General features: G+C 42.3%; 1 protein-coding gene across 2 annotated transcripts; it reads left to right on the top strand.

Moving 5' to 3' along the window:
- The first annotated feature begins 40,818 nt into the window (after positions 1 to 40,818).
- Positions 40,819 to 210,524, top strand: LOC126248237 (LIM and SH3 domain protein Lasp). Of its 2 annotated transcripts, XM_049949072.1 has the most exons (8): positions 40,819 to 41,085; positions 74,169 to 74,263; positions 192,324 to 192,408; positions 193,705 to 193,805; positions 199,921 to 200,054; positions 200,652 to 200,828; positions 205,624 to 205,784; positions 208,959 to 210,522. In XM_049949072.1, the coding sequence occupies exons 1-8, from the start codon at positions 41,017 to 41,019 to the stop codon at positions 209,133 to 209,135; spliced, it is 999 nt and encodes a 332-aa protein (XP_049805029.1). In that variant the 5' UTR covers positions 40,819 to 41,016; the 3' UTR covers positions 209,136 to 210,522. The 2 variants fall into 2 exon arrangements, with proteins under 2 accessions (XP_049805029.1, XP_049805030.1); XM_049949073.1 differs by lacking the exon at positions 200,652 to 200,828 and having other exon boundaries at positions 208,959 to 210,524.
- Positions 210,525 to 210,871: the final 347 nt, after the last annotated feature.

Genomic DNA, 210,871 nt, shown 5'->3' with positions numbered 1-210,871 from the left:
AATGGCAAACAACCAACCAAAGCAAACTTTGTTATGAGTTCTTGCTGAAGCATCTTTATCAATCTGGAGCTGAGATCTCCCACAGTCTGTGACTACTTGCGATGCCTGCAAAAAGTCCCATTTGTGGATAACATTATGACTACATTCTGGTAAAAAAGCAACTTTGAAGTTCTATGTTGCATAATTTATATTCCTGCATTACACATTCCTATCAGTTGAATTATTTCCACTTTGCAGCTTTCAGCACAATCACTTCTGTACTACGAAACATAGTCTTCTATAGCTGACAGTAATAAACAATTGACACTACAAGAAAGGAAGCTCCTGAGTCCACCAGTGCCAAAATAGGTTGGCTATCGATGATAACATCACTGAAATGTCCTGCTCTATTAGTGATTGTCATCCATGGAGGATTTTCATCTGTAGTGGCCTCACCTCCATAGATGTTCATCTTACTTAGTTTTCCTGAATTCAATGGCTAAGCGAGTGGTTGGTACCTCTGTTCGATGATAAGGAACAACTACAACATGTTGGGGAGTGACCTGATCCAGGGTATGATGATGTCCTTCATCCCGCATATTGACTATAGTTTTCTTCTTTTGACTGTCATGAGTAGGGCTTTTGTGATTGTTGACATCACGTGATGTAGTAGTACTGAAACACTCTTCTTATTTTGCTGCAGTAGCATAAAATAGGCCCAGGTAATGCACATTGGAAACATACTGGTGTGTTTTTCCCAATCTCCAAATGTCAATTCTTTTGTAGGGCATTCTGGCTGGGTGATTAAACGCTGGGTTATCATTTAAAAGCTGTATCATAAGTCTGATTTGGCCGATTTCCTTCCTCCAAGCATGACCAAATGGTGACATAGATTTTTGCTAAGGATTGATACACGTCTTCAACATTCTTTATTATCTCCTGATTATTGGGTTTGCCATTTATGGCTGTTATTTCTTACTTACTTGGTCCAAGAGCTCTGGCTGCCATAAACAGCTGTATCTCTTCTCTTATTACCTTGCTTATGAAAGGCATGAGGTCATAGTGGTTTTCCACAACTGCCGTAGTGATCACATTAGAGGTTGTTTGTAGTTTTGTCCCACTTTTTTTCTGTTATGTTTCCTAGATACGCTTGCCGTAGTGATCACATCAGAGGTTGTTTGTAGTTTTGTCCCACTTTTTTTCTGTTGTGTTTCCTAGATACGCTTGCCGTAGTGATCACATCAGAGGTTGGTTGTAATTTTGTCCCACTTTTTTTCTGTTGTGTTTCCTAGATACGCAGGCACCACTTGATGAATCCTCTGTTGTTGCATCATGCTTTACCAGAAGAGATTGATACATATCTTTTCGACTCCTTTCATCAAGTGTGATAATTTGTTGGCTTCTGTCATATTCAGGTTCATAATGTGGCACTGAGCCAAAACATTTTGTATGTCAGACTGCCATTTTCACATGGTGTTGGACCCTGTTCTTCAGTTATTCTTCTGATATGTGGACTTGCTGCTGATTTTCCCCAAATGCTTTCTTCAGTTCACCCTGGAATGTGTTCCAGGTATCAAGCTTCCCTTCAGTGTTCTCTAACCACTATTGGGCTACACATCCAAGTAAAAGCACACATCTGCTGAACACATCATGATATCCCACTTGTTGTATTTGGCAACTTGGTCAAATCCTTTGAGCCATTACATTGGGACCTCGCCAGTATCTCTGGAAAACAGTGATGGATGCCAAATATGCAGCTGATTTCTTGCTGTTTTGTAATCCATTAGTTTTCTGAATGTATAGACATAGGGAATGATGTACTGCTTGTATTCTGGTTTATGTCCATGTTGGCTTTAATTAGGGGCAATCAATAAGTAATGCAACACAATTTTTTTTCTCAACCAGTTTCATTTGAAAATATGGGTAATTTTTTGTGGGACATCATGGAATATTCCTGCTTCAGCTCCTGTAGTTTCACGAAGTTGGGATAGGTGGCTGCACTGTACGTAACCTTCAAAATGCCATCTGTAATGGAGGTGCAATCCAAGCAGAGCGCAGTTACTGTTTATTTTGACAGAAAACGAGAGCATTGCAGATATTCATAGACACTAGCAGAATGTCTATGGAGATCTGGCAATGAACAAAAGCATGGTGACTCACTAGGTAAAGTGTCTGTCATCATTGCAACAAGGTCACACAAACCTGTCCAATCTCCCGTGTGCAGCTGTGACTCCTTCAGTGTCGGAACATGTAGTCATACTCATTTGAGGTGATCAATGGATCACAGTCAAATACCCTGCTGCACAACTGGTAGTACTGACACACTTTCCTACCAGCTGGGGTACTCCAAGTTGTGTGCCCACTGGGTTCCTCACTGCAACTGGAATCACTCAACAGAGGAAAGTCCACTGGACCTGATGGGATACCAATTCGATTCTACACAGAGTATGCGAAAGAACTTGCCCCCCTTCTAACAGCCATGTACCACAAGTCTCTAGAGGAACGGAGGGTTCCAAATGATTGGAAAAGAGCACAGGTAGTCCCAGTCTTCAAGAAGGGTTGTCGAGCCGATGCGCAAAACTATAGACCTATATCTCTGACGTCGATCTGTTGTAGAATTTTAGAACATGTTTTTTGCTCGAGTATCATGTCGTTTTTGGAATCCCAGAATCTACTATGTAGGAATCAACATGGATTCCGGAAACAGCGATCGTGTGAGACCCAACTCGCTTTATTTGTTCATGAGACCCAGAAAATATTAGATACAGGCTCCCAGGTAGATACTATTTTTCTTGACTTCCGGAAGGCATTCAATACAGTTCCGCACTGTCGCCTGATAAACAAAGTAAGAGCCTACAGAATATCAGACCAGCTGTGTGGCTGGATTGAAGAGTTTTTAGCAAACAGAACACAGCATGTTGTTATCAATGGAGAGACGTCTACAGACGTTAAAGTAACCTCTGGCGTGCCACAGGGGAGTGATATGGTGACCATTGCTTTTCACAATATATATAAATGACCTAGTAGATAGTGTCGGAAGTTCCATGCGGCTTTTCGCGGATGATGCTGTAGTATACAGAGAAGTTGCAGTGTTAGAAAATTGTAGCGAAATGCAGGAAGATCTGCAGTGGATAGGCACTTGGTGCAGGGAGTGGCAACTGTCCCTTAACATAGACAAATGTAATGTATTGTGAATACATAGAAAGAAGGATCCTTTATTGTATGATTATATGATAGCGGAACAAACACTGGTAGCAGTTACTTCTGTAAAATATCTGGGAGTATGCGTGCAGAACAATTTGAAGTGGAATGATCATATAAAATTAATTGTTGGTAAGGTGGGTACCAGGTTGAGATTCATTGGGAGAGTGCTTAGAAAATGTAGTCCATCAACAAAGGAGGTGGCTTACAAAACACTTGTTCGACCTATACTTGAGTATTGCTCATCAGTGTGGGATCCGTACCAGATTGGGTTGACGGAGGAGATAGAGAAGATCCAAAGAAGAGCGGCGCGTTTCGTCACAGGATTATTTGGTAACTGTGATAGCGTTACGGAGATGTTTAATAAACTCAAGTGGCAGACTCTGCAAGAGAGGCGCTCTGCATCGCGGTGTAGCTTGCTCGCCAGGTTTCGAGAGGGTGCGTTTCTGGATGAGGTATCGAATATATTGCTTCCCCCTACTTATACCTTCTGAGGAGATCACGAATGTAAAATTAGAGAGATTAGAGCACACACAGAGGCTTTCAGACAGTCGTTCTTCCCGCGAACCATACGCGACTGGAACAGGAAAGGGAGGTAATGACAGTGGCACGTAAAGTGCCCTCCGCCACACACCGTTGGGTGGCTTGCGGAGTATAAATGTAGATGTAGATGTAGATGCCTAACAGAAGACTATGAAGAGCAATGAAGAACCATCTGTGAATAATTACTTGCTCATTATGAGGCTGACTGTGACAGTTTTTTGTCAAACGTCATCAGAGCCGACACGAGTTCATCATTTCAAACCAGAAACAAAATGGCGATCCATGGCATGCCGCCACACCACCTCTCCTCCAAAGGAAAAGTTTAAAGCCACACTCTCAGCTGGTAAAGTCAAGATGATGGTCGTCAGGGACAGTGAACAGGTTGTTCTGTTTTATGTTCTCCTTCATTGTGCAATGATCAACACTGAAGTGTAGTGTGCTACCCTTAGTAAATTGAAGAAAAGATCTCAATTTGTTATTCCGTTCCATGATAGGCTGACTGGTGCAGCAACTGATTTCCATAATAAATGGCAGGCTTCTGAATGATCAGTTAGTCTGTAAGAATCACAATTTTTATGACATCATGATACCTGTTTTAAAATACATCTAATTTGCTACCAGTTTTTTTCCTTATTTTGCACACTGTACTGCTACAATTTTAATACTCTGGCTACTTTCAAACATGCCTGTTTAGTTATTTTGGTTATATTTTATGTACACCCATTTGTAACCTTTTGGTTTCCTTTATTGTTTTTTGACATTACTTGATTTTATAGTATTTCTTGTTCTTTATGTTGTAAGCATTTTTATCCTATGCACTATCATATATTGTGAGTTGAGGTCGTGCTTAATCACTTTTACTTATTGCCTATAGCTACTTTTTATAGTCTTACACCTAGATTAGATAGGTTAAGTTTTACTGGCGCTAGTGTCTTCTGTTGACATACTACCCCAGTAGCATGGGAAACATGGTTTTCTTTTGCACTCTAACTTCAATTTGGCCATCTATTAGACCATTTATGCACATTCTCTCCAGGTTCATTTGATGTACATGTGGCTGGCTCTACACTGCACTTCACCTGGTAGCTATGGCTGTTTTAAGGTAATTTCTGTAACTTTATTTGCCTCTGCCCACTCCCCTCCCCTTCTTATTTTTGCCTTCATAAATCTTCTCCAGTTCTTATTCTTTTAAATTTATACACTTGGTTTTGTTCCAGTGTATTTTATTGAATGGTTCTTCCTTTAGTTGATTCTCACCATTGTTTTGACTAACAGCCCTACCAGCCAATGATATGCATTGCTTTGATAGCCTTTCATTAGCGCTAATTTGTTTTTACATTTTTAACACATTTTTTAAAATTCAGCATGGTTCAAACCATGCTCCTTAATCTGTAATTTTATATAATTACATTCTTACTTTTCCTATTCTTTTAGAAAAATCAGAGGAAGCCTTAACTAGGTGAAACATGTTATCTGTAATGAAATAACTCTGTAACCAAGACTGTCTATATGATACAGTGTGTTTGTTGCCACAAAAATTCAAACAAATGTCTCCTATTCTATAACAACCTAAGACCTCACACAGGCTTGTGCACCCAAGAGGAGCTCAGAAAGCTTTATTCGACTGTTTTTGCTCATCCACCCTACAGCCCCGATCTTGCAACTTCTGATTTCCATCTGTTTGGAGCCATGAAAGATGTATTCTGTGGGAAGCAGTGTGTGGATAATGGGGTGGTTATTGATGCAGCAAGATATTGGCTCCAAAGTTGACCAGTAGAATGGGACCATGTGGGCATACAGGCCCTCCCAGTCAAGTGGTATAAGGCTGTCACATAGAATAGAGATCATGTTGAGAAATAGGATTTTGCAGCCAAAAGAGTGGAGAATAATATGGCGTATTGGTATCCTGAAAAAAATCAACCTGCTTTCAGAAAAAAAGTGTTGCATTACCTATTGACTGTCCCTTGTATGTTGCCTAGTTGAAGCTACGGTGATGTAGACATTTCGATGTATCTGATGTCTACACCAAATGTTATGTCACAACCACAATGAAGTCCAAATCCGAAACCAGCATCATCGATAAAGTACACCACTTAACACTGAAAACATGTTCTTTATGGACACCAATGTATAAACAGAATGTAAATGAGCTACTGGACAGAGTGATGTTATTTAGACAAACATCAAATATTCCAGAACATGCAAACATTACACACATAAGAAATTTCAAGAACCTTTCAGAAATAATAATACTAAATAACCTAAATAACAAATAACTGTGGGGCTGGCAGTAGTAGTGGTTTCCTGATGCAAACTGAGTACTTGACCACCTAATTTAAATGACTATTTATATAAACTGCATGAGTTACTATCAAAATATCAAGTATATTTTTCTAATGGTTGTTTAGTCCATGTACAACTCTAAGTATGGTTCAAGATTGCAAGGCTTTCTTCTGAAGTTTTTTTTTTTTTTTTGGTACAGCACACACAATACTCATAGTACAGTACATGCTCATTATAGAACAAGAATATGTGCATGATTAATGCAAAATTAATATACAAAACTAAAAAACAATAGGTAAATAGCAAATAAAATAAAAGTACCTAACAAAAATATATCCATCTGACTCTGACAGATTATTAATTGTCATTTTCTATAATCAGCTCACAGTCAGGGCCTTCTGTGGTATCTCTTGAAAAATGTGCTTCCTGAGATAACACTAGTCATAGTGTATCATTGTGTTGTGCATTTTTCAGCCTTGCTTGTTTTCTTCTTTGACCGTATCTTCTTCTTTCTCCACTCCTTCTTCTTACACCCTTGATAACCGCAATCTGGAGATGGGACATATTGTTACAGAACCAATGATAAATTGGAGAGATGTAGTTCTTTATTTCCTGAAGATTTTTCCACTGTTCCAGTTTTATTCCTTACCAATCTTGACACAAAGGCTGCAGAGGAAGTACTGATGGGCAGTCAATATTGTACCTCCTAAAACCTACTTCAATAAACTGAAGATCATGTGATAGTGAATTCTTGAACTGGAGTCAGTATTAGAGGATTTTATTTACTGATTCTGATCCTACTAATATTCTTCCATTGTATTTTGTTTCTGTGAGTGTCTTTTGCAACTTTGTCTTTTGCTATGGCATTTGTGGTTTTAATTGAAAGAAGCTTTTCTGGTTTCATTTTCACAATGGAAAACTATAGGCTGACCTTCTTCACTGCTTCCATCCTCTTTGGGTTAGTTTGTTGATTTGGGGGAGAGGACCAAACAGCGAGGTCATCAGACCCATAGAGTTAGGGAAGGATGGGGAAGGAAGTCAGCCGTGCCCTTTCAGAGAAACCAATCCACATTTGCGTGAAGCAATTTAGGGAAATCATGGAAAACCTAAATCAGGATGGCCGGACACGGATTTCAACCATCGTCCTCCAAAATGCGAGACCAGTGCCCTGTCCTTGGGAACAAATGTATATTTCAAGTGTTTGTTTGCATTATCACATTCTTGTGCATATGGGCAGGTTCAAGGAACTGGGATCTGTTGTGTCAATGTGGTGATATTGTATAAAGATGTACATCAACTATTTCAAAACAGGTTCCATTTAAGCATGCATTAAATATTACTATAGGTCATCTTAAAAGCATACGCATTAGGCAATTGCACTACTTTAAAAAAAATGCATACCTGAAGCTTCAGCAAAGATAGCAGCAATTATCCGTTCATCCTCCACTTAACTTGTACTAGTTGTATTCTAAATGCAGTATAGGTGTTGTCTTAGAGCCTAAAATTTATCATCACAGGGTGCAGAGCTATGCACAAAATTACTTGTACTTCTTTTATTCTGAAAAGAGGCATACTTTAAATCCACATATGTGTGGTTAGATCATTTACTTGTGAAATGTCACATCCACCACTTGTACTCTCAGCTCCTTATTTGTTGGTGGTTTTAATTGGCAACCTATAGCATATCAGCCAACAACATTAACTGCTACGTCACGCTCCTTTCAGCACAGCTTGTGGCAGTGTGATAGGCAGATGGTTAGAGTACCACTCCACAATCATCATAAACATAGACCAGTATCACATGAGTATTTATCCAGACTATTAAGCTTATTGCTCATTCTTGATTGCTTTTACAAGTAATGAACATCTGAATATCCAGTTCATAATATAAGAAATCACTTGTACTTTTTTTAATTCCAAAGAGATCCATACTTTAGCTTGACAAATGTGTGCTTGGATAATTTCCTTGTAAAATTTCACTTCTACATTTGTACTCTCAGTCCCTTATTTGTTATTGGTTGGGTTTGAACTGGAAGAAAAGCTAGTACATGATTTAAAGAGCACATGACAATAAGCAACAATAATCCATCCACATTTGCTGCACACTTAAAAAACACCAACCACAAAATATCTAATATAGATGGATCACTTCAAATATTATATAAGTTACAGAAAGGAAAAATCATGGATGTAATGGAAGAAATTGAAATTTACACCCATCTAAAACATCAGTCAGACAGAGTTTTAAATGAGCAAAAAGATCTACAAAATGGGGAATTCCTAGACAAAATTTTACCAGTTCTATGATGAAGCATTACAGAACCACAGGATGTAAAATTATCACTATACTCATTAATAAATATGACTGTAATGTGAAACATCATGCAACCATAAAGCAGTTTTTACTTGGCTCATATAGTTTTAAGTACTGTTTCATTGGAGTACTGTGACAAATTTTGTATATACGATCTTTGTACCAACTAGTCAAAAATGACATGCTCCGACAGCAAAAGAAACAATATTTATGAGTTATTTTAAAGAAATTACATACAGTCATATTTACACCAATGATGAGTGATAATTAAATATAACTGTGAACAAAAGCATATGCAAGGTAAGTAACAAATAACCATAAAATAATTATAATTTTCCTAGTTTTAAGTATGTTAATTCATGGACCTTATACATAAGAGCTTTGCACCAATTGCTCTAAAGTAACATGCCCCTAAAATAGTGTAAAAACCTCTCTTAATTTATTTTATGAGCATAACAGAATGGCATATGAGCAACAACAAACATGGCATAATTTCCTATAAAAAACTGTCCATAAACTAAGATACAATGTGCCTAGTTTATCTACAGATATGATTTGTAACTAAATCAAAATCACAAGTGTCACTAACGTATACAATGTATAATGCCTCCATTTTAGATACTTGAAAGCAGCCTAAGGCTGAAACTGAACAATCATACATTTTAAATAAAGAGAATGGCAGCTGAAGGCATCACTAAATCATTCAAAACTTAATATAATTAAAATGTAATAAAGGATTCTAACGCAAAAGTAGATATCATGTTTTTGTATCATATTTAGATGGATTAATGATTCTTCAAATTATTTCTAATTGAATAATTCCACATTAAAGCACCCTATTAATGACAGGATCTAGTTATTTATACCATACCAGATCATGATATTTTTATAGGTGTTATATTAAAATGAGTGATACATCAATGTACTAGCACTACAGAGTCTACAAAGACTTTGAATCTTCCTTCAAGATGTTTTTGTAATGACGTTTATCTCATTGTTCTCGACTATTTTTCTGCAGTTCATCCTCATTAGAAAAGTTCCCTGTTCATTCATAAAGAATCAAACATTTTGTTAATGTATAGCTGCAGCAACCCAGGTGTTTGCTAAATGGCATAATGTATCAGACCAGGAAACACTAGAGTGAAGTGAATAATGTGTGGCGAAACAAGTGCTATATACACTCCTGGAAATGGAAAAAAGAACACATTGACACCGGGGTGTCAGACCCACCATACTTGCTCCGGACACTGCGAGAGGGCTGTACAAGCAATGATCACACGCATGGCACAGCGGACACACCAGGAACCGCGCTGTTGGCCGTCGAATGGCGCTAGCTGCGCAGCATTTGTGCAGTGTCAGCCAGTTTGCCGTGGCATACGGAGCTCCATCGCAGTCTTTAACACTGGTAGCATGCCGCGACAGCGTGGACGTGAACCGTATGTGCAGTTGACGGACTTTGAGTGAGGGCGTATAGTGGGCATGCGGGAGGCCGGGTGGACGTACCGCCGAATTGCTCAACACGTGGGGCGTGAGGTCTCCACAGTACATCGATGTTGTCGCCAGTGGTCGGCGGCAGGTGCACGTGCCCGTCGACCTGGGACCGGACCGCAGCGATGCACGGATGCATGCCAAGACCGTAGGATCCTACGCAGTGCCGTAGGGGACCGCACCGCCACTTCCCAGCAAATTAGGGACACTGTTGCTCCTGGGGTATCGGCGAGGACCATTCGCAACCGTCTCCATGAAGCTGGGCTACGGTCCCGCACACCGTTAGGCCGTCTTCCGCTCACGCCCCAACATCGTGCAGCCCGCCTCCAGTGGTGTCGCGACAGGCGTGAATGGAGGGACGAATGGAGACGTGTCGTCTTCAGCGATGAGAGTCGCTTCTGCCTTGGTGCCAATGATGGTCGTATTCATGTTTGGCGCCGTGCAGGTGAGCGCCACAATCAGGACTGCATACGACCGAGGCACACAGGGCCAACACCCGGCATCATGGTGTGGGGAGCGATCTCCTACACTGGCCGTACACCACTGGTGATCGTCGAGGGGACACTGAATAGTGCACGGTACATCCAAACCGTCATCAAACCCATCGTTCTACCAAGGGAACTTGCTGTTCCAACAGGACAATGCACGTCCGCATGTATCCCGTGCCACCCAACATGCTCTAGAAGGTGTAAGTCAACTACCCTGGCCAGCAAGATCTCCGGATCTGTCCCCCATTGAGCATGTTTGGGTCTGGATGAAGCGTCGTCTCACACGGTCTGCACGTCCAGCACGAACGCTGGTCCAACTGAGGTGCCAGGTGGAAATGGCATGGCAAGCCGTTCCACAGGACTACATCCAGCATCTCTACGATCGTCTCCATGGGAGAATAGCAGCCTGCATTGCTGCGAAAGGTGGATATACACTGTACTAGTGCCGACATTGTGCATGCTCTGTTGCCTGTGTCTGTGTGTCTATGTGCCTGTGGTTGTCAGTGTGATCATGTGATGTATCTGACCCCAGGAATGTGTCAATAAAGTTTCCCCTTCCTGGGACAATGAATTCATGGTGTTCTTATTTCAATTTCCAGGAGTGTAGTTTAAAAGATACAGAAGTGAGTGAGTGTGCTGGGACTTACCTCAGTTCACTGCCAATAGTGGCACGTCACCATTACATGTCTGTGAGTAGCACACAAGTATTGCAGCATAATTAAGAAGGAAATTAAAAGTTAAAGTTGCTTTTTCAAACATTTTCAACATATACTTTAGTGTAATAATGTTTAAACAGTCAAGTATCAGATTGATTAGGTCAATATTTTACCTAAATACATCATTTTAAGAAAAAAAGTGGCGCTAAATAATAGAGCTTGGCAGAAAACTGGTGATAATAATGTGCAGATGTATGTCAAAATTAACTGGTACAAGTCTCAACATTATTAAAGCAATATTTTGATCATAATAAACGTTTTTAAGAAAAATTGAAGGCGCTAAATATTAGACTTAGAAATGTGAAAATTTGTATGATGCTTCAGTTCAACATAAAATCAATAACTATGTGACCCCACTAAGCTACCTCTAATAGCTTTCGAGTAATTTACTGAAAACTAAATTTGGAACAAAAACATCCATATTTGTAGTAGATTAAGTATCTGTTATATAAATGCTAGAAAGTTTTGGTTACAGCACGTGATGAAACCTATTAAATAATACAGCTATAATTAGTTTTAGGACCTTGATGTTAATAACAACCAATACAAGGTCTCTTAAAGTAGTAGTTCAGAGGTCATGTTCTACTGTCAGTTCCATTCTAAAAATTCTAGAAGACAAAGTTTTAATACAGGCAAGCTAAAACGTTTTTTGTGATTTTAACCAACTTACTTACATGTATGCAAAAATTACGAAGATTCTATATTGATTCATAACATTGGTATTAAATATTGTGCGTCTTAGAAAGTGGCCATTTAGAGACTGCTACCGTGGGCATGGGGCGGATGACAGCAGATGTTACCTTGACCGTCCGCTGTGCCACATATATAAATACAGCCTGAGAGGCAAGATTTGGCTTCACTTTGCACCCAGCCACCGTAAGATCCGAGTCAGTCAAACACCGGAGTACGCACTGCCTTGGATGATGCCAGAGACAGGCTGTTACAAAGCGCTAATTTTCAATAATAATAGAAGTGAACTCGTGAGGACTATACACCATCCTGGATCACTTAGATTTCGCAAAAGTAACTGTTAGTGTGCCGCCCATAATGTTAACAAATCCGCATGGCAAGTGGTGACAGTTATTTTTCCACTTTTGTGGCAAGCATTTATTTTGATTATCAGTAGTCATGGTGGAAGACAATTTAGTAGTAACTTACCATAGAGGTCACCTATGAACTACTCATAGTGCTGTTTAGGATAGAGAGATTTACTGTCAGTATGAACATAATGAATATTACAATGTTGTGCGTGTAAAACTTTACCAAATATATGTCACAATTAGAACTCAAAATCTTCATTTATAATCATAGACCTGATCCCCCTGAGCAAATAGAGAATAGAAACATTTCTTTCAGTGGGCTGGACAAGAATGTGGACTTGCAGACTGGGAACTATGGTCAGTATGTTCTCCATTGCTTTCTGGCAGACCACAAAAATAGTTTCCAGGTTCTCGTAAAAGTTGGTGAACAATATTTACAACAATTCCAATTTCCTCCTATGACTAATGATTATTAGTATGACATTCAACCTGTTGCCCCACAGATGCCAGGACTGAAAGTGCATATAGGGCATATATTTCATAAATTACTGTTTACAAAGATGAGTTTATAATTGTTATTACACTTAAGCAGGCGTGCTGCCAATTTTCAAATTATAATTATTTTATGTAAAATTACTTTCATAGGAAATTCTAGAATATCAGTTTGACATTAGCAACTGAAATCACAATCCCAAATTATTTATTTCAGAAACAACAGTTTCATACTGTTAGCTACTAGATTAAGATTCTGTGAAAATATTGGCACCAAAACTATGATGTTATTACAACAGAAATTAATAATTTTGTAAATTCATTATTTGAAATAGTCATTTTCTTGAATTTTACATTAAAAATACATATTTGAAAAAATCTGGTTTACAAGAGCGTTTCTACACTTTTTTAAGATCCTCTTTGCACTTGAATTAATACAGAATTCCAAATGTTAATTGTAAACACATTGAATCAGTCATGTCAGTAATGTTACATTAAACAGGTGTTGTTATGTGTCATGTACAAATGGGCACCTAGGCCCATGTGGTGCAGTTGTTGTTTATGCCTATTAATTATTTTGGCTCTGTGTCTCAGTCTCATGCTGTATTAATAGGTGTTTTGTGTCAGTCTCAGTTTGCCAGATTTGTCAAAATTGATATATTTTATGAAAATTTGTAATATACAGTGAAGGTGAACAAAGAATCTGTATACATTATTTAATTGCAGTGCAAATTCCAAAAGCGTGCAAGTGTGATGGGTGAAATTTTTATTAACTGCAGTGAAGCAAGATCTTTAATAGTCATACCTGCCTCAACAAAGAAGACAAAAATAAATAATACTACTGTTTTGTAAATTGCTTTGTACACCAACTAGAAACCAATTACAAAATCACATTGTTTTCCCAATAAATTGAAATATTTTTTGAAGCAAAATGTTACAAAATGGTTTTAAGAACAATGAGAATATTATCTTCTGGTAAACCTTCCGGGATGTAAGGTCGTGGTCCATGAAACTCTTCGGCTCCTAACGCTTCGTCCAGAGCTGCGCTGGACATCTTCAGAGGGGTGTTTCTCCTCCGGTGAGTCTTGCCGACTGACGGGTCGGACGTCTGAGAGCGACTTATATATCATAGAAAGTGGGCGTGGCCAGAGTTACACGTGATATGCAGAGATAATCTTTGTCAGAGATAAAACTTAACTATCGATCGTAATCTCGTCCCAGAAGGTTTACCAGAAGATATGTCATCCAGTCGTGAAAGCCTTCATACTATAATGAGGATATTGTGGCACTTTAAGTGATGATGAAGTCATACTGGGGTTATTTGTGAATAACAATGACTGTGGTGGTGAGGCTAATAATGCAGATAATGATGATGATATGCTAGGGATTATTTTGAGAGGTGTAGTGTTGTATTAAAATGAGTAAGAGAATGAAATTATGATTAGCGTTATGTTAGCTTGAAATATAAAAAAGTATATTCATGAAATCATAAGTGAATGTTGAAATGGTAAAATGTCAGTAGGGGACAGAAGTAAATTTTTTTGAAGTACTATGTCAACTTAAATTTGAGCAAAGACAAGTGAAATATAGTATAATTACTCATTTAATTATTTTATCAATTGATTCTTGTTAATGGGAAAAGAAGTAAAGACCTGTAAAAAAAGGAAATGTAGAGGATCCTGATTAAATGTGTGTTGTGGAGAGGATAGATACTACAAATATACATTTTGAGACAGCCCAAGTGGAGTTTCATTGTGCATTTGCTAGTGTATTAACTATCTCTTTCAGTATTGTAATCCAGAGAGTGTAGCTGAAACCTACATAAAAATTGCACTTGTGCTGTAAATAGTTATGCATAATCCAGCAGTCCAATAAAAAACAATAGAGAAAGATAAATATGGTGGTTTTAATGTTTTAGGCATTCTACACAGGCTCCATCCAGTTCAGAACAATGCACAGGATGTTCATGCAATCATGTGAAACTTCCAGAAAAGTCCTTCTTTGCGGTGTTGTTCAATACATGCATATCATTGGCTTCGATGTTGGTTATTGTCAGAACATTGACCCTTCATGAAAATTTATGAAATTTTGTGGTAGGTTTGTATTGATAACACAAAGTTTCATCACCTGTGATGATTTTTTTCAGAAAATAATTGTCTGCATATTACATTTTAAACAAGTCATGACAGGTTACCATGTGTCAACCTTTTTTACGGCAGTCATACTGCGTTGGACAAACTTTGCGTGCACTTTCCTCTCCCTCCAAATATTCTGGACGATGAACTCTTGATTTAGAGATGTTGTGCCATTGCCATTTCTCACACAACATTCACACACTATGGCCACATGTCCACTACTTAACATAGTGTGTGTGAGTGTGTGTGTGTGTATGAGAGAGAGAGAGAGAAAGAGAATGACATACCACACAGTAAAGTTAAGAAAAGGTAAGGGGAAAGAAGTCAACACAGAGAGTTTGGCATTCACTTGCCATACTGTTCACAAGCACTGACACAGCATGCAGCCAGATCTAAACCCTGAAGAAATGAACAGAAGAAAACAGATTCGCAGATCTCCTTGAAAAAGATAGAATTTATTAAGTCCACAGCATTGCTCTTTCATGACACACTATCCTGGATGAGAACACACTGTTAATGTGAGCAGCTTTCAATTGTGCCCTCTTCTCTTGGGGAACAGCTCGGGTTCATGAGATGTCCATGGCATCTTCCTCCGCACGACTCTGACTCAGATGGTATGCTGATCCTGGGCTGTAAGGTTGGAAATATTTGGGGTGCAGGCAGCATTACAGTCTGCCTTCTTGTGTCAACTCATATCGTAGGGTGGATGATGTCCACATCAGATCCAGAGCCTGATGGTGGTTGTGCCCCCGCAGTTGGCAACTGAGACAAGACAGCTCTGGAGTGGATGGTGGCTGTATCAGCATTGGTAGCGGTATTGGAGAAGCTGCAACAGGTTCATCCAGTGGTGACGGAGGACTCCTCGTATGTCGTGGCAGAGACCCAGCCATATCAGATGTTCTTCAAGCAATGCAGATTGGTGTGGTGACGTTGGTGTCCCAGCTGGGATTGTCCAGTCATCCACATTCAGGAGCAACTGGTCATAATCTGTACACACATTGGGCAGATGGCAGTTGTTGCATTGGGAGATGATGGCAGGAATCCATTTTGGGTGATGACCAAATAGATGTGCCCAGACAGCCACACCGGGCTAGAAATGGGATGATGGCTGCACGGGCTGGCATCCCTGGCCAGGCTGCAGGAGATGCAGGAGCGCCTGGGGATGACTCCCATGGAGCAATTCAGCGGAGCTGTTGTTGCTGAACAGAATGAACTGATAGGAAGACAGAAATTGATCGAAGGCAACATAAGAGGGGGACCAAGTCATGAACTTTTCCATTTCCTTTTTGGATGTGCTAACTAACCTTTTAGCCTCACTGTTGGACTGCAGATGGAAGGGTAGAGTGAAAATGTAATTAATCCTGTGGGTGTTGCAGAAGGAGGCAAACCTTTGCAACACAAACTCAGAGCTGTTATCAGAGATCAATATTGCCGGAAATCCTTCAATGGAAAAAATTTTCAACAGGGCTGCCACAGTGGCAGAGGCCAAAGTTGATGGGCAACGAACAACATATGGGAAAAGAGAGAATGCATAATTTACTATTAGCCAGTATGCATGAAGGAAAGGGCTGGTGAAATCGATATGTAGAGAATCCCAGGCCTGCAGAGGTTGTAGCCATGGGGACAGCATTGCCTGCCAGGCAGCTTGCTGTGTATTCAGAACATGCCATAACCAAACAAGTGATGTCACTGTTCAAACCAGGCTAAAAAAACATGATGGTGGGCTAACACCTTGGTGCGTGACAACCCCCAGTGATCAGTGTGCAGCAATTGAAGGATCTCTGAATGGAGAGCTGAGGGAGCCACTATGTGAGGAGCTGAATAGTCCATATCAAGGAACAGAACACTGTCAATAACAGAGAAATGATTCTGAAACCCACAGTAGTTATCGTGGGGGTTAGATGACTGCAATGGAGGTACCTCATGCCAGCCATCTTGTACACAATATATCACTTCCCATAAAATCAGATTGGTAGCACTAGCCTGCACATCCCACGCACTAGTGATTGGAAAACCATTGACAGTTTGTTAAGTGAATTCATCAATGTGGAAACTGAGTAACTCCTCCAGATCAAAAACTGGTTCTGGACTGGACAGAAGACAGGAGAGCGCATCAGCATTCGTATGTTTAGCTATTTGCATCTTTAGCCATGGGACAGAAGTGAATCTCATAGTTGTACCGAGAAAGGAACAGTGCCCAACACTGAAGGTGATGTACTGCTTTGTTTGGCAATGATGCTGAGGAGTTAAACAGTGGAACTAATTGCTTGTGATCCGTGATGAGATGGAATTTTACACCATTAAGGAAAATATGATACATCTTGAAGGCATAAACAATGGCAATGGCTTCTTTCTCTATTTGTGAATATCTAGTCTGAGCTGAATTAAGCATCTTTGATGCATGTGCAATTGGCTCCTTGGAGCCATAAGAATATTTATGACCTCACCACCCTTGGTCCATTCTGGGATACAGCTGTTGCTAACACTAAATGTTGACCTTATGAAGATGGGATCTGTTCTTTCGGACATGTCGGTGATCGTGCAGCTCTCTAAAATGAAATCAGAATTAAATCAATACCATTAGTTGCTGACAGGTGTTGATATACACCAACAGGGACAGTTGGAAATGTGTGCCCCAAATGGGACTTGAACCAGGGATCTCCTGCATGGCAGACACTCTATCCATGTGAGTCACCGCAGTCACAGAGGATAGTGCGACTGAAGAGACTTATCGCTGGCACGCTCCCCGTGAGACCCACATTCTCAACTTATAGTCCACACACTACATTCGTAGTGCCCCTGCCATTATACCCACTACTCACGGCAGACAATCCACCGAGTCCCATAAGAGTTCAGGTAATTTGTGTGCATCCACAGTAAGGCGGGCTGGCCGCTGTGATGTTTTGCTCGTGCACGGATCACTGCCACCATATCATCCCCCTATGAACTACCTGACAAATCACGGGGGAAAGTGGATTGAACTTCTGCAGTCTCACACCATGATTCAATTTGAGTACCCATAGCCCTCAAAGCCTCAAATAATTGTAAATAGTCAGATGTCAGAGAAAGAGGGGTTTTCACATTGAAGGGCACACTCATGAATGTCACAATTGTGGGCCAACTGAATGTTTACATCATGAACCATTTGGTCAGCATACGAGTCCTTATGTACATCAGTGACAAAGTGACAATGATGGCTTAAACCATGAAGCCCAGTTAGCCAGTTTTATAGTAATATTCCAGTTTCTTACGACACGTATAGAAGTCAACTTGAGTAGCAATGACGTGCGTCCATTTACAGTAGTAGTTCAAAAGAAGGTCTTACATATTATCAAAAGAGAGTGAAGACGGATCCTGCAGAGGGCCAGTAGGCAAAGGAGTTGAAACATGCAAGACGATAACCAAGACAAAAAGAAAGCATAGCATAAGGTAACATCAGTCAATCCAAATGCATGAAAATGCTGCTGCAACTATTTTTCATATGCTTCCCATTCTTCGACAGACTCATCGTAAACTGGAAGTGGCAGGAGATAAATAACTGGGATAAAGACATGTAAAATAGGAGGTGCAAACAGTAATGCAGTAGGTGATGCAGGCTGAGATAGACCTGAATTGGCCAAAACAGAGGAAAGCATTTGCAATACCTGGGTTTGATTGTGTTGTGCAGTGGCGAATGCCTCCTTCTGTTGAGTGAGATGCTGCAACTCTGCAGCAGGAACCTCTTGCTGATCAACCATCTGGCATAAAAACTCATCAGTAGCACCATCAGTCATTGTAGACACAACAGAGGACCAACCAGAGACTGAAAACCATGCGGGGAACAATCCCACACTCATCGTCACTTGTATTGTAACTTGGACAAACAACACAACCAAGAATATTAGTACAACATTATTACATTGTGGCATGTAGGCCAGTCTCCATAATATACACTGAACACAATAAGACAAGGGAAATGTATGCAAGCTGTAATAACATGATAACTTAATGCTAGTTTAGCATGGCAGGGTTGAAATAGGCACTCCCGCACTCTATTGGAAGTTCACAGTATTGCTCTTTCACAGTGCACTTTTGTGGATAACACACTGCTAACATGTGTGACTTTGAAGTGAGTGCGTATTACTTTAATGATGCTTAGCTGCTGTTAATCATTGACTTACATCTGTGGGGAGAGCTGAAAATTTGTGCCGGACCAGAATTTGAACTCAGGTCTCATGCTCACTAGCAGATGCTCTGACCACATTGCCTCTCCTCAGACCCAAATTGTCAGCTTATCCACACACTAGAGATGTAGTGTCACTGTCCATTATCCTCATTAAAAATGGCATTTCACTAATTCCTATAAGAGTTTGAGTGTGGTATGCATCTGCACTGAAGGGATTGTTGGCCAGCCTGGCATTAATTATGTTAATTATGTATGTGGTGCTTGTTCTCAAGGACATGTCATAAAGGAACACCCTCCTCTAGCATTACTTTTCCTCAACAGAAGTAGTCGATACCAGAACTAATTTTCGAATTTTGAACAGGTTAATACTATCTCAGCTGTTTTTCTAAAAAAATTTCATATTATTTTGTACATGATGTGTTTTATTTCAAGCTAAAACATATTAAAAAATTTCTTTATTTTCTTTGTTAAAATTGATATGTACTAGCTCTGAATGTACAGTTAAAATTATTTTTTTAGAAACATTTGAAATTATGAAATATTTGGCACACTTAAAATTTCTATTATTAATTATGCAATTTGGTGCTATTCATTATGTTTATTTCTAGATTCATTTATAAAAAAAACAATAGAAATTAATAGAAATTCATTTGTCAAGAAAATTTGTAAACCCTTTCGAATACACCGCAGAGTGAAGTAATAGTGGGCATGCCTACAATGTGACTGGACATGTTTTTGTATTTTGAAGAACAATGTAATTTCAGCTTTGTTAATGTGAAAATTCAGAAGACAGTGTGATATAGAAAAATGTGAGAATAAATTACAGTAAAAACAAAATGTCAGCACAGGCTTCCTTCAAAATTATTTAAGTCAGTTGTAACCATGAGAACCTAAAATATCAAAAATTTCTGCTTCAAGAATCAGCCCCTAGACTTGAAGGACTGGAGTTAACTATGAGAAAAGAAGATAAGTAAAAATTTTACTGTAAATCTTACTCCTTTCATATTTTTGGGGGAAAAAAAAGCCTACCATACCATCGGCAATAGTAGTGACAACAACAAATTTTTGGAGGGGGGATTACAATATCCTGTCTCAATGGATCAGGCTATTGGGAAAATCATGTCAAATGGTTGGAGTTACAGCAGCAGTTCTTGCTGAAAAAAATTCATTCCCCATACTTTTTGCTGGCAGATTTGTCAGCGGCAATGGGTGTAGGAAGGGGCTCTGAGAGAATGAGCAGGCACTTCATGTTTGGTAGCCATGAGGACAACATTTTCATCTACATCTACATACATACTCTGCAGGCCACCATATGTTGCACGCTGGAGGACACCTTGTACCACTACTAGTCATTTCCTTTACTGTTCCACCTATAAACAGAGCAAGGGAAAAACAACTGTCTGTATCCCTCCATATAAGCCCTAATTCCTCTTATCTGATCTTCATGGTGCTTACACGAAATTTTTTACATTGGTGGCAGTAGAATCATTCTGCAGTCATTTTCAAATGCCAATTCTCTAAATATTCCCAATAGTGTTCCACAAAAAGAACATTTTCATCCCTCCAGGGATTCCTATTTGAGCTCACAAAGCATCTCCGTAATACGTGTTGATCGAAACTACTGGTAACAAATCTAGCAGTCTACCTCTGAATTGCTTTGATGTCTTCCTTTAATCTGACCTGGTGGGGATCCCAAATATTCAAGAAGTAATCAAGAATGGGCAACTTCAGTGTTCTATGTGCAGTTTCCTTTACAGGTGAACCAGACATTCCTCCCAATGAACCAAAGTTGCCTGATTAATTTTTAATTGAAGCCAAGAAAATGGTGAGATTGTAAAATGCTTATTGTTGCACTTGTAGAAGTAGGATGAGATGCTTGAGTGAGCAGTAACATAATGCATAATTTATTTTGAATTCTGTAGATATTGTATCAGTAATATATTGGCAAATATAATACCACAGCAACTAACAACGCAACCTCACACACACAGAGATATATATATATATATATATATATATATATATATATATATATATATATATATATATATATATCTGTGTGTGAGGTTGCGTTGTTAGTTGCTATATATATATATATATATATATATATATATATATATATATATATATATATATATATATATATATTGTGTGTGTGTGTGTGTGATAACTGTGTTAACACTGTAATGCCCCAGATGACCTCTGAGGTCTCTACAATAGCATGAAATTCAATTCAATTCAATATCTGAAAAATGAAATACACGATATTAATATTATGGAAAAAATATTTATAGTTCTTATTGTCTTCATTTATAGATATTCCAAGACTAATCCATTATTAATTCATAACCACAAATATTTTAAAAGTAGTGTTTAAACTCATAATTATATTTCCAGAATGAGATTTTCACTCTGCAGCGGAGTGTGCGCTGATATGAAACTTCCTGGCAGATTAAAACTGTGTGCCCGATCGAGACTCGAACTCGGGACCTTTGCCTTTGGCGGGCAAGTGCTTTACCATCTGAGCTACCGAAGCACGACTCATGCCCGGTACTCACAGCTTTACTTCTGCCAGTACCTATTAATTATATTACTTGTTTACATTTTGGATAAGCAGCCAGCTTGTTAAAAATTAGTCCATTATATTTTGGGCATGCAGCCACGCAAATAAAACTTCTTCCACTGATATTTCGGCCGTGTGTCATCTGGTCATCTTCAGAGTAAATTGAAAAACTTCTAGAGCGTTCTATGGGGTGAATTTTAGCCAAAAAAGTTGTATTAAATAACTGCATTGACATTAAAATGAATAAACAATCTGAATTGAAACACTTTCACTCATAGTTTTGATTTCTACAATTTCATAATTTAGTATATGAACTTTGCACCTACAAGTCCTTAAATTACTTTAAATCATGTTAATCAGTAATTAGTACATGTAACAGAAAGAAAGACAACCACAAATGTGGGAGAAAAAAATAAGAAAGAAACAGTATACACACTAATGTAATCTCAGGCATCACACAGTACAATTGAAAAGTGTATTGCCTACTATTATATGAATCTAATAATGGGAATTTCATTATGTATCTCTCCTAACTTGACAGTTAAATACAAGCTTCATCACTATTTATAGAAAGTTGATAATGGATGCCTGGAATCCAAAACAGATCACAAATAAATTGTAATTTGCAAGTGATAAAGTATGTTATGTACTACTTTCTTTTGGAAGTAACCACGTATGAAATTAATCTACTTCATAAACAACAAGGAAAACACACATGAAATCCCAGTTGGATAAAAGCCAGTTGAGATGAACAACATTCCAGCACCAACTGTACAAGAAATACCAGGAGAACAACATCTACATCTACACTCTGTAAACCACTTTCCTCTTCCAGTCACAAATGATTTGTGGGAATACTGATTGCTGTTAAGCTTCCTTGTGAGCTTGAATCTCTCTAAATTTACCTTCACTGTCTTTTCACTAGATATATGTAGGAGCAAACAATACACTGGGTGACACTTCTAGGATTGTAGGCTCTCGGAACAGTAAACCACACCGTGATGCAGAACACTTGTACTGCAATGTCTGCCACTGAAGTTGAATGATAATCTCAATTACACTTTTGTGTTTACTAAATGTAGCTGTAATCAAATGCACTATCCTTCTTTGGATATACTCTATTTCTCCTAAGCTGGTCAGGATCACAGTCTAATGAGCAATAGTCACGTATTGGCCAAACGCGTCTTTTGTAAACTACCACCTTTGTGGGTGCTTTCTGGTAACTGCTTTTCTTATGATTTGTGCTGTCCTATTTTCAGTCTTTCCATAAGCATACTTCCACATATTTAATGGGTGTGACTGCTTCCAGTGATTGTTTGGTGAGCACATAATCATAAATAATAATCTTATCTTCCTGCATTTCACTACAGCACCATATGCAAAAAGCATCATGGTACTTCTGATGTTATCCACTAGCTCATTTATATATATTTTGAAAAATTGTGGTCCTGTTACACTCCCTCGGTGTATGTGCATTGGTCCTTTACATCTGATGATTTCTTTTCATTTCCATTGCTTTGATTTGATTTGATTTTTATTGGTCCCATTGCGTCTTAATAGTCAGTCTATTTATTACACTTTATAACAAGTAATTGGGAATATAATCATATTTATCTGCAAATTTATATTCAGGTGTAAATGTTATTTAGACACTCTTTGACACAAGTGACCACAGCAAAAATGTAAAATAAGCTTCTTTTTCATTTACATTTAGTTTAAAATTCAAATCTTAATTATATTTACAGAAATTCTTTCACAGAGGTGACTGCAATAGAGACATACACATAATAAAACACATTGCTCATTAACTTCTATATTGTTCACAGAAAGCTAGAATAATGGCACTGTAGACCAAGCACAAATCCCTGAGGTATTCATCTGAACCATTAATTTACTTTTGCACTAAATAATACTTTAAATGGTTTTAGAATGTCTTCTTATCCATAATGTCCCATAGATTCTTTACCAAACACTTTATTAGTTGATCCCTGAATATTGAAGACCCATTCTGCACTCTCCTGAAATATGAGTATCAAAGAACCTTACCACACTCTCTCACTACATGTGGTACACTTCACAGTTGGTCTCTACTTTCTGAGTAATGTGAATGGACATCAGCATTTATTTCTGGTAATAAAAATGAAAAAATTATTCTGTATATCTGCATATATGTAGATGTAAATAATTTTATGTTTTTAAAGGCAGTTCAAGATTCAAGATTCAAGATTCAAGATTCAAGATTCTTTATTAGCCATTGATCATGCAAGATGAAATAGGCTTCGTCAGTACATAAAATAATATTAATATTCCAGACACTATATATAAGGCATAGATATAATTAGCATATGAGTAACTTACAAATAACCTAAACCTTAAGCAGGTGACTACAATGCTTAATACATATTCTTGTTTCAGATACATACAAAGGTACCAAAAATGAGTTACATTGTAGTAGCAAACACAGTAGTTACGTAACACATCATAACACTGGCAAATAAAGTAGTTACCTAACACAGTTGAAATACAAAGGTATTAGATATGAAATATTTTGTAACAGTATATATAGTAGTTAATTGAGTTAATTATGCAATTACAGGTTTATCTCTGTGCTACTCAGATCATAATATTCTTGCATAGAATAAAATGGATTGTCAGATAACCAATTGTACAAATTTTGTTTAAGAATTTTTGTGGGCATGTCCCGAGCAGATTGCGGTAGTTTGTTGAATATTTTTAAGGTATTCACTTTGTGTGAGTTACTACTTTTTGTTAGTCTGTGTCTTGGTATATCATAATCTGCCTTCCTTCTAGTGTTGTAGTTATGAATTTCTTCCCTGACAACACCTTCCATACCATTGTTTTTAATGTGTAACACACAGATATAAATATACAAGTTTACAATGGTCAACAGTCTTAGCCTTATAAAGAGAGGACGACAGTGCTCCGTGGGACCGACTTTACACATTATGCGCAGCATTCTTTTCTGCATCAACAAAATTTTGTTACTGTGAGAGCTGTGCCCCCATATGAGAAGGCCATATGTAATATGTGACTGGAAGAGTCCACAGTATATTGTTCTCAGAAAGTTCATGCTAATCATGTCCCTAAGTTTCCAAAGGAGATAGGAGACTCTTGAAAGCTTTTTGCAAACCTGATTTACGTGTTCTTCCCAGTTAAGTTTGGAATCAATATGCATTCCTAATAGTTTTACAGTTTTGTTTTCTATGGTTTTGGGTAACCCTAAGAGAAGCTGTTGTGTTTTCTCTGAGTTACACAGTAATTTATTGGATGTGAACCAGTGGATGGCTGATTTGAGTGATTCCTGTGTGTTATTGTCCAAAGCTGAGATGTTCTGATGTGAGGTGAGGAGGGTTGTGTCATCTGCATAGCATATGGTAGTACTATTTATGTGATGAGGTAGGTCATTGATGGCTATGATGAAGAAGAAGGGTCCCAGAACCGAGCCCTGTGGTACACCAGTACTAACTGCTGCTACAGGGGAGTAATTATTTTTAACTGAGACAAACTGTCTTCTATTATGAAGATATGACTCTATTGCTGCTAATGCTGGGTTACATACACCATAAAATTCTAGTTTTGCAACCAGGGTGCCAAAGGGAATGCAGTCAAAAGCTTTGCTCAGATCACACAAGACAAGTGACACCATATTCCGGTCTTCAAAGGCTGTTAATGTCTGGTCAACAATTTCCAGGATGGCCGCAGTGGTATTTCTGCCCTGTCGGAATCCGAACTGACTATTGCTCAAAAGGTTGTGTGTCTCAAAATAGCTACTTAATTGAGTGTACATAAGTGACTCAAATACTTTAGAAAATATTGGCACAATTGAGATTGGGCGATAACTTTTAGGAAGATGTTTGTCACCCTTTTTAAACACTGGAATAACTTTGGAAATTTTGAGGGAGTCGGGAAACACTCCTGACTGTAAACATTTATTAAATATGAATGCCAATGGTTTAGCGATCGAGTCTACAGTTTTTTTTACTATGTAATTGGAGAGCCAGTAGCAGTCCATACTTTTAGAATTTGAAAATTTTGTGACTGTTCTTTTAATCTGAGCAGGTGTGATACTATACCAGTTAAAGACATGATCTACTGGTGGAAGGGCATTAAGTAAATCGCTTGCAGATGTATCTGTTTTTTCTATCTTACTTTCAATTTCTTTAATTGAGCTAATGAAGTAGTCATTTAGTTCCCTTGGAGTGAGCTGAGTTTCATGTGTGTGACGTGTGGGATTTTCTTGTGCTACAATCTGCCATGCTGCCTTGCACTTGTTTGTTGCACCTTCTATGTACCCTTCATAAGCAGCCTTTTTTGTCTGTATCAGCTTAAGTTTGTAGAATTTTTTACATTTTTGGTATGCTGCATAAAAGGTGCCCTCCTGCTCTGATCTTTGTTTACATGCATTTTTATATGCTGTGTATAGTACGAGCATGTTTTTTCTTATCTGGACCAGTTCGTCTGTGTACCATTCCAGCTTTTTATTTTTATATGTTCCAGAAGAGTTGGTTTTAATTAGTGGTGAGCATGAATACCATAATTCTGTATAATTTTTAAGGAAGTTTTCAAAGGTAGTTTCAACATCAGACTTCTCAGATGAACACTTATAGACAAAGTCCCAACTTGCATCCTCTAGTATACGAATAAATGACATAATGTATTCTTCTTTTTGTCTTCTTACCCATGTCATATTGTGCACACTAGTGGAATTTGGTTGCTTACTAACGAGATTGAGAAGCAATGGGTCGTGGTCTGCAAAGCACCCATTTGCAAGGCTAACAGTGTAGCTGCCACGGGGAAAATTCACAATAATATTGTCTATGCATGAATTTTTACGTGTTGGACACTGGATGGTACAGTACAGATTAAGGGACCTTAATAAATTAAGAAAAGTTCTTGAGGGCTCATTACTTGTGTTTACCATTTCTATATTAAGATCACCACATATGGCAATCTTTGTTTTATGCATTAGTATTTTTCTAACCATTAGTTCAAATCTTTCAAAAAATGTATCAATGTTGCCATTGGGAGATCTGTATAGGCTTACAATTATTAGATTTTCATCAGTCATTTTTATACAACTAAATTCTGCATCTAACTCTGTACAGTAAGATGATACATCTATTTTTCTAAAGTTGAAATTATCTCTGATAAAGATCCCAGCCCCACCATTTCGCCTCTGCTTTCTGCACATTATGTCTGCAGTGACGTATCCTTGAGGTACAAACATATCTACCTCATTTGCAACTAACCAATGCTCACATACACATATTACATCAACATTCTTAATCTTACAGAAATGTTCCAATTCTAACATCTTATTTCTAATACAACAAATATTAACTTGAAGTAATGTCAGCATATTATCTCCCTTTTTGTTTATCTGGATACAGTTTGACTTTGAATCACAGTTTATATTTTTTACATTACCTACGAGTGGTGTGCTTGTCAGATTGTTGATCCCCATGTCTGTTATGGTGTGCTGTTGCTGATCTGGGGCCAACAAAAATCCTGACTTCTCGCAGGTGGTTGCCTCTTGTGAATTGGTCGGCTGCTGCTGGCTTCATTGTATACAAAATCCTGGTCCTTTAGCTGTTTCTTTCTTCTCTCTCCTCTCCCATATCTTGGCTGCAGGATCTCTGAAGGTGGTGCTTCTTCTTCAGCTGGTGGTGTCACAACTTCTTCTTCTGGAGGTGACAACACTGGTTCTTCTGCTGGTAATAACACTGATTTTTCCTTTATAGGGCAAAGTGGTGACTCTTCCTTTTCTTCCTTCACTGGCAGTGTTATGGGTGGATGTATCTGTTCTTGTGGTTTGTCAATTTTTTCTAATATTTCTTTGAACAGAATTGTTTTACCAAAATTGTTTCTGTGCAACCCATGCTTTGTAAAATGATCTCTCTGAGAGCTTGTTGCATCAATAAATGTTACATTGGCGAAACTGCTACAGATCTTTCTAAATTTTCTATTTGTTCGAATAATTTCTTTATTTACGCATGAAGCTTCCATCAAGTCGTGTCTTTGTGGAATGCTTACAACATATACATCTGAATGTGTAATTTTCCCTAAGGTTTCACGTAGAGCCCTTGTTGCATTGACACTTTCGTTTCTATAAACGTCGTTACCTCCTCCAATAATGACACATTTCGAACCTTTTGTTACTGATGTTTCACAGTTTTTTAGCACTTCTCGTAGAGGAGCCCCAGGCTTGGTGGTTCCACTTACTTTTCGTTTATTTTGCATAGTGGCCATTTTACCTGCTAAGCCTCTTCCGTGGCTAGCTGAAAAAATGTAAACATCGCCCTTACTCTCACTTCGTGAACCATTTTGCGAAAATTTAGTGTTTTCTTCACTCTTCAGAGTATGCCCTAGAGACGTGTATTCATTTCTCTTATGTCCCTGGTTGTTCGTCTCTTCATACGTGTCTAGCAGCTCATATTTATTCCTTGTTTTTAGTTCGAAACGATTTCCACTTTGTTTCACACGCCTGTTTATTTTAGGCCTAAGAAAAGGCTCGTTTTCCACTTTTTGTTTTTGTTTGAGATCACTAATCACTGTTTCCAAATTATGTATATACTCTTTAGCGTACAATAAGGCAGTTAGTTTTCATTCAGAATAGACTTAATTGCATTTTTTCAATATAAAATTTCTTTTTTTATTAATGCTGCTAAAGTTTGTCTAACTGTAATTCCAAACCATAAGTATGCTTGTTAATTATTGTGCAAGATCTTCCATAACACATTTAAGTTCTTTATTTACAGCAGATATTGCCTACATTTTGTCTCCACTGGAGCTGATTCACTAATGTAATTCCCAAAAATGTAATGAAAGCAACTTCTTCCAGTCTTGTCTCATCTATAAATGTGTCTACACAATCTTTATTTGCTTTGCTGTGAACACAACAAACATGGTCTTATTTAGATCTATAATTATCTCCTTCTCTATATACAATTGCAGTGTGTTATCTGCTGAAAATAGTTTTGCTTTCATGTGTTTGAAGATTTATTCTACAATTACAATGTTGTGTTCCTTCTCTTTGACTTCTGTAATATTTACGAAGAGGTTGAATAATAGTACAATAGACCAAATACAAATCCCTGAGGTACACCACATTTAATGGCTCTGATTTCAGCTTTGTGCACATTCCCTGTAGTCAAACACTGTTTACAGTTGCCAATACATGACTATCTACTGCACTGCATGACCAGGGACATGGTAGCTTTCAATGTTTTTATTAGGCCTGTTTGTGTCAAAAACTATAGACAAATCTAGTAATATAGCAGATGCTGGTTTTTTTTTCATCTAATGCAGCTACAGTGGACTGCATTAAGCTAAAAATAGCTCATTTTGAGATTTCTCTTTATGGAAACATGTTGCATTGGAATCACAGTACTGTGATTCTCTAGAAATTTAATCATTTTACTGTGTATAAACGTATAATATTCTTGAAAAACCACACATTAATTATTATTTGATCCTTGCCAACTTTCTTGTATATTGACACTAATTTTCCTGTTTTTAATTTTTGTGGAAATCTCTGCACCCTCTCTGAGTGAGCAGTATGCTACATCCAACAGTAGTTCAGTTATGTCCTCATGCACAAGCTTGATTAGATGATGTGATAATCCATCATCAGCAGAGGATGTCCTATTTTAGTCTGTAAGTTCACATTTTTTCACTGGCTGCAGGAACATTAAGTAAGATGATTGGCCAAGTATTCTTGGATGCTTAGACAGCAGGACTTGATTACCTCTTTCACACTTTGTACAGCAGTTATTAAAAATTATTGGATATAATAGCAATATTCACTCTACCTGGAACTATAGTGCTATCTGTTTTCATCTACTTAACAATACTTGTGTTATCAGAACTTTTTTATTATATCTTCCAGTGTTAATTATGTTTTGGATTTAATATTGTTCTTTTTATTGAGCAGGTGTTTTCTTCTCTAATTAACTGACTGTACTTCTTCTGATACTCTCTCTCTCTCTCTCTCTCTCTCTCTTGTGATACTGTTTATCCCTCTCACAGTTCCTTGTGCAGTCTAGTCCAGAGTTTGGTTATTTCTTTGACAATCCATTGCCCATTGTGGGCCTGGTTTTCCTTATAGGCCACTTTGGGGAAGACTATATAAAAATAATGTATTAGTGTATTAAGGAACATATCAAACTTCTCACTTGTACCTCCTGGAAGCAAGGTTACCGTTCAAATTTTTTTCCTCAGAGTAATTTTAAAAACATTCATGTTTTATTGATTGATAATCCTGACCTCTCTCTTGTCAATTTGTTTCTCTTCTTGAGTCACTATTTTTGTAGATGTAACACAGAAACGCGTGATGATTAGAAATTGCTGTTTGCAGTACTCTGTTCATCATGGGTTACTGCCTAAATGCATGACATTTGCAATTTCATTATTACTGAGAACTCTATACTTTATTATTGTTACAACAGGACAATTTTCCCATATGACTATTTGTACAGAAGTGGTGTTTTCGTAGTGGTCACATATTTCACATTATTGGTAGTAATTTGACATTTTAGGGAATGTCAAATCATAATTTATGTAGCAAATGTCATTTATTTCAGTACATTATTTCTTCTGATTGCCTATAGTTACTGTATGCACACTTCTTTTGCAGGTGAAGGTGCACATAGAACTGCTACCAGAGATGGAAACATTAGATAAATACTGCACTCAGTATCACTATATAAAATAATTAACACCATAGGGATATCCAAAGAATGAGTCTGTTTCATTTTACATCAGAGTTGACCATGAGAAAAGATTATGGAGATGGATGCGGCATATGTTGAATTGAATGTTGATCAAAGGCAAGTACGGAAACTTGTTTTCAGCTTGTTAATGTGCTTGAGATGAGTGTCTCCCAATTTAATGCCAGAAACTTAGGGAGAGGGGGAGGGGAAGGGAAAGGGAGAGGAAGAGTGAGAGTGAGAAATAATTCACACGTATATGTCGATGTTGATGTTTTCTCAGATACACAAAGCATGTAGTGGTAGCAAATGTTATGTCACTTCATGAGTTAGCCATACTTGATAAATATGAGATGTTCGCCCCGATAGCTGAGTGGTCAGCATGACGGACTGCCATCCTACAGGCTCAGGCTCGATTCCTGGTTGGGTCGGGGATTTTCTCCACTCAGGGACTGGGTGTTGTGCTGTCTTCATCATCAGTTCATGCCCATCCGGCATGCAGGTCACCCAATGTGTCGTCTAATGTAATAAGACTTGCACCAAGGCGGTCGGACCTGCCCCGTAAGGGGCCTCCCGGCCACTGACGCCAAACGCTCATTTCCATTTCCAATATGAGATGAAAAAATTTACTGGGATGTCAGATTTCCCTATATGTGCAAACAGACTTACCAGCAAATAAGAAAAGTTAATTACATTTGAAGGCTTATAAGTGTTCAAGTTTGCATTGTGGGCTCTTTGTGTGGTGTATTCTGGTATGCTTGGAGTGGTGGAATGGGCATAATCCAGTCACTTCCAACTAGGACTGTTGCATATCATACATATTCACTACTGAGTGATGAGTATTCCATGAGACTCCATATGCTGTTTCGTTACTCTCCTGTCTTCTTCCTCGCATATTCCTGTCAATTCAGTAGTTCTCGTATTTCTCCAGTTTATTTTTCTAACTGGAGGAAGTCATTAGTGACAATGAGTATTAAGTACATTTTGCCACTTATCATGATTTTCTTTCTGGCATGAAACCTGTGGTAGTCTAGGGTGGAGTCGGCAGTATTTGTAATCCTCTAAGTCCTTCATCTCACATGCTACTGTTTCTGCCAAATGGTAAATCACCAGTGTTTTGATAGTCCACAGCATTAAATGCAGTTGCAATACGGCTATGCCAAGTGGCCAGACACACTGACTGCATTCCACCATGCCTTGCTACTGCAGATGTCTGGTGCTGTGCAGCATAATCACTGTGTTTACCTGTTGTGACCTACATGAGGCAGTGGCATAGTGATTCAGTTTGGAATTATATTGATATGACAGTGAGTGCAAGTGTTGCAACTTCAGCCACCATCATTAATGCCAGTATAGCCACAATGACTTTCTGAAGAGAAAATTCAGTACACTGTGTGTATGATATAATATTTTGTTGCTGTCTGAAAATGTAAAGAGTTCCTCCAAACTAACTCAAAGAAAGAAAATATTTTCATAAAACAGTGGCTGTCAATACTTCATTCCATTGTCATAGTTGATTAGTGCAGAAACAAGAGATCGACAAAATGTATAAGAAAATTTTAAACACAGTGTCAACTATAGTGTTACAATGGTGTATACCTCATTTCATGATAGTGTCATGAGTATTATAAAAGACTATTATATCATCTGAGGAGCCAAAAAAAAGGAGATCTCACTATTCACAAGAAGGTATATGCAATAAGTAATTGCTCCATTGTTTCTAAAAATTCTAAATGAGATAGAAGACGGAAAGAAGACTCCATTTGTCTTCTGAAAAAACATGTACAGCAGTCCACCTATGCTGCCCCTCTGCTTCTCCAGAAATTGAGGATATCTGAAGTTACTGCTCATAGAATCTGATGAAACTGAATAGACCCCTATGATACAATATGATACTGCAGTGCATCTGTTGTTCAGAGGTATGATGCAATATTCCTTCAGACATACATACATGTCTGCAGGAACACTGCATCATACCTCTGAACAACAAAGGCACTGCGATATTGTATTTATCCACAAACACCAGGAAATCGACCTTCAATTAAAACGTCTCCTCTGTATGGGAATATACATAATGGATGTGCAAGTGCAGATTGAAGACACATGGTTGATGATATATGGAGGTTTGAGTATGTCTGTGAGTCTTACTCAGATAGCCAATGGTAAGGCAACCACTCACTATAAGCAGGAAATCCGAGTTCGAATCCCGGTCCAGCACAAATTTTTATTGTTGTCATTCTCTTATGCAGCTGATGGTTGTATTTCATGGATTGGGCACTTGTTGAAAATTTGATTGTTAACCTAAGTGGACAATAGAAATATATGAGGTGTGATCAAAAAGTAATGGGAATATTTGTTTTTCTTAAAGGATCTTTATTTATCCATCAACATCATCTTTGTCTCCTTAAAAAGTAATCCCCTTCATAAATAATACACTTATGCCAGAGCTTTATCCAGTCTTGGAAGCATTTGTGAAATTCACTTTTCATTATGCTGTTTCACTCCTTCAGCGACTCTGTTTTTAGCTCAACAGTGGTGACAAAAGGAAATCCTTTCACGGTTCTCTTCAGTTCTGTGAATAGAAAGAAGTCACAGGGATCCATGTCTGGCAAATATGGTGACTGAGGCAACATTATGGTTTTGTTTTCTGCAAAAATAATGAACAAGTATTGAAGTGTGAGCGGTAGCATTATCATCACGCAATTTCCATGAATGGTTTTGTCATAATTCTGGTCATTTGCTTCAGACTGCTTCACGCAAATGGCACATAACTTCGAGGTAGTATTCCTTATTGACCGTACAACCATAAGTCAGATAGTCATGATGCACTATCCCATTGTAACTGAAGAAAACAGTGAGGAGAACCTTCACACATGATTAAACTTGCTGATTTTTTTTCGGTCTTGGCTCTTCAGGCAGTTTCCATTGAATGACTGGGCGGGCCTTGATTTCAATGACATACCCATATACCCATGTTTCATCACCTGTTAGAACCTTCTTTAGAAATTATGGATCATTTTCAATTTCATTCAGAAATTCCTACATGATGTAGTTTTTGGTCAAAATTCAACAATTTTGGTAAAAACTTTGCTGCTACACGTTTCAGCCCAAAACATCCAAAAAAACTGCTTGGCATGAGCCAAATGAAACATCAACATCATGAGCAACCTCTCTGATAGTGATTAGGCAATTTTACAGTACCATTTTCTATGCTTCTCCCACACAGTCATCAGTAATTGATGTGTTAGGGTGTCCAAGGCGGTTGTCATCTTCAAAGTTTTCTCGAACCTCACTGAAATGTTTATTTCTTTCGTAAACTCTTGTATTACTTATACTAGATTTACCAAAACCCACAATGAACTTTTAGAATGTGTTGCTGTACCTTATTCAATTTTTTGAGCACAATTTAATTCAAATTCTTTGATGAATCTTTTTTGGAGTTAAAAATTTGCTGAGCACTCAGAAACACTTATAACCCTTTTGAATGTCAACAATAAAGTAAATATTCAAATCAGCTCAAAATGGAAAGATACATTAAGAACATATGTACCAACAAGATAAAATAATTTGAAAATCAGATGTATAAAGCCTAAAAAGTTAAAAAAATTCCCTTCCTTTCTTTGTAAGAACAATCATGTTTGGTAGCTAGCCAGAGACAGATGACATGAGATGTCTACACACGCGTGTAGCAATTTCTGCAGATCATAGAGAGCTTGTTTCTGAGTTGTGAACAGACAGCTGAAGACATACAAAGATGGCATGACATAAAGCATGAATATCAATGAGAAACTATCATCATATTCCTCAAATCTTGTGAAATTACCCCAATGAGAAAGCAAAAAAGCAATTGGAGCTCTTGCAGAGGCTTATTGTCAGTAGTTCTTCCCAAGCACCATTCACGAAATGAGGAAAGAGCCAGGAAGAGGGGAAGAATCCTCTGCCACATACCATAAGGTAGCTTGTGGGGTATAGATATTGAAAAAAGGTGGAGTACTCTTTGACTAAAACTTCAAAATGTTTTCTTTTAAAAAAACCTTGCAGAGAGAGAGAGAGAGAGAGAGAGAGAGAGAGAGAGAGAGACAGACACACAGAGAGACAGACAGACAGAGAGACAGACAGACAGAGAGAGAGAGAGAGAGAGAGAGAGAGAGAGAGAGTCTTTTAAGTTCTACATCTAGCACTAAGAATCAGTCTTCAAAACAGCTTAGTTTCAATATCACATGTGTTGTAGATGCCATTGGTTGAAATATGTGAAGTATCTGTCTCTTCACGATCTTTGCTTATGCTAGCAAATACACGGCCAACTATTTGTGAAAGGAAGAATATGAATGTTATTGCTCCTTGTTTCACTCTCAGCAATTTAAGCTGTCCTCTTAGATTCCTACCTAATCACACACTTGAAAATCACCACATATTTGGAAATAAATACCAATATATTGGTGACGAGGAATAATAATTGTAATTTCATTTATCCTATAGATCATACATTGAGTGCAGAGAAGCACATGGTGATATAAGACAAGTCAAAAATGAAGATAAGATGATACATGGTTAAAATGATTATGACAGTGATCTTATAAAGACACAAATGTTCATATAATACATGTGTAATGCCAAGAAACAGAAACGTGTATAGGTGGATATCTTATGAAAAATTCAGAATTATGCACTATTTCTAAATAATTTCACATTATTAATGGAAAGAAACATATAAGCAAATAACATGGAAATTCAAAAGTACCATAAACATTTAAAAATCCATTACTAAAGTAAAACAATAAGGGGGTCACACTTCTGTATTAAGCTGTTCAGGTTTACATACGAAGTACAGAATGTGGCCCAAACAAATTTTTGTGTTTCAAGATATTCACCTATACTATAACGACACTTTTGCAATAAATAGTTTTAAATTTTGAAGTGTATTTTATTGTTTTAATATTGTTATGTAGCTTATTGTACAGTCTGTTTACTGTTTGCAGTGGTCCATTTATTGCTGCTCATTTTACTAGCAGCAATTTAAACTGCCCACACACTTGGAAATCACCACATATTTGGAAATAAATTGCCAAATATTTATTTCATCCTTCATTTTCTAATCAGATGTCAATATTGCAGAACATACTTGTCTTAAATTGAAAAGAAAGTCCCAGGATGTGTTAACAATACTAAGATGAAAAGAAAAAGCATATAGCAGGATGTGAACCTACTTTGTCCACCTCAGTAATCCACAACATTACCCATTACACTTACCATAGTCTTGGCGCTTTTGTCTATCATCTCTTGAAGACTTATATCATTGATCCATCATTAACTGATATTTAATAATAAATGTGATGTGTTTGTGATAAATCTTCAATGCGCCATTGCCTTTAGATAGCATGCTGCAAGTAAGAATACAAAACAGCTAAATATACCTAATTGAGTAAGGTGTCTGCTGAATCAAATCATAGATAGTAACAGTATGGTAAAATAGTCTCTGACCTTAAACACTAGTGGTATAAGTCTGTTGTTAATTTACACATAACATTGCACACTGATGTTTGTTGGAATGTGGTACCTTTATACGGATAGTGTTGACAGAGACAAAAGGGCTCTCAACTACATGTATACAACAGTTAGTCAGTTCTGTGCCATGCATGTGTTCACTGTCTAAAGAGAGATGTACATTTTATTTTATTTAAAATTTTCTTCCTCCCAGGATCGTAGGTAAGACTGGTTTCATCGAAGTTCCATATATTACTTGCTGGTACATCTTTCAGTTCAGCATGCAAATGTTCAACATATTCTCCGAGAACACAGACCTGCCAGGCTAGCCGAGATCGCTAATGTGCTGCTTCCTGGACTCAGGTAGGCGCGATGGTCCCAGATTGAATCTGCCCAGCGGATTCATGACGAGGGCCGGTATGCCAGCCAGCCTGGATGTGGTTTTTTTGGTGGTTTTCCACATCCCGCTATGTGAATACTGGGCTGATCCCAATGTCCCACCTCAGTTATACGACTCACAAACATTTGAACACGTTCACACTATTTCACGGCTTATCCTAGACGCAGACAGCTGGGGTACACGACTTCCATTCCGGGGGTTCGGGATGGCGGCAGGAAGGGCATCCAGCCACCCTCTGCAACTAACACTGCAAAATCCATAATAATAAGGCTGACCCCGCATTGAAGCAGAACAAAGGCCCAAAGAAAGACTGAAATTCTCTGAGAACACGCTCATCGACAGCAGCTCTACTCCTTTTAAGGTTGGTTGCAAAGCATACATAAAGTTCAGGGTGCTGTTTGTGAAACCCAAGAGCCATTTATGGTCTGGACAGTTGTCTTTGAATCTAGAAACTATACGTCCCTGTCTGGAGAGGTATGACTTCACAATTATTTGGAGTTACATTGGAGCGACAGGAAACCCAAATTCAGTCAGTTGCAAAACACATTTTACAAACTGTGCTTCTTCTTCAATAGCAAAAATCTGAGGGAATCCTGGACATGAAGTAATTCTTCCCTTTGACGTCAGTTTATTAACTATGGTTTTTATTGAGATATTAAAAAGTTTTTCAGATTTCCTCTGATATCTCCTTCCTCTAACAGCTTGTGGGCATTTTTCCACAGTTTCTCGGCTGTAATCACAGTATCACCTACTTCCGACAATTCTTTTGTACTTCAGTGGCATTTTCATCAAATTGAAAGAGATTACAAACATTGTTCACTGTTACGAGTACACTAAGTAAACTAAGTCTGAAATGTTTGTAAGTATGTAAGAAGTGCACCCTGGGTATGCTTCCACTTCTATTGTGATGCAATGTTCACCAAAAATAATAAATTTCATAACCTGCAAAAGTAAAGTGGAAATACGGAAGCGTCCGATCTAACCCGTCGGCTTTGACCCATGACGTCACAAATATAGCGGAAGCCGGAAACGACAATTCCAATATGGCGGATATAGAAACGTTGCATACGTATCACAAAGACGAAAACACATAGAAAAACAACACACACAAAGGTTTCACAAGAACAATCTGCTAACATTGATAGCAAACAAAGATAATAATAAACAAGTGGTACTCAAGGCCAGGCAGGGGGGGGGCTGCGCCCCCCCCTGACCCCCCCGCCAAAAAAAACTCCCAACCTAACCTCGTATTCAAGGCTACGCTACAGATCAATGTGTAGGTCAATCAAAAGATAAAAAAAGAAACAAATAAAAAAAAAGAAAAAAACAATATTGATTCATTAGACATAACGAGTAGCGACAAAACATATAGACCATAAAGATTGAACAATCTAATGGCAAACTGATAAAAGCCTCATAGACGACGTTAAAACAAAAAGTACAGTAAAAAGGTAAACTATATATTACAGGCCCTAAAACTCCTACTAAGGTAACGTCAACGAGGCAACATCTACAAACACGCCACACTCACAAACCAAACTCCGCGCCGTAATGACGTCACAGACCACAACACCCTTACGTCACGGGTCAAAGCCGACGCGTGAGATCGGATGTTTCTGTTGACCCAGTAAAGTGACAATGACACAAATCATATTCCATTAAATGGAAACCTTTCAGCAACTAGACATTCTGAGTACTTAAAATAATGGTGACTGACCTTCACAGTGACCAGTTAACCATGTGAAAAATACAAACTTTTCCAGCTTGATTTTTTGCACACTTCAGTGCATCTTTCCTTAGATGCTTGCAAAAAATTTAAAAGGCCCACAATGGAACAGGCAAACAAGGTTGCTAACCTAAAAGTGCTATCTACCACATAAAAAATTGTCACAGCCATGGACCAAGTTGGGCAGCATCTATGAACCAACTTTTTTTTTTTTTAGCAAATTAATCTCAAATGAGGGGAAGTGTGTATAATTCAAATGGGGCAACTTTGGCTGACGATAAAATTGTTCTAGATAACATATATTTCAACACCAAATGCAATTTCGAAATTTTTCATGAAAGTACACAGAAATTAAGCTTTATGTTATTTTATACAAAACAATGTAAAGAAAGTGGTACTTACTCGAATTTTACAGGGGAAATTAAGACCCACAGACAAGAAAATTTTTTATACTACTTTACCGTGACCAAAGAAGGGCATCTCTTATAACACTGCTTCCAACAAGAAAACACAGTTGGCAAACAGTGTGAACAGCTTATATTGTGATTATACGTATTATCAAAGAGTATAGAGCACATGGATTTCCAGAATATTTTGCATATTCTCCGTAGGAAAATAATTTATCATTTTCCTGAATATGGGACAAAGTTACCCCAAAGGATCACAGGTGGCCCAATTTATTACATATTGAAGTACAATATCATTTTGTGAATAAATGTTATATGAATGAAGGTACGGGCATTTGTAAAATTAGATTCAGAAAACAATACAGCAGTCATTTTCACCAAACGTTTGAGGAATAATTAATTTGTAAAGTTTCGAGAAATCCTGAATGTAAATTGATTGCGACATAAACGTAACGAGGCGTATTGGGACATGGTACATTTACATCGATAGGATCGACGCTGTTGAGAGGGCTATGAACAATGGGTGTACCTGGGTGTATAATAGGGGACGGTCAACAATGAGTGTATAATTATTACTCACTCCTGCATTGTGCGCGCGCGGTTGTGTGTGTGTGTGTGTGTGTGTGTGTGTGTGTGTGTTCCATTGTTGCCAAATCAGCTCTTTTAGAGCTAGCTCTGCTTTCTTTTTAGTTGCATTTGGTTGCAAAACGACTTACTTAGTTGGGGTCTGGAAGTATGACTTGTTTCACAATCGTTTGGCTTTTTTTTGCTTTCCTTTCCTTGATTATGGGAAAGCATTGAAATCCTAGTTGATAAAAGGAATGTTATTTCAACTGAACTAAGCTTTGAAAACAAGCTTTAATAGCCCATGAAAATGAATTATTAGTGTGAATTAAAAAGCACAGTAAAGCAAACTAAACCATGTTGGTGTGTATTAAAGACTCGGCAGCGTAAACATATACAAGACCAAAAACATAGCTGTGAAATATAAACATTTGAGTGCCTCACTGAAAACGATGTTGCAGCATAACTGACAGCAACAAGGCGTCACAACTTCACAATAATGAAGGAAGCTGTTCTAAGTAAACCAGTCTTTGGTTTATGCAGGATTAATTAGTATTCGTATGCTGCAATAAAAAAACTGCGCACGCGACTGAAATGACGAGAGGAACACCTAACTTCTATGCAGCGCAGTAGTTTGCTAACGTGTCAACCACACTACAATGCAGATATGATTTGAAAGAAGCAATACTAATATGGGTTTCATTGATGCAAATTAGTTTTTACGTTAACATGTATGGTCATGCGTATCATCCTTTGAACTAATAAAAATGCTGGTATGTTGTTTCCACATTATCAGTGGTATGTAATTCAAGCAATGTTATACATTCACTGTCAATTATTTGTACTATTGTTATCTCCAGCAAATTTCAAATTAAGAAAATAGATATAAATTCATGCTAGTCTGTTACACAGTATAATTATTGCAAAAATAAATCTGCACATAATACATCTTATTTAATTTCGAATTTTTTTATGGATTTATTTTTTTTTATTTATTTATTTTTTTTTTTTTTTTTTGTAGACACATGTAGCTTATTTTGCCTTTGAGAGTTGGCACCACTGATTTGTTCACTGAATGAAGAGTAATATACACTGTATTTGCCTTTTCGTTAATAAATATTATTAACAAGGTTCATTGTTTAAATATTGAGAAATTTGCTGTTTGTGTACAATGCGTTTAATTTCAAAGCGCTTGTATCACCTACACTGCCCAAGTGTTTGTTATTCTTTTCAGGCCGAAAAAGATATATAAACGAAAGTTTGTATATCAGTGTATATAAACGAAAGGCGAAGAGTCACATTTGATTGGAAAATTGGAGTAACGGAAATAACATACTGTCAAATCTGAACCGGTAGAAATTTAAAGGAATTCGCTTAAGACGTCGCGAAAAACAACTTGAAAACATTGGCATCCTGACTTTCAGAGAAGAATCTACTGATATTAAGAAACGTCGATATCCCCTTTGCCGTCAATCATGAGCTAGACTAATAATAGCTTGAATAGATGCAGATGAGCAATCACGCAAGCCATAATTGTGAATCAGACGAGGTTGTAACACATTATAACAGCTAACAAAATTACCGTCGCTTGTCTGCTGCGTTACTGAAATTTGAATAATGTTTTTTCCTTAATGAAGCATGTGTTTGATCGTTTTGTGTTTTCATTACTTTCGGTGGAAGTGTGTAGATTAGTATCACTGGAGTATTAGTTCTGTTACAGTTTTGAAGGATACTGGAAATTTGTTAAAGAAAATATAAACTTTCCCCGAAAGAAATAGGCAGGGAATAAAATATTAGTACTTTTGATTTCGGTTCAAGCAAGTAACTCTCCAGAAAAAAAAAAACACATCCACAGTTTTGCTTGATGTATCTTATTTTACATTGCTTTCAATCAAAAATAAGAATATTTTATTACTGACGCTGCAGTACGTTTGAACGTTTTAACTGACATCCCTTACAGTTGCCCTTTAAAATCACAATAACAGAAACAGTTTGTCATCGGTGAAATACATTGAAAGTTTTTCTGCGGCGCTAAACAAAATCTCTGAAAACCAGAGATTCTATTCTCGAATTCATTCATATACACTCTTATCCACACCTTTTACGTCAGTAGGCTTCGTGCTGCAAGTAGATAATTTGTGTTAATTGTATGTTTTTGGTCCAAAAAACCTGCTCGTCGTGTAATTTGCGGACTGTAGTGAGCGATAATTTAGATATCGCATGGTAAATGTTTTATGATTATTTGAAGTGCTAAAACTTTACATTTTAGCAGTGTAGCAACTATTTCTATCAGCTAAAGATGAACAAAAAGTGTGCCAGGTGTGAAAAGACCGTGTATCCTATTGAAGAGTTAAAATGCTTGGACAAGGTAAGTGACACCTTCTTATTTTTCATTGTTAAGGTATATGTGTATATTGTCAATGCGTCTTTGACAGTTTCGCAGTGACAAGTGTATTTGCTCTAAACCGACTTTAAGATGATTGAAAGATGAGTTGTTGATAATGTCACTTGGGTTACTATGGTAAAGAAAGCCGGTAAATTGTGCTAAGTAATTCGTCGTTTCAGGGTGCTGAATACTGGACGTGAATGTTTCTTGTCCGATAACAGTGTGATTACGTGAATTTTTATTTATGCTTGATACAAATAATTAAGTTGGGAGGTTTTGTGACGTATCTGAATTGCTAAACTCAACGTGTACAGAATGTAGGCATCATATTCTTCAAAAACACAGTTACTGTAGTTGTACCTATGTGAAATGTCATTGACAGGTTCCTTGCTTGTGTGTGTGTGTGTGTGTGTGTGTGTGTGTGTGTGTGTGTGTGTGTGTGTGTGTGAAGGGGGGCGGGGGACAGTAATGGAGTCTAGTTAGTTGTAATTGCTTCTTTCTGTTGTTCTATTATCTACTGGGTTATTTACCAACAGAAACCACAATGGAAATGGTTCGGCTGTAATTTGCGTTATTTATTATGTCGTCCGTAGACCGTTTGGTAAAATAGTTTTGGGCATGTCAGAATCCTACACAAATAGTGTATACATACAGAACATTAACGAAATAGGACAAGATGAGGATAGGGCAGGAAATAAGACTATGGTCTAATCAAAGGAGCCATCCCAGTATTCACCTTGGCGACAAGGGGAAACCATGGAAAACCCAAGTCCGAGTGGCGGTACAGTTAATAAACGCCAGTGCTGAATGAGAGTACGTAACATCGGAATAGCCGCCTCATACGGTACGACTCCCAAAATACTTAATCAATATTGTAAGTGCAACATGCACAGTAGGGAAATAAATGAAGAAAAAAAAAATTTGAAAACAAAAACACTGCTGAAAACGTGAAAACACGTGAACAAATCCCATGGCACTGCAGAAAATTACAAAATGCCCAGTAAGTCGCAGTGATTCTAGTTTGGCAAAAAATCATTACTCAGTAACACACAAATATGAGGTTCTAGTTAGTAAGACATTGTATACAGACAAAGACTGGGAAAGGGTGTTCCTTACTGCAAGAACTAGGTATATTGTTTAAGTACTTCAGGAGGAAAGACTTGTAACAATGATGGTATTTCTGTCTTCCAAAAGTAAGAGTTGTGTCATAAAGATTTACATACGAGGGAGATTTTTGTTTATGGGCTTTGTAGTATGTTATTTTAATGCCTGTGTACCATAAATTTCACTTTCTTTGCTGTCTATCATACTGAGTGGCTGAACTTGAATTGTGGTGGAGTGTGTAATGTATGTTTCTAAAATAGTTTGTCTCCCTGTCATCCAGATGTACTGGATGTTTGGTTATGGTAAAGTTAGATTTTGAAGCTGAATGTCAATGTTTTCTTTTTGTGGTCATGTTGGTATGATTTCAGCATGATCAGATTATGATACGGTAAGCTTCATATGAAGACACAGTTATGAGCTTTGCACATAACTGTTGACAGACTGGTAACACTAAGATATCTGACTGGAGTAAAGCTGTTCAAAAACAGAGATAACAAAATATTGCCTTTGCATAAATTATAGTTAAAATAGTTGCTAGTGAGATTAACAGTAAACTACATGCGTCCTAGAGGTATGGTTAGTTCTAGAGCAAAGTAATTTCTTAGTGTGACAGACTATAACAATATTTTCAGGCTATGGATTCCTTACATTGTAGGTAAGCATAACATTCAACCATAATCCAGTCTTCAAAAAATGGTTCAAATGGCTCTGAGCACTATGGGACTTAACATCTATGGTCATCAGTCCCCTAGAACTTAGAACTACTTAAACCTAACTAACCTAAGGACATCACACACATCCATGCCCGAGGCAGGATTCGAACCTGCGACCGTAGCAGTTGCGCGGTTCCGGACTGAGCGCCTAGAACCGCTAAACCACCGCGGCCAGCTAATCCAGTCTTCTCCAGTATGTCAAGTCATGACTGTATAGTATTACTGTAAGGTGGAAGAATAAACTCGGTAGTTAAATTTTCAAGAATAGTTGTTTGTTTGTGCCTGTAACTGTAAACAGTGCCATGGTGTGATGCAGTCAAACTTATCACAATAGACACACATGGCAAGTGTTTTTCCAAAGATATTGTGTGTAGAACTATTGTTTTATTATAAACAGAATTGTCTGGGTAGTGATAGGGTGTTTATCATCTGTCTGCAAGGTTTTTGTTTTATAAAAGATACTCCCCCCTCCCTCTCCTATCTGAGGACCACAAAATGGAAATATAGCCCATATGTGTCCAGGTGTGTTGTTTTCCCTCAAAATTACACAAATGCTGTATTATCTTGAACTATTCAAATTAACAAGAAAGTAGAATGTGAATTACTTACACAACTCCTTTCAGATTTAATAGAATTCAGATGAAGTGTCCTGTTAACATGGAAGTAAATTCCAAGGGAAAGAGATAAATAGGAAATCTACAATAAAAAGTGTGTGCCGCGCTTCAATGATAGTAAATTTTTAAGTGCAACTTCCAATTCGAAATACCATCTCAAAAGTGCTTGACACATTCATAAATGTAAATCCAACATTTGCTGGTGACAGAAACCTCAATAAATAACATTCATAAATGTTGGGGTAGTAGTCTCATGGTCCAGCATGAATAAATTTGTTAAACACTGATTATCAGTAAAATTTCAGTATACCTGTACCTTAAGTTGAGGATAAATGTTAAACATACTCTGACCTGCTGAGTAATGCTTTGGGAAAAAATAGGTTTGCTGTGTCTTATTTATGTAGAGAAGAGCATGTGCAATTTTGCTCATTGTACAAGGACTGGCACAGAGAGAACTTCCTGGTTAATGTTAGTCAGACTGAAATGGCTAGCAGCAGAAATAGTACAAGATAACCTTCACAGAGCACTGTATGGTGCCTTGTGGAGTATGTTTATAGATGTAGAGGTGCCATGTGAGATGCAGTGGTTAGTGTGTGTGTGTGTGTGTGTGTGTGTGTGTGTGTGTGTGTGTGTGTGTGTGTGTGTGTGTGTGTGTGTGTGTGTGTGTGTCCTTAGGATAATTTAGGTTAAGTAGTGTGTAAGCTTAGGGACTGATGACCTTAGCAGTTAAGTCCCATAAGATTTCACACACATTAAAAACAGTCTGTACCGGTTCTTTCTGGGTGGCAGTTTCACTGACACACAAATGGCAGATAACAACTATACTCTGCCATTCACTCTAGTCCTGCTCAATAGAATCCATACAATTCTCGGCATATGTTCAGTATGTCTTATTGTTTCATATTGCATCAGGATTCGTTTTCAGCGCTTAGTACCTACGCGCATAATCGCACAGTACACGACGTGGATAACATTAATTCGGTAAGATATATACCTCTAAATAGCTCCACATGGCATTATTGGTTTTACGAGACACGTTAAGTGTTTCTACCACCTTACATGTTTCTTAGCGATGCGATCGCGCAGCATTAAATCAAGCGCGTTTATGCTGGCGCGTCACCATAGAAATGACACGGACTTTTTTTAAACTCTGCAAAGTAGGCGCCTTATAGTGCAGGCCATTGAGAAATGTTCAGTACAGATTGCCACAGACCACATTGCCAACAGTATGAAGCCGTATGAATGTGAAAGACAATCAGATTTTGTGATCGAGGGGGAGGTGGGAACTTAGGATTGACTTGCGGGTTGTGCTTACTAGAAATTTGGACCTGCTACTATATTTTCGTCACACTTAACATGTAGTACATGTTTAATCGATCTAACCTGTTATTTTATGTTCATCGCTTAATATCGAAATAATGTTAAATATTCACGAGTTGAGGAAAAAATCGCGAAAACTAAAACATTACAGCGAAAAATTGCGACGAAACTGACAACTTTTAGGACACAGTTAAAAGCGAAGAATTCGATATTACAATACTTCTTAAATTTGTAAAATGGGTATGTCAGTTCGGCGTGGACATAGTATAATTACTACGGTGTAATTATCCCAAGCAGCTATGAAACAGTACTGTTGATTATGCCTGAACTCTGTAAGAATGGATATCATTGTGTTGTAAAGCTGTTTGCAGCACCCAAGGTATCAGAGTAAAAAGACTACGACGACTGCAAAATCTGTACTAATGACATTTTGGCATGGAAACTTACTTGTCGCTTCGTGGGATGAATGGCTTTCTGTTGACAATACTATTCCAGGAGACGAGCTCTGTGTTTAAGCATTGTCGTTCTACAAAATCAACAACCACTTGAACCTGTAGGGCGAGGAGCAAACGTAAGTGTAAGGATGACTCCTCCACAGGCGTGCACAATCACAGATGGACGCCGAAGCAAATCGTCGATCCATACACGTAGGTTACCATCTTCATACCTATACACACCACTTCCGAGGAAGCTTCTCGTCAGATACTTTTTTACTGTTATTCCGAAAGTTAAGCCTGAACTCACCCAGAGTAGAACCCTCAATCGATACAAAGTACGGTATACTGTGTATTTTGGAGCTCTCTCCTGTGACGATTGCTGAATGGTACTCGTAGCTCGTCGCATATCACATTTATAAACGTACCGAAGTAACCTGCGCAAGTTACTCGACAATATGGCCCTTCAGCTGCTTTGACAGAACACTATAGTGGAGGTCCTACTGTAAAACGCGCTGTGTTGTTCTGTGCACAGAGTTATATGAAACACTCAAACCTGAATGCTATCTCGAGATAAAAAAAAAGACAACTGCTGTCTTTGTACTTACTAGAAAACACAGGGACACTGGTACTCAGTTCCATGTGAGGGTCATCTGACACTAAAACAAAACACATCCAACAGATTAGGAAAGATTTTAAATGTTGCCTACACTGAAAGCGAATATCTCAAGCCATGCAGTAAGACTACAGGTCCGCTTGTATCAAAATATCTTTCATACCGGATGTTGATGCACATGTTCCTCTAATTCTTTTGAATAGTGTAGTCCACTGAGATTTTGTTTTTGCAGACTGGCGACGAGCTGCACGCCAATTTAGAGTGGCGAGGTGTTTATTTTGTGTGGTGCGTCCATCGGGGTCCAAGGGATAATTAGGTTGCCACCGGTGTCTTCATCTTGACCTTCGAGGGTGATACCTTACCCGAGAAGTTCAAGGTGATGGTCTACTGCTGTGATGTAAAGCCATATATCCCTCCCCCGATGCGATGCTTTTAAGTACTGGAAGTTCAGTCATATGTCTCCCTGCTGTACTTCAGCATCACATGTTGAGATTGTGGACGTCCATCACATCCCAAAAATCCATGTGGCCCGCCTCCCATCTGTATCAGCTGTGGAGAGCATCATTCACCTTGACTGCCAGACTGCAGGACTTCACAGAAAGATAGGAATATCATGGAATAAAAGACCCTGGACCGACTGACCTGCACTGAGGCCAAGGGAAAATATGATTGCCTACATCCTGTGGCTATGACTTCCTCATATGCTACTGCTGCTGCTGCTGCTACGAGAAGAGCTGTAGCCCCATCGGTTCCGTGAATTCCAGTCAGCTCTGAGCCACAAGGCTACACCTGCCCCCTTGATGGAGGGGAGCACTCCCCCCCCCCCACCCATTGCTCCTGCATCACCTACGTCAGGAGTTATGCCCCCCCCCCCCCCCCCCACCATTTGGGACACTAGTCCGTAATTCTCAGCTGGAGAAGCTTAAGTCTTTCTCGACTCGTCTCGCCAGAAAGGGGTCCCTTGAGTCACTCCCTTCCCAGGTTTCTGTTAATGGGAAAGATAACTCCCGCCAGTGGGTGATGTGCTCAGAAGCAGCTGGTCATAAGACTTCATGATCATCCTCAGTCCTGGAGACTGAATCAGTGAAACCCTCCCAGCCAGAGAAACCCAAGGAGCAGCGAGAAAAGTCCAAAAAGAAGACACCCTAACACCAAGGAAATTGCGGTGGCACCCACACCACCGCTACCTACAAGCTCTGGTGGAGATCGTGGCCTCCGCTGAGGGCCTAGATCTCGCTGGCCCCTCAGACGCAATGGGTACAGACTGCTCATGCAATATGTCTGTGGCAGCAGGTGACTGAGGTGTAAACTGCCTCATTGAATGAAAATTCCTGGCAGATTAAAACTGTGTGCCCGACCGAGACTCGAACTCGGTGAGCTTCTGTAAAGTTTGGAAGGTAGGAGACGAGATACTGGCAGAAGTAAAGCTGTGAGACCGGGCGTGAGTCGTGCTTCGGTAGCTCAGATGGTAGAGCACTTGCCCGCGAAAGGCAAAAGGTCCCGAGTTAGTCTCGGTCGGGCACACAGTTTTAATCTGCCAGGAAGTTTCATATCATCGCACACTCCGCTGCAGAGTGAAAATCTCATTCTGCCTCATTGAATGTTCCATGCCTTCTCAGTCTCACGATGTCATCCTCCAGTGGAATTACGGCGGTTTTTTCCACCGCCTGTCTGAACTATGGCAACTGTTAAGCTTTACACCTGCTTTCTACATTGCCTTCCAGGAAGCCTGGTTCTCGGCAGTGGGGACCCCTGCCCTCCGCGGCTATAAGGGATATTACAGGAACTGTAGCTACTATAATGTATATCTTCCTCCAGATGGGGCAGTACCCATGAATGTATTAGCTGCACTGATTCATCAACTCTCTAAACCTTTCCTAAGTTTGGGAGATTTTAACATTCATAACGCCTTGTGGGGTGGCACTGTGCTTACTGGCCAAGTTAGAGATGCCAAAACTTTACTGTCTCAGTTCGAACTCTGCCTCTTAAATACTGGGGCTGCCACACATTTCACTGTGGCTCGTGGTAGTTACTCGGACATTGACCTATCCATTTGCAGTCCAGGACTTCTCCCATCTATCCATTGGAGAGAACATGACGACCTGTGTGGTAGTGACCACTTCCCCATCTTCCTGCCACTGCCCTGGCGTCGGGCCCATGGACGCCTGCCCAAATGGGCTTTAAACAAGGCATACTGGGAAACTTTCACCTCTAATGTCACCGTTGAATCTTCCCCACTTGGTAACATCGATGTGATGGTTGAGCAGGTGACTACCACAATCGTTTCTGCAGCAGAAAACGCGATCCCTAGTTCTTTAGGGTGCCCCCGGCGAAAGACAGTCCCTTGGTGGTCGCCAGAAGGCGCTGAGGCAATTACAGAGCATCGGTGAGCTCTACGGTAACATAAGAGGTACCGTTCCCTAGAGCATCTGAGAGCCTTTAAGCGGCTCCGTGCCCGTGTACGCCAGCTTATCAAAAGACGGATGCAGGAGTGTTGGGAGAGATACGTCTCGACCATTGGGTGCTATACGTCGCCTTCCCAAGTCTGGACGAAGATCAGACGTCTTTTTGGGTACCAGACCTCAACAGGTGTCCCTGGCATTAACATCAATGGCGTGTTATCTACCTAAGCAAACGCGATTGCTGAGCACTATGCTTGAGCCTGTGCGTCAGAAACGGCGGGACTGCTACGGTCGCAGGTTCGAATCCTGCCTCGGGCATGGGTGTGTGTGATGTCCTTAGGTTAGTTAGGTTTAACTAGTTCTGAGTTCTAGGGGACTTGTGACCTAAGATGTTGAGTCCCATAGTGCTCAGAGCCATTTTGTGCGTCAGAGAACTACCTCCAGCCTTTCGCACCCTCAGACGGCGGATGGAAAGGAATGTCCTCTCGTTCGCTATACGCAACAGTGAACCGTATAACGCCCCATTTACAGAGTGGGAGCTCCTCAGTGCCCTTGCGCATTAACCCAACACAGCTCCTGGGCCAGATCGGATCAACAGTCAAATGATTAAACATCTCTTATCTGACTACAAGCGACATCTCATCATCTTCAACAGAATATCTTGCGATGGTGTCTTTCCATCATAATGGCGGGAGTGCACCATCATTCCGGTGCTTAAACCCGGTAAAAACCCGCTTGATTTGGATAGCTATCGGCCCATCAGCCTCACCAACGTTCTTTGTAAGCTGCTGGATGTATGGTGTGTCGGTGGTTGGGTTTGGTCCTGGAGTTCGTGGCCTACTGGCTCCATGGCAGGGCAGCTTCTGCTAGGATCGCTCTACCACTGATAATCTTGTGTCCCTCGAGTCTGCCATCTAAAGAGCCGTTTCCAGACGCCAACACCTGGTTGCTGTCTTTATTTACGAAAAACGTATGACACGACTTGCGACACTATATCCTTGCCACATTATACGAGTGGGGTCTCCGAGGCCCGCTCGAGATTTTGAATAAAAATTTCCTCTCGCTTCGTAATTTCCGTGTCCAAGTTGGTGCCTCCCATAGTTCGCCCCATATCCAGGGGAATGGGGTCCTGCACGGCTCTGTATTGAGTGTATTATATTTTTAGTGGCCATTAATGGTCTAGCAGCAGCTGTAGAGCCGTCGGTCTCACCTTCTCTGTATGCAGATGACTTACGCATTTTGTACTGCTCCACCAGTACTGGTGTTACTGAGCGGCGCCTACAGGGAGCCATCAACAAGGCGGTCATGGGCTCTCGCCCACGGCTTCCCGTTTTCGACCGCTAAGTCGTTTCATGCACTTCTGTCGGCGTCGTACCGTTCATCCAGAACTTTACCTTCATGACGATCCACTAACTGTAGTGGAGACATATCGATTCTTAGGACTCGTTTTCGATTGACTTGGCTACCTCACCTTCGCCAGCTTAAGCAGAAGTGCTGGCAGCACCTCAATGCCCTCCGCTGCCTGAGCAACACCAACTGGGGTGCAGATAGCTCTACACTGCTGCAGCACTACAGAGCTCTTGTTCAGTCCAGCCTTGACTATGGGAGTGTGGTTTATGGTTCGACGGCACCCTCAGTGTTGCGTTCACTCGACCCAGTGCACCACTGTGGCGTTAGCCTAGCGACAGGAGCTTTTAGGACGAGTCCAGTGACCAGCGTCCTGCTGGAGGCTGGAGTCCCTCCATTGCGGGTTAGGCGTGCACAGTTGCTCTCCTGTTATGTTGCATACGTTCGTAGTTCTCCTGCGTATCAGAATTACCGTCTCCTTTTCCCGCCCACGGCGATTCATCTCCCTCATCAGTGGTCCAGGTCAGGGATTAAAATTCCAGTTCATGTGCGATCCCTTCTCTTCGAACTGGAGTCCTTGGCTTTACCACCTATACTGTCAGCTCGCGGTAGCTGCGTGGTCAGAACTACAGAATGTCAATCCTCAGGGCCCAGGTTCGATTCCCGGCTGCGTCGGAGATTTGCTCCGCTCATGGACTGGGTGTTGTTGCCCTAATCATCATCATTTCATCCGCATCGACACGCAAGTCGCCGAAGTGGCGTCAAATCGAAAGACTTGAACCCAGCGAACGGTCTACCTCACAGGATGCCCTAGTCACTCGACATTTATTTACCACCTATACTTCAGGTTCATTCACGAACACTCCCATGGTGTACACGTAGGCTGCGGCTTCGCCTGGACATTTTACATGGCCGTAAGGACTCGGTTAACCCTGTGACTCTCTGCTGTCACTTCCTCTCGATTATCGACATTTACTGGGGCTATGAAGTGGTTTACACCGATGGCTCGATTGCTGATGGTCACGTTGGCTTTGCCCATGTCCATGCAGGACATAAGAACAGCACTCCTTACCAGACGGCTGCAGTGTTTTCAGTGCAGAGCTGCCGGCCATGTCTTGTGCTCTTGAGCACATCCACGCATGCCCATGCGAGTCGTTTTTGTTCTGTGCCGACTCCTTGAGCAGCTTGCAAGCTATCGACCAGTGCTACCCTCGTCATCCGTTGGTAGCGACCATCCAGGAGTCCATCTATAACCCTGGAACGGTCCAGTCGTTCAGTGTTCACTTCGGAATCCCAGGCAACGAACTTGCCAACAGGCTACACGGAAACCGCTTATGGAGATCAGCTTCTCTGCAACTGGCTTGCGTTCAGTACTATGCCGCGAGGTTTTGCGCATTTGGGGGACAGAATGGCATAACCTCAGTACGCACAACGAGCTGTGTGCCATTAAGGAAACTAGGAATGTGTGGAAGACCTCCGTGCGCGCCTCTCGCAGGGACTCTGTGGTTCTCTGTCGGCTCCGCATTGGCCATACGTGGCTGACGCATGGTTTACCTCCTCCGTCGCGAGGACCCACCCCGGTGTTGCTGTGGCTCACGAATGACAGTCGCCCATATCTTGCTGGACTGCCGACTTTTAAGCCGCTCTGCGGCGGACTTTTAACTTTCCCAGTGTTGAGCGACAATGCCTCAACAGTATCTTTAGTTTTAAGTTTTATTCGTGAAGGTGAGTTTTATCATTTGCTCCAAATTTTAGCACATGTCCTTTGACCCTGTGTGTCCTCCACCCTAGTGCTTTCAGGGTGGAGGTTTTAATGTATTGCAGAGTGGCTGGCTGTTCCTTTTTAGACTCGTGAGCAACCAGCCATGGTAACCTGCATTCTTGTTTTAACCTCTTCTACCTGTTTATTGCGTCTTTGTGGCTTTCTTGTCCCCTTTTGTCCATTTAAGTGTGTGTTGCCCTTCAGTCATTGTTGTGGTTTTTCCTTTCATTCTGTTTTGTGTTGTCTCATTGTCTTCTCCTCACCCTTGTGGCATTGTTTACTTTGGAACAAGGGACCGATGACCTCGTAGTTTGGTCCCTTCCCCCCTCTTTTAAACCAACCAATTCACACTTGCAACGTGTGTCTCAGGTTCGACTTCTGGCAGTGATAAAGTTGTTAAACAAAAGTACGTGATCCACAAGCATTCCCGTGAAGCGTGAATTACACGAAGAAGGGAAAATTATTTGTAATAGTTTTTATTGTAAACGATCTTGTCTAAGACTTAATTAAGAATCAGTTTCCAATGATAACTGGATTTTTGTGCTTGATAGATAATTAGAAATAAAAAAACGTATTTCATAGAAATGAAAATTAGGTGTGTGCTTATTGGCATGTATTTTTATGAATTTAATATTTAAATGATGTACGTATTCGAAATGAACGTGAAAAAAGTTTGACGAGCGTAAGGATAATTATGCAGAAAGGCTTGGACAAAATTTCTACTTGGTAGCTGCCAGAATGCGGATAAATGAAAGTAACCAGCGATTACCGTCCTCTAGTGCTATTGGATTTTTTTTGTTCATCTTTGTCGATTTTACACTTCGCAGAAACGCTCCTAGATGTACCCTTGTTTAATAATTTCGACTGATCAGGAATCGGACCCAGGTCCCCGAGGCGGCAGGCGAGGATTCTGCCACAGAGCCACACTGCATCTCGAAAAATCGACCTTACCATAGGACAGTCAAGACGCTCGACAAACTTCGAGGTCGATTTTCTCGAGAATTTTTGCGAGTAGCATCGAACTGCTTTGGGAAATTAATATTAGAATTCTGAACGTCACGTATCACAAATACTAAAAAATTTCAAAATTCCGACTCCCGTGTGGTGTCCTTGTAAGATTGTGAATCTGTATCCACGCACACAGCGCACATTTTCCGCATTTGAACAGCCGTATTATATATTCCACTCAGCCGCGTCTGCTGATAGCAAATTGAATTCCCACAGGCTCTGTTAATTCCTTTTGATAATTCCACCAATAAAGGCGTGCGAGTTCGGAAAATTTGAGTGTATCAGCTGTGCTAATCTCGGAAATTTTTGCATTCTGTTAACAACTGCAGTTAATGGTGTATCATCGAGTCGTTAAAGTTTCGAATAATAGGACCCAGTACATTATGCTGGAGATAAAATTTTAAACGGAAACGAAAGTTACGTCGGCCGTGCTCCAGGGAAGAATAATAATATACCTAAAGTTCTGGAAATAAACAGATAGTCAGCAGGGCTATGAGTTTGCTTATGATGCTGTTACCCATGGGAAAGAATCATCGTTTGACGAACGTAGGGATAGTTATGTAGAAAGACATGGACAAAATTTCTACGAAGTAAATGACGATAAATGAGACAACGACCATAACAAAGAGAGAACCTGGCAGTACAGGGTGGGGAAAATAAAAGCGGCACGGACGAGTGGATGAGATTGGACGGGAATGCATGCAGATAACCATACCCTCTGACGTGCACACCACGTGTACGCCCGCCACGTGATCCAGAGCATCGTGCCGGCTGTCAGCGTGAGTGGAGCAGTGCAAAGGGGCGATGGTACTCTCAATGGAGCAACGGATGTACGTTGTGGAAAATTACGCGACAGCAAAGTCGTGGAAACAGTATGCTCACTTGTTTTCTGAGAAGTTTACTGGTATCAGAGAGTGCCATGCAACGCTTACTTCGAAAATAGCGTCAGACAGAATCTGTGGTCAGTGGGTCAAAAGATATTAGTAAACGTGGCCGCACGCTAGAAAATGTGGCTGCAGTTCACCAGAAAATTCTTTTTTTACCATATGCCACAGTAAAATGTCTTGAAACACAAATAGTCCCGTATTCTTAAATTTTCCATTTGATGGTTGAGAAGGCCCAAGCTATTCCTTGAAAATAGGTGAAAGATCTGCACGTCCCTAAGTGTTGCTCTTCGTACACTGTGATTCGGAGGCTGCATTCAATAGTAGGCCGCTCAAAAAGTGGCTGTCAGTTCAAAGATTGCAGGAAGGCAAGTGCCATATCTAGTAAATCATTGCGGTGTTCAAAACAGCCTTCAGGTCGAGGACAACTTTCTGATTAAGTTTTTAGGCGGGAGTTGGTGGCAACTGCGTCACCACGAGGTGATCATTACTGGATAAAATTTACACAGTACATGACGTTGAGATCAAGGTAGATAGATAAACTACACTACTGGCCATTTAAAATTGCTACACCAAGAAGAAATGCAGATGATAAACGGGTGTTCATTGGACAAATATATTATACTACAACTGACGTGTGATCACATTTTCACGCAATTTGGGTTCATAGATCCTGATAAATCAGTATCCAAAACAACCACCTGTGGCCGAAATAACGGCATTGATACGCCTGGGCATTGAATCAAACACAGCTTGGATGGCGTGTACAGGTATAGCTGGCCATGCAGCTTCAACACGATACCACAGTTCATCAAGAGTAGTGACGCGTATTGTGACGAGCCAGTTGCTCGGCCACCATTCACCAGACGTTTTCAATTGGTGAGAGATTGGAGAATGTGCTGGCCAGGGCAGCAGTCGAACATTTTCTGTATCCAGAAAGGCCCGTAAAGGACCTGCAACATGCGGTCGTGCATTATCCAGCTGGAATGTAGGGTTTCGCAGAGATCGAATGATGGGTAGAGCCACGGGTCGTAACACATCAGAAATGTAACGTCCACTGTTCAAAGTGCCGTCAACACGAACAAGAGGTGACCGAGACGTGTAACCAATGGCACCCCATACCATCACGCCGGGTGATACGCCAGCATGGCGTTGACAAATACACGCTTCCAATGTGCGTTCACCGCGATGTCGCCAAACACGGATGCGACCATCATACTGCTGAAAACAGAACCTGGATTCATCCGAAAAAATGACGTTTTGCCATTCGTGCACCCAGGTTCGTCGTTGAGTGCACCATCGCAGGCGCTCCTGTCTGTGATGCAGTGTCAAGGGTAACCGCCCCTTGGTCTCCGAGCTGATAGTCCATGCTGCTGCAAACGTCGTCGAACTGTTCGTGCAGATGGTTGTCTTGCAGACGTCCCCATCTACTGACTCAGGGATCAAGATGTGGCTGCACGATCCGTTACAGCCATGTGGATAAGATGCCTGTCATTTCGACTGCTAATGATACGAGGCCGTTGGGATCCAGCACGGCGTTCCGTATTACCCTCCTGAACCCGTAGATTCTATATTCTGCTAACAGTAATTGGATCTCGACCAACGCGAGCAGCAGTGTCGCGATACGATAAACCGCAATCGCGATAGGCGATCTGACCTTTATCGAAGTCGGAAACGTGATGGTACGCATTTCTCCTCCTTACTCGAGGCATCACAACAACGTTTCACCAGGCAACGCCGGTCAACTGCTGTTTGTGTATGAGAAATCGCTTGGAAACTTTCCTTATGTCGACACGTTGTAGGTGTCGCCACCGGCGCCAACCTTATGTGAATGACCTGAAAAGCTAATCATTTGCATATCACAGCATCTTCTTCCTGTCGGTTATATTTCGCGTCTGTAGCACGTCATCTTCGTGGTGTAGTAATTTTAATGGCCAGTAGTGTAAACAGTAGTCTATTCCCGATAGAATTGTTCGGCGAAAGTCCCACTTTTGCGGATAAGAGTATCCGCGCGGATCAACTTAAACTATGACTGGCTTCGAATGTGTCAGATATAGAGCATTTCATGTAGCTCCGTGAGTCGATCGTTCAACCACATTGACTGCAGGGCGGGTATAATGAGGCACCGGCTCTGTTGGTTTTGGATGGAAATGTAGGCAACGTAAGCTGTATCTGTAGAGAAGAAATAACTTAATAAATCTTTGTAAACCGAACTACATTTAAACAGAAACTCTTCCATGAGTGTGTTAGAGAAACTTTTTTTCTCTAGGGCAAACAAAATCAGCACCGACCACAGCAGTTTGATGTAGCTTGGTATCACAGGACAAGTACTTGCATGCCGATAGATTGTGTATTCCTCTTAATTTGCTTGGATGTGCTCTGGGATACATAAACATGTGACGTTCCACACATATCCTTGCTACTGTCATTAAACATTGTCCAAACTTAAAGGCTCATCAGAAAAAGAAATTTCCTAGCAAGTGTCACAACAAATGTTTGTATTATGCCCACTCGTTTGTCGGAGAAATACAACCTTTAACGAACTGGAAATGACTCAGGTGCTGAAAAAATTTCAACAAGTCTCAGGAGAAAAGTCTAGAAATGTGCCACGGAAGGGGGCACGCTATGAAGACAAAGGTCGAGGCAGTCTCACTGGTAGAGAGATAAAAATGAAGTTTAGTGGATAGAGCCAAGGGCCTTGCCACTGTGGTAATGCCGGTTCGTGGCAGATCACCGAAGTGCTGTCGGCACTTGGATGGGTGACCATCCGGTCTGCCAAGTGCTGTTGGCAAGTGGAGTGCCTTGTGAGGTAAACTGAGGAGCTATGTGATTGAGAAGTAGTGGCTCCGGTCTCGTAAACTGATATACGACTGGGAAAGCAGTGTGCTGACCACATGCCCCTCCATATCCGTGTCCAGTGACGCCTTTGCGTTGAGGATGACACGGCGGCCGTTCAGTACAGTTGGGCATTCCAAGGCCTGTTCGGACGGAGTTTAGTTGGGGGATATAGGGCTATTGACCACCAATGGCTATGAAGTAGTAGTGACCAGTCCTCTTGGCAACCAGTCACGTGATCCTTCAGTACAACTGTGATGGTACTATTATCTTGTCACCATCCAGAACACCACCACTTTATTTCTTCTTCTGGAGTTTGCATTGCCCTCTAAGAAACGCACTTCCCTGATAACAATTCTCCAGTGTTGTGTGGTTATCGGTCGTTTTGTTGGAACTGTGCTGGTTGCAAGAGGGCATCTGTAGGGATCTGTACTTTGATTCGTACAGATTTCGTCAGTAAATGGATTCCCCTTCGTACTTCGTTGGGGGCAACAGCCGTTTGTAACGTTTACTTACTTCCAGGCCAGCCACATACTAATGTTGAATTGACTGCATTAATCCTCTTTTCTCCTACTTAGGGACTTCAACGCACACCACCCCCTATGGGGTGGGGGGGGAGGAGGAGGAGGAGGAGGAGGAGGAGGAGGAGGAGGAGGAGGAGGGAGTGCCACTTCATCTGGTAGGGGCGTTCTAATTGACCAGCATCTCACCAACCATGATCTGTGCTTTCTCAGGGATGGTTTCCGTACACACTTCAGTGCTGCCCATGGCACCTTATCAGCTGTTGATCTTACGGTCTCTTCCCCTAATTTTGTGGCTTCAGTATATTGGTCACTGCATGACGACCACTTTCTGGTGATCCTATTGTTTCCTTCCTGGTGCTAGACTGACTACCACATTAGACATTTAACGGAGCTAGTTGGCCATTGTATGCCTCTGCTGTTACATTCGCTGCCTACCTATCTGTTGGATTTCAGAGATGGGGTTGTGCAAGGCGTCTCACATGGATCATCTGCACAGCCAGAACACCTATTACCTTTTCTACAGGTGCGTCCCCCCCCCCCTCCCCCATCGTCAGCCTGTGATGTGGTGTACCAAAGACATTGCAATAGCTATTCAGGAGCGCTGACAATCCCTGCATTTATTGAAATGACATCCAAGCTCAAGCTTATCACTTTTAAGCGACTTTGTGCTAAGGCTCACTATCCAACCAAATATAGTAAGAAGGAATACTTGGGAGAGCTATGTCTCCTCCTTGGGGACGTGTGCCTCATCATCTCGGGCATGGGCCAAGCTCCGTGATCTTAGAGGCTACCAGCGATATACGGCTGTTCTGGGCCTTGTCCTACAGGGTAGTCTTTGTACTGTTTTGGTTCTTGCAGGACATTTTTCGACCCACTTCGCGATACCATTTCATTCTCTTCCCATCTGGCTACTGTTCTACTGCAGAATGACAAGTTGAAGATGTCCCCTTATATTTCACTCCCTACCAATCTGAGACAGATACCATAGTTTAGTTATTCTTAAATATCTCAAAACAGTTACTGACCAATTACCCTGACCAACGATTTGATCTGTAAGCTACTTGAGTGGATGATTGACCACAGATTATGCTGGATTCTCGAATCTCGGGGCTTTGTGTCCTATCATTGTGGTTCCAGGGAGGGACGATCCACAACCATCCATCTCCTCAGGTTGGAAACAGCAGCCCGACAGGCTTTTCCTAAATGTGAACACCTTGTTGCAGTCTTTTACCAGCATAAGGTGTATGACACCACTTGGCGTCATCTCATTTTACTTACCCTCCATGACTGTAGCATCCGAGGACCTTCCCTACAGATTTTTATTCGTCAGTTTCTGCCCTACTGACTGTTCCAGGTTAGTCAGCACTTCATTCAGCTCACCAAGGATCCAAGAGAACGGGGACCCACTGGGCTCTGCATGGAGCGTCACTCCTTCCCTCATTGCCATCAACAGGCTAGTGACCTCTCTTGGCGCACTGGGCACCTGCATTGTCAGCAATTTTTGCTTTTGGTACAGCTCTGTTTGTAGCCTCAGCTGAACGCCAGCTCAAAGGTGCAATTTGACAGGATTTTGCATGGGCTCTTTCTCATGGTTTCCAATTCTCTCTTACAAAAACGCAGGACATGCATTTCTGCCATCGTACCGCAGTCCATCCTGACCCAGAACTGTACTTAAGTACACAGCACCTGGATGTGGTAGCTCAGTCCCGTTTCTTGGGCGTCTTTTTTGATAAAAAGCTGTCTAGGCTGCCCCACATTTATCACCTGAAGACTTGCTGCATGCAAGAGCTTAACGCTCTCTGCTTCCTTGTCCTTTTGCAGTGTGGATCATGCTGCTCTGATCCGTATTTACTGGGCCCTGGTTTCATCCTGAATTGACTATTGTTGCTAGAGTTTTGGCTTTGCGGTTCCTTCAGCTTTGAAACTGTTAGGCCCTCTCCACTATCGTGCCATGTTTCTGGCCACTGGTGCCTTTGACTAATCCTGTAGGAAGTCTCCTTGGTGAAGCAAGGAGCTTCCCTCTTCAGGCTCGATGGTACCAGTACTGGGCTTCTGAGCAGCAGCCATTCAACAATTTCCAGATCGTTCCACTTATTGTCTTTGCATATAGGCAGTGTTGTCCTCCTGATTTCCAGCTTTAGGTGGGATTACGTGTAGAAGTGTAACTTGCTTTCTTTGGCCAAGATCTCCATCTCCCCTCCCAGGACTATGCTTCCCTATGTTTTCTAACATACTCCCCCTTAGATCGTGCCTAGGGCATGGATTAGACGATCTCTTCCACGGTCCTGAAGGGTCACCCTATGACCTTTCAGCGTCTGTTATGTCCAGTTCTTCAGGAGTCCCAGGGTGCCACAATCTTTCTACAAATAGCTCAACTATTCATCCGGTGGGCTATGTTGTTATACATACTGCCAGTATGAAACGCCATTCGCTGGCAGGAAAATGTATTGGTTTTATGGCAGAGCTGACAGCTGTTAGCAGAACCCTCCATTTCATTAAACGTATCTCCCTTGACTCTGTTTTATGTGTTCCGAGTCAGTGATCAGTCTCCAACATGTTGACCAGTGTTATTCTTGCAACCCTTTGGTCTCTACTATTCATGACCTTCTCGCTGACCTTATTCGTACTTCCTGCTTAATTGTCTTCCTCTGGGTGCCAATTCATGTGGGTATCAGGGAATGAACTGGCTGACTATTTGATCAGAGGAGCTGTTACCCTGTGTTCATGGTACTGATCCCAAATATGGAATCCCTGCTTGCTCAGAAATGGAACGACTTCTGATGGGCTATTCCCCCACCTAATACACTAGGAGTAATCAAGCAAACTAATGCAGCATGGCGCCCTTTGTTCCGCTTCTCCTGGAAGGAATATGCAGTCCTATGTCAAGTACACACAGTGATACTAGATTAACCCATAGTTTTCTTTTGTGTTAAGAGCAGCCACCACCACACTGTGGTTGTAGAGCCTTACAGATAATAGCTCATATGTTGGTGGAAAGACTCCCTCCTTTTGCCCCTCCATGCTAAGTATGGACTTGCGGACTCTTTGCCTCTAATATTAGTGGACAGTTCATGAGTAGTTGAACTGGTTATCAGTTTTTTCTCTGCAAGTGGTTTTTATTCTCTGTTGTAAGGTTTTAATCTACCTACAAAGCAGGGGCAGGGTGGTCGGTGATGGGGTGTCACCTGCTATGTGCTAGGTCTGGAGAGCCCAGACCTTACCACCTCGACCAGGGTACTCTTTAATCCCGCGTTTACTATGTTTTAATCGCTTTGAGATTTGGTTTGTCTCCTTTCTGCCCCACCCAGTTTTCTATTCTGGGTGTCTCACTTTGTTGAATAATGTATTATCTTGACTGTACTGGATCAGGAATGGGGCTGCTGTGGGTGTGACATTGCCTATCACATGCAGAGCCCTGGTGCCACAAAGCTGCTGACTTCCTTATCTCCTTCATATTGCGCTTATTATTGATGGTACAAAAGATGTCATTACATTTTTAGCATGCTCACTTTTACTGTTATGAACCCCCACTAGATCAGAAAACGATGTCTGTGGATGTCTTTACTTCTGGATGTCTGGATGAACCACTTCCGGACAGAGGGATTGATGTTGTTGTGGTGTCCCTGACTACTGCCGCCGCCCCCCCCCCCCCCTTTCAAATCTACCAACCATCATAGTTGTCCCATTTTTGCAGACAGTGAACGCTTTGAAGTCCTAGTCTCACATCTCTGCTGCTATGGCATGTCCACACGATTTGTGCTACAGTGACCATTACCCAATCATTTTATTGATTACTCTATTCGAGGCCCACAGATGTTTTACCTAGTTGATCCCTATGAAAATCCAATTGGTACGCTTACTCTACCAAAGCTTTAGTCATGCTTTATAAAGTAAAGGATGTTGACAATATAATGCAAGAAACAGAGTGTGATTGACCATACAGCACATAATGCGATATGCTGTAGTTTCAGACCCTCTCGGCCCAAGTCTGTATTGTGGTGATGTCAAGGAAGAGCGGAGACCATCAGAAACAGAGCATTCAACAATGACGATGACGTCCCTGAGCTAATAATTTAATTTTCTGAAAATCTTGGAGCTCACGCACGTTATTTAATCAAACAATGGAAACGCAGTTGGAAATAGTGCATTGCTTCAATGACTACACATACACTGATCAGCCAAAACATTATGACCACATACCTAATAGCGGTATGTCCATATTCGGCATGGAGAACAGCGGCGACACATTGTGGCGGTACCACATCTGCACACACGTCACCCAATTTCCGTAAATCTAGGGAAGGGGAGTGCAGAGCCCTGACGCCACGTTCAGCCACATCCAAGATATGTCTGATTTGGGTTCAGATCTGGCGAGTTGTAGGGTCAGCGTATCAACAGGAACTCGCCACTATGTTCCTCTCGTTACACTTCTGGTCTTGTGACGTGGCGCATTATCTTGTTATGAAAGCTACTGACGTCGGGAAACATTATAGTCATAAAGGGCTGTACGTGGACAGCAACCAAAGTACAATACTCCCTGGACCTTCACGGTGCCCTGGGCCCATGGATGTCCACATGAATGTTCTCCAGGGCATAATGGAGCCGGCACCAGCTTGTCTCCGTCCTGCAGTATGTGTGTCGAGGAGCTGTTCCCGTGGAAGACAACAGGTTCACGCCCTCTCATCGACATGATGGTGTAGGGGTTCATCAGACCATGCAATGCTCTGCCACCGCGCCAACGCCCAGTGCCGATGGGCTCGTGCCCATTTCAGTCGTAGTGCCCGATGTCGTCGTGTTAACATTAGCACATATATGGGTTGTTGACTGCGGAGGTCCATCGTTAGAAGTGTTCGGTGCACTGTGTGTTCACACCCACTTGTACTTTGCCCAGCATTGAAGTCTAATGTTAGTTTGCCGCAGTTCGCCCCTCTGTCCTGGGGTTGGGTTGTTTTGGGGGAGGAGACCAGACAGCGAGGTTATCGGATTAGGGAAGGACGGGGAAGGAAGTCGGCCGTGCCCTTTCATAGGAACCATCCGGCATTTGCTTGGAGCGATTTAGGGAAATCACGGAAAACCTAAATCACGATAGCCGGACGCGAGACTGAACCTTCGTCCTCCCGAATGAGAGTCCAGTGTGCTAACCACTGCGCCACCTCGCTCGGTCCCCAGTCCTGTATTACCAGTACGCCCAGCCTACGACGTTTGACATCTGTAATAAGGGAGGCCGCCCAGCACCACGACGTAAGGACATAGTTTCACCTTGGTCTCGCCACGTGTTGAAGACACCACAGCACTCCTCGTGCCGACCCTCCAGACCGTCACAATCTGCTCTCGGTCAAATTCAGATTGTGTGCCTTCCCTATCTACACACGAACAGCACGCTCGCTGATACTGCATGCACCGTGCGCGTGTCTGACTAGCAGTCATTTCTCGCCAAGTGACACTGCTATCGCCCGGACGGGTTTATATCGATAGGTCACTGATCATAATGTTCTGGCTGATCAGATGCGAAAGTGTGGAAAAAACTGAGACATATTTTTTAAACGGAAGTCCTTAGTTTTAGATCGAGGAGTAAGTACTTCATAACAGTATTTTCGACATCGCTGAATTATTGATGTACTACACGGAACTATCGGCGTCAAACAATTTTCATCCCGTTTTTACTCGACATAATTTTTAAGAAAAATGACACTTTATCGTTTAACACTCGACAGATATACCTATGACGCCCTGCTTACAGACTGGATCTTACAGTGCACTAGCAATATATAGATACCTCCTTAGGCTCAGGTACCACACAAAACCATATACACTCCTGGAAATTGAAATAAGAACACCGTGCATTCATTGTCCCAGGAAGGGGAAACTTTATTGACACATTCCTGGGGTCAGATACATCACATGATCACACTGACAACCACAGGCACATAGACACACAGACACAGGCAACAGAGCATGCACAATGTCGGCACTAGTACAGTGTATATCCACCTTTCGCAGCAATGCAGGCTGCTATTCTCCCATGGAGACGATCGTAGAGATGCTGGATGTAGTCCTGTGGAACGGCTTGCCATGCCATTTCCACCTGGCGCCTCAGTTGGACCAGCGTTCGTGCTGGACGTGCAGACCGCGTGAGACGACGCTTCATCCAGTCCCAAACATGCTCAATGGGGGACAGATCCGGAGATCTTGCTGGCCAGGGTAATTGACTTACACCTTCTAGAGCACGTTGGGTGGCACGAGATACATGCGGACGTGCATTGTCCTGTTGGAACAGCAAGTTCCCTTGCCGGTCTAGGAATGGTAGAACGATGGGTTCGATGACGGTTTGGATGTACCGTGCACTATTCAGTGTCCCCTCGACGATCACCAGTGGTGTACGGCCAGTGTAGGAGATCGCTCCCCACACCATGATGCCGGGTGTTGGCCCTGTGTGCCTCGGTCGTATGCAGTCCTGATTGTGGCGCTCACCTGCACGGCGCCAAACACGCATATGACCATCATTGGCACCAAGGCAGAAGCGACTCTCATCGCTGAAGACGACACGTCTCCATTCGTCCCTCCATTCACGCCTGTCGCGACACCACTGGAGGCGGGCTGCACGATGTTGGGGCGTGAGCGGAAGACGGCCTAACGGTGTGCGGGACCGTAGCCCAGCTTCATGGAGACGGTTGCGAATGGTCCTCGCCGATACCCCAGGAGCAACAGTGTCCCTAATTTGCTGGGAAGTGGCGGTGCGGTCCTCTACGGCACTGCGTAGGATCCTACGGTCTTGGCGTGCATCCGCGCGTCGCTGCGGTCCGGTCCCAGGTCGACGGGCACGTGCACCTTCCGCCGACCACTGGCGACATCGATGTACTGTGGAGACCTCACGCCCCACGTGTTGAGCAATTCGGCGGTACGTCCACCCGGCCTCCCGCATGCCCACTATACGCCCTCGCTCAAAGTCCGTCAACTGCACATACGGTTCACGTCCACGCTGTCGCGGCATGCTACCAGTGTTAAAAACTGCGATGGAGCTCCGTATGCCACGGCAAACTGGCTGACACTGACGGCGGCGGTGCACAAATGCTGCGCAGCTAGCGCCATTCGACGGCCAACACCGCGGTTCCTGGTGTGTCCGCTGTGCCGTGCGTGTGATCATTGCTTGTACAGCCCTCTCGCAGTGTCCGGAGCAAGTATGGTGGGTCTGACACACCGGTGTCAATGTGTTCTTTTTTCCATTTCCAGGAGTGTACTTCACCTATTACAGTACTATAGCAAAGTACACTCGATTTTTAACAAGATTGGCCTAGAGTTTTTCCTACTTAGTGGACGGAAAGTATCATTGTACCTGGTTTAGACGACGACGAAGAAAACTGTTACGAAAAAGTCTTAAGACAACGCGGTGACACCATATCTTAAACACGTTACTTTTGACACTTCCAGTGTAACCTCCGGCTTTTACTAAACATCTCTTTCTCATAAACATTTAAGTTAGTTCGTACTAAACTTGTCAATCAACATAAATACCACGTTGATCCATAGGGTTAATTTTTGAGTGCTACCCTTTTCACAGTTCAAATAAACGAAATTGAAAAATGTATTGTCGGTCTTACATGTCATTGGCAGCTATTTGTGCTAGAGTTGGATATTATTATGGTCACCAAAATGCCATCTTGTAAGGACCCTTCAGAAGACGTCTCTGAGCATAAAATAGCTATAATTTTTCGCCAACAAAATCGTGGGTGCTGCACTTCTAGAGAATTTGATCTGCCCACTCACAGCCTGAATGCCTGGCTATCCAATAGCTGGAAGCTTTTCAGAACTGCTGTTACAAAACCAACGTGGTTACCACACATAGAGCAGCTCAGGGAAACTTGTATGTGTACATTACTCTTAATACCTCTTTGTAAACACTTCTCGGCGGAAAGGGGGAAGGGAGGGAATTAATATTATAGTAAAATTTTCCTGACATTGTTTTTAACCCTGCTAGACAACAGGTGTGTGGCTTTGTGGTCAGAAACTGCCTCTGTTTTGGCCTTCCAGACCCTGAGCACGTAAGTCGCAAGTTAGCTTGCGACTTACCCTCTCCGGACGAGTCTTATCGTTATTTGATCTTCAGAGATACGTCGCCAAAATCTGTTAACTACTCGTGTAAGCTTTATTTGAGGCTATAAAATCATTATTACACTGCGCTCTTCGTGAATTATTTGGAAAAAAATGAGACCAGCAGAGGTTAGGCTAGAAGAGAAGCAATGGCAAGTGTTTTTACTCTGGCGATAACTTGCCCCCACCTCACCCGTGCCCCACAAATGAGACGACACCTTGGTGTTCGTCTCGACTTAGGTTGGGAAGTGTCCTCCGGTGTGGCATAAAGGATCACACGGACTCTTAATTCATTGCAACAGGTTATATCCGGTCCTCGACTACAACGCAGCCTTTACTCTGATACACACTGGTGGCGGAAAGGACAATGAGTCTGCTATATGTTTATCGACAAAAACGTTCATAAACAACACTCCTGTCCCTCTGTATGCGGCGTCTACACTGCTGAATTAGTTTCAATGCACAGGTCTCATATACTTGCCTCAAACTGACAAATATTTTCCTGCTCACCGATTCCTAGTTTGAAGTTAAATGGTATAGATCCTCGTTTTGGCCCTGGACGGACCAGTAGTGCCAAGAGTTTAGAAAAACCTGGGTATTTTCTAAAAGAAACGCAGTGGATAAAATTGCGTTTTTGTGTGTTTTATTGATTCTTAAATTTTTTTGTATCGGTGATTAAATAGTTGAATTGTGATGTAGGTATGTGGCGTCTGTTCTGTCTGAACAATGCTTGTAGGTTGCTGAAGACCAGATTTCTCTTGATAATGAGAAGAAGCTAAATTCCTATGAGTAATCTGCTCAAAATGCTAACCCATTCATAAATCTTCCTTATTGGTGCCTCTTTTCTTGCCATACCAGCACTGCATGCATTGAGAGAATCTTCTCCACGTATGGGCTTGTTTCTTCAAAATTAAGAAGTAATTTAGGAGCGAAAAGAGCCGAGAAATTAGTCGATATCTACAAATTACTGCATACTACTAAAAAGTAGTAAATTGTACTTCAGTTAGATGGTTGGTAAATTTGGGGGAGGGGGCCAAACAGAGGGGTCATCCGTCCCATCGGATTAGTGAATGATGGGGAAGGAAGTCGGCCGTGCCCTTTCGAAGGAACCATCCCGGCATTTGCCTGAAGCGATTTAGGAAAATCACGGAAAACCTAAATCAGGATAGCCGGACGCGTGTTTGAACCGTCCAGTGCGCTAGCCACTGCTCCGCCTCGCCCCGTTGTACTTTAGTCATGTTCAGTCTAAATCACATTATAGGTTTTGTTTTTTCTCCAGGAAGTGTAAATGTTACTTAGCTGTGTCTTTTATGTTGCAAGAAAAGTTAAAACACAGTATTAATAAATTTTTGTGAATAAATGTGGCTTTTGTTAAAATTGTGGAAGGCTAACTATGTAACATTCTGTATGTTAATTAAATATCCGTAATTAAGTATAGTTGAGTTTTGGCGTTTCCTTTGAATGGGTTTTTAAAAACCCCCGTTTTTTATCTGGTTGGGTTAAAGTAAAACACTGGTCAGGCCCTCCGTGTCGTCATCTGCCAATGGCGTCATAGGATATGTGGTCAGCACACCGCTTTCCCGGTCGTTGTGGGGTTTCTTGACTTGCGGACCGCTACTGATGGGTCGAGTAGCGCCTCAGTTGTGGCGAGACTGAGTGTGCCCCGTACTAGTCTTCCCTCAGAGAAGTCCCTGGCATTATGTACCAGGAATCGAACCTGTGTCCCGCGTATGCAGTAGTTGCAAAGGCCGATCTAAAATTCCACATAGGCGTACCTTTGATCTGTGCCATTCATGAACTTCCATACAACCTTTGCAATACACGAATGTGTGTGGTCTTCTTGACGCCGAGGCACGTATGCATCACGGGCAGTGTCCGTCCTACTAAATTCAGGAAAGTTCTACCTGGTCCTCCTGCCAGCACAAACTGACACCGGATCTTCAAATATACTGAAGTAAAACCACCATCCGCCATTTATGTGGCAGCGTTAGCTCTTCATCGGACACCATCCATATTACTCGCATAACTTGTGGCTCGTCGATTGTGAGAGTGAAAGGACTAACAACCATGTCGTTCAGCCCCTTGAACACCTGTCATCAGCGTCGTCAGACATGCGCGGATTTTCCTTCCTTACCCCACCAAACACCCTCTTCGATGTAGTACGTCACTGGAAATAAAGTAAATCTCTTCGCATGTAGGCACTGATAGAAGAATGTGACCTGCCTGCCGCCCAGTCATTCACGGTCCAGTAACATTGTAACCACCGACCACCGCCTATGTTAGACGTCAACGTGCAATAATCAGACTAGGTGGCAGCACTATCAGTGGAGGGTGTATAAAGTGTTTCGGATGGGGGGGGGGGGGGTGCGGAAGACAGTGCAGTCATTGTCATAATGCTGAATCGGAGCGATTTATCTGACGTCCAGATGACGTGACCATCGGCTTTCCGGCCAAGGGTGGAAACATTTCCGAAACGGCGTAGCTCGTAAACAGTTCGCTTGCCGCCCTGGTTAAAGTACACCGTGCACAGCAAAATAGCGCTATCCAAAATCGACGTCGAGGCACCTGTGATGCACCACTGGCCATAGATGAGAGGGTTTAGAGACGGCTGCAAAGATGCGTACGGGCGAGCAGACGTGAAACTGTTGAGCAATTGAACGCTCAGATGAACAAAAGGACTATCAACAATGTCTAATTGTGTGCATGTCAGAAGCTGTTGGGGCTCATATGCGTCCTCAAGAGGTTGGGGGGGGGGGGGGGGCAGGGAGGGCGCCATTTACTCCCTACTTGAATGATGGATACAGACTTCTTGTTCTTTACAGAATTCTGACGCATTTCTAAAGCTGTTTGTCTTCGATGATACTACTACAAAATATAAAATTGTTGAGTGGAACGGTGAAAACTGTAGCATTAGAAAGCACCATTAACTAGGATTTGTGTATTGTCAGGCTCTTAACGCTAAATGATACCACTTCCATGTCACTGGACGGTTTTGTCGCTGTTCTGCACTCCTGGCGGATGCGGGCCTTCACAGAACGTAGCGAACATGGAGTCCTCAATCCATCTTTCGTCGCTTCCTAACACAACCGTTATCGAGTTGCGGAAAGGGACCATTTAAAGACCGACCACATAGTAAAAGTTCCTGCAATATATCTGCCTGAAATCCGTTTCCCATTCATTAAAGAATTCGTCTCTTTGTCCTGCTGAACAACTTGATCAAAACAGAAATAGTTTGTTTAGACGGTCTTGAACAGTTGTAAAAAGTCTCTGTTGCTCCATCGTGGCTGCGGGAGAGCGGCCGTCAGATATTTACCACCACCACCATGACGAGTTCATGAGCAAAAAAGAATATTACAGATGACATCAAAGTTGAGTGGCTCTTTTTAGGTTCATTTTCTATTTCTCCAGTTTCAGGCGTATTAATCAGTGACAGTTTTCGCTGGTTACTTTCGTTGATACATAACAGTATTTCTTCAACGTCAGATTTTCAGTATCAAGCCAGAACAATCCGTATATTAACAGGCTGAATACGCTGTATTTAATCATGTGAAATTTCAATGAATTAAAAACATCAGCTGTGTACGGGAAGTTGATAGAAATTAACGGGGGGAGTTGAAAATGTGTGCCCAAGTGGGATTCGAACATGGGATCTCCTGCGTACTAGCCAGGCGCTCTAACCCCTAAGCCATCTAGGAGACAGTAGTTAGCGCGGATTTATCACAAGCACTCCCCCCCCCCCCCTCCCTCCAAGCAGACCCACATTCTCCATATACTCAACACACTACGAAAGTAGTGTTCCCTGCCCATTAATCTCAATGCTGCTGGTAAGGCCTATTCCCGCTTGTGTTCGAGCGTGTGCATCCGCACAGAAATGATTCTTGGCTTGTGTTTGCCTTAATTGTATGTGTATGTCCGAAAGAAGACACAAAGACACAATACACATGTAATCACGTTGTGGTTGAACTTTCATTTTGTCCATGTTTGCCGCCTTATATACAAACTTCTGTTGCACAATCACGTACAGTCCATAACTTAGACGACATGTTCCTTGTTTTTAAGGAATATATTGCCAAAATGTACAGTCGTGGACAAAACCAGCGAGACCCCTCGCCTCTTAGTTATGCTGATCCGCACAGCTTTAAAGTCTGCTACACAGGCAAGGGGACGAAGTGCTACCAACATAGTATGCGCAGGCGTGAAATTGAAAAAGTATCCGAACTATGTCAGGCCATATTAATGCTGAATGTGTGTTAAACACAACACGTAAATATAAGATATAAATGAAAGAAGAAAACTAATTAGTATTAACTGTACTACTAAAAATGAATTTCAGCTTCTCGAGATCACATAACTGTTTTAGTAATACAAAGTACCCCATATCGTTACGGATTAGGAAAATAATATGCGCATTCGGCCGCGAAACGGTCTGTGTCAACGTTCAGACTAGTCATACTGGATTACCGTTGCTGACCTACCATGAACGTGTGCAAATTTAGCAATGCGTGAAGATTCATAACGAAATTCAGTTAAAAATCATTCAGTGCCACACTTAAGTCAATTCATATTGACATCCACAGGGCGCCGGTACAGAATAAAGGTAGCAGTAAAACGTATTGGGGGCGCGATAATTTCTTCAAATTTCTTTAATCAATCTGTCTCCATCGAGATTAGAACCGAAAACAAACCAGACCTCCCTTGCAGTATCACACACCTTTCACTACGCTAGCAGACAACCCAGGCAAACGGCCATCTATTATTACCCCAGACACGAATAAGTCACCAATTTCACAATGAAAATGGCAAAATGATCTGCAGTTTCTGTTGCATAGAGCTTTCTAATTGTAGTGTTTACCAGAACTTTCAGCAAATTGTGTGAAACGGGTATTCTTAAAAGTTCCCGTTTTTCTTTTGAACATGTAGTTAAACAACCTGTGAAGGAACAGCAGCACATTGTTGCATTGGAGCGGCATAGTCCTACTACTAGCACACGGCGACTTTGTCCACGTCTGAAGTCCGCAGCTCGTGCTCTAGGGGGTAGCGTTGCTGCTTCTGGATCACGGGGTCCCGGATTAGATTCCTGACCGCGTGTAACCCACGTGTTTGCGTGGTAAAGTAAGTACGGTGTACGCGTTCGTGGAAAAAGTGTTTGCGCAGCAATCGTAGACATAATTTAACCGAGGCGGAATAAGGGGAACCAGTCCGCATTCGCCAAGGCGGATGGAAAACCGCCTTAAAACCCATCCACAGACGGGCCGGCACACCGGATCTCGACACTAATCCGCCGGGCGGATTCGTGCCGGGGAGCAGCACGCCTTCCCGCCCGGAAAGCAGTGCGTTAGTTCGCACGGCTAACCGGGTGGGCTTTACAGAAAACAATTTACCTTAAATGTGTTCTCTCGGAAACCATTCGGATTAGGGTATATGCCCATATGAAATTCCTTGCTTCAAATGATATCTATCATGTCCCTGAATACTGAACATTCCTCCTTGGACGCCCTGTAGATAAGGAAATGTTTCTACATTGGGCAAACAGTTCTTTTTGCTGTAATACCCAAACATATTTCGTAGATACAAATGATAAACTGGAGTTAAGTAATAGTTGTACTGCGAATGTCAGACGGCTATATGAACATAGGCATTGAACACTGAGATATATATATATATAATATATATATATATATATATATATATATATATATATATATATATATATATATATATATATATATATATAATTTCCTGTCAGTATTATTTAATACTTTTATTGATGAGCCGGCCGTTGTGGCGGTGCGGTTCTAGGCGCTACAGTCTGGAACCGCGTGACCGCTACGGTCGCAAGTTCGAATCCTGCCTGGGGCATGGCTGTGTGTAATGTCCTTAGGTTAGTTAGGTTTAAGTAGTTCTAGGGGACTGATGACCTCAGATATTAAGTCCCATAGTGCTCAGAGCCATTTGAACCGTTTTATTGATGTAAATACCATATCTCAAACTGATATGTATATGGTGCAAAAGTTCTTTGTGTGTTATTTGACAGAGTAAATGAACCCACTGAAGATGGAAAAACGTGTTTGGACATTAAAACAAGAATTGTTCGTTAAATGCAAAACATAATTTCCACATTATATACGCAGCATTTAACCATGAGGCTGAAAATACAGATCATTAAATGAGAAAGGATGTATTCATATTAGTATCATTATTTGCTTTGATTATATGCGTGCCTTTTGAGATGCAGTAAGTCTGGTGTACATAGTGTCAAATTCATAGGGCAAGGCTTGTTTTTAGACTCATAAAATCAGTAGTATGAAAAAATTCTAGTTTTAGAATATTGCCCCCTCTTACATAAATATTATCCGAATGAATTATTTGCACGATTTCTTCATGACCACGTAATTTGTATGAAGACCTGAAAAGGTATTCACTGTAGATCGTTTTCCATGAAGACGACGGAGCAGCGTGTTGCAGTGGATTCGGATTCGTATTCGGGAGAGGTAGAGCTGTAATTCTCGTGGAGTGGTCCAGATTAGTACTTTCCTTAGTTTCTCTACATCACCCAGTGCGAATGCAGAGACTCTGCCATTGGAAAGGGCATGCCTGATTTCATCTCCCACCCTTCTTCAGGTTGAGCTCGTATTCCATCCTTCATGATAACAATGTTGAATTTTAGTCCTTCCTCCCTTTCAAGAAGAGGCTCTGTTATTTCACACTCAGATTTCTGCATATGAATTCGTATTCGTTGTATCACCTTAAAAATACATTTGACCGTCCTGGTACCGTCAAATGCGATACGTGCTTGTGGAGCAGCCCACGTCTTAGATCAACCCTGTGCATGACAGCAGCCGGTAGAAATATCCACTTCATAAGTTTGGCAAAATTGACTCAGAGGCTCTCTCTGTACATTTAACTACAAATGAAAAGATTCGAGGTTGATTCCTTGGACGCTCCAGATTTTTTCCTGCAAAGTAGAATGAAAAATGCCAATTTGCTCTCTGATAATTTGTACGACCTGGAAAGGTATTCCCATTAGAAAGTTTTCGTCAAACGCTACCTTTAAACTGTTGGTATCCCTAGAACTACCTGGGCAAGAAACTTCAGATGTTGGAGGAAGACAGGCATATCACCTCCAGTAGACAACGTTAATTAAAGCATCCTGCTGTTGGCCCGGCCGGTGTGGCCGTGCGGTTCTAGGCGCTTGAATCTGGAAATCGCGTGACCGCTACGGTCGCAGGTTCGAATCCTGCCTCGGGCATGGATGTGTGTGGTGTCCTTAGGTTAGTTAGGTTTAAGTAGTTCTAAGTTCTAGGGGACTGATGACCTCAGATGTTAAGTCCCATAGTGCTCAGAGCCATTTGAACCTGCTGTGGGAACCGACCTTCCGGCTGGGGACAGCTTTACCTGAGAATGTTTCACTGTTGTTCTCGGTCAATCAAAGAAGGCCCTATTCCGTTGGGAAACAAGATAACATTGGAGTTCAGGACATGATCTGGCGGTTGCTATAGCCAAGAAGGCTTCTCAGAAATTGTCCAGTAGCCTATTATACCAGTTTCGTAAGCACAATAGGCTTCACAATGGTCAAATGGGGCAAGTTAAGATTGGTGGAACAGACCAATGGCCGCGACCCATATAGGTGGGTTGCTGTTGTCTTCAGCCATTACACGGAAGAAAGGAAGGAAGATTATTGTGTAACGTCCCATGACAACGGGCTCATTAGAAACTGAGCACAAGCTCGGTTTGTTTTTGTTGATGATGGGGCAGGAAATCGGTCGTGCCGCTTTCAAAAGAACCGTTCCGGTATTTGCCTGCAGCGATTTAGGGAAATACGAAAAACCTAAATCTGGATAGCCGAGCGGGGATTTGAACTGCTGTCCTCCAGAATGAGAGTGCAGTGTGCTAACCAGTGAGCCACCCCGCTCGGTTTGAGTAATGGAGATAGTTGGGTGGCACATGACTTCCCTGCTTTGAGGTCAGAAAGTGGTACTTCGTGTTTGTCTTAATGGAAAAAAAATCGTGTAACACTTTCTTCATACGCTGACTAAAAGGAGTCCTGATACATTTGAATAGCCGCCAGATGCCTCAACTGACGACTAGAAAAAAGCCTAGGTTGTTTCAGGTCTCTATTGTAACAATAGTCCTTTAAATTATGGCGTCCTAAATTACGACGACGTTGTTGATACATATTGCTTGTTTATGCAAGCTATGTTGTCTGTTTTGTTTTTTAATCCCCCAATTATTTATCTGTAACCTTGCATTATATTTGTTAAACTTTGCATTTTGTTAGTTACGGGGGTTGCTATAGCCAAGATTGTAGATAGTGATTTAAGGAGTTTCTCTGTTTTTAACTATAATCGCCAACCTACGTTCCATGTAGGAGTAGCAGGACTTAATGCTGGTAATTGTAGTTCCCTTTCCCAGTATTTACTCAGCATGACGATCGGAAGTATTGGCGTCAAGTTGCTGACCAGACAATGTGCCACGTATTAAATCCCATTTTCGGAGTTTTCATGAGATGATGGTATATCAGTCAAATTAAATGTAGCTCATCAGCGCCCTTCCCCACCGCCCCTTAGCCCACAGTTCCCTTATCCCTCCCCTCACCCCCCCCCTCCCCTTATAGAAACAATCATGTAGGCTGTTTCATTCTCCCTTTCATTTTCGTGATTGTATGAGACTGCAAATAGGCAGTATATACCGATGTTACAGATGGAGAAAGGTGTATGAAAGGAGCCCATTACTGACTCATGAGACGACGTAACGCTACATCGTGGAAAAAAATAGAACCCAGGCACAGCTGCTTGATTCTGAGAATAGTATTTACCACTTAATCATCTCTCTTATGTAGAAATAAAGGATAACATCAACATTTGTTATCCACTGAATTACTTAATAGCATTTCTTTCCGCTTTTTGGCATGTCAAGAGATGAAATTCTGCCATAAGAGCCGGCGTGTTGCTAACCTAGTATTTTTTTTTTTACGTTCGCGTGAAATATATGTGCATTTTACATAGTGTAGCACGTGTATTGAATTGACGAATGAAACAGTAGAACAGTGCGCTGAAAAAACAGCCTTACGTTTAGACTCTGGGAAATGTGTGTTGCCTAACTATATGTGCTTTGGATGGCAGTTTTTTCCTGGGACGCCTATGTGGTACACAGATCTCTCGGCCGCTAATATCGGCTTTCGGGACAGAAGTAACTGCTTCTGTATAAAGCGACTCCTCACTTCTCACGCTTCTGATTCGAACCTGTAGTATTGGTGTGTCTGCATGTCAAAGATGATGATAGTTCACTTGCGGAGGTAGAACCGGAGTTAAATAAATACATTGTTGTATAACGTATTTAAAGTTGGTATGTTTCATGTTAAGAATTTAAGGTGTGACTAATGCTGTGTGTGCTAATGTAAGATTTGAATTCTAGGTGTGGCACAAGCTCTGTTTCAAATGCCAAGTCTGCAACATGACGCTCAGCATGAAGACGTACAAAGGCTTCAACAAGCAGCCTTACTGCGAAGCGTAAGTGTTAACACGATTCACTGTTTTGTGATATAAGGCTTGTATAAGATACAGGTCAGTCTTGATTTTTCAATTTACAGCGAGATGAAGGACCAGTCTTTGTAAGACGTAAATTTTATTTTTGCCAGTTATTTCGTATTAAAATAGTTCTCTTGATTTTTATAAGCTGAAAAGAGTACTTTGACTAGTTTTCTTCTGTAAGTATCTTACTTGCTGTGTCTCACCACCACAGATCTTCAATCGCCAATGAGTACACTGTTATCCATAGTGTAGATCTAGGACTCTACGTTCAGTCCGCGACATTCGGACCTGAATGTCAAATCAAACACCTTTAAGCCGTCTAATTTCAAAACCGGTAGCCAAAACTGGTAGCCGAATAAAATAAATTTGGAAATTAGATGCCTGAAAGGTGTTGGATTTGACATTCTGTACTGAACAGCGGAGTCCCGAACACTCTCTGAAAATATGACTATAAACAGTCATTCAGACCTGTTGCTAAAATTATTAGATTTCGTTTTGACATAGAAGTTTGCTGTTAACGACGTACTAGCCATTCAGCGATGATTTAACACTTTGTTAGGCATAGGATATAATATGTCAATCTAGGTTTTCTCGTAGAGCTTACTGACGAGGCCTTAAGCCGCGTGGCAGTGTCGCCTCGAAGTGACATGAAGTTTCCTATTCATTTTCATGCGATGTCATGAAAGAAACTCACTGAAACGTTGCTGACGATTCAAAATGAATTCGTCAAATAGTGTACTATCTATATTGTCGGAATGTCTCCATTGATGGTGTGAATATATACAGGCAAAGGTGTCGAAGATTGTAGATAGTGAAGACTTACTTATTCAGTTTTTCCTGTGTGCTTTGTAGTTTAAAAGTCTAAACTTTATGTGTTTCTGTATTTGAGCCAGTCTCGCGTTTTAATACTGTGCGACGTAGAGTTCGGCTGTTTTCGGTATGGAGAGGGACTGGAACTGCTGTGTTTGAATGCGAGTTGAGTTACTGGGCCTTCACTCACAGCTCCAGGGGGTGCTCGCTTTGGTTGTGCAGGTAGAGGCTTTTGCCTATGGGCATCACTGCGCGTTCTCTCCATTATTGTGGTCGCCCCGGGTACTGCTCGCACTGAGATTGACCTCACACCCATGATAAGAGTGGGAGGTCATTCCAAGGGGTGGCAGGCAGCGAAACACTTTCTGGGGGGCCGATCGAGGTTCGCCTGATGAACAGGTTTCAGGTGCTGACTGTGTCTGATAAACATCATGAGCCAGGCACAGTCGCCTGCCCTGTTTCAGGGGAAGCCTCTCTTCCTGAAAGATCTAGGCAGTCAGAGACATAGTATTACCGGTATTTGGGAGCTCCAACGTTAGGCGCGTAATGCGCCCTTGGAGATACGGTTGCAAAGGAGAGGAAGTAATCCAGTGTGCACTCTGAGCATACCGGGAGAAGTCATTCAAGACGGGGAACAGGGGTTTCCGGATGCCACGAAGAGCACAGGATGCAGCCAACTGTAAGTGGTGGCTCATTTTGGTACTAATGATGTTTGTCGCTCTGGATAGGAAGAGATTCTCTCCGATTTCGGGTGGCTAACTGAAGTGATCGGTACAGCCAGTCTTGCTTGCGACACGAAGGCGGAGCTTGCCATCTGTAGCGTTCTCTACAATACCGATTGTGAACCTTTGGTACAGAGCCGAGTGAAGGGACTGAATCAGATGCTGTAAAGGTTCTGTCACCCATGTAGGCTGCAGATTCCTTTACTTGGGCTACACGGTGGTGGGTTTCGATTTCCGCCAGGAGTCCACTACACACAGGAAGCAGCTACACCGGTAGTGGGGGCTGTGTGGAAGGGACCTTTTTTAGGTTAGAGGCTCTCGGGAAGCGACAAAGGGCGTCGATATAAAAAGGGTGCAGGGCAAACACAGGACGAGGGTAGACCATACCTAGAAACAGTTAGTACTGTAGTTGTAAATTGTCGTAGCTGTATGAGGAAAGAACCAAGGCTCCAAGCGCTGAAAAGAAACACTGAATCTCAGATCGTTATAGGTACAGAAAACTGACAAAAGCCAGAGGTAAATTCAGTCGAAATATTTAGAGGACTAGCCGTGTTCAGGTAAGATGCATTAAATAAATTGGAGTGTTTCTTGCTGTCAGAATTAGTTTACCACGTAGTGAAATTGAAGTAGATAGTTTCTGTGAGCTCGTTTGGGTAGAAGCTATACTTCACAACCGGAATAAATTATTAATTGGTTCTTCTACTGACCCTCGCCAATGATGATAGTTGCTGAACAATTCAAAGAAAACTTGACGGTCGTTTCAGTTAAGTACTCAACTCACACAGTAATCGTTTGTGGTGACTTCAATCTACTTTAGATATGTTGACGAAAATACATGTTACAAGCAGGTGGTAGGCATAAAACGTCGTCCGAAACAGTACTAAATGCTTTCTCAGAAAATTATTTTGCACAAATCGTTCAGGAGCCTACTCTAAATGTAAAAGGTTGCGAAAATATCCTTGATATCATAGCAACAACTAAGCCTAGCAACTAGGGAGCATCATAGTGCTTACAGGGATTAGTGAACACAATGACGTTGTAGCAAGAGTGAATACCGTAACACCTTAATCCACCAAAAATAAATGCAAAATATTACTATTTAAAAAAGAGAATTCGCTTGACGCCTTCCTAAGAGACAATTCTCCTCTCCATCCAATCATGCTATCCATGTAAGCGTATACCAGATGTGATTTAAATTCAAAAGAAATGGACATCAAATGTTCAGAATTGAGGAAGTTTTGCAAAAGCTTGAAATTTAGCGCGATCTTCAATGAGAGATGCTTTTAATCGTTCCCATAACGAAACTTCTCGAAATATGGCAGAAAGCCCTAAGCGATTGCGGTCGTATGTAAATTACACCGTAAAGACGCAATCAGTTCGTTCACTGTGCGATAGCAATGGTAATGTTACTGATAAGTTCCACTGAAGCAGAGTTGCTAAAGAAGGTTTACAGAAATTCCTTCACTAAAGTGGTAGTAAATGTTCTCGAATTCGAATAAAGAACAATTGCCAAAATGAGTAACTTAGAAGCAAGAGTCATAGGTGTAGCGAAGCAGCTTAAATCAGTTACAGGCAAGGCCTCTGTTCCAGATTGTATACCAGTTAGGTTCCTGTCTGTATTCTGATACAGTAGCTCCAGACTTAACATTTACAACCGCTCGTTCGTCGAAAGATCGGTACCCAAAGACTGGAAGTTGCTCAGGACACACCAGTAACAAAGAAAGTAAATAGGAGTAATCCGCTGAATTGCTGACCCACATAACTAAAGTCCATTTACAGTAGGATTTTAGAACATACGCTGTGTTACAATATTAAGAATTACCTCGAAGAAAAAGATATATTGACAAATAGCGAATACGTTATCAGAAAATAACGTTCTTGCGAGGCACAGGTAGCTCTTTATGCTCACGAAGTAATAAGTGCTATGGACGTGAGGTGTCAAACTGATTCCATATTTTTAGATTTCCGGAAGGATTTTTGACACCGTTCCTCACAAGCGACTTCTGATCAATTGCGTGCCTATAGCGTGTCGTCTCAGTTGTGCAACAGGATTCGTGATTGCCTGTCAGAAAGGTCACAGTTCGTAGTAACTGATGGAAAGTCCTCGAGTAAAACAGAAGTTATTCCTGGCGTTCCCCAAGGAAGTGTTACAGGCCCTTTGTTTTTCCTGATATACATAAACGATTTAGGAGACAATGTGAGCAGCCTTCTTAGATGGTGTGCAGAAGATGCTGACGTGTAACGTCTTCTAAAAGTCGCCACATCAAACCCAGGTGCGAAAAGTGGCGATTGACTACAAATAGTAAAAAAATATGAAAGTCATCCACATGAGTACTAAAAGGAATCCGCTAAATTTCGATTACACGATAAATTTCACATATCTGAAGGCTTACATGATAAAGCTGTAGCATATGAAGGCTGTGAAGTCAACAATACACTTAGTTCCTATTTACATTATTAATAACTGTAATACCTATCTCATAGATCATGTTGGTGGGAAACCGAAGCAAAGACAGTAAATTTTTGAGAGAACACGTAGGAAATGCAACGTGTCTACTAGAGACTGTCAACACCACGCTTCTTCGCCCTCTTGTGGAGAATTGTTGCACGGTATGGGATCCACATAAGATAGGATTGACGGAAGACACCGATATAGTTCAAAGAAGTGCAGTTCGTTTAGTATTATCGCGAAATAGAGGAGAGGGTGTCACAGATGTGATACGAGAATTAGGGTGGCAATCATTAAAACAAAGGCGTTTTTCGTTGCGACGGGACCGTCTCTTGAAATTTCAGTCACCAGCTTTCTCCTCAGACTGCGAAAATATTTTGTTGGCCCGCACCTACTCAGGGAGAAATGATCATCATAATAAAATAAGAGTAATTTCGCACGCAGAGGTTTAATGTTCGTTTTTTCCCTCGCGCTGTTAGTGTGTGGAACGGTTGAGAAATAGCTTGAATGTGGTTCGATGAACAATCTGCCAGGTATTCAGCTGTGAATTGGAGTCTAACCATGTAGATAAATACACTGAGGCGCCAAAGAAACTGGTAAAAACCATGCGTATTAAAATACAGAGATACGTAAACAGGCAGAATACGACGCTGCGGTCGGCAACGCTTGTGTAAGAAAAGTGTCTGGTGCAATTGTTAGATCGGTTACTGCTGCTACAGTGGCAGGTCATAAAGATTTGAGTTTGGACGTGATGTTACAGTCGCTGCAACAGCAATGGGACACAGCATCTCCGAGGTAGCGATGAAGTGGGATTTTCCCTCCGACAATTTCACGAGCGTACCGTGAATATCAGGAATCCGGCTAAACAACAAATATCCTACATCGCTGCAGCCGGATAAGATGCTGCAAGTACGGGACCAGTGACGACTGTAGGGAATCGTTCAACGTAAGAGAAGTGCAACCCTTCCGCAAACTGCTGCAGATTTCAATGTTGGGCCATCAACAAGTATCAGTGTGCGAACCCTTCAACGAAATACAGAATACAGTACCCTTGCTGACGGCACGATACCAAGCTTTACGCCTCGCCTGGGCTCGTCAACACAGACATTCGACGGTTGATGACTGGAAACCTGTTGCCAGCTCGGACCAGTCTTTTTTCAAGTTACACCGAGCAGATGGATGTATACGGATATGGAGACAACTTCATGAATATATGGGCCCTGCATGTCAGCAGGGGACTGGTGGAGGCTCTGTAATGGTGTGGTGCTGGGCAGTTGGAGTATTATGATCCCTGATAGTCTAGATACGACTTTGACAGGTGACACATACATACGTAAGCATTCTGTCTGATAACCTGCATCCATTCATGTCCATTGTGCATTCCGGTGGACTTAGGCAATTCCAGAAGGACAATGCGACACCTCACACGTCCAGAACTGCTACAGAATTGCTCCAGGAACACTCTTCTGATTTTTAAACAATTCCGCTGGTCACCAAACTCCCCAGACATGAACATCATTGAGCATATCTGGGATGCCTTTCAACGTGCCGTTCAGAAGAGGTCTCCACCCCCTCGTACTATTACGGATATACGGACAGCCCTGCAAGATTCATGGGGGTCAGTTCCCTCCAGCACTACAGATATTAGTAGAGTCCATGCCACGTCGTGTTGCGGCATTTGTGTGATCGCGTGTGCCCTGCATGATATTAGGCAGGTGTACCAGTTTATTTAGCTCTTCAGTGTATTTAGCTTGGTGCCATACCTGAACGACACGAAAACCAGGTTTCACCTGTATAGGGGACCAGACTATCTCTAACATCTATGATCCGGTTTTGTGCGAGCCCAGTTCGATACCTGAATATACGGTGCCAAGCAATCCCATTTAAAGGTATTTTAGACGCAGTCCACCATAGCGGATAGTTCGTCCACCAATAGATATTTAGCAGCAGCAGTATTCCGAGCTTAGCCTGTGAGGTGACAAATTGTCATGGCATGATCTGTGTACAAGTTTTACTCGAATCTGCATACCATACCATACTCACCTACTTTTTGAAGGGCTGTTCTGTAAGCTACAAGGAACGACGGGCCTATTTGGGATCCGAAAAAAGGGCAAGTGCTCATTTTTGTACCAAAGCTGGATTTAAATCTCGTCTAGACTTCGAAATCACACAATTGTTTAGGATTTGACGCAGGTCGGTTCTCTTCAAATGTAATTTTTAATTTCAAGGAATGTATATAAATTTTAATTCAATATAAAGCCACGATTCAAAGAAAAAATTACATAGTGTGTGCAGTAGCTCTCCTGGAGCATTTCTTCCGGATCGGCCTTCTCGGGGAGTTAACCATACGAAATGCTTAACCACAGGAGCGGATGGGCGTAATAAATTTTATATCTGCTCGGATTCCCGTGCGCGTTCATGCTCTAAAAGATGTGATTGAGAGACTGTCAGTTGGTTACCTGAGCATGTAGGCATCCGGTGAAATGAGACAAGGTGACGCAGCACCCAAGGTGGTCTGCAACGAACACAGTATGACTCAGTGTGCCATTCTCCCGCAAGCTGTCATGTCGCTGTTGAGTCAGTGTAACATGTGGGTGGGAAGAGTACAGGTAGTACACTAGTAAGCTGTGGCCAGGTAAACAAACTGTGCTACCTTAGCCTACCACCTTCCGGCCATACTGGTGCGGCCGAGTCAATACTTACCCATCTCCGATCGATGGACAAGGCAGTTTGTGTTACATAAAGTGTTCTAATCGCCGTACACATTAACGGAATAAATCTTAGATGCTGAAGAGAGGGCAGCTGCTTATTTGAATAGGTAATACACGCCAGCTTTTGATGAACACTGCAGTAGCATATTACTCCCTTTCAAAAAAAACTATTCTGGGTTCGTGCTTTAACTTTTTGGTTGCTCCCCTTAATGAATAAGTGACTGGCTTCTCAGTATTGAAATCGATGGGCCAACTACATTTTGTGTGCGCGCGGTTTGACATTTAGTTTATATTTTTAAACTGTTTTGTATGTTTTACCTCCATTCTCGCACTTTAGCTCCGACGGTAGAGACCAGATGTTGCGCTCTCAAAAATAGAAACAGATTATTTTATGCGATTATCGGGTTCGCACAAAGGCATACCATGTATCTACATGCGTAAATTATAAAGATATGGATGCTGAGTGGCGCGTATACAAATAAGCTTCAAACTTCCAAGTAATCGTCCGAAGGGAAAAAACACACGCTAATATTGTGCAATACGCTCATTGCCTGTCAGACCGCCACCACCACCGTAACTAGCAGTACTGATGTTACCATGAATGTGATTTAAATTGTGTGATCATAAATGTAGACGCACGGCCATACGGTGTCACTTTGCCAGAGAACGTATATGGCGTAAAATAAGTTCCTAATAACGAGGTCTTGAATAGTTAGTGTTTCAAGAACACCTAGACTGCCTTTCTGAATAGATAACTTTAATCCATAACTGATCATGAAATGTTCAAAATGGCTCTGAGCACTATGGGACTCAACTGCTGTGGTCATAAGTCCCCTAGAACTTAGAACTACTTAAACCTGACTAACCTAAGGACAGCACACAACACCCAGCCATCACGAGGCAGAGAAAATCCCTGACCCCGCCGGGAATCGAACCCGGGAACCCGGGCGTGGGAAGCGAGAACGCTACCGCACGACCACGAGATGCGGGCGATCATGAAATGTCTCACTTGTGTTTGACAGGGAAGTTTATGGACACACTTTCTGTTAATGTTATATCTTAACGACCTGGTAGCTAATATTAACAGTAAACTCACTCATCGCAGATAACGCAGTTTTCTGTAATGAACTATTGTCTTAAAACAAAACAAAAAAAAAAACCTGGACGAACATTCAGATCTTAATGAGATTGCAAAGTGATGAAAAGGCTGCAACTCTCCTCAAATGTTCAGAAATGTAAAATTGTGCACTTCATAAAAAGTAGTGGCTAATGGCTAAAATATCAGTGAGCCACTACGGGAGTCAATAAGCGCGAACAAATTCCAGAGTGTAAAATCCTTACAGGGATATTTAATGGAATGGTAAGAGGCTCAGTCGTAGGTAAAGCAAGTGGTGTAATCCGGATTATTGGTATGATACTGGGAAATGCAATCGATCAACAAAGGATACTGCTGAAAACTCTCATGCGAACCGTTGTAGAACATTGCTAAAGTGTGTGGGACCCATACGAATAACAGGGGATAGTAACCGTATACAGCGAGGTGCAGCGTGCTTGTTGAGACGCTAACTATAATGAGCAAGCTTACGTACAATGGTGAGCGTGATGTTTGGCAAATGATACTGCAGTACGTTTGATGGGAGATGAGAGCAGTCAGAAAATAAATTTACTTGTACTAGATGAAGTGTGTGAGCTGGCGGACATTAGTGCGTGTACTGTGAAGGCAGTTGTAAACGATCCGGCGCGCACATCTTTTTTTATGACGTCTGCGACGTACCCGGGCTCGGCTACAGCTGTGTCGTCCGGCAGTCGACTCACGAGTGAGAGAACTAACCGGAGATCCGCACTGCACACATTGTGTGCTACGCCGCACTCTCATACCGTGGCTGCAGTCACTGTTTTGCCCGTGGCGTGACGATCGCTACAGTTCCGTCCATTTAGTGCCTTTGTGAACCGCGTCTTCAGTGTAGACCCTACGCAGATTGTTAACGTTCTTCGCCTCGGGAAAAAGTCAGGAGTTCTGCGGTTTGCAGTAATCTTGACCTTCGAGGATATGGTTTCCAGAAGTTCTCGTAATATATAAATCAAAATTACACATATATATTATTACATATCTTATTCTGCCCTATAGGAACGAATGCATACAGATCGAAACGTTTTCGCCACTTTCGAAATGCACCAGAAAGTCTTTTATTTAGGGCGTTTAATACCCTGTGTGACTCCGTTTAAATATCCATTGGGGGAGAGGAAGAAAGTGCACAGAAGTCTGTTGACCACGACGGGTGGGGAAATAACTCTCACTTTGCTTTTAGTAAAAAAAAAATCCTGACTAATGTAAGAGGTGTGCTGTCGTGCATTATCATGGTGTAGTAACCTGTCGTTCGTGCGCCATTTCTGTGGACATTTTGTCCTCAGGGCCTCGCTCAAACTTCGCGATAGAACTGTGACTGTCTGACCAGGAGGGATGAAATATTTATTAAGTCTCGTGTATAATGTTACTTACGACGTGTCGAGCTTTTCCATTCTCCGTCATCCACGGTTCTCTCCGGAAGGAGGGGCGTATTCTGTATTATTTCGTTTTCAGAGATAGTGAATAACGTGCCTGCTACAATAATTTTATTTTGGTGTGTTTCAAGCTGTTCAGTGTCAGACTAAAGAGCGGATCAGACTTCCCTCGGCCATTCCCGCGGTAGGTCTGATTACACGCTGCTTGGAAAACAGCCACGTAGTGCGCGTGTCTAAACCTGTTGGTGGCTGTATATGGACGTCATGTTCAAAGATCCACGGCCAGTGTTTCATGCCTGACGCAAGTCTCGCTCCTGGATCCCAAACGTCTTGCGTAGCGGTGAACGTGAACTTGCCGCGTCAGAGAAAGTGCTGTGATGAGTCCTGGCCTGTTCTCACTGGAGGTATCAGAAAACTGGTCAAAGTCGCTTTCATCGCCATGGTCAAGGCTAAAGTAGTACGCTAAGAGTAAGTTGGGTAGTCACAAACTTTTATCACCTCCAAAAAAATTGCTACTTCATAAGTTTTCTTGCAGGTAGGTGTCAGCAGTCCTTGCACACAATGAAACACGCACTCCTTAGCAGCTCTTCACTTCATAAATGGGCTGCGCCAATTCGTTTTGGCGAGTCTAGCGGTGTGCTTGGACTGTGGCGCAGAGATACGTGTACCAGACATGTAGCTACAAACATAGGGAGTACTTATTACGTAGCTTTAAAACAATAAAGTGACAAGCAACTCGATTACCCCCTTCATATTGTTGGCTAGCATAGCTGGGTAGAAGACTGTTAATAGTTGTTAATTAACGAAGTTAACTTTTCGGGTTAGGGGTTAACTTTAAAGTTAATTTCATATAACGCTAACGTACTCTTCAACTTTCGTTAACTTTAAGTGCGTTAATCGTTATTTATGTATCTAATTTATTTATGTAGCGTATTCGAGGAAACATTTCTCTTTACAATAAATATACAGATATTAGCATACAGAAAAGAAAGTCAGGAGTATAAATTGATTAAATTTACAATACTTACAAAGCACAGGAGGTTCGAGGCTTATGTCTAACTGCTGAACATACACAGCTGATGCTTCAGTTGCTAACAGGAACTCGTCTACATCGCCAGGAAAAGATCGATTTGGGCACGTACGTATCATGAGCTGAGAAGTTTATTTTAGAAAGCATTCTGTTATTTGGAGCAAAGCAGCGATCGGTATAAAATGCTCAAAATCAGTCTCCGTGACGTTTTCAGAGTTCCTTAGCAACATGGTTCGACCCTTCCCTCAGACTATCTTCAGGCCCCCGCCATTATGGATGCTGGTGGGGGCAGACGAAGCGAGATCCGTAGAAGTAAGGATGTCACTGCCATCATCTTAGTACCCAATGGAACTCGGTAGCTTCAGTTGCTTAATGTAGCATTGATGTTTCCAATCTTAAGACAGGGTATTCAGCTTGAGGTTGAAGCTCTTTCGTCTGTGTTTGCTTTAACAATAACATATGTTTTTGGGTGGGGTCCGCCTTTAGCAAAACACGCGTCTTTTTGTCCCAGACTTGTTTCACTGCAGTTGCAGCATCATCAGTGGGTTTTTTATTGTTATGGCTGTTAAAAAATAAGGAATGTTCTTTACTATATAAATACATATAAATATTACTTTCTAAATCGTAATTACAGATTTTTGAAGCTCACATAAAACTGTATATTCATACCTTCTTCCCACATGGTGTAGTTTTCCTGCTATATTAAGTTTTTATAGTGTCTGTTTTTCTTTAGTTTGTCACGTGCAACTGTATACAACTCAACGTAGGCAAAATATTTACCCAAAAATTACGATTTCTAAACTGTTATGGCTATGCCTGAGATTAATAATATACACTCCTGGAAATGGAAAAAAGAACACATTGACACCGGTGTGTCAGACCCACCATACTTGCTCCGGACACTGCGAGAGGGCTGTACAAGCAATGATCACACGCACGGCACAGCGGACACACCAGGAACTGTGGTGTTGGCCGTCGAATGGCGCTAGCTGCGCAGCATTTGTGCACCGCCGCCGTCAGTGTCAACCAGTTTGCCGTGGCATACGGAGCTCCATCGCAGTCTTTAACACTGGTAGCATGCCGCGACAGCGTGGACGTGAACCGTATGTGCAGTTGACGGACTTTGAGCGAGGGCGTATAGTGGGCATGCGGGAGGCCGGGTGGACGTACCGCCGAATTGCTCAACACGTGGGGCGTGAGGTCTCCACAGTACATCGATGTTGTCGCCAGTGGTCGGCGGAAGGTGCACGTGCCCGTCGACCTGGGACCGGACCGCAGCGATGCACGGATGCACGCCAAGACCGTAGGATCCTACGCAGTGCCGTAGGGGACCGCACCGCCACTTCCCAGCAAATTAGGGACACTGTTGCTCCTGGGGTATCGGCGAGGACCATTCGCAACCGTCTCCATGAAGCTGGGCTACGGTCCCGCACACCGTTAGGCCGTCTTCCGCTCACGCCCCAACATCGTGCAGCGTGCCTCCAGTGGTGTCGCGACAGGCGTGAATGGAGGGACGAATGGAGACGTGTCGTCTTCAGCGATGAGAGTCGCTTCTGCCTTGGTGCCAATGATGGTCGTATGCGTGTTTGGCGCCGTGCAGGTGAGCGCCACAATCAGGACTGCATACGACCGAGGCACACAGGGCCAACACCCGGCATCATGGTGTGGGGAGCGATCTCCTACACTGGCCGTACACCACTGGTGATCGTCGAGGGGACACTGAATAGTGCACGGTACATCCAAACCGTCATCGAACCCATCGTTCTACCATTCCTAGACCGGCAAGGGAACTTGCTGTTCCAACAGGACAATGCACGTCCGCATGTATCCCGTGCCACCCAACGTGCTCTAGAAGGTGTAAGTCAACTACCCTGGCCAGCAAGATCTCCGGATCTGTCCCCCATTGAGCATGTTTGGGACTGGATGAAGCGTCGTCTCACGCGGTCTGCACGTCCAGCACGAACGCTGGTCCAACTGAGGCGCCAGGTGGAAATGGCATGGCAAGCCGTTCCACCGGACTACATCCAGCATCTCTACGATCGTCTCCATGGGAGAATAGCAGCCTGCATTGCTGCGAAAGGTGGATATACACTGTAGTAGTGCCGACATTGTGCATGCTCTGTTGCCTGTGTCTATGTGCCTGTGGTTCTGTCAGTGTGATCATGTGATGTATCTGAGCCCAGGAATGTGTCAATAAAGTTTCCCCTTCCTGGGACAATGAATTCACGGTGTTCTTATTTCAATTTCCAGGAGTGTATATGCAGAAGGGTGTGGGTGTGTGCGTGTGCGTGGGGCGCAGAGTTCTGTATGTTGAAAGAAAGAAAGTAATAAACGAATACGCAGCTATCTGCAATGGAACTCTGTTCTCTGCCCTCAAAAAAAATTATCTAATAATGCCAACGTATAAAACTCCTCTCTGCCCCCCCCCCCCAACCCCTCCTCCACGCCGCATATATTATTAATCTCAGGCATAGCCATAACAGTTTAGAAATCGTAATTTTTGCGTAACTATTTTGCCTACGTTGAGTTATATATAGTTGCAGGTGACAAACTGAAGAAAAACACACCATGAAAACGTAATACAGCAGGAAAACCACACCATGTGGTAAGAAGGTGTGAATACACAATTTTATGTGCGGTTCAAAAATCTGTAATTACGATTTATAAAGTAATATTGTGTATTTAAACAGTAAACAACATTGCTTGTGTTTAACAGCCATAATAAAAAAAAACACTGATGATGCTGCAACTGCAGAGAAACACGTCCGGGACAAAAACAAAATCGTGTTTTGCTAAAGGCGGACCCCACCCAAAAACATGTTAGGCTTCAAGACATGGTATGACTTACGTTTGAAGGTAACCCCTTGTCTCCACATATTACCATAGGCCGCTGTTAGGTCTATAAACACAATTTAAGTCTTTTTGGTTGTTTGGGAATCCTGCTTCAATAAAATGTCAGTGAGAGAACCTGGTCTTGCAGCTGCCTGTTCAGCAAGCAAGGTTTTGGAAAAAAATTGTCTGAATCAGTTATACAGTATTCTTTCCAAAGTCTGTATATAGTGCTGAATAGAACAGTGAGTCGGTAGCTTCTAGGTTTGTCTCTTGGTTTACCTGGCTTTAGGACGGCTATGATTTTTACTCTTTCCAAATCATGGTATATGTTACCAGTTCGAAGGATATCAGTAAAGTACGCTGCTAGCCAACTTTTGACGGGCTTCTACTGTGAATTAGGAATTCTGGATGGATGCCGTCAAAGCCAGATGCCTTCCCGATTTCATTTGTTTGAACACTCACTTTCTCGCTGCTGAATGGTATGGAGCAGTGTGACTCATGTTTACAAGCTAGTTTAGAGCCTTCAATTCCTTTTTGGCCTTAATTTATGTGATCTAATCTTGGGAGCTCTAGAGGTAGACAATGTTTTTTGCTACTTGCTTGGTAGTAAGTGTCCTCCGTGTGGTCTTGTGGGTTTAGCACCTCCATATTTTCTCGACAGGGACCAGATTTCTGTGTTCGAGGCTCGCAAGTCTAAGGCGTCAGCTGTTTCACTTCACTGCATACGACGAGCTGCATCGATACTGTGGAAAAGTTCGTCAGGTATTTCATAGTCATTGTTGTCGCAAACGATTTAACGAATGGTTCAAATGGCTCTGAGCAATGTGGGACTTAACATCTCAGGTCATCAGTCCCCTAGAACTTAGAATTACTTAAACCTAACTAACCTAAGGACATCACACACATCCATGCCCGAGGAGGGATTCGAACCTGCGATCGCGCGGTCCCAGACTGAAGCGCCTAGAACCGCTCGGCCACCAGCGGCGGCAAACGATTTAACGATTTAACCATTAAGTTGTAATAAATTTCCTGTAAAGTAACGATTTAACGTTTAGCGAAGTTGGTTTTTCTTTTTAGTAACGGATTAATGACTCAAGAAGGAAACGTCTTGATTAACGCTGCCCAGCTATGTTGGCTAGGACGCCACCAAATGTGTTAAACAGCCGCCTTGTTGCACAATGGCGCCTTTCCTTTGCGAAGTGCGCCGTACATATTGTTTATGTAAGATACGATGAAAAGACGATTGTATATGCTGGTCCTGGCCAGTGGCGGATGCAGAAAAATCTCAAGGAGGGGACGCTAAAGACGTCTTGAGCTACCTTCACTTTCACCGTAATAAAAAAAATAGTTGAGTCACATGCAAAGTTCAAGAAAATTTTATTTAAACTGATCATACACGTAGAAGACAGTGCCATCTTATGATATAAAAAGTTAAATTTGTGGTTCTCTTCCTTGAATGATGAATTCCATGCGCCTATTCTTCATGGCAAATTGGTTACTTACATCGCCATACAACAACCAGTTAGGGTGAGTGTTCAACAGAGCTCAGCCATTAAGTCGATCCTCCTTCATTGTCGACCTCAGCCATATCTTTGTACGCCGCAGTGTTGAGAAACTTCTTTCCACTGTAGCAGTAAGTGCAGGTGGACAAGGAAATATTTGTACACTCTGTGCAATGTAAGATTGTCAGACCTGGGACAGACAGACAACGCTTGCATAACAGAATCACGATCATTAAGGGCGTTTATGCTTGTTTGCTTGTTTTGAAGAGTCCCTCCCACTAGTCTCTCTTTTAATCACAGAACAGTAAAATATTCGCGATTTTTCTTGAACAAATTCCAGACAGAATAACGTATCTAGATCACTAGAATGGCCGCGACTTTTCTCGTAGGTACGTGTTAGCTCTCTGTGCCAGACAATAACGTATAAAATACGATGACGCGGACGCGCGTGCTACATAGGAAAGTAAAACTACTCGATAACTCGATTCAGTCGAGTCGACTGACGAAAGAAACGAACGAATAGCGTGCGGGCTGACTGCGGGGGCGGCGCGGGTGGCAATGCGGGCAGCCCCGCAAGGGGAAGGGCGCGCGCCCTATATGTATCCCCGACTGGTGCTGGCACATAGCCTGCTTCTCTCGGATAGCATGTAAGCGCCCTAATCGTGTACTGACGCACGTGGTTAGCGGTGTCTTGTCCCGTGCCCTTAATGGTAAAATAATAAACCTCGCGAGGGGAGCTTTACAAATGAAGTGTGTGACACTACGCAGTTTCGAGAGGGTGATAACGTCACTTTTACACAATTTGTTTGTTACTCACGATGTCGTACACTACTGGCCATTAAAATTGTTACACCACGAAGATGACTTGCTACAGACGCGAAATTTAACCGACAGGAAGAAGATGCTGTGATATGCAAATGATTAGCTTTTCAGAGCATTCACACAAGGTTGGCGCCGGTGGAGACACCTACAACGTGCTGACACGAGGAAAGTTTCCAACCGATTTCTCATACACAAACAGCAGTTGATTGTCGTTGCCTGGTGAAACGTTGTTGTGATCCCTCGTGTAAGGAGGAGAAAAGCGTATCATCACGTTTCCTACTTTGATAAAGCTCGGATTGTAGCCTATCGCGATTGCGGTTTATCGTATCGCGACATTGCTGCTCGCGTTGGTCGTGAGCCAATGACTGCTAGCAGAATAAGGAATCGGTGGGCTCAGGAGGATAATGCGGAATGCCGTGCTGGATCCCAACGACCTCGTATCACTAGCAGTCGAGATGACAGGCATCTTATCCGCATGGCTGTAACGGATCGTGCAGTCACGTCTCGATCTCTGAATCAAGATGCGGACGTCTGCAAGACGACAACCATCTGCACGAACAGTTCGACGATGTTTGCAGCAGCATGGACTATCAGCTCGGAGACCATGGCTGCGATTACTCTTGACGCTGCATCACACAGGAGCGCCTGCGATAGTGTACTCAACGACGAACCTGGGTGCACGAATGGCAAAACGTCATTTTTTCGCGTGAATCAAAGTTCTGTTTACATCATCATGATGGTCGCATCCGTGTTTGTGACATCGCGGTGAACGCACATTGGAAGCGTGTATTCGTCATCGCCATGCTGGCATATTACCTAGCGTGATGGTATGGGATGCCATTGGTTACTCGTCTCGGTCACCTCTTGTTCGCATTGGCGGCACTTTGAACAGTGGATGTTACATTTCAGATGTGTTACGACCGGTGGCTCTACCCTTCATTCCATCCCTGCGAAACCCTACATTTCAGCAGGATAATGCACGACCGCATGTTGTGGGTCTTGTACGGGCCTTTCTGGATACAGTAAATGTTCGACTGCTGCCCTGGCCAGCACATTCTCCAGATCTCTCGCCAATTGAAAACGTCTGGTGAATGGTGGCCGAGCAACTGGCTCGTCACAATACGCCAGTCACTACTCTTGATGAACTGTGGTATCGTGTTGAATCTGCACGGGCAGCTGTACCTGTACACGCCATCCAAGCTCAGTTGGACTCAATGCCCAGGCGTATCAAGGCCGTTATTACGGCCAGAGGTGGTTGTTTTGGGTACTGATTTCTCAGGATCTATGCACCCAAATTGCGTGAAAATGTAATCACATGTCAGTTCTAGTATAATACATTTGTCCAATGAATACCCGTTTATCATCTGCATTTCTTCTTGGTGCAGCAATTTCAATGGGCAGTAGTGTAGATGCACAGTGCAGCCACACGCCAAGCCACTGACGTAGGCCGTCTGCAATTTCACTACACTGAACGGGTGAAGGATGTGCCAAGTAACGTTCCACAAGTTATGAACAAACTGCACATATTCTGAACGTGCGTCATCAAGATTACTCGTTTTCTGTACGCAGTTTTACATACATCAGTGTAATGGTATCAACAGCAGGATATTCGCAGGCCATTACTAGAGCTTCGAGCCCCTTATATTGCGAACTACCTACTCTAGGTGCCATTTTTTATCAAAATCATACAGTTTCTGACCTGGCGCGGTTGAATAATTATTTTTTTGTGTGATCGTACTACGAAGGTACTTCAGTGTGTGTGTGTGTGTGTGTGTGTGTGTGTGTGTGTGTGTGTGTGTGTGTGTGTGAGGGGGGGAGGGGAGTGCTTATGTATTGTGTATTGATCCTGTTGTCAGTCACTTTCTGTTCGCTTATATTATTCGAGTGGACGTTCTAAAGTCACTCGCTTTTACACGGCTAAAATCATACTTTCGCTTAAAAGTAGTTACAAGGTGCGTGAATGCTGCCAATTGTCCGTCTTCACGATATATACGCGGTCTAGTTGCCAAGTTAGATGCACAAAAAATCAGGACGTAGGTCCTTGTCCGCTCCGATTTTTCGCATCACCAGTCCTTAAGTCGGGACACAAACGAACGTAAATTTTCATTTATTAGACAATATGATCTTACAATTTGTATAAGGCAAGAAACTGGTACACGAGTAAAACTGTACTCGAGTACTGTTCTGTTCATCAAAAGTATTTTGCCAAAAATGAACCGGTTTTTGGTTTGTCTTCTAAGCTCTTAAACAAGTTCTTAATAGCAAAAGGAGGCCCATGAAAAGGCTAAAATGAAGAGAGAGCACACACTATTCATGGCGTTCTGTAGCGACTATGAAGTTGATGAATGACAGTCTATGTATACGCATACACGAGGCTGCTTGTTTTATTGTTTATTTTGATGAATAATACATCGCCGGTAATATAAATCTGTAACAAGACTAGGGCGCGCTGAAAATCCATTAAAACTTGAAGTAAAATAAAAGAAACGAGGAAATTCTGTGAGGGCACAAGAGTAAATTATACAACAGCCGAAGATGGGCATGTTGTCAGATAGTGGCCCGATCCAAATAAAATAAACAAAATAAGTTGCGTCTTTTATGTGTGTACATAGGTTATTCATCAGTAGCATAATAAGGAATGGAAAGTTCTATGTTTCGCAACAAGATTAATTAAATTTTAAAATATAAGACGGATCGACGTTTTGGATTGTTAGTGTAGTTACTTAATATACCGAACTAGCACTTAGCGTTATTCAGATAGTTGGTATTTACTGAGTTTAGGATCATACAGTGAGGAGTCAAAACATTATGACCACCTGATCAATTGCTTGTTGATCCATGTTTGGAATGCAGCACAGCACCGATTCTGTGATTCGTTGGCAGGTTTGTGGAGGTATGCGACATCAAATCTCTGCAGACAAGTCATGCAATTTCCGTAAAAAAAACGGGCCGCTGATTTGTGTACGTGGTGATAGCGTCCAATAGCGGCCCAGAAGGGTTCCATCGGATTCACATCAGTCGAATGTGGTGCCCAACACATCGTGGTTTCACTGTCACGCTCTCCCAATCACTGTAGCACGATTCGGCTTAGGGACACAGACAACTATACTGCTGGAAGAAGACTTCGCCGTCAGGGAAGACCTCCTGCATGGAGGGATGTGGGTGGTTCGCAGCTTCGGTTACTGCCTCAGGTCCCATGCAAGCGCAGGAGAATGTTTTCCATAGCATGATACTACTCCCACCAGCCTGCGCCCATGGCGCGGTGAATGTTTGGAGCCTTGTTTCGCCTCGATGACGGCATTTGTGGAGACGATCATCGACCTGGTATAGCAAGAAACTTGATTCATCCGAAGACCCGACACATTTTCAACGATCCACGGTCCCGTGCGTACTGCTGTTGTAATTGTAGATGTCGTTTGGTCAACATGGGAACACACAGGGGTCGCCTGCTGCTGAGTTCCTTGTTCAGCAATATACCATAAACAGTGTGCTCAGAAACACTTGTGCGTGCCCCAGCATTATACTCTTTCGGCAGAGATATCAGATTACCATCTATCCTACTTTACAGAGCAGACAAGCCTCCGAAACTCACTTTCTGTGAAGAAACCCAGAACGTCTCACAACTTCGCGTCTAATGGTAGTTCCACTGTTCTTCTACCACATTCACAGATGCCAAAGACCGTAGCACGTGAACATTCGGCTACCTTCGCCGTTTTAGAGATGCTCGTTTACATGCTCTGCGAAATGGTAATCTGCCTTTCGTCAGACTCGCTTATCTCAACGGATTTTCCCATTTGCAGCTCGTATCTTCGCTAGGGTGATCCCCCACCAGTCTCTGCACCACTTACATACTTTCTTTGCCGGCCGGAGTGGCCGTGCGGTTCCAGGCGCTGCAGTCTGGAACCGAGCGATCGCTACGGTCGCAGGTTCGAATCCTGCCTCGGGCATGGATGTGTGTGATGTCCTTAGGTTAGTTAGGTTTAATTAGTTCTAAGTTCTAGGCGACTGATGACCTCAGAAGTTAAGTCGCATAGTGCTCAGAGCCATTTTTTCATCAGTCCCCTATACTTAGAACTACTTAAACCTAACTAACCAAAGGACATCACACACATCCATGCCCGAGGCAGGATTCGAACCTGCGACCGTAGCGGTCGCGCGGTTCCAGACTGTAGCGCCTAGAACTGCTCGTCCACTCCGGCCGGCCGTCCCTTTAGCTCGTAGTCAGACAGCGACATCCTGGCTTTGTTGGTCATCGTCATCGACACACTGGGAAACTCAGTTGGGAACTTTAATGTACGAGGGCTGCCCAGGAATTAATGCACCGCATTTTTTCTCAGCCCCCACTGGGGACCGAACCGCACAATAACCCTGGGTTCGGTGTGCGGTGGCGATGGGGTGGGTGGACTGCTGTGGCCTGTTGTGGGTTGTGAACCACTGAGGGATACGACGGGGCGAAGTCTTCCCCGTCGTTTCTAGGTTCCCGGTTCAGTACACACACACACACACGCGCAGCTTGGTTTGGGATTGCGCCTTTTATAAGTTTTAGTGAAGATCAGAACCTACCATTTAACGACAGAGAAAAAAAATATTTCTTCAGAAAACCGCAGCTTCTGCTATGATGCTGCGAAGGTGTATGTTCATTTTAAATAAAGGTATTTTTCTAGCGTAGTTCTAATTCCTATATATGACTGTATCTCAATCAGCATCGACCGGGAAAAGGTAATTTCCTGTATATGTGAATATTTCGTTAGTAATAATGTCGTGTGACGAGGGCCTCCTGTCGGGTAGACCGCTCGCCTGGTGCAAGTATTTCGATTTGACGCCACTTGGGCGACTTACGCGTCGATGGGGATGAAATGATCTACATCTACATTTATACTCCGCAAGCCACCCAATGGTGTGTGGCGGAGGGCACTTTACGTGCCACTGTCATTACCTCCCTTTCCTGTTCCAGCCGCGTATGGTTCGCGGGAAGAAAGACTGTCTGAAAGCCTCCGTGCGTGCTCTAATCTCTCTAATTTTACATTCGTGATCTCCTCGGGAGGTATAAGTAGGGGGAAGCAATATATTCGATACCTCATCCAGAAAAGCACCCTCTCGAAACCTGGACAGCAAGCTACACCACGATTCAGAGCGCCTCTCTTGCAGAGTCTGCCACTTGAGTTTGCTAAACATCTCCGTAACGCTATCACGGTTACCAAATAACCCTGTGACGAAACGCGCCGCTCTTCTTTGGATCTTCTCTATCTCCTCCGTCAACCCGACCTGGTACGGATCCCACACTGATGAGCAATACTCAAGTATAGGTCGAACGAGTGTTTTGTAAGCCACCTCCTTTGTTGGACTACATTTTCTAAGGACTCTTCCAATGAATCTCAACCTGGTACCCGCCTTACCAACAATTAATTTTATATGATCATTCCACTTCAAATCGTTCCGTACGCATACTCCCAGATATTTTACAGAAGTAACTGCTACCAGTGTTTGTTCCGCTATCATATAATCATACAATAAAGGATAAGGATGATGATGATGATGATGATGATGATGATGATGATGATGATGATTATTAGGACAACACAACACCCAGTCCCTGAGCGGAGAAAATCTCCGACCCAGCCGGGAATCGAACCCTTCGTTAGTTACGGCCAAAGACACAGCAACAAGAATGATATGGAAAGGACATACGAAAATTTCGTGTTAGGGTCTGCTGCAGCATGAAAGAACGGACAATTCATCTCAAACTGACTATGGTGGATAAAGTTCACATTCAGCTTCAGTCATGAACTGGAGAACACTGGTGTATTGTTTATTGGCAAAATATTGGGACATGCAGTCTAAAGAACTGGAAACGAGCGGTGAGTTTGGTTCTGTGAGTAAGAGCCCTGCGTCATATGAAATGATGATTGGTAAATAAAGTCTGAGTGAGATTTGTTAGCTTTGTGCATATGTTCTCGATTTTTCTGCGGTAAACTGATAAAATGGGTGCACAGTACCGAAAATAGGTTTCGGAACGAAGGCTGTAGGTGTCACATTTACCAGAAGACGTTAAGCGTATGTCCTCACAGCAGCTATTAATTCCTCATCCTCTGGATTGCTACGTTATATTACCGGAGGTACTGCTGAGTTACTGAACTTCCTGTTGATGATGAGGGAGATACTGACGGCATGCCCAATTCTGACAAGGGTACCTCCCTATCGCACCCCCCCCCCCCCCCCCTCAGATTTAGTTAAAAGTTGGCACAGTGGATAGGCCTTGAAAAACTGAACACAGATCAATCGAGAAACGATGAACGTCGGCCGAAGAACCCGAGACAGAAGCCAGTAGGTAGTTTGTCAACAAGTGACCACGAAAGCCTCAACAATTTTGTAAACAGGAAGAAGTTGTGTGGAACTATGAAAAAAGGATAGGCAACATCAAGGATATTGTGAGCTCAGGAGCGCCGTGGTCCCGTGGATAGGGTGAGCATCTGCGTAACGAGAGGTCCTTGGTTCAAGTCTTCCCTCAAGTGAAAATTTTAATTTCTTTATTTTCGCAAAGTTATGATCTGTCCGTTCATTCATTGACGTCTCTGTTCACTGTAATAAGTTTAGTGTCTGTGTTTTGCGACCGCACCGCAAAACCGTGCGATTAGTAGACGAAATGACGTGCCTCTCCAATGGGAACCGAAAACATTTGATCGCAAGGTCATAGGTCAACCGATTCCTCCACAGGAAAACACGTCCAATATATTCTATACGACACTGGTGACGGCATGTGCTCCACATGACAGGAATATGTTGTCGACCTACCTAACTTGTACACTTGGCGAATGGGTAAAAAGATTCTTCTACCTTTCCCGATTTAGGTTTTCTTGTGGGTGTGATAGTCACTCCCAAAAAAGTGATGAAAACATACGAGCTTGTCACATAAACTGCAACAAATGAATGCAACAGTTTCACAGTCGCACAGTTTTCCCTGTGCTCTGTCAAAACATATGTTTTTAACGTTTTCAAATTTTTCCGTGTGCATATGTCCAAGCAAATCTGAACATGTCCTGGAATTTTGGAGAGCGAAGTTGATTATCTGTGAGTTCCTGAACTTTGATAATTGTGTGAAAATAAAAAATTAAACTTTTGACTCGAGGGTAGACTTGAACCAAGGACCTCTCGTTCCGCAAGTGCTCACGCTAACCACGGGACCACGACGCTCCTGAGCTCACGTAGTACTTGATGTTGCCTATCCTGCACATGGTCTACTCAGTTTTTATATTTTGCTTTTTTTCCTTAGTTCCACACAACTTCTTCCTGTTTTCTCGGTTGATCTGTGTTCAGTTTTTCAAGGCTTATGCACTGTGCCAACTTATAACTAAATCTGAGGGGGGTGCGATGGGGAGGTTCCCTTGTGAGAAGGCAAACGCAGCTTGCTGCCGGTCTTGGGCTTCTCGATTGTAGACCGCGCCCTGTATTCGCAGATCGTTGGACATTATATATATATATAAAATTTGTGTGTGTTTACTGCTGTTGGTCTGGCTAGCTAATTACGAGTAACCAACAATCATCCCTTTTAACCCAGATAGGACGGACGTCGTACATGTAGGACTGTATGCATCATTTTGTTTAGGACCCTTCTGTGTGATACGATTGTCTAATCAGCAGTTAGTAACTACTGTCAGCCATTTTTATAAGTTTGAATTGGAGTCAATAATCAGAATCTTGCAGCATTGATTTTTATTTGTGATTGGAAATTTGTCAATGATCCTGTGCTTGGAAAAATGGCAGACGCTATTGCATTGTGACTGAAAAGTTTGTGTGGTCTTTAGTCCGAAAACTGGTTTGATACGTAACTCCATTATACCCTATCCAGTGCAAGCCTCATAACCTTAGAGTAACCCCCTCCCGAAGCTTCCCCCCAGGGCTAAATTGATGATCCCTTGATGTCTCAGAATGTGTCCTGCCAACCAATCCCTTTTGCTGGTCAGGTTGCACCACATATTTCTTTTCTCCCCGATCCTGTTCAGCACGTCCTCTCCAGTTACGTTATCTACCCATCTAATTTTCAGCATTCTTCTGTAGCACAAAATTTCAAAGGCTTCTATTCTCTTCTTGCCGAAACTGTTTATCAACGATGTTTCACTCCCATAAATTGCTACACTCGATAAAAATACGTTCAGAAGCGATTTCATACACTTAAAACTGTATTCAGTGTTACCAATTTCTCTTCTTCAGAAACATTTTACTTGCCATCGCCAGGCTGCATTTTATATCCTCTCTACTTCGACCATCATCAGTTATTTTCCTGCCCAAATAGCAAAACTCATCTACTACTTTAAATGTCTCAATTCCTGATCTAATTCGCTCAGCATCGCCTAACTTGATTAGACTACATTCCATTATTCTCGTTTTGCTTTTGTTGTTCATTTTACATCCTCCTATAAAGACATTTTCCATTCCGTTCAACTGCTCTTCAAAGTCCTTCGCTGCCTGTGAGAGAATTAAAATGTCATTGGCAAAACTGAAAGTTCATTTCTTCTCCCTGGTCTTTAATTCCTACTCCAAATTTTTCTTTTGTTTCCTTTACTGCTTGCTCAATATACAGATTGAATAACATACAGGATAGCCTACAATCCTTCTCAACCACTGCTTCCTTTTCAGGCCACGCGACTCTGCCATTTGGTTTTTATACAAATTGTAAATAGCCTTTTGCTCCCTGTATCTTAACCCTACCACCTTTATGCGTCATACTTATTTGTAACTACTAGTTTTATACCCACAATTTGAAAACAAGGCAGTTTATTATATTATGGTGTAAAACTAGTAAATCAACAAGAATCCACAGTATTCATCGTTACTTATTGTTGTACTACATGTAGTACGTCAGTCACCAAGGATGGCCCAGTAATACTTACTTACACTGGCCACACAAACTGCAGTCGGTCCTTGGCCTCAGTCCAGCCTTCCACACTTTCCTGTCATCTGCATCTTCATCTCCCAAAGCTAGTATCTGCATGTCTCCCATGACATTATCCTTCCATCTCATTCTCGGCCGTCCCAGTGGTCTCTTTTCTGCAGCTTCTCCATCCATTACAGCCTTTGTTATCGTGTTCTCCCCTTTCCTCCTCACGTCTGTACCATCTTAGTCTCTTACTTTTCACACTCGCTACGACGTCAGGCAGTGTGTATAATTGTCTGAGTTATCCGCTTTTTCCTTATGCTCCACTGTTCATTTTCTTTCACTGGTCCATATATTTTTCTCAGTACTTTATTTTCAAAAGTTATGAGTTTCTTCTCCGATTTCTTTGTCAGGGTCCATGACTCACTTGCATAGCACACTATTGGCTTGATGATGGCGTGATATATTATTTCTGCCTGCATGGATAGTTACTTCGATCTTATGATGTGCATAGCTCGGAGACATCTTCCCCCAGCTTGAATTCTTGTTACGATCTCTTGTTTTGTAAGGTTTTGCCGGTTGATGTTGACACCAAGGTATGTGAATATGTCTTGTCTTCTGTATTGTTAGATTTCCGATTTTTAGATGGTTTGGTTCTAAATGAGCTCTTCTTCCTACTACAATAAACTTTGTTTTGCTTTCATTTATACATTATTTTCTTAGCTTCTTCCATTAGCACAGTCCATTTTCTCCAGGTCTTCCATGTTCTTTCCTGTCGGCACAATATCATCCGCAAAAGCCAGGACATATTTTTTTTCCTATGGTGACTCCTACAGTTTCTCATTTTACTCTCCTCAGGGTGTTGTTGGTGGTCAAATTGAACAGGGTTGGTGATGTAATATTTCCCTGTCTCACTCCTGTTCTTACTTCAAATGCTTCTGACAACTCCCTCTGCACTACACTTAGATTCCATCATACACATTTTAGTTAGCTATATCAGCTTTTCAGGTGTCCCACACTCTGCCATTATCTTCCACATTTTCTCTCTTACTATGCTGTCATATGCTTTGTTTAAATCTATAAACAGGCAAAAGGTATTATGATTGTGTTCCCAGGTCTTATTTAATATTTGTCTTAGTGTGAATAATATTTGGTCGATTGTTGATTTACCTTCTCTGAACCCTGCTTGTCCTGTGTCTAATATTTCCTCAATGTATGGATTGAGCCTGTTTAGTATAATTCTTGATATTACCTTATATCATGTGCATAGGAGAGAAATCCCTCTGTAGTTCTGTATCAGCTTTTTGTCTCCTTTCTTGTCTATGGGACGTACAGCAGCAGATTCCCATTCCTCCTGCGTTACTTCTTTTCTCCATACCTCTATCAGTGGGGCTAACCATTCACGTATCTTCTTTCCCCCTTCTTTGATGAGCTCTGCTCATATCATGTCTATGCCAGGGGCCTTCCCATTTTTTAGTCTTTTTATTGCCTCAGTCACCTCCATCAGTGTTGGCTCTTCGACTAATGGTTGTACGTTCTGATTGTTTTCTGCCTTGTTTTCAAAGTTGTAGGTATCTACCGGGTTGCTCAGCAGTTCTTGGAAGTATTTCCTCCAGTTCTCTAAATTTCCTTCATTCGTAGTGACCAGTTTTCCATACTCGTCCTTCATTAACACAGACTTAGCATGACTCATTAATAGCAAACGATAATTTACTATTTCTCTTATGTGGGGGTTCGTCCCGATCAAGCTCTGAGAATACCTTGAAACGTGGATGCCAGAAGTTAGACTTCACTAGCGCTTGTAATGACGTGACTGTTCAGGATTCAGTCATGAAAATACAGCAAATTTAGATAATTTACCGGAAGGCAACTGAGAACTGAAACAGAAGCGGAACTAGTTATTGAAAGTGAACATACTGCAAAGCGGGGGAAGGGGGGGGGGGCAGAGCAAGAGGAGAAAAGGTAAGGGCGGGGAAGGCAGGCAGGGTGAAAATGCTGATACAAAGAGGAAGATGTATCATTGGGAGAAACATAATCTTACTGAGTGGTCTTAACAATACTATGTTCCCAAGAATCGAAGACTTCCGCAGATATTTAGGTCATTTCTGATGGTATGATTTGCATTATTGTTACAGTTGCAAACCAGTATGCTGCCAAACATAATAAAATTGTTGATGTGACTTCAAATGGAATGCAGTCATTTATTGCAACACTTTTACGTAGCAGTTATACTGAAGTGCCGAGACGGAATATGGACTAGGAAACAAGAGAACATAACGCTCTTGTTGGTAGGACTCTTTCCCATAATAGATCCAGAGTCGTAATGTTTAACTCAGACTTATGTAACAGTGACAGTCTAAGTCAGACAGGTACACCAAGGTAAGCCAATTGATACGCACGACACGATTCCAGGAGAAAACACCCCATGAAGAAAAACATAGCGTCGATGAAACAATGGTGCCTTACGTCCGTAAACTTGAATGCAAGCAGTTAATTTGGACTGGAACTAAAAGGACTGGATACATTGTATAGATTGATCCATACCAAGGTTTAAGCACAACTCTTACCGGAGAACAACAAACGATTGGGCTTAGGAGCAGATGTCGTTCTTCAGTTTGCTGTGTTACTGAATTTTGCGAAATACTCTTTCACCTCATTTTTTAAAAGTACATCATTTCTCTTCCTTACTGAATTACGTGTTGAATAAATCAGAGGTACAAGGACAGTCAGAGAAAACTGGATCCCAAAATATGAAGTCCTGTATGGGAACAATTGATTTCAAAAGTATCGTTGAAACAAGTGTTAGGTCTATTGTTAACTGCAATTAACTTGGAAACGCCATAAATTTTACTGTGTGTGTGTGTGTGTGTGTGTGTGTGTGTGTGTGTGTGTGTGTGTGTGTGTGTGTGTGTGTGTGTGTGTGTGTCACAAATAGCATCATCAAAATATGTGGTAAACTTGCTACTTTTGACTGTGATCCTACACATATGATGCCCTGTTAATCACATAATAAAGTTTTTAAGCATGAAACTAGTTTTGACAGGTTATGTGATGGGTGTGTAACACATTTCTGTAAGAAATATATCAAACTTTACAAATAATTAATTCAACGTTATCTAGATTAAATAAATTACTTTTTTCCATGTAGTATGTGGAAAGGAGCTGCTCCGATAAATTTAGAGTACGAAGCGGTTATTCAATAGAGAGGATGACAGAACAAAGCGATGGACACTAAATCTGCACACCATTACTTGGGATGGGGATTGTGGAAAAATAGGCAGGGGAATATCAACAATGATAGCACGCAATCATAGCACATACTTTGCTTGTCATAGTTGCTTCTCCCCTTCTAAATGATGGCCGACACTCATAGCACACTTGGATTTAAAACTGTTACTCGTTTCAATACAGCGGCAAAGAGGAGCGGAGTTCAGTTGATGTAGACATCCTTACAAACATAACTTACTCGGGTGACCAAGAATCGGAAAGGAATTGGCATTGACATAGCTGAAGTGTCTGCCTAGTCATATGTAGATATCTAGGGAAACGATGAGGGAACTTAAATCTGCGTAGTCGTATGAGGCACGAAGGGTACCTAGCGACTGGAGAGAGAGAGAGAGAGAGAGAGAGAGCGAGAGAGAGAGAGAGCGAGAGAGAGCGAGAGAGAGCGAGAGAGAGAGAGAGCGAGAGAGAGCGAGAGAGAGAGCGAGAGAGAGCGAGAGAGAGCGAGAGCGAGAGAGAGCGAGAGAGAGAGAGAGCGAGAGAGAGAGAGCGAGAGAGAGAGAGAGAGCGAGAGAGAGAGAGAGCGAGAGAGAGAGAGAGCGAGCGAGAGAGAGAGAGAGAGAGCGAGAGAGAGAGAGAGAGCGAGAGAGAGAGAGAGAGCGAGAGAGAGAGAGAGAGAGCGAGAGAGAGAGAGAGAGAGCGAGAGAGAGAGAGAGCGAGAGAGAGAGAGAGAGCGAGAGAGAGAGAGCGAGAGAGAGAGAGCGAGAGAGAGAGAGCGAGAGAGAGAGAGCGAGAGAGAGAGAGCGAGAGAGAGAGAGCGAGAGAGAGAGAGCGAGAGAGAGAGAGGGGGGGGGGGGAAGGCGCAGACCATTCAAGTTGTCATGAAGGGTCGTAAGACAGATGCACATAATTATAGGCCTATATCTGTTGTAGAATTCTGGAACATGTTTTATGTCTTTTATGCTAAAAATTGACATTTTTGGAGAACGAAAATGCCCTCTTGTAAAAATGGTCATAGATTCCCCAACAGCGATCCTGCAAAACAGCTCACTCTGTTCTTCCATGAGATCCATAGCGCTGTAGACAACGGAGCTCAGATTGCTGCTGTATTCCTCGATTCCAGGAAGCCATTTGATACTATCCCGCACTGCCGTCTATTGAAGAAGAAGAAGAAGAAGAAGAAGAAGAAGAAGAAGGGGGGGGGGGAGGCTTCCTGAATATTGGGCCAGATTTACAACAAGACTTCCTACCAGACAGAACTCAACACGTAGCTTTCAATGGAACGAAATCTACAGATAAAATTTCCGGAGTACCCCAAGGACGGTTACTGTCTACAGTATATATAAATGAACTAGTAGAAAGTGTCGGATGCTCTTATAGATTTCGCAGATTAAAGGGTTGTCTACATGAAAGTAGCTATGCCAGAAGGCAGTATCGATTTGCTAAATGACCTAGAGAGGTTTGATAAATGGTGTAGGCTCTGGCAGTTGACCCAGAACGTAACTAAGTGTAGCATATTGCGCATACAAAGGAAAAGAAATTTACTAGAATAAAACTAAACTACTGATCAGAAGTTGCTGTGAACAGTAACCACCCTAAAATCTAAGAGTGCCCGTCTGGCGCTATCGTAAGTGGAAGGACCACGTAAATAGTAGGAAAAGACCATACGAGACCGAGTCATAGGAAGAATATTAAGGAAATGTAATTCATCCGCTAAAGAAATGCCTTACATGGCTTTTAATCGAACAATTCTTGAGTATCGTTCGGCAATGTGGGATCATTGCCAGGTAAGACTAATAGATCAAACGAAAAGGGGGTGCCTTTCGTCACAGGATCGTTTGGTCGACGCGGGAGTGTTAGAGGTGCTCAACAAACTCCAGTGGCAGAAGCTACACGAGACGTTGTGCATCATGGAAAGGTTTACTATTGAAATTTCTGGAGAGTACATTCGGGAAGAGTCGGACAACATACTATTTCATACCACGTACATCTCGCGAGATGACCACAGTGAAAAGTTCGAGAAATTAGAACTAATACAGAGACTTACCGACAATCACTTTCCACGCGCCATTCGCGAATGGAACAAGGAAGGTGGATCGGTTAGTGGCACCAGAAGTAATCTGACCACACACACACACACACACACACACACACACACACACACCTAGCGAAGTATTGATGTAGAGGCAGATTGGGATTTCAAGCACTCTGCTCCCCAGACGGAAATCAGGTGTATTAACCTTTTTGACTCCCGATCGGCCAGTAAGTGGGGACTAGACCTTTTCTGTTGATGCAAAGTCGGCGAAGCTAACCGTCTCACCTCTGTAGACGGTGCGATCCCTAATGCCGCGCAAAACGCACTGGAATGCGAGATGGCAATCCGGTAATCCGGTTACCCCGCCTGGAATGCGAGACCATCCCTTTTCTCAGACTTATCCCTTTTGGATTTTACTTGCGAAGGCTCATTAACGATGTTTATGTTCCTTTTAACTGGCACGCTGTGATCTGACAAATCTAATTTGCGCTACCGCCGCCAAAAGGGTGCCTTGAGTTCGGTAAAAAATCATGGCAACTCTTATCGCGCGTCGTTATATAAGACTTAAAATGGCGCTTCAGCAGCTGCCGTCACGCTGTGTAAAAATGTTTTCAGATTTCGCCAGGTTATAAAATTCTCACACCAACAACACATCTTGTAATGCTTGGTCTCTGGCATAATACGTTAATGTGAGAAATCATACAGGAAGAAAGTTCCATTGCCGAAATTTTGTAATACTGCAATATAGTTACTATACTACTCATGCGAAATGCAATGGATGGTTCTTTTGCAGGCAATAAACGCCACTAGCATTAGTTTGGTTTGAGAGTTCGTGAAAATGACCGGATGTGACATTCGGATAGGGGTTTAGTTGTTTGAAAGTACGAAACGTCGCATCAGTAGATTGTCACAACGCGACATGCATGAAGTTTTTCAGGTAATCGGTGAATTTGTGGGTAAGAACGTTCATTTCAGAATGTCAGAAGCTTCACGACAAAGCGAAATAAGTGACCCTTGAATGGATGGAAATGGTATTTCGCTAGAAATGTCAACAGCGCATGCAGTTACGTAGGAAAATAGCATGTAGGTGCTTGCATTTACAGAGATAGTGCTCGTACCTTTTTTTTTTAAAAAAAATATTATTTGAACCTCACGATTGTCAGATCGCAATAATTCATGAACCTCTATATATAATGTAGACTGCATGTTGGTTCTCTTTGTGCGTAACATACCACTAAACATGCCTTCACAAGTGCCCAGCATCAGCTAAAATAAGCCACAAAGTGCTTTTGTTAGCTCTGAAAATGATAAGTCAGTGAACTATTGTAAAAGTAATGATATGTTGGTATGACACATTGACTCGTCTGGCCAGGAAATTCGTACTGCAGGTTAGTTCCGGGATACGTAGTACGACTTCATGTCGTCTGCATTTCTGTTCATGTAGCGTGATTCAGCGTTTCAGTGTCCAGTGTAAGTACGCAGCTGCGTCGTGGTTTCACTACATTGCTCAGTAAAGGAACTTTCAAGTTAATAGATGTCTGCAAAGTGCTACAGGAACCAGTTGGCTGTGAGATTACTGTAACTTACAGAAAACGTCTGTAGCCATATTTCAGCAAGAAATGGTCCTATATAATGAGAAAATGGTTCTTTTTTTCTAGTCCGGTAATGGGGCATTTTGTCAGGAGTTGGAATAATTACATACAGCATGCCAGTCAAATAAGGATAGTGTGATCAAAAGTCTTTTATTTTACCAGGGAAAGAGCAGCAATAATTCTATACGACAGGAGCCCTTGCTGTGATCTTAGTTACCTGAATGGTTTCAGCTGCTTTCCGATATAGATCTTAAACATTGCGATAGCCTTGTTATTCTCCGTGTATATAGAAACCTTGACAAGACCCATGTGTAACGAATCCGTTACCAAAAAAGCGTTCACCATGTTTCATGCGACACAGCTTAGCGGAAACGATCATATATTTCGTCAGCTCAGTGAAGTGAGAATGTCGACATCTTCGTAATATTTTGAATAGTAAGCGTGCGATTTCTTCAGTGTTGTCAGTGAACGGATGTGGGGAGACGGAGATAGTGCAAGATAAGATGTTATGATTTTATTCGTAGCTGTAGTTCAGCAGCTGCAGTGTATTCTTTCAACAGAGGTAAAATATCAGTAGTCACCTGCACAAAAATTATTTGTTTCACTTTACCGGTTTCAACAGTTCAAACTGTCATCTTCAGAGGTGAAATAGACTCATTGGTAAGAAGACGTCAAAACAAAAATCGGACGATGTCATACCAAGAGTCGGCAAATATACATATGTGATATAAGTATGTTAAAAACAAATGTCAAATAGTTAAGGTTGAGTACCACAGCAGACCTTCGATACATAATATATAGTGTGTCCCATCTTAACTGTTCTACATTTGTTTTCGCAAATCTCTTAGACTTTTCCAGTCCAATCTTTGTATATTCCTTTCTAACATACTTATTTTACATATGTATTTGTGCTGATTCTTCGTAGGACTGTCAGTCTTCGACGTAAACTTACAAATGATTTGAGCCTATTTCACATCTGAAGATGACAGTTTAAACTGTTGTAACGGGTAAAATAAACAAAAAAAATCTTTTTGGGCAGCTGACGAATGAGTTTTCATCTTTGCTGAAATAAGTTTTCTCGCACCAATTAATGCGTAAGATATTCTATTACACGTACCTAGATCATGCGCTTTCGGGAAAAAGCGGATCTCTAAGACATTATTACACTACAACATTGGGGAAACTTGTAACAGCTAGAAAACGTCGAATGAGTAAAGATCCATTCCTGTTCTTGAGCGAATGTTGTCACCAGCCACTGCTAGTTTTATTCATTTCATGATCGCCCGCATCTCGTGGTCGTGCGGTAGCGTTCTCGCTTCCCACGCCCGGGTTCCCGGGTTCGATTCCCGGCGGGGTCAGGGATTTTCTCTGCCTCGTGATGGCTGGGTGTTGTGTGCTGTCCTTAGGTTAGTTAGGTTTAAGTAGTTCTAAGTTCTAGGGGACTTATGACCACAGCAGTTGAGTCCCATAGTGCTCAGAGCCATTTTTTTTTTTTTTTTTTTTTTTTTGCTAGTTTTATTCGTCCTCTAGATCCAGAGCACCGTAGAACCGGGAACAGATAGTGAGACCAGAAGTTCCTACGCCATACGTTGAGAGTTGCACTATGGATGAAAAGGAGTGTAAGGGCCTTTTAAAAAGATATCAAGCACTTCCGAAGCTAGATTGCGGTGGTGACTGTTTCTGTGTTGTCGCTCGTTGATTAAGAATGCAAACGTTGGGCCTTCTATTCGGCCCCCCACCACACACACACACACACACACACACACACAGACAGACAGACAGACAGACAGACACACACACACACACACACACACACACACACACACACACACACACACACACACACACAAAATTTTTTCACTGACTGCTTCAATTCGAAAACTATTTTTCTGTATGAAATATGCCAAATTGCACTGTGATTGGTTGTCCACATTGAACTGCAGGATCCTCTATAACAAGATTGGTAAGTCTGGGAAAGGCATGTCCATAATACTTTCAATAGGACTACTCCGTGGAAATCTCTATGGTGTTCAAACCAATCTAACTTTAGCTAACAGATTTTATGACCTCAAATCTGGTCGCTCTGTTCACTGCCAAAATAGTTAGATATGTAGAGTAGCAGGCAGCAAATATTTTCGTAGATTAGGTGTTCTGTAAGCCTACAGATCGAGAAAAATTGTTAAAATCGTATCATATAGGACGGCGACAAGGTTTAGGGTGTGGGATGTCTCTGAGAAAGACGGCATAGATACTCGCACGCGTATTCAGAATTGCATATTGTACGGAGGTGAATAATACGTTCCTAAATTGTCTTCATCCTGTTTATTACTGAGGCTTATCGAGAGTTTATGGTCTCTCTTTCAATCCAAGAAAGTAGCTGTGCTTGGTTTTGGGGACGGAACGTCTTGATTTAACGTTCCGCCGACTGAGCACAATCACAAATCGGGCGAGACTGTGATAAGAAATCACCAGTACCCTTACAAAAGGCACAGTCTCGGCATTAATCGTAGGCTAATTAGGTGACTTAGCAAAAACTTGTGTGTGTGTGTGTGTGTGTGTGTGTGTGTGTGTGTGTGTGTGTGTATATATATACGGGGTTTGGATCCACCTGACCTGCCCCCCCCCCCCCCCCCCTCGAATGCATTAATGCTTTCGTCAGGTCGCTCTATATGAGCCATGATGTGAAGAAAATATAGGAAATATCATACACGAACACACATTTATATAAACTCATAGTTCGCTATTGGACTTGAACCCGTAATGATTCGGCTAACTCAGTAACTTGTCTAGCGAACGTGGCTAACGAGACTGACGTACACAGCATTTAATCAGTCTACGAATAATAATCTGCAGTGAAACAGCTCAGTTGCGTAACAGGTGCTTGGTCATATCCCAAAAATAAGGGTGCCTAAAAAGCTGCTGGCAAATACACGCGCTGGATGATACTACAAAGACCAGCGTGTCAATATTCTCAAATAACAGTTAACTGCTTTGTTTAGAATACATTTCATTATGGTCCTTTGGAGGAAAAGTGGCCAGTGCGGCCACAATAAAGAGATAACGCGCAAGAAATTTTTAGTTTGTTTGCATGTATTGCCACACCTTTTTTTTTAAAGACACTCTCGTAATGTTCCTAGTATATTGCGTAACTGATACTGTTGCGAAGAATTATGTTTGCACAGACAGTTCTCTTTCAACTTTTTTCGCTGCGTTCTGTAGAACCAATGCTGTATAAAATAAGTGAAGGTGTTTAACTCCTGTACGTAATAGGTACTAAAATTTTTACTGCACACTCCGGTAAATTGACTAGAAAAGTCTGCGTTTCATACTTCCCAGTGCAAACGTAATGTAATGTAAAATGTGGTTATTAAGTTTGGAGTTACGCTTTATTTACAGCTATTCCGGCAATGCATGACAGATTTTATAACGTTTTAGTGCGACCTGTAATGTAGAGCTATTTCGGGGAGAAGAAAGTTCTTTGGACTTAAAAGGCAGCTCCACGAGACACCAGATGGAAACACGGGATGTCAGCGGCTGCGTGACCGTATTTGGCACTAAAGTGAAAGCGTTCTTGTGCAGCATCGTGTTGAAATGGGTTTAGTGACTCAGCCGCCTTAACCGAAAATGGAGACGCTATTCGCCATATAAGCCTCGTAGCATATGGCTTCTCAGACGTCTGACGACGACAGCTGATCAGAATTTAATATCTTACTTTTGGTGATTTATGATTCGCTGCAACTAGACTTCGTTGTTCTACCTTGATGGAAACAAACGCCATACAAAAAAATTTTTTTCGCATACGTATTTATTTCCAGTGCTGTTGCTAACTACTGTTACATTTCGAAATGCATTGACATGTTTCAGCGTGGGTATCATATTTACATGTGCACGGTTATTCCAGCAGCTTAAGTTAAATAACCACTCTTGTTTTGCTTGTGAAAGTGCTGTAATTTTTTTATTAGATATGTCAGAGTACTACTCACTGTTAAGTAGATTTTATCTTTTATTCCTTACTTTTTGACACTAGGCTTCTTTTTTTTGTAACACAAGGAGCATTGTTTATGGCAGGTTCAGAAGAAACGATTTTCTTTAGCAATTGTGATTATTTTTCACTATTACTTCACTTTGTCTTAATTGTGTTCGTATTTGAGTTAATGGACACTGGTTTCGAACGGATATTCTTTTTCGAACAATTATCCGCGAGATAAAACTAGAGAAATAGTATGATTAAATGAAGTTGCTAGTCTTTATGCTAACACAATGTTGGAATTACACTCCAGTTCGCTTACATTCATGGCAACAAATTTTAATAAAGTAAATGAAAATTATTTAGGTATGGTACATTAAACTATCTTAGTGTTTTCAGATGTAAAAGAGTAACCGTAAGTAATCTTGCGACATTTCTTGACTACTACAGTTTACCCAAATAGTTTGAAAATACTGTGGCTCTTAAGAAGACTAGAACGATAAAGCTCCCAGAATGTAACATCTTGGCTAGCAAAGGCGCCTCCCCCCCCCCCCCCCCCCCCATCACCGGTTGAATCACAGGGACTGATCATCTGGGTGTCGAATGCGGAGATTACACTCCATACCTTATTTCAGAAAGCAACATCACCAAATCAGTCGTGGAATGCTATCAAGGTGATGAAAGTGCTATCATCTAATTTCAGTATAATTACTTGCGGATTATAAATACAGACTTCTTTGCTTACAAGAGAACAGTCCCTGGTAGGATCTCAGTACAGATTTTATACTTTTACCAACTACTGAACGTTAGTTATTCCTGATGAAGAGACACAAGGTACACTTCAGAAGCCATAGGTGTAAATATTAAAAACAGTTGTTCAGAATTTCGCATCCAGTTGCATTTTGAAAACCATCTAGCCATGCCAAATGGCTAAGTGTTCACAGGCAGATCACCTATTCCTACTCCACCTTCTTCTGCACCTGCATCTTGATGACCGTACCATGACCACTTACTATGCAGGCAGGCGCTCAAAGTTGATTTCTGATTAAAAACTGTGTACCATGTTTCAATAAAACAATTGTTAGACTGTGGAAACGCAGCTTCTCCGGCAGGTCTTCGTGGATTAAATTTTCTCGGTTTTCTTGCAGTGACAGTGAGAACAGATGACTTCGATTAATTGATCCGTCATGATCAGGAGTGTGCAGTCACAATTCAACGCCGTCCGGAGTGGCCGAGCGGTTCTAGGCGCTACAGTCTGGAACCACGCGACCGCTACGGTCGCAGGTTCGAATCCTGCCTCGGGCTTGGATGTGTGTGATGTCCTTAGGTTATTTAGGTTTAAGTAGTTCTAAGTTCTAGGCGACTGATGACCTCTGATGTTAAGTCCCATAGTGCTCGGAGCCATTTCATAATTCAACGCTGTTTGGATTTTGTTCGTGTCTTCCAGAGACGAAAAATGTAGTGAAATCACCTACCTATAACAAAGCTTTCAGCCTATTTTCTAGTCACCTTAGAAGGTGGATGCACACGTTTCTCGGTGATCGGGAGATTTATTGCAATCATGGAATCTTTGGTTTCACAAACAACTGGTTTGAATCGTACGTCACAGAATGCAAATTATTGTGCTGAATAATTAAAACAATGGTTGACGGTGGGGTGAATTTTAGTGAATGGGCAGAAATCGTGGAATTCCACAGGATTCAATTTTAGATCCACTCGTTTATTTTTATTTTTTTATGTGAATGGCCTTCCGCTTAACGAGCATCTGGCAGAATTGGTACTTCATGCGGACAGTTCTAGTGTTACAGTAATTCCCATTAACGAGAAAAGAACGGCAGAGATTAATATTTTAAAAATATTTAAGTGGTTCTCCGAATTTTGCAAAAACACTTTCGGCACAACAAATAGCTATACCAGCAGTCGATGTAGCACCTGGAACAGGGTTCAGCAAACAGGATATATTGCGACAAATTTTTTGGTGTACATATTAATGACAAGTTGAACTAGATGAAACACACTACTGAGCAGCTCAAACAATTAACTTCTTGTGCTCTTCGTATATTTGCTAGTCCTGGAAACAGCCGAATGAATCTCCTGACACATGTTGTCTATTTCCACTCAATAATGCTCTATAGAACAGTTTTGTTAGGTAACTCCTCATTTAAAAAGAAAATATTGATGGCACTAAATCTAGCAGAATAATGTGCGGTCGTCTTCTAGGTACCTCTTCGAGGAGTTAGGTGTTAGAACTGCAACATCACGATACATAAAATCGCTAATGCAATTATTCATAAATAATCCATGACTCTTCTAGAAGAGGACTGGTGACAATACCTACAACACTAGAAGGAAAAATGACTAGTTACTCATTGAAGCTATCAGTGGTTCAGAAAGGAGTGTCCATTAACAAAACCTTTTGCTTATTTGCCCAATACTGTAAAATGCTTACCGAGCGAGGTGGCGCAGTGTTTAGCACACCGGACTCTCATTCGGCAGGACGACGGTTCAAACCCGTCTCCGGCCATCCTGATTCAGGTTTTCCGTGATTTCCCTAAATCGTTTCAGGCAAATGCCGGGATGGTTCCTTTGAAAGGGCACGGCTGATTTCCTTTCCTAAGCCGAGCTTGCGCTCCGTCTCTAATGTCGTCGTAGTCGACGGGACGTTAAACACTAATCTCCTCCGCCTCCTGTAAAATGCTCAACAGGTAGTGAAGAAAAGTTTAAAATACATACTAAAATCACTTCTTCTGGACAACTTCTTTTAAATAGGTGAATTTTTATTTTAAAACTGGTAACTTGTAAGAAACTAAACTAAGCGTAGTTGGATAAGTAGGACTGAAAAATATATCCATTACTGTTAGTTATTTCAGTATGCCAGTCAGGAACTTCGAATTGTCCAGCATGTAGCCATTCACTGAGCCTAATCGTCTATACATATCCTGTAAACTGATTAGTTTCGCGTAATTTTAAAAAAAGCGTTCAAATGGTCTGTGAAACATCTTTGAGAATATGGCAACAGTTACCTTCGTCTGTCCATGTGTGTAGCGAGAGAAAGTTGTTTGGAATCTGGACTCCACATAAACTATAGTGTGATCGATGGCAGTAGTGAAGACACTGGACTAACGTTTGAGAAAACTTGAGTTAAAAATCCACATCGTGTCACCCACATTTACGTTTCCCGAGGTTTTCCCAAGTAGACGGAGGCAAATGGCGGGATAGTTCGTTTGAATAAGGACAGTAATGATTTCCTTCTCCATCTTTCATCCCTCAGAACTTGCCTGTAATAATCTCGTTGACGACGTGGCGTTAAATACTAATTTAGTTTCCTTCCTTACACAGTGTTGGGTAAGTTAGCGGTTGCCAGGCTCAGCCTCAAAAGCAAGCATAGAAGTACGTTAAGTGTGATTGGAGTTTCTTTCCACGGATCGGTATGTTGGTATTGACATCGAGGAAGCTCTTGAGTCCGGAATGTTCAACGACTACTTTAACCGGGATACGGCAGCTTTCTATCCCCTCGTACTGCACGGAAGCAGGCGCACGTTCGAGAGGTTAGAGAAATACAGAGTTGCTTCCTTTCCAAAGGAATAAGTGGCGCTACTAGCATCTCCCTATTGCGGACGTCGGCGTAATGTCATGAGCAGCATTCATATTCCTTGACAATGAGAACTGCCTCAGTTTGAAAGACATTGAACTCTCATTCGGGTCGAGCGCTATTTTAATCCCTTCGGACCATTGCGTAGTTCCGTAGCGCCCAAAGGTGAAAGCCATGGTGAAGACCTTAAAACTTTCGATTTCCTTAAGCTTATTTATCCTATTAAAGAAATTTGCTCGCTCTTTAACTAGTCATCGGGGAGACGTTAAACCCAAATCTTTTCTTCTGCTCTTTCAAATTCTTTGACTTAAATATTTCACGTGCCGACATATTTTTACATAGAAATACCATAATAGCATCAGTTAAAATACCGTGATCTTTACGGTGACGGCAGAGGTCGTCAGAAGATTAGAGTTCTTTCTGCAACCTGAGGCGCGGCAATAAAGCCAGCAGGATTTTTTTTTTTTTGTTCAACCTGTGTTAGGCCTGAGGAAAAACGTTCGCAGGTATATGCATTATCGTAGTCACTAAGCTTTTTATCATTAAGTATCCACTTTGTGCCATCGTTCGCCTTATCTTTCCGCCAGACTCATAACGGTCATGGCTTTATCAGCTCCCGTCTGTGACGGGTGGGCAGGAACTCCGGGTTATCTGAATGGCAACCGATAACCTGTCCAAAGAGGAAGAGCCGAATTGAGAGCCTTGGAAACTGCGATAGATTGCGAGCAGTGCAAATTTGTATCACGCGTAAAACAGCCGTTTGCGCATCTTGATGTTGATCTTGGTTTCGAAGAAATGTACACAGCTTTGATTTTGTTCCTATGAAACTCTAGAATTCGTTGTGGATTTTTCTTAGGTGTTACATTGTTATTAAAGAGACATGCATTAGAAATTAATTACAAATTACCTTTATTTCTAGCAAGTAATAGTTTTGGCACTTTGTTTCTTTTGATTTTCATTGAGAAAATTAAGATAACAGAAGCAAACACGGAGAAGCAATCTTCTCAAGTATCAGTCCGACGAATGTGAATGTAACTAAAATGTAAATAGTTACTGCAATCATGGCAGTGACTTCTCGTATTTCTTTTACTTAAATGTAGAAATTGAGGTAATAGTGTCGTCTCTGATAAAATTTATTCCTTACAATTGATAACAACTTTTTTAGATCATAGTACCTGCTTAATTATTTTGCCTTGAGTCACCAGCAAAGACAACACTCACACAAATATGTAAGTACTTTTCCATCAAAATTTTTCGTATTTTTTAAGTGTTTTCCACACATTTCACAATTTTTCGTATTTTTTCCGCAAGTTACTTATGTCTATGTAATTTTCCAAAGTCTATATGCATATGTACAAGAATGTGTGCTCTCATTGCAGATTATTACAACAAATTATTTAACAACAAAGACTGAATATTAGTCACGCCTACGTAACTTATGTGTGTTTGACGTCACTGTGTGTGTGTGTGTGTGTGTGTGTGTGTGTGTGTGTGTGTGTGTGTGTGTGTGTGTGTCAAAATGACCCTGTTGTTAGAAATGCTGGCAGCAAAGAAAAAATATCTAAATTTATGATTTCAGGGAAAATTCTGAGGTTCACCAATTTCAAAGACTAGCAACCAAAGATGTGTTATACATATAAGAAGTAGCACAGTGCTACATGTAATGTATCTTTGGTTGACAGTCTTTGAAATAGATAAAACTCAGAATTTTCTATGACATCATAGATCTACAGAGATTTTGCTGTGACGTCACTATTTCTAACAATGTACTGATTTACACACACACTCTAGTAGTATAGGTGTGACTTACCAAGGGTTTATTGTAGTATTCCTTTAAATAGTAAGTCTTTCTTGTTCAATTATTTATTGCGATAATATGCAATGGGAGCATATATGTTCTTGTACGTTTACATATACACAATGGAAAATACAGGATAATACGAAAAGATAGTTGAATTGTGGAAAATATGAAAAAATGTAAAAATGTGTAGAATGATTCGTAATATTGTAGAAAATAGGGAAAAAATATGAAAATGTTGGGGAAAGTGAGAGTACTTACATATCTGCCTGAATGTGGTCTCTGTTGGTGCCTGAAAGTATAAAATTCACATAGTACTTGAGTGACCTGACGTAACGTAATTACAGTAAAACTATTTTGTTATTAATGAAGAGCCACATCCTGACACTCCCCATAAGGTGCACAGCTCAAGGATTAAGCCATCCACTCAAGTCCTCCAGTGACAAAAGCACAAAGGGGATGGTGAACTTGAATCTTAATGGTACACGTGGAAGGGAAGGGGAGAGGAGAGGGGGAGAGGGATTTCTCTGGGTGACCTTGATTAATTACCAGTGATTCCACTGGGGGAGGGAAGTATGGAGTGTCAGTGAATATAACTTGCGCAAGTGTGTAAACTGTCAACCAAAGTCCTCATCAGTGACCTCTAGATGAGATAGTTATCTGTTCCAGAACGTGCAGTGCTAATCAACTCGCACCTCATCACAGAATATGGAGGTCTTAGGCTTGCCCGCTCAATAAAACAAGATAGATAAAACTGGTGGCATATTCGACCACAGAGTACAGTGCTGGCGCGGGCACAAGTGTTTCGGAGCACACCGTTCGTCCCTTTGTGCTCGATCTCTCTCCCGACAGCGATGGCACCCTCCACGGATAAGTCAGTGTCAATAGGCCAAAATCGTGCAACAGTGATTTGAGGAACGTGATAGTGAACACAAGTTGCTGTTCTTGACCAACAAATTCGTTTGATCCGGTCCCATTAGATAACGTCTGTAATACTTCCGGACGTCAGCTCTGCGTCCACATACCGCCGGCCCGGAATTTGCTTCACCTGTGCGTAGACTCTTTTGCCACATAGCCCAGCAAGCCTCAAAATTACTTGTGGAGTCGAATCCGTGCCACGTAGAATTGCTGCTGTGTTGCATTCCAAAGGTGCAACAGCACGCTATAAAGTAAGTGGTCTTAATGTTTTGCCTCATCAGTATATGAAAGATATTATTTAATAAGGTACAAAACTTGTAGAAATGTCACATAGACGGTACGCTTACTTGTTTAGTAAGTCTGTAAGGTTTATTCTTCTATCTACTAAGTAACCTTTATAAGGGGGCAGTAAAATGTAAAGGAGACAGATGCAAAGAAAGTAAGTAAACTATTAGTTATTTCAAAAGTAATCTCTCTGTTAAAACATTTATTTCACTGAGTCAAAATGACCAGTGCCTTAACGGAAAAATGTTTACGGTTGCCTACGGAACTGTGATTGTATCCAGGCGTGCACTCTTCGTCCGTAGCAAATTTACGACCACAAATGTCTTTCTTCAGGGCTCCAAAAATGTGGGAATCACATGAGGAGAAATTGGGACTGCATGAACGATATATCAGGGCTCCCCAGCGAAACACCCGTAACGTAGTCAAAACAGCCTTGGCAATATTTGGGCCTGCCCAAATCCTCCATTCAATTCCGATCTCTCACCATGCAATTTCCATATATTTTGGAGCTCTGAAGAAAGACATTCGTGGCCGTAGATTAGCTGTGGACAAAGTTACACGCTTGGGTATAATCGTAAGTTGTGGCATTTACTATTGCAATAAACGACAGTTTACTTACATTTTGCATCTGTTTTGTTATCATTTGACTTCCCTTTATACGTGTTTACTAGTTCTAAGAATACTGATCTTTGTAGCTTTACAGATAATGGAACGTGAAAAGCCTTATAGTACCCAGTTAAAGTTGTCAGTCTGCTTAGGTGCTTTCCATTTTCAACGAAATTAACATACTGTTAGTAAATTCTGAATATTCTGTTGTTGTGGTCTTCAGTCCTGAGACTGGTTTGATGCAGCTCTCCATGCTACTCTATCCTGTGCAAGCTTCTTCATCTCCCAGTACCTACTGCAACCTACATCCTTCTGAATCTGCTTAGTGTATTCATCTCTTGGTCTCCCTCTACGATTTTTACCCTCCACGCTGCCCTCCAATACTAAATTTGTGATCCCTTGATGCCTCAAAACATGTCCTACCAACCGATCCCTTCTTCTAGTCAAGTTGTGCCACAAACTTCTCTTCTCCCCAATCCTATTCAATACCTCCTCATTAGTTACGTGATCTACCCACCTAATCTTCAGCATTCTTCTGTAGCACCACATTTCGAAAGCTTCTATTCTATTCTTGTCCAAACTGGTTATCGCCCATGTTTCACTTCCAAACATGGCTACACTCCATACAAATACTTTCAGAAACGACTTCCTGACACTTAAATCTATACTCGATGTTAACAAATTTCTCTTCTTCAGAAACGCTTTCCTTGCCATTGCCAGTCTACATATCCTCTCTACTTCGACCATGATCAGTTATTTTACTCCCTAAATAGCAAAACTCCTTTAATACTGTAAGTGTCTCATTTCCTAATCTAATCCCCTCAGCATCACCCGATTTAATTTGACTACATTCCATTATCCTCGTTTTGCTTTTGTTGATGTTCATCTTATATCCTCCTTTCAAGACACTGTCCATTCCGTTCAACTGCTCTTCCAAGTTCTTTGCTGTCTCTGACAGAATTACAATATCGTCGGCGAACCTCAAAGTTTTTACTTCTTCTCCATGAATTTTAATACCTACTCCGAATTTTTCTTTTGTTTCCTTTACTGCTTGCCCAATATACAGATTGAATAACATCGGGGAGAGGCTACAACCCTGTCTCATTCCCTTCCCAACCACTGCTTCCCTTTCATACCCCTCGACTCGTGTAACTGCCATCTGGTTTCTGTACAAATTGTAAATAGCCTTTCGCTCCCTGTATTTTACCCCTGCCACCTTCAGAATTTGAAAGAGAGTATTCCAGTTCACGTTGTCAAAATCTTTCTCTAAGTCTACAAATGCTAGAAACGTAGGTTTGCCTTTTCTTAATGTTTCTTCTAAGATAAATCGTAAGGTTAGTATTGCCTCACGTGTTCCAACATTTCTACGGAATCCAAACTGATCTTCCCCGAGGTCCGCTTCTACCAGTTTTTCCATTCGTCTGTAAAGAATTCGCGTTAGTATTTTGCAGCTGTGACTTATTAAACTGATAGTTCGGTAATGTTCACATCTGTCAACACCTGCTTTCTTTGGGATTGGAATTATTATATTCTTCTTGAAGTCTGTGGGTATTTCGCCTGTCTCATACATCTTGCTCACCAGATGGTAGAGTTTTGTCAGGACTGGCTCTCCCAAGGCCATCAGTATTTCTAATGGAATGTTGTCTACTCCCGGGGCCTTGTTTCGACTCAGGTCTTTCAGTGCTCTGTCAAACTCTTCACGCAGTATCTTATCTCCCATTTCATCTTCATCTACATCCTCTTCCATTTCCATAATATTGTCCTCAAGTACATCGCCCTTGTATAGACCCTCTATATACTCCTTCCACCTTTCTGCCTTCCCTTCTTTGCTTAGAACTGGGTTGCCATCTGAGCTCTTGATATTCATACAAGTGGTTCTCTTCTCTCCAAAGGTCTCTTTAATTTTCCTGTAGGCAGTATCTATCTTACCCCTAGTGAGACAAGCCTCTACATCCTTACATTTGTCCTCTAGCCATCCCTGCTTAGCCATTTTGCACTTTCTGTCGATCACATTTTTGAGACGTTTGTATTCCCTTTTGCCTGCTTCATTTACTGCATTTTTATATTTTCTCCTTTCATCAATTAAATTCAATATTTCTTCTGTTACCCAAGGATTTCTATTAGCCTTCGTCTTTTTACCTACTTGATCATCTGCTGCCTTCACTACTTCATCCCTCAGAGCTACCCATTCTTCATCTACTGTATTTCTTTCCCCCATTCCTGTCAATTGTTCCCTTAGCTCTCCCTGAAACCTTCTACAACTTCTGGTTCTTTCAGTTTATCCAGGTCCCACCTCTTTAAATTCCCACCTTTTTGCAGTTTCTTCAGTTTCAATCTGCAGTTCATAACCAATAGATTGTGGTCAGAGTCCACATCTGCCCCTGGAAATGTCTTACAATTTAAAATCTGGTTCCTAAATCTGTCTTACCATTATATAATCTATCTAATACCTATTAGTATCTCCAGGATTCTTCCAGGTATACAACCTTCTTTTATGATTCTTGAACCAATTGTTAGCTATGATTAAGTTATGCTCTGTGCAAAATTCTACAAGGCGGCTTCCTCTTTCATTTCTTTCCCCCAATCCATATTCACCTACTATGTTTCCTTCTCTCCCTTTTCCTACTGACGAATTCCAGTCACCCATGACTATTAAATTTTCGTCTCCCTTCACTACCTGAATAATTTCTTTTATCTCGTCATACATTTCCTCAATTTCTTCATCATCTGCAGAGCTAGTTGGCATATAAACTTGTACTACTGTAGTAGGCATGGGCTTTGTGTCTATCTTGGCCACAATAATGCGTTCACTATGCTGTTTGTAGTAGCTAACCCGCGCTCCAATTTTTTATTCATTATTAAACCTACTCCTGCATTACCCCTATTTGATTTTGTATTTATAACCCTGTAATCACCTGACCAAAAGTCTTGTTCCTCCTGCCACCGAACTTCACTAATTCCCACTATATCTAACTTTAACCTATCCATTTCCCTTTTTAAATTTTCTAACCTACCTGCCCGATTAAGGGATTTGACATTCCACGCTCCGATCCGTAGAATGCCAGTTTTCTTTCTCCTGATAACGACGTCCTCTTGAGTAGTCCCCGCCCGGAGATCCGAATGGGGGACTATTTTACCTCCGGAATATTTTACCGAAGAGGACGCCATCATCATTTAATCATACAGTAAAGCTGCATGTCCTCGGGAAAAATTACGGCTGTAGTTTCCCCTTGCTTTCAGCCGTTCGCAGTACCAGCACAGCAAGGCCGTTTTGGTTAATGTTACAAGGCCAGATCAGTCAATCATCCAGACTGTTGCCCCTGCAACTACTGAAAAGGCTGCTGCCCCTCTTCAGGAACCACATGTTTGTCTGGCCTCTCAACAGATACCCCTCCGTTGTGGTTGCACCTACGGTACGGCCATCTGTATCGCTGAGGCACGCAAGCCTCCCCACCAACGGCAAGGTCCATGGTTCATGGGGGAAGCTGAATATTCTATGTAATCGTAAATAGCATAGGTGGCGGTGTAGTGTCTGTCTAGAGCTGCGCATTGCAGTTGTGGTCGCTCTAAAAAATTGCAACTCCGATTCAAGCGAATATGAGGTACGCCACGCAGGCTTGCGGTGTAAAGTGTAAGTTAAGAAATACGTGAAGCGACGTTGGTAAGGATGTTTTGCAATATGTTACGTCGGTGTCCGATCCGTACTCGGCAAGGGTGCGTTGGCAACGATGCGAAAGTGTGAATTATTGACATGCTGGAAGTTCTCGTGAAGGTTCCATTGCCTTTGTCGGAGCTGTCAAGAAATGTAGTGTGTATAACTGTACTGTGTCTGGTACCTATGCGGTATTGTTTGTCATGGATAAGTACGAAGAGACAGCATGGTTGAAACCAAAGAATTCCAAACGAAGCACAAGTTTGTTTCGACAAGAGGAAGTTCTTTTAAGATTGCCGTACTGCCTTTCGTCAGAGGTGATTTAGTAAACTGGCGAAATGTGTAAATTGGGAAATACTTTACCAATCCCGGTATGTCGCTTTGTCTGACTGTCGCGTTTATAAAGTACGTGTGTTAACCGCGACGGTCAAGTTCCAAACGTAGGAACACAGGATCTTAAAACAGTAATTTGTCAATCTCCGATATTATCTCTATGCTTCTAGTCGTCCACATTTCATTTTACGTTCTAGATTGACAAAGTTGCTAAACCGTAAGTTAGTGTGCAGTGTCGCTGATCTGGCGCCTACATGTTTACACAACGCTTTGTTTAGAATTTTCTAGATATCCGGTCACTTTATACGTTTTTGTCAGAAGCACGTGGCTGAGAAACCCCTTGACGAGGGAGGGGAAAGATGATGTAACATGCCTCCGATGTTAATCGAATTATAGCCAGGAAATTGGATTTTGTATCCAACAGGGTAAGCTTAGGCAAAGTTAAGAGGCACTGAAATGGGTCGGTAAGATGAAGTCGCACTCCAAAACCGGATGGGCACTGATAAATGTCGATGATTAGTATTCATTAACTTACAGGAGACCCAGCCTATTTATTAAAATTATTATTTATGTTATATTGTTCGTTGCACGTGGTACTTGGGAAAGCTACTGAATGTAAATGTACGGTTTGGTTGTACACCACCTCTTTAGCATGCTTCTGCACTTGACAGGCGAAAAGTCTTCAGATTTCAAAACTAGTTACTAAGTTAATCACTACTTCAGAACTCAGTTGTTTCATAGAACATTCTCGGAACTTAACGTTGGCTATTAGAAACAATCTGTCTGCATCACTCTACCTTAATCTCTTAATTTCCTCTAAGCACCCCTCCCGTCAGTTAGAGAGAAAAAAGTTAACTACTCGTTACGCTACTCTCCCACTACGTCGTCTTAGTTGTGACTAACATCTACGGCAGAGCTGACACCAAACTGACACACAGCAGCATGAGATTAACTTGCTGGAGAGCCAGCCTTCCAAGCATTCTATGTGACTCGACTGTACTAAATTCTGTTCAGAGTTTATTGAGCGTACTTCGAATATGGAGCTCTTGATCATTCCTGTGCATTTGGCGTTGCGTTGGTCAAATACGATCTCTAATTTCTGTCTAAACTTCTCAGATTTCTGAAATGAAAAATCACTCTTACGGTACAGTATTTATGCCATTAAAAGCTATGAAACGTACTAGAACCTCAGAGTGCTGGTTGAATAACCTAATTGACTGAATATTCCGTCTGTTATGTGGTCGGAGGAAGCCACTAGAGTGGATGCCGGCTGTAATTGTGCGATCTCATTCGTATGCACAGCGGACCGTGTCACCGTTGTGCTGGGCCAGAGTGCTCACATTGTTCCGTAATTGACCTTCGTTATTGATGATGATATTCAGAGACTCGCCGAATGGAGGTATTCACCAGTAACTAATGCTTTTAATATTGTCTTTCAATGCCCTACATATTAATTTCGCAAGGTATCATACGGTGTGTGGCGGAGGGTATTTAGTGTATTACTATTACCACTCCCCATTTTCCAAGTTGCGTTCACGAATTGTGCGCGGGAAGAATGTCTGCCTCAGTCTTCGTATGGACTAGATTTTTTCTTAATTTTCCGCCATGGTAATTGCGAGAGATTACGAAACATCAAAAAGTAAATTCCACATTATTATCAGGCCAAGTAATTTTCATTGAATACTGCGCTGCATTTAAAAGTGACACAGTTACTTGATACTATTTTTTAGCCTAGTCATAAAGTGTCTGTAAACAAGGGTCGGAATGTTCTAACAATCGTCAAATTCCTCTGATGCCGGCCGGAGTGGCCGAGCGGCTCTAGGCGCTTCAGTCTGGAACCGCGCGACCGGTACGGTCGCAGGTTCGAATCCTGCCTCGGGCATGGATGTGTGTGATGTCCTTAGGTTAGTTAGGTTTAAGTAATTCTAAGTTCTAGGCGACTGATGACCTCAGCTGTTAAGTCCCATAGTACTCAGTCATTTAAATTCCTCTGATATAAATTAGTTCCTTGATAACGGAGCTATTAGAGAACTGCTGTGTGAACGTCCTCATCGTTGGAAAATCTGCAATTGGTACTAATAGATTCCTCGATTGCCTGGACATAAGTCTGAGGTCGATGTCGAAGACTTTACTTCCCGACCAACGTCACCCACGTCTCTGCGGCCTTGGTCAAATTGTTGGCACCATTTCACTACAGCTGGACGCGGCATTGCGTATGATCCATGTAGGCTACCGCTAGAATTTCACTGTTATAATGTATGTAATTTACACGTTCTTCCAATAAGAATCCAATTCATTCGCCTGCTGTGATGCAGCTGTTACCGTACCGCAGCAGATGTGTCCACAGGCAACCTAGAACATAATCTTCGTACAATGCGTCTCTCTCGTTGCGCAGTGGTCTTTGCATGGGACGACACGTCTAACTTACTTTTTGAAACCCCCTCGTGTATGTGGGAACAAGTGATTTGTAGCTTGTTACTTCTGTGAATTCGCGCTCTCGATTTAACATTACACATCTACAGATGTGCGTAACAACCCACACCTCTCTTGAAGAGGGTATCATGGGGGGTTGATGAGAATCTGCGCGATTCGCTTTGGTTCAAATGGCTCTGAGCACTATGGGACTCAACTGCTGAGGTCATTAGTCCCCTAGAACTTAGAACTAGTTAAACCTAACTAACCTAAGGACATTACAAACATCCATGCCCGAGGCAGGATTCGAACCTGCGACCGTAGCGGTCTTGCGGTTCCAGGCTGCAGCGCCTTTAACCGCACGGCCACTTCGGCCGGCGCGATTCGCTTTCATGGTTTAATTAAATTTCTTAGTAATTTGTAGCTGGTAGTGAAATCTAACATCAATGGATCATTCCGCCTATTCATGCACAATACTCTAAATTTCGAAGGTAAACTGTCAATCCCTGCACCAAGTTTCGATTCCCTGCAGATCTTGTTTCGTTAGTTTTCTGGTTTTGCATCCTTCATTTATTCTAAGGGCGTTTACTCAGTAATGCAACACCTTTTTTCTTCGGAAAGCATGTTGAATTTGTCCAGGATTCCAGTACACCACATTATTCACCACTCCCTTGGCTATAAAAACCCTATTTTTCGACATAATCTCTCGTCAATGCGACGTCCTTTCGCCACCTTACTGGGATGGCCTGTAATGCTCGGTCTACGGGTCGACGTCGGAGTCAGCGTCTTACTGCAGTACCATCAGGGGCGTCCAGTTGAGCAGCGTGGAGTTTGTGATCCCCCTATCACCTCGAATGAGTGTCCGCGCGTTCCAGCACTGCAGGAGCCACAGCTCTGTGCGGCTGACCGGCCGGCACGCGGAAGATCGGACAGGTTTTCGTGACCTTGCGATGATGACAGACGCCTCGCACGACGACTCACCGTGCTTATGTTCACTGTCGCGTCTCATTTGACATACTGCAAGCGCTTATGAATATCTGCGATGCTCTGGTTTTCTCGGCAAAAGAAGCTGTGGCAGCCCTGTGCTTGAACCGTACCTCCGTTACTACCGCCATTTTGAAGGCTACGTATAGTGCCGCCGCCTGTCGGAGCGTCATAGAAGTATAGGGGCTGAAGTAGGCAGACTCGATGATGTCTCTCAACAAATTCCGCAGTGTTTAAACGGAAACCGGCGGAGAAAAAGTTTCGCATTACTTATTTAACCCCCCTCATACAACATCCGCAAACAGTCTCTAAGAACCTCAGACGCTGTAAGTCACTGACTAACGATCCTGTAAAACACTCCCCTGGGTATGTCCAACGATAATTTCACAAATGAAGAGTCGCCGTCCGTTACGAACGACGTATTAAGTTCCATCTGGTAGGAAGTCCGAAGTCCAGTTACAAAGCTGATCAAATATTTCATAATATCCAGCTGTAGCAGCAACATACCGTTTCTCCTATCTACTTGTCCAACTTATAGGTTGAAATTTGTTTCCTCCGCTTGTATTAAAAAAGTCTATCTATAATTAAATATTAGCGATGTACTACGGAGCACAAGGGCCGATACAAGCTAATATGAAAGTTAAACTTATCTTGTTGACAAGGAGACAAAACACCCATCGGACGATTGTATTTTTTTATATACTGCTCGTAAGAATTAGGGGAACGTGGCTGTGGGAGTCTGCTATGCTCCACTGAGCAATAATTGAGGACTGGATATGTTGCCAAACTATACCTTTATTTGCCAAAAAGCAAGTAACAAGAAAACACCATTGCATCCTAGATAGTTTACATAAAAAGAACTGAAATGTCCGACAGGTGCTGAAAACAGTGGAAACAATCATTCATACCTTCATCCTGGGTGCTTTTCACTGGACTTAGAGCTTCCAACAACGTGTATCCTCTCCGCGAGCGTCAGACACCTATGTGGCATGCTTTCGATAAGTCGGTGAAAGTCCCCCTGTGGTATTCGTTCCCATTCTTCAGTAACAGCCCATGAGAGTTCTTGGAGCGCCTGTGGTGGAAGATGACGACCATGCGCACGTCTGTCACGCGTATCTTACACATACGTACATGTTTGGGTTTAGGTCGGGACTGAACACCGGCCATTCCATTACTTCATTGTCAAGGCGTCGCAAGACAACCTTGCTGAACCCCACCACGTAGGCCCTGTCTTAGAAGGAATTCAGGGACACCACAGTATGCAGAATCCACTATATGGGCCAACATCTGTTGGAGGAACAGACTGGCGGTAAGGCGACCATGGACAAAATGATCTGTATGGCTGTCAACACTGAAGCCTCCCCACAATATAACAGAACCTTGGAAACATGTCGAATTCCTGGACGACATTTGGTAGGTACCGCTCACCACGGGTCTCCGCACACGAACATAGCCATCACCTTGCGTCAGCGGGTATTTGGAGTGGTCTGTGAATAACAAGTTTAGCCAGTGCCGAAGCTATCAGTTGACATGGGAACGGCTGAACTGAATGCGAGCTGCAATATGTTCGCGTGTCAAGCAAGGACCTCGAACACAACGTCTGGGTCGTTCGATTCTTCCTGTTAACCTGTTCATTAGTCTGATAAGATATAGCGGCTCCAGCGGCCCTTCTGAGTCTTATGTTAACTTTCAGTGTTACGGCGGTACTTGCACGATGCCGCAACGCAGAGATGACCAGATATTCGTCTTCACCTGGTGTTGTAATGCATCGATGGCCTTATCCAACTTGCCTTGTATACTGATTTGTCTCCCTGTAGCCTGTCCACAACCTATGGATGAAACATGGAGAGGCATTGGCTTCTGCAACAACAGGACCGAGAGTCAGACCTTTTTGGCTCAAACCAACCTCCCTTGCTACATGCACGAAATTAAGATGTCATATTGCACCTACTTGGTTGAGTAAAACGTCCACAAACAACAAATGTCATCTGTGTACCTCACTGGTAAAGACTAAGACACTGTAATGCATAACACAGCCATCAGATTTTGAATGATTTTAAATTTTGCCTACATTGAAAGAGAATCTCAAGGCATGCAGTAAGACCACACGTACCGCCTGGACGGCCGAAGTGGCCGTGCGGTTAAAGGCGCTGCAGTCTGGAACCGCACGACCGCTACGGTCGCAGGTTCGAATCCTGCCTCGGGCATGGATGTTTGTCATGTCCTTAGGTTAGTTCGGTTTAACTAGTTCTAAGTTCTAGGGGACTAATGACCTCAGCAGTTGAGTACCATAGTGCTCAGAGCCATTTGAACCATTTTCGTACCGCCTGTATCAAAATAGGTTCAACATGGCGGACGTTGATACACGGGTTATCATAATTCTTTCGAACAACATATCTCCAGATGGAATTCAGGTTTGTGTGTTTCATATGCCCCTGTACATAGCATAAAAGTTTTAGAGTAGGACCTCCATTGCGTTGTTCAGTTGAAGCAACTGAAGGTCAGTGCGCAGGTTACTTCACGAAGTCTATAAATGTGATGTGCGACGAGCTACGAGTAACTTTCACCAATCGTCACAGGAGAGTGCGCCAACATATACACTATGTGATCAAAAGTATCCAGACACCTGGCTGAAAATAACTTAAGTTCGTGGCTCCCTCCATGGGTAATGCTGGAATTCAATATGGTTTTGGCCCACCCTTAGCGTTGATGACAGCTTCCACTCTCGCAGGCATACGTTCAATCACGTGCTGGAAGGTTTCTTGGGAATGGCAGCCCATTCTTCACTGATGATTCAAATGGCTCTAAGCACTATCGGACTTAACATCTGAGGTCATCAGTCCCCTAGAACTTAGAACTACTTAAACCTAACGAACCTAAGGACATCACACACATCCATGCCCGAGGCAGCATTCGAACCTGCGACCATAGTGGTCGCGCGGTTCCAGACTGAAGCGCCTAGAACCGCTCGTCCACAACGGCCGGCCGGAGTGCTGAACTGAGGAGAGGTATCGATGTCGGTTGGTGAGGCCTGGCACGAAGTCGGCGTTGTAAAACATACCAAAGGTGTTCTATAGGATTCAGGTCAGGGCACTGTGCAGGCCAATCCATTCCAGAGATGTTATTTTCGTGTAATCACTCCGCCACAGGCCGTGCATTATGTACATGCACTCGATCGTGTTGAAAGATGCGATCGCCAACCCCGAATTGCTTTTAAGCAGTGGGAAGCCAGAAGCTGCTTAAAACTTCAGTGTAGACCTGTGCTGTGATGTGCAAGCCCCCTCCATGGAAAAACACGACCACACCGTAACACCACCGCCTCCGAATTCTACTGTTGGCACTAAACACGCTGGCAGATGACGTTCACCGGGCATCCGCCATATCCACTCCCTGCTATCGAATCGCCAAATTGTGTACCGTGATTCGTCAGTCCACACAACGTTTTTCCACTGTTAAATCGTCCAATGTTTACGCTCATTACACCAAACGTGGCGTCGTTTGGCATTCACCGGCCTGATGTGTGGCTTGATGAGCAGCCGCTCGACAATCAAATCCAAATTTTCTCACCTCCCGCTCAACTGTCACAGTAATTGCAGTGGATCCTGATGCAGTTTGGAATTAGTGTGGTGGTCTGTATAGATGTCTGCCTATTACACACTACGACCCTCTCCAACTGTCGGCGGTCTCTGTCAGTCAACAGCCGAGGTCCGCCCCTACGCTTTTGTGCTGTACGTGTCCCTTCACGTTTCCACTTCACTATCACATCGGAAAAAGTGGACCTAGGGACGTTTAGGAGTGTGGAAATGTCGCTTACAGACGTATGATGACACAAGTGACACCCAGTCACCTGACCACGTTCGAAGTCCGTGAGTTCGAAAACGACATGAGGCTTGCTAACAGGTCACCCTTTAGGCTCATTATGAAGGTACACTGAAGAGCCGAAGAAACTGGTACACCTGCCTAATATCGTGTAGGGCCCCCGCGAGCACGCAGAAGTGCCGCAACACGACGTGGCATGAACTCTACTAATGGCTGAAGTAGTAATGTTCATCTCTGTGGCGTTTGGTGGTCAGCGGAAGTGTTTAAACTCAAGAGTGTTCCTAGAGCCTTCTAGTAATTCAGGACGTTTGGGGGTGGCGCATTGTCCTGCTGGAATTGCCAAAGTTCGTCGGAATGCACAATGGACATGAATGGATGCATGTGAATACAGGATGCTTACATGTGTCACTTGTCAGTCGTATCTAGATGTATTAGGGGGTTTCATATCACTCCAACTGCACACGCCCTCCACCATTACAGAGCCTCCACCAGCGTGAACAGTCTCCTGGGAACAAGCAGGGTCCATGGATTCATGAGGTTGTTCCATACGTGTACACGTCCATCCGCTCGATAAACTTGAAACGAGACTCGTCCGACCAGTCAATAGGTTTCAAGTCACCAAGCGTCCAATGTAGGTGTTCAGGGGCCCCGGGGAGGCGTAAAGCTTTATGTCATGTACTCATCAAGGTACCGCGAGTGTGCCTTCGGCTCAGAAAGCCCGTATTGGTGATGTTTCGTAGAATGGTTTCGCACGCTGGTATTTGTTGGCGGCCCAGCATTGAAATCTGCAGCAGTTCGCGGAAGAGTTAGTTTGACTTCAGTCTCGTTGAGCGATTCCCTACAGTCGTCACTGGTCCCGTTCTTGCAGGATCTTTTTCCGCCCGCAGCAATATCCGAGATTTGAAATTTTAGCGGATTCCTGATATTTACTGTACACTCCTGAAATGGTTGTACCGAAAAATCCCCACTTCATAGTTACCTCGGAGACGCTGTGTCCCATCGCTCGTGCGCAGACATAAATCACGTTCAACTCGCTTAAATCTTTATAACCTGTCATTGTAGCAGCAGTAACCAATGTAACAAGAGCGCCAGACACTTGCCGTCTTAAACACGCGTTGCCGACCGCAGCGCCGTGTTCTGCCTGTTTACGTATCTCTGTATTTGAATACGCGTGCCTATACCAGTTTTGTTTTTTGCGCTTCAGTTATTTTCGTGTGGAGGATGCTTACATCAGTTTAAATGGGACGCCTGTCACTCTGCCGTCGTCTCGGCAGTGAAAGATACAGGAACCTACTCTCAAATAACTTGCAGTTTTTTCGCCGCCTTCAGATAGGCGACGCTTCCGGTATGTCAGTATCATTTAAGGGACACTCCGCGGACGTGAGGGGGCTAATGCGCGCATTCTTTTTCAGAGGCCACGAGAAATATCTGGGACGCCATCGAAGAAGACCAATCGCCGTGAATTGTTGGCGGCGGGTGAGCGGTCATTGAGTACGGCTGCAACTCCCCCACCACCGTTCTCGTTGTCTCAAGGAATCTTTGCCAAGTTATGTTGCTGCCGTCATCATGTGATGTCTCTGGGTGTCTCTGTGAATGTATGTGTCTGTGTGAGCCGTAACTCGTGCCAGAGTTAAAGACGTGTTGGGTTAAGTAACGCAGCCGCTTAAAGAAGCTGTTAATGTAGTGGGACTTCGTTTCTGGCGAGGTAGGGCGTGGCACGCGTCCTAGTATTACTAGGCCCGTGACGGAAAAAAAATTCATTTCCGGTTGCGCAAGCGCTGGAAGTTGCGGTAGGGTAGTGATGCACATGCCTAGACTCTCTCAAATTCAGTTGCTTCAGAAATAGTCACGATTCTTAGTAGGAACTTGGAAATGTCACTAAGTCCGGTCCCTGTTAGCTCACTAAATAAAGCTGAATCCCCTGGAAGTGTAGTTTTGTGCTTTGTTTAAACAAAAGCGCTTAAATTCTACAAGCAGTAATACAGTGTGATTACAGAAAAGGTTATTAAGCAACGAAAATCACCGCAGATGCCAGAACGTTCATTTCATCCAAGAAAGTAAGACTTTGTGCTACCGCTAATAATGGAGTGTTTGTTTCTTTAGGTTCTGAAGCACTGAATGGCGACAAATGTATTTGATGAAAATCCCGAAACGTTACAAAGACAGTTGTGTTACTTGTTCGGCGAAAATGAAGGCTGGGAATCCCGTGTGGAGAAACAGCTGTAGTGAAACACCGGTACTTTCCCGGCTCTGCCATCGAAGCATATCCATTTGCACAGGTCTGTTTCAGTTGTATGTGAATGTTGTTCTGTTGGGTATACGGCTTAGCTGTAAAGTAACGGAGTAAGGCACAGTGTGTTTCCCCTACCTAAAACCTCTGCGGAACTCCATTTATTCACTAGGGTGTGCTCGGAATGTCATCGAATCGTGCATTAAACAAATGAAAAACAAAATTTTCAATGTCTAAGCCCCGTAACTGTTAAACATTGTTGGTTTCATCAACACGCTATAACTGTGTCACTACAAAGCCGACATGTCTAAAACAACGAAATTGGTACAGTGAAGAACCATACGAAAGGTAGCTGGTGCTTCACTGTGGTGTTCATTGAACATAACTCGTAATTTATGATTTGTGTTAACTGTATTGATCTCGAGTATTCTCCAGCAATATAAACGTTTCGCTCATTTTGGCATTTAATGTAGACATTGATAGTTACATTAATGCCAAAGAGAAAGCGCCGAGAGAAAGCGCCGAGAGACTTGTATGCCATGACTATTTACATTTTTTTTTTTTGTGTGTGTGTGTGTGTGTGTGTGTGTGTGTGTGTGTGTGTGTGTGTGTGTGTGTGTGTTATAATACCGATAAAAAGATGTGGAGTATTTAACAAATGCTGAGATAAGAGGTCAAAGATACGAGCTGGTGAGAGTTCAGTGAAATATGAAACAGTCAGTATGATGCTACAGAACGAAAGAGTGACGTGAAGTTCTGTGGACGACAGCCGTGACTGTTTAATTCTGCTGACTGCCTAGACGTATGTGAAGTTGACCTTCGCGCGGCACGCAGTATGACTGTTCCGTGTCGCAGTCCTGCGCCCACAGTCCAGGTTCGTCGCCGTCTTTCCCGGAGCTGGTTTAGCCGGACATCCTTACTTCATCTCTTGCGGTTAGGTCTTTTCCCCTCTTGCTCATTTTCATTTCTGCTGTCGAACTGTCGTCAGTGACGTTCAGGGAAAAGTCAGAGGGAAGTTCAGATAATATTCATTCATTAACCCTGCCGGATCAGTTTCGTGACATCATATTAGATGTAAAGGCTTGACTAGTTCGAATCGTACCGCGCACGTATTGACATTTAGTCTGACAGGGGCTGGCTATGAATGCGGCGACTGAAGCGAGAGGCTTAATTTGACAAAAAATGTTAGCCTCTTAGACATCCATCGTATACTTGCTGCGGTATTATGATAAAAATACTTCATTTTTGTTAGTGGTGCAATTTGTAGGACTGGTGTTAATGAAGCTGTTAGACAGAGCGACCTTCTGTCATTATAGATAAATTGATTGAAAGAACCGAACTGTGCGGCCTATGTCCAGGCGTGTCAGGTATGTAATCATCATCACACATAAGTATTACCTCAAAACATAAAGCAAAGTTTGCCAGTGTCGCTCAGAAATAATTGTAGATTTCAAAGAAAGCTATCTGCACTGACTTTCTTGACTAGTGACGAACGCAGTCTCATGCTGGCAAGCAGGGTCCATGGATTCACGAGGTTGCTCCATACGCGTACGCGTCCATCTGCTCGATACAATTTGAAACGACTCGTTCGACCCGGCAACAGGTTAAAGTCATCAAGCGTCCAATACGACGTAACTCATTCATCTATCGAAGTGTCATGGGTTTGAATATGTTCCGGAAGGCAAATTGTACTTGGCATGGTATCTTGATCTCCCGCCATAACGACGTAAGTTCAAACTGCATTACCCTGGATACAAATGGTCTCTTTGCGGAGGATCGAAATGTGTTCGTAATCGTGCCCCATTAACACCACGTTAAATGCTGATGCTTAGTTTGTTACTCTTACTCTACAGAGTCACTCCTTTAGATACAAAAATGGTGTTGCGTAATGAATTTCATTGACAGATCCTCCTCACAATTCAGAACAGAGCTGTCCTGCTAGTAGCATCTTAACTGGTGGGCCATCTTGGAATTGTGCTAGCAAACGTTTCTTAGATGATGGCCTGTGGAATAGTGTCAAGGACTTCAGTCGTACGGCGATAGACAACGTACACTGATATTGAGTTACTGCAAATGCCTCAGTGTGTGCAAGAAGGTTGTTTGCAGATAAAAGTAATTTTCAAATGTCGGATATTTGTTGTTATATTACGGATTAATTTTCTGTTCTGTACATTATCTGCACCGCTCTTATCGAAATGTGGAATGAGAGTTGGCAGGTTATGTACATATGATAAACTGGTGTCTATGGCTACACGCTCACCATGTAGTCACTGCCTTATATACTTATCTGTAATGAAAATGAGAGCATTAGCCTTCAACACTATTAAAGTTTCTAGTGAAAAATGTTTAAATTATAAAAAAACTCCTCCAAGGGGCCCCACAGCTTTTGTGTGTGTGTGTGTGTGTGTGTGTGTGTGTGTGTGTGTGTGTGTGTGTGTGGTGCGCATCAAATGGTTCAAATGGCTCTGAGCACTATGGGACTCAACTGCTGAGGTCATTAGTCCCCTAGAACTTAGAACTAGTTAAACCTAACTAACCTAAGGACATCACAAACATCCATGCCCGAGGCAGGATTCGAACTTGCGACCGTAGCGGTCGCGCGGTTCCAGACTGCAGCGCCTTTAACCGCACGGCCACTTCGGCCGGCGGTGCGCATAAGTCCGTGAGCTATTGTATCCTTTCTTTCCCGGGCTGCTTTACCTTCTCGTTCCCTGCCCTTATGCCTTTCACTTTGCCCCTTCCTTTCCCTCTGTTGGTGTTATGAGAGCCCAGCCATCCTCCCGATCTTGCAGTTTTGGTTTATTTTTCTTCTCTTATTTGGCTTTTCGTTTTTGGTCCCCCTTCAGAGTGACCTCTAAATTTGAGATCTATAGTGTGAACCAGATAGGGAAGAAATCCCTCCCTAGCGTCTTTGGCATGGGTTCCTCTCCCCCCTCCCCCCTCCCCCCTTGCTCCTCCTTTCTCACTTCCCACTTACCACTTCCTCCCTGGCATAGCCCTTTAGCCTCCTTGCTAGGTCACCAGCTCGGTAGGGCGCAGCCCCGAATCCTCCCGCGGTCAGAAAAATGGTACCGAATCTTCCAAAGCCTGCAAGGGTCTGAAAAAATGATAGGACCGAATCCGCCCGTTTGAAGCAGGTAGCAGTTCTAAACGTTATGTATACTCCAAGCAGGTAAAGGAAAGCATATGAAGTTACAGTAGATGATGTAAAAAAATTTTCACGTGTATTGTATGTCTAAAAATTTTATCTTACTGAGATAAAGTCCAGCCGGCACTGCGCTAGTGAATAAGTCCCGCTCAAGGTCACGCGCAAAGCGTGCGCAAGTGAATCAATATCCTTTGTTTAAAACATGGGAGGGGTAGGGGAAGGAGATAAGGAACATGGCAGAGAAAATTTTGTCAATAATAAAACATACAGTGTGTCAGTTTGGGATGATTAGGTCCTGTTACCACCTACCTGGTTTCGGGAGGATTCTGGGATGCGCCCGCTCGGTAGCCAGTCCGTGTGATGGGGCTTTTATGCACCCATGTGGTAGAGCCCACTGACACCACAGGGATCGCACTGCTAGACCTGCGCGTTGTACACGCCGTGCAAGCCTAGGGGTGGCCTCCCATCTTTTTGGGGCACTGGACCTCCCGTCAACGGAAGTCCTGCCAGGCAGCCGTTGTTGTGGCTGGGTGGCGCCGACGAGGCGAGCCGTCGCGCGGGGTAGCTTCGCCCCCTTCTCATCCCGAATCAGATACAGTTTTATGGATGTCATCCCATCCTCATTGGTCATGACCACTGACCTGGTGACATTCCCTCCTCTCAGCTTCTTTATGTCTATCCTGGACTCTAGCCACATGATTATCCAGTGGAATTGCAACGGATATTACTGTCACCTCCCGGACATTCAACAACTCGTTTCCTCTTACTCTGCATTCAGTCTTGTTCTTGAAGAAACGCACTTACATGATAACTCGTCAACGTTTCATGGTTATTGGGTATTCTGTCGGAACTGTGCCGGCCCCAGGATAGCATCTGGAGGGGTCTGCACTTTGGTTTGGTTTGATTTCATTAGTGACTGGATCCCCCTTCATACCAACCCGGAAGCAATAGCGGTAAGAGTGCAAACAACCCCAGCAACCATTTCCAGTATGTACCTCCCTCCCCAGTAGGCCATTTCTTCATGCTGACCTGCCTGCCTTAATACAGCAACTCCACCCCCCTACGTCCTACTCGGGGACAGTGTGCACCTCTGTGTGGTACCACTTAGACTGGTAGGGGGTCTTCTAGTAGACCAACTTATTACAGACTTCGATTTATGTCTCCTTAATGACGGTTCTCCTACCCACTTCCGCGACACCCACGTCGTCTTTCCTGCTGTTGATCTCACGATCTCCTCCCCTGCTTCACTGTTGGTCACCTCATGTCTATTTACGTGACAGTCACCACTTTCCGATGATTCTATAGTTCCCCTGCCGCCGCCAGGCTGACGGGGTCCCACATTGGGCATTCCACGTAGCCAACTGGCCTTTGTATACGTCTGCTGTGCACTTAGACACACTGATGCGGTCGCGCTAGACGTCTTTGTCATATATCTTCATGCCTCTGGCACTGCTATCCCCGTATCCACAGGTCCCCTCGTCGTCGGCCCGTACCATGGTGGACCATGTACACAAATCAATCCACGACCGCCAACTGGCGCAGCAGCGATTTAAACAACGCCCTTCAGAGACCAATCTCGTTGCTTATAAGTGTCTGTGCTAAAGCTTCCTACCGTATTAAGCAGAACAAATGGTTCAAATGGCTCTGAGCACTATGGGACTTAACACATGAGGTCATCAGCCCCCAGACTTAGAACTAGTTAAACCTAACTAACCTAAGGACATCACGCACATCCATGCCCGAGGCAGGATTCGAACCTGCGACCGTAGCAGCAGCGTAAGCAGAACACAAAGGAATGCTGGGAGCGCTGTGTTTCATCCCTGAGGATGTATGCCTCTTCATCGCAGTTTTGGTCCTTGCGGAACACATCACATCACAACACACTTCACAAGAGCATCGGCGTCCTCTTCCCATACTGCTACCTTTCTTTGGCAGAAATGGAGAGGTGAACAAACCTTCCTCTGTCTCAACCCCCACAAAGCCGAATCATGTAATGAACCTTTCGCTAAGGGGTTTCTTGCAGCTTCTTGCCTCTTCATATGACAGCTCTAGGACCAGATTCCATCTACAACCAGATGATCGAACACTTTGATGTTACCCAGAGACAACATCTCCTCTGAGTCCTCAACTGAATTTGGTTCGCAGGTGCCTTCCCCTTACAGTGGCGAGACAACATAGTTACCTCATCCTTAAGCCCGGGAAGAACCCAACATCTCTCGACAGCTACCGCCCGGTTAGCCTGACGAACGTACTTCGTAAACTGATAGAGATGATGGTTAGTTTCAGATTCTGTTAGGTGCTCTAATCTCGGGCCCTCTTGTCCCCGTATCAATGTGGCTTCTGGGAAGGACAATCTAAAATAGATGTTTCCAGTCTGAGTAAATAGTCAGAGAGGCTTTTACTAAAGGGCGGCACCTTGTTGCGGTCTTATTTGACAGACATAAGGCATAGGACACAGCTTGGCACCATCACATTTTTAGGTGCCCTTCATGGCTGGAGCTTTTGTGGCCCCTTCAAATTTTTTCCGCGAGTTTTTATCCCAGCCCTTCTGGGTTCGCATTGGCACTTCAGTCAGCAGCCCTTGGGCCCAGAAAAATAGTATCCCAAAAGGTTCTGTGTTAAGTCTCACGCTCTTCCTCATCGCCATCAATGGGCTTGTAACCTGTTGGGTCCCTGGTTATCCCGGCGTTGTATGTCAAAGATTTTTTTATCTGGTGCAGCTCCCACTTAGTAGCATCTGGTGAATGCAACACGGGCATTTGCGTGAGGCCTCTCTCATGGCGTCCAGTTTCCTCCCTTCAAAACACGGGTTACACATTTTTGCCGTCGACCCACAGTACGCCTTGATCCAGAACCTTATTTTGGCAACCAGCGCCTGGATGTTGTAGCACAGTCTCATTTCTTGGGCGTTATTTTTGATAAAAAGTTGATGTAGCTGCCCCATATTCGCCACCTGAAGACTACTTGCATGCAGAAGCGTAATGCTCTCCGCCTCCTGGCCCACACATCTTGGGGTGCAGACAGTGCTACTCCTGTCTGTATCATGCTCTGGTTTTTTCCAGAATAGATTAAGATTGTCAGGTTTATGGTTTAGCATCTTCTTTCAATCTGAAACTACTGGACCCTGTTCACCATTATGGAGTGCGTCTGGCTCTCTGTGCCTTTCGCACTAGTACTCTAGACAGTTTCCTCACAGAAGCGAGGTTTTCCTCTCTACCAGTACGACGGAACAAACTCCTGGTTTGGCTATTCCACGATCCCCTGACCTTCCCGTGTACCCTGTCATCTTTGCTACAGATGGACGTCTTCTGATTCCCGCCCTTTGGATGGAATTAAGATTCGGAATGTGTCTCACTTTCCTCTGTCGGGATTTCCCTCTCCACTCACTGGAATAATGTGCCGTGTCTCGCGTATTTCCTTCTGTAAACCCTCCTCCCGCTCCCCTGGTTGATGCCTCGGTCACAGATTAGGACCGACGTATTCCAGGGTCCTAAGATCTCTGTCGCCCCCTATGATAGTCCGGCATCTTGTACGTTCCATCCTTCAGGAGTTAAATGGTGCTACAATCTTCTACACTGATGGCTCTAAAATTATAGACAAGGCGAGATACGCTTTTACGTCTCCTATTGACATGGAACTGCTGGGATCGTGTAGTGTATTCACAACAGAGCTGCTCGCTATTAACAGGACTCCCCATTTTTTTTTTCACTCAGACGTCCCTCCACAGTGTTTCAGTATGTACTGAATGAATGCTGCTTCCGTCGCCCTTTGGTCTCTGGTATCCATGACCTTCTCTGTGCCCTTGGCTGTGCTGCCTGCTCCATTGTTTTCCTCTTGGCCAAAAGTCATGTGGGCATCTCAGGAAATGAACTGGCTGACCGTTTGGCTAGAGAGGCAAATACTTACCCCATTCCCTTTCATGATACCAGATGTAGATATGCGGATACACGTCAAATCTCTTTTTCCCAACAGAGGAATCACGTCTGGGGCGCTACAGCTCTCACTAAGAAACTGCCCACAGTCTAGGAGATTACTGCAATTTGGCACTCTGTGCTTCCTCTCAGTAGTAGACCACTATCTTGTGCTGTCTACTCATAGGTCATACTAGACTCGTATATTTTCTGTTGTGTAACGAGCCACACCTGCAATATGGCTGTGGAGCCAGACTGGCAGTATCCCATATATTGGTGGAATGTCCCCTTCTTTTGGCCCTTCATACAAAATAGAATTCCAGATTCCTTGTCTTTAATATCAGCAGAGTGTTAACGGATGGTTGAACTGATCCTCGGTTTCCTACATGAAAGTTATTTTTATTTAGTTATAAGGATTTGCTTCACTCCTCGAGCAGGGACAGTGTCATTGTCGTTGTGGTTGCGATGTCTTAGTGTTTCGTATGTCTGGGACCTATGACCACTCCCCTGTGCAAAGACCACTCTTTTCTCCCTCAGTTTTTTCAGGTTTTAGTTTTGGTTTACCCTTTTGTGTTCTACTGTGTAAGTTTTAACTTCTTCGCTTTATAGTTTGACCCCTCTGAGTGGATCCATCCACTTTTAGTCAACCCTTTACCTTATGCAAGTAACTTTGAATTGAGGGACTGATGATCTCGCCGTTTAGTCCCATAACCTGACTAAATAAATAGCAGTAAACGCCCTCTCTCTTACCTGACACATTGTACTAGTTCCTAATTAAAAAATTCTCTATAATAGTAATGCCCCATAAGAAAACTACTTAACAATACATGTAATATTTTCTTTTCTACAGATCAGAAGTTCTATGATATTTTGCTGTTGAAAAATACCTGTATATGGCAGTGCTTTTGATTCACGAATGACTGTTTGGCAAGTGAAATGCTAGTCAACAAAATAATTCTGGAGTCTATTCAACTGTAAAGTTGTTGGAAATTTCATTGTGACGTGAATCATTCCCTGTGCTAACAATATCCAGGATGTCCCAGAAATGTGACATACTTAGAGAGGTTGTAGAGGGTAGGCGCTACAGTCCGGAACCTACGGTCACAGGTTCGAAATCTGCCTTGGGCATGGGTGTGTGTGTAATGTCCTTAGGTTAGTTAGGTTTAAGTAGTTCTAAGTTCTAGGGGACTGATGACGACAGTAGTTAAGTCCCATAGTGCTCAGAGCCATTTTGTAGAGGGTAGGAACCTGTATTTGGAAACATCCAGCGAAACTACAGAGCATCGAAGTCATAGGTGCCAGCGCCTGCCACTAGGCTATCCCTTCAGCAGCAATCATGACGTGCACGCTGACGGATCGTAAGCAGAACGTCTGTGTTTGTTATTCAGTGGTCGCGACTGATGGTAACGATCGCCAATGGGCAGGATGGAGCTAACTGCTTTGTAGACAGGTCTCATCTCCTATGAATGATTCTCAGTTACCTCGGTTTTTGACTGTATCGGGCACTGGTTTTCCAGCTACAGTTTATTTTTCTCCTGTGTGAAGAAGTGCATTGGAGAATTTAGAGGGTTCTATAAGAAACATAAACTGCAAATGGAAACCCGTGCCCGAAACCGTCAACGGAGGCAACAGAGTATTGCGTTCATTGAAGACAAGGTCTGTCTATGCAACAGTTAACTCCATCGTCTCCATTAGCGATCGTAGCAGTCAGTCGCAATCACTGAATAACAAATAACATTGCGAGACGTTCTGCCTACGGTCTGTCAGCGTAAAAATTAAATTTCGCTGCCGAAGGGTTGGCGTAGCGACAGGCGTCGGCAGAGCACCGTTGGATGACGTTTCCGGATACGGGTTCCTATCCTCGATTTGGTCCTATAGACACCACCCTCCACAACTTCTCGAAGTTCGTCGCAGCATTTCGGGGATACCCTGTATTCACTATGTATTGCGGAGAACCTCTTCCAGAAAGATTCTAATCATCAAACATGACTTGCAATCATACGGCAGCAGCTGCTGCTACTGTCTGAGATCGATTTAACTATTTAACATCTCAGCGCTGAGAAATGGTTCAAATGGCTCTGAGCACTATGGGACTTAACTGCTGTGGTCATGAGTCTCCTAGAACTTAGTTAAACCTAACTAACCTAAGAACATCACATCCATGCCCGAGGCAGGATTCGAACCTGCGACCGTAGCGGTAGCGCGGTTCCAGACTGTAGCGCCTAGAACCGCTCGGCCACTTCGGCCGGCTCAGCGTTGAGAGTTTTAGTTTGTTGCAGCAGCTGTAACAAGTTTTTATTGGGAGGGTCTCACTTTACACTTCGTTGTCGGAGCTATTCTGACAGTAGTCTGGCGCGTTTTAAACCAAAGCTTTCATTGAACGAGTTTTGAGGAAACCACAAGACCTGACAAGCATTTTGTGCTCATGGGTAGTCGTGAGGTGAGACAGACGCAGTACTAAAATAATTACCAACATGTCAATAGTGTGATCTTCATTCCACGTAAAAGCTGTTCTTGGTTTCAGGTACCTTTTACTTTTGGGCGTTGCTGGACATTTGTCGTGATCTTCTAAAATAAACGCAGAAACAGTCAAAAAAAAAAAACTACACTGCTTAAAAATGATAACCTTAAACAAATCAATAGGAGTGCTGAAAACAGGCCACGCGTGACTAATGGTTGGAAGAGATACTTTGCATCTCTCTTACTGATGCATTATTATCAAACGAGGTGTAGTACTTCTAGGTGGTATCACCAGCTGCAGTAAGACCAACAATTTAAAGTACCAAATCTAAGTTGTTTCGTGTTCCCGATCTTATTAGTCGGTTTACTTCGATCTGGAAGTAATCAGTACAGGCTTGTGGAAGACTGTTGGTGGGTGCCAGAACTGAGTAATCTTGCTTAAAGTTTTTTAAATGCGCGGCGTTGGGCGATATGTGCTGTGAAGGCTGCTTCAGCTTCGCCAGTCACGTTATGGGTCGTATTATTAGAGTAAGAGCCCATAAGGTATGACTGCCATCTCAAGCTTTCTAGGCCTAGCTATTGCTGTTGGGAACAAATTGTGTTTGCAAGATCATACGAGGATAATACCACATATACACTGCGTCCAACCTTAACCATGCACACTCCACAATTCATGCAGGATTCGAGCATGCACTTTATGCGAATGTGAGCATTTTAACCCAGGACCGGTATTTCTGCCAGTGCTATCCATTGCCAATAACTGAACGGGTGAGGCTGTTAACAATAACACGGCAGGAGCGGACTTCGGATCCCTGTCAAATCATCCTTCGTTAATTGTTCCTGCCTTTCCGGTATGTTGCGTAGGTGGCTGTTGTGATGAAGCCGCTACTGACTCCTTTCCACCCTAATGCGAGCTAGTGCTGTTTGACTGCGTCGCTAATGAACCTTTCTCCTCCTTTAGTTTTGTTAACTCGCAACCCATTGACTGTATTAATGTGCATTTTGTAGGTAGCCAGACTTTGCTGGTTAACGATCATTTCGGAGCATTAGCTATTTTGCTACGTACTGCGTAACTGAATTGATTCTATTCGTCCTTGATCGTCGTCGATCATTTGTGGTTTTCATGACCGATTATACCAACAAACTTGTGATATGAAGATATAGTATCTTCGTCACTACGTTACACCAAACAAATGGCAAACAACACGCGTTCTACTTAAAATGTCGAAATCTTGTTGTAAAAAAGAAAATATTACAATTTGCAAGATACGACGACGGTTGTAAATGTTTGCCTTCGTCGTTGGGCATCTGCTCCTCGCTCACACGCACTACTTCCGGGAACACATCGGACACCTGTTCCAGATAATACTGTCATAAAGCTCGTATTTCACGTTTTGATAGCTTCTCAAAGTATTTTTCTTCCGTTCAGCGACTGAAATTGCAGATGGCGTAATACAAAAGCAACTACAGTCGCTTACTAATGGAAAGGCATCATGACAAGAGGAAATACCTGTATGATTCTGCAAAGATTGTGCGAAACAACTGGCTCTCCTTCTGGCAGCAGATTATAGTAGTTCAAAAGAACAATGAATGGTTCCTAACAAATGGAGAAAACGCAGGTCATTCCCATTTTCAAGCACGCTCGTAGGACAGATGTACATCGTTACAGGCCTAGCTCGTTATCGTCAGTCTGTTACATAATTATGGAACTTACTTTGTGCTAAAGATTTATGACGTTTTCGGAGAAACAAAAACTTCTCTGTAAATATTCCGCAGACAGAGGACCCTGTTCCTCCATGTGATCCATAGCACTGTACACAACGGCGCTCAGGTTGATGCCGTGTTTCTTGACGTCAGGAAGGCATTTGACACCATTACACACTGCTGGTTGGCGAAAAAATACGAGCTTATCGAGTGTCTAACCAGATTTGCGACTGGATTCAAGACGTCCTTGCAGACAGAAATCAAGTCGTCGCTCTTAACCGAATAAAATCGACAGAGGTAAACTTAATTCCCGGAGTACCCCAAGGAAGTGTGATAAGAGCATTACTGTTTCATATAATGAATATAAATGACCGAGTAGAAAGCGTCTGAAGCACTTACGACTGTTCGCAGATAATGCGGTTGTCTGTAAGAAATTAGCAACGCCAGAAGATAGTAACGATTTGCAGAATAGGCTGCAGAAAATTGATGAATGGTGCTGGCTCTGACAGCTGACTCTGAACGTAAATAAATGTAACGTATTGCGCATATATCGGAAAAGAAATCCACTGGTGTACAATTACATATTGATGACAAATTGCTGGAAACAGTAACCAACGTGACATATGTGTCTATCCAGAGCGACTGTAAGTGGAATGACCACACTGAACAGATAGTAGGAAAAGCAGATGGAAGACTGAGATTCATAACAAGAACCTTAAAATAATGTAACCCGTCCACGAAAGAAGTGGCTTACAAGGCTCTTATTCGACAGAGTCTTGAGTATTGTTCCTCAATCTGGTACTCTTTCCAGGTAGGACTGATACAGTGGATAGAAAAGATCCAATGAAGAGCAGCGCGTTTCGTCCAGTGATCGTTTAGTCTGCGCAAGAGCTCTACCTAAATGCTCAAGACTCCATTGGCTACCGTTACCAGAGTGGGCGTTGTGAATCACGGAGATGTTCGCTATTGAAATTCCGAGACACTACTTTCTGGGAAGAAACGGACAACATAATACTTCCTCCTATATCTCGCGTAATGACCACGACGAGAAAACTGGAGAAATTAGAGCTAACACAGAGGCTTGCCGACAATCATTGTTCCCACCCGCCATTCGCTACTGGAACAGGGATTGGGGATCAGTTATACTCGAAGTACTCTTCACCACACACAGTCAACTGACTTACTAAGTATTGAGGTAGTAGATACAAATGTAGACCTACTGATACGAAACTGTTTGCTCATATTGTCTCGCACGAGTCGCCTGTTACTCGTCAGATATTGCTCATTTAAGTTTTATTTGATAGTGTACTATACTACATTAACTGCTTTGTAGTACTTCAAACCAACAGCTTTCAAAGATGCGCGCACCGCGCGTGACGGCAGATGCAGTAGTACTCGCACCATTCTAGCCACCTGTCCCCCTACTCCTTCCTACCCTGTGCTCGAAATAAAGTTAATTGGTGCCTCTCCGTGTAAGTCCAGATATAGCTAATTTTTCCGTCCTATTCACGTCGGGGAAGAAACTCATATTAGTTCCTCAGCATGTACTCTGTGAACTTGAAATTTGGAAATTTGCGGTAAGATCTTACGGGACCAAACTGCTGAGGTCAAAGGTCCCTAAGCTTACACAATACTTAATCTAACTTACGCTAAGTACAGAAAACACACACACACACACACACACACACACACACACACACACACACACACACACACACACACACACACACACACACAACTAACCTCCAACTGGGGGAGCCGCACGAACCGTGACAGGACGCCTCAGACCGCGCGGCCTGTGAATTTGAAGTGTAACCCTTGCGGTAATACACAGTGCCTTCTTGGTAACGTCTCTCATTGGAGTCTGTTGAACATGGCGCCGAGTAACCAATTGCGAGAGTGTGATATTATCGTAGGTCCAAGTTTTACTAGAGCGTCATTGATGGGAAACACACTGGAAGATTTGTTTCACGTTTTCGAGGCACACAAAATTTTAACTGAATTGCCTCTTGCTATCTGAAGGCGTCTGGTATACGTCGCAACTGCCGTGGCTTCACAAAGTGCTGTTAGCTGTACACTTCTTGATCGCACTTGGGATAAAAGTACTGACGACGAGCTGCAGCAACGGGCGCACCGTAATTCGGTCCTAATGCTCTCTTTAATCACACTTAACTCACGAAATTGTTTGGACCGAATCGTAACTCACATTGATGAATGTGACTCGGGCGAATTTGGTGTGTGTTCCTTATCCAGGGCCACAACCCATCCATAGTCCTGTCTCCACCAAAGTAGAGCAAGAACTCCCTATAAAAGATTCTCGTTGCTGACCGTACATATGTCTGAAATATGGGACCGCCAGCCACTATACGGTCCGTCAAAACCCTTGCGTAATATGCATTGTCAAATCACGTGCGTCCATCTATTTCAAGTACGGCTGTACTGGAACGTCCTGGGGCTCCTGCATAATTTTCATCCATTTGCGACTCGTCCTTTCAAATACCGTGAGTGAGTGTGTGAGGGGCCTGAGGTTAAAAGTGGTGTCCATCCGGAGACTGAAGTTAGTGTGTTTATCTTAGAACTAATTATTCACATTTCAGTTCTTAAACTGGCAGTTAAATTACTGAACTGCTTGTTTTTCTGGAATTAGTCTTAAACGATGAAATTTTGTTACATAGTGTTCAGCGTGGAGTCATATAACGGAGTTATCTTTGTTAGGTACATACTGGAAGCAAAAATGTTGGAAATAATTTTTGCCTATGATAAATCTTTTATAGATACTAGAGTTTCGAAACACTGAACATTGTGATGTTCATAAGTGCATACTTTGCCTTCCTATGAATTGCTGAATAAAATAGCGGTATGGAAAGGATTGGGGGGGGGGGGGGGGGGGGGAGGGAGGAGACGAGGACGAGGAGGAGGAAGAGGAAGAAATCGGTCTTGTTCCTCGTGGCCCAGATAGTAAGCAAGCCTGAAAAGTTAGCCACAGCGGGTATTGTAACATAGTTTGCTCAAGCAACGACCGAAAAAGTGTGTGGATTGGATCCATTGTCATCTTGAAATAACAGTGTAAAGGCTGTCGTGTCTGATCGTCTGTTTGACCAGCGGACTAAAACTGATGTTGGTACTTGAATTACCATAGATTCGCATTCACGTTTTTCGGAGAGATTTTAGCACCTGAGGGCGTAAACTACTTTCGTTTTCTCGGCACCTGTACGTACCGTGTCATCGGTAGTAATGTACAACGTGACTCGTCAGATAAGACAATCTTTCACAGATATCTAAAGGTTTTCTTGTGCTCAAACTAATGCTTTTTCGCTGTAGAGTTGTTTTCGATAATGCAGACAAAGTCGGTGAAAGATGCACCTTCGGCGTTGTCACTTGTGCTGTGCTAATTTATCTGTTGCCACGTAGTTATTATCCAACAGAACATTTATAAACTCTTCCTTTTTTTTTTCATCTCGCACTACGTTGTAGAATAAAACTTTTCACTGTAGAAACATCTAGTGTTCCGTGCCCCAAGAGGCAGTGACGTTTTGACAACTTTTTTTTTTGAGGCGATGACGTATTTTCATTATTCTAGATTATCATACTCGGCGTCTTCCGCCTGCTGTCTTCCCCGAATTCCGAACGCCCCTTGAAACAATACCAAGGCAGTTTATGAAAGTATCGAGGACTAATTGTACACATCTGCGCACGAATGGCTGATACTGTTACACTTAGCAATAGACAAAAACGTCTTGGTAACTAGGCTGTGAAGACCAATTGCTCATCAGTACCAGCTACTCTGTGGTATGAGGTTTTCATTCAGTGGCTGTTCCTAGTCTTTAGGTAATACGTAGAATGTGATGTAACTGAAATGTAAATACGCTGTTAACTTATAATCTCGGACGTATCTGAGTTTACACTGGTTGCTGAGACAACAGGAGTGCGACCTTGGTAACTTCATCCGACAGATGAGTGCTAAGAAGCTGGAGGCGTGAAGCACTGAAACTGCACCGCCTCGCAGGTGAAAATGACCCCGTCACGTTGTGTTGCGGGTGTAAGGTGTCGTCTGCTTCTTGTCTCGTACTAAACAAACGTCGCGGGAACTCAGCCAAGTGACGCGCTGCTGACAATGGATTCTTCTTACGGATGTAGCAGCTACCGTTTCTGTACCTAGTTCTAAGCTCGTCTCTCGCGCTTCGAAAATGCTAGCACGTTTCCACCCTCGATAAGGCGCATTCCTGATGCCAATCGATGATGTGGACACGGTATTGCGCTGACTACATAAATTACGCAGACTTTTTCCACGTTCGAAGTAGTCTGATTTTTCGTCTTGGGGTAAAGGGCAGAAACACAGTAGTTGTATTGTAATGTGGGAAATGTTGCGTATGCTACGAGGTTTAACTATCAGCACGTCTTCGATATCGTCAGAGTTGGACACGGAAAACGTCCAGTTTCTCCGTATGGGATAAATCATTGCTAGTTTCATAACTAAGTTTCGTAATTTGCGCAATTGCATTACATAGTGCGCATTTTCTTTATAGGCTGGGCTGTATGTCGAAGCGTAAATTACTCACTTCCGAAGTTACGAAATATCACTGGTGAGAAAGCTCTCATTGTTCCCGTTTCTCACTCTGAATTAGTTTATTTTTTAAATAAGGTCGGATGTGAAGTCTTTGCGTCTCTTCTCGAGCAGTGCACCTAGTGAATGCTGATTTCTCTAAACAGACTACGTAGTTACGAGTGATACGAAATTTGTTACTTGGCGAACAGTGCGTTTGAGCGTGAGAGTTATAAACTTGCGCTGATGGGTAAACGTAAAGACACTTTCCTCCAGAATGGTCACCTATCACCACTGTTTTCGTAGTGCAATACAAATTTTAACAAGTCATCTACTTTGTCACTACAAATTTCAGGTAAAACCTTCAGTAACAGTGAAAGTGTTTAGTAAGAACTGTCAGATTCTATGAATCTCTGTTCTCCTGTTAAAAGTGCATTTCATTTTGTACTTCCATAGAGCTCATACGCCGGTTTTTCATGCATACTCACTTCAAAAATGTTTGTGCACTGGACAGTTTGATGATATGAAAGCATTGGCGATTTTCATTTATATCTTAGGAGAGAACGTGATAATTAACTCTTAAAGCATTAGCATTTGTACTTAATTTTTAAATTTGTGCTGTGAAACTAAAATGTTTCGAAACTTACTGACAGATATTTAAACATCCCGTACCTTCAGATTCTCGCAGTTCTTGTGGATTTCTGCGTAAATTTCAGTCCCTCTTCGAAAAAACCCTTTCTAAGTATAGTTGGATGAGTAGGACTAAGAAAATATATTAACGTTAACACTACTCGTGTATGCATACTGTTAAATATCTCGTTCCACATCGTTTCAAGAAAAGAAACGTTCAAATGATCTATGGAACGTGTAAGTAACGAACCAACCTTAGTTTCCGAAACGTGAACACAATAGTACTGGCTAAGGAGGTAATGCATTACTTTCAGGTTCTGTATTAATGGAGTGGTAAAATACACTCCTGGAAATGGAAAAAAGAACACATTGACACCGGTGTGTCAGACCCACCATACTTGCTCCGGACACTGCGAGAGGGCTGTACAAGCAATGATCACACGCACGGCACAGCGGACACACCAGGAACCGCGGTGTTGGCCGTCGAATGGCGCTAGCTGCGCAGCATTTGTGCACCGCATCCGTCAGTGTCAGCCAGTTTGCCGTGGCATACGGAGCTCCATCGCAGTCTTTAACACTGGTAGCATGCCGCGACAGCGTGGACGTGAACCGTATGTGCAGTTGACGGACTTTGAGCGAAGGCGTATAGTGGGCATGCGGGAGGCCGGGTGGACGTACCGCCGAATTGCTCAACACGTGGGGCGTGAGGTCTCCACAGTACATCGATGTTGTCGCCAGTGGTCGGCGGAAGGTGCACGTGCCCGTCGACCTGGGACCGGACCGCAGCGACGCACGGATGCACGCCAAGACCGTAGGATCCTACGCAGTGCCGTAGGGGACCGCACCGCCACTTCCCAGCAAATTAGGGACACTGTTGCTCCTGGGGTATCGGCGAGGACCATTCGCAACCGTCTCCATGAAGCTGGGCTACGGTCCCGCACACCGTTAGGCCGTCTTCCGCTCACGCCCCAACATCGTGCAGCCCGCCTCCAGTGGTGTCGCGACAGGCGTGAATGGAGGGACGAATGGAGACGTGTCGTCTTCAGCGATGAGAGTCGCTTCTGCCTTGGTGCCAATGATGGTCGTATGCGTGTTTGGCGCCGTGCAGGTGAGCGCCACAATCAGGACTGCATACGACCGAGGCACACAGGGCCAACACCCGGCATCATGGTGTGGGGAGCGATCTCCTACACTGGCCGTACACCACTGGTGATCGTCGAGGGGACACTGAATAGTGCACGGTACATCCAAACCGTCATCGAACCCATCGTTCTACCATTCCTAGACCGGCAAGGGAACTTGCTGTTCCAACAGGACAATGCACGTCCGCATGTATCCCGTGCCACCCAACGTGCTCTAGAAGGTGTAAGTCAACTACCCTGGCCAGCAAGATCTCCGGATCTGTCCCCCATTGAGCATGTTTGGGACTGGATGAAGCGTCGTCTCACGCGGTCTGCACGTCCAGCACGAACGCTGGTCCAACTGAGGCGCCAGGTGGAAATGGCATGGCAAGCCGTTCCACAGGACTACATCCAGCATCTCTACGATCGTCTCCATGGGAGAATAGCAGCCTGCATTGCTGCGAAAGGTGGATATACACTGTACTAGTGCCGACATTGTGCATGCTCTGTTGCCTGTGTCTATGTGCCTGTGGTTCTGTCAGTGTGATCATGTGATGTATCTGACCCCATGAATGTGTCAAAGTTTCCCCTTCCTGGGACAATGAATTCACGGTGTTCTTATTTCAATTTCCAGGAGTGTACTTGAATGTTACGTGATATAAAATTGCTATAATCCGTCGGAATATGCAACATGAGACTGCGAAGACGTTGGTTGTCAAAAAGATAAACAACTAAGTTGCTCGCAATATCCAGGAACTCATGTGGAAGTGTCTAACAAGGGGGTCATCAGACCTATTAATCACGGATCTTGATGAGTGTGTTGTAGAAGAATCTGCCCTGAGTACGCGGGTAGCGGTTTCATGCGACGGTCCCTAATTTAAGAGAGAATCGACGTTGAAGTTTCATACGTACCTTCTATACCATCTACGTTATTCATATTTATAAGACGCGAGCGTATCGCAGGGTTTACGGTTACCATGCTGGCGGTACAGGTTCAGTTTCTGCACGTGTAATTTATTTATTCATTCATTCATTCATTCAAATTTCATTGTACAGAATATCAAATGTCATGCAAAAGTCATTTACGCCGTAGTAATTTCCATAATAAATCAATAATTACTGTAATCTTTCTTCAGATGTGTGTTCCGTTTGTGTGTCGTGGTTAAAATTCCAAATGTTTGGACAACGTTCGCTTCCTACGCTTCCAAGACGTTACTTCGCCTCTTGTTGTCTCCTCTCCCTCACGGACGCATAACGGAATTCCCAGGCCTTACAAACAGCTAACAGGCATTTGTCGCCAGCATTGGTTTTTCGCATCTGCGTAGTCAGTGCAGTGTGTGTCGAAACAGTACACTAAAATAGGAGCAGTAAGCGTTTATACTGAAGGACAGCCAAAATATCAATCAAAAGTAAATAAGGTGAACAATCAAAGAGCGAACTCGACAACACAGTCAGATACTTCTAAGGATGGCTTCACGATCTGAGCCTTCTTACGAATACACCTCGGAGCACGATCTCAACTACCTTGAATGCGATTGGAGAAATGCAATATCCAGTGCAATAACATATCTGTTGGCCGAAAGACAAGCCTTCTTTGTGGATGATTTATTAAATATTGATGAAACATACGAATTGCAAAAATGTGACGCGGCAAGTTGAACATTTGCGGGGTTATAATTTTTTCCTCGAGAGAATTAGATAAATATAAAACAGTTTACTCTGCAGTGCACGGAAGTAAAGGAGGATGACGACTTCGTCGCCGAAGAATTCGCATCGGATTAAGTGCCTTTATCGTACAAAGAGCAGTTGCTCTCGCTTCAGATCATCCAAAATGAAGCTTCAAAAGTTTGCAGCCGCGCATAGGCTGTCAATTGAAGTACAAAGCAAGTGTCTGTTAGTGGAAAGAGGATGTTAAACAAGGAAGAACCCACTTTGATAGGTAGAAAGTTATCGATAGCGAGACACACGAAGGATAAAAAAAAAAAAATCCACGGAAAGAATTTGAACACGTGTCGCCAACGGGGTAGCCGAAATCTGTTGCACTGCGCTACGCTCGCATGCTCGTAACATGATTAATGTTGCGGGTATAGGAGATCACAAACAAATTGAGCATCGATTATCTCTGAAACTAGGGGCCATCACATGAAAAACCGCTACCCACGTATTGAGGAGAGGCCACTCTACAGCATATTAAAATCCGCTATTAACAAGTCTGATCGCCCCTTTGTGAGATCCATTAGGGAATCTGCGGCTAATTACTTCCGCTGTTGTAAAGACAGCATTCGTGGTGTTGTCAGTCTCCCATTCGTAGCAAGGGTGCTATTCAGTGGTAGCATAATACGTCTAGAAAATAGCGCCTGTTTATGAACTGTAGCTAAGAGCGGGAAATGTGCCGCCACGTTGGAGTTCTTCAAATACAAAGAAAAGGAAACAGGAAAGCCTGGAACTTGAGGCGCCACGTGAACATGTCGCAACTTGCTTCATGCAGTCGTAAAGCTGTCCATGAAAGCCGTATAGTCAAGAGGTCTACTTGAAGCATAACTATACAAGGTGTTTAGAAGGTGTGGAATATTTTGGAAGTTTGTAGTACCAACCGAAACAAAAAAGCCTTATAAACGTAAGCTCTAAAAAAACGTTACTTAAGAGCTACGAGTATAAGCACTCGTTTATCTTCGGTATTCCGAAACACATCTCCCCTATTGAACAAGTGCTTGCAGTTAGTAAGATACGTATCTTAGAGCCCATGTTACTGGACATATTCCCTTGTTTCTGTCGCTACTTGTATCAATCCAAATATTACATGTTTTTAAACACCCAGCATTTATGTTGTAGTCTGAATTTAAATTCGTAGATTTTCCGGTAGTTTACCGGCCGTGGTGTGTTCAGACACTGGTTGCGTAACATTACATTTTGTTGATGGTATTATTTGCCAATCTTCGTCCCAACCCACGATTATTTGAAATTCTGCGTGCAAATCGCAATAATTTTCTAGCGCTGCGAACTCCCGAGCCTTCAAACATTCATCCCAGATCACTTAGATATCTGTAGTGCAAATAGGTCAGGCCTATCGTACAACATGGGGTTACACGTGTGTGTGTGTGTGTGTGTGTGTGTGTGTGTGTGTGTGTGTGTGTGTTCGGGTAGTAAATGGACATTGAAGTTGGGCAATCTGGCAACACTGTAATCACATTTACGGTAAGTACCTCAATCAGCATGTAAAGCAGTGCTGTGTCGTTGGTGCAGTGGATAGCGTTTTGGGTTAGCATGCAAAAGGTCGAAGGCTCGATTCTGCGTTGAGGCGTATATGAACCAACTCGCTTTATTTGTTCATGAGACCCAGAAAATATTAGATACAGGCTCCCAGGTAGATGCCATTTTCCTGGACTTCCGGTAGGCGTTCGATACAGTTCCGCACTGTCGCCTGGTAAACAAAGTAAGAGCCTACGGAATATCAGACCAGCTGTGTGGCTTGATTGAAGAGTTTTTAGCAAACAGAACACAGCATGTTTTTCTCAATGGAGAGACGTCTACAGACGTTAAAGTAACCTCTGGCGTGCCACAGGGGAGTGTTATGGTGACCATTGCTTTTCACAATATATATAAATGACCTAGTAGATAGTGTCGGAAGTTCTGTGCGGCTTTTCGGGGATGATGCTGTAGTATACAGAGAAGTTGCAGCATTAGAAAATTGTAGCGAAATGCAGGAAGATCTGCAGCGGATAGGCACTTGGTGCAAGGAGTGGCAACTGACCCTTAACATAGACAAATGTAATGTATTGCGAATACATAGAAAGAAGGATCCTTTATTGTATGATTATATGATAGCGGAACAAACACTGGTAGCAGTTACTTCTGTAAAATATCTGGGAGTATGCGTACGGAACGATTTGAAGTGGAATGATCATATAAAATTAATTGTTGGTAAGGCGGGTACCAGGTTGAGATTCATTGGGAGAACCCTTAGAAAATGTAGTCCATCAACAAAGGAGGTGGCTTACAAAACAATCGTTCGACCTATACTTCAGTGTTGCTCATCAGTGTGGAATCCGTACCAGATTGGGTTGACGGAGGAGATAGAGAAGATCCAAAGAAGAGCGGCGCGTTTCGTCACAGGGTTATTTGGTAAGCGTGATAGCGTTACGGAGATGTTTAGCAAACTCAAGTGGCAGACTCTGCAAGAGAGGCGCTCTGCATCGTGGTGTAGCTTGCTGTCCAGGTTTCGAGAGGGTGCTTTTCTGGATGAGGTATCGAATATATTGCTTCACCCTACTTATACCTCCCGAGGAGATCACGAATGTAAAATTAGAGAGATTCGAGCGCGCACGGAGGCTTTCCGGCAGTCGTTCTTTCCGCGAACCATACGCGACTGGAACAGGAAAGGGAGGTAATGACTGTGGCACGTAAAGTGCCCTCCGCCACACACCATTGGGTGGCTTGCGGAGTATAAATGTAAATGTAGAATAATAGTTGGTACTAACGGATGGGACCATTAGTGGAGGGCGCATACACTAAAAGAAATGGCATTTTGGGTATTGGGCCGCGTCATTGTAAACTACTAAAACATCTAAATTTCCGACGTTTCGACAGACGTGCTGCGCTCATATTCAGGACGGTTCACTTGCATCAGATGACATTAATGTGGCCAAAATAGTAATATTTGGAAAATATGACTCTTCAGAGGGCGCGCGCTGAAGTTTGACACATACGTTCTGTTAGGTCGTTGTGACCATCATGTTAACAATAAAGTGATAAAATTTTCGTGAAATATTGGAGTTACACGATTAGCTACTGTAAAGTATAGTTTTAAAAGAAACTAAGTCGCAGAATCTAAAATAGGAACTATTTTCAACATTCGAGGATTCCTTCCATTAATTTTAGACAGTTGACAATTGGGCTGCTGAATACCATTAGTAGTGCATCCATTTTAGGTGGCATCCATTTTAGCAAATTACGGCTGGAATCCAGGCTGAGTAGATTGGGGTTCAGTGTTAGCCGATTGAAGATCCATCAGCTCGCAGACACTGAACAGATCTCTACTAACCCTGTTTCTCACGTTTGACATGTATCTTTGGTAATGATACCGTTTTTCGCTCACCAGTAGCAACGTACGTTATCCATCGACCAAAATCTCACTGGAATGGACGCTGATAGTGTGGTTCTTGTTTAAACACAATTGCAATAAATTCCTCAGACATACTCTGACAGAGGGGCGGGGGGCTGAAATATACACAGACGGAAAAAAGTAGCAACACTAGGAGTTGTGCAACGCAAACGAAAGTTATTAGACGTGTTTCTACGTCTGAGGTGATGTCTCTTCAGATTTCGCGCCATTCGCATAAGACTACCGTTTGTAGTGCCACTATGAGGATGGAAATCAGATTTGCTATAAATACACTCTGTAACGGTCGTCAGCGTTAGTTACCTTTGAGACTGGAAGTGATGATTTATGTTAGTGAAGAATGCCTTTAAGGCGACAAAGACGCTACTAAACAAATCAGTTTGAGCGAAATCGTGTAATAGGGCTACTATAAGCTGGATGCCCATTCTGCGATATTGCAGAAAGACATGGCAGGAATGTAGTAGCTGTACATGACTGCTGTCAGCGGTGTGGCCATCGTGTTCGGCGTATGTTTCTGGCGCATCGTACTACATATGGAGCAGCAGTTGACACCACAGTGACAAAACGAACTGTTAGTCGGTTACTTAAAGGACAGCTCCGAGCTGGCCACTCTGTAGCATGCATTCCACTCACCGCAAACCACACTGCCATTTGCGGCTTCAGTGGTGTCAAGCGAGAGCTCATTGGAGGGCATCGGTCCTAGTGATGTCCTTGTAGGATAAGAGGCCAGTTGAGGGCCTGCAACTAACCTGTTTGCGTGCTAGACAGCACCCTGACTGCACGTCAGTCTGGAGATTCGAACTGCTGTGTGCCATTTATGAACAGAATTCCAGGGGGTGTTTTCCAACAGGATAACGCTCGCCCACGTACCGCTGTTGTAACCCAGCACGCTATTCAGTGTGTCGAAACGTTGCCTTGGCCTGCTTGATCACCGGATCTGTCTCCAATGCAACACCTATGGCACATCAGCGGACAACTCCGGCGTCATCAACAACCAGAGTTAATTGGCCTTGTATTGACTGACAAAGTGCAACAGACATAGAACTCCATCCCACAAACTGACCTCTAACTCCTGTACAAGAAAATGCATTCATGTTTCCATGCTTGCATTCAACATTCTGGCGGTTGCAGCGGTTGCTAATGTACCAGTATTTCACATTTGCAATGGCTTATCTCGCGCTTACATGAACCTGTGATTTTGCAATGTTAATCACTTACATATGTTACCTAAATAAATGTATTCCCGGTATTTCATTGCTCTACGTCCTTTATTTCTGGTGTTTAGATTTTTCTGTCCGTGTAGATTCAACGTGGAAACAGTGACAAAATATGATAGAACCAAAGAAAGGTAAACGTGGCAGCCCCAGGAAAACTCATTGCTACCGTTTATGTGATTTTTAATTTTTATTTATTAATTTTCTTGTATGGTGCGCGCGCGCGCACTATAACCCAACGGCACACGACCATCACAGAGGACTATTACACTTGAAAGGATGCTCTTAAAGCCAAACCACACCATGCAATAAAGTTCGCTACCATCATAACTCCCATCTCGCACAGGGCGCTGATCGTTGCTGCAAAATTACTTGACCTCTGCTTCCAATTTCTTCCACACCCGCTATACTTCTCGAATTTACCTCCCGGGATGATGGACTTATCGAAGCTTTCGAAACGATGGTGGAGCCGACTAGGCTGCCTTTAAGGGCGAATGATTTCCAAACAGCCGGTGTTTCCAAACTCGTCGCAAAAAAAATTCTTGAAGTCCGGTCAGGTGGCAGCACCTTAGACAAGCGCTGTAAGGAGGAGCAGGAAGTTGCCAATGAGACTAGCTACTTTCCGCCTCTGATTCGGATTGGCTGACAGGCTTGTGTGTTAAACAATTTAGTGGAGCGGTTTGGGTCTCACCAAATAGAAGAACCGGCCGCCAGCCCTCGTTGGGTTGAAGTGGCAAGTCGTGTGCGCTCACCACTAATATTTCACTCACCATTGTGGTCATGAATACAGATCTGTAGAGTATGGCAATGCGAGCGTTTAATGCGGAGAATCTTTCAGTAGTTTCCACCGACATTCGGCCAAGTCGGTTTTCATTTTTTTGTGGTCTTTCTCTATCCGTGTTGCCTCTGTAGATTTCCTGTGATTTGTAGGATCTACCTGTGGCCTTTAGAATCTAACGAGATGTATTATTGACAATAGGTACGATTATGTAATGTTGACAATAGGTACGATTAGGCTGGGTTAGAACGGTACCGGTCAGGCCGCAAGCCCATTGAATGCCGGACATTTGCCCCTTCGCCAGGTAGCTTGAGTAGCGATCCCTCAGGTAAAGCCCGGTCCACACGCAACGATCTGTCTGCGCAGACATCGGCGCAGATGTTTGTACATGCAAAAGATCGCTGCAATTGTGGTGTGTTCACACCACACAAATCCCAATCTACTACTCGCCCGCCATCTGTAGGTGTAGAAAAGAAATATCAGTGGCAAGTGACTACGCTCCCCGTAAACGTCAAAAATTTAATTCAGCTATTTTGAGATATAGAAATGGAGGAAGTTCTGTTGTGGTCTGTGTTCGCAACTTGTGATGCAAAAAACATTCAGACCAACCGCAGGAAACAGAAAGCGGTCAAAATGGTGTAGACAGTGGCTGCTAAAGCGAAAGCAGTTTTCTCACGTAAATTTACTGCGAGAGTTGCAGGCCGAACCTAACGACTGGCGAAATTATTTGCGGATGGATGTCGAAACTTACAATTATCTCTTAAAGCTTTTAACCCCTCATATTGTGAGAAGAAAATACTTGTATGAGAAGGGCAATTTCTTCTCATGAACGGCTGGGGGTAACATTAAGATTCCTAGCAACAGGAAGGAGCTAAAAGGATTTGGAATTTTCAACTGCAATATCGAAACAAGCGTTGAGTGGAATAATACCCAACACATGTGAAGCTATATACGCTGTCCTGAAGGATGAGTTCATGAAAGCAAGTAAATTAAGTCTGTCAAGTTACCGATAATATTTTTGGTGTTGTAGACGTGTTTGAAACACAGTAGGCCTATATTATTAGAGATTATATACCTACATGGTCAATGAGCTATGGTTCACTTTGTGTCTGAGTAGGCATTTTCAGTTCGCTACTGTCTAGAAGCAACCTGTTACAAACTTTTTTTCCAGGATACAAAACTCCTACAACAGATCTTCTAGATTTCTGAACTTTGGATAACTCTTTTCGGTAAACAGTTCGCAACGAATTTATTTTTTTAATTACTGTTTCTCTGTTTGCCGAGGCGTCAACTGTCCGCAATTTTTCAATTAGAGTATTGTATGCTGCTGTCTTTTTGTCTCGGTCACTATATTCTTTGCTTTTAATCTTCCACAAACATGGGTGGTTTCTATATATTTCAATGAATTCACTTACAAACTCTCGAGAACACTGACGAGTATCAGCTATTTTAATGCCCTTTGCGCACAAATACAAACACTAGCTGAGCAAACAGCTGTTTCGCGCCAGATTTGCGGCGATCTCCTGTCCACACGCTCCAACTTGTCTGCGCAGATGTGGTTTGAACCCACAGGTTTGAGAGGTTTTGCTCAAACCTCCAACTTCCAGGTTTGCACACACCTCAGGTTGGTGCAAATCTTCTGTTCCCACGCAACGATCTGTGTGCGCAGATGTGATGTGCGCAGACGTTTGCGCAGACAGATCGTTGTGTGTGGACGGGCCTTAAGGGACGCCCTTCCTCGTACCTCCTCTGTCCGCTTTCAGACCGCAGTCTCCACATCTTGCTCGATACAACCAGTACGTAAGGGACCTTCTTCGACATCTTGGCGAAATACAGAGCTTCTTTTCCGAAATCCCAATATTTATAACTTTTGGGAAACGAAAAATGGCTCTGAGCACTATGGGACTTAACATCTATGGCCATCAGTCCCCTAGAACTTAGAACTATTTAAACCTAACTAACCTAAGGACATCACACAACACCCAGTCATCACGAAGCAGAGAAAATCCCTGACCCCGCCGGGAATCGAACCCGGGCGCGGGAAGCGAGAACGCTACCACACGACCACGAGCTGCGGACTTTGGGAATCGAAAGCAATACCGACGATTATGTCAGTATGTTATTAGTTCCGCCAAGTATAAATATAGATCCCTCTGTCTGTACGGTAGCTTCCTTTCACGCTTACTGATAGCGATAGAAACAGTCCATCGACAGGGGAGCAACAAGAAAGGAACGTTGTAAAGAGAATTAGAATGTACGCTAATCATTTCTTTTTGATCGCTGCATTTGTACCTACTTTAATTACTACATCTGCATGCCCAAAAGACAATAAGGATAGAAGAAGTGGGAATGTAAATGTTTGAAAAGAACTGCATACTACATATTAATTTACTCACTAAAATCCGATATCCCTTGCGGCGAAACATTAGTTAATAAAGTGTAGCGGGACAATGTTCAAAACATGACTGAAAATACGTTCACTAAATAGAGATACGAACATCTATGATTGACATGTCATCTACAGTCGACGTACAATTTTAAAATGTTAGAAATAAGGAAATGAAGTAATACAGAATGCTATGCTTGTAACGTACGTTGTTATTCTACATTGTTTAGCTCTGGTATTTACAGGGTCACAGAGAAAGCATCCCAGGTTTTGGAGGGAAAAGCCGTAATTGTAATGATCTGCACTACAACAGAAACAAGAAGCACGACTTAAGGAAAAATAATGTAATGTGTGTTCCAGCTCACCCAGATAGTTCCTGTGACTTAGTATGGGCAGAAGTTACATTCGACAACCAGAATAAATTAATAACTGGTTCCTCTTACCGACCCCTGGTCTCAGATGAAACAGTTGCTGAACAGTTCAGAGTAAACTTGAGTTTCATCACAAATAGGTAGCTACTCATAAAATTATAATTGGCAGTGATTTGAATCTACCTTCCGTATGTTGACAAAAATAAATTTTCAGACCCTATTGTAGATAGAAAACAACTTCAGTAATTGTTCTAAAAGCTTTTTTAAAATTATTTTGAATAATTAGGTCACGAGGCCATTCAAATTGTAAATGGTTACGAAAACACACTTGACCTCTTAGCCACAGCCGGCCGGAGTGGCCGAGCGGTTCTAGGCGCTACAGTCTGGAACCGCACGACCGCTGCGGGCGCAGGTTCGAATCCTGCCTCGGGCATGGCTGTGTGTGATGTCCCTAGGTTAGTTAGGTTTAAGTAGTTCTAAGTCTTAGGGGACTGATGACCTCAGAAGTTAAGTCCCATAGTGCTCAGAGCCATTTGAATCTTAGCCACAAATAATCCTGAGCATCACGACGGATACAGGGATTAGTGAACACACAGTCGAACGAGGCTGAATTCCGTAATAAAGAAATTCACCAAAACTAAACGCGAAATATATCTACTTATAAAAAGCAGCTAAAAATTCGCTTGACGTCTTTATAAGAGACAGTCTCCAATACTTCCAAACTACATAAGTGAAGGCCATATGTGGCTTCAGTTCAAAGAAATAGTATCAATAGCACTCCAGAGATTCATACCAAATAAATAAATAAGCGACGGAACTGATAACCCATGGTACACAAAACACGACAGAAAGCTGCTGCAGGAGCACCGAAAAAGGCACGTATAATTTAGACGAACGCAAAATCTCAAAGATTGGCGAAGTTTTACTGAGGCTCGAAATTCGGTGCGGATTTCAATGCGAGATGCATTTGATAGTTTCCACATCGAAAGTCTCTTGAAATGTGGCGGAAAATCCAAAGAGATTCTTGTCCTATGTTAAGTAAACCAGCGGAAAGGCTAAGTAAGTACCTTCACTGCGCGACAGCGATGATGACGAGGAGGAGGAGTAGACAAATGATCCATCCCTTCGGAGCAGGTAAAATCGTGGCAAATGTCCGCACACCAGCCCATTTACATGTCCAGCAGCTGAAAAGTGTGTGTCAAACGCAGCCTGTAATATAGTGTCTTGCCATTTTCGAGACTTCGTTTTCAAGCTATGGTATTATTTAGCCACTGAAAGTTAATTGTGAAGTTTGGAACCAAGTATATGTAAACATATAAACGCTTGTACTGGAATGCTTTATTTGGGGGAAGGACTGGTCGTGACCCCTCCCCCTTAGGCACACTTTCCCCTCGCTCAGTAGGAGCATGAATAGGACCTTGTAGGGTATATAAGGGGGTGTGAACAGCATCAGATGTTGAGTGATCACTGTTTGAAAGGCACGAAAATGCAACATGCTTCTGTGAGGCAGCTTTATTAGCACCTGACAGAATTTGAAAGGGCCCTCATAGTGGGCCTTCATTTGGCCGTCTGGTTGACAGATTTGTGAGCCATTTGGGTGTGGCAGTAGCCCGATTTTGGACTGTACGGGAATTAGAGGGCAGGCATACTCGTAAAAGGTCACTCTCCGAATTGTGTGCCCAGTAAATCATAAGACTTCAAATCTGTGCCTACCATCTGAGAGTAATTAACGGACTCCTTGCGAGATTCTGCATCATCACATGCCATTGCTGGAGAAGAGTAGCAGTAGGAATAGAGAATTAAGGTACCATGCATAGGCTGCCGTTAACACAACACAAACGGCTGTTTGGAATGGTTCCATGACTCGGAAGCACGAACTGCTGATGAATGGCGTCGCGTTGTGTTCAGAGTTCAATCCTGGTTTTTTACTAACTCGGACGACCATCGTCAATGAATATAGAGGGCTGGGGAAAGGTCCCAGTCCTCCAGTGTTCTTGAGAGGCACTGAAGTTCAATTACTGACATCATGGTGTGGGATCAGATGATGTCCAGTAATGAGAACTTCTGCGCCTCACATGTTACCTCCCATTAAACAAAATCTTGTCACATTTAAACAGTGCAGTACTCGTCAACATGGTACGTACCTCTATGAAGTGAAGTGTTAGTGTGATTTGGAGGTACATCCATGACCAGCAAGATCTTACGATCTGTCCCCAGTAGAACGTGAGTGATTAACTTGGATGTCAGCTTTGTCCCAGTGCCTGTATCCAGGATATCTAGAAACCGTTAGGAAGGTTGTGGGCCAGCTGGCCCCAGTAGAAGATACCACGGTTTTGTGACATACTTCCCTATCGATTAGTGGGTGCATCCAGCCCAGATTGGGTGCAACATTCTGATACGTGGTCTTGTACTGCAAAGATCTTTGTAAATGTAGCTCGATTTTTGTAATCACTCAAGTAATATCACGTACCATCTCAAACCGTGAAGTTTCGTTTCCTCCTCCCCTTCACCGATGGCTCAACAGTCGATGGACGAACAGGCTTTGCATACACACATGCACTCTCTGCTAACAGCTGCAGTGTCATCATTGCTGAATTGATGGCCATTAAACGAGCCCTTAGCCATGTTCGTTCTTGCACTGGCAAGAGTATCCAAATGTGTATTGACTCTGAAGTGACTCCCTCAGCAGACTTCAGGCTATAGACCAGTGCTGTTCTCCTCACCCACTGGTTACGACTATGCAGGATCTTGTCTCTGACCTCCAAGCTGGATGGCCAGTCGTTGCCGTTTTGGTCCCCAGTCATGTTGGGATTTCGGGAAATGAACGAGCTGGCTGGTTGGCCAACCCGGCCATCAGGATGCTGACTCCGTTAATGGGGGTCCCAGAACTGGACCTTCAGTGATTTAAACGCCGTCGATTTCTGGAAGTCTGGAACTGAGACTGATCTGCCCTGATCTCCCCAGACAAGTTGAGGACAATTAAGGAGACCATGACCATGTCGCAGTCTTCCCTGCATGCTTCTCTCAGGGGATCCACAGTCCTCTATCAGTCCTCTATCAGCATTGGCCACACTTGGCTGACCCATTGCCACATTCTCCGACATGAGGATTCCTCTAGATGCCGATGCGGAGCCCGCCTAACTGTGACACACTCATAAACTGCCCTAAGTTAGCTGCTTAGAGGCTGCATCTTAATCTTTGACACGCTACCTCAGGTGCTGGTAGACGATGCCAAAGTGGCTGTCCTGGTGTTACTTGTGCCCGTGAAGGTATTTGCTATCCATCCCTGCAAAGTAGGGCTTTCTGGCCCCCCTTTGACCACATGAGGGGTTGTTGGTGCACCCCACTTCTCTCTCTCTCTCTCTCTCTCTCTCTCTCTCTCTCTCTCTCTCTCTCTCTCTCTATATATATATATATATATATATATATATATATATATATATATGCCTTTTTTTATACTTACTGTCAGTTACACTAAGGCTTTCCAGGATTTGCCTTTAGCTTCCTTCCTTTGACAACCACTCCTGGTTTGCCACTTATCGGATGAAGGGACTGACGACCTTGCGGTTTGGTCCCTTTTCACAACAAACCAACCAAGCAACCCTTTCTGGGTGCTTCACTATTTTTGAAACATAATGCATGTTAAGACAAGAGCGTAGTTAGCGCAACAGGAAGATCCTTGATTTGCTTAGGGTGTTAAGCAGGAAATTTGCTTAGCTAAGTTTATTGATTTACGAGTTGTCTGTGTTAAAAAGTAGCAATTCTTGGTTTTTCAGTCTTAAATTTTGCCTTCAAAGTCATCCTGCAAGGTCTTCGGAGTAGGCTAGAAAAATAACGTATAGTCGTCAGCTATAATTTTTCTGTTCTTGCAAAGGCGAAAACGCGTTGTACAATAAAACTACTGGAAACAGGACGCATGATCTGCCTTGAGTGGGACGACTGGTGTACGGACAGCACCATTTATACTTCGTGCAGTGCCGCGATCACGATACGAATACACGCGAGCCCACTGGAGGGAAGACGTAGAGTCCAGAATTCGGTGAACGCCGGTTACAGTGACTAGTGATGGGCTTGTTTTATTTTTTAAACAATGTTATGGACAACTCAGTATAGCAACATGCGCTTTAGAGAGATACATCGGTCTGTATGGGAAGTCATCGGTTGTTAACGGCGGTGTGGGTTGTTTATAGCTGTAGTTATTCCCGGCAGCAGGCACTATGATAGTGGGAGGAGCTGAGTTGCTTGTCTGTTCAGCACGTTGATGGCGCTAAGCCGAAAGGCAGTGTCGCGTCTGTTCAGCAGACAAAGCCGACGGGAGATGTATATGGTGCGGTCGCTAGGCGACAGCCCCATCAACCTTGAAACTGGTACAAGTAAATGGCGGAATCACGTCGAAAGAGTTGTAGTCCGTCAGAAAAACAGCCGGCATAATGTCACATTAAAGCTTGTCAGTCTGAAAATAGGTATCGTAGCGGGCAAATGTGAGAGGTTATTAACTTCCAATCACGTGTTTGTCACTACTGATGACTTCATACAATTTTCCATTCTCTTTCTGCATCCATAAAGAAAATAGATGTAACCACGTCCTAGAACATTCACTGACGTTAAGATATAATGACCTTTTGCCAAGTGTTGCATGCCTTGCATTAACCTTGATGTAGAATACAAAATTCGAAATATACTCTCTAATTCATGAAAATTGGTTCTTCCGTCTCTCATCGACATAATTTAGTTATTAAATGCCTTCTTCCTTTCAAGAATCGAAATTTATGGGGAAGATAAAGCTGCAGAAATGGGTGGCCCGGTGGACAACTGGGTTGTAATGCTTCTTCCGAAAGCACACAAACTCGTTTAAACGGACGTACTACGAAAACATCAACAGCGATACTCACTCACTCACTCACTCACTCACTCACGATCTATTGCACTAATCCTTGACACACAAAATTTAATGTATTTTGCGATTGTCGCAAGACCTGCTTCATTCCAGCGGAGAGATTTCGCCAATCTGTGCTACTATAACGCATTACTGACAAGTTTGGTGTGTTAACATACAAATGTTTCATATGAACTATGACCTTGCCGGCCGGTGTGGCTGAGCGGTTCTAGGCGCTTCAGTCTGGAACCGCGCTACGACTACGGTCGCAGGTTCGAATCCTGCCTCGGGCATGAATGAATGAATGTGTGTGACGTCGTTAGGTTTAAGTAATTCTAAGTTTTAGGGGACTGATGACCTCAGATGTTAAGTCCCATAGTGCTCAGAGCCATTTAAACTATGACCTTACGCTGTGCCAATTTTCGTCAAAACAGAGAATTCCGGTGATAGCGCGCAACAGCTAATCACAAACGAGTTCTTGCTTTCATTTGCAAGATAACAGCGGAGCTTCCGTGCAGCTTTACGGTAAATGAAAGGATCTGAGCAGTGAAGGAAACGATTGAAGACGCGTGTGAACTGGAATTGATCTTGTCGATGGCGACCATCGCAAATTGAATTTGATATTAAATAAAGAATAACCAGAATCAGCCACAGTTCTTATCGGTCATCTTCCACTACGTTTTTATCAAAAAAGTTGAGCTGTAATGGAACTTGCTACAGCGGAAAGACAGTGACAGGTGGAAAAAAGACTCTCACTAATACACACATAAAAAAAGTTTTGCATCACCTCGGTTCCGAGGGTTCCGGAACCTGTACAGAAAATTGGAATAGAGATCAACATAAACATCATTTCCGCCCCTTTTTATTGCTCATGAAAACCACACATTGCATGTTGTACCACCATACAGCGAGACCTTCAGAGGTGGTAGTCCAGATAGCTGTACACACCGGTACCTCTGAGACCCAATAGCACGTCCTCTTGCATTGATGAATGCCTGTATTCGTCGTGGCATACTATCCACAAGTTCATCGAGGCACTGTTGGTCCAGATTCTCACTCCTCAACGGCGATTTGGCGTAATCCCTCAAAGTGGTTGGTGGGTCACGTCGTCCATAAACAGCCCTTTTCAATCTATCCCAGGCATGTTCGATAGTGTCCATGTCTGGAGAACATGCTGGCCACTCTAGTCAAGCGATGTCGTTATCCAGAAGGATGTCATTCACAAGATGTGCACGATGGGGGGGGGGGGGGGGGGGGGGCGAACTGTCGTCCATGGACACGAATGCCTCGCCAATACGCGACCGATATGGTTGCACTATCGGTCGGAGGATGGCATTGACGTATCGTACAGCCGTTACAGCGCTTTCCATGACCACAAGCGGCGTACGTCGGCCCTACATAATGCCATCCCAAAACAGCAGGGAACCTGCACTCGCATTCGCTGAACAGTGTTTCTGACGCGTTCATCCTGACCGGGTTGCCTCCACACACGTCTCCGACGATTGTGTGGTTGAAGGCATATGCGACACTCATCGGTGTAGAGAACGTGATGCCAATCCTGAGCGGTCCATTCGGCACGTTGTTGGGCCCATCTGTACCGTGCTGCATGGTGTCGTGTTTGCAGAGAGAGACCTCGCCATGGACGTCGGGAGTGAAGTTGCGCATCATGCAGCCTATTGTGCACAGTCTGATTTGTAACACGACGTCCTGTGGCTGCACGAAAAGCATTATTCAACATGGCGGCATTGCTGTCAGGGTTCCTCCGAGCCATAATCCGTAGGTAGTGGTCATCCACAGCAGAAGTAGCCCTTGGGCGGCCTGAGCGAGGCATGTCATAGACAGTTCCTGTCTCTCTGTATCTCCTTCATGTCCGAACAGCATCGCTTTGGTTCACTCGGAGACGCCTCGACACTTCCCTTGTTGAGAGCCCTTCCTGGCACAAAGTAACAATGCGGACGCGATCGAACCGCGGTATTGACCGTCTAAGCATAGTTGAATTACAGCCCACACGAGCCGTGTACCTCCACGGTGGTGGTGGCCGGCCGCGGTGGTCTCGCGGTTCTAGGCGCGCAGTCCGGAACCGTGCGACTGCTACGGTCGCAGGTTCGAATCCTGCCTCGGGCATGGATGTGTGTGATGTCCTTAGGTTAGTTAGGTTTAAGTAGTTCTAAGTTCTAGGGGACTTATGACCACAGCAGTTGAGTCCCATAGTGCTCAGAGCCATCCACGGTGGTGGAATAATTGGAATTGATCGGCTGTTGACCCCCTCCAATAGGCGCTGCTCATGCATGGTTGTTTACATGTTTGGGCGGGTTTAGTGACACCTCTGAACAGTCAAGGTAATGTGTCTGTGATAAAGTATCCACAGTCAACTTCTATCTTCAGAAGTCCTGGAACCCAGGGTGATGCAAAACTTTCTTTGATGTGCGTCCGTTTCGTCAAATAGTTGTTCTGGGGTGCATGCAATGTAGTTTGTCGAATTAGTAACTAAAAACGGACGTAAGTTTGTGGTGCGCTTAGCATTTTGTTCGAATCAGTGTTAGATGAACAGGATTGTTGTCTACCTGAAATTTCAAAACGGGTTGTCACTTAACTCCTGTTGTATGGCACTCAGTCTCCCTCCTGAATCAGGAAAAATACAGGGTGTTACAAAAAGGTACGGCCAAACTTTCAGGAAACATTCCTGACACACAAATAAAGATGATGTTGTGTGGACATGTGTCCGGAAACGCTTAATTTCCATGTTAGAGCTCATTTTAGTTTGTTCTTCCACCTACGCTCAATGGAGCACGTTATCATGATTTTATACAGGATACTCTACCTGTGCTGCTAGAATATATGCCTTTACAAGTACGACACAACATATGGTTCATGCACGATGGAACTCCTGCACATTTCAGTCGAAGTGTTCATACGCTTCTCAACAGCAGATTCGGTGACCGATGGATTGGTAGAGGCAGACCAATTCCATGGCCTCCACGCTCTCGTGACCTCAATCCTCTTTACTTTCATTTATGGGGGCATTTGAAAGCTCTTGTCTATGCAACCCCGGTACCAAATGTAGAGACTCTTCGTGTTCGTATTGTGGACGGCTGTGATACAATACGCCATTCTCCAAGGCTGCATCAGCACATCAGGGATTCCATGCGACGGAGGGTGGATGCATGTATCCTCGCTAACGGAGGACATTTTGAACATTTCCTGTAACGAAGTGTTTGAAGTCACGCTGGTACGTTCTGTTGCTGTGTGTTTCCATTCCATGATTAATGTGATTTGAAGAGAAGTAATAAAATGAGCTCTAACATGGAAAGTAAGCGTTTCCGGACACATGTCTACATAACATATTTTCTTTGTGTGTGAGGAATGTTTCCTGAAAGTTTGGCCGTACCTTTTTGTAACATCCTGTATAATGGCCAAGGCTTCTCTTGATTCAACTGTAGTTGTTTACCGCAATTATGGCATAAGTACGTGCTGTGGTTAGACTTGGTTTGAAATGCAGTTCGTTGCGGGCCTCCCTAGCTTTCACGACCGTTTTTGAACCTTTCTCCACTCGTAAGCGAATGGAATACTCGTCTCATTCAACAACTGTTGCTTTGAATTCCGTTTCTTTCCATTCTCAGAAAAGTACTGATAGAATGGATGGGAATCCCTAGTCTTCAATGGCAGGAAAGAGATATCTGCCTAATCAGCAAATAAAATGAAATGTTCACCGAAAAGGCAGTTCTTTATCATTCGCCTTGCTTTTCGGTTGCAAATTTGTTCTGCTTGTTTATCTAGCTCTTGGTTTAGATGGCTGTGTACGTAGGACTTATCAGTTCTCGTAGATATCGGTGGGTAAATGTTTTTCTCTTTTTTTTCCTTTCTTTTCTTAATCGATGCCGTTACTGAGAAATCAGTAAAATTCTGGAATGGACGGGTTTAAAAATTTCTGGAACCTAAAGCACTGTACGCTTTATGAAGGACAGTATGGAGTAACCAGAGTTTAGGCGGTACGTGGACGCACGTATTTCATGAAAAAGTAAAATTGCGTGCAGCCTCACAGAGGGAGTCGGCGCAGTGGTAAAATCACTGGACTTCTATTGGAGACAAACATGAGGGTAGACATTACCCTCAAGGTTCCAGACGACCACCTCTGATCACCATAAGGGACGATTGCCGAATTGTTCACGAAGTACATCGTAAGCCTTTCACATCTGCGCGTGCCATCCGAGAACAAGTAATGGACTGAAACTTCCTGGCAGACGAAAACTGTGTGCCGGACTGAGAGTTGTGTTGTAAACGCTAGCGCCTCAAAGTAGAGAATCCTGCTGCGTTGAGGATTGTTGGACGAACAGAAAAATGCGCGGCAGTTTGTTGTGCGCCCTGGTATCTCCATCCAGGCAACTGCAAACTTCATTTGTGGGCATAATTTTCTTTAAAAATGACGTCGGGTAAAAGGTCTGCTCTGAGCGATATGAGCGTTACTTACAGTTAGCTTCTAAACAGATACACGTGAACAGCTAGATCGTCTTTCCAGATTTCAGATAAGGAAAGAAGTAATGGCGACACTGGTAACAAAGTACCTTCCGCCCCACACCATAAGGTGGCTTCCTGTGTGTAGCTGTAGGACATTAGTCGCTGTACCACATTGACGACTAATAACTGAACTTCTATCATTTGGATTATCTTCGGAAACAGGCGTTTGGCTCGATAACTTTCATACTAATTGGACCCACTACGTTATACGGGATGGCGAATTTTAAACAGAAATATTAGAATGATAGGATGTGCTCGAAGGATGCGTAATAAAACCACTAGTAAAACATAAATAAAAGATTTGTCTTTACTATGAAATTCATAAAACATTTTGCATCGGCTGTCGTACTTTCTAGGGGGGTTTAATGTAATTGGAGCGGTACATGCCATGGCGCACGTACTTCTAAAATTCTGTTATAGGTGACTGATTTATCATGAGGTGGAGGAAACAGATCAAGCTTTCGATATTCAATCGAGTGACGACATTGAAAATCTCTGCCGAACCGGGACTCGAATCCGAATTTCCCTTTGGTGTTGAGTGGTCTTCTTAACAATTTCGGATATCAGAGTACGCTTAATGGCCAGAGCCCGAGCTTCCATATGTCGTCCGTGTGAAATGGTTAAGACGATCGCTCGCGACAAGCAGGAAATCCAGCTTAGAATCCCGGTCCGGCACAACTTTTCAATGTCGTCTCCATTATACAACTGAAGGTTGTTCAGATTCGCAATTGCGAATAAATCTCATGTATTTTGTAACATCTGTAGTCGCCACAGTGCCTGTTCCTTCGGGCATGCACGCCCTGCAATATCGCACTTCGAATGTGGATAAACGCAAGATAATGCCCATGACGGAGAAATCCGATAGTATCAGATTACATGATTAATCACTGCTGAAAACGGGCGCGCTGTATTCTCATGTGAGATATGTCAGTGCAAGTACTGCTTAAAATTTTTATTCTTCTCAAGAAATTTTAGTACTAAACCAACGACGACGGGGCCTTGTGCTGCATACAAAAATAGATTGGTAGGAGCTTGTCCCTTGGAAGACAGAACAGAAACTCAGGATAACAAGAACTGAATTGGAAATAAGCTGTGGACTTGTTCGAGGAACGATCCTTGCATTCGCCAGCAGTAATTTAGGAAAACGGCGGTAAGGTTTCGGGAAGGATCACACGGGGATTTACACATTTTTTTTCCTCGAATAGGTCTAAAACGTGTTAACAAGTGAACTACCTCCGTGGACTGCGCCGCTCCTGTATTTCAAATGGCTCTCAGTTTATTCCCATTCCTCTCCTCGTTTACGGCTGTCTCATCAAATATCGCTCCGGACAATCTGGCTTCGATAGTTGAAGTTGCCATTTTCCAACGACTGAAATAAAGCGTTATCGGGTCTTTCCGTGAATGTATTGGCACAAAATAATCTTTGTTTGTCTTCGGTTCAACTGTAATTTTTGCACCAGTCACTGACTATCTGCAAAGTCCATCATTAATTATAATTCAGTACCGACTCCTCCTTTGTGTACACAACTGCGTCGTCTGTGAACAGAGCATAGGTCTGCAGACGTTATATTCAGACATTGCCGGAGAAAAAAATGCAATACCCTCAAGGGCAGTCATTTTATTGATTAGTGATGTGACAGGTTGCTCATCGTTGGACTAAACAGGAAAAAATTCAGACCAAATGAAACACATGTCACAGTAAAGGATGCTTAAACAGTCGCATCAGTACAGTGTACCAGCTCCTCACTGTAACACAGTGACGTATTCTTGCATGCAATCAATCATAAAGATGCCGAATGACAGCTTGCTATAGATCAGACATCTTGCGCCCTTCGTTTCAATTCTACAATGGTTCTTGCAGGGTTCTTCGTGTCCCATACGTGTTCAAGTGGTGGTGGTGGTGGTGGTGGTGGTGGTGGTGGTGATTAGTGTTTAACGAGGTCATTAGAGACCGAGCACAAGCTCGGATTAGGGAAGGGTTCACAGGAATCATCCCGGCATTTGCCTGAAGCGATTTAGGGAAATCATGGAAAACCTAAATCAGGACGGCCGGACGAGGGTCTGAACCGTCGTCCTCCAGAATGCGAGTTCAGTGTGCTATCCACTGCGCCACCTCGCTCGGTAGAGATCTGGTGATCATGCTGGCCAGAGCAGTTGCTGTACATTTAAAGGACGAAGTTTCGTCGCAGCAGACATATGTCTACGTGCATTATCTTGCTGAAAAGGCAAAACATCTTTCTGTCGAAGACATGGCAGTAGCACGGGGTTAACAGTCCGTGCAGTGTATCGGGCACTGGTTCCTTTGCCCTGCAGAAACACTAAATGTAACCGCGATTTGTAACTTCCACCAAACTTTGAAGCCTGGTATGGGACTTGTGTCGTGGGCGAATGCACTCTGGAGTCGGCAGCTCACCAGGCCTGCGATATTAATGAGTACCCATCACTCGCCAATAGCAGGAACCTATTCTCGTCACTCGAGACAACAGATCGCCATGCCACTGTCAAGTCAACTCTTTCACGACACCAGAGTAGCCGTGCTTGGCAGTGTCGTGGTGTCAATAGTAGCATGGCCAGAGGCAAACGACATCTTAGTGTTGCACCAAGCAGACGGTTCCCAGTGGTCCCTACTCACATAGCATGTGCAACATGTGCCCGGATTTCATCCCTGGATGATGTTCGGTCGGCCACCGCTGCTCTCACAATGCGTCGATATTAATGTGCGTCTGTTCTACGCCAACTTCCAGAACCTGGTGTACGAGTGTTGAAAGCAACGACACACCGGTACATTGTGCCCAACATGTATAGCAATCCGATACGACTATACAGCTTCCTGCAGGCCCCCAATGGGACACCGTTCAAACAGCCGAAGCAGTTCAGCAGGAGTACGTACTCGTCGGTGGGGCGTGGCTGTACCCCAGAATAAATGTTGCAAGCACTGTTCACCTCTAAACTCGGCACAGTTACTGTCTACAGAGTCGAAACAGAGGATGCTCCACCTGATCGTCGATAACCTTGAAAAATGTAATCACTAACACCAAACCATTCGAAACCCTGCCACCACTGAACACATTCTTTGAGGGTGCTGCGTTTTCCCCCCGTCAGTGTGTATATTACGAGGGATAAAGGTTAATCCACACTCGCTTGAGGTACTCCAGGGATTTGGCTTCTGGCGATGCCTCCACATTAAAAACGTAGTGAATTCTGTTCACTATGAAGTATTAAGTCCAATGACAAACATATTTTGATATTCCGTGACTGAGTGGCGCTCTTTACTAGGCGACGGTGCGGAAATGTATCGAAGACTTTCTGGGAGCCGAGAAACAAGGGCTGCGGGGTGTGTGTGTGTGGGTGTGTGTGTGTGTGTGTGTGTGTGTGTGTGTGTGTGTGTGTGTGTGTGTGTGTGTGTGTGTATGTGTGTGCGCGCGCGCGCGCCTAGTAAAGAGCGCCACTCAGTCACGGAATATCAAAATATGTTTGTCATTGGACTTAATACTTCATAGTGAACAGAATTCACTACGTTTTTAATGTGGAGGCATCGCCAGAAGTCAAATCCCTGGAGTACCTCAATGTTATATATTCGATATAGAATCTAACGAGTCTGTCATCAGCCACAGTCAACTTTCCTCTGTTATGCTCGTCACTATACTGAACGTATATCGGGTCAAATATCAGGGAGGAAATAGTTCTAAACTGTTGTTTTTCCACTTATTGCACCCGTGATCTCGGGGTAGCGTCTTTGATTAGTCATCAAAACTTACTCGGTTCCGGATTCGAACCCCACCACCGCTTAAATTTTGAATGAAAATCAACAGCAATGGCGGCCGAATACATTCGGCCTTGCCAAAGAGGACGGAAGAGTGGACTGAGGTTCAGGGCACTCTCTTTCCCTTGTGGTGGGAAAATACCTCTAAGGGCGAAAAAATAAGCAATGAGCAACGGCTTGAGGATGCAGAAGGCAATGTAAGCCCCTGCATTAAGGACACAGAATGTGTATCAACATGATTTGGGCACTATAATTGAAAATGTGTCATGATGATCCCTCCACGGGCAAGAGATTTTGGACTAGTCCCCCATTCGGGTCTCCGGGAGCGGAGTGCCAAGGGGGCCACCATGAGAAAAATATTGAAAAACTAACGAAAGGATAACGTTCTACGAGTCGGGCCGTGGAATGTCAGAAGTTTGAGCGTGTTAGGGAAGCTAGAAAATCTGAAAAGGAAATGGTAACGCTCACTCTACATATGGTGCGTGTCAAAGTAGGGAAATTGAAAGAAGACAGAGGTTTCTGGTCAGATGAGTAAAGGATAATAGCAGCAGCAGCAGCAGCAGAAAATGGTCTAACGGGGGTAGGATTAGTTACGAATAGGAAAGTAGGACAGAGTGAGTTACTGTGAACAGTTCATACAGTTGTTCTCATCAGAATCTACAGCAAACGAACACCGACAACGATTGTTCAGATACACTTGCCGACATCGCAAGCTGAACATGAAGTAATTTAGTATGTAAAAGGTGATGCAAACCTAAGAGCCATGGGGACTGGAATGCGGTTGTAGGGGAAGGAGTAGAAAAAAGAATTACAGAAGAATATGGGCTTAGTACTAGGAATAATAGAGGAAGAAGACTTGAGTTCTGCAGTAAATGTTAGCTAGTAACAGCGGTATTCTGTTAAAGAATCACAAGAGGAGGAGGTGGTAAACTGGGAAAAGATCAGTAGATACGTGAAGATTTCATTTAGATTACATCATGGTCAGGCAGAGATTCCGAAATCAGATACTGGATTGTAAGGCGTACCCAGGAGCGGATATAGACTCAGATCATAGTTTAGTAGTGACGAAGATTAGGCTGAAATTTGATTAGTTAGGAAGAAACGGTGCACAAAGAAGTTGGATACGGAAAGACTAAGGAATGAAGAGATACGTTTGAAGTTCTCTGTGGCTGTAGATACTGCGATAATTAATAGCTCAGTAGGCATTTCAGTTGAAGAGGAATGGACATCTCTAAATCACATAAGTTGGAAAGAAAAACATTGGTACAAAGGAGGTAAATGCGAAGAGACCAGAGGTAACAGGAGAAATTCTTCAGTTCATTGATGAAAGAACGAAATACAAAAATGGTCAGCGAGATTCAGGAGTGCAGAAATACAGATCACTGAAGAAGGGAATAGAAAGTGTAGGGAAGCTAAGGAGAAACGGCAGCATGAAAAACGTGAAGAAATCGAAAATGAAGTTGTAGTGGCGTAGCAAGACAGCCACGCCACTCGGAGGTAGCCGAAAGGCACGCGTTTAAATACACGCAGACCGGCTTGTGGTCTGGAACAGGACAATGTCTTTAGAATTGCAATCAAGTACGAAAATCTTGTAATACTTAACTTTAATCCATAATTGGAGTACATCGCTCTTGACGGTACATAATTTCCATTTTAATATAAACTGGTAATGGCGCCTTGCTAGGTCGTAGCAAATGACGTAGCTGAAGGCTATGCTAACTATCGTCTCGGCAAATGAGAGCGTATTTGTCAGTGTAGCATCGCTAGCAAAGTCGGCTGTACAACTAGGGCTAGTGCTTGGAAGTCTCTCTAGACCTGCCGTGTGGTGGCGCTCGGTCTGCAATCACTGACAGTGGCGACACGCGGGTCCGACGTATACTAGCGGACCGCGGCCGATTTAAAGGCTACCACCTAGCAAGTGTGGTGTCTGGCGGTGACACCACAGAAGTGACTGTCGCAAGGACTGACTTAGCTTACAGAAAAGTCAAAACCACCCTCGGAGAAATTGAAAATAGTGGTAACATTACGAATGGCATGGGAATTTCATTGTTAAATGTAGAGGGGAGAGCGGATAGGTGGAAAGAGTACATTGAAGGCATCTATGATGGAGAAGATTTGTCTGATGACGTGAAAGAAGAAGAAACAAGAGTCGATATAGAAGAGATAGTGGATCCAGTATTAGAAGCAGAATTGAAAAGAGGTTTGGAACGCTAATATCAAATAAAGCAGAAGCGATAGAAAACACTGCATTTGCGATTTCTAAAATCATCGGGAGAAGTGGCAACAAAAGACTATACACGTTGGTGTGTAGAATGAAGAGCCTGGCGAAATACCATCTGACGTTCGGAAAAATCGTCATCCACGCAATTCGGAAGATAGCAAGGGGTGACAAGTGCGAAAATTATCGCACAATCGGCGTAACAGCTCATGCATCAAATTTGCTGACAATAATAATATATATAAGAATGGAAGCGAAAATTGAGGATGTGTGAGCCATCAGTTCGGCTTTAGGAAGGGTAAAGGCAACGGAGAGGCAGTTCTGACGTTGCGGTTGATAACGGAAGCAAGACGAAATGACAATCAAGACACATTCATAGGATTTTTCGAATTGATAAAAGCGTTCGACAAACAACGAAGTGCTCGGAGTAAAAAAGGGTGTAAGACAGGGATGTAGTCTTTCGCCTCCTACTGTTCAGTCTGTACATCGAAGAAGCAATGACGGAAAGAAAATAGTTAAAGAGTAGAATTAAAACTGAAGAGGAAAATATATCGATAAGATTCCGTGATGACATTGCTATCCTCGGTGAAAGTGAAGAATTATAAGCTCTGCTGAATGAAATGAACAGTCTGAGTACAAAATATGGATTGAGAGTAAACAGAAGGCGAAAGTAATGAAACGTAGCAGAAATGAAAACAGCGAGAAATTAAACGTTTGTTTGTGTTCGGTGATCACGAAGTAGATGAAGTTAAGGAATCCTGTTATCTAGGCAGCAAAATAACCCATGACGGACGGAGCAAGGACATAAAAAGCAGACAAGCACTGTCAAAAAGGGCATTCCTGGCCAAGAGAAGCCCACTAGCATCGAACATAGGCCTTAATTTAAGAAAAAATGTGCCGAAACTGAAGAGAATCTAAGTATTTGAGTTGTGGTGCTGCAGAAAAATGTTGAAAATTAGGTGGACTGAGAAGGTAGGCAATGAAGAGATTCTCCGGAGAATCGAAGAGGAAAGGAATATATGGAAAACACTGACAAGGAGGGGCAGGATAGTATATCTGTTGAGACATCACGGAATAACTTCAGTGGTACTACAGGGAGCTGTAGAGGGTAAAAACTGTAGAGGAAGACCTATATTGGAATACATGCAGGCTAAGCCATGTCTCCGCAATATCCTTTCTTTCAGGAGCGCTAGTTCTGCGAGGTTCGCAGGAGAGCTTCTGTAAAGTTTGGAAGGTAGGAGACGAGATACTGGCAGAAGTAGAGCTGTGAGGACCGGGCGTGAGTCGTGCTTCGGTAGCTCAGATGGTAGAGCACTTGCCCGCAAAAGGCAAAGGTCCCGAGTTCGAGTCTCGGTCGGGCACACAGTTTTAATCTGCCAGGAAGTTTCATATCAGCGCACACTCCGCTGCAGAGTGAAAATCTCATTCTGGAAACTGAAGACGTAGGTTGCAAGTGCTGCTCTGAGATGAAGAGGTTGCCACAAGAGGGGAATTCATGGCGGGCCGCATCAAACCCGTCAGAAGACTCATTACTCAAAAAGTATCTTAGTTCAGTTATCTTAGAGCCAGTGGAAAAATCTTGAGCAAGCGTACCCGACACCATGATTTAGCAAGACAGTACTTCAGTGTTAGTGTTTTGACTTCGTTGTATGCATAAAACTGTTGCATCCCTCACTTGCACGAAAGAAAACTAGGCCTTCTGAAGAAAAAGCGTGGGCGTTGATCCGTAAAGTTACGGTGTTGTGTTGTTCACTGCCTAGGGAGGAACGTCGCTTCCGAACCACTTCATTTCTGGCGACAAAGGTAAAGTCCCTCCGTGCAGAATTATTACAGTAAGATGGATGAGAACATTGTTGCGTAACAAGTCTTCTCATAAACGCGGCTGTTTTTTATTCACGTTTGTTTTGAGATGCGTCGTCGTACAGTATGCATTTGCATTAAAAGATCCTATCAGCTCCATGAAATCGACCGTCAAAACATCTTTGGTCTAAAGTCCACAAACATTTTTGGTTGTGGCTCTCTAATTACACTTCATTGGTCGATTCGTATTCGGGAGGATGGTGCATCTATTTCCCGTCCAGTCATCTAGATTTAGGTTTTCCGTGTTTAACGTAAATCACTTACGGCCAAAACTGGGTGGTTCGCTTGAAAAGGACACGGGCGATTACTTTCTGTATCTTGCTCAATCCGAGCTTGTGCTCCGCCAATAACGACGTCGTCGGCGACAGAGCGTTAAACCCTGATCTTCCTTCATTTCTGTTTTCTTGTTTGTTGAACGGGTATGCAGTCACTTTCGTGACTGCGCTTTCGTTACGGAAGTATCAGAAGAAGCAGAGTTTTTGTGCCCTTCACGGCGTGGCTCTTTAGAGACGGTGTTAGAAAGCTGATGCACCGCTATGATTGGAGCCTTAATGGCAGTTCTGATTATCTCGAGCAATAGACAGTACACTTAACTTCGTGTTCCAAGTAAAATATAGTTATTCACGCCTATTTTCTGCTCTGATGGTGAGAAAGTTTCTCGTACTTGCGGAAAAGCTGAAGTACAGAGTGACGTACAAAGGGAAAACACCGGTGGAAACAGTGAAAATGAAGCACTACTAATAAGGCTTTCCTGAAATTTTCAGGGATCTTGCCAAGTTTGTTAAAGTAACAATGGTACTACAATTGTGTTACTAGTTATATGATCGCTGCCAGTTTGATACCCAGTAAACGTGATGAAACAATATCACAACCAATCTACATTAGATCTGCTATCTAATATGGCGAAACATGAAACATTGAGAAATAAAGCTTCTGTGCAAGGTAATGGAGACTGTAGTTATTGCGTCCTACGATAGTGTTAGCGCAGGACACAGAACACATTTAACTGAAATCGCTACTTCCCTACCATTAGTAGAGACCTCTTAAAATGGTCAATCCAGATAATTAATGTTGTATGTTTCCCAAATATCATTTCAGCGCAGCGGTTGTATCTCATACAAACGATCTGTCTTACCTACTCATATTCAGGGCTCCCGCTTCGATTGCATCCACTCAGTACATCTTAAACGATCTTCAACAACTCGTGTCGTAAAGGTGCCCAGCCATTTTCTTTCTTCCAGCCATTGTTATATATTGTGCATGTTTTTTCGTTGATTCGGTGCAGAAAGTCTTCATTCCAAATTGAATCAATCCAACCTATTTTAAGCAGTTTTCTGCGCTTCTAATAGTTTCATTTCGGTCTTCTCCACTGTCCAGGTTTCGCGCCCATAAAGAGCTATGCTACAAATAAAGCTTTCATTATTTTTCTGGTCTCAGGGTTCGTATTATTGCCTTCCTGGTATTATGGAGTCATTAAGGTCATTTGTTAAGCTGGAAAGTAGCAGTTGTAGTTTTTCTCGACGGTCACAGAAGTATTAATCTTCTGATGTCGTTGAACATTACTTACGGTAGCTACTGTGAATACTTGTTGCTGTGTTGGCAGAAGAGCCAACACCGTGTTGCTAGAGGAGGCCGAAATGCACGCGTTTAATTACACGCAGACTGGCGTGAGGTCTGGAACAGGTCAGATGTAATTAATATAGCCAACAAGGTACGCTGTTGCTGGAATACTTAACTTTAATCCATAATTGGAGTACATCGCTCTTGACGGTACATAATTTCCATTTTAATATAAACTGGTAATGGCGCCTTGCTAGGTCGTAGCAAATGACGTAGCTGAAGGCTACTAACTATCGTCTCGGCAAATGAGAGCGTATTTGTCAGTGCAGCATCGCTAGCAAAGTCGGCTGTACAACTGGGGCTAGTGCTTGGAAGTCTCTCTAGACCTGCCGTGTGGTGGCGCTCGGTCTGCAATCACTGACAGTGGCGACACGCGGGTCCGACGTATACTACCGGACCGCGGCCGATTTAAAGGCTACCACCTAGCAAGTGTGGTGTCTGGCAATGACACCACGCTTGTAATAACACCGCTACTGTTTGAGTAATAACAGAATGTTCAAATTGCGGCGTCACGTAGAGCTCAGTACAACGGATAGAAAGTTGTAACCCGATTTGGATCTTGCTTAAGCAAGCATGACTCTGGTAACTTTGATTTACGCGTCAGCAAGGAATGACTGGTGGTTATCTCCTCAACAAGAATCTTTTGGACCTAATGGGATCATATGGCAAAGTTGTCTAGTTGTGCAACAGGTAAGCCGGCCGCTGGTGGCCGAGCGGTTCTGGCGCTACAGTCTGGAACCGCGCGACCGCTACGGTCGCAGGTTCGAATCCTGCCTCGGGCATGGATGTGTGTGTTGTCCTTAGGTTAGTTAGGTTTAAGTAGTTCTAAGTTCTAGGGGACTTATGACCTCAGCAGTTGAGTCCCATAGTGCTCAGAGCCATTTGAACCATTTTTTTTTTTTTTTTTTTTTTTTCAACAGGTAAATGCCAGGAGTCATAAGTTAAGAGGAATTGGAAAAAGTGTGGAATTTGGGTGTCACTGGATACCGGTAGTATGAGAGAGTATTCGTGGCAAAACTCCTCGATCTAGCGGTCAGAGGAACATTTACGCTACCTTTCAGTAAGTTAAGAAATACCAAACCGTAAACAATGCCGGGAGTGGAAGACGCAAACATGAACAAAAAGCGTGTGTAGAAAATTAGGAAATATGCAAATAAAAATTTTTCATTTCAATGGCTGTGGAGATGGAATTATCCTTTAGTAAGAAATTACAGGATTGCACGTAATTTTTTCAGTGCTTTTTCAATCTTACAGAGGACGGATATCCTGTTAGGAGAACGTATCGTACGTGTCACATTGTACATTCGGCTGTAAGAAGTTTCTATGATATTGTGATAAATTTCGTTTTTTCCGTCTAGGTTGTGTGAAATTGAATACACACACTTTCAAATTACTTTCCAAATAGCTGATACAAATCAACGCAGCATTTTCGAACGACTTCCACTGGATATATTGAGGGTGTGTTGACCTGTGACATAATTTCTTACTGTTGTATATTGTATCTGCTGCCAAATTACAGTCTCTGACTGCAACCGGTCGCATAATAAATGTTTGAATACCACCATAATTGGTCTAAAATACGTAGTCTTCTCAGATAAAAATAGGAAACAGTTGAAAGAAAAGTTTCCTATCTATTCCTTTGCACAGGAGCTTTTACTTCGCGTGTAGGTTAAAGGAAGACTATCGGGAATGTATATTCATGACTTACTGCCACAGTACGGAAAGAAATTCAGCGAAACAGAAAATAATGGCTAGCGAATTACATTAGGTAATATGGAAAGTGGTTTTAGTTGTGTTATGGATCGATAAGCCGTGTTCTGCATTGCCGTCTCCAACAAGAATCTGTTTTTCGTCAAATTGTTTAACTTTGTTTCCATGTAGCCTGTGAGATTATGAATTCAGAATGCGTAAATAACCCTAAAAAGATGATATCGGCTTGTGGGCCCTGAGATTGAATTTCCGAAAGCATTTTCACATAATGTGAACCAAAAGGATCTCAGCCGTGAAAAGTATCATATAAGCGTTGTAACAGTGTCAGTGGGTGATATCTCGTGTGTAGCTGCATCTGGTAGTCTTCACCTATTAGCTTTTTAACGTGCGGCCCAGATGCGTGTATAACATATTCACGCCACTATATTTAAATTTCGTTGTGTAAAGTTTAGAATTTATAGACAGCCTTAAAGGAGGGAGAACAATTGGACGAGGACGAGTCTGGAATCGGCCATGGTCTTTTTGAAAGAACCGTCCCGTCATTCGCGTGAAGCGATTTAGGAAATTCGCGGAAACTTTAAAACGGATAGAAGGGGATTCGAATCCTGGTTCTCCCGAAGGAAGTTCCATTGTCATAACTGTAAAAGCACCAATAAGAATGCCCAATTTAAATTTTGAATAAACTGTTAGTTACTAGAAAAGTTAAAATATATTTTAAACTATACGGTATACAGTGCAGCTACGCCTGGAAAATAATTTCGGACAATGTCAGACAAAACGTTTTGTTGGCGAAGTCTCACTCGGTTTCTACAAAATTTTAATATACTTTCGCACATTTCTGGATAGATTTCCGTAATTTTGCAGGAATCACGTTTTCAAAGGCCATCCACGAAAGTTCGGGCCAAAGAAAAAGTTGCTTTGCGATGACCGTAACAGTATTACCCCGTTGTCTGTGCATCGGCTGTAGAAGTGTTAGGCGAAGTTTATCGTCACCTCAAACCCTGCATTAGTAAACTGGACTCGCATTCAGGACGACGACGGTTCAAACCCGCGTCCGGCCATCCTGACTTAAGTTTTCCGTGATTTCCCCAGATCGCTTCACGCAAATGCCGGGATGGTTCCTCTGAAAGGGAATTGCCGATTTGCCGATTTGCTTTCCTAAACCGATCTCTAATGACCTCGTTGCCGACGGGACGTTAAACACTAACCACCACCACCACCACCACCACCACCACCACCACCACCACCACCAAACAGGCCAAATCGCGACTTGTAAATGGTCGGTTGGCAGCCGTTGTAGTGTCGTTTGAACCTTGTAAAGATGTATAAGAACATCCTTCGTCAGAATTTGCTGCATATTACTCCACTAAATGTTTAGTTCTTATCGCCGATGAATCGTGTTCTGGTGTCTTCGAGGTACACTCTCACTGATTGGGACAATACACTATTCGATCAAAATTATCCAGACACTTATTAGTGGGCACTGATATGGCGTGTGACCACTCTTCGTCTTGATAGCTTGATCTACACTGCAGACACTTTCTACTATGTCTGATGTCTCTGTAGGAACTTCTCAAGAACCGAAACCAGAGAAGACAGTGATGTCGGACGCCAGAATCTGAAGCGAACTCTACGTTCCAACTCATCCCAAAGATATTACAGTGGATTCAGGCCAGGACTCTGGGCAAGCCAGTCCATTTCAGGGATGTTACTGTCCACAAACCATTTCCTGACAGACCCCACTTTTACCAGGTGTATTGTGATGTGTATACAATCGTCGTTCCAGGATTGTACCTTTACTGTGCTAAGTGCACAATGCTGTTAAATGCGTTCATATCCTTCCACATTTAGCATTTCCTTAATCGCAATAAGGGGATCACACCCTAACCACGATAAGCATCTCTTACCGTGACACCCACTTTGTACCTCACTGTTGGAACTACTCGCGACGGCAGGTAACTTCTTCAGGCATTCGCGAAGCCCAAACCCTTCTGCCGGATTGCCGCAGGGTATAGCATAATTCATCACTTCAAATCACTCTTCTCCAGTCATCCACTGTCCAGTGTCGTCGCTCTTTACACCACCTCAAGCGTTGCGTAGCACTGACAACTGAAATGTGTGGTTTATGATGAACTGCTCGACCGTTCTACCCCATTACTTTTTACTCTCTACGCACAGTCATTGTGCCAGAGTGATTCCTTCAGCTGATTTCATATGATTTTTACAACACCTCTCCGCACCGAGCGAGGTGTCACAGTGGCTAGCACACGGGACTCGCATTCGGGAAGACGACAGTTCAAACCCGTGTCCGGCTATCCAGATTTGGGTTTTTCCGTGATTTCCCTAAATCGCTACAGGCAAATGCCGGGATGGTTCCTTTGAACCGGCACAGCCGATTTCTTTCCCCATCCATGACACAATCAGAGCTTGTGCTCCGTCTCTAATGACCTCGATTTCGACGGGACGTTAAACACAATCTTGCTTATTTCCTTCCACCATTCTCCGCAGTGCGCGACGCCCTTGTCCATCAGGACATGACATCTGCCTGCTCTTGGTTTACCTGTGGTTGATTCTTTGCGTTTCCACTCCACAACCACATCACGTGGACAGTTTTAGAAGGATTGAAATGTCCCTGGTGCATTTCTTGCTCAAATCACATTAAATGACTAGTGGCCCACCATTTCTGGTGTTCTGACTACACAATATTCAACGACTCTTTCCAGTCTGGCCTGTCCGCCTCTCGTGGCATCTTGGTTGATTCGGTGTTACATAGGTGTCCGAATACTTCTCATATTTTCAGCAGATCGGCAGGTACGATGTCGCTTTGGTGTCTTAACATAAGCAGCTGAATAACTTTCCTCAAACTTCACACATTTCTCGTAGAGTTTTCAACAAATAGATTACATTCCGCCGACGGAAAATTGTATGCGATTTGCAAATAACAATTAATAAAATTTTGCAGACTATTATGCCGTAGTTGAATGGATGTCACATTAAGCCAAACATTTCGTCCCCATCTGCGGAGTACATTTTCAAGGGGGATCGTAGCTTCCATGAGTGACAGATTCACACCCTGGCTCGCTACTGATCGCAACAAAATTCCCCCCTGGGAGAACGAGTTAACACAATATACGAAACATTCGGTTTTAATGTGAAATCCAGTCGATTACGGCGTAATACTCCCGAATATTTTATGAACTGTGACTTTTCCGGCCGTGAAAACCTACATCCTACATTTTACAATTTACGGATAGTCTCAAAAGAATTTACTCCTAGTTCTAATACGTTTTGACGAAGACAATACCTTGGTAAATGGTAGAGCAATTCATTTTCACAAACTGCACTATCTAAAGATGACAGCTGAGCAATATCAAACGATGCCAACCTATCGGAACGAATACGGCGCCCTATTTAAATTCTGCATTCTCATTTGGATACCCTGTTACTGAACGGGAAGAGCGGTGGTTAAAGTTTCCCTCGAACCATCCGGATTTAGGTTTTCCATGGTTTCCTTAAATCCTACATGGTGGCGAATGCTTGCTTTGGAAACGACACGACGGATTTCCTTCCTCGTCCTTCCGGCAATCAGAACTACTTGTCTCTCTATAACATATATTCCGCAAGCCACTGCACAGTACATACCGGAGGGTAGATCGTACCAGTATTATCGGTGTTTATTGCTCATACCATTCGTGTATTAAATGAGGGAAAACTGAGTATATGCGTCTGTACTCACCCTAATCACTCTTTCTCCTGCTTCCTGCCCAAAATTGTATTGTATGGAACTGGGGACCTAGAAACGATGGAGAGGCTTCGTCCCCGCCTAGCCCTCAGTGGTTCACAACCCCACAACAGGCTACAGCAGTCCTCTCACCCCGCCGTCGCCCCACACCGGACCCAGGCTTATTTTGCGGTCCCAGATCGGGACCAATTTGATCAGGCCAAGGTTTTCCAGTTGTCTAGGATCCAACAGATATGGTCGAGCCCAGGCGAGGCCCTGCAGGCGATGTCGTTCTGTAAGCAAAGGCACTGGTGTCGGTCATATGCTGCCAAGCCCATTAAACGTCAAATTTCGTCGCATTGTCCTAACGGATACGTTAGTCGTATGTTCCACATTAACTTCTGCGATTATTTCACGCAGAGTTGCGTGCCTTTTAGCACTGACAATTCTAAGCAAACGCCGCTGTTCTCGGTCGTTAAGGGAAGGCCTCGACCACTACGTTGTCCGTGATAAGAGTTAATACCTGAAATGTGACACTGGGGGTTTCGGTATATTGAATTCTCTTAAACATTTCCGCAATGGAATGTCCCATGCGTCTAGCTCCAACTACCATTCCGCGTCCAAAGTTTGTTAATTCTCGTCGGGCGGCCATAATCACGTCGGAAATCTTTTCGCATGAATTACCTGAGTACAAATGACAGCTCCGCCAATGCACTGTCCTTTAGTATCCAGTTACTTACGTTACCTCAATGTACACAACGTGACGTGCTCAAAATTTTGACGACTAATGTTGTAGTCAGATACTAAACGGTTCTTTCTCTTAGTTATTAGGCAGTCTTAAATCTGTCGACATCTAAAGAGAGCTGCTCATCATTACACCGGATGGAAATTTGGCCAGTCTTTCTGCAGTCTCTTATGACCGTCCAATGACGATACTTTATTCGCTCACAATCCTGTAAACAACTGCAGTCTTACAGTGCTGCTGAAAACAATAGTGGTCCTTTTACTGTTGGGGCACACCTCGTCTTCGACGAGACATTAAGACCGACGCTTTCTTCTTGCTTTGTTCTGTAGAGCTGTTTGAAGATCGTGTGAAATAAACGTCACCATCTTTTCCGAGCTGTTCTTCGTAATGTCGTCCATTACCTAGCCTATATCCCAGATGCACCACGGCACGAAATTACGTACGATTGTTACCGTAAGTATCCATTTGTTGAGGTGCGCGCTAAAATAGCACGACGACAGAGTAGCCGGTATCTGGGATTATTGGTGAGCGCCGGGTTACGAAACCGGCGCTGCTTGTTGTGTGTGACCTTTATTGGCCACGCCATCAGCGCTACGTGTGACTCACGTTTCCTGCTCTCCAGCTATGCGCAATGTAAATCTCAGAAGTGAGGAAGGACCTTCTCCTATGACTTGGAACGGACGTTGGGAAAAAAAAGTGCTCTGCTCTGTGTTCTTATCTCTCTGGAGGAACGTTAGCGGAAGAGGCAGACTTTCCGGAGGAAGGGAAAGAACGATATCGCGAATTCCAAGAATCGTGGAAACGGAATGGACGCAAAAATTCAAAATAGTTGACGAGTTGGCGATCCGCAGAATATAGTACAGCTCGCGGGACAAGAAATGATATTAGTCCTACTTAGCAATGTATCGAAGAAAGAACGCCGTTTTAACTTGGGCACAGAAATTGTGTAATTAACGATTTTTATCTTGTAGTCTGTGCATCGAACCGGAAATGGTGCCTGCCAACGATCTTAAATTCTAATGAATGAACAATTTTGTTTTTAACACAAATATCGAAGTGATAACACACCTATGACACTGCCGAAAAAGCAATGTAACATGGAATTTTTGCTCTGCAGCGACTTAAAACGTAACGATGTACCAGAATCCAGCATCTTACTCTCACAATTACAAACCATAGTTCAGCAACACACTATGAAAACGGGTGGGTCATGTGGCTGCAAGTTGTCGTGATTTAGTAAAAGAAAATATAATACCGCCTTCTCCAGTTTTGTTGTTATAAAAACCGAAACGGAGTAAATTGATAAGTGGTGTCGCGTAATCACATCAAAAATTGAATCGAAACTGTACTGAAGTTACAGCCATATAATGTTGGATATCTGCGAAGAAACGGCGGCTTTTAAAATAATGCGGGGAAAAAACGTCTGGTTGCACAGAAGGCGGTGGGTGTGCCGCGAGCCGTATGATGCGGCGGGCAAATGGCAGAGGTGTGACGTCACGCAGGAGTCGTCGCTCCCACAGACGCAGTGAGCCAGGAAATTCCTTACAGCGCTTTCTGCCGGCGCTTCGCCTCTTTCTAGGCAGTGTTCCGTTTCTCTTCCGTAAAAATTTCGTAGTTAACTAAGCTACATACTTGTCAGTGCACAGTTCGGTCGTCGGTCGAAGGTCCAGTAACTAAGAAAACTCGTACTAACGTGCAGAAAACGCAGCAGGTAGCGTTCACGGGACCAAATAACTTCTCTCCGATATTGTTAAATTTCTTCCAAATCATTCTTAGTAGCGTCAGCAGCCTGGTGTGTTTCATGAAAAGTAATTTAATAATTTAATTAATTCGTACTTCAATACGTTATGGATTGTGGAATAAGAAGTCACAATTCTCCATTTAAGACTTAAAAGTACATACCGATCTCAGTGTTTAGTCAACTCCATTCTAATAGGTATTTATACGAAAAACTTCTTGCCGACCAGGAATTTTTTTTTTTCCAAGACACAGAATTCGTGTAATTGTCACAAGTAACTGTTTCTGCACCTAGATAATCTGAATTATTCCCCTCCCCCTATAACTGTCGGGATAGCCATGAACGCGTATTTATCGTATAGTGCGAAATGCATTGAGCTACATGTAAATAAGACTAAAAGCTGTGCATTTGCGTGCTTGTTCGTTTGAGTTACTTCAAGATGACCATCGAAGCTGGACGCATTGCATTTCTACTCCCTAGAGTACAGGACCCGTCGCTGCACCATACCGTCATATTTTACTTAACCAGCCTGGTAATCTGGTTTGGTTTTTTTACTGAAGTGTGTGCGCTGAGCCATGCGGCCGAAACACCACAACAAAAAATGGTTCAAATGGCTCTGAGCACTATGGGACTCAACTGCTGAGGTCATTAGTCCGCTAGAACTTAGAACTAGTTAAACCTAACTAACCTAAGGACATCACAAACATCCATACCCGAGGCAGGATTTGAACCTGCGACCGTAGCGGTCTTGCGGTTCCAGACTGCAGCGCCTTTAACCGCACGGCCACTTCGGCCGGCAAACACCACAACACGCTCTGAATAGTTGCATCCTGAAACTTCTCAATAAGAGTGTGATGTCTCAGCTTGTCTTCCATTGATTTGGTGTATCTGTGTCAGTGATTCCTTATCTTCAGCATCGCTGTGATGTTAAACTGCTATTCTCTTCCTGTAGTGCTACGCGTGAAATTGCCGTCTGTTTAACGTTCTGCGCCTCTTCTCTCGGCGATCCATTTCTTCGCTAAATTTGTCCTCATAAACTATCCACACAAGAAAGCAAGATTTCGATCATTATGTGCCAAAGCCTCATAGGATAGTTCAAACGCGAAACCTCTCTGAATGAATCTGTTGCTGTCAAAATAAGTATGTTGGAGCGCAAGTTGGAATTCCAGGTCCCTTAAAATTCTACGTAATCAGATTCCACACAAAGTGCGGCTTTCGTTACAGTAATTTTCTGCCTTTCACCAGTGTAACAAAAGTGAGATCTAAATAATTAACAATTTATTATTCCTTGACTATAGAATCTGTTCCTGCATTCTTCCAATGCAAGTAAGAACAGTTTAATTTCACATGGTCAAATTAAAGAATCTTAAGCAAAATCACGATTTACAGAGATACTTTCAGATATAGTAGTAAGTTACGGAATTTAGTGATGCAGGAAATAGTCGTGAATAGAGTAGTTTATCTATCAAAGTGAAATAGCCCAAAAAATACCTGAAGCAACCATAATTAATTTCTTTTCGGTACAGTATGTAAGCACTGCAACCTGCCATCAGTGTTTAGATTCCTTGATAGGCAGTCTCTTTCAAACTGAAGATGATTTATTTGTTCAATCTTTTTGCCTCGGAGAAGCATACTTGACACGGAATTGCGGATTATTGCATGTTCTGCACAAAAGAAAGAATTGCCTCGGACGCCAGAATGCGGCAGTATGGCTATCTATGCCACCGATCGAGCCACCATACCACTTTTCCGTAACATGTTGGTCCAGAAGTCATCCATTGTAGATTCGTCTACACACCGTAAGTGCACCACCAGGATACCGAGACGAGAGTATTTTGCGCTCAGATACGAAATTATTTCATGTTCCACGCTCTCTCCAGGCGTAGACCACTTAGGAGACTCGGCATTGCTCAGATTCGTCGAAGAACGTACAAGCAGGGACTTCGAACACGACGGTAGCGTATTGTTCGTAGGATAGACCCCCATAGGCTTTCGTATATAAAAGCTGCGTTTGTCAAGACAACAGCTGACGTTTCAGACCTGCGTTGTAGGTACTGTTGCTGTTCGCAAATATCAGTGGGGCTGAGGTGCACTCTACAGGCTGTTTCTACGTACTGTAGGTAAGAGGTTTCCAACTTATGCTGTTCTTGGTTGCGGACGACCCTATCCACATACTCTTGGAATAGTTCCTGTGCAGTGATCGTAAAATTATCAGCGCCCTCTGCTGGTATTTGCTAGTCTACGCAATTGGTTACCGTCTCTCTTCTATTCTGCCAAGGGCTCGCCATGCCCCAGATCAATCAGTGCAAGACTTCTACTCGTAAGCAAACGAAGACTAACAACAAACACTGTTGAATCCTGGAGCTACAACAGTATCCAGTTAACATGCTAGTGAGAAGCGTCTCTTTACTGTGTGATGATGATACTGAGCGGTTGTACTCGAAGCTGTCCAGACAAGACATCCTTAAGACTGCTATATTGTATAAGGCTCCGTTTGAGCCCGTATATTTAATGTTGGACACAGCTCTTGTCATAACACGTGAAATGTAGGCGAATTTTGTTAAATATGCTGCGTATACAAAACGGGATGAGACTGTAATGACAGGCCATTAAACGAACAAATACTGTACGCCAAGAGAGTCATTTTACGATAAATTGGTCGTTATACAGTAGATATTTATAAAGTGATAAGTCATGTGACTCTTTAGTCTGCATTTTACATGTTTATTACTCGTAATTTAGTAGTTTTCGTGGTTCGAAATAAGTGTGTGTTGAGCGACTATGACCGATACAGGTTTGTTTCCAATGGTAAACAATTTGCAAGAAATAAATCTAGCACAGTACTTAACTGTATTTCTGATAGGCACGCAACTTTTTACAATTTTCGTTTGGTCCTTGTGTGCAGTGTGCTCGCGCTCTTGGATCTCCTATGGCATTACATTCCAGCAGCATCGTGCTTTTTAGTGACAGTCGTATTAGAATAGCTTTGCGGATATTAGCATAGCTAAGGATCGTTACGTCCATATTTGTGCAGCAAGGGCTGTCTGTCACAGAGTGATGACATTGGTGTTTGCTAGCGGCAGAGATAGCGTTGCTCGTGAAAGCTGGGGAGATAAGTTGGAATAGCCTGGAGCTCGCGGCGACTGCATAGCAGAGTGAAAGTCTCCCCAGGTACTCTGCCCAGCACAGGACCATCGACCGGTTAATAACGGGGACTCTTTCCAAAGGAGAGTCGGAGTAGGGCATGGTGCCATTAAAAATACCACCAGGTACGCCTTAGTCACTCTGGAACAAAGCTACTGTTCTTGGCGTAAGCGCCAGCTTACATGTATCACACCACTGCTAGATAGCCTATAAACCTATGCAAGTGGTCAGTCTCGTTGTTGAGGTTGCGGAACACAGCCTTACGATGAACGCATGGCGGCGTCGAAAATTTTGCTGTTCGTGCTGGGAGTTAATTTTGGGCGGCCCCGATTAGACAGTCGTATTAACGGCAGAGATAATGTCACCTTCTGTGCATTTGGGTAATGTAATTTCAGACACTCCTTTGTTCTGCGAGATTGTCCTTACTTGGATGTACGGCACTCTGACAAGAGAAGTCTATCGGCCCGAACAGAAATACAGTGTTCCAATTCTATTCAGAAGCTTTATGTATCACTGTGATTGGGATGGTGAAAGCATTCAGTTGTGTTGTTCTTAGTTTGCCGACTATCGGACTCAGAAAATGTACGTAAGGTATCTCAACAAAATGCATGAAACAATATGCAGAATCACAATAGTAGAATCGCATTTTGTGATGTGCGGGAGTATTGTACCCCACGCCACTTGCCAGAAACATCGAAGCATAGTTTGATGAACAGGAGCAGACAGCTGGTCATGCGTAACAGAATAAATTTTCGTTGTGAAAATTATATTTTCTAATTTAGTGTCGAAATCGCTGCACATAGACTTCTTATTTATTTTATATTGCCTGAATTACATGTCCAAAGGCTGACGCATTTTGTTGTTTCTGGTGGAATGGTCACGCATTCAATGTCTTTACCTGCAAAAGAAAGAATCATTTACTGTTGTTGTTCTCATGCCCACTCACTCACCAAGTAACATGTACTTCTGGTCATGAACAACGTTCACGAAAAAGGATTTTAAATGGTCTTTCCCATTCGTGCTCGCCTCCCGGTGTATGTTTGATGGAAGATTGTTTTCAACAGCCCTTTTTAACTTTAGGACCCCAATGCTTTTTCCTGAAGACAATTTTTTTAATAGTGTCTCATAAGAAGTGAGTTCACAATTCAATCCACTGCGATCATTGTTGCAAACGCACTGTCGCTGTAGCTGGAAAGTTGCAGTTGTCTGGTTTACTACTTCGACAGAACATACCCTACCTAAAAAAGTACTAGCGAATATCTTGGTCTTCCTGGATTTCTTTCTTATTGAAAGTTCATTGTCGCCAGAACTGTTAACTTCCGTCTGAGGAATACTGTTTCCGCCACTGCCACCAGCACTACAATCTTGAACAGTATTAATCTAGTTATCGTCTACAACAGTCGTTTTCTTCACTCTCCTATCCATTGTAACTTAAGGTGAGCAGTCAAGCGAATGTTCATGTTTCTGAATAATTAGACCCACTAAAAACATTGTGAAAGTGTCATCATCCTGCCCTAAACCTTCGTCTGTTGGATAACGTCTTCTTAACTTGGGTGTCACAGTATTTAAAACGTTCCAAACATCAATGGTTTCGTTCATTTCTGCTGTATATGTATGATAGTACTGGCACACGTGTACTTAACACGTAAACTGCTGGCTGGCTGGCTGGCATGTCAACGCTCCCTCATCCAAGACGGCAAGCACTGTTGTGTACAAACCAGGAGCAACACAATAACGCACTATCGCCATCGCACGTTAGAAATGTGAGACGGGTCTGTGTACAAATGTTAAAATACAAATTCCTGTTCGAGCCGAGAGACATCCCTTGAGAGATACGTGTTCGCTCATTGCGGATTATCCATTTCTGTCTGATGTCCATCCTGTTGTTGCGCCGTCATATTAAGCTAGCGAGCGAAGTCTCGCATGTCATTCGTCAATAAACCTTCTAAACTGTTTTGTAATATAATCATGCTTAAATGTTAGTATATTGTGGATCTCAAACGAAGACAAGTGGTTCAAATGGCTCTGAGCACTATGGGACTTAACTACTGAGGTCATTAGTCCCCTAGAACTTAGAACTACTTAAACCTAACGAACCTAAGGACATCACACATATCCATGCCCGAGGCAGGATTCGAACCTGCGACCGTGGCGGTCTCGCGGTTCCAGACTGTAGCGCCTAGAACCGCACGGCCACTCCAGCCGGCTCAAACGAAGACGAGAAAGGCCATCGTTCGCCTGGAAAAGCGTGGTAAATGTTCTAGAAATAATACCCCGGTGACCAGTGAACCGAAACTATGTTCGTTTAATACTCTCGTAATAAGATTTCAGACACCCAAACGCTTTGTGCTAAACAGCTTGTGGGACGTCCTCCATGGTATCACGGTAGTATTGCTGGACTCTTAAAACGAATGTCGCCTGTTTCAGTCCCGCGTTTTGACATGAATGTGGGTTTTTGAAATGTGTCGTTGTCACGAGCAGGCACTACAGATATGATTAAGGGATTGTTTACTTTTTTTTTTTGCGCGTACCATAGAAACAGAAATAAAGTGAGAGATACTACTGCAGCAGCATACAGTTAAAGCGGCCCTCTTTGGTAGATGGTTGACAGCTGACTTCGTCGTATCGTGTGCCGTTGTAGCGGTGTGTGCGGTAAACTGAGGCTTGTTTTCCGTTGCGCGGCTCGAGCTGAAAGTAACAGTGTCCCCCACAAGTAGGTCAATAGGCGAGGTGAAAGTCTGACTCATTCAGTGAACACGCTCATCACCTTTAACACGTATTGACCAAGTCTCTGTGCTTTTAGGCTACATTATGTCTAAATTCCGCTGGCTGTTTTTCGGTGTCAGTTTCCTGTGTGCTGCCGACGTTCTCTCTATGCGAGAGCATCCCCTCCTATGCAATGTGCGTGGTTCGCTGCGTGTTTAGTGTCTTCTCAATATATTGTTTGTACAGCAGCGAAGTTGCGCGCTTTGTCCTCTTCAGTCTCTCTGCCTCATTATTAAATCAAGTAAATAAAACTAAAATTTCTGTACGATAAAGTAATCGCATATATATCACTGCGCGAGATTATTTTATCTCGATATACGTATTCATTTCCATACAAACGTTTCACTTAAGATAAAAACCAGAAACGAAAAGTAGAAAATTAGTGCCGGAGGCGGTCGTAAAGGAAAGTTGGGAATGGTAATCATTAAAGTACGACGCCACTAAATGAGATGGACAAGCTAATGTCCAGTATGTAGTGGCAGATTATATGCAGTGACGTTCTAAGATATTTGAGTTATTACATTAAGAATTAAAGCGCTTAATAATTCGCACGTAAAGAGTTTAGTATACACTGCCCGCGCGCTTTCTTTCGTCCGAAAGGAAGGATGAAGGGGGCGAGCTACGGGGGAGGGGTGGAAAGTTCTCGGAAATAAGCTTAACTTCCCCACCTGACAAATCTCTTGGTTGGCACTGAGTCGAATGAGGCTTTAAATTGCCGCTTCTCAGACTCGTGAAACGACTTGAGTTACTGTGTAAAGTGGCAGTGCGCATATATAATAGGCCGTCGCCTTGTTCTAAGTGGTTAGTGTATATGGCTACTAGTGCAGAGGTTCGACGAGTATCTCGAATGTTACTAGGTTACGAAGGTCTACAGAGAATTCACTTAACACCGAAGGCCAAATTAGCATCACTATAATGAGCAATTTACTGAAGTGAAAAATACTTATTTAAATAAAAATAAATTTTTGATATACCTTCCACGTTTTGAAATCGAACTAATAATTATAAAATAATTTCTTATAGCTCCATGCAGATAATCCTGAAAATATGTGGTGGTGAATTTTAATAACCATGGAAAATAAGTGAAAGATGTCAAATGAAAAGCGTGGGCCGCAATAAATACATAACAGTAAGGAGGTGGACTATTCGTGCATCATGTATTGCATGCGGCTCGTGTTTCTCGTTTTAAATCTTGAAAGTATTTTCATAGCTATTGAAAATTCTCGATCACAGGTTTTAAAGACTATCTGTAATGGAGCTACAAAAAAAATTTGTACTTCGTAGTTAGATTTAAAAAGTGGTATATTAAATATTTATAAAAAGAAGTAATTGTTTTCTGCGTTTAAGTCTTGTATGTTGAAATTTTTCAAACATTTTGATCAGATTACGAAAGGGACATGGGGTAAATTTCAGATTTATTTCACTTTCTCTTCACCTCAGTGAACGAATATGTTGATTCCTTCTATGTGTAGCCTATGAAAAGGCCGTGGAGGTAAAAATAAGAAAATTTGAAGCACACAAGACTTACCAGTAATCTTTCTACCCATATGCGACTGGAATGGGGAAAAGGGGAAGTGGTGGTGGTACACAATGTACCCTCCACCGCACACCAGACAAGAAAGCGAATTAATGTTGCATTGTCATCCAGCTCTGAGCAATGTTGAAAGTTTTAGTATCTAACTCCTCAGGAAGTTAGTTGAAAATCAGTTGTAAAATTTGTGCCAAACAAACGGGTAAGAAAGCTATATGATACCATAATGATAATAAATGCTTGCACCAGGTTGTGAAGAACACCAGACTGATTTTGTGCGAGACAATACAATAAGACAAAAATATGACTCTTCTCCAAATTTAAAATGGTGGCTTTGGATCACTGCTACATAGTACAGTATCGTTTAACTGCAAATGCTGTGGATTTCTGATGAAAACTTTAGGTTTGCTCAAATGTAGAGACTTTAGTAGAGAACTAAAAAACCAAAATGCAAAGAAAGTGCAGGGTGTAGTGACACTGATACAGGTTTTCTGCCTTGAAGAAGAAAATGAATAAAATATCACACTACAGATGAATGGTGCTAAACTCTGTCTTTGTGACAGGAAAAAGTAGTTTGGTCTCAATTTGCAAACAGGCCGAGGGGTAGTGTTTATCTCAAATGCCTGCTCCATTGGTGAGGGGCCTTTAATGCCCAAAGGATTGTTTGATTAATTTGACAAAATGTAGCACAAGAAAATACTACAAAAGTCTAATGTCTAAACTCTCTTATTTTTATTTTTTACTTCACAGGCATGTTCCCAAGGCAAAGGCAACTACCATGGCAGAGACACCAGAACTCAAGAGAATAGCAGAAAATACAAAAATTCAAAGTAATGTAAGTAAGCCATAATTGACTGATATATGGTCTACCAGTAGTGAATTAAGTTAATGATTGGAGTTTCAGTAGAAAATAATATTGCATTTATGTTCATGGCATTTACTCTTTCAGTTATTAATTGATGTTCAGCTGAAATTGGGATGTACGTGAAAGAGTATCACTGTACGTGGCGATTGCATCAGAATGAGTGATGACTACTTCCCCCAAAAATTTAGTAAAATGGTTTAAAATTTTGCATATTCCAGTTTCCAGAATTCTCAGCTGTCTAAGAATAATTTAGCATTGAAATAGGAAGAAATTATAAAAAGCAATGTTTCTCAAAAGATACTGAACATTACTTATCCACATGGATAGCCCTGCATCCTGACGGTATGCAGAGAACATTTCAACCAGTTAAATGCACCTGCTATCACTTAAATATCTGACACAGAGTCCATAGGTCACCTCCACCATTTACACATTCTTATAGTCAAAATCTGCAGACCTGAGTTTAGTCATAGTGCTAAGTAAAATACTGATGATTAGGAGTGGAAAGGCTTATTACCTAGTAGCTCAGACTTGTAGGGATGGCACAGTTTGCTTTCACTGGCATTACATTTTGGAATAAATATTCACCACCCACATTTCAGTGCTTGGTAATTAGACCTAAGCAAGGTTTCAGTTCACCTCCCCAATTTATTCTTGCTGGTATTGTTGTCTTTATTCCCTTTTGCTCAAGAATTTCATGTGTTCATATCAACATCAGTTAAGTTTTATGCACCGCATTAAAATTGGTAGTTAACTATTTTCAGTGGAAACTATTAATTTAAATTCCATACACTAGTTTTAGGCGTTTTTTCATTGTATCTCATTTGCAAGAAGGAAATGTAAATTATTGTAATCTGTCATTTTGTATGGCAAAGGATTGAAAATTGCTCCTAAACCCTAGTATGTGATGCCAACACCACTGGAAAATATTTATGATTGTAAACTGTTATGGAAGAGTCCCAAAACAGACCATAAAAACAACCAGTCATTGTCGTTTTAATATTTTATGTTAAAGCCACTGTGTGTGTGTCACTGTGTTTATAGAAGTCCAGAAATAAATGTGAAAATCTTTGACAATATTTTATGTTCAAAAGTACAGTAAAGGACAGAAGGACATTCCTAGAGAAAATGAAGTTTGACTTTCAGAATAGTAGCAGTGGGCAGCATTCCATTTGAAAGCACAACCAATTCTGTTTTACATTGCCTTGCTCTACTGTTTCCAGAATAGACTAAATATTGTAAGCAATAGAATATTCATGTTCGCAGGTGATGTACCATGCGGAGTTCGAAAAAGCAAAAGGAAAATTCACTCCGGTGGCTGACGATCCTGAAATACTACGTATTAAACAAAATTCAAAGATTATAAGGTATGGTGAGAAGTTAATGATTTAATATATATAAATATTATTGTTACAATATGGAATCGAGTCATAATACTTAGATTATGACTATTGTCTCCACTTGTGTAGTTGTATAATTCCACCTGAAATTGTGAATTAATAAAATGATTTTCTACAGTTTTTTATATTATTTAAAGAAATCTTAAGTGTTTGAACATCGTAAATTTCAAGCAAGTGCTCTGTATTTTAGGAGATACTAATCAGAACATTTTCCTTTATTTTCAGAATATTATTATTTCCATTGGTGTAAGACTTAAGATTCTTTTCTTTCAGTGTGTTAGTACTGTTGCTTAATGCACTACTATTGGTATTCAGAGATGCTGTATGCCTTAACAACTATGTCACTTGGAGCTGTTCACCAATGTGTTCTAAAAACTGAATAGTAGCATCAAGTTACTTGCGACAAACCATTTAAGTCAGTGATGGGGGTCTTACCTTTTACCTTTATTTGCTCCACTATAATTTACACTAAAAACGATAGAAAGGTATTAACAATTATTAATTTAACAAGTGATTAATAAAGTGTTCCTGTGGCTCACTTTATTATTTCATGGCAGGGGTGTACGTGCACCAATCATAATCCCACCTCACACCATCAAACCACGACCTCCATACAGGTCCCTTCCAAGGACATTAAGGGGTTGGCATCTGGTTAACACCAGGTGAAAACCCGGCGGAAATCACTGTTCATACTATACCTGGACTCGTCCGTGAACATAACCTGTGACCACTGTTTCAATGACCATGTACTGTGGTCTTGACACCAGGCTTTACGGGCTCTCCTGTGACCAGGGGTCAGTGGAATGCACCTTGCAGGTCTCCGGGCAAATAAACCATGTCTGTTCAATTGTCTGTAGACTGTGTGTCTGGAGACAGCTGTTCCAGTGGCTCTGGTAAGGTCCCGAGCAAGGCTACCTGCAGTACTCTGTGGCCATCTACGGGCACTGATGGTGAGATATGTCTTCTTGTGATGTTGTACACTGTGGATGTCCTGCACTGTAGCGCCTGGACACGTTTCCTGCCTGCTGGAATCGTTGTCACAATCTTGAGATCACACTTTCTGGCACACGGAGGGCCCGTGCTATGACCTGCTGTGTTTGACCAGTCTCCAGTTGTCCTAGTATTCTACTGTAAAGTAATGCTCAAATCACCCTCCTATATCACATAAAAAAGACTATTAGTTTCTCTGTTAGATAGCAGAATCGCAGGATTTTGTAGTATCAGTTTCTTGTGCTAAAGACATAGACTGCCATGAACACTTTAATAAATTCCCACTGAGCTACTGTTCATTGCACTGAATTGCTGATGCCAGGTCATCAGCATCAATGAAGCTTGTGGTGTAAGGGTTTTTTTTCTAATTTTCTTCCCCTTCTGTTCACTACCCTTGGGGATCCCATTCCTTGGATCTTTCATCTGCCTTGTACTCTACAAAAATAAGTGGTTCTAAAGGAGAGTTTAAAAATTTACTTGTTTTACTGTGTCTGCACAAACACTCTGTAAGGTTTTCTCAAACATTGACTAAACTAACTTGTTCATCATCCCTATCTTTGAAAGACATGTACTTCAGCCGTGGTTAGGTAATATTTACACTCACATTTTGGTTATATTTAGATCCTTGGCTGTGTGAAATATATTCCAGCCCTATTCCTGTATCAGACATGGCCACTTTTTATGCTCTCACACCTGTGCAATTGTCAGTCATGTTTATGGTCTGATTGTTACTGAACACTTCTCCAGATGTCTGCTGGCCATTCCTAGATCAAATGATACATTAATTCTGTTGTATAACATTTTAAAGCTTAAACATTTTGATATGATGAAATACTGTGTTGAGAGCCATTCTAAAGCTGGTTAAATGAATGTGGTAGCTATTGGACTCTTGTCAAATATAAGCCAGCTATAATTCTTGTTTCCTCAACAGATGATGTATGATGCTGTAGACTCATCTTACACCCATGAGAAGGATCTGGGAGATTAGTGTATTGTGTATGAACATCTTTTCACTTGTATCCATTGACAGTTATCTTCCCTAAGTTCCTTAGTTGAAATAGTTTTTTCCAATTGGGAAGTAGGCGTAGGTGGCACATTTTAGAGCCCATGTTTAGTAGACGTCTCTGCTTCGAACGATTGTTCTTGTCGTACCCCCGAATATTGACCATTCTTCCTGGGGCCGCCTGTGTATAGCACCTTTCACTAGTGTACGCTTCCTCAATCATCCTCTGGCCAGTTAATAAGGAATCTTAAAAGAACCACTGCAGACGGCATCAATGTTGTTGTTTTTGCGATTGACGTGTATTAAGATAAAACTATGCCAGATGTTTAGTGTCTTTAAAGGTCTTTGAAAGACTCCTATCCAGTCAACTGTTTCAGTGAAGCACTGCAAAACTCAAAGAAACTTACCTTGATATACACACAATTGAGAATTGTTGTTGCTTTCTGGTATATGCAACGAGACGTCGATAATGTTAGTTGCAACAATTGTTTAATCTTTAAAACAGTTAACGTGATATTGTTTTGTGGTGTGTGCGTGAAGTGAAGTGATCAGTTACTTGTTATTACACTGGCCAAAGCCTATAACATTTTTTTTTACCTGACCACGATCTTATTGCACTTGGCCTCATGTGGATGCTGTGAGAAACACACAGTTAAATTCAGTAAACAAGTACAGTGGTGACTAAGGAAAATGGATCACATTATGAATGATTTCAAGGCAGGTGTGCATATACTATAGAGGTTCAGCCTGTCCAAATGATATATCATGACAAAAACAATAAGGCAACCAAAGTGCCCTCACTCAGAGGTGCAATAATATTGTGGTCAACTAATAGTAGCTACATCCTCAAATAATAGTACATTCCTTCTGTGTAAATGCTTTACCTAATAGACAGGTTGGGTGGTGATGTAGTCTGTTTGCAAGAACCATACTATAGCAACAATACTCTCCCACATTTTCGTGATTATATGTTAAAAATTACTGACTATGATGTGATGTCTGCCATTGTCATTACAAGTAGAAAATTCACTGTGGCTGAAGCTGCACAACTAGCGACAGTGTATATTCACAGGACGACACACAAACTAAATAGGCTGTGGTTAGCATGTACGTGTAGTATTCTCATCCTACTTGAGCTTACGTAAATACATGCTGGGTGGTAGCTATCTACGGGTAAGGTGCATCTCCCTTAGTGGCAACAGATAAGAACGCAAAATCGTCTGTGGCACAGTGGGCAAACTGACAAACGAGGTGATATACTAAAACATGAAATACAAGAATTGGACTTCATTGTTTTAAATCTAGAGGGCCAGCAGAGTTCATTTGAGGGACAAGCAGGTGTTACTGCTATTATAGATGCCACTTGAGCAAAGTGGATGGTAGCAATTAAGATAAATAGCTGGCAAGTGCTTCCATAACTGGCATCCAGTGACCATAATGCAGTTGTCATAAGAGTGGAAAATGACAATGATAGAGGGAGACAGAGAAAGGCATGATTGGGTTTGAGATCGGAAAAACATTGGGTTGACTAAATAGTCTGTGGTGCAGCCTTTCCAATAGAATTGCTTCAGGAACACGTAGACTTGGGTGTGCAGCTACTAAACTCTTGAAAGGAGCACAGGACATTCGTAACCCAAAAGGAAAATAGTCAAGCTAAATCTCCATGAAGTCCAGAACTTTGCATGCTGAGGCAAAAGGTAAGATGAAGAAAAGTAATGTCAATGCATTTTAGACCGATTAGAGCACACTGTGAAGCTCCACTACTACAGGACAATAAAGATGTGCTACAAAACATAGCTTCAGGAAACTAAAAGAATACAATGGGAGACATCTCTTCAAAGGCAACTGCAATATGACTTATAGGGAAAACCATAAAAGTTAACTGAGAAGGTTAAAGGGACCTGCTGTTATGTTCGCAGTTAGTATATGGGATGGGTCAGTGACAGCTGGGTGGAGGTTGTCTGGATGATAGGTCCTTTGATATCCACTTGTTCATGAGTGCATATATTGCAAGTAGGTTGGATTGCAGCAATTTGGAAAACAGCCAGGTAAAGACAAAGGGTAAAGATGCAATATCACCAAAAAGCTGTTGACCCATTTATGTATGTAAAAAATCTTGCCCAAGGTTCAGGAGTCTTCCTTGAGTGATTGTAGGCAGGTAGGGAGCTCTTAGGTCTGAACCAATGCTAATATGGATCAAAAATAGGGAAGTCTATAGATGATTTGGTTAATAGATTTCTTCAGCTTGTAGAAAATTTGGCTGTGAAGTAAGCAGTTGTACTCGTGGTTGAAATTGCAGGCACTTTCGATAATATTTGGTGGCTTGTTATGTCTGCACACCTTAGACATCTGAGGGTCCCTAAATGTCTGTAAAAGTGTCCAGTAGCTTGTGGGACAGAGCTAGGTAATCGGAAAGATTACCAAGGGCTGTCCCCAAGGTTGCATAAGTAATCCGTTGTTCTGGGATCTTGGTATTGAACCCCTATTACGTCTGCTAGATGGGGCTGGAATTTTTGAGGAGGATGTTGCATCCTAGTAGTTGCAGAATCCAGGGTGAGACTTTTTGAATGTTTAGATCCACAATTGGTGCACGGGCAACTATCTGGCCGTATCTGTACATAAAATCATATACATATTTCTGAATGGGGAAACTTTCATCAGAAAGTCTTCCCAGATGCTTGACGTAATCCCTTCAAAATACAGCATTGTTGGCAAGTACGTGGGCACCCTTTTAGATGAGAAAAGGAACATTCTAAAATGTGTAAGAGCCATTACTCAAAGCGACTGAAATTATGCACAAGATTGCCCGTGCTGGTAGTGTCTGCTATGGGTTACCATTGCATGTTGTGCTGTTGTATCATGAAGCTATCTGCAGTGCTGTTGTGGGTTTCACTGCCAGTGTCTGGGCTCATTACCTCCTACTGGAGAGCTACAGAACAATACTGTGATACAATCAGCAGAGTGTACTTCTGAGGTTTGCCAGTGCCTTGTGCACTAAACCTGTTGAGGTTTTATTGGTGATTCTCGGAATATGCCCAATGGGTATTGTGATAAGTTACTGGGAAACATTGTATTGGTTTGGGTGTGAATAATATGTTCATGCATAAGAGATCACAGAATCTCTTATTACTAATAAGGCACTTCGGAGCCTGGAAGTTAAATGAATGGCAATCTGACTGGGACACTAGGAGCACTACAGGGCGAGTAGACGGCATATTCCCAAACATTAGGAACAGGCTCAGTATGTGTGACATTGCCAGTACTTGAAGTATGGTGCACCTATTAACAGGTCATTATTCATATCCCAAACATGTGCATCGAATAAGATGAAGTGACGTACCAATCTCTGAATGTAGAGAGAAGGATCAAGCAGATTATGTTGTTTCCAGCTCTCCCTGTTTCCAGGTAAGGACAGGATGCAGACAATGATATTATGATCTACAAACAATTGTAAATGACAAACACTTACGGACTTCAGTTAATATGATCGCACATTGACTATCAAAAAGTTAAGTGCTTAACTTTGTCTTAAACATTAAGCACTAGTATAGTCGTAGTTTGTCGGGAAACCTAAGAGTTCTTCAGAGTATGCCAGGAACAAGTCTATGAATATGAACTCGAAGTTACTCGCTTATAACGTGAATTAGTCCTGTTCATTGTATGTTTTTATTTGATTATATTTTCAACATTCTTTTTATTTCTATAATAATATGTCATTGATAACATAATTTACAACATTGTGTGTGACCATTAGTGTTGTATATTTACAACCTGTGTGGAGTTTCAGAATAACAGGTTTAAAATTCATGGCAATGAATTGAGTTGAATTAAACCTGAAGTCATAAGACACTAGAGCAAATTTATGTAAACTCAGTGATAACAAAATAGTCTGCACCTTTTGTTTGAACTGCACATGAAATGTGATATTTCAACTGAGCAATTGTAGGCAGATAATTAGAAAGGGAAATTAGTCTTTGAACAGCTAATTAATAGCAAATATTATTTTCCTTCACTGTAAGTTGTCTCAATTTTGAATTTGAATGAATGCCATGTAGTATTGTCTCACTGAGAAATAAATTTCATTTCTAGCAATGTTGCATACCATGGTGACCTGGAGAAAAAAGCGGCTATGGAGCAAAAAAGGGTTATGAGTGGTGAAAATGGTGACGGTGTCCACGAGAGTGAAGAAGTGACTGATCATCTTGATCAGTTGACCTCGCAATGTAATTATTTCCTGTCTACTAAACTGCAAGTCTGTGTGTGTGTGTGTGTGTGTGTGTGTGTGTGTGTGTGTGTGTGTGTGTGTGTGTGTTGCAGAAAAGGCAACAAAATAAATCAAAAGCTTATGGAGAAAAGTGTTTGTTAAAAAAAATTGCTTGTGTATAAAATATGTTCTGGTGTTATTTGCTACTGTATATAAACTCTAAACTGTAGCATGATGTTTATATAAGATTTACTCCATTCCAAGTTTTTCATATCTCACGTAATGGAACTGGGTTCTCCAAATAATTCAGTTATCAGTTGTGGAAGTAAAGTTCTTTCCTTCCTATTGGTGTCATGATAATATTGGCTTGCAGTAGCTTGCATAAAAATCACTGTTCAATGTTTATTGTCATAGTTGTAAAAATTCTTTTGTTCTCTCTCTCTCTCTCGTGTGTGTGTGTGTGTGTGTGTGTGTGTGTGTGTGTGTGTGTGTGTGTGTGTGTTTATTGTTAAATAATGATGCTTCTTTTTGTACATTGCCTTAGTAAATTATGTTGCTTAATGTGTGTTGGTGGATGGGTACATATATGAGCTTTTAAATGGTGTGTTATCCACAGTTGAAAATGTGCCTGTGGCCCCAACAACACAACTACCCCCTCCTGCTGACCCTGTGTTACGTGTTCATCAGCCAGGAAAAATTGCAGATTATGATCCCCTTTCTGAGGGGCCACGCAATTCTCCATACTCTGCAAGGCAGTCAGCTACTGTCATTTATACATCAGATCGAGGACCAGGTATAGATTTGTTATCTCTCTCTCTCTCTCTCTCTCTCTCTCTCTCTCTCTCTCTCTCTCTCTTTCTCTGTCTGTCTGTGTGTCTCTGTTATGCTTGATTTTTAGATCAGAGAAAGTGTTAATTTTTGTACATACTGTAAGTGACGCATATTTTGTAAAACATCAAAAGAGTCTTTACTGCTGAGCGGTGAACACATTGTTGGCACAGAAATGACATAACTTGGACTGTGTTTTCAGGCACTCTTCATTTCAAAACATTGTTAATATTGGTGGAAAAATCAGTGTTCATAGTATAGACTTGGAAGAAAATATTAAAATATCTGCAACTCGTTATGTTTGTTTCTGTTAAACAATTACAATTGCACAGTTTTCAGGTGAAAGGCCTCTTTTTACACAGCTATCTCTTACAGCTCAATTTTTAAGTGGATAGGTGTCAATTCACTTCGTAGTTGATTCTGAGTTTTTCTGTTGCTTATTGCTTTGGTAATATCTGGATATGATTTTTATGTGGGAAAAAATGAAGAGTTGCACATTAAACTGTCGGTCCATGTTTAACTGGCTGAATAAGTCAACTAAAATAAGAGGTAGTCAAGGACACACCCCTCCAACAAGAGAATGTCTAGCAAAGCACTGAAGCATTCAAATCAATCTTTGCAGCAGCATGTTAGGGCATCAAGAGATCGTTTTGTCTGGCTAATGTGAGAAGTACAGAGTACATGATGTATTATGATAAGGAAAGTTGTATACACTTTTTATTGTCTATTGACAATGTTTAACAATGAAAACATACAAAATAAAGATGAGAAAAAATAACAAATCTTGTGATTAATGCAGTAGTGTCATATTATCATTCTGATAAGCAGCTGAACTGCTCAAAGAACAGTCTCTAATGGATGAACTAGGTTTGTGTTTCACTTTTGATAGTGCTAATTATTCTTAGAATTGAAAACTGTAAACATTCAAATCCTTCAGTAAATAGTAACTGTGTACTACATATTAATTATGGCAATCCATACTTCAAGTGCAGGACTGTACTGTCTCTCTCTCTCCCACTCGACTAATTGTAAGTTACATTAATTTGTTTGCTATTTTACTGCCACCCCCCCCCCCCCCGCCCCTTCTTCCTTTGAATGATTCACCAGAAGAGTTGTAGTTGTAAATTTTCCATTTCAGTGTTTCAAGTGCTAGAGTTTTGTATATGCAGTTTCAAAGTAGTGTAATGTGAAATAAGTGGCAGACTTAACACATTTAGAAATGTGTTAAAATTAAAACAATAAGAAAAGATGAAAAAGCTGTTTTAAAGTCAAATAACTCGTTAAATAGGTAAATAAAATGAAATGGAAGAACAAGTTGTGCTGGTGACCAAACTGAAACAGGATAAATAACTCAAAGCTAGTGAAGCAGATACATGAATTACTGTGTGTCAGAAGCAGCACAGTAGTTATAAACAGTGCTCTTTTCCTGGAGGATGCATAACCCTAAACATTTGTCAGTAAAGTGACTTCTTGAAAAAGTTCGAGAACTGTTAGTGTTGGTAATCACAATATGAATGATGCAAGTGCAGTCTGTTGCGCGAAAAGCAATACATTTAACTGTTTTGAAATACATTTCATACTGTTTTTAAAGCAGTGGAAAAGAATCAGCTTTTTTAAATTTTGTGACAGAAATTGACATTCAGCAAGTTAATGGAGTTGATGTTGCCCCCATTTTACAATCTGGAAATGCTTTTATTAATGTTATTAGTCACATAGCAAAAGAAATGAAAAACAGTGATTGAAACAATTGAGTCAAGATCAGTAATATCATTCATTAATAATTGAGGAGAATGCATTAATTAGCCAATTTTCATCTTCAACAATTTATGAAGCAAACTCCCAAACATGAGATCCCACAAATATTTTCATTGATATAGTTGAGCTAAATAATGTTATTTCTGAAGGTATTTGTAACAAGTTTGTAAATTGTTTGGAACTCATGGGATTTCCTAAAGAGTTCTTGGGAGAAAATATTATTCCAGTCGTAATGGAGCAGCAAAGGTGAGAAGAAAAAGGAGTTGTTACATGAATGTAACAAAATTTTCCCCATATTTTGTTTTGGCATTGTACTAGCCATAAACTTGAATTATCAGTTGGTGGTGTAATAAAAACATGCATCCCATCACATATATATGCTATAATCAGTATACCGCCAATCACAGAAAATTTCTTGAGTTAAAGCAGTGTGCAGAGCTACTTGAAATTGAAATTTTGAAAATTGACTGAATCTTGGGTAACCAGATAGGTAACATCAAGCTTCAGAAGTGTCAACAGTGTGAAAACACTTTAAAGCTTTGGTTTCTCACTTCACAGCTGCAAAAGCTGATCAAAACAAGGAGCGAATTGGCAGAGATATGTACGAAGGTATATTGAAGTGCATCACTAAAGCTGTTTCCATTCTTGATGTAACTCTAATATGTGATGCTCTTCAAGAATCATAACAACTAAGCCTTGAACCAGCCATGGGACATCATACTGTATTCTGCCCAAAGGAAGATAAGAAATCAGCCATTGGTGTTTAAAGAAACTAAACTGGGCAGACGCCCTATTACGGTGAAGCTTTCAAGGCAGTATAAGAGCTGAACTTCAGATGAATTACACTGGAAAGAGGAACAAAAAGCAGACATCTTCATCCCAGAAGATTTTATGATTGTCTAAACAGCAAATGGAGAATCATCTTCTGCAGTCAGAGGATATTGCCGTTTCTGAATGTGTGGAAGTGTTGGAGTCATTGACTTAGCCTGAATATATTGGAAGAACATGCAGAAACATGTATAAAAACCTTATGTCATCATTTTGGTCTTCTGCGAGAGGGATACTTTCAGGATTTTAGGATTATTTGATGGAGAAGAAAACACCAGCATCCCTCTTTCCTCTTCTCAATGCAGTGAAATGTTTTCCCATATCTACTAGTCAATGTGAACATGAGTTTTTTGCAAAAGACCCATGGTCCCTCACTGCAGTTTTTTTTCAATGGGTAATGTACACTCTTGGTTTATGAAATGAAGTCTTGCTACTGATGCCAAGGTTGAAGTAAGAAGTTGTGAAAAACTATAGCAGCCATGAACTTATGTCAATTGGGAAAATGTTATACTGGTGAGTAGTGTTGATTAAAAGGTAGTTTCATAGTTAAATAAATAATAAACTATCTTGAAAACCTCAGTAATTGTCACTGCATTGTATTCTAGAGTGAGAGCACCCTCTCCTCCCCCCCCACCCCCCACCCCCACCCCCCAAACGTTCTTTCCCCCCATAATAAAACGAGCAGTGGTTGTAAATACAGGCATGGTAACAGTATTAATGGTGGTAGTATAAGAGTGATGCATAAAATGATTGCTTAAGAGTACAACAATAGGTCTGATATGTAATGGTCTCCTATTATTAAAGTTTCACAGTTGATGCGTATGTCAGAAATGACATTTCATGGTACCAGGCAATGATCATATTGATAGAACTATGTGCAAATAAAGTAATGCTTATCCAAAGCTTCTGGTGGATTGATAGGACATATTTCAATTACTTACAAGAGGTGATGTTCAAAATGTTATTTTTTTTATAACTGTTGGGAAATGAAGGATGGTTGCCAGCTTGTGTGGAAAGGAAGATTAGTTGGTTAATGAGTCTACAATGCTAAATTATGATTAAAATGTGGTTTGAGGGTGAAACATCTAAAGTGAAAGTGGGTACATCAAAAGGAAGAACAGCAAGGAAGAAAACATTAAGATTGTGGCTCAAATTTGAAGTAAAACACAGAGAATGGCACACTATATATTTAAAAACCTTTGTACATCTCACATGTAAAGTTACTGTTTTGCATCTGTTGCCTACAATAATACTTTAAGTGACTGAGTAATTATGTAATCCCACCCAGTGCCTCAACAATTTAACCATTATTCAGTGTGTTCAAAAAAAATCTCCCTCATTGAAAATTTTAATTCTGAAAGCTGAAGATTTGTCTTTCTTTCTTTCTTTCTTTCTTTCTTTCTCTCTTTGATTATTTCTGCACCCCTTTTGTTCAGCATTCGTACCTTTGTGTGTTGCTTACAGCTTCTATTTTGTAAGATTTGCTTCTAATACCACATGTATCTTTTGAAAAATAGGTCTAAAACTGCTATATGGGATGTGGGTTGTGAAAAAAATGTGCATTTGCTGTCTGAAAAGGAAACTGTTGCAGTGGTGGTTGTGGACATATTATATTTGTATTTTTGTGAGACACTATCTTGTCTTCCACCAGTTACACACTTATTCCAATATGTGTAAAAAGGGATACAACAGGTATTTCTTCATAATGTTTGTCAACTCTGTGGCTTAGTTATTGTCCTGCTTAGTGTGAATTAATGTCAACATTCATAGCAGCAGTATAGCAAGTAGGGCAGTCAATGTCTGTTTTTTGTTTGTATGGTTTTATGAAAGCACCCAGATGAAAGAAGAGGATGGAAGATTAAACTCCATATGTGATCTCCTGTACAGGGTTTAGTGGACAGAATTTGAGCTGGGCTATACTCTGTTTTTGTTTTTTGTTTTGTGGTGACTCGTGTGGTTGAGTGTAATTATGTTGTCCCAAAGGAAATTGTGTTTCAAGATTTAGTATTTGGAATAATTAAAGCCAAATGAGTTGTGGTTTTATTTGGCAATCATCTATTACAAGAATGCAAAATAATAAGGAAAGAAATTATTCTTAATGTTCTAGAACAAAATATTGTGAATTATATTATTAAAGGGTTTCCTGTAGTTCTAAAATTATCTTATTTTGCTTACAGTTATGAGCCCCCCAGGTCGCCAAGTTGGATCAGTTGCTGATCTAGACCCAGTAAATGACTTCTATGGCTCACTTTCAGCAGCAGATAGGTCAGCTGCTAATGTAAACAGACAGTCTGCTAATCAGTCACATGGACAGTCAATGGGACCAGGAAGGCAAGGGGTAAGTTACTTAGACTTCACTGATATGAAGCTATTCATGTTTCATATAAAATAGTGTCGGACTTCATCCTTGTGTACACTGATCTGCCAAAACGTTATGACCACTGACCACTGCCCACTGTGACATTGTATGTGCCTGGTGGTGTTACGGGCATGTGATGCGATAACAAAAGTATGTAAGTGGAGCAGTCGCGGAAGGGAAATCACCCTAGCGAAGATAAGGGCTGCAAATGGGAAAATCCATTAAGATAAGTGACTTTCACAAAAGGCTTATTATTATTATGCAGAGCCTACGAACAAGCGTCTCGAAAATAACGAAGCTGGTTGAATTTTCAAGTCCTACTGTGGTGAGCATCTACGGAAGGAGATGGGACAGCGAAACTACCACTAGGTGCTAAATGGTTGGATGTCCTTAACTCTTCACAGAACATGAGATTTGGAGACTTGTCTGCTCTGTAAACAAGGATAATCGGTGATCTTTGGCATCTCTGCTGAAAGAGCACAATGCTGATGCATGCACAGGTGTTGCAAAGCACTCCAGTCTTCGTATATTGTTGAATGTGAAGCTCTGCAGGAGACCACCCCTAGGTGTTCACCTGTTGACCCAACAACATAATCAATTCAGATTGCAGTGGGCACTGCATGATCAGGATTCACCAGTCCATCAATGGAAACGTGTTGACTCTTTGGGTGAATCACGTTTTTGATTCACTAGGTTGCTGGATATCTCCACAAGCCCCTTCATAGAGGTGAATGACTGCTTGAAACGTGTAGCACACCATGATTGCAGGCTGGTGGGAGTAGTATCATGCTATGGGAGATGTTCTCCTGTGCTTGCATGGGACCTGTGATAGTAATCGAAGACACGCTCACTGCTGCGAGCTACCTGCATCCCTTCATGCTTGACAGCTTCCTCAACAACAGTGTCATCTTTCACCAGTATAGTTGTCAGTGTCTTGGAGCCAGAAAAGTGCTACAGTGGTATGATGATCATTATAGTGAACTCGGGTTGATGTCTTGGCGACAAGGTTTGTCTGATGTAAATCGTATGGAACCCATCTGGGTCGGGCACCATCATGTGTACACAAAGCAGCAGCTCATTATTTACATGAATTACATGACCTGTGCGTAAAGATCTTATGCCACGTACCTCTACAAACCTATCAACAAACTGGTGGATACCCGATAGGCAGAATCGGTGATGTATTTTGTCCCAAAGACAAACACACAAGCTTTTAAGCAGACGGTCATAATTTATGTCATCAGTGTAAGAATTAATTGTGATTAACTATTTCTATCTTGTCTACAGCAAAATCTATAAGTTAATTGAGAATGTAATGTTTTGTTGCATACTTCTTGTGGAAACAATGTTAGTGAGCTGTAGTATACAGGAAATTTTCAGACTAACTTCTGGGTTTCAGTCCATTGGCTTAATTATTGTCTCGACAAAAGTTTCGTCTCTCCCCTTTATTTTGAAATTCATAGCACAGAAGACAAAAATTGACTCTGAGGCATGCAAATATATTCATTTGTAGTGCATGCATATCACGAAGTAAAAAAGTTCAAAAAAATTGTGTAATGATGGAATTGTCTTTTTTTCTATGGGGTTTTTAAAGCACGCCTGAGCAATGTCAGTACACAGTGAGAAGTCACCTTGCTCAATTCAGGCTTGAATCTGTTGTTGCGTACCAGTGATGAAATGATAAAGCCAGCCCTAGTGCAAATTGTCCCACTCTTAAATGGCTATTCTGCATAAGTTGTGCAGAGTAGATGGTTATTGCCGATGTTAAAAAAAAAAAACAGCTTGTTTCAATTGATCCCACACGTTTTATTGGGTTCATGTCCAGAAAACAGGCAGGCCACTCCATTCTGGTAATCCTGGCATTCTGGTAATCCTGGCATGCTCAAGGAATGTATTAATAAGAACAGCATGATAACCATACAAGTTGTCATCTATCAAGATGAAATTATTATCAAAATGTTGGCAATACTGTCCCAATGTTGGATGCAGAATCTCTTCCCTGTATTATAGAACAGTGAGATTGCCCTCAACAACTATGAGTGGTGTGTGGTAAGCTTGTTGGCCTTGGGGGCTACAGTGTTGGATGCGTCTGATACTACCAGGTTGCCCTCAAACACATTGTCTGTGATTATCATATTAGGAGTTTCATCCATAAACACCACCTTACACCTATCCTGGATCATCCATTGTACTCAATGTCTTACCTACCAGTAACAGTCGGCAGCGATGTGGTGTACAAATTATGTCCTATAGCCTCTTCGAATGCGGAATTCAGTTGTTGAGCACTCAGACCACAGTTCCATTGACTCAAAATTTGTAGATAGCGATCATTCAGTACACCTCTCGAACATGGGCGGCTTGTGTGATGTAAGTCTTAAACACTCAACACTATCTCTCAGTTGGAACTGATTCTGTGTCCACACCACATCACTTGTCACTAGAAAAGTTAACGTGCAGGAAAACGTTTTGAATATTATGGGCACCTATCCTATGCCAGAACATGTTCATATATACCCCCCCCCCTCCCAATCACCACCACCAAAGGATTTGTTATTACTTTCATATCATTCAGTGGAATTTCCTGAGAGAACAACACTACTGCATATGGTAATTGTGGTTATACTGAAATTAATTGTGGTGGTAAATAAAATGTATGCAATGACTGAAAATCAAAAATAAAATTCTTCAGAGTCCTTTAAATCATCTTGTTACTAATATTTTGGCCTTGATTGCATGGGCAATAATAAATGTGACTTACTATCAGATCACTGTAGGTTCATCTGTGTACTTTTAAAGGTAGTTTGCCAACTGGGAAAAAAAGTTGCAGTAATGACATTGCAACCTGCAGTATAAATATTAAACTAGTAAAGTTAAATAAATGGTAACTGTCAGTGGAATTATTCATGATTTGTAAAAAATTTCAATCACTTTTACTTCATATACAGCAGGAGTGCTGCTTACATTGTTCCATAAAGATATTGAAAAGGAGTTAAGTGCAGGTAAATTTTGGTGTGATACCAGAAAATATAAAATGATGTGAAAGTACTTCCTGTAATCCATTTTGTCAGTAATTTCATAAAGTTCTGCCATAAAGAAAAGATAGTTTTGCTTGATGTATTCAAAACACTATTTATTTATTTTATTTATTTGCAGAGGGTGTATCGTGCGATGTACAACTACGATGCGCAGGACTCTGATGAAGTATCTTTCATGGATGGTGACTTAATCATTAATTGCAGCCCAATAGACGAAGGTTGGATGACAGGTCTTGTTGAGCGCACGGGTCAGACAGGAATGTTGCCAGCCAATTATGTTGAGCCAGTTAATTGAAGATAGAATAAATAAACAAAAGATCATTTATACAGAAAGAAAATACTAATGTCCTGAACAGAGACACGACACAGTGCTTTTGATTAATTTTAAGTGATTATTAAATCAGGAGCACTGAGTCCAGTTATAGCGATGAGTAAGAGCAGTGAAGTGGAATGCCTTCAATATTACTGTTACTACATAATTGTTCATGGTATATTTTATGATAGCTTTTAATAATTGACCTTTTAAATTTTGATAGTAGCATTTACACTGTTCTTAGAACTTGTATGCCTTCTCCAGTAAACATGTTGCTCTTGTGTACATAAGAAAAAGGCTATAGTATTTTTTATAAGACATTTACAATCTTGTTGTATTCTATTTACACAGATGAGAGTTCTGATTATAGTTTGAGAGGAAAAGAGGGTGCTAACTGGTTAATATAGTGACTAGACAGTATTTTTGTTAAAATTATTCTATGGCCATGTTATTTTTCAGTATAGTATTTTACTATTTTGTAACTCTTTGCCCACATTGTAATTTAAAATATTACATATATATAATGTATTTTGAACTGTTGTAGCTCTTTTTATAGAAGAAGTCACACTTTTGATGTGTTTGTATTAAAATGAATACAGAATATATTGCCCTTCTGCCAACTGTTGAAAGGCAGTGATCTGCCCTAAAGCTGAGAAAGAACTTTTGGCTGAAGTTGTTAAGATATGAAGTTCACAGAAGTCTACTTCATATTTGGTGTAGTGAGCAGCTAATGTATCATGGCTATTATCTTGGTTTAAATCTATTACCATATTAATACCTACATAAAAGTGGCCAATACAAATTATTAACTGCTAGTGTGTGTGAGCATTAACCCAAAACCTGCATCAGGGAATTTTTCATTCCACACACTTACAAATGCCATGTTGAATACCACTAAAGTAATTAAATAATCTAGTATGCTTCCTCCCTCTTTGTTCATTTTATTTGAATGCAATTGTAGCAAATTTACTTGCATTAGATTGTATTTTATTAATTGCAAATGTCACAAAAATAGTTTTGCAGTAGCTCGCACTGACTGAAAGTCATACTTGGCCAACTGTATTAAGTTCATTTTGTAATGTCTTGTTTTGTGTTAAAATGTTGTACATTTGCACATATATCAAGAAAGTATCAGGGTTAAGTTTTTGTTGCTGATACTATGTTGTTGTACTAATCAAAAAGTACCTTTAATGTTACAGTTGAGGCTTCCTAGAAATCCAAATTATGCATTCATTTTCTGCTAACAGAATTGTCATTGCATTTTGAATGCAGTACACACAGCAGTTCTACCTTTACCTATGTATCAATTTTTTTAGTGAATGATCAGATTAATTTAAATGTTTAAGTTTGAAGGAAGTTTAAAAATGTTTACCAATATTTTTTTTTTTTATTACATATATAATGTTTCACTTGCAGCAGTTTGAGTTACATATTATTCTGATAAACCTTAGGTTCTGCAACATAACCAGAAAAGTAACCTCAGTATTTTTTATTTTTATTTTTTTTTTTTGAAACTTCTCCCCCTACTATTACATTCCAGTTTACATTTTCCTAAATTTCTTTAGTTTAACTGAATTTCTGAAAGACTCATTTTATGTTGCTATCAGTACGTTTGAAGTAATGTCGCAGTTCTTCACATACATGATAAATTGCCTTGGGGTTTGCTGTAATCGCCATTATTCTGCAGAATAGACAGCGCTACTCACTATTTAAGTTCC

Source organism: Schistocerca nitens, chromosome 3 (genome assembly GCF_023898315.1).
Source record: "Schistocerca nitens isolate TAMUIC-IGC-003100 chromosome 3, iqSchNite1.1, whole genome shotgun sequence".
Classification (NCBI taxonomy): Eukaryota; Metazoa; Arthropoda; class Insecta; order Orthoptera; family Acrididae; genus Schistocerca; species Schistocerca nitens.
This window is presented reverse-complemented; position numbering and strand designations above follow the sequence as displayed.

Bases quoted from the DNA above. Each gene is read 5' to 3' on its own strand.
- LOC126248237 (XM_049949072.1), top strand. From the start codon at position 41,017: ATGAACAAAAAGTGTGCCAGGTGTGAAAAGACCGTGTATCCTATTGAA. The intron at 192,409-193,704 runs GTAAGTAAGCCA...TCATGTTCGCAG, and splicing joins ATACAAAAATTCAAAGTAAT to GTGATGTACCATGCGGAGTT. The intron at 205,785-208,958 runs GTAAGTTACTTA...ATTTATTTGCAG, and splicing joins TGGGACCAGGAAGGCAAGGG to AGGGTGTATCGTGCGATGTA.